The 276,845-nt window shown below is 40.0% G+C and overlaps 7 protein-coding genes across 15 annotated transcripts; 6 read left to right on the top strand and 1 right to left on the bottom strand.

Annotated features, from left to right (window-relative positions):
- Positions 1-14,959: 14,959 nt before the first annotated feature.
- LOC127452898 (tripartite motif-containing protein 46-like) lies at positions 14,960-29,401 on the bottom strand. Of its 3 annotated transcripts, none has more exons than XM_051718760.1 (13): positions 29,175-29,401; positions 29,014-29,081; positions 26,673-26,928; positions 24,871-25,021; positions 23,428-23,626; positions 22,974-23,120; positions 22,604-22,699; positions 21,928-22,181; positions 21,620-21,741; positions 20,177-20,524; positions 19,204-19,433; positions 19,028-19,095; positions 14,960-17,537 (listed from the first exon to the last, which is right to left on the bottom strand). In XM_051718760.1, exons 2-13 carry the CDS (start codon positions 29,071-29,073, stop codon positions 17,147-17,149), a joined length of 2,322 nt encoding a protein of 773 aa, XP_051574720.1. In that variant the 5' UTR covers positions 29,074-29,081; positions 29,175-29,401; the 3' UTR covers positions 14,960-17,146. The 3 variants fall into 3 exon arrangements, with proteins under 3 accessions (XP_051574720.1, XP_051574719.1, XP_051574718.1); XM_051718759.1 differs by having other exon boundaries at positions 29,221-29,401; XM_051718758.1 differs by having other exon boundaries at positions 29,014-29,401.
- Positions 29,402-29,784: 383 nt separating this feature from the next.
- LOC127452915 (keratinocyte-associated protein 2-like) lies at positions 29,785-34,900 on the top strand. The gene is made up of 5 exons (XM_051718794.1): positions 29,785-29,920; positions 30,805-30,959; positions 31,108-31,171; positions 31,405-31,471; positions 33,984-34,900. Exons 1-5 carry the CDS (start codon positions 29,917-29,919, stop codon positions 34,099-34,101), a joined length of 408 nt encoding a protein of 135 aa, XP_051574754.1. The 5' UTR covers positions 29,785-29,916; the 3' UTR covers positions 34,102-34,900.
- Positions 34,901-38,742: 3,842 nt separating this feature from the next.
- Positions 38,743-40,304, top strand: LOC127452917 (protein S100-A1-like). Of its 2 annotated transcripts, none has more exons than XM_051718796.1 (3): positions 38,743-38,884; positions 39,474-39,623; positions 39,879-40,304. In XM_051718796.1, exons 2-3 carry the CDS (start codon positions 39,483-39,485, stop codon positions 40,056-40,058), a joined length of 321 nt encoding a protein of 106 aa, XP_051574756.1. In that variant the 5' UTR covers positions 38,743-38,884; positions 39,474-39,482; the 3' UTR covers positions 40,059-40,304. The 2 variants fall into 2 exon arrangements, with proteins under 2 accessions (XP_051574756.1, XP_051574757.1); XM_051718797.1 differs by having other exon boundaries at positions 38,751-38,884; positions 39,478-39,623.
- Positions 40,305-60,827: 20,523 nt separating this feature from the next.
- Positions 60,828-62,800, top strand: LOC127452919 (ictacalcin-like). The gene is made up of 3 exons (XM_051718799.1): positions 60,828-60,960; positions 62,033-62,175; positions 62,522-62,800. The coding sequence occupies exons 2-3, from the start codon at positions 62,038-62,040 to the stop codon at positions 62,663-62,665; spliced, it is 282 nt and encodes a 93-aa protein (XP_051574759.1). The 5' UTR covers positions 60,828-60,960; positions 62,033-62,037; the 3' UTR covers positions 62,666-62,800.
- Positions 62,801-75,257: 12,457 nt separating this feature from the next.
- On the top strand, positions 75,258-108,048 carry LOC127452901 (sorting nexin-27-like). 4 transcript variants are annotated; one of them, XM_051718770.1, is made up of 14 exons: positions 75,258-77,109; positions 90,866-91,097; positions 91,214-91,406; positions 91,540-91,604; positions 96,165-96,269; positions 96,517-96,595; positions 103,733-103,896; positions 103,979-104,068; positions 104,189-104,338; positions 104,521-104,649; positions 104,732-104,791; positions 104,869-104,917; positions 105,023-105,098; positions 105,211-108,048. In XM_051718770.1, exons 1-13 carry the CDS (start codon positions 76,784-76,786, stop codon positions 105,088-105,090), a joined length of 1,710 nt encoding a protein of 569 aa, XP_051574730.1. In that variant the 5' UTR covers positions 75,258-76,783; the 3' UTR covers positions 105,091-105,098; positions 105,211-108,048. The 4 variants fall into 4 exon arrangements, with proteins under 4 accessions (XP_051574730.1, XP_051574732.1, XP_051574731.1 ...); XM_051718772.1 differs by having other exon boundaries at positions 104,869-104,931; XM_051718771.1 differs by having other exon boundaries at positions 104,869-104,931; positions 105,023-108,048.
- Positions 108,049-108,623: 575 nt separating this feature from the next.
- Positions 108,624-137,939, top strand: LOC127452888 (double-stranded RNA-specific adenosine deaminase-like). Of its 2 annotated transcripts, none has more exons than XM_051718727.1 (15): positions 108,624-108,748; positions 112,266-114,404; positions 115,672-115,870; positions 117,343-117,491; positions 120,273-120,408; positions 121,611-121,849; positions 122,024-122,177; positions 130,257-130,428; positions 130,517-130,610; positions 131,295-131,414; positions 131,516-131,646; positions 134,989-135,171; positions 135,639-135,751; positions 135,992-136,119; positions 136,288-137,939. In XM_051718727.1, the coding sequence occupies exons 2-15, from the start codon at positions 112,393-112,395 to the stop codon at positions 136,625-136,627; spliced, it is 4,170 nt and encodes a 1,389-aa protein (XP_051574687.1). In that variant the 5' UTR covers positions 108,624-108,748; positions 112,266-112,392; the 3' UTR covers positions 136,628-137,939. The 2 variants fall into 2 exon arrangements, with proteins under 2 accessions (XP_051574687.1, XP_051574686.1); XM_051718726.1 differs by lacking the exon at positions 108,624-108,748 and adding an exon at positions 110,237-110,609.
- A 16,314-nt stretch (positions 137,940-154,253) lies between these two features.
- On the top strand, positions 154,254-270,284 carry LOC127453280 (small conductance calcium-activated potassium channel protein 3-like). Of its 2 annotated transcripts, none has more exons than XM_051719527.1 (10): positions 154,254-154,742; positions 155,428-156,492; positions 201,275-201,370; positions 228,859-229,155; positions 238,064-238,185; positions 247,702-247,843; positions 258,485-258,595; positions 263,092-263,219; positions 266,179-266,248; positions 268,942-270,284. In XM_051719527.1, exons 2-10 carry the CDS (start codon positions 155,473-155,475, stop codon positions 269,272-269,274), a joined length of 2,319 nt encoding a protein of 772 aa, XP_051575487.1. In that variant the 5' UTR covers positions 154,254-154,742; positions 155,428-155,472; the 3' UTR covers positions 269,275-270,284. The 2 variants fall into 2 exon arrangements, with proteins under 2 accessions (XP_051575487.1, XP_051575488.1); XM_051719528.1 differs by lacking the exon at positions 154,254-154,742 and adding an exon at positions 261,294-261,338 and having other exon boundaries at positions 156,348-156,492.
- The last annotated feature ends 6,561 nt before the right edge of the window (positions 270,285-276,845 follow it).

Raw genomic sequence — 276,845 nt, 5'->3', positions numbered from 1 at the left:
TTGCTGTTTCTCAGTGCTTATGTAGTCTTTACATGCTTTTCCTGCCTGCTGCTCAGAGAAAGACATGAAAGAGGAAAAGGATTGTCGGTGGTGAGTGTTTATCAGAAGAGTGTTTCTGAAAGAGAGAAAATGAGTTCCAAGCAATTGGCAAAACCAGTCAAAGTTTTGTAAGAGTGTTGACCATGGCAGTCTCACACCTGATTGTAAACTCTAAAATCTAAAATCATGATAAAATTATAATGATGATGTCTGGTGGCTCTACTTTTGAAACTGTGCATTTTAATGTCTATAGACTAGACCAGGCCTGGCTCCAGCTCTAAGATGTAAGGTGGGCCGTAGGACCCTAATAGGTGGGCTGAACAGTTGGAGGGGCGGGTGTAGGTGTAGTTCTCAAGGTGGTCCAAGTTCATGAGTGGGTGGGCCAGGCCTGGACTGGACCCATTCACTTTCATTTTAAGTGCCTGCACTGTATTTTAATTTGTTTAAATAAATGAGGGATGAGTCTAAGTAATCAGCATTATGCCACAGATGCTGCCAGTTGAGCTTAATTGGTATTTAACCTGGATCATTCCTTTAATAATCTTGTTGGTAATCGTTTATAATTGTGTCTTCAGCATATTTTTAAAATCATTATGAATTATACACTATATTGCCAAAAGTATTCACTCACCCATCCAAATAATTGAATTCAGGTGTTCCAATCACTTCCATGGCCACAGGTGTATAAAATGAAGCACCTAGGCATGCAGACTGCTTCTACAAACATTTGTGAAAGAATGGGCCGCTCTCAGGAGCTTAGTGAATTCCAGCGTAGTACTGTGATAGGATGCCACCTGTGCAACAAGTCCAGTCGTGAAATTTCCTCGCTACTAAATATTCCACAGTCAACTGTCAGTGGCATTATAACAAAGTAGAAGCGATTGGGAATGACAGCAACTCAGCCACGAAGTGGTAGACCACGTAAAATGACAGAGCGGGGTCAGCGGATGCTGAGGCGCATAGTGTGCAGAGGTCGCCAACTTTCTGCAGAGTCAATCGCTACAGGCCTCCAAAGTTCATGTGGCCTTCAGATTAGCTCAAGAACAGTGCGTAGAGAGCTTCATGGAATGGGTTTCCATGGCCGAGCAGCTGCATCCAAGCCACACATCACCAAGTGCAATGCAAAGCGTCGGATGCAGTGGTGTAAAGCATGCCGCCACTGGACTCTAGAGCAGTGGAGATGCGTTCTCTGGAGTGACGAATCACACTTCTCCATCTGGCAATCTGATGGACGAGTCTGGGTTTGGCGGTTGCCAGGAGAACGGTACTTGTCTGTCTGCATTGTGCCAACTGTGATGTTTGGTGGAGCGGGGATTATGGTGTGGGGTTGTTTTTCAGGAGCTGGGCTTGGCCCCTTAGTTCCAGTGAAAGGAACTCTGAATGCTTCAGCATACCAAGAGATTTTGGACAATTCCATGCTCCCAACTTTGTGGGAACAGTTTGGGGATGGCCCCTTCCTGTTCCAACATGACTGCGCACCAGTGCACAAAGCAAGGTCCATAAAGACATGGATGAGCGAGTTTGGTGTGGAAGAACTTGACTGGCCTGCACAGAGTCCTGACCTCAACCCGATAGAGCACCTTTGGGATGAATTAGAGCGAAGACTGCGAGCCAGGCCTTCTCGTCCAACATCAGTGTCTGACCTCACAAATGCGCTTCTGAAAGAATGGTCAAAAATTCCCATAAACACACTCCTAAACCTTGTGGAAAGCCTTCCTAGAAGAGTTGAAGCTGTTATAGCTGCAAAGGGTGGGCCGACGTCATATTAAACCCTATGGATTAAGAATGGGATGTCACTTAAATTCATATGCATCTAAAGGCAGATGAGCGAATACTTTTGGCAATATAGTGTATCTTTGATTCAAGCTTTAACCTTTCAGATTTCATGATGTATCATTAGTTTTTGCATCAAATTTTACTCCCCTTCTAACTTAGCTGATTACTTAAATATGACAGCAACTTTCAGTTAACTTTTAGCATGAGATTAAAGAATAATTAATTTCTTTGAGTCAAAATGGCATCCACATCATGGCAGAGACATCAAGCTAAAACAAAAGCAATTTGGTGTAATTACAACTTTGTAGACTAGCTTCACAAAAGACAGATAAATAAACAGAGACGGGGCTGGGTGGTATATAGAGAGTGATGGATGACCATGTGGAGACAGAGAGACTAGACAACACTAACAATCTAAACTCTCACTGCTTAAGATTATGTACGTGTGTACAGCAATGTGTGTGTATTACAGACATTCTGTGCAGTGTTTCTTCCTTTGCTGGGTAGTCTTGTGTGAAGGTGTCCGTGCAAATGTGTGTAAGTTATGAATCTCGTCTGATTGATCTCAGACACTTTCCTTGGTTCTCATTGCTAACAGCGCAGTAGCTGTAGTGTGGATGTGTGTGCATATGTGTGTGTATGTGTGTTTAATCAGTGCAACAATGGGTGTCCACTCAAAAACAGGATACCTCTGTTTCCTGTAGAAGAGACTGTCTCTGGGATACACACATAAACATACAAACACCACCTTATACAGCAGTCTATATTGCTACTCTCTTGCCATTTATACTCAACACACATATATTTTAATACATGCAGTATAATGCATGTATTATTTGTTTTTTTGTTGACACATTAAAGTACACCATAAATCCCGCCCATACATGTCTCTCTGATTCTTAAAGCTGCAAGATTCTTGAGAACTGGAACAAAACAAGCTACAAAAAAAGCTACTGGAAAAAATAAATAAACATTTATGTATCAAGGAATTATTTTGGATTAATCCATTAATCACGTTCAGAGGTATTTGAAAACGTTTTGGTGCAACCTCTTGCTTTTTCCATTATATCACAAATGTGTTTTTCCTTGCCTGTCACATGATAATTTTGTCAAATCTTGACGTCCATTGCATGTTCATGAGCACTATGAGAGAAGCTTGTTCACAGTGTCAAGCATGAATACCAAAACGAGCCTCTCTCATAGCATTCATGAATGTGCAACGGATGTTAAAATGTTAACTGAAAAATAACTTATTGTAAATTCCGGGTTGTTTCCCACTAAAACCTACCATAATGCCTTCAGAAAACTTGGAATATGATGCACGGACTTCTTTTTTTACACTTTTGGGCCCTTTTTTAAGCTTTAAAGTATGGCAATCAATTTAATGTTAATTCAGTGCAATTAATTATATAAAAATAGCACATTCAAAAGCATAAGTATTATTTATTTATGTATAGCCTATTATTATTTAAATTTATACAACAGTTAGTTCCTCATATCTGATTGGACGAGAAACGTTCCATGAGTACTGATGTCTCACACCATCAGCACTCGGACGCTACACTGTTTGCATCACTTCGCTTGTGTTTGTGGCAAAAAAAGAGCTAGAAGAGCTAGTGTCTTATAATTTTTTCCTGTGATATTAAAGATTTTAGCCAGCAGGTGTCAACAAAAGACAATTTTTATGTGTTATGATTCAGTAAAGTTTGATGTGCACTGAGTCAGCGCATGTCAGTCAGCGCAGTTTTTTTGTCATTGTCTCTCACTCCATGATCACTCGGATTACTACTACACTTCTGTACACCTGGGAACAGCTTCAGCATCACACATACTCAGGGCGCTTACCTGATACTGGAGCACAAATGCGTTTTTTGTTGTGTTCTAGTTTTTCCTCATTTTTTATTTACTTGTTCTTTGAACTGTTATATATAAATATGGCTGTGATTATCTGCCTGTAATGTTAATTTAAAAAATAAAAATGTGAAAAAGGTTTATCAGAGAAGACTCCTTTGTCATGTATGAAGAATCTTTTGTAAATTAATTCTGTAGAAAATTTTAATGCATGCATTCTCTGTTGTGATACATTACCAGTTGTATCAACCTGAACACTGACTGTGCCTCTAGCGGTATTTAGGGCGTCAAACTTCTCAACACCATAAACCTATAAGATCTGCTGTATAAACCAATAAAATCGGAAGTGGGCGGAGCGTTTGTCATCACGCCCCATTGTCCAGACTGCACTCTGGAGTACTTGGTTAGACCAGCTGTTAATAATTTTCCGCATTCGCAAGCAGTATTTTCACTCTCAAATGCGTGTAAAACGCTTGCACTGTAGAGCCCTGATTATTGTAAATTAAATTAAATTAAATTAAATTAAATAGTATTTGTCATTATTATTTTTACTAAAATACAAATATTTGACCGCACCCCACCAAGTCTATTTTTGACTTTTTATAGGGGGTCCCTTATGCTGGCCCCATCCCCCATTTTTCAGTAACTTTAAACCAGTGGTTCTCAACCAGGGGGTCGGGACCCACTAGGGGGCCTCAGCACACTTCCAGGGGGGCCTCAAGGTCTCTTAAAATTATTTAAAATGTATAATTTTTAAATGATTATTATAATTAAACTTACTGAAAATGATAAAAATGTAATAACTCCCTTCAACGGCAAGAATATACAGTTCTAGATATTTCTGGAATCACAAGTTTTAAGGAAATATCTTATAATAGATGCTATATCTTATAAATATCTAATAGCCTACATGGGGGGCCTTTGAATATTTTCTCTGACAATGCGGGGCCTTGGAGTCAAAAAGTTTGAGAATCACTGCTTTAAACTGTCATGAGTGCTGTTTGCTGAACTCTGAAAAACAGTACTGTGTGTGTTTGCTGCATCAGCATGCTTTCATGTGTGCGTGTGTGTGCATCGTCAGCTCATGTGTTTCAGCATCCAGCAAGTAAAACACACCTGTGAGAGCTCCAGCTGTTGTTTTGAAGAGACCAAACAAGGGAAGGGGAGACGGAGGAAGAGGAATGTGCTGCTCTCTCCATTTCTCTGTCAGTCCCTCTCTTCTCCTGTATCCCTTTTGTTCTGTCTAATCTCATCTCATTCAGGTCTGTTATTGTCTTACAGGCAATTATCTCTCTCCTTGTGCTTGTTTGCATTTGTCTGGTGTTGTCTTTATGCCAACACTGTAGATTATACTTCAGTTCACACAGACGCCAAAAACACCACAAGTTGTACTAACATGTCTTTAATAGATAGATTCTGTTCTCCAATTATAGAGAGAAAAGTAACAAACGTGAGACAAGACAACAGAATGCAGGCACAGACAGGCAACACCCCTCTGGCACCTGCTGACCTCTGTCACCGATTCTTGGGGGTTAAACCTTGCTAGTGAAACATGTGAGGTCAGAGGCCACAGACTATATAATTTGGCCTTGTTTTTATCCTATCCAACTGTCTTGCACACCAACCTTTCTCTCTCACTCTCTCTGTTTCATGTGCTGTTGCTTTAGGCAACTATTTTTGAGCTACAATATGCAGACTCAAGACATATAAGACACTATTTAAAGCTATTTTCTTTACTGTACCATTTGAGTACTCTGCTGCCTGACATTCCCTTGTTTATTTATGTTACATAGGCCAATATGGCAAAATGGTCGTCATGGGCTTATACTGACACCTAGCGGCGTAGATGCAGCATGATGCAACAGCAAAAGATTTCAGTCACAGATTTCATTGTAGAAAAACACTATTCGCTGTCAGCCGTAATTAATTTATTTTGCAAGCAAAAGTATCCAATAACGGGGCTGCTGGGATAAAGTGAGTAGTAATTGGAATGTCATGTGATTTTAACATGGCAGCCCTCATGAGGCTATCTGCATCATGTAAAATAAAACTGGTTTTATAAAGCTGCAGATATGGCTGGGGTCTTCATCTCATGTGAGTGGTCATGATTTTAGCAATATTAAATATGTAAAACTTTTTAGTGTGAGAGAAAAAAGGAAATTAAAAGATAGTTCATTCTCTGCCCTGCATGCCTTCATTGTTGTACAAAAGTGCAAATTGCACTGTAAGAAGTGTTAAACTGCAATTGTTACCTTAACAAGCTATTTCTGCATGATCTTACCCTCAAAATAAGTTTTGTTGGTGTAACCTAATGTATTCAAGTTGATTCAGTGATGTTAAGTCTTATTTTTTTATATTTTTACGTGAATAAAACCAATTAGTTGTGATGTTACCACATTTTTATGTAAACAATTTTTTCAGTGTCAGTTTTTGATCATCTCTATATGCTTGTCTTTTGCTCTTTTCGGTTTTGTGTGCAATTGGCCATGACATTATAAATCACACTTGTGTTTTTGACTGAATTTTATTTTTCCATTTTTAACAAGAATATTTAATCATTGTTTTTAATCAAGTTATTTCTTAAATAATCAAATTCTGTATATTTGAAAGTGATACGTCATGTTTAACAAAGATTACATGAGATTACATGGTGTGGTTTTTTGTGAGATCTTCCTATCTATACATGTACTTGCACTATGACCTCTTAACTGCTGAACTACTTGCAGTCAGATGGTTTATCTTTGCAGTGTGTGCATGTTTAAGGCCTCTTGATGATCCTAATGAAGTTCTCAATGAGTTTGGCACACTCTGCCATGTTGAGGTGTCTGTCATGATCGTCATCTACATCATTCATCCACTTCTCAACGTGCATTGGATTCAGGGTCTGCAGAGAAAAAGAGAAACTTTTAATGCTGTGTATGTACCCAGAGCTGACTCCCTTAAAGATCATGTAATTAATACTGTTTAAATCTTCTTTTGCTGATTTATTTAAAGGTGCAATCAGTATTTTGTATTTATTTATGTTGCACAGTGATACAGCTGGTTGATACAGCAGTTGTCCTGGACATACAGTATAGAATTATTTGGTTACTGATGCCATTGTTGAAATCTTCTATTTGCTGTCAACAATTAATAATCTAGTCAGTAAAGTGTCCAATAAATCATTCATCAACAGAGCCCAAATCAAAAATGATGACACATCAATAATATTAAACCTTACTGGTTCTTCCGCATCTCATTATCAAATGTCATGACTCACTCAACAACAAATGAAGTTTAATGTTATTGACACATCACCGTAAATTGAGGCTCTGTACAGGATCAATTATGTGGTTTTATCTGAGAGTGAATTACAACTTAAATTCAGTCTGTTCCTCATACACAGTGACTGTATGTCTCTTGAAGACTGCAGAAGACTACGGCAGCTGTATTAGAAACCTCATCGCATCTGTGGTAACTAGTTTTTTCTTCTTCTTCTTCTTGTTTTTTTTTATTTATTTTTTTTTACTAATTCCAGGGTAATATAATACAAAGTATAGTGTTATAAATTTACACTAAATAATAAAAAAAAATCAAATTATAAAAAAGTTTGCTTGATTTACACTGCCAATAAGGTGGAAACTCATCATCACAATCTGTGTAGTCCATTAACAGTCTCGACATTCTTTAAAATAACTCCTTTGATGTTCAGCAGAAGAAAGAACATCATATGGGTTTGGAGTGACATGAAGGTAATTACAGAAAACAGAATATTAATTTTTGAGTAAACTCTACATTAATGAGGAAAAAATAATTGAGGGCAGCTTTGATTATTTTGTCTCTTTTTTTTTTTCTTTTTAATTAAAAAAGGACTAATGTACATACCTGGATTTCCCTTCCAAACTCGATTAGTACCATGTCAAAGACCTTCGGCATGTCCAGAAGAAGGGTCCCACCCTGAGTGTAGTGTGTACAAATCGCATTTCCTATCGGGGGAGGTGTATTCACATTTTCTACCGGAGGAGGTGCATTCTCTATTCAACAAACAGAGTGCAAGAAAGAGTTTTAGATAGATCGAAAAAGGTGGGCAATGAGGTGGACAATCATGGCACACTCACCTTGAGAGTACACGGCAGAAACCAGCAAGCACATGCTCAACACTGCCACCAACTGGACAGATTGTGCCATTGTTGCAAGAACAAGACTGAGACTAGAGATGAAAGAGGCTGCAAAAGAGCACAGAGTGAAATAAGAAAGCTACAGTCTTATTATTAGAACTTATTTCATGTAGAGGAGACCAGGACTAGTTGTCACACTTTTCACTCCATTGTATTTTTCGCATGGTAGGTATATATATATATATATATATATATATATATATATATATATATATATATATATATATATATATATACACTGACAGCCAAAAGTTTGGAATAATGTACAGATTTTGCTCTTGTGGAAAGAAATTGGTACTTTTATTCACTAAAGTGGCTTTCAGCTGATCACAATGTATAGTCAGGACATTACTAGCATGAAAAATTACTATTACAATTTGAAAAAAAATGTCAGAACTTCTTAGACTGCTTCAAAGAGTTCTCATCAAAATATCCTCCACATGCAGCAATGACAGCTTTGCAGATCTTTGGCATTCTAGCTGTCAGTTTTTCCAGATACTCAGGTGACATTTCACCCCATGCTTCCTGTAGCACTTCCCATAGATGTGGCTGTCTTGTCGGGCACTTCTCACACACCTTACAGTCTAGCTGATCCCACAAAAGCTCAATGGGGTTAAGATCCATAACACTCTTTTCCAATTATCTGTTGTCCAATGTCTGTTTCTAACCTTTTCTTTTTGTATTTCTGTTTCAAAAGTGGCTTTTTCTTTGCAATTCTTCCCATAAGGCCTGCACCCCTGAGTCTTCTCTTTACTGTTGTACATGAAACTGGTGTTGAGCGGGTAGAATTCAATGAAGCTGTCAGCTGAGGACATGTGAGGCGTCTATTTCTCAAACTAGAGACTCTGATCTTATCCTCTTGTTTAGTTGTATCTGGGCCTTCCACATCTCTTTCTCTCCTTGTTAGAGCCAGTTGTCCTTTCTCTTTGAAGACTGTAGTGTACACCTTTGTATGAAATCTTCAGTTTTTTGACAATTTCAAGCATTGTATAGCCTTTATTCCTCAAAACAATGATTGACTGACGAGTTTCTAGAGAAAGCAGTTTCTTTTTTGCCATTTTTGACCTAATATTGACCTGAAGACATGCCAGTCTATTGCATACTGTGGCAACTCAAAAACAAACACAAAGACAATGTTAAGCTTCATTTGACTAACCAAATAGTTTTCAGCTGTGTTTGATATAATGGCAAGTGATTTTCTTGCACCAAATTAGCAATTTAGCATGATTATTCAAGGATAAAGTGTTGGAGTGATGGCTGCTGGAAATGGAGCCTGTCTAGATTTGATCAAAAATTACTTTTTTCAAATGGTGAAGGTGCTGCTTTTTACATCAGTAATGTCCTGACTATACTTTGTGATCAGTTGAATGCCACTTTGGTATATTAAAATTTCCTTCAGAAATAGCCAAATCTGTACATTATTCCAATATATATATATATATATGCACATATGTTTAAATTCTTGGCAAAAAAAATTAAAAAATAATCTATTGAACTGAACATTTCCACTGTTAATGACGTGAAAACAAACAGATACAGTTCATATTTTGACCACTATATGGGGTAAGTCACAGTGGAACCTGACATTAAACAGTCTTTTAAAGGCTTTTCTGTTAAATTTAAGCAGTTAAAACATTATGAAACTCAAAACAATTCATGAAACGAAAAATATTGTAATTAACTATTTATATACATTTACAACATTTACAACAGGTGAAAACTAGTGCTATATCAGAAGCAGAAATAACATTTTATTTTGGAGGACAAAAAATGATTAAAAAAATATTTCACTTTTAGAGGGTTTTGAATTAGGTGCTTAAAACCACTGCAAGAAAAAACAACAACAATCTTTAATTAAAAATTTTGACAAAACTTATAAGCTAAAAAAAAAACAACAACCTATTTTTAAGATTTAAACATTTCGATTTCACAACAAAATTTAATCAAATTAAATTGTGCAATGTTTAAATACAATTAATAAAAAGTAAAATATTACGTTTTTCTATTTTATTAAAGATTCAATTTGACGGATTTTTTTATAAAATTGAAATGCTTAACCTTTTTTTTAGTGAAAATTACCCTTGTGACAAATTCCCAGTGTGACAACTAACCCCAGTCTCCCTATATTCATATTAAGCCATATCCTGGAAAATGGCAGCTTTTAAATGAAGAATCAGATTATTGAAAGAGAAAAATTGTGCTGCACTAAGACAAATCTGTCTGGCAAACCCTGAAAGTTTAGAAAAGACAGATCTTTATTTCTGATAAGTTTGGTTTTCTGTGAAAGATAGCATAGCTCTGTGTCACAAACAAAAAAACTTCTTGTATTTTAAAGCTCAGAAGCACATTCCAGTTCTCTTTGTATCAACGTACAATACAATACAATGTTTAATACAATCATTTTGCAAAACCTGTTTGCGTGTTTGTTTGAATTCTTTAGTATTCACTTTGAACTGCATTGTTTTAGCTGTCCATCCGGTTCTGTGAGTTTTTGTCAATCTTTAAATGCAAACCACAGAGCTACTGTTTTTTTAATATACTTTATATATAAACACGCAAACACTGTATGTCACTACACATTTACTATTAATATATTGTGATTTTAACATTGCAAACAGATATAATGGAAATAGAATTGAAACATTTATTTATTAATAAAATTATGATATCACTACACTTGTCAGTTGATTAAAAAACAGGCAACACATGGAAATTTCACATATCAAAAAACTGTAATCAAATAAGCAATAACTTAAATTCAAAATCCAAAACAATGTTTACTTTACACTTACACATAGAGTATGTGAAAAAAAGGACAAAGTTTTACATTTAATGTTTTAAGAGATTAAAATGTATAGCTTGGTCATTTTTAAAAGATACCAGAAAAATAAGACCAGTGAAGAAAGAAAGCAAAGTCAGCCAGCAGTTTGTGTGGAGAAATGAAGGTGAAGTGCAGGTACCTCTTACCTGTGCGAGTTTAGAATGAAACAGTCAAACACAACTGCCCTCAATAAGCAGAAAAGAAAAGCAAGACATTCTGTCTTTTATGTATCACCACCTATTTTCTCATTTAATACAGAATGACGAACCAGAGTGGGAGGGACACTGAAAGGAAAAGAGAGGCAAGGAGTGTTTTTGCCAGTTGTTTGGTATATGCTTCCTTTTTCATCATGAACGTCATGGAACATTAAGAAAATAATGAAATTGCCTGTTTATTTCACATTTACTGTTGGTGTGTCCTTTTGCAAAGGCTCAAATATGTTTAAATGCTACATTTGTAAGTTCCTCAACATCAATAGTATAGGTCCAAATAGCAGACAACTTGTTGTCACACACACCCACACACACACAATTCATGTTGAACATATACCACAGAAATATATGAGTGTAAGGTGTATCAAAAACAGTAGTGCGTTAAAAATGGACATTCAAAGTCAGGTGTGTAACATCACTAGAGCAGGCACCTCTGGGGATCTCACAAAAGACTAACAAGCAGCTCAGTTCTTACACTTCATAACTTCACTTTAATCACTTGCTTTATTGTAAATGACATTCTTAAGTAAACACTTCACAGTGCACTCTCATATTTTCTGAGTGTCAAATTTGGCTGTAGTGTCCCTGTATCTCAGTTGGTATGGCATGGCACTAGCAATGCAAAGTTCACAGGTTCGGTTCCACTTATGCAAAATATATACATGTACATTTTCACATCATTATGTGTATGAGAGAAACAAAAGACTAATAAATATATTTCACAAGTTCACATGTCCATCTAATCCTTGGAAAAGGCCAGCAGATAAAAACAGGTAGCACCCAAAAAGTAGAAACATACCACATTGTCTTCACACTTCATTTGATTGTCTTGTGATCTTTTCAGTTTTATGTGCTATAAGTCATGACACGAATGATCACAATTATTGTGACAAATAATCAAATGTATTTGTTAAATTAATGCTTATTCAAGTCATCAAAGAATTTAACAAAGATTGCATGAAACACATTCAGATACTAATTAGAACTAATAATAAGATACTAATTAGATCATTAAAAACCTCTGAAAAATAATAATTTTAAGATATATTGTCAAGAGAGAAAGAGAGAGAAATTTGTCCCTATGTATTTCAATCATGATTATATTTTGCAATAACTATGACTTTGGTTAAGATGCCTGAGGAATGCGTCACACTCCCAAAGGTTAAGGTATCCATTATGATCCGATCTGTATGTTGAAACAACGCCTGCACCTGCTCAGTGTTTCCATTCTAGAAAGCAACAATTTAATGTTGTGCATGTATGTGCCTCTTTGTTCGTGATCTGATCTTGAATGAGTCATGAGAACAGACTGAATACTCACTTTGTTCAGAGATAATCAAAGCAGCCATTAAACATAGACTCAATATAGTGAATCGCGGTCCAAATCATGCCATTGTTGGAGCTGCCGTCTGAGCAACCCTGAGACTGAGATGTGAAGACACTGTAAAAATGAAAAGGAAATAAGAAATATTGACAAAAAAGAAGAGAAGGAAAAATGAGTGCAGGTGCTTCTTACCTGTATCAAGTCCGGAGAGAAACGGCCAAACATCTTTATTTATATGTAATAAAGATTATGTAAAAGTATTAAGATTGGGAAGGTCAGTAAAAGGGAACCAGAAAGGCAGGGTATCAGGGAATATTTTTCTTCAGTTTAATCAATCAATTAAGATCTGCACCACGTCTTGTAGTAAGATAAAATGTTCATCCAGATGGTGCATAACATAACATTGCATTGAGTTGTTATGTTCACACTGCCTCGACAATCACCAACAGGGTGAACACACTGATCCAAGAAAAATGCCATTGGAAGCCATTGTAAGTTAGTGTTTATTCATGTATTTATCATGTATTATTTCACTGACTGGGTACGGCAACAACTTGGCAGTGACCGTGTAACTCAGTCATGAGTTACTGAATGCTTGGGTTTTGGCCATGTTTGTGGCCAATAACAATTATATGTTCAAGACCGTTGATTTAGATCCTGAACAAGGAAACACCACAAGCTAAAACACTCCTTTATTCCCTTTTTTTCTGGTTCCCTTTTTAAGTCCGTCCCAATTTTCATACTTTTACATAATTTATAAAATATTGCATATAAATAAAGATGTTTAGCAATTTCTCTCAAGACTTGATAGATGTAGGAAGCACCTGCACTCATTCTTCTTTCTTGTCTTTTTCTCCACACAAACTGTGATCTCACATTCTCCCTGTCTTCACTGGTCCATTACAATCATTACTTCAGATTACCATTCATGTTTCTTACTGTTATTTCAGTGTATCAGCTCTCTCTTGTTAATATTTCATATTTCCTATTCTCTTTTACAGCGTCTCCACATCTCAGTCTCAGAGTTGCTCATTCGGCAGTTTTAAAGATCTCTGACAATGGCACGATTTGCACAGCGATTTGCCATATTGAGTCTGTGTTTGCTGGCTGCTGTGATTATCTCTGAACAAAGTGAGTGAACAAAGTAATTCAGTCTATTCTCATGACTCATTCAAGATCATTTTGACTGTTTTATGTAGATTTTAGTCCTGTGCCTTGGGATATATTCAAGTTTCCTCATTGTGCCATTTGTCTAAAACTCTCTCTCTCTCTCCTTTTTCTGCTCTTTGTGTCTAACAGGACTTCCAGAAGACATTCATTATAATCTGGATGAAGAGTCATGTTTAATGCATGCAGGATAGTTCCAGACTTCTAGATATGCCACAGACCTTTAACATGCTATTGGAAGAGTTTGGATGGGACAGACAGGTGTGTATGTTTTTCTGCTTCTTGTCAAAAAATAGTTAAGTAAATAGTTAAGTAACTCTATTATTTATAAGGGAATTAGTTGCACACAAAGAAGAAAAACCTCTCTTTCTCTCTCTTCCTTGGTAGAATGGGAACACAGTGCAGGTGACAGATTTGTTTCAGCGTACAGATCAGGATCATGACGGACACCTTAACTTGAGAGAGTGTGGCGTATATATCAGACACGTCCGCAAAGTCATTGGATGAAATAGACACACACACACACACACACACACACACACACACACACACACACACACACACATTGTGAATAACAACACCATTAAACTATCTAAAGTGGTTCAAATGGTTTAAATGGTCAGAATGAGAAGTACTTATTAATCAGGGGAAATAAGGCATTAAAGCATCTTGGCCAAAAATGTACAAATAATTTTCACATAACTGTGATTCTTGATTTCACAACCTATTGCACACAAAATGAACAGAACACAAGACATTCAAATGAAGTAATTTCAAAACAGCACAGACACTGTCATACCCAGGTTAGAGTGTCAAGCAGGTTTTAGAATAGTTTCTGGCCATGTTTTCTGCTATTTGTGTATCTATATACAGTATCTGGGTCTTTGCAAACTGGCAAAATCTTAAAAGGCACTCTAACATCACAAAGGAAATGAACCAGAGGTGGTTTCGCTTTATTTTCATGATATGGGGTGCCATTAGAGATAAAATTGTATGAGTACTTCCACCCTTAGCTTATCTTCATAATATTACGAAATAAATAAAATAATAAGATTGTGAAAGTCAGCGGTGGCCTAGGTAGATCAGCGAGTAAAGACGCTTACTACCACCCCTGGAGTCCCAAGTTCGAATCCAGGGTGTGCTGAGTGACTCCAGCCAGGTCTCCTAAGCAACCAAACTGGCCCGATTGCTAGGGAGGGTAGAGTCACATGGGGTAACCTCTTCCTGGTCGCAATAATGTATTGTTCTCGCTCTCCGTGGGGCGCATGGTGAGTTGTGCGTGGATGCCGCGGAGAATAGCGTGAAGCCTCCACATGTGCTATGTCTCAGCGGTAACGTGCTCAACAAGCCACGTGATAAGATGCACAGATTGACGGTCTCAGACGCGGAGGCAACTGAGATTCGTCCTCCGTCACCTGGATTGAGGCGAGTCACTATGCCACCACGAGGACTTAAGAGTACATTGGGAATTGGGCAAAAAGACAAAAAAGAAGAAAAAAAAGACTGTGAAAGTCAAAAAGGGAATCAGAAAGTCTTTTACTGGTTGTGCTTCCTTGTTCAGGAAAACAAAATCAATAATCATAAAAATAATACAAGTGAGAAATGTGTCTGCTTTATTTAACTTTTGCTGTTAGCGAGTACAAACATTTTGTCAATTTACAAACAGCCAAATATATAGTGCTAAATAATATCCTCAACATCAATATAAATTCACACAAGACATGAATCTGAAACAAAGGAATCAAATAACGGAAATCGTGGCCAAAACCAGAGCTTTCCGCAACTGGTCTTTATTGCAATAACAATATCACACACACACACACATAACATAACTTAAATTAATTACGTCCAGCATACCTTTAAAAAAATGTCCTTACACTGAGACACACGCACATGACTGAGTTACATGGTCATTAGCAGCATCCATTTCGAAAATTCAACTTTGCCTGCTAAATCATTGCCAAGCTGTTGCCATAAACGGTCTTTGAAACAAAACATGACTTTAACAGACCTGATTATGAAAAAAAGCATGATGTGTGTCAAAAACTGTAGTGTTTTGGAGATTGACATTCAAATGGGTGAGAGGGGTATGTAAGCAGGCACCTTTAGGGATCTCACACAAGCAAGACTAACCAGCAGCTCAGTTTCTTTCATTACACAGTCATAGTCGTTCTTTTATTGTACAATCTAATCACTTTCTGGATGCTTCATTCAGCACTGTTTTGACCTGAACAAACCAAACAGACAAGGTATCTATGCACAGGACATGGACTGACATCAACACATATGTCCAAAGGTTTCACATCTTGGTTTAGTCTCAAAGTAACACTCAATTCAAAGAAATTGGGATCTACTCAGAAACAGATGAAACTCTGATCAACAGGACAGTCGACCGCTGCAGTAAACATCTAGATGTCATCAAGCCTTCTCAAATGGAGATAATTTGCAAAGTGATCAAATTTCAAGGCATTCCTTTAAAAACCACATACATTGTTGATGAATGAAATCAAGGTCTGTTTACTCATTTTACTGCACCCATATTGGGTGGTTCACATGCTAACAATGATGGAAAACAAGTTTGTAAATATTGAGGAATCATTTGTTTTTAGGGCTGTGAATCGATTACATTTTTTAATCGAATTAACTGCATGGTATGCCGATTAATAAATCTAATTAAACGCAATCAATCGCATATATAAATATTGGCTGAGAAAGCCCCTCAAATAACAATAACTCAACATACATTATAATGATTAAATAATTATACAAAGTTATATTTAAATAATTATAAATAATGTATATTAAAAAATAAATTTCAGATAATTATAATGCAATAAATTATTGTGGCAGTCAAGTAAAGCATTAAAAATAATACAAAACAAAAAGTGTTTTTAGAAGGCAATATATTGTTTATTTCAATATTTTTTTCTCATAAGGTAATCATTGGCTTAAAGTTCACAGCAATCCATTTTGCAACTGAATTCTTCAATCTGTCTTAGATTTATTATAAGGGCTTTCTAAGACGCATCAATGTACACAGGCGTCAGACGGAGGCTTTTGGAGCATCTCACTTTGGATGTGTCGCATCATAAATGCAGCATTTTAAGATCGCTGTGTCAAGTAAAACGTAGTTTGAATCTTAGACAAACACATCTTGAGATCCCTGCATTCGGATTTGCACTCCATCAAGCTGTGTTTGAACGCAAGTATGAGTCCTCATCTTGTGCTGTCTGCTGTGGGTAAGTATGGTTTGTTCTATGTATAAGATGTGTGTTGCATACAGCTGGAGTTTCACTTACTTCCCCCTGGAGAAAACAGATGGTACTTCAAGCTTGAGTTGCTCCGATGGTAGGAATATTCCTTATTACAGTTCGGGGACATGATTAATTTTTTTTTAACATGTTTATTTATTATTTTTTATTTTAATTAATCTCACTGTATTAACACGTTAAATCGACAACCCAATTTGCTTTAATAAAAAACTTTGAAAATTAATTGTTTAAGACTAAACCTGAATCATCCTGCATCATGATTATAAAGTAAACCTGATTTACATTTTCACTGTTTTGTCTACTGTGAAAATAAAAACAAATGATTCCTCATTATTTAATACTGACCTACATGTTGTTAGCATCATAAATACAAAAGATATGTTTTCCTTTGATATTAAGTGAATCTTAATATAAAGTATCTATGCATCAGTAGCTATGAAATAAGCAGGTAAACAAACAACGTCAATAGAAAACGATAAAAGAACATTTGCTTAAAGGTGCTGATTAGACTGCTTTCATAGTTTGTTTCAGTGAGTGAGATCGGTGGGACGTGTTTGGATGGTCACTCTTCTCGGGGGATTTTGCTCTACAGTGCGATTGGCAATTAGCTCCTGCAGCTGCAGAGCCCCTCCGCCAATGAAACAGAAGGCTGGGCAAACGGGGGCGGAGCAATCAACAGTTCCCTCCCACAGCACTCTCAGAGAGTGTGCATCATAGAAAGTGAGCCGCCCCTTCTCAAAGTCCAGACACAGTCCGAGGCGAGGTGGCAGGGGAGCAGTGAGGGGGCCAGTAGAAGAGTTAGATGCCCCACACTTGGGCAGTAAGATCTTGCCCATGCCCATTGTGAGGAAACAGAATGGAGGAGGACAGTCCTGAGCATCCTCTGCTCCACTGTCATGACCACTGTCCGGATCATACCTACAGAGAGGAATAGTGGCAAAAGAAACAGAAACAGATTATACAATTCTTGCTTATGTGAATTGCACATAATATTGTGTCTATAAAGTCATCTTAAAGACCCTGTGAAATGACTTGAGAAGAAAATATCTTTGACATAGTTCCTGTAGAAATTGGAATTTTGGGTGGTACAGTACATACCTAAGGGTTCATCCCTTTTTTCAAATAACCAATAGACTTTAGTTGTGACCAGGGTCAGAAATTAAGGGGGGCTCGGGGCAAAAATGCCCCCCAAAAAATGCCCCTGAAATTCAAATCTGGGTGTAAATATTGTGCCTTTATGTAAAATTACTTTTCTGACACTGGTTACGACACAGACATGAACCAATGCTTTGTCGAATAGCATCCCAAAAAGCAAGGTGATGCTGATACAATGTTGATTTTTCAATGTTGTTGCAACAAATGTGATGTAGAAACAACATCAAATTCTAACACTGATTCAATTATGTTAACATTGTTTTTTTTTTTTTGTTTTTTTTTGTTAAATTAACAAAAGTGTTATACCTATAGAATCAACTTTAGATTCTAACATTAATTAACTAAAAAAAATAATTTTAGTTTTTATTTCAATGTTGTTTCAACATAAACTGAGGGTGCAAAAGTGATGCTGAACTAACATCATATTGTAACGTTAATTCAATGTTGACACATCAACATTGACTTAACATTGTTTCAATGCTTGTTTGCTTTCTGGGATACTTCCATACTTCTCTTATCATTTCTGAAGTATACATCATTAAAAGTAAGAATAGTAGGGGGGCCTGGGAAGCTCAGCAAGTAAAGACGCTGACTACCACCCCTGGAGTCACAAGTTCGAATCCAGTGCGTGCTGAGTGACTCCAGCCAGGTCTCCTAAGCAACCAAATTGGCCCGGTTACTAGGGTAGAGTCACATTGGGGTAACCTCCTCGTGGTCGCTATAATGTGGTTCTCACTCTCAGTGGGGCGTGTGGTGAGTTGTGCATGGATGCTGCGAAGAATAGTGTGAAGCCTCCACACACGTTATGACTCAACAAGCCACGTGATAAGATGCGTGGATTGACGGTCTCAGATGCGGAGGCAACTGAGAGTCACTACACCACCACAAGGACTTAGTGTACATTGGGATTTGGGCATTCCAAATTGGGGAGAAAAAAAAAAAGTAAGTATAGTATAGAACTTAGCGGTACTTGCTAGTCGGTTGCAGGTGGAATTAGTGGGAGGGATCATCTGATTGGACAAATATCAGTGTAGTGTAACCTGAGTCATCAGGTTTTGTTTTCCCAGAAGAGAAAGAGCATACATTTTAAAAGTGTGTACCCAACTATAGCAAATAATTGGGAAAAGTGTATTTTGCCAGCACATACATGGCTTCAACACTAATAGATAGGACTAGAAGTCACAAAACTCCTATTTTAATTTCATGGAGTCTTTAAGTTAACCAGCTCTTGAACGTTCACTATTCTTCCTCACCGTGGACTTGCCATGTCTTGCGGAAGATGGAACCATTCCTGCAGTTTTGCTTCTAAACCCACTCCTACCTACACAAATACAAAACACAACTCTGTCTGGAAATAAACCATTAACTATACTTTTACTATGTTTAATGTAAAATACAATACATAATGGCTAATCAGCTGCATGTTCACCTTGACCAGGTAGGATCCAGGCTCAACTGAGCATGCCCAGTAATGACGCCCCTGTGTGATGGAAACATCAGCCACAAGGAGGTCAGAGGTGAGGTGGCATGAGGTAAGGGCCCGATCAGCAGCCTGTAAAAGAGTCAGTCCAGGAACACTCCGGGCGTATGTCTGTCCTTTGCCCAGCGCCACCCGCTCAGCATGCAGGCCCCAGCGAGAATCCAGGCAGAATGACAACACTGAGATTGAGGAATGAGGGAAGACAGAAGTGGAGGAGAATAAGGGTGAACAAGGAAGGATGTTGAAGGGTTGGCAAGGCCAGGCCACAGGGAGGCAGAACACAAAATGAAAAGAGGTTGAGGGAATTAGATATAGGGAAAGACAACATATAATAAAGGAGGACGGATGGGGAGAGAGTTAGGGAATATGCATAGAAGAGAGTAAACGGAAATAAATGAGATGGGAAATTTGGAAGAAAGAGGAAAAACAAAGAGGACAGCAGGAACATTGTACATATTCCAGGATTCTAGGATTCAGAGGAGATCAAGCAGCTGATATATTCCAGTTAAATAGGAATACAAGTCATAGAAATCGCAGAAGGGGCAAAGAAAGGTGGAGAACGAGGAGGAACACAAGGAGAAATTGTTTAGAGAAAAGAACAAAAAAATGTTGTGAAACATGTGTCAAAGTGTTGTGGCTATGTACTGAGAAATATCCAAGTGATAAGAAACACATAACTGTATAAGACAAACATTCTGAGGATGGATGGATGGATAGATGGATGTAAGAATTAGACAATTAGAAGACATGAATTGCAAAAAGTAGAATGAGTGGATAGGGTGCAAACTGAAATTGAAACATTCTGAAACTTGAGGGGAATAAATGTTTGTATAAATCACATTTTGAGGCATTAACTTGAGTATGAGAACAAAAGACTTTGAATTTGTGTCTTTTTGCATGTTTGTGTGCAGATGTGTCTTACCTGGTGCAGGTGGTGTGTGTAGATATACCTCCTCACTGTACTCTCCAAAGCCTGCCTTATTACAGCCTCTAACTCTCAACACATACACACTGTCCATTTCTAGCTTGTCAATCACTGCACTTGTCCCGCCCACATCATCCAGACGCTGCCATGGACAGTGTGTGCCATTAGTTCCTGGGCCTCCTTCAGACCGGACTCTGCCCCATAATGCCCCAGATCCACCCACTTTTCTCTGATACTCTACTGAGTAGTGCCAGGCCGGTGCAGAGTCCTGTGGAAGGCGCCAGCACAAATAAAGCTGGTCATAGGCCAGTGTCTTTTGAGTGTCAATCACAGGAGCCAATGGGGCTGTAGAAAGAAAAGTGAGGGGCTGGGTTAGAACTGGATTCAGATAAAAAAAAATCTACCACGCCAGTAGACATTAGGAAGTTGTATAGTCTAACTTTAGTTATTTTAAGGTGTTCTAACAGCCATAATTGTTCATATTTGGCAATTTGTTTCAATAACATGAAATTCAATTGAAGTATTTAACATAAATGGATGATAAAATGCGTTTTTGCTTGTTAGCAAAAAAATATGCACTCATTAAGGTAAACCATTAACCTTTAAAGGGATAGTTCTCCCAAAAATTAAAATTCTCTCATCATTTACTTACCCTCATGCCATCCCAGATGTGTTTGATTTTCTTTCTTCTGCAGAACACAAATAAAGATTTTATAAAGAATATTTCTGCTCTGTTGGTCCACATAATGCAAGTGAATGGTGACCAGAACTTTGAAGGTCCAAAAGGCTGTATAAAAGCAATCCATAAGACTCCATTGGTTAAATCCATATCTTAAGAAGTGATATGATACAAGTGGTTGAGAAACGGATCAATATTTAAGTCCTTTTTTAAAATGTAAATCTACACTTTCACTTTCACTTCCACCTTCTGGTGTGGAAGTGACTTTCACTTTCACATTCAACCACCAACTGGTTGGGGCTGGTCAAAGGTGCAGATTGATAGTAAATAAGGACTTAAATAATTATTTGTTTCTCACCCACACCTATCATATTGCTTCAGAAGATATGGATTTAACCACTGGAGTCATATGGATTATTTTTATTCCTCCATTTTTGGATCTTCTGAGGTCTGGTCACCATTCACTTGAATCGCGAGGACCAACAGAGCTAAGATATTCTTCTAAAAGTCTTCATTTGTGTTCAGTAGAAGAAAGTCATACACATCTGGGATGGCATGAGGATGAGTAAACTATGAGAAAATTTTCATTTTTGGGGGAACTATCCTATTAATTAAAAAAAAAGTTAATATATGAAAATAGTTTAAATGCATCAGCATTTCATTTTTCAATTACCAGTATGCTATAATTGGTCTAGAGCAACAATCCAAGCTATTTATGAATAGTCCACATATGTTTTTGGAAATTAAGTTGTTATAAAAACCTTGTATAAAGTTCATGCTGCTAAAAGCTTTCAGCTCTCTGGAGGCGTCCAGCTGAAAGTGTCGGAACGAAGGATCAGCAGACAGAGAGAAATGCTGAATATGTTCTATTGCTTTCACCAGTCTGAGGGAAAGAAAGTAAAACACAAGTGATCATTTGTGTAACTTAATATTCCAGCATTTATTTTGTTTGACTAATCACAATTGGTTCTATGGAAACACACAATACACTATTGTGGTATTCTTACTTCAAAATTAAATAGACTTACGCACAATGGCAGCAGCACACACCGACAAAATGCACCCTAACCTGTTGTGTGTGACTCTGGCAGCCTGTACAAAGCAGGGTTGGTCAGTTTCTTTAAGCAGCTCCTGAGTGTATGTGATTAGCCCTGCATTTTCCATAAGACTCTGTTTTTCTGAGAGCTGAGCATTCAGAACCCCTGCCCGCTGTGCACGAGCCCCCTCCAGCGACATGGCCAATGCCCCCTGACGCTCTGCCAGCACCCCACGCAATTCACTCACACACTGATTCAACTGCTCCTTAGCCACTGCACTGTTCACCTGAAGAGAGAAATAAAGAAGAAAGATATTGAAGAAGACAAAATAGAAAAGGGGAAGGCAAGTGTTTTTATATAGCACATTTACTGTACTGTATATAGCTCAGTGGTAAATCAAAGTGATTTACATAGATATAGTAAAGAAAAAGAGAAATAAAGACATATACAAATCAAGTTTAAAATCATTTAATAACATGACAATGAATAAGAAAATAAAAAAACGAAAAAGAAATAAAAGTTTAATTTAAAATTGATAACATTAACTAAAAAGGAAATCATGAGTATAAATAAAATAACATAAGGGAGTAGCAAAAGGAAAGATATTCATCAAACAGAAGCATGTAGTGTAGTCGTTTGGGTCTTATACCCAGATGGACAAATGTTTTACAAACACTGACTGTAAAATTGAAAACCGATGCAGTCTACCTCAGTCTGAGCAATGCCACTCTCTACTTGGGTGATCTGTGCCTGTACAGCATCCTGATTGGCCAAAATGTAGTTCATCTCTTTGGTGATTTTCTCCTGTGAGTACACAACAATGAGAATGATAAGTTAAATTAAACATCGACAACATCATAGAGATTTTTTACATTGCCAAACCATCGAAAATAATTTTTTTCCACTTTTACCATGATCATTTAGAGCTGTGTGGTGCTAAACTAAAGATTATGCCACATAACAATTCTAAACTAAAAAGACTAAATGATGAGCTATGAACTATGATGCCAATGGTCTAAAAACTGGTGCTACTTAAGGATAAGAGATGAATGGTTTTGTAAAGATTTAGAGCAGATACCTTTAGAGTTTGGTAGGCCAATGCAATGGGCATGATCTTGTGGCCACTATGGGCACGGCGCAGCTTACAAAGTGGGCACAGCAGTTGCTGGCATGATCTACAGTAAAACTGCAACTTCTCATGCTCATGTTCCACACACACTAATACCTGTACATGTGTGTGAGAGAGAGGTAGAAAGAGAGATAAAGAAAGATAGAGAGCAGACGAATTTGGGTTAAGGGGAATTTTTGAAACTGTAATGGTTTATGAAAACCTTTCCTTTCATGCTGTGGAAATGGAAAATATTATTATATTAATTGCATGGTATTATTTCCTTTTCTCTAACATTTCAATAAGGCCTAAAATGTCTTCAGATTCTATCTTTCTGCATAATCAACCAATCCACAATTCTGGGCCAGACTACAATTGCTCATCAGTGGCTATCCGCTCCCAAAATGGACCCGTGTGCTTTTACCTTGGGTCTGAAGCTGTGTGTAGGGAGGATATGTTCATGTTGGGCTCGTGGTGTGCCCCAGGGGTGGTACAGTTTAAAGCACTCATTACAGAAGTTGGACCTGCAGTCAGCACAACCTTTGGTGGCCTCCAGTGCCTGAGGAGGCTTGCAGAACTGGCACATAACTGCCATGCTGCCAAGACTCACAGTCTGCCTGTACCTACATAAATAAAGAGAGAGATCTGTCATCATTCAAACTACATGACAGTTTGAGAAATGTATAACTCTGGTTATATCTATACTGTATGTGTTTGTTTACAGGGCCGGCACCTGAAGAGTTTTCTATCTTTGACTGCATTCGGGTCCTTGAATAACGTATAATGTACGAGGAAGGGCAGACGATTAACTTTTGGTGGCCTATGCAGAGGGAGCAGCGGCCCTGTCAGTGTGCGTGTGTGTGTGTGTGATGTATCCTCTTGTAGCTTTAGCTAAGTTATACAAAGACTGCATGAAACAAAAAACATCAGCACTTTGCATAGATTCAGCTCCACCACCCCCACCCTATCACAGCTTCTCTGTTTTCAAGCTTTATCTCATCTGCTCTTACTCTAATCAAGCTGTTAAATAAAATGAAAAAGAAAACTAAATGAAAACAGAAAAAAAAAACATAAGTGGAAAAACCGAAACTAAACTAAAATAGATTTTAATGACTGCAAAAAAATAAAATAAATGAAATAAATAAATAAATAAAAATAATAATAATATAAAACGTTTGAATACATTTTATTTAATATATATTTTTACATATACAGTATTTTTTTTTTAAATAAATTTAACTGTTAAATATATTTGGCAGACCTAAAATGCTACTATGAATGCTACAATAAAAGTAAATATACTGAAAAACTAAAACTAAACAAACTAGAAAACAATGAAAGAATAAAATAAAAAGATAAATATGAAAAATGAAACTAAATTGAAGAATTTGAAAACAAAATAGAATTTAAAACTAAATTAAAAAGTCTAACATTAAACTATACAACTAAAATAACCCTGCAGATTTCTGCTGAAAAGTCCTTAAGTAGTTTTTAATTTTTTTTACAGTCAGATTCACATGTGAACATTCTTATTAGAGTTTTGAATGGGAACTATGTGAGCTTTTTACTGGCAGGATGAAACAAAATATATGTCTTTCCAATTCTTTTCTCGACCTAGAAAGGTGATTTGATTGAATAACGTAGCTTGTGAGACTATTCAAAGAGCTATCAGTCCCTATAGCATTGTGCCTATGAATAGGTTCAGAACATTTAATCTGGTATTCGAAACCAGCAGAACAACATTTCTGTGTCTTGCAATACAATTACAGGGATCCAATTTCAATGTGGCTCTAAGAAAAAAGTTTAGCTCAGCAATTCTCTGTTGAAGTGTTTTCTGTGCGTTTCAGTGTGCAAGAGAGAGAGAGACCTCTCAACGATGCGCTCCAGTGTGAGGTTTCTGAGACAGTCTGCAAGCCCTCTCTCTCCCAGCTCCACATCCTTTCCGCAGGTGGGACAGGGGAACAGCATGATCACAGGAGGGGTGTCTTTACGTCTGCGTCCTGGATGTGTCCCACACACTGCACTCACATACACAGAGAGAGAGAGAGAGATACGATAGAGAGATAGAAAAAGCTCATTCCAGCACTAAAGCTTCTTTAAGCCCCCATAAATCTAAGCCAGGAAGAAGAAAGAAAAAGCTAATCAATGCAGAAAAAGTTCAGAGGAACTGTGTGTGCTGACACTTTCAGAATTAGCCCATCACAGCAGCTGCTACATTAAAAAAACACACGCACCTGCGAAATGCAGCACAGATGCAATACATCTGCTTCACTACAGTAACAGGCACTCTGACACAAACACAAATACACAACCATACATTTACATCTGCACAAAACTGAAACCATGCTACAGTCAATCATAGCCCAGCTGAAAAGACCAGCACTGCTTAGCCAAGAAAATGCAGATTCATCCAGCTACACTCAAAAAATATTTACTTTCACTTTTGTAAGGTTTACAGAATCCTCCCTTGTTCATATTACTACAAAAATGCATGTAACCAAGTGAACTTAATTTAACTGAGTTGTTTCAATGAAAAAAGTTTCTTGTGTTTCTTGGTAATTGTGTGTGGATGACATTGCTGTTTTTTTTTTTTGGTTTTGGTTTTTTGGTTAACTGGGCAGGGGATTTCATGTTCCCAGCATGCTGTGCAGGGGACTCCATAGGTAGAGTAAATGTTAAAATTAAGTGTTACTGTGGCAGGGAGGAGGGCGGGGCCGGGTTGTGATGCTGCACACAGCCCCTAATCAGGCTAATCAAGCCCTCGAGAGGGATAAAGGCGACCGGAGGTGGCAGTTCCGGAGAGAGAGAGAGTTACGGACAGCTGCCCGGCATGTGTTTGTGTTTGTCTTTTTGTTTAAGTTTATTATTAAATTATTATTTATATTGTCAAGCCGGGTCTCGCCTCCTCATTTCCCTTGTTACTTTGGGTGTTTTTGTGCAAGATGAAGATAAAGGGGGATACTTGTTATTGTTTAATGTTTTGTTATGTTGAGATTTAGAAGAATTTCTGTATGTTGGAGTTTTAGGGTGTTACAGTTATGGTGAAGAATGGAGCTTGAGCTTAGGATGAGAACAGGTATAGTACATGATTTATTGCTCTTTTCATTGAGCGGTTGCTGTGCTAACCAAAGCATAGTCACCAAACTGTACTCTGTAGTTCTTTACACCAGCATTTATTTAGCATGCTAACATTCACAGTCACTAGCTAGTATATAAAGAAAAAAAGAGAGATTTATTTGAGTTACTTTGACATGTCTAATTTTGTTGGGTTTACCCAATTCAGTTAGGTTCCCTCTAAACAAAGAAGTTAAGATGACATGGTACATTTAGGTTCATATAACTTATTTCAAACATGTGGAACCACTGTTGTGGACTGAATGAACTTCAGACAAAAACATATTTTTTTGAGTGTACATTATGCTGGTTCACCACCTACACCAGCACCAAACCAGCCTAAACCAACCTTGACCAGCATGGAAATTCATGCTGGTCTAAGCTGGTCTTTTCAGAAGCAAGCAGTGAGGCTATCATGTGACATCATGATGTTATCATTTGAAACCCCTCCAGTCTCTAAGATGAAGTCACTCTTGAATGATTATTGCAGTGATGACATTAGAGAATTATGTCATTATAGTGTAACTAACAGTCTGTACTAATAAACACACAAACCTGTTCTGATCACTCGGTCCAGGCGATCTGTTTTGGGCGGAGGTCTACGTGTCTGTCGGGGAGAGCGCATGTTGGGACTGGAGGTCGGAGTGTTGGGCTCTGGGGGGAGCTCAGGTTGAGGGTATCCCCTCTGAACCAAAACCTCTGCCGCACACAGCACGCACACACTGTGTAGACATGGCAACACTATCGGCTGCTTCACCATCTCCTCGCACACTGGGCAATGCAGCTCTCTCTCTATACTCTTCATATTTGACTATAAAAACACAGAGAGAGAGAGAGAGAGAGAGAGAGAGAGAGAGAGAGAGAGAGAGAGAGAGAGAGAGAGAGAGAGATAGCTCACATGGAAGGTCACACCAGGAGTTGTTTGGTTAAAAATACATGGTTAACGCAGTGTGTAGGCGGCAAAGATTTTTACCTATACATAATAGATTATATAGATATTTGCGCAATTAGACCATATTTATATTCCCTGCTGTGTTTCAGAGGTTAGAATGAGAATTAGAATATTAATAGTCCTGGTAAGAAAAACTATATTTTAGACTCAATATACAGCGGCTGATACACACCATGGATGGACACATGCAAGTTTACAACACAACAGTTAAAATAATGACTGCAATATAAATTATAGGAGTTTTTTGAAACACTGGGTTAGTTGTAACAGCACATGTTCCAGAAATCAGGGTCAGGCTAGATTCATGCTGTCACTAAAGCACATACCTACTGTGGTGCAAATGTCACATATGCATTTTTGACTAAGTATTTTGAGTAATACTGGTCTATATTACATTTAAATTAATGTATACATGAATTGTGCTATGGACTGAGTCAGCAGGAGTGAAAATGTATTTTAGGTTAGTCTGTATGAACGTGACACTTGTTTTTCATTATGTTTTAGAGGGTGAGAAAGTTTGCATAGTAGGAGAATGATCAGTCCCATGTATAAATGTCAGAAACACCAACCCAACACAGACAAACAGTTGTTGTTCTTCTGTGTTCAATATTTGAACCTTTCCTGTTCTTATTGCAAATTAACCTGCTTTGTAATCACAGATCTTAGTTACTAGTGCATTGAGGAATGTTTTCAAATGTCTTAGCCATCCTTGAACTTGGTCTATCCAAGAGGCGTGTGCATTGCAAAGCAAACATTTAACATGACAATATGTAAAAGAGCATCACTTCTCAAACACAACAAACAAGCTGGCTTCAGTTATAAAAAAAATAATAATTTACAGAAAACTGAAAAATCGTGTTGGTTTACATTCCATACTCTCTCTGAGAGTCAACTGTCAAGTGAGAAATTGTAACTACCCTACATCAGTCAGATAACAACCACATAATTCTACAGTAGTGGCTAAAGAATGATATATTTACACGATGGGCTATTCCATTTAACATATAAGTCCTAATGAAACTATAATCTTGATCATTTGATAAATGGGTCTACCCAGTACCTACAGCAATTATTTCTCCCACAATTGACAGCATATCAATATTATGCTGATATAAAGCCATTCAAGTAGTTAAAATATGTCTATCTGTCTTCTATTCCTGTCTTGTATGATGTAGTTTGTCCAGTGATTGCATGTTCCCCCCTCGCAGGCGTTTCCCACAGAGGCCCTCCTGCCTGACTCCTGCGCGCGGCCTCAGCGTTCTCGCATCCCGTATCTATGGCAACACGCATCCTGTCTCGCGACAGCAGCGCATAAAAAGGTCTTATTTTCCTTCCCTTAAATTCTAAAGCCCCTTTCATCTTTCCTTTAACTAGGTCTTTCGTGACGTTTAAACCAACGGTTGCTTTGCATCAGCATCGTCTGAGTAAATAATTTGCAACGTAGCCTAATGCGTCAAGCAAATCAAACACAATTTTTATCTTTGGCTAAATATTTCGCCAATATATTCGACAATGCACTCAATTACTGAGTCTAAACGCGATTTCAGTGATGTATTACAGAATTAAGAACTGATGTATATACATTACAAGAGGAAAAACAGCCATGGCCTAGACGAGCTTGAGCTTCAGAAGCTGGAAGCGGAGGGTTAGGAAAATGATCAAACAGACTCTCCATGCAGGTGTTATTCATACATTATCAAACAAATGATATGCTCTAAATAAATGGTTCGTTTGCAAACAACGGTTTGTTTATCTAGGTTGCACTATTTAAGCTTAAGCTTTAAGCTATTAGAGTTTGTGCTTGAATACGATTCTACATTTTCCAGAGACAGGAGACGAATTCGTGCGCAATAAACCACATTGTTAAATGAAAACCCGCAGGCAAATCACATGTAATGTGGAAATAAATGGCACTGATGATGATGATGATGCAAATATACTTACGCTTATGCGCACGAGAGTGTCCATAATGGATGTGAAGGTTTGCAACTCCGCATCTGCCATCGCTGGAACTGTGTCGGGTGTTAAATTAATGTTAAATGAAATACACGGTTATAATTCAGTCCCCATTTCTCTTTGTCTATGGTTTCTATAAAACAACTAACCGTTTATAAGATCTGGGCACCACGAATTCAAAAGTAAACGAGGTACCTGCAAGTGATATGGATAGTAAGGCAGCCCTTTACGTAGTACTGATGTTATGAGGATCTAGTATATTTGAGAGGTCCAATTTAACGCTATCCATGCTGATCCCGAGCTTTTTTCAACGGTGCTTGCTGTGGTCTATTCTAACGGATATTGAGCCATAGGCTACATGTAAGCGATGGATGTTGTTCTGAGGTGCTCAGGGAGAGAGCAGTAGAGAGCATGCGTAGACTATTGGATGCTGAGAGGACAGCCGTTCTAGGGTTCCAATAAAGGGTAACTATCAGTTTTCTACATCGTAACTGATACTATAGTCAACATAATAAAGGCTAATATAATATAATATAATATAATATAATATAATATAATATAATATAATATAATATAATATAATATAATATAATATAATATAATATAATATAATATAATATAATATAATGTATAAAAGGATGAGTCTGCACTGAAAGTATAGCTGACAAGTGTTGGATTCAAATCAGCATCTTGACCCCTTGCGCTTTTAAAATGCATAACAGGGGAATGTGCTGCACTCTCCTGTCCAACAGATGGAGCTCGAGTGTTTATTCACGGGGGGAGTTGGCACAGTTTTTACACTTTAGCTGAACGTCACCACTGTTCTGTTCTGGCTGGGACTGAACATAGAAGAGCGTGGGATCTGTTAATTTTATCTTACCGGTGTTGATTATGGGTGAGTTTTGCTTGTGCATTAAGCAGCCAGGATAAATTTCAAACGATGACATTTGTGCTGTTCTAACGTTTATTATGCAAGCATAATAAACAATGACAAAATAGTAGCACTTTTAGCGTGTTACAAGTTCTAGCACTATGCAAAATAGATACCTACTACAGGTAGTCAAATTAATTTTCGGGCGTACATCTATTGAAAGTTGAAATATTTAGATTTGTTTCGTCTCTTTGTGGTTAAAAAACAAAAAAAACAATCATTGTACAGTGTGAATAGCATTTAGCCCACAACTTAATGTGTTATTTAACGCTGTTCAGTATTTTATTTGAATTTTTACGCAGCAATCGCACAAAAAATCGAAAGAATAATAATAACAACCGCACATATGTTTTTTTTTTTTTTTTTTTTTTTTTTTGTAAGAGAAAGTGGAGGAAAATTATAGTTGCAGTGTTTGTTTCCAGACGGAACATATCGAAGCGCGTACACTGACGTGTCCCAGTTATTGGATATTTTCGTAATTCTCTCATGATAAAATTTCCTTTTTCGTTTATTGCTTAGTGTTTGCCATTGTCCTTGTAATTTAATACATTTGTAGTCTGTGAAATTGTAGATAAACATGTAATGTTACCCAATAAGAAGTATTCCATAATGAAACTTGTCCGTAGCGGAACCAATTGTAACACTATCTGTCAAGACGTAGAATAATCTGTCATAATTGTAAAAAACATATACATATGTTTTTCTTTCTTTTTTTATTTTTTTTATTTTTATTTGTATTTATTTTTTTGTTTCTTTTAAAAGCAAAAATCTTTGCTAACCTAGTGCTATGACACAGTTTTATCAATACCCCTCCTCCACCCTTTGTCTCTGTCTTTCTGTTCTTATAGCTGTGAACACAAGTACATCCTTGGTGTTGTCCAGTCTGCTGTCAGTGCTGGTGTTTGCAGGAATGCAGATGTTCAGTCGGCAGCTGGGCTCATCAGAGTGGTTGACCATCCTGGGGGGCTTCCTGGGCTCTGTGCTCTTCATTTGCTCTCTCACTGTATCCATCTGCTGCTTTCTCATGCGCACAGTCCCAAATTATCATCGTAATTTTTGACCACATTTGTTTAACATTATGTTTGTTTTGGTGTAGATGGTTTGTGTTTGTACATTTGCTTTAAGTTTTAGTTCTTAACCTGCAATTACAGGCTTTCAATAACCTGGAAAACCTCATCTTCGGCAAAGGCTTCCAAGCCAAAATCTTTCCAGAGAGTAAGTGTCACAGTATGCACACAGACTGTACAAATGACAGAAACCTTTTGTCATACTGCTATTGTTGTTTGTATATTCCTCATTTATAAGAAAGTATATAATCATGAGAGTTCAAGGTTTTAACAGTGGCCAGAGTTTAATAATGGACCAGTTCTGTACATTTTAATAGACAACTGAAATCAGATTTAAAATAATATTTAATTCGGCTGAAAAATATTTTCGCTCTCTCTTAGTTCTCTTGTGCCTGTGCCTCTCTCTGTTTGCCTCTGGTTTGGTGCATCGCGTGTGCGTGACGACATGGTGAGTATCAAAGAGAAAAGAATGAAAACATCATAACAGGAATATTCAGTTCTGTTCCTTCCCTGCTTTTACACTTCTGTTTTCAAATGATTCTGAAGACCTCGGGTGCTTTTCATTTCCGCATTATGCAAACTATAATATAGTATCCCAAAAACAGTAAATGGATTAGGGTGTCTGAAATCTTAGTATTAATAAAAGAGTAGGCAAGAAATGCCCAAATGGCCTACTATTTCTGGTGAGATTCTTAATTGATGATCCACTAGACACTGTAATATCTCAAAATGCCACTGGAGCTGCGAAGATGTCATATGCAAAATGCTAGAATAAAAAAAAAAAAACAGCGGAATAAACGTCATTTCAACTGTATGTGCTATATTTACCACAAAAGATGTTCCTTGTGATAAAATTGTCCTTTTTTAACAAAACCAGAGTAGGATTTTTGTTTTTTTTGCAGGGGGTTGTTACTACAACATAATTGTCTGGTAATGAGACAATGCCCACGTTCCTAGATGAAGTATGTCCGGAATGTATTCATACTTCTCACCTGCATACTAAAGAACATACTTTCCAGAAGCACGTTCTTCATCAAATGCAGTACATTCTATGACAGTATGCGATTTCAGACGGAGGACTTGTTTCCTTTCCTAGCTCCTCACTATTTGTATGTGAGGAAAGGAAGTGAGGACTGAGAAATCGAAGCAAGATGTATTCTTAAAATGGAATGTCTTTGCTCACTCAAGTGTCAATTCAGAGTGCCGTCTCGGCACAGCTGCATTACGTCAGAGCGCTTGCCGCCATGTTGTTGAAACTTGATTAATTTATATATTCATAATAAGTCCTAATAATTTAAGATGCACTTTTGAAGTATGTGACAATGATGATTGTGTTCGCAAAGGTGAAAACATGAAATAAAATGGTTGTGCCAGATTTAAATGAAAGGGCAGGAGTATTTATGCCTGCATCAGGTGCTTTGACAAAAAAAGACTTCCACATAGGATTCTCCTGTGATTCTTTCTCAAACCTCATTAGGAAGCTTCCTCTGTCTTTAGGCCACACCTCCTCCCTGTGAATTTTGAGAATTGATACAGCATTCACGATGGCAGACTTTGATCAGTTTTCGGATCACAGGCTCGAGGATGGAGGGCCGAGGAACAGAGGAAGCATCATGGAGTATCGAAAAGCACCCCTTGATTAGTAGGTTCAGGTGTGTTTGATTAGGATTGGAGCTAAAGGATGATGGCGCTCCAAAAACAGAATTGACCCTTCGCTAAGCCCCGCCTAAAAAGCACTTCTGACCAATCCTGTCTTAGCAACTGTTGCCCTGCCGCCATTACACTGACATGCGTTTGCTATTTTCCAATGACAGCCTATGGAAGTAATGTGTGTTTGAGTAGTTTTTTTTACTTTTTTACACCCAAATTTGGAATGCCCAATTCCCAGTACACTCTAAGTCCTCGTGGTGGCATAGTGGCTCGCCTCAATCTGGGTGGCGGAGGACGAATCTCAGTTGCCTCCGTGTCTGAGACCATCAGTCCACGCATCTTAGCACGTGGCTTTTTGAGCACGTTACCACGGAGACGTAGTGTGTGTGGAGGCTCACGCCATTCTCCGCAGCATCCATGCACATCTCACCACGCGCCCCACCGAGAGTGAGAACCACATTATAGCGACCACGAGGAGGTTAACCCAATGTGTCTCTACCCACCCTAGCAACCGGGCCAATTTGTTGCTTAGGAAGCCTGACTGGAGTCACTCAGCACACCCTGGATTCGAAGTTGCAACTCCAGGTGTTGTAGCCAGCGTCTTTACTTGCTGAGCTACCCAGGCCCCCCTGTGTTTTAGTAGTTTTAAGTGAGCAGGATTTTATCAAAATAATCAAAAAATATAAAACATGTTGTTGCCGGGTCATTTGTAATAGTAACACGAGTTACCCAGAGAGGATACATGCAGTGTTTTTCTTAAACTGTGTCAGCCCTCATTCCCAAATGAACATATAACATCTACAATCGCACCTACATTTGCTCCAAGGTAAATTAAAGCTGTTATTAGATGTGTAATCGCTATTAAATGAAGTTTATCTCTTTTCTAGTGATTGTAATAATCGTTTGCCTTGACTCTGATTCACAATCTCCACAGTTTTTAATCAAATTACTGTGTAATTTAACAATTTCTTTTACAAAAAACTTTAGATAAATATGTATTACAATGTCACACTTCATACCAGCCCACGTAAAAATATTATCCATTCCATTTATCAGAATATTTTGCCAAAAACCGCATCGTTCACGACAATCTCCCATTCATTCCTTTGGGTAGTTCTGCAGAGCTTGTCAGAGCGAGCAGCTGTAACCAAGGGGGGCAGAGCTTTGCGAAGGGTCAATTGAATAGCTCTGTAAAACAGGGATTTTGTACCTGTTTTTATTGCTACCTGTTTGGTAGATTCACCATCAAATTGGCCAAATATACCTTCTCTAACTGTTTAATTCTTATTTCTCTGTCCTCTCCTATATAGCCTGATCTTCTCTATCTTTGCACTGTACTACATCAACAAAGTGTCAGCAGCCCTGTACCAAGCAGCTCCCATTCAACCTCTTGCCAAACCCACAAGCAAGGGCAAAAGGAAATACTGAAGCACTTATGGCTTTCCGTTATAGTCTCCAAGTCACCCATTAAACCACCAGAAAGTTGTATGATCATGATACAATATCCAGTGTTTTTGCCAACAGTTTTTTTTTCATTCCATACACATTGTAAAGATAACTGAAAAATCTTTGGTCTTACGAGCAATATATGAGTGATTTATTTTGTTTCTGCTCATGAATTATTTTTGTTAAAGGGTTTGTTATTAAAATATGATAAAAGAAAATCTTGTCTGATTTCAGGCAATTGTTGCTGCTGCTGTTTCCTTTGCTAGCACTGTCAGATTTAGCTTATATTAGTTTATTGAAAAGGAAAGCAAACAGAAAGGGGGGGGGGGGGGGAGGGGTGTTATATTTAAATTTATCTGTAACACTGCCTAAGGGGTCACTACTTCCTAAGACTTCTGCAGCAGTCCTGGTACTGACCCTGCACATAACGTCAGTGTCTACTTTCAACTGTACTTAACCTACAGTAGTAGTCCTTAAAGTTTAAACAGCCGGATCAATTTAGCATAGAATTCTAAGTATGGGTCTTCACCACAGTAGTAGCTACTCACCCACATGTTTTAAATAGACAATTGCAATTAAAACCAGATAGTTGTTAAACTGCTGTGCTAAACTGGCTTTAGAAACACAAGCACTCCTCCATGAAAATTTTGGTTGAGCTGGACAAAACTCTAGGCAGTTCACCTTTACGATTTTTAGAGCAGTTAATTTGCACAAATGTACTACTTTCTTAAAAGGATCAATGCTGTAGTAGTGTTATTGGAATTAAAAACGTAATGTTTTATTGGTTGTGCCTCTTTTTAGAATTCATGAATGATAATAAATATATCGATTAACTTCTATAGTTAACCAAACTACTCATGCGGCAATTTAAGGAAATGTTGTGCTCTTGCTTGCAAGGAATGTTGTGAAAATAATGGCTGTGAAAATCTTCAGAGAGCTGAACAGAGCAGTACTGGCAAGGAATTCACTGTCATGGTCACCATGACAACACAGCCACACCCCGTCAAAACACCATGTACCATCCACCCATGGCTGTTTTCTCGCTTCCTCCTTCCCTTCCTTTTTTTCCTTCATGTCCTACTGATAAAGATTCCATTTCATTTTCAAAGTGATGCAATGTATAACGAAAAACAATTTTAAACTAATTTGATTTGTTAGGTCTGTGGTGCAACAAATGCAGGAATCCAGGCTGAACATACTGCCACACAGTAATGCTGTTACTAAACGGCTATAGCTAGATTTGCAATGCTTCAGCCTTTTATCACACAGTAAATGGTTAAAGGCACCTTCTAAACAAGACAACTGGGCAGATTAAAAGAGGCTTAAAGTCAGCCAAAAACAGCAGCCTTTTTCCTTAGAAATAATGGAGTGATAATTATCATCTTCTGTAATGTGTCCAGACTACACCATAATGAAGTGACAGACATGTTGTGTTGTTAGACAAGAAGCAATGTGAAAGCTATGAGTCATTTAGTTAGGAAATGGTGGAAAGGAATGAAACTTGTTGAATGAGAGATGTTACTCTCTGTAAAACCTTCTCTGAACATTTATTTAACATAGAACTAAACTGACTGTAAAAGCATAACATTAGAGTTATTAATGATATATAACACATGAACAAAATACATAACTCTTTTTATTTAATTCCACTGTGGTGAAAACTATTGAATGCAGAAGTGATGGAAAAAGTAGGGGAAATTTGGTAACATTTTACAGCTATGTGCCCTTTGTTTAAGGGTTCAGTAATGACTATTAAATAATTTACAAACACATTATAAATCATTAATTTACGCTTATAGCAGCATGCATTAAAAGGGTGACTTTCATGCAATACCTGCCTAAAAGTGAGCCATTATACCTCACATGTTATAAATGCTTAATAACTTATTCAACATTAGTAACCTATGAAAATTTTGTAAACTGGACAGATGTGAACAATTTATTGAGGAGTTGATAACATTAGAAACCTGTGTATAAAATTTCAGTATGGTTTAATGGCAGCCGCGGGCCGTGCATTTAAAGTCTAGGCCATTAAGAAAACACTGTTTCACAATGAATAAGACACCCTATGCTTTTGGGCATCATACATTATGTCTCAGCTAACTAATAATACCAATTGACATTTTAAAAACACGTCCACGCATGGAAGCCAGCACTTGAAACGACACTTAATGCTCAAGCAAGCCTAATTTTAACTGCAGCATTAACGTCTCCTGAACAGACATTAAAAAATCAAGAAGGTCTATAATACCTGGAAAAATCGATCTAATAGTATTTGTGATTTACAGTTGCAATCGAAATTATTCTCATTAGCTTAGCAGGGGTTTGACTCTCATTAGAGATGTCTCCTAGCAACCCAACTGATAAACAATGCTGCAGCACTAGCATTTGTGCTTCAGGTGTACGATTATCAAAAGAGATTATAATGTTTTATACACCTGTTTCTGCAGGCGTTTGTTAAACAAGCTTTAATATCATGTAATGTGGAAACGAACTCATTTATCGATATTACTTAATAAAGTGAATGTATATCTCCCTTAGTGTCGACATGTTTGTGTGACATCATGCACCTGCATCTCGGCGAAATCGGAGTTGAGAATTTCTGCACGAGCCTACAAGTTGTAATTCTGACTTAAAGATGCATTCCATTCCACTTTTCCTAGTATGATGTTGTAAAATCAGACTCTCCGAGTTGAATGGAACGAAGCACTACTTTTCAAAACTTGATCCGACACTGAATTCTCAAGCAGCCTAATTTACACTTAGAAAACTCCTGATGTTGCTATAACAATGCAAAAAGCACTTAACAATTTACTTGAAGTTAAAATCAGTCCTCCTTTCCTGTTTAATAAATTAAGCAATCACACGGTCATTCAGAAGATCTTAGGTTTTCAAATCCATAAGGATCTCTTTCTCAATGGCGATACCAGAAGTGATGACAGCCGACTCATCAGCAAGATCTTGCGCTCTTCGATTTCAAATTACGTCACTTAAAGCGTGATTGCGTCACTCAAGGCCAGCTAGAAGGTCTCGACCGGGACATATCCTAAATATCATACCCACCAAGAACAAATAAATCAATCTGATTGGCTGATGAATCTGACAATCTCACTTTAGTTACTCATTCATTTGCACAGTTGAGGGATTCTGTGGAAATTCTGAAGGCCTGAGGGGGTGGAGCTCAGACTCACATGCTGCTTCGGGCATGCGATTTGTGAAACAGTTGTCACACTTTGCTTGTAAGAATCAAGGAATAAATTCTGACTGGACAAACTTTTCATTTTTCTCTATTTGTTTGTAGATTAATTAAGAGTGGAAAGCGATTAAAAATACATAGGCAAAAAGGTGATTGAGAATGAAAGGATGAAAAATATGTTTTTATTTGGCATGTTAGGCCAGCAGAGAAGGCTTTGCTAAAATGTTACATAAATCATAAAGTAGGGCATTTTTAATCAAAATAAGTATGAAAAGTGTATCGATTAAGCATTTATAACATGTAAGTTAGAATGCTCACTATTTGGCAAGTATTAGATGAAAGTATATGTATAGGTTATCTGCATATAAATGATTTATAATGCATTTGATATTACCTAGTTTTGAATAATCCCCTTCATAAACCCTTTTTCGGTGAATTTAAAGGAACAGTTCACACTAAAATGAAAATTCTCTCATTTACTCACCCTTATGCAATCTCAGATGTGTATGACATTCTTTCATCTGCTGAACTCAGAGGAAGATTTTTATTTTTTTATTTTTTTTTTTTTTACAAGAAATTCACAGCTATCCATACAATGCAAGTGAATTAGTGCCAAAATTCAGAAGCTCCACAAATCACATAAATCAGCATAGAAGTAATCCAGGGGTTAAATCAATGTCTACAGAAGCGATATGATAGGCTATGTGTGGGTGAGAAACAGATTGATATTTAAATACTTTTTTTTTTTTTTTTAGTATAAATTCTCCTCCATGCTCAATTAATCTGCACTTTAACTTTCACTTTCATACTCTTCTTCTCGTGTTTTTGGTGATTTACCTTCTTCATAGTGATTCACATTCTCCCTACTGGGCAAGGAGAAGAATTTCTAGCAAAAAAGACTTAAATATTGATATGTTTCTCTCCCAAACCTATCATATCACTTTTGAAGAAAGGGATTAAAACACTAGAGCTGTATGGATTACTTTTATGATGCCTTTATGTGCTTTTTGTAGCGTCAACATTTTGGCATCCATTCACTTGCATTGTATGGACCAACAGAGCTGAAAAGTTCTTCTAAAAATCTTCGTTTGTGTTCAGCAGATGAAAGAAAGTCATACACATCTTAGACGGTATGAGGGTGAGTAAATGATGAGAGAATTTTCATTTTGGGGTGAACTACCCCTTTAACAAAAGGACATTTCGTGTAAAGTGTTAAACATTAAGCATTACATTGGTTTGTGGTCCTATGTAAAGAGTCCGTGTCATTTTAAAGCTCTTGTTTGTTTAGAGTGTTGTTTTCTCATTGCAACGTCCCTTAAGACACACTTTTGTATTCATTTACATTGATTTACTCACATTGCTTCACATCTGGACGGCAAATCCCAGTCATTGTTATCTGTAAAGTTAGCCCTAAACAGTTAACATTACTCATTGCCTAACCACAGACTCGTCCGTGCTCACACTCAGTTCATTCGGGCGGAGCCCCGCTATAAATTCCTGCCTTGCTTGCAGACCATCTCGTGCGCAGGACATTCTTTCTTCTTCAGGTGACGCTCTGCCTTTATCACGGTAAGTGCACCTAATTACACAAACTTTTCATTCTCAAAAACGTGTCATCAACTTTCTTTCACTTAAAGTTATTGTCTGCGACCACTATTTAAAACTCATTACGTTCTGTACTGTGAGGAATCGACTTGTTTAGAAGCCAGACCTAACAATGAAATATGAAAATATTTGTAAAATGACGATTAGGCATGTAACTTATGTGTAACGGCAAGGATGCGTCAACTTTACTTATATAATTTAATCAAGGGCTGGTCATTTCTCAAAGGTTTATCAGAAGTAGAAACAAATGGACATAAAGCACTTTAAACCGCTGTATTGGAACCATTTGTAATACATGGTATCTCCATGTACTGTGCTTAAAATAAATGCTGTACTTTTTGTCTGCATTTACTGGACTTGAAGGATGTGCATTACTCACTCTTTGGCTTGTTCCCAATTGGAAAAATCCACTTCTCTTTCCAAATCTGATGGAGATTGGAGGAGAACAATGGACTGTTTGCCAAATATTCACAGTTTTATTAACAATATTTTAGTGCATGAGGTAATGGGATGAGGCACTCACAAAATAAAACTAACATGCTATTCTCTGTAGACAGTCACAATGCCGTCTGATCTGGAGAGTGCAATGGAGACACTGATCATGGTGTTTCACCGTTATGCGGGTAAAGAGGGTAACAATGCAACCCTGAGCCGCAAAGAGCTCAAACAGCTGATGGAGATGGAGCTGTCTAGCTTTCTTAAGGTACTACTACATTTCTACACACCTCCACATGACAAAAAAATCCTTTCCTCCCTCAGTCCTACCCCATATCTTCCATTCACATGGCATTCCTTCTCTTCTCACCGCTGCTGTATTAACTTTGTCAAGAAAATTTTCCACACTTTACTGTTTTCCACCATCTGTGTAGTTTTTCTTTAGCCTCTCATGAAAACCTGCTTCCATTAGTCTTTTCCTATTTAACAGAAAAAGATCTGTATCCCTCTTCTCTCACTATAGTCTCAGAAGGACCCTGCGGCAGTAGACAAGATTATGAAGGATCTGGATACTAATGGTGATGGAGAGGTGAATTTTGAGGAGTTTGTGTCTCTTGTGGTGGGCTTGTCCATTGCCTGTGAGCAGATCTACCAGAAGCAGAAGCAGAAGCAGAAGCAGACAGCGGGTCAAAAAAAGCCATGAACGAAAAACATGAGGAGAAATAGGAATGTCAGTTGGAAGTCATTACTGCGAATGTGCAAAGTTACAGTGTATTTGTGTTGCCAAGGAGTATTTTTTGACAGATAAATGTAGATAAAAGAGCATTTTGTTAAATGATGATCACATTTATTGTAAGACTCGTAAGAATTTACATAAAAGATATCATCCCTAGTCATGTAAGTCTCACCATGAAAATAAAAACTCAATAAATGTATTTCTTTGCCTCAATGGTGTCTGTTCAGGGGCTGTTATATAGACACTTCCTTGGATTCTAGAGTTAGAATGTGTATGTAATGTGCCCCTGTGCCCATGCAGGATTTCAGCCAGCTCTGCACGAATGTTTTTTTTTTTTTCAAGCAATGTCACAAGTGTCCTCTGAAAAACTTTCCTTGAGACAGACTTTATCAAATGGGAATGAAAAATGTCCTCTGTAAGTCAAGATGCATTAATCACATTTGCCAGGAATGGAATACACATATTTTGTTTTCAATACAAAACATCTATGCACTTTATTTGTCATGGAATTGAAGATGAATTCTGTGCTCAATCATTAAACACCATTCTCAGTCCTTGTCCTTGTGTGATGCACAACAATTCATGGGTTAAATGCAGTGACATCTAGTGTCCGGTGTTTGATCATTTTGAATTATATTAATTTAGACTCCACTGTATGCATATTACTTGTTTTTGGAGTATTATTGGGCATCTCTAAATACTCTCACCTTCACTCTCCAAGGCTATTTATCTGATGGGTGTTTAACAGTGAATCTTAAAAAAATAAATAAAAAGAAAAAAAGATTATTTAAAATATAACCTTTAACCCAAATACTTGTGTGTGGTTTGACAAATTCATCAGTTCTGTTGTCTGACTTGATGGCTTGTGACTTGGCATCTTCTCTTGATGTAATTGAGTTCTGATATAAATCAGAAGATGAATCTTAAAATATGAGGCCTGATTTCACAATAACACCTGCTTGATTCACCCAGATTAGATGTAATGTTTAATATAACATTGATGGTGACAGGATGACAGCCATAAGTCGTCAAGTCATTTTTATTTGTATAGCGCCTCTCACAACACACATCATTTCAAAGAAGCTTTACAGAGGATCATGCATTAACAAAAAATGAAACTGTAATATCTATAATGTCTTAGAGTCATTATTGTGTAGTTTGATAAAATACGATTGTGAACTGTGTTTAAAAATAACTAATTAAATAATAATTGTATTTTTAACCCCAGTGAGCAAGCTGAAGGCGACTGTGGCAAGGAACACAAAACTCCATAAGATGTTGATTAATGGAGAAAAATAACCTTGGGAGAAACCAGACTCACTGTGGGGGCCAGTTCCCCTCTGGCTAACAGCATGAATATAATGCCAATATTACTTATGTATAGTGCAAGTCATGGTTTAAAACTATTAAACTAAGTAAGTGTTAAGGGTCAGTGTTTAAACAAAGATTTTGTATGAACTGTAAGATTAATGACTAATGTCTTTGAAGTCCATCCTGGATTAACTGCAGAAGTTCACATAGATGCAGTTGTCCTTGTTAGTTGGCTGATGAAGGGTTTTGTTGGCAAATAATTGATAGTCTATGTATTCCATTTCAAGAATGTAGTCCATCATTAGACCGAGGTGATGTAGGCAGAGATCAGTTAGGTGCATCGCAGTTCATTTCGGTGAGGTCTATCTTAAGTCCAAGGTTCAGGCAAGGGCATATGAAGTATCCCATGTCTTATGGTTGGAGTTGGCATCAGTTCATCCTCTGAAGTCCATTGTAATAGACTGAAGTGATGTTTGGCTGGCACCGGCTGCTATTAGTCATCATCACTCAGCGACACGTAGCAGTGGAGTCCAACACGAAGCAGGAATGGAGCTGGATCCAGCCGGATCTGGTGACCTCAGGATAGGAATCCCGAGGTTGAGACAGGGAAACAAATAGAATAATATTAGCATAGATGCCATTCAATTGTTATAGATCACGATCAATGTTTCTGGTTTCTGGTTCCGGCAGACCTAACGAAAGCAGCCTAATTGTGATTTGAAGGATAAATTAGGTGTTGCCTGGCTAAATAGATGAGTCTTTAGTCTAGACTTAAACTGAGTGAGTGTGTCTGCATCCCGAACAGTGTTAGGGAGACTATTCCATAGTTTAGGAGCCAAATATGAAAAGGATCTACCTCCTTTTGTGGATTTTGATATTCTAGGAATTATTAACATGCCAGAATTTTGCGATTGTAATGAACGCAATGGAGCTAGACCATTCAAAGCTTTGTATGTAGTTAACAGAATTTAAAAATGAATACGAAATTTAACAGGTAGCCAGTGTAACGATGATAAAATGGGGCTAATATGATCATATTTCTTGGTTCTAGTCAGCAATCTGGCAGCTGCATTTTGAACCAATTGAAGTTTATTTATTGAACTTGCAGGACTTCCTCCCAGTAATGCATTACAGTAATCTAGTCTTGAGGTCATGAACGCATTTTTTAGTTTTTCGGCATCAGCAACAGAGAGCATGTGTCATAATTTAGCAATGTTTCTTAGGTGGAAGAATGCTGTTCTACAAACATTGGTAATTTGATTTTCAAAGAACAGATTGGTACGAAATATAACACCTAAGTTCTTCGCTGTTGAAGACGATGTAACAGTACATTCATCGAGAGTCAAATTATATTTTAGCGGCTTGTTTTTAGAGGTTTTTGGTCCAATAATTAGTACCTCTGTTTTGTCGGAATTGAGTAGAAGGAAATTTCTGGCCATCCAATCATTTATTTCATTGATACACTCTGCTAATTTGGAGAATTGTGAAATCTCATCAGGTTTTGAAGAAATATAAAGTTGGGTATCGTCGGCATAACAGTGGAAACTTATTCCACGATTTCTGATAATATCTCCCAGGGGAAGCATATACAAGGAGAAAAGCAGAGGCCCTAAAACTGATCCCTGTGGCACTCCATACTTTACTTTTGTTTGGTTTGACAATTCCTCATTTACATAGATAAAGTGGTAGCGGTCTACTAAATAGGACCTAAACCATGCTAATGCAACTCCACAAATGCCAACATAATTCTCTAGCCTATTCAAGAGAATGTCGTGATCTATCGTGTCAAATGCAGCACTAAGATCTAAAAGCTCTAGAAGTGAAATGCAGCCGCGATCAGATGATAAGAGCAAGTTATTTGTCACTCTGATAAGTACAGTTTCTGTACTGTGATGTGGCCTAAATCCTGACTGAAATTGTTCATATATACTATTTCTCTGTAGAAATTAACATAGCATCCTTGTATTTTTACCAAAAAGGGGTTTATAGAATAATAAACATTCAGTGGTCATGACAACATCAACACACCAAAGAGAATTTAGCTGATCACAGGAATGTACACCTCTAAGAACAATTATGGGTTCAGTACAAGTTAAGCTCAGTTGACAGCATTTGTGGCATAATGTTGATTCCCACAAAAATAATTTTGAAATCCTTCCTTTAAAAAAAAAAAAAAAGAAAGAAAGAAAGAAGCAAAAATCAATGTGAGGCACTTACAATGGAGGGGCACATTTTTTTAAGCTTTTAAAGACAGAATTGTGAAGCTTATAATTTTATAAAAGCACTTACATTAATTCTTCTGTTAAAACTTGTATTGTGTATTATTTGAGCTGTTAAATTGTTTAAATCATTGTTTACCAGGATTACAGGGTTTACATTGTTACATCGTCATGGCAACAAAGTTGTAAAATTGGATATAACTTTTCACAGAAATGCTTAGTAAGCTGTTTTTTTTTACAATAAAATCATGTTAGCACACATATTGTTACATCTTGTGGCTATACTTTTGAAACAGTGAGTATTTTAATGTTTATGGATTGGCCCAATTCACTTCTACAGTCAGTGCCTCACTGAAACCCAGATTTTTGCTTTTTAAAGAAAAGGTGTGCTGTTTCAACATTATGAAATAGTGTTCATAATGCATGCAGTTACATTCAGATTAATAGTAAGTGTTCCTTGAGACTGTCATTACTGTGGGAAATGTGAAGTATTATAGTTTACTGTATGTGTTCTTCCCATGTTCTTCTCTTTGAATATATACATGGTTCAGGTCTGGGATCAGGGTAATTTGGTGCAGGTAATTGTAAATACACAAATTAATTAATTTGACTGTATAAAATTAGGATCTGGAGAACTCTGTGATTCCATGTAACACACTGATGCTAAGATTTTTAAATATCCGGACCCTCTCCCTCTCCCTCTCTCAGGAACCACTGAGGATAAGTGGGCGTGTCTGAAATCTGTGGAAACAGTCAAGTTGCCCAGCAACCATAAATTACTCTTGGGTGTGTTAGCCACATGAGGTCATCTGAGCAAGTACTGCTCCATAAAGCACATGATTTGTCTGGTGATATTTCACTTTATTTTGAACACAATAGCTCTGATCTTCAGTATGTACCTCATAAGTTATATTGTATACAATATATAAATCTATGTCTGTATATATACAAAAAATGTAACATGCAAACAAACTGGATTTTGCAGGAATTGCAACATGAAGGTTTTTTTCATTGTATAAGTGAATAAGGAGAGTTACAGTTCGTGTATGATGCCTGTATCATTATAATTCAGAAAGATGATCACTAGATGTCAGCAATATTCCACACACAGCATGACAACATAAACTCAGTCTCTTTCTGTCTCTTTAACAAAGACAAAACCCTACAATCATTCTCCTACACTAGCTCCACAGATGAGATCAAAGACATCTTTAGATTCAATTCAAACCACTTTTTTTTAGCTGAATGCCTCATAGCTTTTGCTCTTCACTTAGTAAAATGCACAATTTGTTCAGCATAGAACTGCTGTTTACAACTTTAGAAGTTTCTTTCTGTGATGAATTCTTTTAAAGACTGACTTCTCAAAATAGACACCACATTTGTTGAGGATTTCTTTATTAGTTTTGATAGTAAAAGAATAGTTTGCCTCAAAATGAATATTCTGTCACCATTTATTCACCCTCTCGTAGTTCCAAATGTGCATGACTAGCCATTTTCACACATATAGCCTTTTCCAGAAAATGTACTGGATTTTTCAGGTTAGAGGTCGTGTGTGAACACAACCTTTTAGAAAATACTAGTAAATTTTGCTCTGGCAATTTCCCTTAAAGAGAAGTTGTATCATAAATTTCAATATTGGTCGTATGTGTTAACAGCACATGTGGTACATTTAACAGGAAAGGCAACCTAATAATTTTCCTGTAATTTACCTGGTTGCATGTTTGAAAGGGGCTTTCTTGTGAACTTGTGGTGACTGAGATTGTCATTCTACATAACATCTCATTTTGGGTTCCATGGAAGAAACAAAATCATATGGGTTTGTAACAACATGAGGGTAAGTAAGGGATGGCAGAATTTTCATTTTGGGATGAACTATCCCTTTAAAATGCCATTTGTGAAGTAAGAAATGGTGTGAAAAAGATGAAAATAGATTATATTCTCGGTGCTGTAGACACAATTATATTAGAGAGGCAGTGGGTCTCTTGATAAAAGCATTGCTTAAATGTGAAAAATTGCTCTTTCAATTCTTGGGCACCAAATAGGATGTCTAAGATTGTTTTTACTGCATAGGTGTAAGGGTAAGAAATGGCGGGTCGTGATATATCATGACAGGAGCTTGATTTGTTTCTAACACACACTGCCTCTGTATTGGTGTGGTGTATCAATGTCTTCACACTTGGATGAATACAATTTTTAAACTAAACATATGATTTTTAATAATAATTTTATAATCATAATTGCGAAGAGCATGATCTCTCAAAGCAGATGGGGCTGTGGCTCCCATAATCGTTTTTTTTTTTTGTGTGTGTCTGTGTGTGTGGGTGTGTTTGTGTGTGCATTACGGTCAAAAACAAAAGTCAATGTACGTTATGCTTGTCAAACAATGTAAACGAACCAGAAATGAACAAAAAGAAAAGTTAAATGGTATACACTTAATAGTACACACCCTATTTTGCAAATGTACCATTGTCTAATGGTCTGTCACTGATGTTCGAGACATGGACAAATGGGGTTTACTAACAGTCAGAGTTTACTTTGGTACTTTTTAACTACCTGGTTACTAACCTGGTTACGTTAGGTAAAGACTTATTATTCTTTGATCATTATTGAATAAAATAAAGGAACATGATATGTGGTAAGATAAGAATGTAGTAAGGATGTTATGAGAAGAAGGGTGACAGTGTGTGAATGAATAGACAGATTAAATGAATTAGAAAGGGTGTGGTCTCTTTATCGAGCTGTTTACTGTTTCATAATGAAAAACTAATACTGTGGCCTCAAAAAGTATTTGCACACTAATGTCAAGTGGTCACCTGCAATTGTTACCTTAAGGAGCTATTTCTACCTGATCTAACCCTTAAAATTAGATTTAGTTGGTGTAAGCTAATCTATTCAGGTTGATTCCAGTGATACTAAATAAGTATTTTGACTTAACTACAACCAGTAAGTTTAGATTTTACCACATGAAGCATATGTTTTGGTTAACATTTTTTCAGTGTACAACAACATATCAAAGCAAGTAGTATGGCATTTGCAGTATTTTAAAGAAATATAGCAAAAGTACACTTTACAAGCAAAACATTTCACAAAAAAAAGTTTGTTAGGTTTCAATAAACTGGTCTCTGTTTACTCCAAAAGAAATGCTTCACTTGAAGTGTGTGATACATGAAAGAATCATCACTTTGATGGAAAACATTGCAAATAACCATAAAATAATTTAGCCGTGTAAGCTCATAGCCACACAATGGGTCCTTCATCTTCTTAGATTAATTTTAAACACATAAAGTGTTTAACAAACCTGTATTCACATGGAAAAAAACATAGAAATATGGCGGTCAGGGTAGGCAACACCCAGAAATGAAAATAAAATGAAAGAGAATGAGAGAGACAGAGATGTGATTCAGATTCTCAGTCTGGCTTGTATATCTAAAATTTGAATATAAATTTAACACAATATGTTACTTAAGAAGAATATATAACTATATAGAGTGCAAGTCTTGTTAAGACTGGTATGGGTGTGCTGTGGATCCTTCATTGCTCAAGGATGAACCATTTCTTCTGTGTATGACTGAGTGTGCGTGCTGTGAGGAGAATATAATCTGTGAGGCAGATTATTTTACTCCACTATAATCTCTGCTCAAACTCTTTGGGAACACATCAACTCTGAGGTAAGTGAAAGAAAGGGAAAGTGAGAAAGGTGGATCAAAAGACTTGCAGAAGACAGGAAATACATTGTAAAGAGAGAGAGAGAGAGAGAGAGAGAGAGAGAGAGAGAGAGAGAGAGAGAGAGTGTGCAGGGATAGGATTTTTTTCTCCATTTATTTAGGAGATTAAGAATTTAGAGTTTGAATTATTATGTTGGTTTGACAACAAACCATAATATCCTACTGTATAGCAACCAAGCTAAACACCCTAGCTTTGGCCAGCCTAGCAATTCCTTGCAACAAGACAGGACAATCTAGTAATAGAAACCAGCCAGAAGACCACAGCAATGACCTAGCAACCACTTAGTAATGCACTGTTTGCCTCTCTGAGCTTCGACTGTAATATTTAAAGTGCCACAGAGCAACAGTGTATTCACTTTTCAGGGAACTCTACTGTAATTGTCTCTGTACATTAAACTAAAATAGAAAGATTCATATCAAATTACAAATGACACATATCACCTTTAACTTGTGGACTTCGGCCTGAAGCCCTGCTGCAGGTGACCTACTTGCTCCATGCAAACATGTATGCAAAATTTTTTCACTAGTTCTCTGCCATGCCTCTTTTTTTAGAATGCTGTAATCATATGTGAATGTGCAGTAACCATCATGTGGCCCATTTTGACTACTCATGTCAGCTATGAAAGTGTATATGCAGCCTTATTGGATACCATATGGATGTCTCAGAGGTCAAAGTCTGCAGGATTAGAGTGTTTTGAACGATTTTCTCCTCATCATGAACAGTACTTTCACGTCGGCAATGCTGGTTTTTCCTCATTAATGTGAAAATGACAAATAATAGAAATTAAATATTACATGTTCTGAGTAGTGTCAACCTTTCTACATTATGTGGCTATGATTATTTCTGGATTGAATTTTTAAATTCACAGTTTTTAAAGAGTGTTTTGTCTCCAAAAAACTCTAATATTATCACACTACTTTATCTCTGTGTGTAATTTAGAATGGGCAGATCTTTAGATCTATGACTTTTAGAAAATTAACTGTTATTGTTATACTTCCAGCCAAATTTTGCATTGTAAAAATCAATGACCGCTGAATGCACTTCGCAGAGGCAACCACTTCGTGTCGGGTGGTTCTTCGCCTCCACGTCATGCATTAAAATCATTTAATGCACACCTAGCCGTGGATTATCCCTTACTTGATATCTCTGATCTCCGACCATAGACCTTATTCACGCTAGCACCATCTTTGACTTTTAATAGGAATGACAACGAGGCTGTGAGGAATATACAGTACTAACAGTTTCTTCAATGGGTACTGCAGTTTAAAGTGTTTTTTGATCATTCCATGGACAAAACATTGATAAAATATCTGTCCAAGAACATTCAGCATACAAAGAACTCCAGACAACATGAGTTGTGGAAAATCAGATGTGATCTAGGGTCTTTAAACAGCTTTATATAATTTGTGCCATTGAAGAGATGGTAAGTCTATCCTTTACAGCCTCCTTTTCATTCCCATTAAAAATCAAAGATGGAGCTAGCATACATAAGGTCTATAAAGGCATTGCATTGCCAGATGCTCGGAAGATGACATGTAAGGAAACAAAACTTCAATGCTCCCATTAGCTTAACAGCTGTTCGACTGTCACCAGAGATGTTTCCTAGCAACTCAATTGATAAATAATGGTGCAATGCTAGCATTTGTGTTACAGGTGTAAGGTTATCAAAAGAGAGTATAATATACCTTGTATTATACACCTGTTTCTGTAGGCATTTGTTAAACAAGCTTTAATATCATTGTAATGTAGGAACTTTGACTAATTTATCGATTTTACTTAATAAAAGTGAATGTTTATCACTTACTTTGTATATCTCCCCTGGTGCTGACATGTTTGTGTGACATCACACACCTGCATCTCGGTGAAATTGAATGCTGCCTTCAAGTGCACCTAGGAAGCTTTTACCTCCGACCTGTTGGGCATTCGTTACTACAACATGTCATACATTCAAGTGGGAAACAAAATACAGAAGAAGCCAAACTTAATCAAATATACAATAACTGCAAAAGCCCTTTTTCTGTTGTACTGGTGAATAAACATAAGTGAATAAACCTGCATCACTTATAAATGACATATATGATTTATGAAAGCATGGTATATAACATACTATTAATTAATTTGCTTAAAACAAACCATGAAGGGTGAGTCACTGGTTGACTGTCATATATAACAAATTAATATTATTGAAATAAATTACAGAAGTTGAAATAGTTATGAAAAATCATTACTTTTCATCATCTTTAACGTCAACATGCCACTTCCAACATCCCAACTCATAAACACGTGTATCATCTAGAATTCCGAGTTTCCCACTCGTTAATACAACTAAGCGGTGTCATTCATGTGCTCGGAACTCATAATTACGATATTTCCGACTCCACTTGAAGGGCACGTGTTGAAACTTTCCTCATGAGTTTCCCAGTTGGAATTCCTACTTGAAGTGGCGTTCCATTGCACATTTCCTAGTAGGAAGCTGGAAAATCTAACTTTCCGAGTTGAATGGTACACAGCATAAGATAAGCTGAGGATGTGATGGTCGATTCAACTTGTTGCAAAAAAACATAGTAATTGCTGGCAACTGTTATTTAATTTCCATTCAAATATTAAGGTAGCTATGATACTTCACGCTAGTAATTGCAATGCATGTCAGCAGTGAGAAAATCAAAACTCGTCAGTAGCCATCTAGTGAGCTAATCTAACTATCATTAACGAGTTCACTAGCTATTGCTAGATCGCTAGCTAGCAAGTTAAAATGGAACCTCATTCAGATTTGCCTTCAGTTAACATGAAGGTATAAAAGAGCACTAGCAAGGGGAAAATAGTTCCCTATCTGTCACTCACTCGACGTTGGTGTCGATGTAGTGACACTAGGGGTCACTCTTGGGAGCCCGAGACATCTCTGGTCTTTGATAAAAGGCCAATGAAAATTGGCGAGTGGTATTTGCATGCCACTCCCCCGAACATACGGGTATAAAAGGAGCTGGTATGCAACCACTCATTCAGATTTTCTCTTCGGAGCCGAACGGTCATGCTCATTGAGCTGAATAGCACTGTTCATTCACCTCTGCTGGATCTGATGGCGCATTTCAGCAGCTTCTCCCTCCTCTGCACTGGTGCACTGCAGAGAACGCCCCAGGGTGCTTCGGCAGAAAAATTAGAGAGTATATTTTCTAAAAGAGCGTTTTTCCCCTCTAAAAGAGTATATTTCTCTAAAAGAGCGCACACACGGAACGTCTTTTTAAAGACGCGTCTTTCTAAAGATGCCTTTCCGTTCGTGTGTTATTCCTGGTTGCGGTCGTTTTCTCTCAACTTCGGATGGTCATGATCGCTGTCTTTCGTGTCTGGGCGTGACCCACACGGAGGCAGCGTTTATGAATGGTTCATGTCCTCACTGCGAGAACATGACCATGGCAACATTGCGGTCGCGGCTTGCTTTCGTAAGGAAGCAAGCCACCCCAGCGGCTCCCCGCCTTGGTCCTCCTACCTACGGGTTTGAGGTCAGCGCGGCTGGCGCTGGGGACGATTTGGGGACCTCAATGGGATCGCCTCCGCCGGGTATCCCCCCGCGGACCTCCCATTCCCCAGCACGCTCGTCTGCCCCAATCGGGCTTCCGGATGAGTTCGCCGGCTCGTCGCATGGCGAGTCTGGCTTCTTGTTCGAGGCCCGCGAAGATGATGAGCTCTCGAGCGCAGCATCGGAGAGCGGGCTTGTCCAGTCGGACGCAGAAGCCTCAGCTGGGCTTCCCCCTTAGGGGACGGTCGCCCAATTACAGGCTGATGCCGAAATGACGGACATGCTTTCCCGGGCGGCCGCGAGCGTCGGGCTAGAGTGGAACCCTCCGCTCTCCCCTGAACCCTCGCGGCTTGATGATTGGTTTCTGGGCTCGCGGCGCCGCTCAGACCAGCCGCGCCCCGCTCCAGTGCCATTCTTCCCGGAGGTGCATGAGGAGCTGACGAAGTCGTGGGAGGCACCTTTTACTGCCCGACCCCGACTCCGCAGTTCCCCCGCTCTCACTACCCTCGATGGCGGGGCGGCCAGGGGCTATACGGCGATTCCCCCGGTGGATAAGGCGCTCGCGGTGCACTTATGCCCGCAGAGCGCCGCCACCTGGCGTGGACGCCCTAAGCTCCCCTCCAAGCCCTGTAGGCTCACATCGTCCCTGACGGCCAAGGCCTACAGCGCTGCTGGACAAGCCGCCTCTGCCCTGCACGCCATGGCTCTCCTGCAGGTCCACCAAGCCAAGGCACTGAAAGAACTGCACGAGGGTAGGCCGACAAGACACGGTTCCTTGCTGCCCCCATTTCCCAGGCGGGCCTATTTGGCGACACCGTTGAGGACTTTGCCCAGCAGTTCTCGACGGTAAAGCAGCAGACGGAGGCAATCCGGCACATCCTGCCACGGCGCGGCTCGAGACCCCGCACCCCGTCTGCTCGTCGCCAAGGGTGTCCCCCTGCGGTGACTGCACCGGCTCCGCCGCAGCCCGCCCCTCCGGCCCGGCCCTGGCGTGGAGCCCACCGCAGGAAGTCGACGCCACCCGTCTCACAGCCGGCACTGAAGAACCCACGGAGGTCTTCGAAGTGCCCCTGAGACGGGTAACCCAGGGACGAGGGAACCCACTCACCTGGAGCTGGTAGAAAGACCACTCCATCCCCCGGTGGAGGGCCGGGTGGAAAATCTTTTGTTGCCTTTTTGTTTGATTTTGCCGCACGCCCAAGTGGCTGCGGTACCCAACAGTTCAACAAAAGAGCGGCTTCCTTCCTCTCTGGGTCACATACCTGGTGTGTACGGTCGTCACCACGACTACCGTCCACGGGCTTTGTCTTGCAGGATTGGCGCTCCAGCGGTGCCCTTCCCGCCCCTGAGCACCCAGCTGTGGCACAAATCCACCCCCGATGTGACAGCCTCCATGGGTCAGTTCGCCAGGCGCCCGCCCAGGTTCAGCGGTATTCACTTCACCTTCGTCAAGGGCGAAAACGCTGTTACCCTGCGCGCGGAAATCGCTACCCTCCTACGGAAGGGCGCGATAGAACCTGTCCCTCCAGCCGAGATGAAGAAAGGGTTTTACAGCCCCTACTTCATCGTACCAAAGAAAGGCGGTGGGTTGCGGCCAATCTTGGACCTGCGAGTACTGAACCGGGCTTTACACAGACGCCCGTTCAAGATGCTGACACAAAGACGCATTTTAGCGAGCGTCCGGCATCAAGATTGGTTCGCGGTGGTAGACCTGAAGGACGCGTACTTTCACGTCTCGATCCTTCCCCGACACAGACCCTTCCTGCGGTTCGCGTTCGAGGGTCGGGCGTATCAGTACAAAGTCCTCCCTTTCGGCCTGTCCCTGTCTCCTCGCATCTTTACGAAGATCGCAGAGGCTGCCCTTGCCCCGTTAAGGGAGGTGGGCATTCGCATTCTCAACTATCTCGACGACTGGCTAATCTTAGCTCACTCTCGAGACGTGTTATGCGCACACAGGGACCTGGTGCTCTCGCACCTCAGCCGACTAGGGCTTCGGGTCAACTGGAAAAAGAGCAAGCTCAGAGCATCTCTTTTCTCGGTTTAGAGTTGGACTCAGTCTCCCTGACGGTGCGCCTTACGAACGAGCGTGCCCAGTCGGCGCTGACCTGTTTGAAGGCGCTAGGGTTGATGCATATGAGGCTGCTTCAGCACTGGCTCCAGACTCGAGTCCCGAGACGGGCATGGCGCAACGGGACACACCACGTGGCCATTACGCCGGTCTGTCACCGTCTTTTCAGCCCTTGGACCGACCTCTCCTTTCTACGAGCAGGTGTTCATGACAGACACCTCCAAGATGGGCTGGGGCGCTGTCTGCAACGGGCACGCAGCCACCGGCCTCTGGACGGGTCCGCGGCTGCGTTGGCACATCAACTGCCTCGAGTTACTGGCAATTCTGCTCGCCCTGCGGAGGTTCCGGCCGTTGATCCAGGGCAAGCACATGCTAGTTCGGAACAGACAGCACGGCAGCGGTAGCATATGTCAACCGCCAAGGCGGTCTGCGCTCCCGCTGTATGTCACAACTCGCCCGCCGTCTCCTCCTCCGGAGTCAGCAGCACCTCAGGTCTACCCGCGGTGGTAGACACGATCACTCAGGCTAGAGCCCCCTCTACGAGGTGCCTTTATGCCTTGAAGTGGCGTCTGTTCGCTAAGTGGTGTTCTTCTCGACACGAAGACCCCCAGAGATGCGCAGTCGGATCAGTGCTTTCCTTCCTGCAGGAGAGGTTGGAAGGGAGGCTGTCCCCTTCCACCTTGAAGGTGTACGTTGCTGCCATAGCAGCACACCACGACGCAGTTGACAGTAAGTCCTTAGGGAAGCACGACCTGATCATCAGGTTCCTAAGAGGCGCTAGGAGGCTGAATCCCTCCAGACCGCCCCTTGTTCCCTCATGGGATCTCTCCGTAGTTCTTCAGGGCCTACAGAGAGCCCCCTTTGAGCCTTTGCAGTCAGTCGAGCTTAAGGCACTCTCCCTGAAGACTGCCCTCCTGACTGCGCTCACTTCCATCAAAAGGATAGGTGGCCTGCAAGTGTTCTCTGTCAGCGAAACGTGCCTGGAGTTCGGTCCGGGCTATTCTCAGGTGATCCTGAGACCCCGACCGGGCTATGTGCCCAAGGTTCCCACCACTCCTTTTAGGGACCAGGTGGTGAACCTGCAAGCGCTGCCCCAGGAGGAGGCAGACCCAGCCCTGGCGTTGCTGTGTCCGGTGCGCGCTTTGCGCATCTATTTGGATCGCACACAGAGCTTTAGACTCTCTGAGCAGCTCTTTGTCTGCTTTGGTGCACAGCGGAAAGGAAGCGCTGTCTCCAAGCAGAGGATCGCCCACTGGCTTGTTGATGCCATATCTATGGCATATCTCGCCCAAGACATGCCGCCCCCGGTAGGGCTACAAGCCCATTCTACCCGTGGTGTAGCGGCTTCTTGGGCCCTGGCCAGAGGTGCCTCTCTAACAGACATTTGTAGAGCAGCGGGCTGGGCAACACCCAACACCTTTGCAAGGTTCTACAACCTCCAGGTGGAACCGGTTTCATCCCAGGTAGTGGCACGCAACACAAGCGGATAAGCCCAGGATAGCCGGCCGGGTGTATCGCTTGCACATAGTGCCTTCCACCTCCTTTTGAGCTGAAGACGTGAGCTGTTAATTCCCAGTAGTGTTCACAAAAGTTGTTCCCTGGTTGACTTCCTCCGAGCCCTGTGGCAGTCGAGTTTTTGGAGCGACTCGCTGCCGGCCCAGTACACACGCTAACTAAGAGCCCGGTTCTGGGGTAGGTGCTCCGCATGTGGCGGTTCCCTGTAAGGCTAACCCCATGCGATCTATATCTTCCGCTAATTCGTTTCCCTGCTGACAAACTGCATCTTCCTTGGGTAGAGCCCCTCTGCCCCAGTCTCCATGTTGTAGTACCTCCTCCCCCATTGGGCAGGATCTACCTTGAAGGCTCTCCACATGGTTGGAAAGACCATGTGACGTATTTTTCCACTTAAATATCCCCCCCGTCTCTGGGGTGAGGTGGGGTCTCCACGGTGTCCTCCCCTTGGGAGGGACACCCCCCGACTAGACCTGGCGGCCCAGTCGGATAATCCCCCTTCTTTTTTTAGGGAGTGGAAAAAGAGAAGGGGAAAAGAGGCCACAACTGGGTTAAGCCCGTCTCTATCTTTGGGTAGTCGACTAGTCCCCAAAAAGGGCCGTTCAACACTCATAACTGTGTTGGGGGAGGTTACGTGTCGACCTGGTGTGCTGGCTATGAGGCACACAGCAAGTCTGCCCACCACACACCGCCAGTTCACGTAACACAGTTCAGCCTTGTGGCATTTTGTATAGGGACCCCTAGTGTCACTACATCGACACCAATGTCGAGTGAGTGACAGATAGGGAACGTCATGGTTACTGGTGTAACCTCCATTCCCTGATGGAGTGAACGAGAAGTTGGTCCCTCCTGCCACAACGCTGAACTACCCGCTGAAATGGCCGGACCTTATATTGGCTCCTCAGCGTAAAACCTGAATGAGTGGTTGCATACCAGCACCTTTTATACCCGTATGTTCAGGGGAGTGGCATGCAAATACCACTCGCCAATTTTCATTGACCTTTTATCAAAGACCAGAGGTGTCTCGGGCTCCCAAGAGTGACCCCTAGTGTCACTACATCGACACCAACGTCTCGTTCCCTCCATCAGGGAACGGAGGTTACACCAGTAACCATGACGTTTTAGCACTAGCACTGGACATTAGCACTAGCTAGTCAGTCTTGCTAATCCGTTGTTGGTGTTAGCAACTGCTTGTGTATTTATTAGTTAGCCAAGTTGGTAAAGCATCATGCTAGATAGCAAGAAAAGTACCCACTCTTTTACATGTGATTTATTTAATAGGGTTTGCCACAAGTAATAGCAGGCTGCAGTGTAACCGGGGCAGAAATAAGGGCTGCTATTTGGCATTTTGCACTACATAAGTTTATAATCATGTACCTGTTTATATATAATTGTCTTTAATTGATTGAAGTTAAAATGAAAACAAAAGTTTCTAAGCAATTGTAAACCAAAATGTTCTTTTTTATACTGCATTTATTTTGATACATTTGTTCCACACAGTATTTGGTATTTTATTTTGATACATTTAAATTGAGGTATTTTGTATTTTATTTTAAATACATTTTCATGTATTTGTGCCTATCACTGCTCCTGGTAAACTTTCTGCAGGTGTTTTACACAGCCTGCTTTATATATTGTGTATTGTTATTCCCAGAGTGCAGTCCCTGCCCTCTGCACCTGTGGGGAAGTCTACAGCTAATTCAAGTGTGAACACACCCTAATGTGCCTAAACACACACACAAAGCACACAGCTTCTCTATCAGACTTGTTTACACAGAATAGATGTCTATTGAAATTCTCTGTTAGCTGCACCACACATGCTGGAAAATATTTTACCCGATAAAGGTCAGACTTAAAACTGAGCAAGGGCATGATGTGAATAAAATTGCACCTAATTAACTCCACAATAGTGCAACATAACAGTTCAATTGTATTGCATTTAGATTTAAATGTATGTTCGTGGCAGATGTATGTGCAATGCATTTCCTGTGTTTGTGAGCATTTCTTCAGCAGATAGAAAAAGGTCAATAACTTAGACAAAACCACCATGCCCAATACGAACACAGAACCAATATTAGTGTACAGTAATTCTAGCTACAGTTTGATCCCCAAGGTGAATTGAATACAAAGTCAACAAAAAGTTGGAATGCAGCAATAATCAGACAATAATGAAAATCTTATGAAGAATATAAGAATATAAGAAAAGCTATTTCCAGTTACATGTTTAGACACACTGAATGACTGTAATTTAAGATTGATAAATTTTTATTTGTCATCATCTTAAACTGAATAGACTGGATAGTTAAGGAAAAGAACCATGAACAAAACCATCCAGCTTTTTTTGTTGGCTGCAGTTCTCTGACTGGTGAACTGTTCTTTTCTGAACCATGGGTAATAATGTACAGTAGTTGTTCACCAGGAATTCTGCTGTTAAACACGATTTTTTAACAATGAAGTTGAAATTATGCAGATTGATGGATTCAACAGAAGCAAATACCATCGATGAACAACCTGGGAGCTAATAGTATGTCTATCTTTATAGTTTTATATGTTATCACCGAAAAATATATAATAATTAGTAGGTATATATTAGTAAATTCCATGTGCTCCCTTTGTTTTAACCTGATATTAGCATGGTCTCATAGTGAAAATGTGGCTGGACTGGATATTATCAAAGTATCATAAAGTTAATCTGGATTTATGCTGCTAAAGATCATGTGTTGTGCATGCGCTCTGAGTGGGTTTAACAAATAAAAAATTAGCCCTGCATAATGTGATGTTATGTCCAATTCGTACTAAATCTAATCTTAATAAAAAATGAGTTTGACAACCCTGATTTATCCACCTGAACAAACAAACATATTAACCAAACCTATATTTACAGTAAAGTGACCAATACATCATACTCATGCATTGGATTCTTTCATAATGTGAGGATGTCAAAGGTGGGAAAGGACAGATGGATTTTTTTTTTCTTTTTTTTTTTTCTGTTTTACAGTAATGACTCTTACTAAACCACATTCAAATATGTGCCATGGTGACTCACCTGCTGTCAAGTCACCTGATTACCTGATGGAAATAATTTCCCTTCTGTACATATCAATAAATCAATCATCTCTGATATATGTATTTGCTTCTTTACCTCCCTGTCATTCTCCTCTCTTTCTTTTTTCTGCTATCTAGCATGATTGGGGTATAGAAAGAAAGAAAGAAAGAAAGAATGATGCATTTGTAATTTACTGTTTTTCTCCTCTTTCTCCAGGAAAGTGGACCAAAATTATTGACATTGCACTATTGATTTATTAAATAGAGTACTCTCTATAATAGCCACCTTCAACCGACTAGCAAAATCAAGTAAATCATGGTTCAAATCTAATACAACTTTATGGCTATGCCATTGTTTGTATTATTACAATTAGTGTTGAGATAAGTGTTGAGAGAAATATTTTTGCCTTATTATGGATAAGGACAAATTCACTGAATATCTAATTTTATCTTTGCAGAACCTAGAGAGTAAAGAGAGTGAAGAAAGGTGGATGGCTGAAGGAATTCCTTTGTAAAATGTGCCAGAGCGGAGAGGCTGGCAGAAGAAAATATATATACATTCTGTATATATATAATGTATATACAGTATATCTATCTATCTATCTATCTATATATATATATAGAGAGAGAGAGAGAGAGAGAGAGAGAGAGAGAGAGAAAGGTGTGAGAAAGGAAGATAGTGAGACAAAGAGAGGAAGGGACATGGGAAGGTGGAGGTTGGTGTGAAGATGTGTGCTTTTCTATTATGAAGTGAGGAAGAACAGCAGCGTTAAATTGGGGCGGAATGGTCCAGAATGATGTTCCGGTGTTGTGCCGAAATCTGACTCGCCGTCAGATTCTTACCCTCCTCTTTCTGATTGGTCCCTACCATAGTAGAGAGTCACTGGTCCCATTAGTCACATAAAGATACTAGGGAGTCAGAAATTGTCATGGTAAATTACATAAGCATTATGCTTCTGTTTAGTCTGGAGTAGGGTGGTGACTGGGGGTGGTGTTAGCAAAACACAGAGGGCCATTCCTACAGAAAACCTCAATCCATGCACACAGTAACAGAAATAGATGTTTATCTATTTATTTATCATACAGAAGACAGAGCACCTATTGTGCAGCTCTCCAGCCTAAAATAATGGGAAGAACTCAGATTCACTTAACACAGAGTTGTAAAGTTATGAGACTGGTTTCACTGATGGCCTTAAAATTTACACCAAGGACACACACACACACACACACACACACACACACAAGTATGCACAGCTTCTGCTGAGTGGTAGAGTCAAATTCTTTGCATAATAATTAAAATTGTTTAAAATCTGAGTTACTTAAACAGGCTGTTAGTACTGTGATCACAATGAAGGAAGTCCCTTTTTGTAGTATTGTTTGGCAGCAATTCAGATGCTATTCCCTTCATTCTCTTGCATGAATCATAGTTTAGATTTTCAATGGTGAGATTGACCAGCAATCAAGTCATGGTCTCTTCAGTTGGATCTCTAGAAAGGGCTCATTGAAGAGATTAATATCTTCACATAATGTTTAAATACTGTACGTTTTGACATGTTCCATTGTGCACAATGTATAGCAACTAGACATTGTAACTTCATTTCAATCTACGAATGCACGCTCATGATTATGAGAGAAGACAATCTCAGAATCTGTCTTCTGTTATGCTGTCAGCTTTTTTCTAATTTTGCCAAAAGATCTCACCCGTCATTGATGTGGCTTTCTGTATTTAACTTTAGGTACGGAAAGGGGAGGTATATTCATTTTGTTTAAGTGAAGTTAGTGTAAAAGTAAATGTATCTGGTTTTAAGGATGTTTATATACTTTAACTGGAAAACAAGACACATATTACTGCATAAAAAACTGCAGGACAATCATATCCTTACACAATTAAAGTATCATTTAGACTTTTGATTAGTGGGTGACTAATCAAGCATTTCTGCAAAGAAATCCCAAGCAACCAAATTCATTTTCACCATCGCTCTGTTGGCACTTTAGCCCTCCTGACACAACCAGTACTTCATCCATTTCCATCACATGTTCTCATGTGTTCTTATCTTTTCTGACTACTTTATGATTCACCATCCAAGTGTCCTTAAGTGCTAATGCCCCCCATACTATGATACACCAATAGTCTAAAGCAGATTTGAACCAATGTTCATGGTCAGTATGGCGCCAGGGAGGCCCCACTTATTGTTTTGGATGGTGACTCACAGGGAAACAGCCACAAGATTTAATCATGAGTTGTTGTTTGTCTTCTCATTGCTAGTGTATCACAGTTGCCATTGTGTGAGCACATAGGTATGTGTGTTTCTCTCCAAAGTGTAAAAAATTAAAAGCTCATTTAAGGGAAATAAACAGCATGCTACAAAGTGTAGAATGTGCATCGAAGTAAACTCATAAACACACACACACACTAAAATAAAAACAGTAAAAGACACTTACATGCACAAAGAACAACTGTTGCATTAAAAAAACTGAAATTCTACTGGAATAAGTCATCCTCACACTATTACATAATGACAGAGGTTAAATAAGTCCACCCATCTATTCTGCCCCGTTTTCCTTTCTCCCTCCCTAACGTCTCTCATTTCCAGCTCTGTCTTTAACTCTGTCACTGTTCCTGAAATACTGCTCTTTTTTTCATCTTTCAGTTGCATGTTGCTATTATTCTCCCCTGCCCTCTTCATTTCTTTGCTTTGTCATGTGGTGTCTCTCCCTTTTGCCCTTATTTTCTTTTCTTCTCCAAAATGTTTCTTCCTCTCCACTACTCTAAAGTGCGTCACTGAAATCAAAGAGTACAGTTAGTATACAACCAAACATCATCACCATGGGGACACAGTGGTTAAGCCACTGAAGCAGTTTTACAGACCAGCCAACAGAGTTGCAACCGACTTGTGTGCAAATGTAGGCCTAAACATTTTAACAACTGGAGTTCCAACATATTAGATAGGTACCCAGTCAACTACCAGTAACATCTTTTATAGTGTTAGATTATTTCAATGTGCCTTTAGCTTTGGTAGTTCCAATTTCACTAAAGTAATTGCAATTGTGGTTCACAGAAACACTCAAATTAAATCTGCCAATCAGGGGCAGGTATTGTCAATGAATTTGCCCAGTAGCCTAAGTCTATGTTTTTGGCATGTAACGACTGTGGTTTGGAACTGTTTTAACAAGCTTAGTTAGTGACTTCACAGAGATGCCAAGCCCACCTGCTTCTTTTTTGCAAACTCAATAATTGAGTAAACAAGAGTTTCTATGGTTTAAATGAATGTTTGTGAGAGAGAGAGAGAGAGAGAGAGAGAGAGAGAGAGAGAGAGAGATGTAAATGTGGGTGTTAAGGGGATGGTGGGAGGGGCTACATTACAGGGTGTGGCATTCTCTGCATAAAATACTCAGTCTGTCTCTTCGCCCTTACTCCCTCTATATCACTCTATTTCAATTCTTTGCTTGCTGTGAACTCCACACAAATACAAGGTGAGTAAATGCCAGGTGGTGTATTGCTACTAACAGATTTGTAATGAGTACCAGACTTCATATGAAAAGTAACAAGTGTTGCATGCAACTTTGATCAGGGTGAATTGTTTGAATGTCTGCTTTCTCAACTGTAGCTGATTTTACAGCTGCTGTATTTAAGTGTTTGGTGGGTTTAGAAGTTCATAAATGTATATCTTTCTTTCCTGATTTTGGTTTAGAGCTTGGTTCAGTTCATATTTCAATAGAGCCCTCAAGCCCCTCTCATCATGCATAAACAATTATTTCTGGTTAGTTTTTTTTTTTTTTTTTTTTTTTTGCTTTTCTTCCCAATTGCACATCTTTCTCATCCTTCTTGATTGGTAGATATACTGTACCTTTGAGATCAGGCTGTCTCATGTTTAGACAAATGCCACATTTTGTAGAGTTTTATTTGTCATCAGCTTAAACTGAATAGACTGGATAGTGAAGAGAGGTGACAGTTGGTGGTGGATTCATTTAATGGAAGAAATTATTGGACATTTTTAGTAATATGCTTAACGATCAGTGGTCGAGCAGTTTTCTGTCTTTTCCGTCTCTCTTCAAATCTTAATTAGAGGGTGTGCTCTGTGTGTTGGCCATAATCCACTTCTGCTTTAAATGGTCATTTTCTTTAGCCCTCCTTTTCTTACAACTCCCACTCTGTCTTTCACCTCCTCAGACAATTTCAGGCCCATCCCTTCTTCCCTCCTTCTTCTGTCCCTTTTGTTTGACTCCATGTGCACAGAGGGGTGTAACCAGTTCCATATTTGATCCTGTTGCTAGGCGTGACATTATATACTGTGTATGTGTTTGTACTTTTGCCATCTCCATGACCATCTCCTGTAATAATAATGAAGGATAAATGCATATTATATTCATATTAATTCAGATGTTGTGGTCACTTCTGCCCCCTCCCTTTTTTTTGGGTAAAGACAAAAACTAAAATTATTTATGACACATCTACTTTGTGTCACACTAATGGAGAGGAATATACACACTTCTTAACAACTCTCTCTCTCTCTCTCTCTCTCTTTCTCTCTCTCATTTTTGCTAGTCATAATGTCCAAAGTTCAGCAGGGCATGGTGTTGTTGATTGAGGCCTTTCATAAATACTCCGGGACAGAAGGAGACAAACATACCCTAACAAAAGGCGAGCTCAAAGGCTTGCTCAATGCAGAGTTAGGCGATTTCCTGGGGGTGAGTTGTTGAGTAACTCTACCATTCACTGATCAGCTAAAAAATGGTTTCTCTTTTCCTTATTGCTGGCCATATTAAATAAATTGTTATTTTAGTTTACGTTTTGAAAAATATAGTAGATACTTTTGAATTGTTATATAAAAGGATAACTACAGTCTATTTAAGGCATATTTTTCAAATTAATTGTACAGGTCTAGGGTGAAGTTTGTGAGCTAATAGTGATGTAAATTTGTGCCATTTAGCATAATGTGTAACAATACCTAAATCTAATAGCAGTTATATCACAATATCATCATGCTAACTTTTACATCTGATTAAAATTTTGTGTATGTTATGTTTGTTGCAGAAAACCAATGATAAGACAGCTCTCGACCAGATTTTTAAGGACCTGGATGCAAATGCTGATGGCACTGTGGACTTTCAGGAGTATGTCACCCTGGTTGCCTGCATCACTACGCTCTGCCACGAGTTTTTCACCAAGGGAAAATGAAGGATTCATTAATGGTTAACCTTATCTTTAGTTAAAAAAAGGTTTTGTTTGTAAAGAGATGGTATCTGAAAAAAAAAAAAAAAAGAATAAAATAAAATATTTTAATGTTTTGAATTAAACACTTTATTCTTTTGATATGTTGTGTGAGTGTTCTTGACTGTACGTGTTAGTTTGTGGGTGTTTCTGTGGTTGCGGTTTTAAGGGTTAAATACACAAACCTTTTGACTTGCTTGAGAGAAAAGTCATTCCTCTGGCCAAATTAGAAATGTATTTCCTGCTGTGGTGAGATTCACTTACCATCAATATTATCAACATAATACTCACATAATTACAATGACAGACACATAAATGCATACAGTGCTATATGGCATATGAAGGGGGGGGAGATTATTTTTGTTGTAGACATTACAATAAGAGTTGTTCACAGATCAATGCAGATTTAAAAATATATACAGTCTTTGTGTATCATTCTTGAAGCCCAGCCCATAGCCTCAGAACACTGACTACGGTGTGGTATGCTGCTGAGCGACAGTGCCAAGGAATGCTGAGGCCAAACTATTGTGTTCTTTCCCACTCTTCAACAGTCTTGGTGTAAATATGACCATAGGGATCTTTTCTTGAATTCCTTAAAGTAACAACATGAAAGCATTGTTTAGAACAATGCTGAAGTAATGGACATCTAAAATAAAAGATTATTAAGTGTGAGCATTTTTATTTTATTTATTTTTTTGGTATGGGTGTGCCCTTTCTCCTTAGTTTTTGTCTCCTGGCACTTCATTTTGACATGTTATGTTGTTTTTTTAACAGAACTGCAGTGCTCAATGACTCATGATTTTTGACCTGTCACTGTAGAAATTAAAATTTATTTAAATCAGTAATTATATGGTTGGATTTCATACAGTATGTCTAATTATATCTATAAATAATAATTGATTCTATTCTAAAATAAACCGATTCTATTCTGATCCCATTTAAATACACTCACTGACCACTTTATTAGGAACACCTGTGCACCTACTTATTCATGCGATTATTTAATCAGCCAATCGTGTGGCAGCGGTGTAATGCATAATGCATGTAATGCATACAAGTCAGCAGCTTCAGTAAATGTTCACATCAACCATCAGAATGTGGAAAAAATATGATCTGAGTGATTTCGACAGTGGCATGATTTTTGGTGCCAGACGGGCTGGTTTGAGTACTTCTGTAACTGCTGATCTCCTGGGGTTTTCATGCACAACAGTCTCTGAATTTACTCTGAATGGTGCTAAAAACAAAAAACATCCAGTGAGTGGCAGTTCTGCAGACGGAAACAACTTGTTGATTAGAGAGATCAATGGTGAATCGCCAGACTGGTTTGAGCTGACAGAAAGGCTACTCAGATAGCCACTCTGTACAATTGTAGTGAGCAGAACAGCATCTCAGAATGCACAACATGCAACCTTGATGGGCTACAAAAGCAGAAGAACATGTCAGGCACATTATTAGGACCATAATGTTCCTAATAAAGTGGCCGGTGAGTGTATAGTACTGTGCAAAATTCTTAGGCACATAAGATGTTTCACAAAAACATTTGTCTTAAGATGGTTATTTATATCTGCTACTTTAGTGTGTCAATAAGAAAAATACATTTTATACTCCCAAACATTCCTTTTGCAAATAGAATAGAATAGAACAGAATAGAAGAACAGGGAGCCCTGCAACAGATGGCATGGCCCTCACAGAGCCCCCCACTGAACATCGGATCAATCTGGGATTACACAAAGAAACAGAAGTAATTGAGACAGCCTAAATACAGTGCATCCGGAAAGTATTCACAGCGCTTCACTTTTTCCACATTTTGTTATGTTACAGCCTTATTCCAAAATGGATTCAATTCATTATTTTCCTCAAAATTCTACAAACAATACCCCATAATGACAACGTGAAAGAAGTTTGTTTGAAATCTTTGCAAATTTATTAAAAATAAAAAACAAAAAAAATCACATGAACATGAGTTCACAGCCTTTGCCATGACACTCAATATTGTGCATCCTGTTTCCACTGATCATCCTTGAGATGTTTCTACAACTTGATTAGAGTCCACCTGTGGTAAATTCAGTTGATTGGACATGATTTGGAAAGGCACACACCTGTCTATATAAGGTTCCACAGTTAACAGTGCATGTCAGAGCACAAACCAAGCCATGAAGTCCAAGGAATTGTCTGTAGACCTCCGAGACAGGATTGTATCGAGGTACAGAAAAATGTCTGCAGCATTGAAGGTCCCAATGAGCACAGTGGCCTCCATCATCCGTAAATGGAAGAAGTTTGGAACCACCAGGACTCTTCCTAGAGCTGGCCGCCTGGCCAAACTGAGTGATCGGGGGAAAAGGGCCTTGGTCAGGGAGGTGACCAAGAACCCGATGGTCACTCTGACAGAGCTCCAGCATTTCTCTGTGGAGAGAGGAGAACCTTCCAGAAGAACAACCATCTCTGCAGCACTCCACCAATCAGGCCTGTATGGTAGAGTGGTCAGACAGAAGCCAGTCCTCAGTAAAAGGCACATGACAGCCCACCTGGAGTTTGCCAAAAGGCACCTGAAGGACTCTCAGACCATGAGAAACAAAGATTGAACTCTTTGGCCTGAATGGCAAGCATCATGTCTGGAGGAAACCAGGCACCGCTCATCACCTGGCCAATACCATCCCTACAGTGAAGCATGGTGGTGGCAGCATCATGCTGTGGGAATGTTTTTCAGCGGCAGGAACTGGGAGACTAGTCAGGATCGAGGGAAAGATGAATGCAGCAACGTACAGAGACATCCTTGATGAAAACATGCTCCAGAGCACTCTGGATCTCAGACTGGGGCGACGGTTCATCTTCCAACAGGACACTGACCCTAAGCACACAGCCAAGATAACAAAGGAGTGGCTCCGGGACAACTCTGTGAATGTCCTTGAGTGGCCCAGCCAGAGCCCAGACTTGAACCCAATTGAACATCTCTGGAGAGATCTGAAAATGGCTGTGCACCGACGCTCCCCATCCAACCTGATGGAGCTTAGAGGTCCTGCAAAGAAGAATGGGAGAAACTGCCTAAAAATAGGTGTGCCAAGCTTGTAGCATCATACTCAAAAAGACTTGAGGCTGTAATTGGTGCCAAAGGTGCTTCAACAAAGTATTGAGCAAAGGCTGTGAATACGTGTGTGTGTGTGTGTGTGTGTGTGTGTGTGTGTGTGTGTGTGTGTGTGTTTTTTTTTTTTTATAAATTTGCAAAGATTTCAAAAACTTTTCATTATGGGGTATTGTTTGTAGAATTTTGAGGAAAATAATTAAATTAATCCATTTTGGAATAAGGCTGTAACATAACAATGTGGAAAAAGTGAAGCGCTGTGAATACTTTCCGGATGCACTGTAAATAAAAGAACTGTGGCGAATTCTCCAAGAAATTTGGAACATCCTATCTACCAACAACCAAGAAAAACTGTGTCCAGGTGTACCTAGGAGAATTGGTGCTGTTTTAAAGGCAAAGGTGGCCACGCCAAATATTGATTTAACTTGTTTATGTTTACTGGACTTTGAATGATGTTAATTGATAAATGAAAACTATTTGTCATTATTTTTAAGAAATCCTCACTTTTGCATAGTACTGTATATTTATATAAATCTGTAGTATATACACTACCGGTCAAAAGTTTTGAAACACTTGACTGAAATGTTTCTCATGATCTTAAAAGTCTTTTGATCTGAAGGCGTATGCTTAAATGTTTGAAACTGGTTTTGTAGACAAAAATATAATTGTGCCACCATATTAATTTATTTCATTATAAAACTAAAATATAATAAAAAAAAAAAAAAGTTTTTGAAATTGATGACTTGGACCAAATAATAAAGAAAAGCAGCCAATAAGTGCCCAACATAGATGGGAACTCCTTCTATACTGTTTAAAAAGCATCCCAGGGTGATACCTCAAGAAGTTGGTTGAGAAAATGTCAAGAGTACATGTCTAGAAATTCTAGGCAAAGGGTGACTACTTTGAAGATGCTAAAATATAACACAGTTTTGAATTATTTTGGATTTTGTTTAGTCACAACATAATTCCCATAGTTTCATTAATGTTATTCCATAGTTTTGATGACTCTACTATTATTCTTAAATGTGAAAAAAATTATAATAAAGAATAAGTGTTTCAAAACTTTTGACCAGTAGTGTATGTGTGTATATGTAGCGGAACACCAGACGCACCAGAGGACCAACCCCAAATAAGGACAAATACCAGTAGCGCCTTTTCTTGGGTGTTTACTGCAAGCATAAAATGGGACAGCTTTACAACAAATGTCTTTGTTCTTGTTTCACAATCTGTAAATACATCATTTAGTTAGTACATTGTCCCATCTTCTAATATGCAGGCAACTTACAATACTAAAGTCACAATTCAGTTTCAATTTCTTTACTTTAACCATATAGTCATGAACTACATTACCCAAAATGCACCGTGGATTACTGGCGCGCATTTCACTCTTTGAGCGATGAATTAACCACAAATTTTATCACAACGAAATGAAATAAAATTCAAATTAACATTAACAAGCCTCTTCATTCTTATGAAAATGAGCATAGGACATAAATTGATACGCCAGAAGTACCGTTCATAGAAATACCATCGCACGTTTAAAGCGATACAATTTATGTCAAGTGTTAAACATGTACAACCTTTAATTTTACACACAACCGGGTCAACAACAGTATTATCAAAGTATTTTGTTGTAATGATTTCATTGTAACTTCTATTTAATATACTCTAGGAACATGTTCGAATTTTCCATTAACAGAGACGCATACCTCTCTTCAGAATGTTTCACGCAGACTGAAGAACGCAGCACCAGGGGAATATACCATTGATCAAGGTGGGGGTATTCCACATCGGCAACACAAAAGAACATAAACATTTCTCTAAACAAATACATGCAGTACAAGGAAGTAGTGCGATATAATGTGTGATAAACACCGAGATTAAATGCTGTGTAAAACAGTCGCAATTTCCATTCTGCATAAGTTTTATATATACTCCTAACTCCTCCCCTATAATGAAATGATGGACCTTCCCTTAGTCTTCCTGCACCTGGCTAAGAATCAAAGTTTTTCTTAAACAAAGTGACAAAATAAAGTTTGATGAATTATAACACTTTTTACATCATTACATACATATATATATATATATATATATATACAGGGTTGGGAGGTTACTTTTGAACTGTATTCCACTACAGATTACATTCTGTGAAATGTAATTTGTAACTTATTCCGTTAGATTACTCAAGGTCAGTAACGTATTTTAAATACCTTGGATTACTTCTTCAGCACTGGTAGATTTTTTCACTTGTTTTCACTATAAAAACTCTGCCAGTACAGTAAGACAATATACACATGTTAAAAATACATTCTCTGAAAAACCTAAATATCTTATGCAGTGTTGTTTCTAAAACAAGATAAATCAAATTGATTTTTAGATATTTTTACAGGAAAACAATACAAAAATTATTATCAAGAATACGATTTTTCTCCTAATATCAAAGGTCTTACTAGAAAAAAGAAATTATGATTCACCGCAAATTTTCTTGATAAAACAATATAATCATGCCTGGTAACGTGCATGTAAAATGGCTAGAAATAGCATTTTAGCTTAGCGTAAAGCTGACAATTTACACAAACTTTATTTCTATTTCTTCTGCTCCAAACTTACTTCAAATTTACTTCTCTGTCTGCTCGTATGAATGTAACACATCATAAGAAAGTGTTTCACCGTTGTTCAAATGCACTTTGGATCGCATCATTTATATGTGTAAATGTTTTCCATCTGAAAGGACTAAATATTAAATGAAACAAATGACAATAAAATGTAAAGTAATCTCTTCAGTAATCAAAATACTTTTTGAATGTAACTGTATTCTAATTACCAATGATTTAAATTGAAACTGTAGTGGAATACAGTTACTTATATTTTGTATTTTAAATACATAATCCCGTTACATGTATTCCGTTACTCCCCAAAACTGTATATATACAGTTGAAGTCAGAAGTTTACATACACCTTAGCCAAATACATTTAAACTCAGTTTTTCACAATTCCTGACATTTAATCTTAGAAAACATTTCCTGTCTTCGGTCAGTTAGGATCACTACTTTATTTTAAGAATGTGAAACGTCACAATAAGAGTAGAGAGAATTATTTCTTTCATCACATTCCCAGTGGGTCAGAAGTTTACATACACTTTTTTAGTATTTGGTAGCATTGCCTTTAAATTGTTTAACTTGGGTCAAACATTTTGGGTAGCCTTCCACAAGCTTCTCACAATAAGTTGCTGGAATTTTGGCCCATTCCTCCAGACAGTACTGGTGTAACTGAGTCAGGTTTGTAGGCCTCCTTACTCGCACATGCTTTCTCAGTTCTGCCCACAAATTTTCTATCAGATTGAGGTCAGAGCTTTGTGGCCACTCTTATACCTTGACTTTGTTATCCTTAAGCCATTTTGCCACAACTTTGGAGGTATGCTTGGGGTCATTGTCCAATTGGAAGACCCATTTGTGACCGAGCTTTAACTTCCTGGCTGATGTCTTGAGATGTTGCTTCAATATATCCACATAATTTTCCTTCTTCATGAAGCCATCTATTTTGTGAAGTGCACCAGTCCCTCCTGCAGCAAAGCACCCCCACAACATGATGCTGCCACCCCCATGCTTCACGGTTGGGATGGTATTCTTCGGCATGCAAGTCTCACCCTGTTTCCTCCAAATATAACAATGGTCATTATGGCCAAACAGTTAAATTTTTGTTTCATAAGACCAGAGGACATTTCTCCAAAAAGTAAGATCTTTGTCCCCATGTGCACGTGCAAACTGTAGTCTGGCTTTTTTATGGTGGCTTCTTCCTGACTGAGCAGTCTTTCAGGTTGTGTCGATATAGGACTCGTTTTACTGTGAATATAGATACTTGTCTACCTGTTTCCTCCAGCATCTTCACAAGGTCCTTTGCTGTTGTTCTGGGATTGATTTGCACTTTTCACACCAAACTACGTTCATCTCTAAGAGATAGAATGCGTCTCCTTCCTGAGCGGTATGATGGCTGCGTGGTCCAGTGGTGTTTATACTTGCGTACTATTGTTTGTACAGATGAACGTGGTACCTTCAGGCGTTTGGAAATTGCTCCCAAGGATGAACCAGACTTGTGAAGGTCCACAATTTTTTTCCGAGGTCTTGGCTGATTTCTTTTGATTTTCCCATGATGTCAAGCAAAGAGGCACTGAGTTTGAAGGTAGGCCTTAAAATACATCCACAGGTACACCTCCAATTGACTCCAATTAGCCTATCAGAAACTAAATTATGCTTGACATAATTTTCTGGAATTTTCAAGCTGCTGAAAGCCACAGTTAACTTAGTGTATGTAAATTTCTGACCCACTGCAATTGTGATATAGTCAATTAAATGTGAAACAATCTGTATTAAAAAACATTGTTTTCATGACTTCAACCTGAAAACAGTATGTACAGTATGTAAACTTCTGACTTCAACTGTATATATATATATATATATGAAGACATAGATTTAACCACTAGAGTCTTATGGATTACTTTTATGCTGCCTTTAGGTGCTTTTTGTAGCTTCAAAGTTCTGGCCAGCATTCAATTGCATTTTTATGGACCTAGAGAGCTGAAATATTCTTCTAAAAATATTCATTAGTATTCTGCAAAAGATTTGTTTTCCATGGTCCTGGAATGGCATCAGTGTGAGTAAATGATGAGAGAATTTTCATTTTTGGGTAAAATATCCCTTTAAATAAAAATAACTAGACAATGAATATAGAAATGAAGTAATTATATATATATATATATATATATATATATATATATATATATATATATATATATATATATATATATACACACACACACACACATACATACATACACTGGTGGCCAATAATGTACAGATTTTGCTCTTATGGAAAGAAATTGGTACATTTATTCACCAAAGTGGCATTCAACTGATCACAAAGTATAGTCAGGACATAACTGATGTAAAAAAACAGCACCATAACTATTTGAAAAAAGTAATTTTTTATCAAATCTAGACAGGCCCCATTTCCAGCAGCCATCACTCCAACACCTTATCCTTGAGTAATCATGATAAATTGATAATTTGGTACTAGAAAATCACTCGCCATTATATCAAACACAGCTGAAAACTATTTGGTTCCTTAAATGAAGCTTAACGTCTTTGTGTTTGTTTTTGATTTGCCACACTATGCAATATACTGGCATGTCTTAAGGTCAATATTAGGTCAGAAATGGCTAAAAAGAAACAGCTTTCTCTAGAAACTTGTTTGTCAATAATTGTTCTGAGGAATGAAGGCTATACAATGCTTGAAATTGCCAAAATACTGAAGATTTCATACAAAGGTGTCCACTACAGTCTTCAAAGACAAAGGACAACTGGCTCTAACAAGGACAGAAAGAGGTGTGGAAGGCCCAGATAAAACTAAACAAGAGGATAAGTACATCAGAGTCACTAGTTTGAGAAATAGACGCCTCACATGACCTCAGCTGACAGCTTCATTGAAAACAGTAAAGAGAAGACTCAGGGATGCAGGCCTTATGGGAAGAATTGCAAAGAAAAAGCCAGTTTTGAAACAGAAAAACAAAAAGAAAAGTTTAGAGTGGGCAAAGAAACACAGACATTGGACAACAGATAATTGGAAAAGAGTGTTATGGATCTTAACCCCATTGAGCTTTTGTGGGATCAGCTAGACTGTAAGGTGCGTGAGAAGTGCCCGACAAGACAGCCACATCTATGGCAAGTGCTACAGGAAGCGTGGGGTGAAATGTCACCTGAGTATCTTAATGCCAAGGATCTGCAAAGCTGTCATTGCTGCACGTGGAGGATTTTTTGATGAGAACTCTCTGAAGTAGTTTAAGAAGTTCTGAATCATTTTTTTTATTGTTTTAGTAATTTTTCATGTTATTAATGTCCTGACTATACATTGTGATCCGCTGAATGCCACTTTTGTGAATAAAAGTACCAATTTCTTTCCATAAGAGCAAAATCTGTACATTATTCCAAACTTCTGGCCACCAGTGTATGTGTGTGTGTGTGTGTATGTATATATATATATATATATATATATATATATATATATATATATATATATATATATATATATATATATATATGCAAGTGTTACTGTCACTCTATCCTGCAGAGTTACACCGGATAGAGGATGGGCAAAGTGAACACTTTGATACATGTTGTTTTTTTATTTTCAATAATTATTTTTTATTAATTTTTTTGGGGAGGTTTTTTTTGTTTTTTATATATATTTCCTTCAGTTTAAAAAGCAAGATAAGAATCCCAAATTCAATGATCAGAAAAGTGGCAAGTAACATTAAAGCTATCTTTGATGGAGCGTATTTTCAAATAAATGTCTCCATCTTGTGGTGGCCCTGATAAGGGATTTTAAATAAAATTGGGACGTCCTCTGTATCTTTCTTGGAAACCAATCTTCATTATTGCCTAAACAGTCCATTAACTTCTGCTTTCAAAGATTAAATAAAAAAAATTTTGGTCTGGCTTTTAAGGAAGACCATTAAAATTGTACTTGCATGAAACTAAAGTATGTATGTTAAACCCTGTTTTAATTGTTTTGTATAGATTTAAGGAATTTTTATGACTCATTGATAACTTTGACCAAAGACATCTCTTCTGTAAGAAAAAGTAATTTAGTTTAATTTAATTTTGATATTGTACAGTTATAAACAGAAGAAAATTATGGATTTACTTTGCTTAAGCAAAAAATAAATAAATAAATAAATGTAAAATAATAATAATAATAATAATAATAATAATAAAATAGAGTTAAAAGTCATTTTTATGGAGAATTTGATTGTATTGTAATCTCCCCATAAATTACTTTTATATATTGTGTTGTATTTTGCAAAATAATAAAAAAGATGGTCTGGCTTCGTTACTTCCGCATTACATGTCCCATGGTGCACTGGTTTGTTGTTGTTGTTCTTCTTCTTCTTAGTCTTCGTCTTCGTCTTCTTCTTCTTCTTCTTCTTCTTCTTCTTCTTCTTCTTCTACCGTTTATTGGCGGTGGGCAAAACAATTTTGGTGAATTACCGCCACCAACTGGACTGGAGTATGGAGCATCAACGGATAGGTGTAAATAATTAAAAAAAAGAATAATAATAATAATTATTATTATTATTTTTATTATTATATTATATAAATATAATATAAATATATATAAATTACATTAAACCATGCACACCATTAAATTGTCTTGTCCAACCCAGTTGCTTTAAGATATTTTAAAACAGCAATGTATGCTTTTCCTTCTCCTCCAGAATCTTTAAGCAGGCTATGAAAACTAAATGTGGTGTCACCTATTTCCCTTAATCTTTTAATAAGCGCTACTCTTTTTGTCCCAAATTCACTACACTTTAACAGTACATGCTCAACTGTCTCTCCTTGACCACGGTGATAACACTGTCCCGTATCATGTTTTCCTATTATGTAAAGTGAGTGATTTAATCCAGAATTACTTATTCGAAGTCGAGTGATTATTGAATCTTCTTTCCTGTTATTATATTCCATATTCTCAATCCCAACTTGTTTCTGAATATTATACAAATGTCTGCCCTTAATTTATCTATTCCATGCTTCTTGTCATTTGTTATTAATGTATGCTTTAATTCTTCCTTTAATTTCAGCCTTGCTCAGTGATACTTGTTTACCTATTTCTGTGTGTTTTAGGGCCTGTTTTGCCAGTTTGTCAACAATTTTATAGCCCTCCATCCCACATGAGCTGGAACCCACAAAAATGATATTAATACCTGCATATTATGAATTGCAAGCATCTCATGGGTAATGTCCTGCCTTACTGAATTTTGTCCACTTGCAAGGCTTGTCAACACTGCAAAGGAGTCTATGCATATTACTACACATGAAGGCTGAGCATCTTCAACCCACTGAAGGGCTAATTGAATAGCAATTAATTAAGCTGAAAACACAGATACACTATATTGCCAAAAGTATTCGCTCATCTGCCTTTAGACGCATATGAACTTAAGTGACATCCCATTCTTAATCCATAGGGTTTAATATGACGTCGGCCCACCCTTTGCAGCTATAACAGCTTCAACTCTTCTGGGAAGGCTTTCCACAAGGTTTAGGAGTGTGTTTATGGGAATTTTTGACCATTCTTCCAGAAGCGCATTTGTGAGGTCAGACACTGATGTTGGACGAGAAGGCCTGGCTCGCAGTCTTCGCTCTAATTCATCCCAAAGGTGCTCTATCGGGTTGAGGTCAGGACTCTGTGCAGGCCAGTCAAGTTCTTCCACACCAAACTCGCTCATCCATGTCTTTATGGACCTTGCTTTGTGCACTGGTGCGCAGTCATGTTGGAACAGGAAGGGGCCATTCCCAAACTGTTCCCACAAAGTTGGGAGCATGGAATTGTCCAAAATCTCTTGGTATGCTGAAGCATTCAGATTTCCTTTCACTGGAACTAAGAGGCCAAGCCCAGCTCCTGAAAAACAACCCCACACCATAATCCCCCCTCCACCAAACTTCACAGTTGGCACAATGCAGTCAGACAAGTACCGTTCTCCTGGCAACCGCCAAACCCAGACTCGTCCATCAGATTGCCAGATGGAGAAGCGTGATTCGTCACTCCAGAGAACGCGTCTCCACTGCTCTAGAGTCCAGTGGCGGCATGCTTTACACCACTGCATCTGACGCTTTGCATTGCACTTGGTGATGTATGGCTTGGATGCAGCTGCTCGGCCATGGAAACCCATTCCATGAAGCTCTCTATGCACTGTTCTTGAGCTAATCTGAAGGCCACATGAACTTTGGAGGTCTGTAGCGATTGACTCTGCAGAAAGTTGGCTACCTCTGTGCACTATGCACCTCAGCATCCGCTGACCCCGCTCTGTCATTTTACGTGGCCTACCACTTCGTGGCTGAGTTGCTGTCATTCCCAATCGCTTCCACTTTGTTATAACACCACTGACAGTTGACTGTGGAATATTTAGTAGCGAGGAAATTTCACAACTGGACTTGTTGCACAGGTGGCATCCTATCACAGTACCACGCTGCAATTCATTGAGCTCCTGAGAGCGGCCCATTCTTTCACAAATGTTTGTAGAAGCAGTCTGCATGCCTAGGTGCTTCATTTTATACGCCTGTGGGCATGGAAGTGATTGGAACACCTAAATTCAATTATTTGGATGGGTGAGCGAATACTTTTGGCAATATAGTGTATATGATCAGTTGTTCTTTCCTTAATACTGCACTGAATTTTGGGAATATAAATAGCAGCAGCTGTGCGACCAGAAGAGGGATCTTTAGATCCATCAGTAAAAATATGCAGCATTGAAGCATATCGCTGATCTAGGTATTGTTGGACAATAAGCTCCTTAGGGACACATTTATTGTATTTGTTCTTAATTTTATTTTGCAGCTGAAGATCGATTATTGGCATAGGATATAGCCATGGTGGCACATTTGGTATTACCACAGAAGGGCTGACTACATACTCAATAATTCCCATTTTCTGAGCATCTCTTTTAGCAGACCATCCAAAACTTGTAATCTTTCCATTTCCATGATCCCAACATTCTTCCAACACCCTCTTAACTGGATGATTCTCATTATGTCCTTTTGAATCAATCCAATATGTCATTGACAGTTTATGCCTATGAAGATATAAAGGTACTTCCCCCATTTCCACCTGCAAGGCTGGAATTGGGGACAACTTAAAAGCATATTCTTAGGGCTTGGACCTGCACTGATTCTATCTTTTAATTATAGATGTTGATGCATAACCATAAATTATACTCCCATAGTCAACTGATGACCTGATTACTGCACAATATATTCTTTTTAATGATATTCTTCTAGCTCCCCATTCGACTCCTGCCAAACATCTTAATATATTTTTGCTTTTTATACACTTCTCTATCAGATTCTTAGCATAAATGTTAATCTAGATTCCAACCATATTCCCAGGTATTTTATTACTGGAACTTGTTCTAGTACCTGATTATATAATTTCAGTTTAACCTTTGGGGCAGTTTTCTTTTTTGTGAAGCTCATCACTTGAGTTTTAGTCACTGACAAGTGGAAACTCCACTTAGTAGCCCATTTCTCTACTTCAACCACTGCTGCTTGTATACTCCGTTCCACATAAGTTATATTACGTCCTCTTTTCCATATTGCCCCATCATCAGCATAGAGTGAACATCCAATGTCTACTTTAACATTATTAAAAACATCATTTATCATTATATTAAATAAAACTGGACTACAAACACTTCCCTGGGGAGTTCAATTATCTATTGTATAAACCTTGGAATATTGTGATCCTACCCTAACTTGTCCCATTCTTTCTAATAAAAAGTCCATAACCCAGTAAAACATTTTCCCTCAAATTCCCATAATTTTAATTTTGATTAATAATCCTTCTTTCCATAACATATCGTACGCTATTCTATGTCAAAGAACACACCTACCATCTCTTTATCAGCTTGTGCTTTTTTTAATGTCTGCTTCCAAACATAGGCTAACACAGCAACTACAGTACTGTGACCTGTCCAAAATCCACTCTGATTTTGTGTTAAGACCTTTCCGTATACAAGTAACCTGTATATAATAATTTTCTCCATGAGTTTACACAAATAAACAGTTAAAGCAACAGGTCTATAGTTATTTGGGTTAAATGGATCCTTTCCAGGGTTTCCAACAGGCACAATAATTCCATGCTTCAGAGGGAAGTTTACCTGAATTCCACACCTTATTAAACAAACTTAATATTTTACTCAATGAACTATCTGATAAATGTTGAATCATCGCATAACATATATCATCATTGTAAGGAGATGATTGTTTAACTGCTCCTGATTTGTTGTTATGTGACAGAAGTAACTTGCAAGGCACGCAACTGCAGCAGTCTCGTGATGGGGGCGGTTTGGCGTCAGTCTTTCCAGTCTGGAGTCTGACGCACTCCGCCAGCCAATAAGCTCATGTAGCACTTCAGCACCCGAGTCCGCTGTTGAAGCAGGATTTCTTCAAATAAAGATGGCAGATGTTGTCGAAGGAGATGGCACTCGCTCCGCTGCCCCTTCTATGCTTCACTCATCGGCTCGTAACGGCTCCGGTATGAGCTCGGGGACATGCGCCGGCGGGCACGTCGCCACCACGGTCACCTCCGGGCCTCGGCTGGTCCGCATCGTCAAGTCAGACTCGGGCTACGGCTTCAACGTCCGCGGGCAAGTGAGCGAAGGAGGGCAGTTGAGGAGCATTAACGGTGAACTTTACGCTCCGCTGCAGCACGTCAGCGCCGTGTTACCGGGCGGCGCGGCAGACCGAGCAGGAATCTCAAAGGGCGACCGTATTCTTGAAGTGTAAGTTTATATATATATATATATATATAAGATTAACTATAGACTTCATCATCAGAACGCGCGTGAGGTGCACGAGCCGCTGCCCGGAAGGCAGCCGTTTAACCGTTAGACAGCTGTCCACCATCGCCATCAACCTTTATTTGGCAGCAACGGGCTGAATTTGGTCTCAAACACTCAAGGCAAAATACGACTGTATATTTCAGGCGCTTGAGTGTTTCTGAAGCGACAAATGATGCTGTGATCCAGTGCAGCTGCTAACGTGGCTAATAAGTGGGTTGAGTAGCTGAAAGTTAGCCAGCCATGTCACTGCAGCACTAGGAATGATCTCATCAATGAAGAAATATACAGATTATTCTAAATTCATAACATATACATGGCATAAGGCTTTCCCAAATACATATTTGTCCAGAAATGCAGAAAGAACTTGGATACAGCTAATGTGAAGCTTTCATAAACTGAGCACATACCAGCTTGCCATCCAAACATCACCTAGTATCACAATCATTTCATCTCCTTCAATGATCTTCATTGTGAAGTTTTAGCAAAATAAGAAAATACCTCTGTTTATTGGCACCTGTCTTTTTAGGCTGATTTCAAGGGCACAGATTTGCAGACTGAATGGACTTTGCTTGTTTTCACAAATGCAGCCTGCAGTTTCAAGGCGGTTTTACACAGGACGCGCTTTCCCTATTCATTTTAAGGCTGCATTTCCACTGGCATGTAAGAAATCTGCTCAAAGCCGCTCACAATGAAAGGGAACAGCTTGCTCTGCTCCACTGTCAATCCCACAATCCACTTTGCAAGCATGGCGCTGGACTTCCATAGGAATGAATTAAAAACGCTCGCTCACCTTTGCTTAAAACGCACCAGTGGACACGTTTCCACTGGTGCGTTTTAAGCGAAGGTGAGCAAGCGTTTTTCTGTTCATTCCTATGGAAGTCCAGCACCACGCTCGCAAGGTGGCTTGTGGGATTGACAACGGTGCGAAGAAATCAGGGGGTCAGGAATTGGCTGGTTAGCAGGTCCCTGTTAGCACCTTCTGGTAGATGCTGAAACTACACCACCCGATGGCAAAAAGCATGTTTCTCCATAGACAGTCATTGAAAAGTAGCTGTGTTTTATGACGAAATAAAAACATTTCCAAGAACCATTTCAATTAAAATTATTTCATTACATTATAGCACATCGTCATCTGGTGACGGATTGTTTTTGAAGGGCTCTTAAAAGCGTGAAATTGATTTATATTTTTCCTTATCCATTCCCATTGACGAGTGATCAGTCACGTGACACCCAATCCCGGAACTGAGCAAAGATGGCAGCCTCCATTTCGCTAGCTCTCTGGGAACCCTGCGCTAGCTGAGCATAGTCATAGAGATGAATGGGGATGCTAACGGATAGCTCTCTCCAGGTATTTTATAGCTCTATGGGAGAAAGCGTTAAGGGCGTTGGAAAAAGTTCAAATTCCTCTGCTTTATGCAAATGAGGAATGAAAAATGCAAGGCGCCAGCCAATCACTGTGAGATGAAAGCAGTGTCGTCTGTCATGATAGCTTCAACTCCTGATGATAATGATAGACTTTCTGATGGATTGAGTGCTTATGGGTACGTTTACATGACAACGATGTACTAAAAACGGAAAAGTTTTTCCTTTGCGTTTTTGATAAGTTTCGCGCACAGATGACAACATTGTCAAAACGATCCCCATTCACACGGATCCGCGAAAACGACTAAAAGTGCTGTATTATGCATGCCAGGCCAGTAGTTGGCGATGTCACTTTAAAGAAACACTACTCGCCTGCTCACATAAGTATTCTTCCACAGAGCGGTGAATATAAACAATGAAGATGGCGAAAACATCGAGCAATTTTGTCTGGACAAAATCTTGAGCAGCACAAACACAGTCCTGTAGTCCGCTATTGTAGTTTTGAATGTCTCGCGCATTGTTTTGAAGTACTCGCACGCATGCCTGTAGACTGAACATGTAATACACGTGTGCATGCTGTCATAGTTTTCACAAATTCGTGTTTTTGTATGTTTACACGGAGACGATAATGGCATCGTTTTCAAAAACGTGCACTTTGAAACCCGTTTTCAAAAGTGTGCATTTTCAGGCCCCAAAACACAGTTGTTGTGTAAACGAACAGCCAAAACACATAAAAAGTTTTCCGTTTTTAGTTGAAAACGTTGATGTGTAAACGGCCCCTAAATCACACATTTTTGTTGACTTCAAATTAATATTGCACTCATTAATTGTGGCAAATCAATACAGTTTACATACTTTTGGCATGTGGAAATAAAGTTTGCATCTTTCTGTCTGTAATCGCACACATATATGATGATTATATTGACTGTGTACTGAAAACAGTTATTATTTTTACCGTGTATTAAAAGCATCACAGGTTAAGTTCGAAGCTGCATACTACCATACCACTCTTACTATTTTTGCCATAGATCGATATGGTAGAATCAATAAGAGTAGTATATATAGTATCATTGAGAAGACATCCGTAGACAATACAAACTTGCAGTACCACGCACCAAAGTGGGAGCGTTGTAGCGTTGCGAGCGACAGTGAGTGGATTTCTTCCGCGTCAGTGGACACGTACCGTCAATGAGAGAGAGGTGGCAGGTGGCAAAACTGAGGCGGCAATCGAAGCGGCAGTTGGAAATTGCTCCCAAGCATGAACCAAACTTGTGGAGGTCCACAATTTTTTTTCTGAGGTCTTGGCTGATTTCTTTTGATTTTCCCATGATGTCAAGCAAAGAGGCACTGAGTTTGAAGGTAGGCCTTAAAATACATCCACAGGTACACCTCCAAATGACTCCAATTAGCCAGTTAGCCTATCAGAAACTAATCGCCTAAAGGCTTGACATAATTTTCTGGAATTTTCCAAGCTGCTTAAAGCCACAGTTAACTTCATGTATGTAAACATCTGACCCACTAGAATTGTGATATAGTCAATTAAAAGTGAAACAATCTGTCTGTAAACAATTGTTGGAAAAATTACTCGTGTCATGCATAAAGTAGATGTCCTAAACGACTTGCCAAAACTATAGTTTGCTAATATGAAATCTGTGGAGTGGTTAAAAAGTACATGTAAACTTCTGACTTCAACTGTATATAATGTTTCTTTGAGCTTTTATATAAATAGGAAAACAGCCTCATGGAAAGCTGTGAGTGGATGAATCGGTGTACCAGGTGAAAATAGACTACAGAAACATGTATAGCTTGTGTCTGGAAAATAGACGACCGTACAATGTACACAAATGGGCTATGGACCGTATACTTTAATTTTCTCTTCTGCAACAGGTGTCTGAAACATCAACTTTAGATAAACAAAGAATACAATTGCCCAAGCGGGTTATTGGCAGTGTTTTGTGGATTTTTAATGTTCATTTGTAGCCCTCCCATTTTAATTATTGATGTGATGTTATCTATACTATACCAATTTGTCAATAAAAATATGAAGTAACATGCAGTCTGTTTCTTTAGTCATTAAAAAAATGCGGAACTCATCAAATGTGGAGACAGCTGGCAAGATGCCATCAATATTTACAATTACATTGTTTATCATTGATATTATAATTTTACATTAATATAAAAATAGCTTATTACAATATTTATAGTTATAAAAAATTTTATGAAAAAAACAAGTGCCATTTTAAGTGCAATACTAAAACTAATGAAAACAAACAATATTTACAGTAATCGCCTCATAGATGCCTTAACTGAGCTGAAGCAGTGGGTGGCATATTGCACTTTCACTGGCGCATTTTGCACGCTTCTCGTGTGAATGCAAAACACCTGTACAAACGAGAAGCGGCAAGATCGCAAGCAAAGCCTGCCGCCTACCGCGTCCTGTGCAAAACCACCCCAGCCTCCCTGATCTTAACGCCAAAACATCAATTCACACACAGTGTCTCTGTCTGTCACATGCATTGGTGTATGTCCCTGTGTGAATGGCCGCTTCATTTCCACCAGATAAAGGAGGTTTGTGTTTGGACACGTGTGTCTTCATTGCAGATTCAGGTCACATACAGCACCGTGAACAGAAGAGCTCTCTCATTCCTTCTCATCTTGCTGTAGCTGACTGTGCACTGCTCTGTGCAATACAGGGTCAAAATCTAAATAAATCGCAATGGACATTTGTGCAAACAGTATTCTATTTTCAAACACTGCCTCAATGTTTGGCACATCCAACTTATAACCATGGTGATCTCAAATATTTGCAGCAAGATTATATAACCATTGACTTGTGTCTGAATTGCATTTGCAGTATGTCTGTTGGAGGGGAATGTTTGCGTTACATGCAATCCCTCTTGTAAATTTTTTGGGATATCTTACTTGTTTACATTATTGTGTCTCGGATAAGCACTGGTACTGTTCCAGTTGCATGTTAATATTCACAGGGCACCTCCGTTGATGCTGGTGTAAGTTGCCATGGTGACGAATGGTTTCGTGGTGTTGATTGAGACAGGGCTTAGCATCAGCAGCAGTCACTGTAAACTCAGGACAGAGGGGAAGACAGTGTACAGACTTCTGTCTTAAACAGTCCTCCAAACCTGTCTGTGTTGTAGATGTATTGTTGGTGGTGGCGCCTTTCTTATACCATACCTAAATGCTTCCATGTGCAAAGTTTTGCAAAGCATATTTAAACAACCCACAGAATCTCTCTCTAAAGAAGACATGCACACACTCTCCCCTAAAGGGATAGTTAACCCAAAAATTCATTTACTCACCCTCATGTTGTTCCAAACCTGTATGACTTTCTTTGCATGGGAAAAGAGATGCAATGAAAGTGAATGGTGTCTAAGGCCAACAATTTGCCTAACATCTCCATTTGTTCCATGGAAGAAAGAAAGGCATACGGGTTTGGAATGACATGAAGGTGAGTAAATAATGATTGTATATACATTTCTTAAAGTCCAGTATCCCTTTAAGCAGGTTCTCTTCAGTGCCCTTACATCAGCACTAACGTACCACGCCAGATTTTCTTCCTCTTTTTCAGCATAACCATAAAAACATTAAGAAGTGCACCCCAAATGGCTCAGTGAGCTTGTTTACATATACACCAGAAAGCCGTTTAATGCGAGAGAGCTGCTTAAGGCTGGGAAGCGGCATTCTAGTTTACATGCACTGTGTTTGCGGCCATCTCTTTACGTACGTGGAGGACTCCAAACAAGATGTGCATGTAGCATACTAGCTGGGTTTCCATCCAACTATTTTTATGCACATTTTTAAATTGCACATGAAGAAATCCTAAATGGAAACGCTTGATATGCAAATAAACTTTCTAAATTCGTAGAATTTAATGCGCTAAGAGGAGGCGGATTTTCTAGAGTTTCGCATTAGTTAAAATGCACATTAAATTGATGGAAACAGTTTATTCGCTAAACGATGATGTGTTTTGACCATCCGTGCATGTGTTATGAGCATGCGATAGCATGATGTGACTGGCCCAACAAAAGGTCCGACCTTGGCACACAATTCTCTGAACAATGCCCTTGTCATTCGGAAGTATTTAATCCACAGCTGGTTGGTAAAGTGGGTCCTCACAATCCGCCAGAACAGTTTTGAGAGTGGGTGCTCCCAGGTATGCGGAGACTGGCGGCGTGTGGGCATCGCAGCCATTTAAGCCCCATTATATCAGATATTACACTTATTTTGCGGTGTCTGTGGATGCATTTAATAAAACGAGGTACATTTACTCTCCCCAAAGCAAGGAGGTCATTCAGGTGCTCTATCATGACAAGGTGAGCTCCCTCAAGTTAATGCGCATGACGTAGTGGATGGAAACTCACAACGATTCGTATTTTTAGAAATTCACTTAAAATATTTAGATGGAAACCCAGCTACTGTTTAAATATAATTTAAATTAAAACCTCTTAAAACATTCTTAGTTCAGTGTTTTTAGCACATTTAGGGTGTGTTTAGTATGAATTTGCAAATTGTTTAATTACTGTTAATGAATTACTGTTAGTAATAACTTAGAAGATATAGAACACGTATACATACAGTATTTGAATTCATTAAAACATCACTTTGTGGATCGTGGGATATTTTGGACCTTTGGACATATATATATTTTTTTTTTTATTTTTTTTTTATTTGAAATTAAATAAAAGCATGCTGCATAGTCTACCATTTCTGTGGTGCTTGTGAGATGTCAGCTGAATCTACATTCCCGGCGATCACTGACGTAATTGTAGGTTAGGATGGAAAAAAGGAGACCAGCAGATCAAAAGAGCTTGTTGTCGTGTTGTACTTTGACACACTATCAGGTGTATGCAGAAAACATAATGTTCATTTGTAGAGAAATGCTCTAACACTGATTGAGCCCTGTTTGTCTTCATCTGTGGTTCTTCTTCTCTGACAAGTCATGACATGCAGCACGCGAACGCCCTCTAGCGACAGATGACAGTATAGACAGCCTTATCAAAGTCAGCAGGCATTATTACGGAAGGCATTTGTCCTGAAATTAATTAATTGGTGATTGATAAGCTTAATCAATCAAATTATTAATGACGATTAATCGGTTATCAATTAATCATTAACATTCTTACACTTATAATTCTCCAGTATTCCCCCAGTGTACTTGAGCACATATACGTGAACATGAGGGATAGTCGATATTTAAAATTGGTGTGTATAAATGGGTATAGTTTGTGTATGTAATTTTATCCTCTGTACTCCCAGAAATGGTGAATTTTTGTTATTGGGCTCCATCCTATGACGTTAGTTAGTTCCATGCACGCACAGGTTCATAAACATGTAAGAATGCCACTAAAGCGTTTGTTTACATGTCCACACAAGACACGTTCTCCAGGAGAAACCTGGGTGTGTTACACCGCTTTCTCTTAATCCATTAAACAGAGTAAGGAAAACATCTCGGTTACTGTCATAACCTCCATTCCCTGATGGAGGGAACGAGATGTTGTGTCGATGTATTGACACTAGGGGTCGATCTTGAGAGCCCGAGACACCTTCAGATCTTTGAGAAAAGGCCAATGAGAATTGGCGAGTAGAATTTGCATGCCAATCCCCCGACATACGGTTATAAAAGGGAGGCTGGAATGCGGATTCATTCAGGTTTTTGTACTGAGGAGCCGTGACAAGGTCCCGGCCATTACAGTGGTGTAGTTCTTGCCTGTGACAAGAGGGACACAACGTCTCGTTCCCTTCATCAGGGAATGGAGGTTACGACAGTAACCGAGATGTTCCCTTTCTGTCACTCACTCGACGTTGTGTCGATGTAGTGACACTGGGGTCCCTATACAAAACGCCACAATGGCTGAACTGTGTTACGTGAACTGCCGATGCAGGTGTAGGCAAGCTACTGTGAGCGTAGGAACAGATGCACTCAGACTCGGGGGGGAAAAGACCCCACGGAGGCCACACCCTACCCTGAAGGGGAGGGTAAAAAAGTGGCAAATACGTCATATGGGCCTAAGGCCGCACATGGAAGAGGCGCGGTGGTAGGTCCTGCCCTTCGTAGGGGAGGAGCTCTACAAACGCAGCGACCGGGGCAGAGAGGGTTCTGCCAAGGGAGACGCAGGTCTACCGAAAAAGGGAGACTGTTCCGCGGAAGATACATCACAGGAGGTTACTGGGGTATCCGAGACCTGTGGAGCACTCACCCCAGTACAGGGCACGTTAGCACACATACTGGGTCCGACTACGAATTCCTCTGCTGAATTCGTGAGCCAGAGGGCTAGGAGGAAGGACATCCAGGGTTCACAGGTCGTGAACACGCATGGGAGAGAAGAGCGCACGGCTTCACCTCGTGGAGGGGAAAGGCGCTATACACAAGCGGTACACCCGGCCAGCTGCCCCGAGTAACAAAACTTACCTGTTCGTACCTGAAAGAACACGGGACGAAACCGGCTCAAACCGGAGATTGTAAAATCTCGCTAAGGTATGGGGTGTTGCCCAGTCCGCTGCTCTACAGATGTCTGCTAGAGAGGTGCCATTGGCCAGTGCCCACGAGGATGCCCCACTCCTTGTGGAGTGTGCTCGAACCTGCAAGGGGGAGGGCACGGACTGGGTCTGGTAGGCCAAAGCGATGGCGTCCACGATCCAGTGGGCAAGCCTCTGATTGAAGACAGCGTTCCCTTTCCGCTGTCAAGCTCTGCATGTGATCCAAGTAGATGTGCAAAGCACGCACCGGACACAGCAACGATAAGGTGTGGTCTGCCTCCTCTGGGGGCAGCGCTTGCAGGCTCACCACCTGATCCCTAAAGGGGGTCATGGGAACCTTGGGCACATAGCCCGGTCGGGGTCTCAGGATCACGTGAGAGTCTTCCGGACTGAACTCTAGACACTCTTCGCTGACAGAGAACGCTTGCATGTCTCCGACCCTCTTGATGGAAGTGAGCGCGGTCAGGAGGGCGGTCTTCAATGAGACGGCCTTTAAATCGACTGACTCTAGGGGCACGAACGGGGCTCTCCGTAGGCCTAAAAGGACCACGGAAAGGTCCCATGAGGGAAAGAGGCGCTACCTAGGTTCAACCTCCTGGCGCCTCTCAGGAACCTGATGATCAGGTCGTGCTTACCGAGAGACTTGCCTTCAGCAGCGTCGTGGTGTGCTGCTATAGCAGCTACATAGACCTTGAGAGTGGAGGGGGACAGCCACCCGTCCAACTTCTCTTGCAGGAAGGAAAGCACTGACCTGACTGTGCACCTCTGGGAAGAACACCACTTAGCGAAGATATGCCACTTCAGGGAATACAGCTGCCTTGTAGAACGAGCTCTGGCCTGAGTGATCGTGTTAACCACTGTGGGCGGTAGACCAGTTAGGTCTTCCGCGTCCCATCCAGGGACCAGACATGGAGATTCCAGTGGTTTGGGCATGGGTGCCAGAGGGTGCCCCGTCCCTGAGAAAGAAGGTCCTTCCTCAGGGGAATTTGCCAGGGAGGTGCTGTCGCGAGGGGCGTGAGGTCCAAGAGCTAAGTCTGGGTGGGCCAGTACAGAGCCACAAGAATGACCTGCTCCTCGTCCTCCCTGACCTTGCACAGGACCTATGCAAGTAGCCTCACTGGGGGGAATGGGTGTTTGCGCAGCCCCCGGGGCCAGCTGTGTGCCAGTTCGTCTGTACCGAGGGGAGCTCCCGTCAGGGCATACCAGAGCGGGCAGTGGGAGGATTCCCGGGAGGCGAATAGGTCTACCTGTGCCTTGCCGAATCGACTCCAAATCAGCTGGACCACCTGGGGGTGGAGTCTCCACTCTCCCCTGAGTGTCACCTGCCATGACAGAGCATCTGCTGTGGCATTAAGGTTGCCAGGGATATGAGTGGCCTGCAGCGACCTGAGTCGCCGCTGACTCTAGAGGAGGAGGTGACGGGCGAGTTGTGACATGCGACGAGAGCGTAAACCGCCTTGGCAGTTTATATAAGCCACTGTTGTCGTGTTGTCCATCCAGACCAACACGTGCTTGCCCTGGATCAACGGCAATAGCCTCCGCAGGGCGAGCTGTACTTCCAGCAACTCGAGGCATTTGATGTGCCAACACAGGCGAGGTCCTTTCCAGGAGCCAGCGGCTGCGTGCCCATTGCACACAGTGCCCCAGCCTGTCTTGGAGGCGTCCGTCATAACCACAACACGCCTCGAAACTTGCTGTATGGGGACTCCGGCCCGCAGGAACGCAAGGTCTGTCCAAGGGCTGAAAAGGCGGCAGGCGGGCTTGAGAGCCACACGATGTGTGCCGCGGCGCCATGCGTACCTCGGGACTCGGGTCTGGAGCCAGTGATGTAGCGGTCTCATAAGCATCAACCCGAGTGCCGTGACCGCTGCTGAGGATGCCATATGCGCCAGGAGCCTCTGAAAGTACTTCAGTGGGACCGACATTTCCCGCCTGGATAAGTACAGGCAGTTCAGCACCGACTGTGCGTGCTCGCATGTGAGGCGTGCTATCATTAACACCGAGTCTAACTCCATGCTGAGAAAAGAGATGCTCTGAACCGGGGAGAGCTTGCTCTTTTCCCAGTTGACCCGAAGCCCTAAACGATTGAGGTGCATGAGCACCAGGTTCCTGTGTGCACAGTAACTCTCGAGAGTGCACTATAATCAGCCAGTCGTCAAGGTAATTGAGTATGCGAATGCCCACTTCCCTTAACGGGGAAAGGGCTGTCTCTACAACCTTCGTGAAGACGCGAGGAGACAGGGACAAGCCGAAGGGGAGGACCTTGTACTGATATGCCCGATCGTTGAACGCAAACTGTATGAAGGGTCTGTGCCGAGGTAAAATCGAGACGTGAAAGTACGCGTCATTCAGGTCTACTGCCGCAAACCAATCTTGATGCCGGATGCATGTCAAAATGTGCTTTTGCGTCAGCATCTTGAATGGGAGTCTGTGCAAGGCCCGGTTCAGAACTCGCAGGTCCAAGATTGGCCGCAACCCACCGCCCTTCTTGGGAACGATGAAGTAAGGGCTGTAAAACCTCTGTCTCACCTCAGCTGGAGGGACAGGCTCTATCACGCCCTTCTGTAGGAGGACTGTGATCTCCGCCCGCAGGACGGCGGCACTCTCGTCCTTCACTGACGTGAAGAGAATGCCGCGGAACCGGGGCGGGCGCCTGGTGAATTGAATCGCATAGCCGAGTCTGATGGTTCTGGCCAGCCAGTGCGACGGGTTGGAAAGTGATAGCCCTCTCCTGTGGGGGGGCTTTACGCCGGGGCTAAGGGCTGGGCTCGGGCTGGGGCAGAGCCGGTTGAGTTTGTGTCGCCACAGGGGGACGCCCTCTTGAGCAACATTGGGGCAAGATGTGCTGAATGGCCTCCATCTGTTGCTTCACCGCCGAGAACTGCAGGGCGAAGTCCTCGACGGTGTCGCCGAAGAGGCCGACCTGGAACATGGGCACATTAAGGAACCACACCTTGTCCGCGTCCCTCATCTCGACCAGGTTCAGCCACAGGTGGTGCTCCTGGACCACAAGCGTGGACATCGTCTGCCCGAGTGCCCGCACTGTGACCTTAGTCGCACAGAGGGCGAGATCGTTCACCGAGCACAGCTCTTGTTGCACACCGGGATCAGAACTACCCTCGTGTAGCTCTTTCAAAGCCTTGGCCTGATGGACCTGTAAGAATGCCATGGCGTGCAGGGTGGAGGCGGCCTGACCGGCAGCACTGTAGGCTTTAGTCGCCAGAGACGACGTCATCCTACAGGCTCGGGAAGGGAGTGCCGGGCGACTCCGCCAGGTGGTGGCGCTCAGCAGGCACAGGTGTGCCGCGATCGCCTTATCCACCTGGGGTATCGCGGCATAACCCTCAGCCGCCCCATCGTCGAGGGTAGTGAGAGCGGATGAACTGAAGGATCGGGATCGGGCAGCAAAAGGTGCCCTCCACGATCATGTCAGCTCCTCTTGCACTTCTGGGAAGAAGGAGACTGGAGGGGGGCGTGGCCTCGAGTGGTGCGCCAAACCCAGAAACCAGTCGTCAAGCCGCGAGTGCTCAGGGGCGGGTGGAGGGTTCAACTCACGGCGGCCCAGGCAAGAATGGTGGTCAGCTCCGCGTCGGTTTCAGACTGGGCTGCCACACCCGAAGGCGGCAGCCCGGTCGATTCCTTGGCGTCCGACATCACCATGCAGTGATCAACATCTCATCTGGCTCATGAGCTCCGAAAGAGACATTAGGCTGGCACTGAGGCAAGCTGCCTGTCTCATCCCAGAACTGGACGGGCACAAACGAGTGTACCGTGGAGTGGGCGGTCCATGGGTGTTTACCCGGCGGAACCATACCCATTGAAGCCCCCGAATCGCCTTCAGTGTTAACCAGGGCGGCCTCGTACCCATAGGTAGAAGGACCAGCACGGGGGACAGCTGAAGTGGCTTTCCCTCGAAAGAAGGAAAGCCGCGACTGCAACGTTGCCATGGTCATGTTCTCGCGGTGAGAACATGAACCATCCACGAACGCTTCCTCAATGTGATTTTGGCTCAGGCACGTGAGGCAATGATTGTGACCGTCAGAGGCAGAGAGGTACCGACCGCATCCAGGAACTGCACAGAGACGGAAGGGCATCTTTAAAAAGACGTGTCTTTAAAAAGATGTTCAACATCACTGTGCCTGCTCTAATAGAGGAAATAAACTCTTTTAAAGCGCTGTCGAAGCGCCCAGGGGTGTAGTCTGCAGTGGAGTGCAGAGTGGAGAGAAAGCCGCTGGAATGCGCTGTATATCCAGCAGCACACGCTTCTGAAGAGGTGAATGGATCAGTAGTAGTATTCAGCTCGCTCAAATACAACTGCTTGGCTCCGAAGAAAAAATCTGAATGAATCCACATTCCAGCGTCCCTTTTATACCCGTATGTCGGGGGGAGTGGCATGCAAATTCTACTCGCCAAGTCTCATTGGCCTTTTCTCAAAGATCTGAAGGTGTCTCGGGCTCTCAAGATCGACCCCTAGTGTCACTACATCGACACAATATCGAGTGAGTGACAGAAGGGGAACTGCGTCCTTGTTTACATGACGTGTCGGAATGTAGCTTACTGCAATAAGCTACATTTGAAAAAAAAAAGTTTTCTTGAGTGCATGTAAACTTGGTCAGTCTTTCTTAATTCCTCTCTGCTCCTAGCTTGTGTGTTACAATGTTATAAATGTGTCAATGTACTCTAGAATGCATTGTAAAGTGTATGGAGTGTAATATGCACACGACTGGAGGACCTAGTTTCCAGAACGTGAAAGTACATCTGGACCAGGGCTGTTCGGAAACAGGTCACGTTGCTCGCTTGTATTGGAGTGTCAAAAAAGAGAGACTGTATGACGACACACTGTAGATTAGAGCCATGGTTGGTTCTATGGGCAATTTCATTTTTGCTAACTATGATTCAGTGGCATAACATGTGCCACTCTGCCATATGTAGTAAATGAGGAAGAGCTGGAGCATTCAGTTGATTCAGCTTTTCTTTGAGGGGTGCTGTTGTGCATTTGTGTATGCACTTGTGAATTGGATTGGCTAACTGAGAGTGTCTCTGAGTGTCTCTATGAGAAAGAGACAGGAAAGAGGGGGAGACTATGTCAATATACTGCTGTTTGCTGTTGAGTAATTCTTAAGTATTTTGTTCCAATTATCTTGCTGCCTTGTGTGTATTTGCTGGAACCTCTTCAGCTCTGCTTTGGAACACCGATTTATTCGGATACACCAGGGTTCTGTTTTCTGCCCAGAATGATCTCAGTCTGAATGCGGTCGCACACCTGGTGTGAAACATCAGGTGAAGCATAGAGTAAATCATCTTTGTCCTTTTGATAATGATTTGGGTCAAATTTATTGGATGTGAGTTGCGCTCCATGGCATGGCAGAAATTTGAGCAGCCTCCGGAGTCGTAGCTGGGCACTGATGACAGGCGGTGAGTGGTGGTGTGCGTACCTCATTGAAAACAGTTGTTTCGAATTTTATAATTCACTGTATATTACAGTCAGAATGGAACTTTTCCGTTTGTCTTGTTCTGCGTCAACCACTTGTACAAAGATTTTGATGTCATATTGAGGTTATCAGGGCAAAAGATGTGGGACTTTGAGTAAGACTCTTTGTTGAAATAAAACCTGACCTTTAGAGTAGCTCCAGGAACTCCAACTATGCAGTAGCTTAGAATTAGTACATATATCTGATCTGAACTTAACCCTCTAAAAGTTCCTGAAAACATAAGATTTATAGTAATATGCATTTGATGTCACATTGGATTGAGGTATCAGCTGTGAATGTAAGTATAATTCTGTAACTAGATACTTAAATAGCTCTGTCTTTTTGCCTTTTCTTCATTTTATCTGCAGGAATGGGGTGAATGTAGAAGGGGCCACTCATAAACAGGTGGTAGATCTCATCCGAGCAGGCGAAAAAGAGCTGGTCTTGGCTGTCCTGTCGGTGCCTCAGACAGAGACGGACAGCCTTGATCCTGGGGACGATGGCTCATGCCAATCCTGCTATGACTACAGCGACAAGCAGGCCGTGCCCATCTCTATGCCCACCTACAAACATGTGGAGCAGAACGGGGAGAAGTTTGTAGTGAGTATTTCACCTATTGTGGCTACTTACACCCCAGTTTTGTCATATATTTCCCCCCAGATTCTAAAGCAAAATCTAGACAATTGTTTAAAAAGGATTTTATCTTGTGTGTTCAGGTCTACAATGTATACATGGCAGGCAGGCAATTGTGCTCTAAGCGCTATCGGGAGTTTGCCATCTTGCATCAGAATCTGAAGAGGGAATTTGCAAACTTTTCATTTCCCAAGCTGCCGGGGAAATGGCCTTTCTCCCTATCTGAACAACAGCTAGACGCTCGCAGACGAGGGCTTGAGGAATACTTAGAAAAAGGTAAGAGGAGAAGACGACACAGGATGGAACATAAGATTAAAATCTAGAAACTAGCTATTAGCAGGTTTTTCCAACATTCTGATCTCTCTCTCTCTCTCTCTCTCTATTTGTTTCTCTTCTTTTATCTCACCAGTATGTTCTGTTCGTGTAATTGGGGAGAGCGACATCATGCAGGAGTTTTTGTCAGAGTCAGATGAGGTAAAGCTCTTAACATTGTGTGAATGTACTGTATATGTTTAACAGGGTTCCCACAGTCATGGAAAACCTGGAAAAATCACAGGATTTAAAAATGTATCTATAAGTCATGGAAATCTCTGTAGTAAATGTATTTATACAAATACATTTCCCAAGTTTTCCCCTTTCTAAATATTTTGGTCTGAATCCAAATGATTTCAAAATATGTATGTAATAATCACCAGTGACTGGAGAGGTCATGGAAATGTCATGGCCATTGGTTAAAAAAGGGTGGGATCCATTGTTTAATCTAAATGAAGAGCATACATCACATGTAAAAGACCATTCTGACAGGTAAACATTGGCCTTCCTACTGAGGACTGTCCAAAAGTTGCCCATAGGATTACCATAGGGTGTTTTTTGAATACATCATGCTTTTCATGAATGATTGAAGCAGAGGTGGGAAGTATCAGCGTACTGTAGGCAATGCCAATGCCTGGACATGCAGGATTTTTTCCTCTGGGGCAGAAAGGCATGGCTTGAGGCTGAGATGGTCATTAGCGTCTTAGAAATGGTAAAATGTGTCCTATCCCGTCCATGCATTTCTCTGTTTCATGCCTCGGTCATCATACCGCTATTGAGAATTTTGCAGTGAAGACTAGGAGACTTGTTGCATATAATCAGGAACATTAGTCTGCAACAGAGTGTCCCATTTCACATTATAGCTATATATAGCTGAGGGAGTCAAATATTATAGTGCCAGTGGTGCCACCCATTGGCATTCAGGCCCACCCAGTCATTGTCTTATGCCCTTTTTCCACCAAAAGCCAAAAGCTTGCTGGCATCGAACCACGAACCACTAACGTCAGAGGCTGTTGGGCTGGATAATGTCAGCATCAAGGCTTTCAAAACAACAGCAGCTCAAAAAACAAAACTAGATCGCTCTCATTATAACAAAGCAATTTACACACCTGATCACGATCAGACACGTGTTCAATTGACTGGCATCCAGTATGGTGCAGCGGCTCAAACCACTTTATTTTCACAGTCTAATATATTTGTAACAAATTTCAAATATGTGAAATTGATTGCTAGGAAATGTATTAATTAGGCTATAGGTATTAAATAACTTCTAACTTTTTCATTAAAACCAGACCGAGTTGACATAAAATGCTGAAATAAATAACTTTGGATGCTAAAATGCAATCGAAACTCCTGAAACTCTAAACTCCATCCACTTTATAAAAAAAATAACCGTCAGGCACAGGAACAGTTTTTTCCCTCAGGCTATCCATCTCATGAACAGTAACTATGTGCAATACACAGTTTAGTCTTCCTTATATTTATCCAACACATCCAACCTCTTCTGCCATTTCATTCCTCTGAGAAAAAAAACAAAAAAACATTTGCAATGTACATAACAGATAACAGATTTGTATTAGATTGCACTACGTATGTGTATGTGTGTATGTGTGTATGTATGTATGTATGTATGTATGTATGTATGTATGTATGTATGTGTGTGTCTGTGTGTGTATGTACGTATGTGTATAACTATTTTTTATTTTTTATTATTGTCTATGTCTTGCTGCTGTTTTTGTATTGTTTTTGAATTGTTGTACACTGGAAGCTCCTGTCACCAAGACAAATTCCTTGTATGTGTAAGCATACTTGGCAATAAAACTGATTCTGATATGATGACAGTACCCAATTTCCATCATTTTTATCTGTCGATTTTATCTGTCTAAAGACGTGACGGCAGTGTGGGCTAAAAATGTCCCATTCTGTTGTTAAAATGTCTATTCTGTTTTTAAATTTTCAAAAATCTCCAGGGTAAATCCCCCAAATCTCTATATAAGTAAGGGATAATGTACAATCAGCTGGTTGTTATCGCAAAATAAATCTTGACAGGGTGATCAGGACACCGACGCGAAGCAAAGGCTACTAACCAAATGAATAAATATATGGACATAAAGTATTGATTGCATTGAAATTATGTAATTCTGTGATAAGAAAGAAATCGCTGAACAGCAGAAATCCACCTCCGGTTTGCTTCAGAGTTCTGTTGATGATTATTTTGTAATTAATGAATGTCTGACTGCTCATTGTGTATCTTATTACAAGACGACTTGCCAAATAAATAACTAAATGCACATGAAACATTGATTTGAGTTGAAATTATTTTATTAACTTACTTCTAGAGAACACAGAGTGATCCGAGAAGCAGGAAAGATGGCTCGCAAATGAGCAGTCTGATATGTGGATGTGCAGTTGTTACAGAGAAATATCAGACCACTAGATGCCGCCATTGACCAATCAGAATTGAGTATTCCAGAAAGCTGTGTAATTGTATTAAATATCTGTTCCCAGGCCTCCTAACATTCTGTATGCTATGCATGTAAAATAAAATGAATGTACTGTAGGGCCTACTCAAACACAGATGTTGTTGATTGATCTTTATATATTCTTAAAATAGAAAACCTTTAGTTTTTAACTTTAGCTAAATCTCCTATATATGCCCTTGGCTGGAAACACTTAGCCAAACATTAAAAACTTAAAGTAAAATTAAATAAAAAATGTTTTTTTACAGATCTCATGCAATTGATATTTTCTCTTGGCCCACCCAAAAGTTTCTGCCTATGCTACTGCTTCGGGGGACACATCCACCTGCAGAGCCATATGTCACAGCAGTTTCTGGACTGTAGCATTAGACAGCAGTCTCAGGATGGAGGCTCAAGGCTAAAGTATACTTTGGCTCTGCGAATTTCTTCATTAGCACAGTCTGCGCAGACTGTCAGCGTGCTGCCAAATTTTTGTTGCCTTGCGAACCTGTACACGTGTGCGCATCATCTGCACATGCAGTGTTTGTGTTAGAGGACTAAAGAGTATCACGAAACAATGATAGTGTGCTTGTGTAAAACGCATTTCTGTCTTTTTGACTTGTTCCACTCCTATTTGGGATTTTCTTAGGCTAGTAGTACACAAGAAAGGAATGAAGACATGAATACCATGATATGGCTGATATGATTCTTTAGGTGACCCTTTAATTTTGTATATTTACATTTTCAGCCTATAAAAAATAACACAATAAATTGTAAATGAATAACACAATGAATGAGGATTTATATATTTTATTAAGTGTGATAATCATAATAACAATAATTAGCAGTTTTCCAAATCACTTCTACGACCCTGATTCCGAAAAAGTTGGGACAGAATGGAAAATACTAATAAAAACAAAAATAAGTGATTGGTAAATTCACCCTGTGCTATATTGAAAGCACTACAACAACACATTATTACCTTGTTTTACCTTGTTTTGTTTTTTAAAATATACACTTATTGCAAATCAGATTATTGCAACATGCTTCAAAAAAGTTGGGACAGTCGAGTCTTTACCACTATGAAAATGTAAACTAAGCAGTTAGCAAGTAAACACTTATCCAAACAGGTACTCTAGCAGCCAAAGGTTTGGAATAATGTACAGATTTTGCTCTTATGGAAAGAAATTGGTACTTTTATTCACAAAAGTGGCATTCAGCAGATCACAATGTATAGTCAGGACATTAATAACGTGAAAAATTACTGATACAATTTGGAAAAAAAAATGATTCAGAACTTCTTAAACTACTTCAAAGAGTTCTCATCAAAAACTCCTCCACGTGCAGCTTTGCAGATCCTTGGCATTCTAGCTGTCAGTTTGTCCAGATACTCAGGTGACATTTCACCCCACACTTCCTGTAGCACTTGCCATAGATGTGGCTGTCTTGTCGGGCACTTCTCATGCACCTTATAGTCTAGCTGATCCCACGAAAGCTCAATGGGGTTAAGATCCATAACACTCTTTTCCAATTATCTGTTGTCCAATGTCTGTGTTTCTTTACCCACTCTAACATTTTCTTTTTGTTTTTCTGTTTCAGAAGTGGCTTTTTCTTTGCAATTCTTCCCATAAGGCCTGCACCCCTGAGTCTTCTCTTTACTGTTGTACATGAAACTGGTGTTCTGATGAGTTTCTTTAGAAAGCTGTTTCTTTTTTGCCATTTTTGACAATATTGACCTTAAGACATGCTGTATTGAATACTGTAGCAACTCAAAAACAAACACAATGTTAAGTTTCATTTAACGAATCAAATAGCTTTCAGCTGTGTTTGATATAATGGCAAGTGATTTTCTGTTATCAAATTAGTAATTTAGCATGATTACTCAAGGATAAGGTGTTCGAGTGATGGCTGCTGGAAATGGAGACTGTCTAGATTTAATCAAAAATGACTTTTTTCAAATAGTGATGGTGCTATTTTTTACATCAGTAATGTCCTGACTATACTTTGTGATCAGTTGAATGCCACTTTGGTGAATTAAATTACCAATTTCCTTACGAAACAGCAAAATCTGTACATTATTCCAAACTTTTGGCTGCCATGTTGCTCTTTTTGTACTCATTTGCAGGTTTTATTGCTAGGTTGTGATTGCAGAGTTTGTACCTTGTGAAAGTGCTTCTCATGCAAAGAGTGGAGAAGCAGCCTGCAGCAACACTGTTCTGTATATCTGGACAAGATTTTTAGGTCTCTCTCTCATTTCTTCTAGAACTATAATGGTGTTTCTGATGTGGAACTGAGGATAGCCATGCCAGACAAAACTACAGTTACGGTCTGGGTGCGGAAGAATTGCACAACAGACCAGGTCTACCAGGTAATGAATTTAACATGCAACACTTTGTATCAAGTGCATCAACACCCTTTGCACTGTGCTTCAACAGATAAGCATGGCAGACTGCTGAGGTTCTCCATTATCAAAGCTTATAATTGTATTTACAGTTAGGACAGGGCTTTTGCATTTCAGATGAACTATTGCACTTTCTACTTGCATAATACACTCTAAGGATCAAATTCTGTATTGAACAAGTTTTAATAAGCAAATCTCTCTCTCTTTCTCACAGGCTGTAGTAACAAAGATTGGGATGGACATTATTACTGCTAGTTATTTTGCTCTATTTGAAGTCATTAACCACTCCTTTGGTAAGAATTTCTCATTTAGAGTTACTGTGGTATGACAGTGTTTTTATGTATGCGGCAAGTAGTAACTAGTGGTGTAACAGTTTAAACTTATCATGGTTCTATTGTCACATTTTTGGTTTTACTTAGCAAATACTTCGATTTGAGGGCACTACCAATAACTAACATGTATTGAAACATGGGCAGTAAATATTTTTCTGGCTAAACAATAAGAATAATCAGTTGTTCAGATTTTGACTTGCTCTGCCAAGATTTTAAATGCCACACCACAAATGTTTTTATTTTTATTTTTAGCAATGTATTTTATATGTAAAACAATTTGTCCCATATATTGGTGTCCCACACCCATACAGCTGAGAAAGTTTCAGTATTTGTTTGCATTTGAGTCATATTCAAATACAATTGTCAGTGTTAAAAATTACAGATTAGAATGTCAACAAATCAAGAGAAATGTACCTGAAACAACTTTAACTTTTGCGTAAGACAATTGGTTGTACATTGCATGGGCGCTACACTTGACAGAAGAGGGGGAAAGATCTTCCTTGAAATATAAACGCATCTTTTCATGATATGGCCAGGGGCAGCCCTAGCATTTTAGGGACAATAAGCAAAGATACACCTAACCAAACACACCCAACATCATTAATTAAGCAAGCTTAAACTGTGCAAATAACAAGTCAATTTATTCAAAAGTATAAAGCTAAAAAATGCTAAACTATTAACTGTAGATTATTAGCACAGATATAACTGCTTCAGAAGTACAAAAATGAAAGAATATTATTTTTTAAACCAACCAAACACACTAATCATATGCACATATTATTAAATACAGTATCTTTAATACAATTCTGTGTAATTCTGTGTGACTGTGTAATTGAATAAGAATTAAGCTATTTACACTTGTAAATAGTGGCACATGCTAATTGCACCCTGGTGTAAATTGTGACAGATACGATTTGCAGAGCAGTGAATCCTAAAACAGAATATAATATAACAACATAATCAGTGTTTGTAGGATAAGTATTGTGACAGAATTTAAATGCATCACTGGCAACGGGACGAAACTCACCCCATTTGTTGCGCAATGGTATCTTGTCACTGCAAGGACAGTGCGCACATCATGACCCTCACTCTCCGCTGGCCTGTGAGATGCCGAGCCTCTGAAGGAAGGTGCCACCCATGCATCCCGGACCAGAAAAGGTTTGTCTGGCTGACTGCCCCCTTCCGACCTAAACCAAACCTTTCTCTGCACTGCTCAAACTTCAGTGAGCCCCACGATCACCCCGCAAACAAATTATGTTCAGTTATATCACACCCCTCCTTGACATATGTTTTACACCTTGTGTGTTAATTTTTATTTAAAATAAATGGCTCTCCAACAGCCTATAGCCACTGTCTGTCTTCGCTTTCATGGGATGAATATAGGGAGAAGAGTGAAATTGGCAAAATCTGTTTGCCTGCACTGAAAGCCAGCTGCTATACTAATGTTGCTACAACAGTTCTTAGACATACAAGTGTCAAATGTACATATTATGTCTCTATTACTTTTCTTTAACAATAATATAAAATATTAGACATCCGTCTATTGGCATGCATATAGCCTGCTATTTAGGCTTGGTGTACATAATTATTCGGCTATACTGAACCTGTGGTCGTGGGGCCCTATGCAGCCGCTTATGGGGCTTACTTATCACGTAAGGCCGGACACTGGATATGACATTACATTGCATTGCATATGTCAGTGCTTGTTCTGGAAGAGAGAGACTCCGCAAAATGATGGTGAGGAAAACTGTGGCACTTTTAATACAAAAGTACAGTACAGTACAGCACAGGTTTAGTCAAAACACTTAACTTGAATACTGCTTAATGTATTACATAAAAAACTAAGTAGAATGAAAAATGCTCATTCATAAAACTTTGTTTTTATAGCAAAATATACTGTTTATTAAAAGTAAAGATTGAGAGAAATTTGGTTCTCCCTGGCACCTCTGTCCTGTATTTGGCTGGTAGAAAGTTGGCAATCCTACGTGCATCATGTATTAACCCGGCGTAATTGTCGTCCGTTATTCAAATATTTGATTGTACGTTGTTTCATGTATACTTGGATAGACAAATGAAGATTGTAAGTTGATTGCACAAAAAAACACTGTAGCTTCAGCCAGATAGTAGCTACTGTAGATTACATTACCATGGTGACACGTTTAAATCAACAGTGTTCAATACAATGTTCAAAGTTTTCAAGGGATGAAAACACGTGTGCAAGATCAACGAGTGTAAGATGTATTGACAATGCAGCACTGGCACGAGAACGCAAGTGACAGTTCCGTCAACTGGCCCAAAACTCTCTCACAGCGGCACACTTCCAGATAAAAAATATAGTTAAAAAGCCTTTATTGTCAATGGCTATAACAATAACAGTTAAAAACTGGGGGGGAAAAAAGGGCTGCAAACCTATGCATATCAGCAAAAATGCCTTCTTCAGGGTGCAGCCTACAACACTAAAAATGACTTAAGACTCTCACTTCATTATTGTTAAATTGGGTACACCTGCTCAGAAGAAATCACTAACACACCTAATTTAGTGTCAGAAATCCACTAGGTGGAGTATATGTAGGTACTTATATCATAGTAAATGATGTCACAATAAAGAGAGAGAAAAAAATATATAAAATAAATTATAACCACAATAGGAAAAATACATCAACTATTTAAAGAAAAGGACTGAAGTCAATTTCTTAATTTAAACCCAAAAAAATCCATTGCCTTCATCTGATATATAAAATGTTTCTTTTTGGATTATTATTTCCTCATTCAAGAGCACCTTCATTTATTTTTTTGAAGAACTTCGAACCATACCAGATTTTGTTTTTTGAATCTCTCACAGTGGCCTTTGGGCCATTGTTTGTGTTGAGTCCTGTTTTTTAATTTTTTCTTTTAATTTTTTTTTTTTCTGGGAACTGTTTCACCCCAAGTACAAACTATGTTGTGTTGATTGTTTTGTCATTTTTGACTGTTATGTCTGTGTTTTTTACTTTATTAATCATATGTGTATATGGCACATCCCATATACACTTACCAGAGGTTATCAAAAACTCAGATCTCCCTCAACATATACACAATGCATTCACAGAGTCCTTCACTCTCTCCTCTGTGTCTGTAATGGGGTTTAGGAACTCGCAGCTGTTGATTTTTACAAGCCTCTTTGTTTGCTAATCTTCTTATCCAGTCACTTAATGAAGGCTAAGTGTGCATGGCCTGTATGTGTTTGCCTCTACTTGCGTGTGTGTGTGTGGGGGGCTGTAATTAATACTAAAATATCTTCAAAGGCCCATCCAAGTTTTTATGGTTTTGTTTGATGTGTCTTACAAAACTGTTATAGTTCCTAGCTGTTAGTATGTAACAGAGTATGTGAGTGGAGCAGCAACAATTTTCCCTCCATGCTCAAAGCATTCTATAATCACTCCGCTCCAGCTCCTCTCTGGGTTGTCCAATTCCTGCTCCCCTGATAAGAGAAACCCTGCTCTGTGTTCACTCCATGGCAAACTTTGTGCCTAACTACAGCTCCAGTGTAAAGTTATTTCAGTATTTTAATTATCACAAACCTTCTGTGCAGAAGATGACAAATAAATACTGAATACTTGGAGAAGAGCTTCAATGTGCTTTTATTTAAAACTAACATTATTCCAGGGCCTGGGTAGCTCAGCAAGTAAAGACGCTGACTGCCACACCTGGAGTCGCAAGTTCGAATCCAGAGCGTGCTGAGTGACTCCAGTCAGGCTTCCTAAGCAACCAATTGGCCCATTTGCTAGGGTGGGTAGAGTCACGTTGGGTTAACCTCCTCGTGGTCGCTATAATGTGGTTCTCGCTCTCGGTGGGTGTGTGGTGAGTTGTGCGTGGATGCTGCGGAGAATAGCGTGAGCCTCCACACGCACTAGGTCTCCGCGGTAACGCGCTCAACAAGCCACGTGATAAGATGCGTGGACTGACGGTCTCGGACGCGGAGGCAACTGAGATTTGAGTCACTACGCCACCACGAGGACTTAAGAGCGCATTGTGAATTGGGCATTCCAACTTGGGGAGAAAAAAAAAAAAGAAACTAACATTATTCCAAGTCTGTATTAAATATTTATAGTAACTTACTTTTGAAACATGTTGGCAACATTCTCTGTATTTAATAAATTAAATAAATTACCAAATAAATAAAATAAAATACACACAAACACACATATATATATATATATATATATATATATTATATTTTTTTTCTATTATTTAATTGATAAAATAACCCCACCCTTTATTCTGTGGGGGGAAAAAGGTTGGTTGAATTACATTATCAGAATGTTCTACACATTTTATCAAGGCTAGATAAGACTATCAAAACTACAGGTGCATCTCAATAAATTAGAATGTCGTGGAAAAGTTCATTTATTTCAGTAATTCAACTCAAATTGTGAAACTCGTGTATTAAATAAATTCAATGCACACAGACTGAAGTAGTTTAAGTCTTTGGTTCTTTTAATTGTGATGATTTTGGCTCACATTTAACAAAAACCCACCAATTCACTATCTCAAAAAATTAGAATACATCATAAGACCAATAAAAAAAAACATTTTTAGTGAATTGTTGGCCTTCTGGAAAGTATGTTCATTTACTGTATATGTACTCAATACTTGGTAGGGGCTCCTTTTGCTTTAATTACTGCCTCAATTCGGCGTGGCATGGAGGTGATCAGTTTGTGGCACTGCTGAGGTGGTATGGAAGCCCAGGTTTCTTTGACAGTGGCCTTCAGCTCATCTGCATTTTTTGGTCTCTTGTTTCTCATTTTCCTCTTGACAATACCCCATAGATTCTCTATGGGGTTCAGGTCTGGTGAGTTTGCTGGCCAGTCAAGCACACCAACACCATGGTCATTTAACCAACTTTTGGTGCTTTTGGCAGTGTGGGCAGGTGCCAAATCCTGCTGGAAAATGAAATCAGCATCTTTAAAAAGCTGGTCAGCAGAAGGAAGCATGAAGTGCTCCAAAATTTCTTGGTAAACGGGTGCAGTGACTTTGGTTTTCAAAAAACACAATGGACCAACACCAGCAGATGACATTGCACCCCAAATCATCACAGACTGTGGAAACTTAACACTGGACTTCAAGCAACTTGGGCTATGAGCTTCTCCACCTTTCCTCCAGACTCTAGGACCTTGGTTTCCAAATGAAATACAAAACTTGCTCTCATCTGAAAAGAGGACTTTGGACCACTGGGCAACAGTCCAGTTTTTCTTCTCCTTAGCCCAGGTAAGACGCTTCTGACGTTGTCTGTGGTTCAGGAGTGGCTTAACAAGAGGAATACGACAACTGTAGCCAAATTCCTTGACCTGTCTGTGTGTGGTGGCTTTTGATGCCTTGCCCCCAGCCTCAGTCCAGTCCAAATTCTTGAATCGATTTTGCTTGACAATCCTCATAAGGCTGCGGTTCTCTCGGTTGGTTGTTTGTCTTTTTCTTCCACACTTTTTCCTTCCACTCAACTTTCTGTTAACATGCTTGGATACAGCACTCTGTGAACAGCCAGCTTCTTTGGCAATGAATGTTTGTGGCTTACCCTCCTTGTGAAGGGTGTCAGTGATTGTCTTCTGGACAACTGTCAGATCAGCAGTCTTCCCCATGATTGTGGAGCCTAGTGAACCAAACTGAGAGACCATTTTGAAGGCTCAGGAAACCTTTGCAGGTGTTTTGAGTTGATTAGCTGATTGGCATGTCACCATATTCTAATTTTTTGAGATAGTGAATTGGTGGGTTTTTGTTAAATGTGAGCCAAAATCATCACAATTAAAAGAACCAAAGACTTAAACTACTTCAGTCTGTGTGCATTGAATTTATTTAATACACGAGTTTCACAATTTGAGTTGAATTACTGAAATAAATGAACATTTCCACGACATTCTAATTTATTGAGATGCACCTGTATATGTTCAATGCTGAGTTTACTTTTATAAATACTATCTTTTGAATCTTTTAAATATTTTAAATCTACCTTTCTCTACTTCCGCTCATGCTTGCTGAGCTTCTTCATCTGCTAATGCAAGTTGCATAAATTAAGGCACTAAAATTAATTTTAGATGGCAGTCCATCAAACTTCACAATACTAGCAAATTGTTCAAATAAGTTCAGTTGGTGTTTTAGATTGTTAAAAGATAAATTCTATTTATTGCGTGCCATAATACGGTTGAGATGGCGATGCATTAGATTAGAATGATATGAGTATTCAAAATATTTAATAGGAAAGAGAGAGATATGTATTACTGACCTTAAGATTTTCTTTCCACATGAGAATGGAATACTTTATCGTGTTTTCTGAACACATGCTTTCCACAACAAACCTTTGGTCGTGGCAGTCACCTCCCCACTAGTGTTTTTTCTTTGCCGTCACTCATTTTCAATATACTTTTTTTTTTTTTTTTTTTTAATCACATTCTTTCTATAATAACAGAAATTCCATCTTTCTTTCATGCCAATAGTTTTATAGTTTTAATATTTAACACTGCTTAACACATGATGAATTCTTGCTGCATCATGGGCTGTTAACATGTGTGGTGCTCATGATGGAGCGCTCTTGGAGTGAAAGAGCAATGATGCTCCGACTTTTAAAAAACCCGCTCCTTGCTGTGCTTCCACTCCGCTCACATACTCTGGTATTTAGGGGATTTTGAGGAAAGTCTCAGGTGTTTAAGTATTGTATTTAATGCATGATTTTGAAAGCTGAATATGTTTGACCAGTATGTTTGAACTCAAGCATGCTAGTAGCAGAGTCCTGTGATCAGATCAGTGCTCAGTGTATACTGAGATGAATGCTGGAAAAACTTGTTATTTGCTTTTGTAACAAAATAACGCACAGCCTTTTACCTCAGCAATAAAAAAGGAACATTTTTAAAAATGTTTAAGCCTATTTCTTTTGCTATTATTTGCATTTAGCATTGTTTTGCACTACTATCTGCGACCCTATCAGAACATACAGAACATACCCAATTTGTGCTTTCTATTTTGGACTCTATATTCACCAGTTTCTGTTTTCATATTCATCTTTTACACTTTTTCTCTGTCACTGTCTTTCCCTGCTTATACCTGTATATCTCTCACTCTCTCTTTCAGCACGCAAGCTGGCCCCTAATGAGTTCCCTCATAAGCTGTATGTGCAGAACTACACATCTGCCATCCCAGGCACCTGCCTCACACTCCGCAAATGGCTCTTCACTACAGAGGAAGAGATTCTGCTCAACGACAACAAGCTGGCTATCAACTATTGCTTCCATCAGGTCTGCGCTCGTACATGTGTGTGTGAAAGAGTGTTTATTTTACTCCGTATTAGTGCTTGATGTCTTCTGTCTTCTTTCTCAGGCTCTAAATGATGTGAAAAAGGGATTCATCAAAGTGGGGGAGAAATCCTACCAGCTCCAAAAGCTTACTGAACAGCGGAAAATGACCATGGTTAGTCTCAAAACAGTGCAGATTCAAGATCCCCAAATGAACAATACCAATCTTGAAAAGTGATTGACTGTTAAGAAAATCCTAATGAAGCAATTTTCCCTGTCCCTTTTCCCTCTGTAGTATTTAAGTATTCTGAGGGCATGTGAGGGCTACAATGAGATCACTTTCCCTCACTGCTCCTGTGACTCGCGTAGGAAAGGTCACGTCGTCACTGCGATAAGCATCCACCACTTCAAACTCCATGCATGCACTGAGGATGGTACTCTAGAGGTGAATGTGTTTGCTTTTAAGGAGTGAAAAGTTATTTCTTGACTATTTATCTTACTTACTGAGAGCATGACTTGCTTGCTGTCATGGCTTCAATTGAAGATGTTGGTACCACTCCGTAATTTACTCATATAGATTAGAATTTAGAAAAACTGTATAGTGATGTGGCCTCTCTGTCGATAAAGAATCAGGTGATTGCGTTTGAATGGTCAGAAATGCAGAGATGGGACACGGATGAAGAGGGAATGGCTTTCTGTTTCGAGTATGCGCGAGGGGAGAAAAAGCCTCGCTGGGTCAAAATCTTTACTCCATACGTGAGTCCCATACACTTGCAGCTAAAAAGATCTTGCATCCTGCATTTGTCCTTGTGCGCTAAAAATGTCTTCTCTTTTCTAGTTCAACTACATGCATGAGTGCTTCGAGAGAGTCTTCTGTGAGCTCAAATGGAGAAAAGAGGTGAGCTACTTTAGTAAGTATTGAGTTAGTGTGTGTTCGCTCTATTGGTCTGTGTATTGATCTATGTATTTGTTCAGGTTGAAGAGGAGGCCACAGACAAGGACAATAAAAACTGCAGTAAAGATGGTATGTGCAGTAAGGTAAGGCTCTGCCTGCCTGCCTTTTTTTGCTTTGTAGATATTAATGTCACAGTCTAGAATGTGTGCCCTGAAATGCTTCTCTTTTGCACAGAATATCTTCCAACTGTTGAGACACAGAAGGGATGGAGGCACATGAACGAAGAGATCATCTCCTCTTGAGTCCTCAAGTACATGCATATGCATATACACAAACATTTATAGCTGCATACAGAGTATTTCAAATCAGTCACATACATCTTAATCTATGACACATTCTTAAGTACTCTTCTTCAATCCAAGGCTGACAAAAAAGAAGATATAAAGCAGGAAATTACACAACTACAGTACAGTGAAGGAAATAAGTACACTTTTAAAGACATTCACAATCACATAATTTCATTGGACTGGACTGATCTCGCTAATGCTCCTGGAGACAGGAATAGTGTGGTTGAATGACATATGCCATTCATACCTTCAGATGAACACATCCTGGTCGTTGACATGGCACCAGCATTGCAATTGGTCCAGGTGACTAATACACATTGTGTGGCTGGTCACAAGACAAGGTCTTCAGACTGGTTACTCTTTCAGATGCAAGTGTTTACAAACTTGAGTTCAAGAGACAGTGTTTCATGGGAATGTGGTTAAAACGAAGAGACAGGAGTGTGTTTATTTAAAAACATGGAAACCTCAGTGGTGGAACTAAGGCATGATACTGACATTAACACAAGCTCATACACCTGTGAGGGCAGAGATGCTCTCTCAGAATGTATCAATAAAAAAAATAAAAAATACAAAACAAAAAAAATGCAAAAATAATTACTACATTTTTCACCTGGACAATCAGAGTGAGAGAGGGAAAGAGAAAATTTGCTTTTTCAACCTATTTAAAAAGAGGGCAAGAGAGACAAATCAATACTTTCCATGGTTTTTCACACTAATTTGTCTGTTACCTCACTATTGCCACTATGTTGGTAGTAGGTTTGTAAAGATTGTCAGCACTATTGCTGAACTGAGGTTTTATTTTATTTTTTTGTTCTCTCATCTGTCTTTTATTCTCTAAAGCAGTATTTGATTGCATTAGCCATCGCCAGGCTCAATGGAATTTTTAGAACTGATTTGGGGGGCAAATATCTGTGGAATTCTGCAGTATGGGTTTAAATGTGGTGCAGTGTTCTTATTGGTAGCTAAAAGCATGATCAAAATAGCCTAAATATTTAATAAACGAAGATGCAAGGGGCAGGGAATAAGTTGAGCTTATGGGTCATTGTACGTTGAATAATGGGCTTTGGAATTCATCTGAGCTTTCTGCTGATTTATGCGGGTGTAGATTCCATATTGGCCTGGCCTTGCCCGCTAATGATCTGTGCCAGTGCTCTGTGTGGGTGCTTTCTCTGCACTTAAAGGGATAGTTCACCCAAAAATAAAAATTCTCTCATCATTTACTCACCCTAATGCCATCTCAGATGTGTATGACTTTCTTTCTTCTGCAGAACACAAATTATGATTTTTAGAAGAATATCTCAGCTCTGTAGGTCCATACAATGCAAGTGAATGGGTGCCAAACTTTTGACACTCCAAAAAGCACGAAGGCATAATAAAAGTAATCCATACGACTCCAGAGTTTTAATCCATATCTTCAAAAGTGATAGGAAAGGTGTGGGTGAGAAACGGATCAATATTTGAGTCTCTTTTTTTTTGTTGCTAGAAAATCTTCTCCCTGCCTAGTAGGAGGCGATATGCACGAAGAATATGAATCACCAAAAACACAAGAAGAAGAATGTGAAATTTCAAGTGGAGATTGACTGAGTATTGAGGAGAATTTATAGTAAAAAAAAGAAATTGATCTGTTTCACACCCACGCCTATAATATTGCTTCTGATGACATGGATTTAACCACTGGAGTCATATGGATTACTTTTATGCTGACTTATGTGATTTAAAAAATTTTGGCACCCATTCACTTGCATTGTATGGGCCTAAAGAGCTGAGAAATTCTTCTAAAAATCTTAATTTTGAGTCCAGCAGATGAAAGAAAGTCATACACATCTGGGATGGCATAAGAGTGAGTATGAGAGAAATTTCATTTTTGGGTGAACTATCCCTTTAAATTATTTGATTTGTTTTAACAGTGCTATGAATGTGAAGCACTGAATTGGAAAGCCAGATTAGTTATGTGCTAGTTATGTGTATGAGTGAATGTTGGACTGGTTGGTTTATGAGTTTTGGGCTGTCATGCCCTCATTGAGCAGTAGATGGCTCTGACCACACCTGATGTCATCTGCCTTTGATGTCATTTTAACTGTTTTACTTTTCCATTTTACTTATTGTAGCGCAGGCGCATACAAACCTGTCACTCCAGACCAGTCATGACATGTTTTGCACTTTTTAAATGACGTATGTGTGAGTCTGTGTCTGTGTGTTAAAGACTGACTGCATGCCATTTCTGTCCTGTACTGTCCCATGAACCTTCTGATGAATTTTCTGAGTGTCATCGCATTCATAGACAAACCGAGCGAGCAAGCGATGTGAATTGAATGACCTGAGGATTTGTGTTCTGTTGGACCCACAGCTGTCTCAGCTAACAGTTATATGCTGGTTATCATGGGATTTCACAGAATCTTGCAAAGCCTAGGCCTAAGCATATGATTCAAATCTCTCTTTGTTCTTGTTAAAAGGATGGCATGTCATAGACTTTTAGATAAGACTTTTGTCTATGTCTGTGTGTGTGTGTCTCTTCCCCTCTCTCATTCTTCAGATCTACACTTTCATTCTCTCTCTGTTCGTTTGCTCTGGTTGTGTTCTTTCTCTCTCTTTGACTGAAACTTTAATTTATTATACAAATATCTCCATGTACAGTATTTTCAGCTGTGTGAGTTTTTGGGTAATCTTTTCAAATAAGGCACAAAAAGAGCATTTACAAAGCAACTCCAAGGAGTAGTGTAAACTGAAATAAGCAATGTAGGGAGCATACTGCAAATAAAACAAAAAGCAAGACAAACAGTATACTAGGAGGTTTTGATCTAGAAATGTAAAGTTGACATGGACAAAACTTTGTGTACAAGCAAAATGTTTGGTAATGTTTGGTCATAACAGTATAATAAAATGTAACATATTCTTTTAAATAAATTGATTTATTGATTCAACTATTGTGTGTGTGTGTGTGACTTTTTGCTGGCTTCTCAGGAAGGTCCAGCCTGACAGAAGATACAGTTCATCCAAAGGATGTGGGCAAGAGGTGCCAACACAGAAATAATTGAACAGCCTTATAAATTGTGAAAGGGATTAGTAACAGTAGTATAGCTTTCTGTGGGTCAGTATGTCACTGACATTAACCCCAGTGATTTTATCAGGCACTTAACAATTAAAGAACAAGTGGGACCTGAAACACAAGATGAGTTGTGGCACTCCATTAGCAGCGTGAGCATCAGAGCTTCAATCCTGTTTAACAGGTTGTAGAATAGGTAATATCAGCTGGATCACTTTAGCAACAAAATATATTTTCAAGATCTCATCATTGACATTTACGTTAATTTGAATAGGGAATTGTAAAGTGAGATATTTACCTCTAAAATCAAAACAATATTAAGTCACGCATTACACTTATGTGGACGGAAGTCCCCTAGATAAGTAATATGGGGTTCTAATTCGATATGCCCAATCGTGCCTGCAGCACCGACCGTTGCAGTTGTTGCGAAGTCATACGTCATCAGCGAGCGTCAAAAATACCGTCGCAGCTACGCGCCACATTTCATTGTCATTCACCTGCGGTGTGTTTTCAATCAGCATGTGGCCTCTCTTTCGGATCATTGCGGAATTGTGCACATTGCCCGTTCATGTAAGTATAATTAACTCTCCGTAACGTATATTAGCTGTACTTTATCTACCTCATAATTGTGTTTCCGGCAACAACAAAAAACGAAACGGGATAATGGTGGAATGAGAGTGATGCTTCGGCACTGGAGAGATCCGCAGCCTCTCAGATCGCTGTTTAGCGTTTGCTGTCCTTTATTAAATACACGAAGCGTTCGTTGATACATTGTGATAACTTGAAGCCTGTTTGTTTCCAAGTTATAGGATACTGCATGCTTGCATTTGACCCGTTGGATTGAAAAGAGTAGTAAAGGAATTACGTCTTGACCTAGCTAGCATCGTATTCATCTTAAACCGATATCAGCCTCTAGTGTCCTTGCAATGTGAGCAAGTTTTGTATTTTTGTGTGCTTTTTCAACCAATAAAGTGTAGATGTATATTTGATTGAAACAATTAGTAAAGGATTTGCTTGTGTATCGTTTTTTCCCATTCATAATTCTCGTAGAAAGCTACAAGAAAGGGATTACTCTTTATCATCAGCATCGTGACATTGAAAAATACATTCATACAAATTTATATTTGGAAGATTAGATTGTTACGTGCGTCTGCTCTTTTTTACTTTTGTTTTCATATAGATAACATTTATAATAAAGATGTTTTTGTATATAATATAACAAATATATATATATATATATATATATATATATATATATGTTATAATATAATTACTAGTATGGCAATACACTTTTTGTTTTAGACGTACTATGCACCGGTACCATGCTTCGGCCACAGTACTTTTTGTATTGGGTCTGCTGAATTTTTCGCTTCTCTCTGTTGTTTAGTATTAAAGCACTGAGCTACAACAGTTGCAAGTTTGCGTGACTGTATATGGATAATCTAGGTTATGAAGCACCTCCGGGAGACATTCAGCATCTGTGTGCTCGACACAGAGTTGGCTTTGTTTTTTTCCGTGCATGGCCCATATCCTCTCGGACCTTCTCTTCTAGAGTGAAGACGACGGGGTAAACGCATCCCCGGACCCGTTTCCACTCTCACGGGCACTTCACAAGAAATTCGCCACAGGGTTCGGTTGTTAGGTTATAAACTGCAATGCAGTTTTATGTCGGTCACAGTACTGTAACCTCATGAATTATGCATCTTAAGGATCGCAGGTTGAGGTCGGCTTTCCGTCTGCTGAGAAGTGAAATCTGAAACGTAACCCATGGCTCAATGGAGTATCATAAAATGAGTAGTGCGCAGCACTATTTATATGTTGTGCCGTCAATTGATATGCGGTGAAATTAATACTAGGTTAAGATTTAAGAATTATTTAACATGTAAGTACAGTTTCACAATGTTTTTTTTACCCCCTTTTTTTTATTTACGTGTATTTCCAGGTACAGTTTACTCAATTATTACAGTATTGGTAATCAAGTATTTTAATACTTTTACTTTAATAAGGCTTGTGACTAATGGCGCCGCCTACTGTCGAGATCTTTTAGAAGAATGGAAAGCGAAACCTAACGTGGTCTGTGCTTAGTTTGCGTTATAGTTATCCTAAATTGCTACATTCCCGCCTTTAAGTTTTTTCTACTTTAATTTATAACGTTGTGTATATATCACTTTTCTAATTAAATAGTCTAGACAAGTCTGAGGATCATCCATCCCGTGCAGTGGAGTTTGTAGGCCTAAATAATGTAAAAAAGGATAACATCGTTGTGGTTTAGCTGATCTATTTTCAGTTCATTTTCTGCTTTAAAGCGTATCAAGTGTTTAGTTTAGCAGTCAAAGCACGAATCTGAACCTCAGACCTGGAGACATCGCGACGCTGATTCCGGTTATACAATGTCAGGCTCATCTGTCTTTTACCGTCAGTTGTTTTTGGGGTATGTTGTCTTTTGAATATGGTGTACATATCTTCACCTGGACAGATTTTTCCCATGTAAATTCTAAGTTTCCTCATTTGCAGAATCTATGTTGAAAGCGAATCATTGTACAGATATAAAGGCATTAAATACAAGATACATTTTCATATATATATATATATATATATAATCTTTATACCCTCAATGTTTTGGGGTGATGTGCTGAATTTGTTTTACATTATTACAGTTAAAAGATTCCCATCTGTCATTTTGTGAACCGTGGGCATTTTAAATCCTTTCAAAGGAAAAACTAAATAAATAAATACTGTAGTCTACTACTGCGATTAATTTAAATGGCTAAACTTCTTAGTCTTTTAACAGGAGGCCTTTTTCAACCTAAACAATTTCTTAGTTGTTTACATACAAAAAGTACTGAAGTGTCATGGGATTATTGTCATGTTTTTGTTTTTTATATGTACCATGGAAATACCATGGTATTGCTTGAAGAATAGTGTAACAGGGCTGTAAACACTATAGATCAAATATTTTGCTTAATGGTCGATTTATGATAAATTAAGGGAGAAATTTTGCAGGATGTTAGGGCACTTTCATTGTGTGGGGAAAAAAAAGATGCTCTGAAAGTCAGTGGTGTAATATATGGTGATACCATCACTATACTATAGTACTGCAGTCTGCTACAGAACTTTTCTAAGGGCTTAGCACTGGTGTTGTGAACTGAAAAGACGACACCAAACCCCCACTTGCCAAAAGGTGTTTGTTTTGTTTTTTAGTCTCCTATATGCACATGGAATACCTCCCCATTCACTTCAGTTTCGTTAGGGGGTGAGCTGTTATGTCTGCAGTGTAGTGTAAAGCTCTGTCAGGATCACAGTCAGTCTGCTGAATTGTTTCAGGTTCTGTAAACTATCGCTAATCGATGCTAGTATTTGACTGTGTTGTTCAGAATGTTGATTTTAGAAATAGTGCTTTATATTTCTTTTGGTACTCTGGAATTTAAAAAAGTGAAGTGGAAAAGAAAGTGGATAGAAATACAACAGGTTTTTTTTTCTTTTCTCTTTCACATTCTGCTTTTCGGTTATGCATCTGTTCTTATCTAATATGTGGTAACCTCACTGTTTCAGTGATTTATTGTTTCCTGAATGAAATGAAAAAAATGAATTTGTATCTTATTTTAAAACATGAGGGCACAGTGATTCACGCCAGACCTACACTAAACTGTGCAGCACAGCACCATGCATTATCAAACCTAGTGCTAGGTTCACAGTCATAAATGTTTTGTCTGAGTAAGTTATTTCCCAGTATTTTGAGACAAAAAATCGGCTTTACTATTCATTGTACTCATTGTGATCATAGCTATTGTGGTTGCTCACAACGGGAGAGAATGTCCTTGAAAATGCCTTCTTACCTCTGAAACCCATAGCCACTTTCCCTTGCCATAAAGAACAGAAAATTACTTGATAAGCCAGAAATAAATTGGTTGTCACAATAAGCATTAATAATTAATCTGAGCCTTTTACTAAGTTCTCAAATTACAGTCTGCTGTGTTGCCAAGAAATGTGCAGACAGGTGTGTGCGCATGCGCGCGCCAGATACCTTTTGTCCCCTTTGCACTACCTTTCATGGACTCTTATGATGTTCTCTCTCTCTCTTTTGCAGAATCAGTGTACAGACTAAGCCTTTTACCATCTTTGTGAAATTACTTTCACCAGGTATCTGAGTCTCATTCTAACAAGGGCACACAAGTGCACAACCTTGCAGCTTTCTTGCCCCCTACCCCTGCGCTATGAGCAGAGGTAGAGGAGGGTCTAACAAAGATTACCAGAGATTCTCCCTCCCACACCACCAGGGTGAACCTCGGTTTCATTCCCCGTGCTATACAACCACCAGTCACCCAAGGGGCCCTCGTGTCCCAAGCCCCAGCTCTGTATCTGGCAGGTACCCTCATCCTTCCTTATATTCTTCTTACCCTGCTGCTCCTAGTGTGCCTCCACGCTGCCCTCTTTTTACCCCCACTTCCTCTGATCCACCCCTGTGGGCATCCACCCAGCACAGCACTGATCAGATCTCTGATTCAAACTGTGTGAGCTTCCAACAACACCAAGTGCAGTTCCTCAGGGGGGAGAGTGCACAGGCTCCGCAGTTCAAAGCACCCCAACAGCGAGGGTCACAAACCTCCAGCCGAGGGGAAGAGGGTGCCACTGGGCCTTTCCAGTACCAAGCAGGTTATTGCAACTTTGAAAGGAGAGAGGGCTATAGCCGAGACAGGGCTAACTGGCAAAGGGAACAGATCCTTGGATATACATCTGGACCTAAGAGAAGGTCAGGGTGGAATCACCCACACCAAAAGGGACAGAATTATCAGAATCTAAACGCAAAGCAATACTGGAAGGCAGATGATGTGTCAGGTCTGTCCTCAGGCCTCCGTAGTCTGCGTTTATATGACCGGGTAACAAGGGTAGAGAAATCTGACAACCTGTTGACCTGCAGTAACTTTGCCAGCAAGGTTTCTAGTTCATCTGGCGCGGTCAGTGACTCTCTGTATTTGACCTCTGAGATCCAGAACCAGGTCCTCTCTTGTTTGACGTCACTCGGGCCAGACGAGACCCTTCAGGCCAAGGTCTTGGCCAGAAAACTCCATCTGCCCAAGAAGTTTGTTAATAGGGCCTTGTATACCCTCTCAAAATCAAACCAAGCAGTCAAACAAAGTGAGACTCCTCCTCTGTGGAGACTCCGCAAGGAAGAGAACGGTGAGCCCATCAGAGGGAGAGACAGAACACTGTGTTCAAAGGACGCTGAGAAATCCAAAAACCAGGAGACTAGAGCAGATCGCAGCAGTGCTCACTCAGAAGCACAGACCCATTTTGAAGCTGTCAGTGATACCAGTGACGAATCGCAGTACTCTGAAGGTGACGATACATTGTTTTCTGACCTGGATCAACAGACACTTTTACCTGCAGCACTGTCAGTAAGCTTGTCAACAATGGCAGATCCTAAAGAAAGCAAAGAGCAGATCCTACAGTACCTCTATGAATCGGGCACAGCCAGTGCGCTTGTGATCGCCAAGAACATCGGCCTGCGGAGTGCCAAGCACATAAATCCTACACTCTATGCCATGGAGAAACAGGGTGAAGTAAGACGTAACACAGACGTTACACCACCTACCTGGGAGCTTAGTGCACACCGCCAAGATAAGATGGACCGCCAACGGAAAGCTGCTGCGTCCACAAAACAGGATGTGAACTGTGCTCCAATGTTACACTCACCAGTTGAAGGGATTGCAAATGTTGCTGCTGTTAAGTTACAAGCGGCTGGTGGAGATGTAGGGTTTTCAAGTGGTGCCAGCGAGTTTGCAGCTGCAGAGCCAATGGACAGAGGTGACAGTCTATTGAGCATGTTGGCTGAGGACAAGGACAAAATTTTTGGGAACACAACGCATGACATGCCTGGCCTTGAGCTGATCTCCAGCAACCCCAGTGACTTGTCCTCCTCCACCTTCACCTCCTACCCTCTCCATGAGTTTTCTTACTATCAGGATGTGGCTAGTAATGGAGGAGAACGCTCACAGTGGGCGTCTGATGATATTCCAGAGTTCCTCAACACAATCAGGTCAGAAGTTGCTGTATCATTGGCTGCTCCCCCTCCTCCAACCCAAAGCCTGGAGTCAAGCAAATTACAAAAGCTAAAAGAGGCCCGCTCAAAGAACCCAGTCAGTGGGCTGATGGAGTTTGCTCAGCACCTTGGAAGCACTTGTGAATTCCTACTGCTTGACCAGTCTGGACCATCGCATGACCCCAGGTAAATTAGTGAGAGAAAGTTTTTGTTTTTTGGATGGATGTGGGTGTTTGTCTGAGTCTATATTAGGGATGTGCAAAATAACAATTTCAAAATTTACTAGTCGGTAGGTTATGTCGATGGTAATCGACTAGTCGGTCAATAAATCCCTGTATAATAAGGGTGGAGTTTCCACAAGACACCAATCAGACGCATTTCTTAAGGCTGTAGACGCTAAGCACATCACCTCAATATGAAAACAGATAGGCTATTCAAAAAATAAATAAGCTTAATAACCTTAACATTTGTGTGCACAAAACTGTCAAAGTCATCAAAACAGAGACTTACGAATTATGTATGAAACAACGGGAACATTGCTCAGAGCCAAAAAGTCAGATAGTAAAATATAGTTGTGGTGCTTTGTTTGCTCTAGCTGTGTTTTTCACCCTTAAATGCATGTTTTGCCAACACCTTTTGTTGTTCGTGTCTTCATTACCTAATGAGTAAAATTCATAAATTTGAATATAAATGAAGTAAAAACAATAGTACTAATAATAACAGCCAAAATGCTCAAAACAGCATGTGGGTAACATTATGCATAGCTGTGTATGAATTTATTTTTCCTTCTGAACACAAATGAAGATTTCAGCTCTGTAGGTCTTCACAGTGCAAGAGAATGCCTACCAAATGTTTAGGTGTGGATGAGAAACAGATCAGTATTTAAGTCCTTTTTTTTTTTAAGTATAAATTTGCACTTTCACGCTCTTTTGTTTTTGGCAATTTGCATTCTTTGTGCATATCGCCACCTACTGGGCAGAGAGGAGAATTTATAGTTAAAAAAACACTTAAATATTGATCTGTATCTCACCCACACCTATTATGGCTTCTGAAGGTATAGATTGGAGACTTATGGATTACTTTTATGCTGCCTTTGTGCATTTTGAAGCTTCAACATGTTTTGCATTGTATGGACCTACTGAGCTGAAATATTCTTCTGAAAGTCTTTGTGTTCTGCAGAATAAAGAAATTCATACACATCTGGGATGGCATGAGGGTGAGTAACTAATGAGAGAATTTACATTTTTTGGCAAACTACCCCTTTAAGTATTCGTCATGCATCCTAGCAGGCAGGAGCCAATCCAAAGTTTTTGAAACTTTTAAAAAAGTGATGTTTTTTAGCCAGTGAATGTTTGTGGACTGGGGCAGCATGAAAAAAAGCAGTAACACAGTAACATCTTATTTAATATATTTTAGTGGATGCGTATCCTGATATTTTGATGTTCATCTTCAGGTTTCGGATGCAAGTCATGTTAGACGGTCGCAGGTTTCCACCGGTTGAGGCATCAAACAAAAAAGTGGCCAAAAAAGATGCTGCAGCCATTACTCTGAAGATTCTTTCCAGGGAGATGGGGGGAACAGATGGAGAAGAAGAGGAAGACCAATGCATTGAGGGAGCTGAATCAACTATTGACTTGGCAGATGATACCCTTGTGAGTTTATCTTTATCTTGGTGCTAACAACACCGATGTCATGAGTTTGATACCCAGAGAATTTATTTACTGAAAAATTGTTGAGCTTGAATGTTATCAACATTTAGTTAATTAAAAAATGTAGTTGTCGAATAGATATTTGATCTCATTTAACGTAACATGAGATCACATTAAACTCCATTGATGGCGCGCGAGAGGAGCACTTCAGCTTGCGCCTGATTGAGGAGAGGAAGAAGACACAGTTCACTGTCCAGATGCACTCCAAACTTTCCAAACAGCTTAATGATGTAGATTGTAAAGTATGAGGAAATTATACAAAATTACAAAATAAGAAAAATACAGAAGCACTCTCATTGTGAAATAAAGCGGAACCGGAGCTGCCGTCTCCCTCTTGCGCGCTTGCTGCAGCTAGATCCTTATGTGATAGCGGGATGTAGTGAATCATAACACATACGTATGTGTTGCTGTGTGTATCTTATCATGAAGAAAATCAGCGATACACAGCTCTTTTAAGAAGAGAGAATTTTTTTTTTTTTTTGTGAGTTAAAGATGGATCGAAATCAAGTGAACAAAAAGGTGAGAGAGGGTAGTCTTCACCCATTATACACTGCAACAAAATAGGTTTTTGATTTGTTGTTTTGGCTTGTTTTCCAATATAAATATCTAAAACTCCTTTAAAAAACAACATACATTTACTTTAGGAGCTATATTGCAGAACAATTTTTTTTTTTTTTTTTTTTTTTTATCAGGGAATGTTAAATATAACGTTAAATATTTTAAAATATCTACAAATACTTAAAACAAGATAGATTTACCTAAGAAGCAACATATAAGATATTTAGACTTGCTTTCAGAGAATAGATCTTGAATAGAAGTATATTTTGACTCTACTGCACTCGCAGAAGTATAATCAAGTGAAAAAATACACTTATATACAAAACACACTTATGTTCAAGAAATAGTCTCTGCCTAAATATCTTATATGTTGCTTCTCAAGCAAATGTATCTTGTTTTAAGGATTTTTAGACTATTTTAAATGGAAAACAAGTCAAAACACTTTGTGATTTGATCGCAGTGAATTTACTGAGTTAAACTTAATAAAAAAAAATTTCCTTTAATTCAGTGAATGTCATTTAGAGGTATTTTTAAAAGATGACTTTGTCCTCTATCGTTAGTATGTTTAATACAACCTTTTAAGTCAAGGCACAAGCTGAATAGTCGGTTAAGAGCTAATGATTAATCGTTGCAATAATCGCCCAAATAGTCGAATAATCGTTCTAATAATTGTTAGATTAGTCAATTATCAAAATAATTGTTAGTTGCAGCCCTACTCTGTACTCAGCTTTGAATAAAAGCATCTGCCAAGTGCGTAATTGTAAATGTGAGTCAAAGTAAGTGGCTTGGTGCTGAGAGGTGCATAATCACCCTTACAAATCTTTTTAATGTTCTGTTGTTGTTGTCTCATTTCTAAGGGGGGTACAGATACTCTGCCCCAAGCTCTGTCCAGGTCTCTACCTGGAGGAAAGAACCCTGTATCTGTCCTGATGGAGCACAGCCAGCGAAGTGGGCACCCCATCCAGTTTATCAACACAGGACAGGAAGGGCCCCCCCATGATCCACGGTAAAATGCATCCCATTAGTTAAGTGCTTTAGGTTACGTCCCTTTAATCCTGCTACTCAAATTCATATGCTCTTTGTCCTGAAATCTCTGTTTTCTAGGCTCTTTTTTTCCCCAAGCTGTCCTCACATTCTCCACACACTTGCCCAGCACACTCACACTCTCCACGCATCTTCCGTACTCTCTCCTTTCTCTTACCTCTCACTGTCCTCACCCCCTTTTTGACATAATTTCCCATCTCCCCCAGTTGATGTTACTGAGCTCATTTTTTTGTTGTCATATAAGTAGCGTTGTTTTTGTCTCTTCCTGTCTCTCTCTAACTCTCTCACTCTGTCCTTTATTCCTTTGCCCTTAAAATGTGACTGCTGGCTATGAATCCCTGTGCCTGTTTAGTCTAATCCTGGTCCAAAATATTATTTCTGTGTCTCTTTCTTGCCTTTTTTTTCCCCCCGGCTCATCTTCCTTTTATCTTGCGCTGTTTTTGCATATTGTGTTTGCTCTGAAAGTATTAAAGGAGGTAGGAAGCTATGTTCCATTTGCATTGAAGCAGCCCTCTACATTGCGAGTAAATTTCACACTATTCGACCAAAAAAATGTCTGTTATTAGCCACTGGCATGTAAATGTTAACATTTCACTCGCCAGTGATAGAGTTGTGTAGTGTCGAAGCACAGAGGCCCTTTTGCTGAATAAAAAGCAGTTGATAAAGCAGCTGGATTCAGTCTCGTCTTTCCCTGCATGCTGTCTCACGAGCGCGCAGGTAAAAGCACTTGTGTCTCATTCAGTTGAACTCCGAGCATCTCAGGGAACCGCACCGCGGACATCACGTGCAGCTCTCTTGAGAGAGTGTGAAGATGAACCACTTCTCAAGCGCTCTGTTGTGCACACTGTCTACAGAGGCTTGCGCCAAACTCCCGTGAAAATATAAACAAGGTATAAACTTATTAATTTTGTGAACGCAGAGCGCTCCAGTTTCACTTAACGGTCATGTAATGGCAAATGTCCATGGTCATTGAGCTTCAGTTTCACTGATCAGTCTCTGTGCTGTGATCTATTGCATAATATAACAAAAAATAATAATTTTATAAAAATATATAATGTGATATGAGTTCAAAAAACATTGTAAATGTAAAATTGACCAAAACTAAAGTTGACCAAAAAGAGACATATTTTAATTATTTAGAAATATTTTGATATTTAAAACATTATTTTTCATGTCATTAATACGTTTTTAAAGCCTTAAAAGGAAATCACATATCCCTATTTTATTATTTGATTTTATTTTTTTTTGTTTCAAGTTAAATGTGTAAAAATGACTTCTTAAGGTGTATGAAGCACACATGCAGAAAAAAGCACACCTTAAGAAATTAGTGATGGGTCTTTCATGAACGATTCGTTCATGTACGAAAACCACATAGGCGCTGTACAGGAAATAGAAATGATTAGTTCACCTCTCGAGTCTTCTGGTCCGAGTCATTCGTTCATTTGTCATATACGCTATGCACATACGGCTGTCACGTGACAAAACGAACGACTCCGACAAGAAGATTCAGTCCAGAGGTGAGCTAATCATTTGTTTCTCATAATTTGTACTTGGCTGCATTATCAATTTTTCCTTATTGGGACTATAATCAAAGTTTGCATAAGTAGACGTGTTGGGTGGATTTGGCTTTTGAAAATGTAACATTTTAATTTAATTCTGCTCAAATGAACGAAATGAACTAAATTACTTGAAAAAAGATTCGTTAATTTTGCTGAACGAGACTCAAAGATTCAAGTCAGTAAAATGATCCGATCTTCCCATCACTATAAGAAATATGACAATTAATCGTGAAAGCCCTAAAGGAACAATTAATGGTCATAATCACAATTATTTGTTTGACAATTATTCGTCAGCCAAATTTCATAATCGTGACAGCCCTACCAGTGGTTAAATCCATATCTTGTGATGTAATTGGTGTGGGTGAGAAACAGATAAATGTATGTCCTTTTTTACTGTAAATTTTCACGTTCACTTCCAGATTCTGGTGTAGAAGTGATTTTCACTTTCACATTCAGCCACCTGCAGGTTGGGGCTGGTCAACGGTGGAGATTTATAGTAAAAAAAAAAAAGAAAAAAAGGGACTTCGAGCTGAAGTATGTCATTTCTGCGACACTAGCGCCACAGAATGGTATTACAAAAATAAACAATGATTTCAGAATATCATTCCAAATATGACCCTTGTCTTCTATTGTTCGAACCGTCAGATAGTCCCACCCCCAACTCATGCCATTGATTGAGTAATGTTGTTGGAGTGTGTCTAAGCCGGTCACTCAGAGCTGAGATAGTCTTCTAAAAATCTATATTTGTGTTCTGCAAAAGAAAGAAAGTCATACACATCTGGGATGGCATGAGGTAAAGTAAATGATGAGAGAATTTTCATTTTTGGGTAAACTATCCCTTCAATCTTGGATTTGGTTTAAGAAAGCCTCAAGCATACATATATAGTTCTCATGTGCCGGTGGAGTAAATTTGGCCTTAAGTGCAAGAATGACTCTGGTCTTTAAGAAAACTTTCTGGTCTTGATTAAAATGTGGCACTTGTTGCCAAATTAGCATGACCAGAGAATAAAATAAATTCTGTTGGATTAGAAATTCATGAAAATAGTCAAGTTGAGAAGGAAAACCGTATCATTCAGTGCCACTTTATCAGCTGAAAAAATATGAACAGGATTTTATGATTTGTCATTCTCATTCATTTTCCCCACCTTCTTTCCCTTTTTTATTGTCTTCACTTCCTGTGTCAGGTTTATATTCCATGTAATGGTTGGGGAGCGGATCTTCCCAGAAGCCTCCGCACCCAGTAAGAAAGCAGCAAGGCAGCTTGCGGCGGAAGAGGCTGTGAAGGAACTAATGGGAGATGGGCAACTGCATCTTAACAAGGTAAAGAAGAGAGGGAAAGAGACTGCATTCTTTGTAGACTAAGAGGGTTGGAAGAACTGTGTGACAAGGGAAAAATGTAATAAAAAGAGAGAGAGAAAACAGTTCAATAGCTCCAATAGAGAATTTTGCACACAAGTAGATATTATTGATAGGAGGTTGTGGCAAGGAGGAGGGCGGGGCCGTGCCGTGATGACCCACACCCGGCCCCTAATCAGGCTAATCAAGCCTTCGGGAGAGAGAGAGCTTCAGGCGGCTGCCCTGTGTCCTTTTGTTTAATTAAATATTACTTTGATGCTTCGTCCGGTTCTTGCTTCCTCCTTTCCCTTTTAACCCTGTTACATTGGTGCTGAAGCCCGGATCCTCGCCACTTCCATCCACCCCAAAGGAGCAGCCGCGGCCATCAGCCGGGGGATGGAGGAACCCGGCCGCCTGAAAGCGGAGGAATGACCGGAAACCGGGTGGGGAGGAGGTGCTCCTTACCGACCGCCTGCAGCGGTTGGGCCCCCAATGTAACGGGTAAAAGGGAAAGGAGGCGGCAAGAACCGGACAAAGCATCAAAGTAATGTTTAATTACACAAAAACACACAAATATAAACACATACAGGGCAGCTGCCTGTAGCTCTCTCCCGTCCCTCTCGTCGGCTTGATTAGCCTGATTAGGGGCAGGGTGTGTGTCATCACGGCCCCGCCCTCCTCCTTGCCATAGAGGTATATTATATATTATATTGATACATTTGTTTGCGCTCAGGTGAAGTTACACTGTGTAAAGTTGGTAATTGTGGTTCCTTAATTAAAGAGCGAGTTCATCCAAAAACTTAAATTGCCAAAACTTACCGTCATGTTGTTCCTAACTAGAATGTCTTTACGTTCTTCGTGAAACAGTAATGGAGATGTTTAGCAGACTAACAACATCAGTCAACATTCACTTTCATTGTATTGGAAAGAGCAGCATCATTCTTCAAAAATAAATTCTCATGTGTTCTGCGTCACATGGTTTGGAACAACATGAGGCAAGTAAAGGATGATTTTCATTTTTGGGAGAACTATCCCTTCAAACTATCATTGAATATAAAACTTACATGTTTACTTCAATACAGACACATTCACATCCTCTTAATTTTCTGTCCTCGCTGCTTCACCCTCCCATATTAACACTTTCATCTGTATGTGCTGGTCTTTTGAATGCAATCTTTCGCTTCCAGACTCCAGGTAATTTCAGCCCGCTGGGTGAAAGCGAGTCGCAGCCAGCGATGCCTGCATGTCCCTCTCTACCCCCCCTGACGGCAGAAGAGCTCCAGGCGGCACATGAAGCTGGTGTGGGTGATCTCATCAACCACCTGAACAACAATGCTGTGTCCGGCCTGCTAGAGTACGCCCGTGCCCGCGGTTTCGCTGCTGAGATCCGCATGGTGGGCCAGTCTGGACCCCCACACGAGCCCAGGTACACACACACAAACACTCTGATTTACCCACTCACACTCTCACTTGGTCACATTTTAGTGCTTTATCCTTATTACAGAAGCAACAGGATTCTCATCTCAGTATGCCTGAATCCCCACTGCTCTGCCACACAATAAAAAATAACAAATGTCTCACAATTTTATCTCTCTCTCAGGTTTACATACCAGGCAAAACTGGGAGGCCGGTGGTTTCCTGCAGTGTGTGCTAGTAACAAGAAGCAGGGCAAGCAGGAGGCAGCAGATGCCGCTCTACGAGTGCTTATAGGAGAGGCTGAAAAAGCAGCACGTACTGGAGAGGTCACACCAGAGGTATTAAAAACACAAACACAGATGCACATCAAGGTTATAACAAAAATGATCACAAAGATCAAAACAAGCAATAAAGTATTTTTAACTAAAAGTACACGTTTGCAGGAAATGGCCCAGTGTGATTATTAAACCGCAAAAGAATTTGATTTAAAGTCTGCATGCGCTGCACACCTTAGAATGAAAGCGGTGGCACTCTGCTATCTACTTTTATATTCTATTAATATATATTTATATAAATAATATTTGTTTACATTAATAATAATCTATCATTGTTATTATAATTAAGCAATACCAAAAGCAAGATGGCAAACAACAGCACGCTGTGATTCAGCTGTAGCAGACTTGTGCTAGATAGATAATACAGATTTTTTTCCAATGATTTCATTCGTACTATCAAGCTCAGTTGTGGAGCAGTTTATTTGACTAAAAATAACTCCAATATTTTGTTGGAAATTATGATTTCATTTATTAAAGTTTTATAAATTAATTTGAATAGACATCGTTTTGATTATATAAATTTAAAACATAAGTCATGGAATCCAGAAAAATGTAAACAGAAAACAGAATTTGGGACAAAAATAAAACTTATTTCATAGGTCCCTAGCTAAAACTATAAATGTGCACTCTAACCTGGACAAAAACTAAATAGTGACAGAAAATGACATTTCGTATTTTCAGATAATGTAAATGATCTGATTTAAAAAATCTCTCAAGCCTGATTTCTAACTATCAGTGTCGTTAAATTGACATATATAAAACAACCAACCACAGTACACTTGCATATGTGACTTAGGTAGTTTTAGAGCTAGTATTTCAAAATCAAATCAATCAAATCCCTTTATTGTCACTCAACCATATACACAAGTGCAACAGTGGGTGAAAGTCTTGGGTGCAGTTCCAAGCAACATAGCAGTATGACAATTACAATAAACATCTGATTTACACATAACAGTTTACACATCTTGTTACACAACACAATATACTTCTGATAATATACAATATACAGTATACACAAAATAAGAAGACTGTATACAAAAAAAATCCACAGCTGTCGGTTGATAGTCTTTGCAGAACTGCTTTAGTTCAGCCACATTGGAGGGTTTCTCGAGCATGAACTGCCCGTTTAAGGTCCTGCCACAGCATCTCAGTCAGGTTCAAGTCAGGACTTTGACTAGGCCACACCAAAACTTTAAATTTGCTTCTTTTGAGCCATTCAGTGGTGGAATTACTCCTATGCTTTGGATTATTGTCTTGCTGCATAATCCAGTTGCGCTTAAGCTTCAACTCACGGACTGATGACTGGACGTTCTTCTTTAGGATTTTCTGTTGGACGGCAGAATTCATGTTTCCTTCAATTATTGCAAGTCAAGTCATATTTGTATAGCGCTTTTCACAGCAGGCATTGTTTCAAAGCAGCTGTACATGAAATTATGCTATAACAGAAAATGAATGAATATAATGCCAATATTAGTTATTCGTTTAGAACTATTAGTGGTTAAAATGAGTACACAGTGTTGTGGGTCAGTGATTAAACAAAATTATTTTATATGAACTTTAAGTTTTAGTGTTGAAATCAGCCCGAATTAACACGTAGATGCATTGTCCTTAGATTTTGGCCGATGAAGGCTTTTGTTTGTGGTTAATTCATTTTCTATGTAGTTTAAGAGAGTGTTGTCCCTCCTTTGACCAAGTTGATATAGGTATCATTTAGTGAGGAGCATTGCAGTCTGGCTGGAAGCTTATTGCAGGTAATTTTGGTGAACTTCAGACAGTGGTTCATGAAGAATCCCATGTTTTTGAGTTTGCATCAGTTCATCCACTGTGAAGTCCGTCTTAGTAGACTGTCGCCCTGTGCCCGGTTAAGGCATAAAGCACCTTAAGTGAAATGTTCCCTTAAGTTCGCCCTAAAGTTTCCCTTAAATTTAATGGTGCTGCAGAAAACATCCCTCAAGTTTTACTTAAGAGTCTTTATAGGTAAAACGTCATAATCCCCTACAATTTCCCTTAAAAAAATGTTTACTTGAGTATTCCCTTGTGTTGCATAAAGCCCCTTAACTGCCATTTTCCTTAGTAAACCTTAAGTGTAGTAAAACTTCACCTTAAGTGTTGGCTAAGAGTCACAAGGTTTCTAAAAAAGGAGAAATGGAGTTTATAGAGTACAGCATATCAATACAAATTTTTCATGGTAGGGAGAGCTCTTTAGACCATCTTAGCAATAATAAACAAGTGCAGGATTACTATGGGGAATCATGATGAAAGGCAATCTAATATCACATCTAACACCTCAAATTCACCTCACTACTCACCATCAAAGGTGTCTTCCTGAAGTGAATACTCAACGGCCATAAAAGCAGAATCCTCCATTAATTGCACCATAGAGTTGTGCTCAAAAGTTTGCATACCCTGGCAGAAATTGTGAAATTTTGGCATTGATTTTGAAAATATGACTGATCATGCAAAAAAAAAAAACTGTCTTTTATTTAAGGATAGTGATCGTATGAAGCCATTTATTATCACATAGTTGTTTGGCTCCTTTTTAAATCATAATGATAACAGAAATCACCCAAATGGCCCTGATCAAAAGTTTACATACCCTTGAATGTTTGGCCTTGTTACAGACACACAAGGTGACACACAGGTTTAAATGGCAGTTAAAGGTTAATTTCCCACACCTGTGGCTTTTTAAATTGCAATTAGTGTCTGTGTATATATAGTCAATGAGTTTGTTAACTCTCACGTGGATGTACTGAGCAGGCTATATACTGAGCCACACCGAGAGATACACCAGGGTATAATAAACACTTGTAAAAGAATATGCATATGAGTTCACAGCTATAAATTGAGCACAACTGTATGATAAACTCAAGATGATTTTTAATTCACACAGGAAAAAAAATTGTACACAAAATAAAGTGTTTAAATCTATTACTTTTTAGGATTGTACCAACAAATGAGAAACAAATGCAAATCTGCCCATGTTACCTCCAGAAAATTGTTTATGCAGTAATCGCAAACGACTGTAATTGGTGCATCCAGAACAGCGATGAGAAATGTAACAGGTGCCATGTGACAATGCCATTTATGCACTAATTCAGAAGAGGTCAGACAATCATTTACACATCAATAATGATACTGAGAAACTTTAGTTACTAAAATGAAAATTAAAAACAGTAAAAAGTTAAAGTATTATTTTGCTTAAAATTGCTCATGTGCATTATAGATCAGTGGTAGGGACATGACGAACGTGTCCATGGTAACAGTATAATTTTATTACGGTAAAACATGTCTCAATGTAGTAAAACCCTTAACAGTTATCTTTACCTAAGAGAAGTGTCTAAGGGATTATATGCAACGCCCTCAAGTCATTCCCTTAGTTAAGGGGAAATAACGCCTTAAGTGTTACACTTAAGGGAAAAACTTAACTTGGCCCTGAAGCAGCAAAGCATCCACACACCATCACACTACCACCACCATGCTTGACCCTAGGTATGATGTTCTTTTTGTGGAATTCTGTGTTTGATTTACACCAGATGTAATGGGACCCATCTTCCAAATAGTTCCATTTTCAACTCCGTCCACAGAACATTCTCCCAAAAGCTTTGAGGATCATCAAGGTGTGCTTTGGCAAAATTCAGACGAGCCTTAATGTTCTTCTGGGTTAGCAGTGGTTTTTGCCTCACCACACTTCCATGTAAGGCATTTTTGCCCAGTGTCTTTCTGAAAGTGGTATCATGAACAGTGACCTGTATTGATGTGAGAGAGGGCTGCAGTTCCTTGGATGTTGTCCTTGGCTTTTTTTGTGACTTCCTGGATGAGTCGTCGTTGTGCTCTTGGAGGAATTTTGGAAGGTTGGCCACTTCTGGGAAGGTTCACTACTGTGCCAAGTGTTCTTCATTTGGAGATAATGGCTCTCACTGTGGTTCTTTGGAGTCCCAGAGCCTTTAAAATAGTTTTGTAACCCTTCCCAGACTGATGTATTTCAATCACTTTTTTCCTCATAAATTTCTGGAATTTCTTTCGACCTTGGCATAGTGTGCGCTACTGGGTGAGACCTTTTAGCCAACTTCATGCTGCTGAAAAAGTTCTATTTAGGTGCTGATTTGATTGAACAGTGCTGGCTGTAATCAGGCCTGGGTGTGTCTAGTCCAGCTGAACCCCATTATGAATGCAGATTCATAGATTTGGGGATTTAGTAACTAAGGGGCCAAATAGTTTTTCACACAGGCTCAGTTGTTATTGGATAACTTACCAACTCTGTTCATTGAGCTGGCTGATAATTGATCCAGGTAGTGTCCAGTGCTGTTACATTCTGTTTTTCTCATACGAAACAGAAAACAGATACGTTGCGCATAAACAACGAGAGTTGGCAAACGTCTCCAGTAACACATGTAACCTCGGTTCCCTGAGATGAAGGGAACGAGACATTGCGGTGAAACGATTTGGGGAATTCCTTCTCCGACCTAGTTGAAGCCCTTGTATCATAATGCCAATCTTATGATTGGCAATGGTGTTTGAGCCCTGCCCTTTTAGGCATGCATTTGCCCTATATAAGTGGGCAATCAATTACCATTTCTTTATAATTGTCTGACTGAAGGACAAGAATGCATCGTACCTCGAAACTCTGAAGTTGTAGTGCAGCCAAGTTTCCCAATGTCTCGTTCCCTTCATCTCAGGGAACCAAGGTTACATGTGTAACCGGAGACGTTCCCTGTCGATTCAGGTCACTCGACATTGCGGTGAAACGCTTTGGGGAACGGAGTCCCATCACGCCGCACTACATGATGTCATACACCGAGAGATACACCAGGGTATAAACACTTGTAAAAGAATATGCATATGAGGTCACAGGCCTGCCAGGTGGTGACTTATTACAATCATATTTCAAGTGTAACACCACATGGTGGCAACCAGACAGGAACAAAAATTTTAATTTTACTCAAACATATATAAATAGTAAATCCAGAGAAACTGATCATTTTGCAGTGGTCTTTTTTTATCCTCCTCCTTCTCCCAGAGCTGTATATGTCATGTCATATACACACAGTATACATAGTATCGATTCATTATACCCCCTGAGGTATAAACACCTTAAAAAGAATAGGAAGTCACAGGCCTGCAGGATGGTGACTTATGAAAGACATATCTTCTAGTGTATGAATTAATGAATAACCCACATGGTGAAAACCAGATGGAAGTTAATCTCAGCCTGGGAATCTATATGAACTGTATAAATACACAATCTAAATGTAACCCCATCACAACCAAAGGTACAGAAAGGAAATGTATTCCTTATTGGAAGTGCTTTTGACTTCTAAAGGGGAGTAATTTCAACAACAGCCTATATACAGGTGGCTGTACCATAATATACATATATCTGGTAGCCTGCCCGTAACAAAAGGGCCTCGTGTTGGAACAAGCGCTCTAGACAGAGAGGATTTTGGAAGAGATGGACGCCACGTAGTGTTTGGGACGACCAACCTGCTGCAAAGCATATGTCCTGCAAAGACACACCATTTGTCCATGCCCATGAAGAGGCCATGCCTCTAGTTGAATAGGGCATCTCACGCCCTGTGATTCATAAACGAGGGCACTTGCATCAACAATCAAGTGAGAGACCCTTTGCTTTGAGACGGACATTCCTTTTGTGGTTCACGCTCAAACACCATTGCCAATCATAAGATCGCCGTTATGATACAAGGGCTTCAACTAGGTCAGGGTTCCTCAATTAGTTTTCACCAAGGGCAAAATTCTGTCAACAAGGGTCATGGCCTTCGATGTAATGACACATTTTTTGTGCTGCTGCTATTATTATTATTATTTATTATTATTATTATTATTATTTCTACTACTATTGTTTTATTATTAAGAGAAATATTATTATTTTTTATTCTTTTTCTCAGTATTATTAGCCTGTTTTATTCATTCAAACAATTATGAACATTTTGTTTGTATGCAGATACACAAAACTACACAACTTTGCCTGATAGAAGGAAAAAAACTTTAATGAACAATCTGGATCTCCATGTGAGTCAGCTGTTCCTGCTCATCTCCAAATGGGCTCTACTCCCTGCATTTTACTAATTGCAGATTCAATTATTAGACCTATTACCATTAATATTGTTATTGTTTTTAAGGATAATATAACAAAGTATTGCAGTCATTTCAATAAAGAAAAGACTGTGAGCCTATGCTTTCTTAAAAATGATTTTTAATATTAGGCTATGCATCATATTGTTTTCTGTACAATGTTATTCTTAATGTGCACTGTTCCATGTGTATTTGAATCACATTACCATGTGTTATATTATCCAGGCAGTAATCCAGACAAAGTAGTTGGCTTCGGGAGTCAGTTTGGAATATACTTGTAGCAAATTACATGTACAAATATAAATAGGACGTATATTTATACAACAGCGCTCTTTGCTCATGTCACTCGCATAAAAACACAGATTATGTACTCGGAATGCATCAATGCCATGGAAAGAACATAATGAAACATTTATGCCAAATTAGGTAATTGAATGCTTTAACAGCATTCATTATATTAATATCTAACAACTGAAGGTGCAGGCATGATGAGACTGGCATAAATGTTTGTAGAACAGCAAGAGCACCGCCTACTGTACAGGGGTGAAAGTGTTTCATTTTTATTTTTACGCACTCTGTGTATAGACTTTTCATCGGAAGTTTGTCTCATATAATCGTCACGGATTTGGTGTGAACAGGTCTTTAGCGTGGGCCAAACATTTGTTTGTAGGCCGCCTATTGAGGAACCCTGAACTAGGTGGTCGTAGAAGGAATTCCCCAAAGCATTTCACCGCAATGTTGAGTGAACTGAATCGATAGGAAACTCTGTAGTCACGACGGTGTGACCTCTTAAAAAAAAAAAACTGAATTCTCACCGGTGGGAATAATGATTGCAAGATGCTACCATTTAGTCGCAGTCTGGAGCCCTATATTTCTACTACCTTTGACAAAGAAGTGATCAGAGTAAAAGACTTTCCGCTAGAAGAGGTATCATGTCTGGTCTTCTGCTTCTCTATTGTGTATGCACTCGTGAACTGATTCATGAATGCATATAGGGGAAAACCTGTATATTGGGCAATCACAGTGTTAAAATATTGGTATCAACCTTAAATTTCCCAATCTGATCTCTAACAGTGAATTACCCTGCATTTACTGAACCAAACAAAAACAATGACCAGTGATCACCGGGTGTGGCGATTCAACGTGTAAACATCGCTGTATATTTTTTTTAAGATGGACGTTTATTTTGCCATTCTCATGCCAGCCACATCCGTACACATTTCCGTCACATTAAATTATGATACTTATCTCCCTTTATAAGCTCTAAATTTGCTTCTCATGTGGGACACAGATGTGTGCGGGGTGATTGAAGCCTGAAGTTGCGCTCTGCTCTATACGTGTCATGTCAAACTGCTAGATAGCCCCTATATAATATATCTGCCCTGCACTAGCATCAATTACAAGACTTTTCACATCTAAACATCAACACCCTTTCTAGCATTTATCGCTGTAAACATAACAGAATTTTTCAATACAACTGTGGAAGTTGTAGCCCAGAAAAACACTGATAGCACATACTCTCCTGTCATGGGTATTTTGCATTGAAAGGCTTGCTTGACTGTTGTAGAGATGACAAATTGTCACTGTATTGTTTCCTTTATTCCACAAGGCAAAGAGCTGCCATGGAACGATTGATGATCACTTGTGCGTGCGTGCATGTGTGCGCGCGTGCGTGTGTGTCTCTTTATTCTTTATATTTTTTTGTCAGTATATATATATTTTTTTTTTTTTTTGACAACCGAAGTACCTTATTTTGTTGTTGATGTCCCAATGTGGATACTGGATTTGCACTTTTCAGAGAACCCACTGTTCACTATGTAAAGCACTGAGTATAGTGTCAGAAAAGCGCCGTACAAGTTAATTTATTCATTTAAGTGTTCTGTGCAGGAATCTAGATCTAGATCATTTGTTTATATTCCAGCTGCTAGTCTCAAGTACATTGCATGATCAAATCCAGAATAGAGACATACACATGATTTGTTTATGTTCCAGCTGCCAGTTTCAGGCAGTACACTGCATGATCAGATTGCCATGCTGAGCCATCAGCGCTTTAATGCACTCACAGCACGCATCCAGCACAGCCTTCTGGGCAGAAAGATTCTCGCCACCATTGTGATGAGGAAAGGATCGGACAGTCTTGGGACAGTTGTCAGCCTTGGGACAGGTACATACTCTTGCACACAGAGACATTCAGCATGGTGTGTGCACTTTAATTAGAGATGTGTGTAATTGTTATTGCTTTACGCCTGTAGGAAACCGCTGTGTTAAAGGAGAGGAGCTGAGTCTTCGAGGGGACACCGTTAATGATTGCCATGCAGAAATCATCTCCAGAAGAGGCTTAATCCGGTATCATCTTACAGCAGATTTTTCTCCCTGGCTCAGATTGCATTTCATAATTAATTTTTCCTCTCATTTTTAGCACTCTTACTGTCTTGTTCTTCAAGACAGAGGAGTCTTGTTTCACTGCAACTCATTAATATATTGACTTTATACTCTGTAGCTGTTACTGCGAGACTAGTACAGAATGTATGCATTTTTCTCTGCTTTTCTCAATGTTTCAATGCACTTAACAGGCATGAAAATAATGGTACATGTTGACAGCAGCAGTAAAGTGTAAGAAATTAGTTATTAAAGAGAATTAAACAAAGTAATAAAAATAAGTATATACAGGGTTCCCACGGTTATGGAATACCTGAAAATATTAGGGAATTTAATAATGTAATTTTCTGGCCATGGAAATGAAAAATCTGAAAAGAGAAAAAAATTATAAAACTTATAGAATCAAAGTAGTCTTCCTCCAGAAAGCGGAATGGATTCAAATCTTTCCTTTGTACACTAAAGTATAATTGATTAAATCTATTAATTCCAAGGGTTGGTACTTGACATACGAGTGGAAATGCCCCTCAGCAGTCTTTATAAAATGATTTGTAATCACAAACAACTGGAAAAGTCATGGAATTTCATTTGTCAAAAGGTGTGGGAACCCTACAAATATGAACAAGATGTTTCTGGTATATCTGTATGGCTTAGGTTTTTGTACGGTGAGCTTATAAAGCACTGGGAAAGCCCTAGTGATGAGACTATTTTTGAAGTGGCAGAAGATGGCAAGCTCAAAATCAAATCTGACATCACCTTTCATCTCTACATTAGGTGAGATGCATACTCTCTCTCTCTTGCTCACTCAACTTTTTGAACAGCTGTTTATCAACAACCATTAACACTGCTTTCAAATGCCCTTTTTTCTCTTGCAGCACTGCTCCATGTGGCGATGGTGCTCTCTTTGATAAGTCATGCAGCGAGACCACTGAGGTGAAAAGTTCTGGACACATGCCTCTCTTTGAGAATGTAAAACAGGGCAAACTCAGAACCAAAGTGGAGAATGGTGAGACTAAAAATGCTTTGTATATGCATGGTGTCTTACATACTGAGGTCTGTGCCGTTAGTGTCAAAATTACAGTTTTAAATACGTTTTCCGAACATTCCCCCATCTGCCTTTGATCAGCTAAACAGGTTGCCACGCCATACACTCACTATTGGTTGTTTATGCTTTTTTGGGGAATGAAACTACGAACGTCTTACAGTTTCTCTGCTTATTGAACAAGGATATGTATTTTAACATCGAGAAATGACTAACTTTGCCTTTACATGACGGAATGAGAGGAGAATCGCTTTAAGACATAAATAACAGTTAAAATGCTCCCAGGCCTTTTGAATGAGATCTTTCACTTTGGGTGGTAAGTGTAGCCAATTTAAGCTAAAAGCAAATATTGACCGCCATCAGAAAAAATGGAGGGTTTGACATTATCGCCTGTTTTGGATAACCCCAAAAAACAAATTATACAAGTGAAATGTCAGATGAAAACTGGAAGGAAAGAAAACGCTGGCACATGCTGTCATGGTTTGTATTTGAAATCCCTGATCTTAAATGGCCAACTACACTCATGCTGTGGTGTAATCACCAAACAACCACAGGTACGCTAACTCTAATGCGCTGCCTGTTGGAATAAATAACACATACACAGCAGTGTTCATCAGAGCCATCTGGTTACAGTTATCTCACCCCAGTGTTTCTCTATATCCACCTAAAGGTGTTTGATGACTTGTATGACAAAAGGACAGAAACTCCTTGCCATGTGGGCCGATGATTTTTTTTTTGTGGGTTGAACATAAATTGGCTCTTGATGTCAACTTGTTCTATGGTAGCTGCTGTGCTGACCTCAACCCTGCTGACAAGGAAGCAAAAAAAATCAGGCACATGAAAAATTGAGCACACATTTTTCTGACACTCCAGTGTTCCTCAGATTCCTAGAGCTGACAGCTGTACTAGACAGCGTTTCATCCGTGTCAGGTACAGTGGAGAGGAACTGCAGTGATTATTGATCTGCCCATGAGTTTCTCTTTATAACTCATTGCTGATGTTATGATGCCATTGCTGCTATCCAGAAATAATATATTTTAATAGATAATAGATCACTAATAGATCAATACTTGATCACCAGCCAGAGGCCATCAGCAAAGAGTTTGATCACTGGGTGAAAAGATGAGCAGAGTGTGTGTTTAATAAGAGTTCCCACAATCATTGAAAACCTAGAAATATTAGGGAATTTTAAAATGTTTTTTCCAAGTCTTGAAAAGTAATTGAGAGTTTTATAATATATATATATATATATATATATATATATATATACACACACACACGCTACTCAGATGCACTGGTAGATGTTTAAACCTGCTGGGCATTATTGCCTGCCGCACCTCCAGTGGTGCCTTCAGTTGTCCAGCTACAGAGTCATCAGCCAGGGGCCACCAATCACAGATGCTTCGCCCCATGAATCCCAGAACATCTCCTGGTGGTGGGGCTGCAGTCAGGGACGTCTCCCTGCTGCCCCCCGCAGCTTTCGTTCCTGCTTTCCCACCAAGATATTCCTCCTTTCTCAATAAGACATAATATACAACCAGTGTTCATTGCCTTTAAATTGTTTAACTTGGGTCAAACATATTTGTTAGCCATCCACAAGCTTCACACAATAAGTGGCCCCTTCCTCCTGACACAACTGGTGTAACTGAGTCAGGTTTGTAGGCCTCCTTGCTCACACACACTTTTTCAGTTCTGCCCAAAAATGTTCTATCGGATTGAGGTCAGGGCTTTGTGATGGCCACTCCAGTATCTTGACTTTGTTGTCCTTAAGCCATTTTTCCACAACTTTGTAGGTATGCTTGGGGTCATTGTCCATTTGGAAGACCCATTTGCAACCAAGCTTTAACTTCCTGGCTGATATCTTGAGAAGTTGCTTCAATATATCCACATAATTTTCCTTCCTAATGATGCCATCTATTTTGTGAAGTACACCAGTCCCTCCTGCAGCAAAGCACCCCCCGCCCCCCACAACATGATGCTGCCAACCCCCATGCTTCACGGTTGGGATGGTATTCTTCGGCTTGCAAGTCTCACCCTTTTTTCTCCAAACATAACAATGGTCATTATGGCCAAACAGTTACATTGTTGTTTCATAAGACCAGAGGACATTTCTCCAAAAAGTAAGATCTTTGTCCCTATGTGCACTTGCAAACTGTAGTCTGGCTTTTTTTATGGTGATTTTGGAGCAGTGGCTGAGCAGCCTTTCGGGTTATGATAATATAGGACTCATTTTGCTATGGATATAGATAGGTGTTTCCTCCAGCATCTTCACAAGGTCCTATGCTGTTGTTCTGGGATTGATTTGCACTTTTTGCACCAAACTACGTTCATCTCTAGGAGACAGAATGCATCTCCTTCCTGAGTGGTATGATGGCTGCATGGTACCGTGATGTTTATACTTGCGTACTATTGTTTGTACAGATGTATGTGGTACCTTAAGGCGTTTTGAAATTTCTCACCTGGATGAACCAGACTTGTGGAGGTCCACAATTTTTTTTCTGAGGTCTTGGCTGATTTCTTTTGATTTTCCCATGATGTCAAGCAAAGAGGCACTGAGTTTGAAGGTAGGTCTTAAAATACATCCACAGGTATACCTCCAATTCAGCACACCTCCTATCAGAAGCCAATTGTCTAAAGGCTTGACATCATTTTCTGGAATTTTCCAAGCTGCTTAAAGGCACAGATAACAATGTAAGCTTCTGACCCACTGGAATTGTGACTAGTCATTTAAAAGTGAAACAGTCTGTCTAAACAACTGTTGGTAATGTTACTTGTCATGCACAAAGTAGATGACCTAAACGACTTGCCAAAACTATAGTTTGCTAATATTAAATTTGTGGAGTGGTTATGTAAACATTTGACTTCAACTGTAACTGTATGTATATATATATATATATGTATATATATCATTATCCAGTGATTTGTAAATGAGTGTAAAAGTCATGGAAGTTAATTGGTCAAAGTGTGGGAACCGTGGTTGATGTACAGTATATTGAAGATTGAAAATGCACACGCATCAATAGTGTTTAAATATTTTCCTGTTACTAAAGGCTGTGTTACCTGAAATAGCATTTATAATATACATAATGGTTACTTGGTACACTGAGTTCTTACAGGCAGATATTTGGAGACTTTATTCAGAATATATTAATATCCATAAAATTGCTATTTCTCTTGTTTACCTCTCTTTTCCTTAGGTCCCCTACTGTATGTCCTGTTTTCACATCTTAAATGTTCTCACCTTTTATTCACTTGAAGACTTCCCATTGTTTCCTTGTTCGTTCTCATCGATGTTTCCTCTCTCAGGTGAGGGTACCATCCCAGTGGAGTCCAGTGCGATTGTGCCCACCTGGGATGGCATTCAGCATGGTGAGCGCCTGAGGACCATGAGCTGCAGCGACAAGATCCTGCGCTGGAATGTCCTCGGCCTGCAGGGGGCGCTGCTTTCCCACTTTATCCACCCTGTTTACCTGAGCTCCATCACACTTGGTAATACACTCCCACAATGCTATGGAGTAATGATGTCAAGGGTTTAAAGGAAATCTGCAGTTTATATTACATTTAGTATTCAGTCTAGGCATTACACAGAAAATGCTCAAGGACTGTTTAGTGCAGTATTTCTCAGTGGAAGGGTTGTGACCCAAAAATGTATTGGGTCACAGACAGCAGGGAAAATAACAGTACAAAATCCAAATAATAATATACAACTAATCAAACAACCGTGCATAGTTAGAATAGCAAAATAAATAGCCTTATCAAATACAAATTAAATGTTATACGCCAAGCAATTTTGGTACAGTGTTGTTGCCACTTGATGTCCATTGTAAAATATGGGTCCTAAAGCAAAACCATTTGAGAACCATTATTTTAGTGCACTGATTTAATGAGTAGTCAATAATTACTTCATTGTAAGTTAAAGCTTAATTTATGGTGAATGTCTTGCTGTGTCTGTTCAGGGTACCTCTACAGCCATGGTCACCTGACTCGAGCGGTATGCTGCCGATTGGCTAGAGATGGGGATGAGTTCAAAAGGAGTCTACCAGCAAACTTTACTCTCAACCACCCTGAGGTACACTCACACAACATACACATGCAAACCAGATATATGCTAGAAAGTGTTCCTGTTAGAGTATGGCACTAACAACACCAAGATTGTGGATTCAGGTCCAATGGAAAACATGTACTGATATAATACTTTTCTTCTGTAAGTCGCTTTTTAAAAAAATAAATAAAAAAAGTCAGAAAACTGTACAAATGTATAAAAGATTTTGTAAAAGACTTTTTTTTCCCCCTATATTGTTTTCTGCAGGTGGGCAGGGTAAGTGTGTACGACTCAACACGCCACACAGGTAAGACTAAAGAGTCTAGCGTTAACTGGAGTCAACCAGACCAGCTCAGTGTGGAGGTACTGGATGGTACCACGGGCAAAGTGGACAGGTGAGAAACAGGGGCCTATACTTTTAACCAGCCAACAGCAAGACACTTATTCCAAATGTGGTTCTGTTTGGTTTAAAGATAAATAAGGAAATCCAGTGTATCTCGCTAATTTAATAGACCTTGTCACCTGCTTTATATTTTGACACCTGTTTTCTCTTTTCATGCCAGTCACAAGATGGAGGTATCGCGGGTCTCCAAGTCCAATCTGTTCCGTCTCTTCCACGACTTGTGCCAGCGTGCAGGCCGAGCCGATCTGCTGGCTTTGCCATCCTACGCCCACGCTAAGATGGCTGCCACTTCATTCCAGGATGCCAAGAGGCTGTTCTTCCTGGCGCTAAACCAGCATGGATATGGCGCCTGGATTGGGAAGCCCTTAGAAGAAAAAAGTTTTGATGGAGAGGCCAGAGGCATGGATAGCGGGCATGCATGGGCTCCAGGCATTTGGGCGAAGCAAGGCAGTGCTGTTGACCCTAATAGTTGCTCTAGCTCAAACAACAATTTACACTAAGGGCTAACAGTGGGAGATAGGGAAGGTGGGTGGGGGGATTGGATGAGTGGAGTGAAAGAGTGGCCAGTAGCAAGAGAGAAGGAAACTGATTTGTGTGAAGAGTTGCTCTAGGAGTAGGAGGTGGTTTGTCGCATAGAGAGGGGAAGAACAGGGTAAGCCCTGTGGGTTTGGGATTTGAACCATATCATGACAAAGCAGAAAATGGTGCTGCTATGGCAACAGAACCACAAACCTAAGGCAAATTAAGACATGAGGCACGAGAAAATACAGTTCTAACATCCTAAAACTATATTAATTTTAGAATGCTATAACTATGGGACTTTATTGCATGTGGGTTTCCCTCTCTCTGTGTAATTGTTACCATTGCGACCATCAGAATACTGTATCTCCTTACTGCAGTGGCCACATAATGATAGTGATAATTCCCTCTTTTTTCACTTTGTCTCTCCTTGGTCCCTTTGAGAGTCATTCAATACATTTAGGTAAAGCATTTCTCGGTCAATAAACAGGTTTTCAGAGATGGCTTTGATCAAGTCAAGTTTACTGATGTTTATCTCATTTAGAATTCCTGAAATCAGTAAATGTTGGTTGCAATGGATCATTTGTGACTTATGGAGTTTTAAGTTCATTATGATGGACCAGTTTTGATTTTATCCACTTTTAATTTCATATAGATTACCCGTGTGCTCTTAATTCTGTGTGGGATTAAACTGTTTCAGTGTCTATATAGGATCAAATCATTTTCTTTTTGCAAAACTCTCTCACAGTATGTGAAGTTCCGCACACCCAAACTTGACTGCTTGAAATATATACATAATGTACATACAGATACATATGCATACAAATGTATATATAAGGTCTGTTGTATGAGTTTATATATATGTGTGTGTGTTTATGTATTTGTATATATTTTATGTATATATTTTGTAATGATTCGGAACTTTGAAATCCATATTTTCTATCTTAATTTTTAGGATGTCTTTTTATACGATAAGTGTGTTCTGTTTTAACTCGTTTATGTGCTTTGTAATAAAATAGAGAGCTCCTGGTAGAAAGTGCATGCAGCCGCACAGTCTACATTGTGCTACCAGTTTCTGTAGTCATGAATCACAAACCAATCATATGCACATTTGTGTGTGCGCGCTTGAGTGTTTGTGCATCTTTGTGGATCAGAATTATTTTTTGAAATATTTCTTTGTCCCCTATTTTTCCTCCCTATTATAAACTAGAAGAATCTGCTATGCTTATGTTTCATGTGTTTGGACACTGTTAATTGATGCACTGCTTCAAGATTAAAGCAATACTAACATTATTTCCTGAAATGTGTTTTTATGCCTCAGACATTTTAGTTTAAGCCATTAAAGTCTACTGAAAAACATGAACATTCAATGCTTTTGAAACAAATTCTGTTCATGTAGAAGGTAAATAGAAGTATTTTCATTCAATGTTCTATTATTAGCGACCTTTCAGCAAAGATGTAACGGATAAACAATTATGAAATTGACACTTTAATGCACAGAAATTGGCGAAAACATAAAAGGTGTTGTACTTAAAAAATCTTTACAGCATGTGACAAACACCCAGCACTTAAAGGGAAAATGCCCTTGTCCTAAAAACAGTTTTAACGTTTCGGTTAAATCTGCCTTCAATGCCTTAATGTGATATGGGTATATGATACTACAGTTTTAGTTGGGAAGATAGAATGGCCAAACATTGGTATTATTTAAGACTGAACTAGGTGCTTGAAACAACTGCTAGAGAATACAAGCATTTGTGCAATTAGACTTTGACTCAAAACATTTAAAGTGTTTCTGATATACAGCCCTTATGACAACTTTCCCGTGTGACGCCTATTCCCGGCCTCCCTTGTTTTTTAAGTAAGTAGTTAAGTAGTAATACCGCTGGATGGCGGCCTTTCCCTGTATTGCGTCCTTCACAAGTGCATCATACAACCCGTGGTGGAGATTGCAGCAGAACATTAGTGTGAAATTATTCATTTTCATCTCACTAATTTCACTGGCAAGTCTGCTGCTTCGGTCTAAGTGCGTTTTTTAGGTTGGGTAATGAGTAAATTTCCACCTGCAGAAGTGAACGTTATTGGGGGTTTTATACTCTATAAAAAGCATTTGGAGTCTTGTTATTAACTTGCGCTGGAAACGAAGATTGACAGTTGTCACGGTTTTTTTTTAACTCAAGTGTTGCATAGCTGCATCTGAATTCGTGTAAATTCCCAGGAGATCAGCAGTTACAGAAATACTCCAACCAGCCCATCTGGCACCAGCAATCCACCGTCATGCCACGGTCAGAATCACTGAGATCACATTTTTTCCCCATTCTGATGGTTTATGTGAGCATTAACTGAAGCTCCTGACCCGTATGTGCATGATTTTATGCACTGCATTGCTGCCACAAGATTGGCTGATTAGATAATCACATGGGTGATTGTTGATGCCAGATGGGCTGGTTGGAGTATTTCTGTAACTGCTGATCTCCTGGGATTTTCACGCACAACAGTCTCTAGAATTTACTCCGAATTGTGCCAAAACCAAAAAACATCCAGTGAGCGGCAGTTCTGTGGACGGAAACGGCTTGTAGATGAGAGAGGTCAATAGAGAATGGCCAGACTGGTTTGAAGTGACAAAGTCTACAGTAACTCAGATAGCCGCTCTGTATAATTGTGGTGAGAAGAATATCATCTCAGAATGCTATTCTGAGATAAGAGTTGGCACTGTTTTGGTGGCACGAAGAGGACCTACACAATATTAGGCAGGTGGTTTTAATGTTGTGGCTGATCGGTGTATATATATTGTGGCAGGGTAAGCAAGAGACAGACACAGTGGGTGTGGCTTCAAGACTTGGAGAGTAAAAATGTCCAAAAGGGGTAATAAAGTGTCCAAGGGGAAATAGTGTTCATAATAAAGGGGGAATCTGGCTTCCTCGTAGTGAACAGGGCTCCGTGTTCATAGGGAAGCATGGGCTGGGCCAGTCGGCCGCTCAAGCTCCCATCCAAAGTCCACGGTGCGTGGGGCGGCGGCGTCACTGGTGGCCTGTCAACGTGAGCAGTTCACCCCCGGCGACTCACTACAACGTCCGGGGGTTCGAAGAACGGGTTCGGCGGCGCGTCCACTCATCCGATCCCTCCCAGCTCTGGTCCTGTGCGTGCGAGGATCCCAGTGTGTGCACATGGAGATTTGAAGCCGTCTCCCTGAGAAGATGTGCGCACTGCGTTTTAAAGACAGCGGTGATGAAGCATTATCCCCATCAGATGTGCTTCATTCACCGCTGACCAAACGAGTCTTATTAATTATGCACCTCTTCTCGCTCTCCCGCCCAACTCCCATCGTGAGCCTGGCTGAAGGGCGGCCCTACGAGGCGGGGTGACATGACGAGCCAGATGGGCGGATCATTCCGCCACTAATACACACAATACTGTGCAATAGTCTTAGGCACATAAGGTTTCACAGAAGTATTTGTCTTAAGATGGTTATTTATATCTGCTACTTTAGTGTGTCAATAGGAAATATACATTTTATACTCCCAAACATTCCTTTTGCAAATAGAATAGAATAGAAGAACAGGGAGCCCTGCAACAGATGGCATGGCCCTTACAGAGCTCCCCACTGAACATCAGGTCAGTATGGGATTACACGAAGAGACAGAAGTAATTGAGACAGCCTAAATAAATAAAAGAACTGTGGCGAATTCTCCAAGAAGCTTGGAGCATCCTATCTGCCAACAACCAAGAAAAACTGTATCCAGGTGCAAGTAGGAGAATTAGTGCTGTTTTGAAGTCAATGGTGTTCACACCAAATATTGATTTAGCTCCTTTTCTGTTTACTTGACTTTGAATGACATTAATTGATTAATGGAAACTATTTATGTCATTATTTTTTTTTTTAAGAAATCCTCACTTTGAAAGTTTTTCACAAGTGCCTAAAACATTTGCACAGTACTGTATATTATACTTCAACAATATTATTTTAGATTAAAATATAACATAATATACCTGGCTATTATTACTATTATCATAATGATAATTTTGCAACATTCAAACTGAGGCTAAAGAGTAGACAAGCACAAGAGAAACTTCTGAGGTTGTACTGAATTATGACATATAACCATTCACCTGTAGGCTTTATTCCCAATGTTGTTGCATCCTGAGATGGTCTGAGATCATATGCAGCATTCTCATAGATGACACTATTCTTGCAAATTGTTCCCAGACAAAATAGTGACAACTCATCATATGCACGTTCCACGAGACACACTCGAGCTGCGCATGTGAATGACGAAGCACCAATAAACCTCTGAACACATGGCGAATCAGACATGCACAGCAACGGCTTTCCTTTTGTCTGTTCTACAAAATATAATCAAGTGTGCTTCTTTAAACCCGCATCTTTGTGTCAAACGGCATTTATTGTTATTTGTCACTCTGAGACGTTTTACAGGTCACCCGCCACAGTGGTGGGTAGATGAGCAAAATTGCCCTCCACTGCACATGAAACACCCTCATTTGGCAGGTGGCTGGTGCTAATTTCAAACCCTGGATATAGTAGGTTTTCATCCGGGTATTTCTCACCTAGTGTTTTTAAATTCTGAGGATTTGAACATGCTACTTATTTGACATACTGACTGAGTTTGGATTGGCATATGCTACCATACAGTCTATGGCAGAAATAGTAAGAGTAGTAAGGTAGTATGCTATTTTGAAATTTGCCACTGCTTTCGGCATACTTCATAATAGGGAAGTAGGCATAATTGGATATGGGGCATGTCTACACATCGAGTGTTGCGTTTGATGTGTCGACGGTGTGACAGCCTCAAGCCAAGTCATTATCTAACTCTGCTTCTGTGTGAAGTATTTCGACAGATATGTCAAAGTGCACAGTGTGTATATAAAATATTAGTCTGGTCCATAGTCTGGTCCATAGGCCGTGTAAATGAGCCAATCGATGCCTCCAGATAAGAATGAATGAGGGAATTGCAAAGACCCCGGGAGACAGCAAGAGAGGGAAACACCAAAATGAAGCTTACAGGTGGTGGTTAATGAGAATGCCAAGTAAAGGCCACTAAACGCCGGTATTTATATGAGTGTTGCTCCCAGTGCTTGTGACATCCCAGTGATGAGTCGCAACAGCTGACACTGTTTTGAGCCCTGAAACAGAACATTTAAGCCTGCTCACGCATTGCTCTTCCATGAAAAGCATACACATTCTCAGCAGCTGACTCAGTAAAATCAAAGTTGTTCTGCAGGACTGCCTGGGAGAGAATGACAAATGCACTAATGTGATGTGAAATGTGTGTCTCTGAGAGAGTGTGAGTGCATGTGTGTTGGAGAGATCAACCTCAGAGGGCTTTCCCTTCTAACTTCCACCTACACACCAACTGTCACAGCACAAGTGTTATTACTGTATTTACAATTCTGTGCATATCTGTGACTTACATAATGAGGTTAGAAAGTGCTGCAATTAAAAGTGCATGCCAAATCTTTGTTGTTTCTTTCATAAAACAACCACATTTGAAATGAGAAAACCTTTTGTCAGGCTCAGGAGGAACTTTGTCTTAAAGGACACCCTTGTTGTTTTTTACAGAAGCAATATCGAAAGATTTGATACTGTTAATATGCATCATAGGGGACAAAACAGGATTGTGACATCAGTAGAATAAAGCAGGGAGGCGAGATTGACAGCGAGAGAAAGAGAGTTTCCAATGAGGAAAGAAAGAAGTAGAATTAGAGAGAATATGTGGATTAATGAAGATATTTTATCCATATAAGCATAGTTCAGAATGAAGGAAAAGGCACATTTTAAAAAAGACAACAGTTAATGAAAGTTGAAAGGAAAAATAGAGTAGCGGCACAAGGGGAGTGCTGAAATGGAGAGAGCAGGGAATAAAAAAGGTGAGTGTAAGGTGAGAGTCGAGGGAAAGGATGATGGACTGCTATATGAGCAGTAATCTGTTTATAGCAGGCTAACCCTGACCCCATCACCTTTAGTTTGGGGATTTTATCCAGGGGGTGGTATATGTGTAATGAGAAAGTGTTAAAGGAATAAATGTCCTAACATGCCAAGTACAGCAGTGACCAGCAGTGTTTGAATTTTGTCAGAGGTCTTGGCGGAGCCCCTCTTTTTTCTTTAACCCACGTGATTAGTGAGTGGTTAATTACAAATTGTAATAGTAATTATTCACGTTATTAATGTCCTGACTATACATTGTTATCAGATGAATGCCACTTTGGTGAATAAAATACCAATTCCTTTCCATAAGAGCAAAATCTGTACATTATTCCAAACTTTTGGCCGCCAGTGTATATATATATATATATATATATATATAGTAAATAAAAAAATAAAAAAAGATGTACAACAGAGCTTTACAGTATTAATGAAAACAATCTGGAATTTCCAATTTCCAATGCACTCTAAGTCCTTGTGGTGGCATAGTGACTTGCCTCAATCCAGATGGCAGAAGACCATCAATCTGCACATCTTATCCCATGGCTTGTTGAGTGTGTTACTGCAGAGACATAGCACGTGTGGAGGCTTCATGCTATTCTCCGTGGCATCTACGCATAACTCACCATGCACCCCACAGAGAGCAAGAACCACATTATAGCAACCATGAGGAGCTTACCCTATGTGACTCTACCCTCCCTAGCACCGGGCCAATTTGGTTGCTTAGGAGACCAGGCTGGAGTCACTCAGCATGCCCTGGATTCGAACTCACAACTCCAGGGGTGGTAGTCAGCATCTTTACTTGGTGAGCTACCCAGGCCCCTACTGTGCAGGTAGGTAATATTAATATATACATATTATTTACTTTTAATATTTGTAGTATTTTAAAGATTCAAATATTGCAAAATAATTGCAAAATGTAGCAAAATTAGCTGCAAAAAATAAAGGGCATCTTGTGGAGCACTTCTGTTAATATAAGACTGAGCACAAGCTGGTACTGAATAAATTATTTAATCAATTACAATAATAACAATTGTGCATGTGCACAATTTTATTTTTACTCTGTGCTTATGCATTGTGGGATTTAAATGTATCCAAGTGGCTCGAGTGTTTTGACTACATTCACCAAAATTAGTTCAGCTCCATTTAATGATTCAGTGACCATTTCCATTGATGCCAGAAGGTGGCGACAAATGAGTGTCTCATGTGAAATTAGTCACTGAAACAACGATCAAAAGAAAATGTTAATCTTTAACATTTTTATGTGTACAGACCTATAAAGAGACTTTAGTAGAGGTTTTAAGTAGTGGTCAACCGGTATGGGTTTTTAAATGGCCGATGCCGATATCCAGAGAGCAGGGTGATAGGCCGATACAATGCCGATATATCACACAATTTAATATAGTAAATAAGAAACATAAAATTGCTACTATATATATATATATATATATATATATATATATATATATATATATATATATATATATATATATATATATATCACTTTTTTCTCAATTTCACACAAAACTAAAAAATAGTATTTTATTTTAAATGATAGATAGCATTTTCTTCAGATTTCTGTTTAGTCATAAACTTTTAGTAATTTATTTGCACATGAAGAAATTGTTAATATATTAGGAAGAAGGAAATAACAGTACACACAGTAGTCCAGCAACCTTGGATGGCATGTCCACATTAGCAGTCGCATTTACTCAAAAAATACTTAATCTAACCAGTTGTACATACAGTGCATAGTGAATAAGACATTTACTTATAGCACACGTGAAGCGCTTTTACTTTGGGCTGCATCCGAAAACGTAAGCAGCTGACTTGCTCTCTTGCTGCCTAATCAGTTAATGGCTTAACTGACAGCTGTTTTGAATGAATGAAACTCTTAAGGAAACTGGTCCAGAGAGTCACGTGACGCCATGCGAGGTTCGGATATGTGAACGGTGAGCTCTTCGCATTTTGCTAGTTTTAACACTATTAATGTCATAAACCAGTGAGATTCTATACACTCTGTTCCATAACTGTTCTAGGAGGACAATATGTCAAAGAATTCAAAATCCTTGGGTTCTGGAGACATTAAAAGACACTTACATGCTCAAGCTGACACCCCTGACCAGGCCCCGAGAAATGAGGGAAATTCGGCAAGAAATGTTGAACATGTCGACAATGCTGATGATGGTCGTTGCTGACTTGGAGGATCTTGTTGTAATATGCCGATTGATCACTGCCATGTAGACGAAATTCACTGAGGTGATTACAAGAGTGGGGGATGTTGAGAAACGGATCGATTATCTGGAGTCATCGGAGAGAGAATTATCTACTAATCCACTAGTGACCAATTTCTGAGAACATCCGATAAAGATCTTGTGTTACGCGAGGCAAGGAGTAAAGGAAGGCTTTCTTGGAAGAACCACAGCATTTTCTTGTTCCCAGACTTTGCGAATTCGACAAGAGAGAAAAGTAATTGATTCAAGGAATGCAAGAAACTCTTACGTCAACGGAAGGTCACTTTTGCACTGATGTTCCCGACCAAATTGAGAATAGATTTTAAGGATGGCCGTAAAACATTCACATGTCCCCAGCAAGCGATGTCCTTCATAAAGTCAATGAAGTGAGTAAGTTATTTTGTGGTACTCACGTTGCAGCCGAGTGGACCGACTTACTGAACATCCACTTGACTGTCCGAGGAAACTGAGCGCCTTTTCTGTTTCCTTTTGTGCTGGTTCCGCCTAGCGGCTGGAGTTTGTTTTGTGGAGTAACACTCCTTTGGGACAGTTTTGTGGATGATCTGCACGTTCTTTGTGCTTATGCCTCCTATTGGCTAGAGTTTGTTTTGTGGAGTATTTCTTGCAAGTCATTAGCTTGATTAGGTAATTTGTTGCACTCATGTAGCAGCCAAATAGGCCGGCTCACTGAACATTAATTTGACTGTCCAAGGAAACTGAGCACCTTTTTTAAAGTTTTTTTTTTGTGCTGGTTCCGTCTAGTGGCTGGGAACACACCTTCGGGACAGTTATGTGGATGAATCTACACGTTCTTTGTGTTTATTTTGTCTATTGGTTGGAGTTTGTTTTATAGATTATATTCTGTTGTATAATTCTGTCTCATGAACTTTTTATAGAAACACCGGACTTGGGCAATCCGACAGCAAAGTTGTCACGGGGTCTCTCGTAGGCATACATGGACTGTTTTAGTTCAGAGGGATGGATGCCAGTTGGCGCTGTCATGCGCAGGGTTAATGCACACATTTTTCTTTTTTCTGTTTGTTTGGTTCGGGGGAAGTTTGGTGTTTGATTGTTGCACTAATGTTGGAATGTGGTCTTTATAATTTTGTTTTTGACACACAATCAATTTTTTCTAATATGTCAAAATGTCAACTGTTAATATGACTGAATTGTCTCTCTCCACATGGAATGTGAATGGGTTGGGGCACCCCATAAAAAGAAGGAAGGTTATTTCTCTTCTTAAAGGAATAGTTCACCCAAAAATTAAAATTTGCTGATAATTTACTCACCCTCAGGTCATCCAAGATGAAAGAGTTTCTTTCTTCATCAAAACAGAATTTAAGACTTTTAGGATTTAATTTCAGGCCCCCTCCTCTAAACAATGCAAGTGAATGTACTCCATTTTTTGACTACAAATGTTCGCTTCTGTACATCTCTGTGATATGCACTCATGAGAGGGATGACGTAAGCTCGTTGGTACGGTCATGCGTCACTTGGAGGAGGAGTCAGGAAGCGCATTGTTTTTTTTTTATTATTATTTGGAAATTCTTTTTTATTTTATATTGTTTTGAAATTGTTTTGGACTGTTTTGGTTTGTGAACGGCACTTGGTCTGTGCTCTGTGCAAGTTTCTCTTGTAATTGAGAATTAATAAAAATTGTTAATCTGAAAATTAGCTTTACACAGATCTAGTAATCTGCTTAAATTGACAAAAACAATGATCAAACTATTACCTCACAAACATAATGTAAAAAGCATAACATAATGAAGACTCATGTGCTGACAGAAACTCCACTTACAACGTCTGCTTAAAAGAAGGATTGCCCCTATTTTTTCTGCAGTGCATTTACGGTAATGCTACCAATCAAGAACAATATGCTGATAAATAACTCTCATTTGTGTGTTCCTCATCTCTAGATTATTAATTTAGATCAACATTAATGCAGATAAAAAAACATGGATAAATGAGCATTGTTGAAAGCAACTTTACTGAAATGAATGGAGCCGCACTGATTAGACTGAACGGCCTGTTATGTAAGGGTTGTTTTCGGCTCATGAAACTCACCTGTGATTGGCTGGATGGTCGCTCAATCAGCCTAAAGTAATAAAACACAAAGAATACTGTATACAAATCCACCATTTGGACTCTGTATGGGTTTAGATTGGAAAAGTGCGGGGAACAAAAATCACCTTTTTAAAGAGTGTGGGGGACGTGTCCCCCCACGTCCCTCGTGGCTGCTACGCCCAAAAGAGGACAGATTGAGTGAATGGCTAAGGGAGGAAAAGATTATGGGCTATGACTCAATCAACAACCTGACATGACTCTCGATCTGATGGAGTGACACTAGAGAAGAGCAGATGATTTTAAAACACTGCATGTGTTTGCATGTCTAGTGAGTCATAAGGGTCAGCAAGTTTACCAACACCTCCCACTGAATTCGAGAAGAGTGCGTTTAAACGGGTGGACAGGTGATGCATGGCTGAAGTGTAGTATTTTACAGAGTTTACATTTGCAGTAAATAAGGTGGGTTTGTTTTCTTATTGCGGCCCACTGAGTGATGCTGGATGGCTATTGATTAGCATTGATGTGTGCCGTAATTTTATGGCATGTTGGATGCGTGGACGTGGCATCCCCTTCGCACACTCATGAATCAAATGTGCTGGGCCTACACATCTATTAAAGAGAAGTGCTAATGAAAAAAAATGAGATCAAGGCTAGGTGGACGACTGCTCCTCCCATGTTGATGTGGACTGTATGGCATGCAGAGAAAATGGTTTCATCCAACAGGGAAAAAAGAGAAGACAACTGTCTGTATACTCTGGTGTTGGCATGGTAACCACTCTGCCTGTGCTCATTCTGTTGTTTGGTCATATTGTACCTATTTATCAGGCAAAGTGTTTTCCACCATTTATCATTCTCTTGCTGAATTTCTCACTCTCTCCTACTTACACAGCTTGGAGGTGTCCTTTAGGAATGATGCTGACCTTTTATCTTCACAAAAGGAGCAAAAGCCTTAGTTTGGCGTCACTATCTTCCCATCTCTGTGTTCCCAGTGTCCATAACCTTCACTGCCAGAGAAAGTGAATGCGGCATAGCACAATTCTCCTTTTCTGGTGATTTTCTGTGGTTTACTCTGTTTCTATTTGTAACGTTGTGTGTCCTCTGAACAGTCCTGTCTGTCTCCCTCTCTTGTTTTCACTTGTTGTCTTCCCATGCACACTCCTCGGTTCTCCAGTTATAACAGGACAGCTGTGCCTCATTGTGCCACTGTCCTCGCACAGTCACCTCTGCCCTTTCCAGTGGGGTGAGTGGCGAGGCTGTTGGCTTTCTGTTGCTCTGAGCTTTAACTCTCCTTAATCACTCTTTCCCTTTCAAATTATGTCTTTTTGTGTTATTTTTTCATTTAATCCATTGTTCCCCCTTAAAAATCTTTGATCTTCCCACTTTCATTCAGTGCCATTGTTTTAATACCATTCAGATTGGCCACTGGGGAAATAAGCTTGTGCTATGTCCCTAGATTGTGATACTGCATATGTGCCTGGGCACACACACATTGGAAGTGTGACCCCTCATCATCACTATGACTACCGTGCTGGATGATGACTGTGCTTGATGCCGGTGATGTCACCAGGGTAACATATGGCTTGTGCAATATTCCCTAAATCCGGGTAAATCATCGCCAGGTGACATGAATATTTAATTTATTCATAGCTGTCAAATAAAATAATCTTTGTCCACCCTGATGGAGCGTCATCCTGCTACAGCCGGTTCTCAAGCGCGAAATGTTGGATTTAACATGGTAATTACCAGAGCCAGAACTTAATGACATGATGGAAAGCACACTGTTGCCATGAGATAGCAAAGAGATGAGCCACTTTCACCTGGAAACCCTTTTAAGCCATCTCATTTCCCTTTATTCCTATGTATTTTTTTTATTTTATTTTTTTATCTAGCCTACTCAATGCAGTGCATTAGCAAGGGTCAGCAACCTGTGCATTCTTCTTCTGCTGGATAGGTGGCTGTAGCTCACTTTTCTTCTGTACTCATCATAAAAAGCGGATGTCAACATTGGTGATGTGCTCACTTTAAGTTTCCGGCAAGGATATCTGAAGCAGAGCAAACTTTTCAGCTTTAAGATTGCCTTTTAGACTGTTATGGTCAGCCGTGTGGGTTCCGGTGACAGGTGTTGATTCTGGAAACAAAGGAGTAGTTAGGTTAACTTTTGAGGGAATTAGAGGCTGTGCCCTTTGCCACCTGTTGCTGGGCCTTTGACTTGTTCCGGCTGATGCGTGTTTATGCATCTCTGCTGATAAGATATTGACAAGGTATGTCATGAACTGAAGCAACAATGCAGACCACAGGTCAGCTTAGGGGCTGAGTTTCATCTTTCCTTGACTGTTGCAGTGGGTCTCTCAGTATTTTTCAGTATCTCATGCAGGAGTGCTGTGTTTTTTTAGACGTCATGTCCAGTTAAAAAGAACGTCAACTTTTAAAAAACGTGTCTCGAGCAACATGATCACACATGAGTTACGGTACCCTAGGATCAGTCACATTATGCTGAATCAACAACAAGCAGGGTTGGGGAGTAATGGAATACATGTAACGGGATTATGTATTTAAAATACAAAATATAAGTAACTGTATTCCACTACAGTTACAATTTAAATCATTGGTAATTAGAATACAGTTACATTCAAAACGTATTTTGATTACTGAAGAGATTACTTTACATTTTATTGTCATTTGTTTCATTTAATATTTAGTCCTTTCAGATGGAAAACATTTACACATATAAATGATGTGATCCAAAGTGCATTTGAACAGCGGTGAAACACTTTCTTATGATGTGTTACATTCATACGAGCAGACAGAGAAGTAAATTTGAAGTAAGTTTGGAGCAGAAGAAATAGAAATAAAGTTTGTGTAAATTGTCAGCTTTACGCTAAGCTAAAATGCTATTTCTTGCCATTTTACATGCACATGTTACCAGACACGATCATATTTTTTATCAAGAAAATTCACGTTAGATCATAATTTCTTTTTTCTAGTAAGACCTTTGATATTAGGGCAAAAATCATACTCTTGATAATAATTTTTGTATTGTTTTCCTGTAAAAATATCTAAAAATCCTTAAAAAAAAAAGATCAGTTTGATTTATCTTGTTTTAGAAACAACACTGCATAAGATATTTAGGTTTCTCAGAGAATGTATTTTTAACATTTGTGTTTTGCTTACAAGTTTTTATAGTCAAAACAAGTGAAAAAATCTACCAGTGCTGAAGAAGTAATCAAAAGTATTTAGAATACGTTACTGACCTTGAGTAATGTAACAGAATACGTTACAAATTACATTTTACAGCATGTATTCTGTAATCTGTAGTGAAATACATTTCAAAAGTAACCCTCCCAACCCTGACATTATTGCTTTGGCTCCAGCAGCATGATAGACCTGGGTTCTGTTTCTGTGTTGAGACCAGGAAGTTATTGTACGTAATCAGTGACAAGCGCAATTTGGATGTTACTCCACTGATGGATAGGTTTAGGATTGGTTTGGGGATACAGTTTACAAAATATGCATTCCTCTTAACTTTATTACAGCCTGTACAGCTGAAAACAACTCGCTTTTGGAACCCCTCTGTGGACGTTTCATCTGGGAAACTGAGCTCACATGTGCCCATATGCCCAACAACACCGCATCGCTGTGTCTAGTTTTTTTTTTTTTTTTTAATGCAAGAATGTGTTAGGTCTGAATGAAGTGCTTAAAATCAAGTGTTCATATGAGTGTGTGCTAAAATTCACCATAGTTAATTCTTAGATTATATATTGATTTTACAGCAGTAACAGTGTATGACTTGGTGTAGCTAAGTCTTTCGGTTATAATGGTAAATGTATAAAGTAAGTAACTGTTATTAATATCGTATAAATTGTATTAGGCATATATGATTTATAGAATCAGAATTGTTATTATTATAAGTTATGTTCTAATTGTTTAATATTTTATAATAGTTGCTGTTAGGTTTTATTGAAAAATCTTTATGCTACACTGTTAGACCTTACAGTGGTTTTTCTATAGTAACATACTTGCAACACTGCTGCCAGCTAGTTACTGTAAAAAGCTGATAACAGTAAGCTATTGCAATTGTTGTGTACAGTAATTTACTGACTACTGTAATTAGTAGCTGAGGTATATTACTGTAAAATATAAATTGTAGAGTAAATAACTGTAAATATTGCATAATTATTATTTCTTTATTTTTTATTATTATTATATACAATTTATCATTAATAGTAAAGAAAACATATTAGTTTGTTTTATTATTATTTTTGTATTATTGGAGCATGACAAGAATAGGGGAACTGTATCATGACATACAGTAATTCTATGTAGTAAAACATTAAAGGGATAGTCTGCACAAAATGAATTTACTCATCCTCATGCCATCCCTCATGTTTATGACTTTCTTTCTTCTGCAGAACACAAATATTTTTGGAACAATATCTCAGCTCTGGAGGTCAAAACAATGCAAGTGAATGATGACTAGAAGTTTGAATCTCCAAAATGCACATAAAGGAAGCAGAAAAGTAATCCAGACAACTCCAGGGATTTAATCCATGTCTTCAGAACTGATATGATAGGTGTGGGTGAGAAACAGTTCAATATTTAAGTCATTTTTTTTCCATAAATTTCCACCTTTGACCAGCCCAAACTAGTAGGTGACGATATGCACGAAGAATGCAATCGCCAAATGCTCCGAGATCAAATGGAGTATTTATTTATAAATACCGGGATTTATAAATGAAAATAATAATAATAATAATAATAATAATAATAATTAATAATTAAGAATAATGTGGAAGTGAAAGTGGAGATTTATAGTAAAACTGACTTAAATATTGAACTGTTTCTCACAAGGGTGAGTAAATGATGAGAGATTTTGGGTGAACTATCCCTTTAAGTAAAATACTTATACAACTAATACAGCAATTAAAAAGGTAACAAGGATAAAAATGTATACAGATTGAAGGAGAAGTCATTGTCAGTCAGAGCAGGGCCACAAGGATCAAGAGAACACTGAAAGAAAATAATATATGATCAGTGTAATGGTAAATTCATGAAGTCATCACATCCAATACTTCCCAAAATCTCCTTTAACTTCGTGGCCGTTTACACAAGACGACGAGTTCTTGTGCCCAAAACAGAAAGATGGAGCGCAACGCAACAGTGAATGTGTGGGTCTCAAACGTTGAACCGCTTTCAACTGATGCACCGTCTTAAAAACGCAACACTCACGACGCGAGAGAAAAAAACAGATAGACGTGACGCAACGAATAAAGACATACCAACACCTAAAAATAACGCAGATGGAAGGCAAGAACACGTCCTCTGACCCATAGACGAAGTAAACTTGATAATTTCAATAACATTCGAGTTTTTCTTTCTCTATAAATATTTTTCTTGAATAACCGTCTAATTACTGCTTGTACTTAATTGTATATTTTCCACTCGAATTCAGTGGGACTCTGATCAAATGCAGCTTTCCCTCAGACAGCGTTGCGGGGTGTCAGGGGTTGAGGGGCGTTGCTAGGGTTGGAAAAGATAAGGGGGTTAGCCCCCTGAGAACAAGCCCTTAAAGTCCTGATATCTCTCCGTCTTGTCTGTTTCTTTCATTTTGTTGTATGTCTAGTTGATCTCTCTCCATCTCTTTGTGTTTGTGTGTCTACTGGTCACACCAGTATTTTTCTTCTCTGTCTCTCTTATTTTTTAGGTGGAAGAATCAGCGTGTGTCTCCTTGATTTGAGTATAGCAAATCTGTCGATTACTCTTCCAGGTTAAATTGTGTTAACAGATTTATTGTCAATTGATAAGACGGGAAGGTTGTGAAGTCCTTCCTGACCCATGGTTCGCCTCAACCATGTGTGCAGGCCTCTCAGGGCACTAAATTATCGTTCACATGTGCAGCTGCTGACAGGCAGTGTTAGTGCAACCTGGAAAAGTTTTTTGAGAGAGGGAAACATAGCCTATATATATATATATATATATATATATATATATATATATATATATATATATATATATATATATATATATATACACACACAACAGTAATACAACAGTAGTAATCAGTACTGTATATCTATATTCCAAACAACGACCCACCAGGAAGGTCAGACTATATTCTGGCTAACAGAAATGTTAAAAAGGTTTTTTTTCTCACCTCAACTTCCATATTCTACTCTATTTCCTGGTGCTTTACAAACAAGCACAGCCATCCAAGTTCGTTAAAATTGGCGAAATGTTCTTGTATCCACCTGGGTCACCGCTTCTTCCATGGTTTTGACAAACTTGTCTCTCAGATTTTTCTATACCTTTCCATTTTTCCATATCTTTCCCCACCGTGGCTGCAATTTCTTTCCAGGAATTCTGTGCCATCTGGCTGTCTCTATGGCCTCTATGGCAGTATGTACAAACATACCTGTTTGGCCAGAATCACCTCAAAGTCATTCATTTTCAGATGCGGAGTCATGCACACAGTTACAAAAAAATGGCATGTGCACCGGCACGCGAAATAAGGTCTAGCGCACTCAGTGCGCGCAACCGCCCACTCGCGCTATTGCGGACGCGTCGAGTATAAACCAGGCTTTAGGTAAGTGGTAAACGTAATCTACCAAAGCCTGCTTTTCATCACGGACAGATGGACTGCTAGTACGGGCGAAGAAAATAAAAATAAATAAAACCTATTGTATTTGTGAAGTGAAACGTGTTTGAATCTTCAAAAAGATCAGGGGCTTTTGACAATACATTGGGGGCTTAAGCCCCCGAAGACCCCCCCTTGCAACGCCACTGGTTGTACCTGAGGTAAAGTTTGTTTCCCACTGTCGGGGGTGGAGGGAGGCAGAGAGAGAGAGGCAAAGCCAAGAAGATTACAATTATCGTAACAAATATACAGTTTTATCTTATTACCAATACCAAATGTTAGAATTTCTAATATAATTGAGGCAAGTTTCATCGTTTAACTTACCTGCAGTACTTCTACAGTAATTTGCTGTATTTAGTTACAGTTTGTTACTGTATTAATTTGATAAAAAGTAATTTATTGCTATTAATGAGTGAAGTCACCAAAATGACCCATGATGCAGTGCATATTACAGTTAAATACTGTATTATTATATTATAATAATCTACTGGTCATTTTACAGTTATTTACCCTATAAACTACAGTAAGGGTTAACAGTGTAGGGAAGAAGGAAGAAGAGCGGAGGGGGCAGGTAGTTTTACTAATTACATTTTCTCTTTCGTTTTTTCATAGCCTATTTCTTGGTTTTGTGATGTGTGTCCAATGAGAGGAGCAAAGAGGAGGGACCGGGGCGGAGAGACAGAGCAAAAAGAGAAGTTGAGAGGGAGAGAAAGAGAGAGAATGAGAGACGTGCTGTCAGAGTAAGATCTGGAGGATATGCATACATTTCTAGACATAATATCTGGACACTGTTAATTTTCACCTGTACTCATATCCAGGTGCCTAATTTAAATCGTTTTCGTTCAAAGGGGGCCAATAATGGCTTTCGAAATTATAAAAGCACCGAGTGGATTTATTCCCTAAAATATTAAACAGCGGAGAAAATCTGAATTTCTTTCCGAAATCTCTTTCCCGCTTTTATTTAGACAACTGTTCACTCGTTAAACGCAATAGTCGCTTTCGTCCGTTGGGGTCTTATATTTATTTCGAAAATAACGTGTTGCAGACAGAAAGAGGGATCCGTTGACTTCTGTTAACCTTCAATCTGGAATCACAGGCTGTCTGCAACGAAGCGAATAAGAAATGATGGCATGATTGTGACAACATGAAAAAGAAAAAGTGTCGAGGAATATTTTTCCACCGCTTTTGAAATCACCATATGAACGTGGAGAAGGACTGACAGAAGAGAGGTAAGTGACAGAGAGTAAGAGGAGTCTGGAAAGATAAGAGGTTGTAGGGAAATAAATAAAAATATAATTGAGTGACTATTAAATTATTCTGAATGCACTATTATAAAATGGGTGCCCTCAGTTCTTTTCATGCACATTTGAATGAAATAGAAATTTGACACATTTGAATCAATAAAATGCCTACAACAGTACAGTGCATTGATGGTAATATGTTGAGTCTTGCATTTGTCACAGGTCAGTCCAGAGGCCATGATTTGACCATTGCATAAGTTTTTCAGTAATAAAGAGGCTCCTGGTTGCATTTGTGTGACAGATATTGCTGGAAGGAGAGAGATGAGAGGAGGGAAGTCAGAGACAAAAGGTGATTGAGCTAGAGAGAGAGATAGTGTATGTGTGTGTTTAGAGACAAAAGTAGACTGTGGATGGGTTCAGAGGTACATCAGTTTTCCTCCTTTTCACTTACAATGACCTTTCCTGTAAACTTTAACTCTCAAGCATAAATCCGTGTCACCCAGCTCTTTCATTTTATTCCCCAATTATTAAAAAGGGAGTCCCCATCCTACATCCAGTCTCCTCTAGCATCTGCAAAATGTATTCAGTTATAAATAAAACCATCCTTCTGTCTCTCTCTGTTCCTTTCTCATTTGCTTCTCTCTGTCCGTCTCTCCCTCTAACTTAACTCCAGAGTTGAGGAGCAGAGCACAAACAAACCTGCTGGAGCCTGGTTGCCATGGATCCCCCTCCCTCTCTGAGTCTGGCCCTTCTCAGTGCGAGCGAAGATGAAGAGCAGCGTCTGCCCCTCCCTCTTAGTGGTATCTCACATGCCTCCCTTGCTGGCAACTACCCTGGAACCAACCACTCTAATCACACAGGAGGCAACAGCAGCCTGGAGCGTCTCAATGGCACTCCTTCACCCACTACGCCCAACCTTCCCCCAGCATCGCTGCCCAAGTTACCCATGTCCACAACTCCCCAGCTGTCCATGCCAATCCCCAATGCGCTCCACCCCACCAGCACGCCACTGTCCTCCTGCCTCGGTAGCCAACACAGCCTGAGCGGAGAGGCCTCGCCCGTCTACAATGCACTGTTCTACTCCTCTCATTCACCTTCCACAGAGAGAGAACGAGAACGGGAGAGAGGATGTAAGCACAGGCAGGCCAGTCCCCTGGTACACAGGAGGGACAGTAACCCCTTTACAGAGATCGCCATGAGCTCGTGCAAATACAGTGGTGGAGTGATGAAGCCACTCAGCCGCCTCAGCGCCTCCCGCAGGAACCTCATTGAGTCTGACAGCAGCAGCGACACCAAAGAGGGTGGGCAGAGTGCAGGCCAGAGTGCCGCACCCTCCTCTCAGCATAGCCAATCACAATCCCAGAACCCGCCAGAGATCGTTATATCCTCTAAAGAGGATCCGCCTTACATACACGCTTATGAACTTGATGCATCTGCCAATCAAATGTCCATCTACCACCAGAACCACGCCCTCTCTGAGAGTAGGGGCATGTTGGGGATAGGTGGCATCACAGGGGGTGGGACTAATAGAAGGAGGGGCGGTGCTGTGGGAGGGGTGGGGAGGACTGCTTCCAAAGCTCCTAAACATAAGAATCAGAACATCGGCTACAAACTAGGCCACAGGAGGGCGCTGTTTGAAAAGAGGAAGAGACTTAGTGACTATGCGCTCATATTCGGCATGTTTGGCATTGTTGTCATGGTGATTGAGACCGAGCTGTCCTGGGGTGTCTACAATAAGGTGAGACGTTTACTGGACTTTGTGTTCTAGGGACTTGAATGTCTTTATTAGATCAATAGAGCGCAACAGTGTCGCCCACTTTTTCAGCTGTCTTGGTTCTGGAAGTATTTTTCACATTCATTTTTTCCATAGGGTTTTCATAAAAGAGTTCTAGGACAGCAGCCAGCTCAGAAATGAATCAGAACATTACAAACTTTGATTTGAGGCAAAAAAAAAAAAAAAAAAAAAAATTTTAAATGTGAAAATCGGAAGAAAAAAGACAAAGGTACAAGTAGTTAACGTCTGTCAACCACAATACCATGAAGCACTGCGAATTACATAATCAAATAAAAAAAATGATGGCAACATATAAAACTATTTATTTAAAGTAGTTTAGTAAAAGTGTAGAATCAAAATATTTAAATTCTATTGCAAAATATTCAGACATATGCAAATATATAGTTTGAGAGTGTAGGGAGATCTACTCGATTGCATCATTTACAGTGCGTCATTGGAGTGGGCGGTCGCTGCTGAGCTGTTTTTGTGCAATTTGTTAGCTGTGTTAAAATAAAGCAGACTGATAGCTTCAGCAGAAGCATATACCTGTTAAATTGATTAACAGCCTCAGTGCTCACAATAGGTCTGTCTTTAACTGTTTTTAAGTTATTGTAAAAACACTTTTATACTGTACACAATGTATGGAAGTCTGTAATATAAAGTAACGATTTTCGATCATGTTTATAAACCAAAAGTAAATTAAAAAAAATCTTGGACACTTAAAGGGATATTTTTCACAAAAATGAAAATTCTGTCATCCATTACTTATCTTCATGTCATTCCAAAGTTATTTGACTTTCAATGAGATGTTAGACTGAATGTAAGCCTCTGTCACTATTTACTTTCATTGCATATTTTTCCATACATTGAAAGTGAATGATGACTGAGGTTGTCATTCTGCGCTCTTTTGTGTTTCACAGAAGGAAAGTCATACAGGTTTGGAACAACATGAAGGTGAGTAACTGTTGACTCAGTTTTCATTTTTCGCCTGAACTATCCCTATGAAAACAGAGACCCTTTAAACTAGAATATTTGTGATCATTTTAAAGAAGTTTATACATTTTTAAAAAATCTATTTCAGTCGTAACTTCTCTGAGCATCTAAAGATCTTGTAATTGGCATCACAGGAACCCATTGCAGGAAGTTGTGTTATTTGGGTAATGCCAGACCATATTGTGTTACATAAGCAAAGCCAGTAAAAGTGCTTTGAAAATCAACTCTCAAAACAAACAAAGTCCATGGATAAGTGCTATGGAATTTGTCACCTTTTATTTGCAACAGAAGACAGTAATGATGCATGTGTGTCTGTGCGTGAGCATGCATGTTTTAAGTAGTTTCTGTCTATCTTAGTAGACATACACATGTGCAGTAGGCATTCAAGGTTAGTATTCTGCTGCTGTCAATAGCACCACAGCTTGTGAAGAGATGTACTGACAGGACATATCAGATGTCTGTAGGACAGCTGACCAGGAGATCTTAATACATAAATGCATGCATAAAAGAGAAAAGAAAGAGAGATTTTGTTAGATGTGGGTAGAGATCAGTAATTGTTGTGTGAATAGGACATCTCTGGATGTGGTAAAGTTCACTTACCTGGAACAGTAGTCCCACAACTAAAGGACTTATAACTTTTTGTGCAGAAGAATAAATGCAAGTGCTTTAACAAAAATATGAGCTCACATATTTGTTTTTAAAACCTCTAGAATTGCCCCATAGATTTCCATTGTTTGTTCTTTACAATAAGTGTGGTAAACACTTCAAAATGATCTGTTGTAATTGACAGCATGGCACCAATTCTGACAAAAGATCTTAAAGCTCACAAAAAGGAAAATTCTGTCACCAGTTACTCACTCCCATATTGTTCTTAACCAATATGACCTTCTTTCTTTCGTGGAAAACATGATGTTAGGCAGAATATTAGCCTCAGTCATCATTCACCTTTATTGCATCTCTTTTCCATTTACAATTATAGTGAACGGTGACTGAATACATTTCGTCATCAGCAGTTGCCCAGATTTTCTCAACCCGCGGAAGGGGTCATTGTCTGTGCGCATCATCGAGACGTGCGCCAACCATTGACTCTAATAAAAGAGTATCAAAAATCAGTTGTAGTGGGCATAGGTCAGGACAGGAAAACTAAGTATTCCTGGGCCTTGTGGCTAACATTTACCTAACATTCCCTATAGTGTTTCACAAAAAAAAATAAAAAAAAATAAAAATGGGTTTTGATTGGAACAACATGAGAGTAAGTCAGGGCTGGACAGGGACTAAAAATTGGTCCTGGAAAAAAACAACCCATCTAGCCCACGAGTCCCCCTTGACCGTTTCGCCGGGCAGAAATGGGGGTGGGGGATTAACCCCTTGATCGACCGGCCCACTGAGAATAGGGCTACCAATGGCCAGTCCATCCATGGGGTGAGTAAATGATTAGATAAATTTTTTTGAATTTTTTTTTTTGGGGGGTCCTCGTGGTGGCATAGTGACTCGGGTGGCGGAGGATGAATCTCAGTTGCCCCCACGTCTGAGACCGTCAATCCGCACATCTTATCACGTGGCTTGTTGAGCGCATTACCGCAGAGACCTAGCGCGTGTGGAGGCTTCACGCTATTCTCCGCGGCATCTATGCACAACTCACCAAGCGCCCCACCGAGAGCGAGAACCACATTATAGCGACCACGAGGAGGTTAACCCAACGTGACTCTACCCACCCTAGCAACCGGGCCAATTGGTTGCTTAGGAAGCCTGACTGGAGTTACTCAGTACACCCTGGATTTGAACTTGCGACTCCATGTGTGGTAGTCAGTGCTTTTTTCTTGCTGAGCTACCCAGGCCCCTTCAACCCGTAACATTGATTTAATTTTGAAAAGTTGTGTAGTTTAAATAGCATCATGTGAGTGTTTTAATTTTTAATTTTCCTAAAAGCATTGATTTATACATGTTAGGTTAATCTAAAATTATTTATTTACGACAAACTTGAGTTTTTCTCTGCGTAAGGTTCAAACTCATGATCTTCAGAAGGGGAGGTGAGAACACGCAACCCCACAGCATGCTCTTGAGCCAAAAATCAAGTGTTGCTTGATGTATCTTGCACTCCAGCCTACATACTGAACTTCAACTAGTGAAATTTTTTATAATGCCAAAATCAGTGTGTGTAGAAGTTCAGTAAATGACTGATTCCTGTGCTATTACTTTAAAAGTTGCTGGAGGATTGAATGTAGGCTAACTGGCACAGCATGTCAAGGTGAAATATTTTCCAGCCTAATAGCTGCAGCCACAGATTGAAGATGCTCTGAATGTGTGTGTGTGTGTGAGTGATAAAGCAACAGAGTTGAGCTCATTGTCAACAAAGTTTGGTGTCAGTTGCATCATTTTTGTTAGGCAGTGACTTGGTGACATAATGCCTAATGTGTGAATGTGTGTCTCTGTGAGCAAGTGGGTTTGTGTTAGCATTATGAGATGTTTTCTTATATCTGGCATCTGTCTCAGCATGTATTCTGGAAAGCACTTTGTGCATATGCTCGTTGCCATTGTTCTACAGGTGATTATGATATAGCAGACATATAGTAATCTTGTTCTGTGTCAGTGTCTCTTATTCGCTACTTTACTCTCTCTTAGCTGTCTGTCTTCTCTTTCTGTCCCCCCTTCTTTTCCTCTTATGCTTTATATCTCTTTTCTCTCTGTCTCACCCACTCATTTTTCTCTTCCTTTTACACTCTCATACTTTTTTCCCCTCTTATTTCTCTTCATCGCTCACTCTCTGAATATTCTCTGATGATTATTCTTGGTCTGGATCTCTTTCTTCCTCATACTCTATCCTTAGCGCGCTCTCTCTTATTTTCTCTTTCTCTTTCTCTTTCTCTCTCTCTCTCTCTCTCTCTCTCTCTCTCAATTCAATTCAAATTAGCTTTATTGGAATGATCTTATACAATGTACAATGTTGCCAAAACATTGAGTAATAAACATATTACAAACATGAATTTTATTTTATATACAATAAATAAATAATAATGAGAATAATATAAAATACAAACAAATGACAAAGTAAAATTCAGAGAGCAATGAGAAAGGGAAGAAAAAAGGAAATTAAAACAGTATCAATAGAGCTCTAATAAGATGAGGGGTCAGCCTCTTTCCCTTATATGATAACAGGTGAACACATACTGTGCTGCCAGCTGAATACATTACTTTCTGTCCCATAAGATATGAGAGTTTGTCTAAATCAATAATTATGTCCTGGAATTCAGGTAGAATATGAGCTATTTGTGTAAAGTAAGTGTTTCTAATTGTCTCATATTTACTGCAGTAAGTGAGGAAGTGCAGCTCATCCTCCATGGCTCCTTCAGTGCAGTGTGAACACAGTCTGTCTTCTCTAGGCCTCCAGCTCTGCCTGTGTCAGCCCATCTCTATGGACAGACTGTGCTCACTCAGACGATACTTTGACAGTATCTTTCTTTATTGATAGTCTTTAATATTGAGCAAATATGGTGCCAATTTATAATCAGTCTTGATTCTGTGGAAGCAGCTTAATTTATGTACTTTTGTGTCTTTGTGCTGCCAATCATGAATATATTCTTCCTGGGTTGTTCTTTCTTTCTGTTTCAGTTTTGCCAGTCTGAACTGGATGGATGAATTTAGTTGATATTTTTCCACTATATAGTGCAGAGGGTCACTCTCTGTGTGTCCTGCTCTGTGTGCCTGAAGGCACAGTGTTTGTAGTTATCTGGAGGTGTGTCTGACAAATTAAACCAGAACTTGGCTGCTCTCTTCTGGATTTCAGTGAGGAGAGGGAACCGGCCCAGTTCTGCACTACAACCCAGATCTGGAGCATTTCTGTGAATTCCCAGGATGTTTTTGCAGAATTCGAGGTTGAAAACTCCAACAGGGCTTTTATCCCAGGATTCATAATTTAATTTATATTTGGGGCCCCAGATTTCACAGCCATGAATTTAAATAATGATTTTCTTATACTTTAATATATTCTACGGGCTTTGTCAGTCAGATCTTTTAATGGCAAATCCAACTGTCATGAAGCAGAAATTGTAAGACCCAAATAATTATAGCAGTCAGCATGATGAAGGATTGTTTCCCCATTTGTACAAATATATTTATTGTTCATAATGCAATTTTTTTTCTTCTGAAAAATCATGACTTTGGATTTTTTATTTTTTTTATTTATCTCCATGTTTATTGGTAAGGCCCAATCACTGCTATATTCTTCTAAAATCGAAAGGCTTTCATGTAGTCCCTCTTCATTAGGTGACAGCAGCAGGAGGTCGTCAGCATATTTGATTTCTCTGCCATCTAAGATCAGTCCAGGGTAGGGGCCTGGGTAGCTTAGCAGGTAAAGACACCTTGCAAGTTCGAATCCAGGGCGTGCTGAGTAACTCCAGTCAGGCTTCCTAAGCAACCAATTGGCCCAGTTGCTAGGGTGGGTAGAGTCATGTTGGTTTAACCTCCTCGTGGTCACTATAATGTGGTTCTCGCTCTCGGTTGGGCACATGGTGAGTTGTGCATGGATGCTGCGGAGTATAATGTGAAGCCTCCACACATGCTAGGCCTCCGCAGTAATGTGCTCAACAAGCCACGTGATAAAATGCGTGGATTGATGGTCTCAGACGTGGAGGCAACTGAGATTTGTCCTCCGCCACCCAGATTGAAGCAAGTCACTACGCCACCACAAGGACCTAGAGCGCATTGGGAATTAGGCATGCCAAATTGGGGAGAAAAAAAAAAGATAAGTCCAGGGCAAGGTGACTTTTGAAGAGTTGTGGCCTATTCATTTATATAAATATTAAATAGAGTTGGGCTAAGGCTGCAGCCTTGACGAACTCCCTTGGTCTGATTGAAATAATTGGTTCTTTTGTCATTAATCTTAACACAGCATTTATTGTCTTTGTACATGTATTTTATGATATCATATGTCTTTCCTCCTATTCCACTCTGGATGAGTTTAAGGAAGAGTCCGTTATGCCAAACAGAATCGAAGGCCTTTTTAAAGTCAATGAAGCAGCCAAATATTTTGCCTTGTTTTGTTTGTTGAATATATTTCTGTATAAGTGAGTGGAGTGTGTATATACAGTTGTGCTCAAAAGTTTGCATACCCTTGCAGAAATTGTGACATTTTGGCATTGATTTTGAAAATATCAAAGAGGAAAATATCAAAGTTCTTTTCAGCTCCCCATGGCTCAGTATCTAGCCTGCTCAGTGCATCCACGTGAGAGCTAACAAACTCATTGACTATTTATACACAGACACTAATTGCAATTTAAAAAGCCACAGGTGTGGGAAATTAACCTTTAATTGACATTTAAACCTGTGTGTGTCACCTTGTGTGTCTGTAACAAAGCCAAACATTCAAAGGTATGTAAACTTTTGATCAGGGCCATTTGGGTGATTTCTGTTACCATTATGATTTAAAAAGGAGCCAGACAACTATGTGATAATAAATGGCTTCATATGATCACTATCCTAAATAAAAGACAGTTTTTTTGCATGATCAGTCATATTTTCAAAATCAATGCCAAAATGTCACAATTTCTGCCAGGGTATGCAAACTTCTGAGCACTACTGTAAGATTAGTTGTTCTCTGTTTGGGCATGAATCCAATTTGACATTTATTTAGTGTATTGTGTTCTTGAATGAAATTCACTAATCTGTTATTTATAATGCAACAGAATAGTTTCCCAAGGTTGTTGCTTACTGTAATGCCCCTGAAGTTATAGAGTTTTGGGTTACAGATGGGAATGAAATGGACTTTTTTGGATTTATCTAAATTGTTCCAAAAATCCCATAAGGAATTTTTATTGACAGCCTCCTCAATCTTGTTGAGCTTTGCTGTCATATTTTCAGCTCTTTTCATTCTTAGTAGTGACTTGTACATTTTAAGGGTTTGATGATATGTGGTTTGTGTGTGCTGGTTTGCAGGGTCTCTTTGTTTTTTCATTTGATAATGATCATAATTCCTTTCTTGAAGTTTGACAATCTTTGTCAAACCAAACGGCTTTAACAATTTCTTTTTTACTTCTGTAAATTTTTATTTTCCTCAGAGCTTTGCTGGCCACTGTAGAATTTTTTTTAGTTAACTGTTCTGTTGCCAAATTGATACTTTTCTTGTCTAGTCCAAATTTGGTGTAGAAAAATTTGTCATTTTATGAACATGAATGCTGTGGACCATAGCTTCATACTGTGCAGAACTGTCATTTTTCCATATAAATTTGTTAGGGAGGGAAGACAGTTTAATTTTCTGATCAGAAGATGGCAGATTTGTTGACTTGTTTAGACTAATGACTATGTGACTCTGATCTGAGAAAGGAAGTTGTGGCTTCACCATGAAGTAGTTGATCTTATTGTGGTCTATATCTGTTATAGCGTAGTCCACTGTGCTGCTGCCTCGAGGTGAGCAGTAAGTAAATCGACCCAGAGAGTCTCCCCTTGTCCTGCCATTAACTATATATAAACCCAGGCTTTTGCAGAGCTGCAGGACGTGATTTCATAGCTCTGACATGCTTTAGTAAAGATTTGATTCTGCTGTATACTGTATGTGTACTTCTAATATATACAGTATATCAGCTGAACTAATGTAGTCTGGTTCCTTTCCAGTCCTTGCATTCAGATCCCCCATTAACAGTACAAAGCCTAGAGACTGAAACTGAATGATCTCTGACTGTAGTGTAGGTAAGGTGTCCTCATTATAATAGAGGGACTTGTATAGGGGAAACACACTGCACATAGGTAAGTGTTTAAGTTTCATCCATTTATGTGTTTTCCCTTTTTTTACAGGCTGAATGTAGTGGTAAAGATGCTCTTTAATTCAAACTATAATTCCTCCTGAATCTCTTCCATTTTTAACATGAGCGTTTTTGATTGAAATTATAAATAACTCTCTGTAGTTTGAAGGAGTATAGGTTTGAGACTCTAAACGACTCCATGTCTCAAGTAATATAATTATATCCAAACTATATACAATATTTAAAAATGTTGTAGCATGTTATTTTAAAGGAAGACATTGAGAAATTTTCTATATACCAGAAAGAATAATATATGATTTTGCGACCCAATATTATTTTGAAATATAGTGAATCAATTAAAATGCAATACAAAATAATAATAATAATAATAATAATAATAATAATAATAAAGGAATAAAGAATTTGCTTGACTAAACTCACATTGTAGGTAATTAAGCTAATAGATTGTCACATATAATTTTCAGCATGTTTTTTATCTGGCTGAGGTCACTGGTGTCTGAACTACTTCTACCAGCCACAACAGTGGCGTAGCTGTCTGACTGTCTGCTGGGATGCTGTGTGACCCTCTCCTCGCTGATGTGACGTGTTCTCTGGGAGCTCCTCAGAGCCACTTCCTTGATGGATTTTGCAAATAGTCTCATGCCGTCTCGATGAATGTGCAGGCGGTCATATAGATGTTCATGGGTAATGTGCTGATGGTTTGCAATGTGCACATTTGACATTGGTGCCCAAACACTAGCTATCTCTATATTAACTGCATTAATGATTTTATGTGGGATGTCTCTGCGAGGGAGAAGGGTAGAGGTGATGACCTTAGCACTGGGCTAGATCCTGGAAGCTGTTTTTACCATGTCAGTCAGAGATTTAGTGACATCCACCCTTTTGGTGTTGAGGTCGTTTGTCCCAGAGTGCAGTATGACGTGAGAGGGCGCGCCCAATACACCCTCTCTCAGCAGCTTCAGAGTGGATCCGGTGGTGGAACACCAGAATTTCCTTGCGTGGCTTGGCAAGACAGGGCGTGGAGCATAGGATCAGGGCAACATCTGTGGAAGGTGGAGCCATGAGAGACTCGAGGGGCGGAGCCTTGAGAGACTTGAGGGGCGGAGCCAGGGAACTTGGTACCCGGAGAGTAGCCGACAACTCGAAGGGCCAGGTTGGAGCCGGAGGCAGGGAGGACCAAGGTAGCACTGGAGGCTCGGAGGAGCAAGGTGGAGCTGGAGGATCGAAAGACTGAGGTGGAGCCGGTGGGACTGAAGACCAAGGTGGAGCCGTAGGGATGGAGGTCCCCGGTGGAGCTGAAGGATCGGAGAGATGAGGTGTAGCCAGAGGATCGGAGAGCCAAGGCGGAGCCAGGTGACGACAAACCAAGGAGGAGCTGGAGGGACGAGGGATCCCGGTAAAGCCGACAGGCTGAAGGACCGCAGTGAAGCCGAGGGAACGTAGAGCCGAGGTGATGTTGAGGGATCGACAGGCCAAGTCAGAGTCCAGGGCTCGGAGGGTCTAGGCATGGTCGGAGGGTCGAAAGTTCCCCTTGCCTGATCAGGAGAACTAAGGGTGGGCACAAGGGCGGGAACCAATTCCAGCTCAAATAGCCCAATGAAAGATGGCTCTGGGACGAACGAGGCCTGCAACGCTGGTTCGTTGGCCAGAGATGAGCCTGAGACCTTGCATGGAGCAGACTGAAGCTTGGCTGTGACGTGGCATGGAGCAGACTCAGGTGTGGTTGTGACATGGCATGGAGCAGGCTCAGGCATGGCTGTGACATGGCATGGAGCAGGCTCAGGCGTGGCTGTGACATGGCATGGAGCAGGCTCAGGCGTGGCTGTGACATGGCATGGAGCAGGCTGAGGTGTTGCTGTGACATGGCATGGAGCAGGCTGAGGCATTGCTGTGACATGGCATGGGGCAGACTCAGGATCCGGGGCAAAAGATGGCGCTAGCTCAGTGACCATGACGAGGAACTCTGGCTTGGCGGCCATGACGTGGAACTCTGGCTCAGCGGCCATGATGTGGAACTCTGGCTCGGCATCCACCTCCCCCACAGTGAACGTAGAACCAATAATATGCAGAGCAAGGTCGATATACTGAGCCAGGCTGTGGGTACCCTGACCGCCTGGCATCAGAGAAGAGATGGGCTCATTCAGTCCAAATCAGAAACAGTCCTTGAGGGCCACCTCATTAAAATCCACCCTGCAGGCCAGAGCGCAGAATTCCTCCACATAATCCTCCAGGGACGACTCCCCTGGCGTAGACGGAGATGCTGAACTGCTGGGTTCATCTTGTGTCAGTCAGGTATTATGTAACGATGGCTGGCAGTAATAATGACAGACAGACGAAGAAGATGATGATGTGTGATGAACACATGAAAGTGCATTTTTATTCCAAAACGTGAAATCCAAAATCCCTAACTACAAACGTGAACAAAAAACATGAACTTGACTTTAACTTGACTTGACATAAACTTGAATTGACTTGACATAAACTTGACTTGACTTGACACAATACCTGACAATGGACAATGGCAAACATGAGGCTTAAATACATGGACAAGGGTAACAAGACAAACAAGTTAACCACTGAAAAGACAGAACTGATAACAGTTCTGAGTGGTGGTGGTGTAGTGGACTAAAGCACTGAACTGGTAAGCAGAAAGTTGTTGGTTCGATCCCCACAGCCACCACCATTGTGTCCTTGAGCAAGGCACTTAACTCCAGGTTGTCCCTGTAATAAGGGCACTGTAAGTCGCTTTGGAGAAAAGCGTCTGCCAAATGCATAAATGTAAATAACAAGATAACTAGACAACACACCAATGAAAACAAGACACATGAACATGGAGGGAAACATGAAATCACATGATCAGGGGACCACATGACATGAAACAGGAACTAGATTTTCAAAATAAAAGACATGAAAAACATGAACCAACAGAATAAACATGACAAAAACACAGTTTCACAATGAATAAGACACCCTATGCCTTTGGGCATCATACAATATGCCGCAGCTAACTAGTAATACCAATTGACATTTTAAAAACACGTCCACGCACGAAAGCCAGAACTTGAAACAACACTTAATGCTCAAGCAAGCTAATTTTAACTGCAGCATGACTGTTTTGTGAAATGAACGTCTCCCGAACAGACATTCAAAAATCATTATTTTTCATATGAATCTACCAAGGAGGTCTATAATACCTGGAAAAATCTGTCTAATAATATTTGCGATTAAATGTTGCTTGTAATAAATTTTGTTTCTTCAGAGTACACGGTTATGCTGCATTCCTTTCAAGTTGGATGTGGGATATTCCTACTTGATATCTCCGACCAGAAATGCATCCCATTCCCCGATATTCGGAACTGCAACGCTCCCGTTAGCTTGGCAGGGGTTTGACTCTCATTAGAGATGTCTCCTAGCAACCCAACTGATAAACAATGCTGCAGCGCTAGCATTTGTGCTTCAGGTGTACGATTATCAAAAGAGATTATAATGTTTTATACACCTGTTTCTGCAGGCATTTGTTAAACAAGCTTTAATATCATGTAATGTGGAAACTACCTCATTTATAGATATTACTTAATAAAGTGAATGATTATCACTTACTCTGTATATCTCCCTGAGTGTCAACATGTTTGTGTGACATCATTCACCTGCATCTCGGCGAAATCAGAGTTGAGAATTTCTGCACAAGCCTACAAGTTGTAATTCTGACTTCAAGGTGAATTCCATTGCACTTTTCCTAGTAGGAAGTTGAGTTGAATGGAACACAGCATTACTTTTCAAAACCTGATCCGACACTGAATGCTCAAGCAGCCTAATTTACACTTTGAAAACTCCTGATGTTGCTATAACAATGCAAAAAGCACTTAACAATTTACTTGAAGTGAAAATCAGCCCTCCTTTCCTGTTTAATTAAGCAATCACACAGTCATGCAGAACATCTCATGTTTTAAAAAATCCATAAGGATTTCTTTCTCAGTGGTGATGAGGCAGTGATGACAGCCGACTCCTCAGCAAGATCTCGCGCTTTTTGCTTTCAAATTACGTACATCACTTAAAGCGTGATTGCGTCACTCAAGGCCAGCTAGAAGGCCTCGACCGGGACATATCCTAAAGATCACACCCACCAAGAACAAATAAATCAATCTGATTGGCTGATGAATCTGACAGTCTGACTTTAGTTGCTCATTCATTTGCTCAGTTGAGGGATTCTGAAGAAATTCTGAAGGCCTGAGGGGTTGGAGCTCAGACTCACGCTCTGCTTCCGGCATGAGATTTGTGAAACAGTTGTCACACTTTGTTTGTAAGCATCAAGGAATAAATTCTGACTGGATAAACTTTTTGTTTTTCTCTATTTGTTTGTAGATTAATTAAGAGTGGAAAGCGATTAAAAATGCATAGGCAAAAAGGTGATTGAGAATGAAAGGATGAAAAATATTTATTTATTTGGCATGTTAGGCCAGCAGTGAAGGCTTTACTGGCCCTGAGAAATCGCCACTGGGTGGAGGTGCTGTGAGTTTGTGTGCTGACACAGTGCTGATGTTGTGCTGTGTTTGTGAAGTTTGCAGTGTTCTTGTGTAGCTGGTTTCTCATCTCCCCCAGCTGTCTCTTTAGCTCCTTTCTGTGCTGGTCTCTTCTCAACACCTCCTCTTTCACACTCCTCAACTCCTGCCGCAGTTCTTGGTTGGTCTCCTCCAGCTGTATGACAGCAGAGCAGAGCTGCTGAAGTAGTTGCATACTGGGGTGGCTGGCCTGGCTTTGGAGTTGGCAGAGGCTGCTGGTAGTTTCCTCTTTAAACAGGAAGTAATCCTGCTCCTGCTCAGCGATGCTGTCTCTCAGGGTCTTAATCTTGGGAGAGACAGGATTGTCAGTGTGTTTCATGTTAGAGGCATGCTCGAGCAGGGGCCGGTGCTGGTGGATGATGTAGCACTGGGCACACTTCCTGCACTACTCTTCAGCTGAGGATCTGACTTTAGCTTCTGAACCTCCATCTTAAACATGTCTGAAATTCTTCTGAAATTCATTAAGGCTGGACTCTGGCCCCTGGACCATGACTGTACCATTGTGATAAAGGTTCACAGTCAGCTTTGTCTCTTTTTCGCCTTCCATATTGAGTTGTCTGCCTTTGCCGATGCCCCCTTTTCTGCTACAGGTCATGGCAGAGCAGAGGGTGGTGTGCCAGGCTGATGGGTTTTCAGGTTACAGGTTACAGCGGACTCTATTGTCTTCTGCTCTACTGTGGTCAGAGAGAAGCACCTCTGGGTTCTCTCTTAAGACCATCTCTTTTGTCATCTTCTTTTCTTTACTAGATTTAACTTCTGCTGGATAAAATATCTCCAGCTCCTCATCATTTTTGAAAAATGCTTCAGTATTAGGTTTTCCCGTGATGTCAACAACAGTTTTAACTGCCATTGAATCTTAGCTTAGCTAGCAGTTAGCTTGATGTGTTGGTTATATTTGATATTTTTAGGATGGTCTTAGACTTTTTAGAGGTCTTACCTTAATAATCGTATGCCTCTAGTGTTCTTAATGTAGTATCCAATTATTTAAACAATGTTTGAGTCATAAAAACATATAATCTCTCGCAAAAAATTGATGTTATATCAGGAGCTCATCTCTGTTGCTGCCAGTTGCCAACGGAACTCTCTCTCTCTGTTATTATAGTGGGCGGTGAACGAGGGAGTGTTATTGGAGAGGGGGAGAAAAGCGAGTGAGTGTTAGAAGAGATGAAATGAAAGGCTGTAATAAAATCTCTTTATTTGAGATGGAAAACGGGTGAGTGAGTCAAGTTTGCACACGAATAATGTCCATGCTGATTGTATACCATTATGGCCATTACAAAACAGCACAATAGAAGCCTGTTAGTGCAGCATCGCCCCTCAGAGCAATTAAAGGTCTTTTCTCTTGGTGCATTACTGCTCAGGGTCCAGAGATTTAGGAGATACTGATTCTCTTCTGGATTCTCCACTTAATCAAAACGATTAATCGATAATCGATTAATCATTTTTAAAGGAATAGTTCACCCAAAAATGAAAATTTGATGAGAATTTACTCACCCTCAGGCCATCCAAGATGTATCGGAGTTTCTTTCTTCATCAAAACAGAATTTAAGACTTTTAGGATTTCATTTCAGGCCTCCTCTTCTAAACAATGCAAATGAATGTACTCCAATTTTTGACGGTCCAAAATGCATATTTAGGGTGCATCAAAATTGTCCACACGACTCCAGTCTACAAATAAAGTTCTTCTGAATGTAAACGATTGATTATTTTGAGAAACAAAACAATACTTATATACTTTTAACTACAAATGTTTGCTTCCGTACATCTCTGTGACGTGCGCTCATGAGATGGATGACGTAAGCTTGTTGGTAAGGTCACACATCACGCGGAGGAGGAGGCAGTAAGCGCATCATTGTTTACAAGAGAAACTTGCACAGAGCACAGACCAAGCACCATTCACAAACCAAAACAATTTAAAAACAATATAAAATAAAATAAAAAATAATTTCCAAATAATAATAATAAAAAAAAAACAATGTAAACAATGACGCACTTCCTGACTCCTCCACGTGACGCGTGCCAGCAGACTTTGATAAGGCTGTCTATCCACCTTATTTTGCAACGTGGAAGTAAACAGCGGCTGCATTTCCAGCGAATGTGAGAAAGTTCCGCTGGCATTGACCGCAGTGTAAATAACTAGAAGGTTATAATACCAGAGTTAATGATATGGGCTTATAAACTATCACACAACCACAGGATGTACAGCAGAATTATGTGCCAATATCGGATAATTTTCTTACATCAGCATTTATAGTAAAAGAGTAAGTAAATAATTAACTTGTTGCTGTGTGTTGTTGTATTGAAGAGATGGTAATAAAATCTGTTTCTTACCGACATTGTGACGATGCAGTCTTTCTTGTCTCCATGTAAACCTCTGTTCATACAGTTGAAGTCAGAAGTATACATACACTTAGGTTGAAGTCATTACAACTAAGTTTTTTAAACACTCCACAGATTTAATATTAGCAAACTATAGTTTTGGCAAGTCGTTTAGGACATCTACTTTGTGCATAACACAAGTAATTTTTCCAGCAATTGTTTAAAGACAGATTGTTTCACTTTTAATTGACTGTATCACAATTCCAGTGGGTCAGAAGTTTATATACACTAAGTTAACTGTGCCTTTAAGCAGCTTGGAAAATTCCAGAAATGATGTCAAGCCTTTAGGCAATTAGCCAATTAACTTCTGGTAGGATGTGTACTGAATTGGAGGTGTACCTGTGGATGTATTTTAAGGCCTACCTTCAAACTCAGTGCCTCTTTGTTTGATATCATGGGAAAATCAAAAGAAATCAGCCAAGACCTCAGAAAAAAATGTCCATCCTTAGGAGCAATTTCCAAATGCCTGAAAGTACCACATTTATCTGTACAAACATTAGTACGCAATTATAAACACCATGGGACCACGCAGTCATCATACCGCTCAGGAAGGAGATGCATTCTGTTTCCTAGAGATTAACGTAGTTTGGTACGAAAAGTGCAAATCAATCCCGGAACAACAGCAAAGGAACTTGTGAAGATGTTGGAGGAAACAGGTAGACAAGTATCTATATCCACAGTAAAATAAGTCCTATATCGACATAACCTGAAAGGATGCTCAGCAAGGAAGAAGCCACTGCTCCAAAAACTGCCATAAAAAGCCAGACTACAGTTTGCAAGTGCAAATGAGGACAGAGATCTTACTTTTTGGAGAAATGTCCTCTGGTATTATGAAACAACAATGTAACTGTTTGGCCATAATGACCATCGTTATGTTTGGAGAAAAAAGGGTGAGACTTGCAAGCCGAAGAATACCATCCCAACCGTGAAGCAGGGGGGTTGGCAGCATCATGTTGTGGGGGGGGGGGGGGTGTTTTGCTGCAGGAGGGACTGGTGTACTTCACAAAATAGATGGCATCATTAGGAAGGAAAATTATGTGGATATATTGAAGCAACTTCTCAGGACATCAGCCAGGAAGTTAAAACTTGGTCACAAATGGGTCTTCCAAATGGACAATGACCCCAAGCATACCTCCAAAGTTGTGGCAAAATGGCTAAAGGTCAACAAAGTCAAAGTATTGGAGTGGCCATCACAAAGCCCTGACCTCAATCTGATAGAACATTTGTGGGCAGAACTGAAAAAGCGTGTGTGAGCAAGTTACACCAGTACTGTCTGGAGGAATGGGCCAAAATTCCAGCAACTTATTGTCAGAAGCTTGTGGAAGGCTACCAAATACATTTGACCCAAGTGAAACAATTTAAAGGCAATGCTACCAAATACTAACAACATGTATGTAAACTTCTGACCCACTGGGAATGTGATGAAAGAAATAAAAGCTGAAATAATTAATTCTCTCTACTATTATTCTAACATTTCACATTCTTAAAATAAAGTAGTGATCCTAACTGACCTAAGAAAGGTAATGTTTTCTACGATTAAATGTCAGGACTTGTGAAAAACTGAGTTTAAATGTATTTGGCTTAGGGCTGCCCCCGACTAAAGATTGTCCTAGTCAACTAGTAGGCATTAATTTAAGCCATTTATGATATTAATTTAATTACTTCAATAGATATATTTTGGGGGGCATCAGAAAATGGTTTGAGATCCAGGGCTGAGAAAGCATGTTATAAGTAACATTGCTAACACTGTTCTACATTACAGAGAAATACTAAACCATAATAATGAGCCTTTAAAATATCAATTTTACAAGCGTACGCACAAAGCGAGCCGCAGTCACACCGGCAAAAGCGGTAATGATTCTGAATGTGTCAGAAAAACCAGCAAGGAGACTGTCTGAACATTTTGTTAATTTATAGAGAGAAATGCACATTAGGGTTGTGCCAACAGACTCGAGTGATCGCCAATAGCTGATGCCTTTGAAGATGTCAAGATGATATGCTAGGGAGGGTAGAGTCACATGGGGTAACCTCCTTGTGGTCACAGCAATGTGGTTTGCTCTCGGTGGGGCACGTGGTGAGTTGTGCGTGGATGCCATGGAGAATAGCGTGAAGCCTCCACACGTGCTAAGTCTCCATGGTAACGCGCTCAACAAGCCATGTGATAAGATGCACGGATTGACGGTCTCAGATGCAGAGGCAACTGAGATTCATCCTCTGCCACCCGGATTGAGGCAAGTCACTACGCCACCACGAGGACTTAGAGCGCATTGGGAATTGGGGAGAAAAAGGGGAGAAAAAATATATATATTTCTATTCTGGTGTCACCATTGCCCTCTGCTAGGCTGATTTTTTGTCCCACTCTATCCCTGATGGATAAGTTTACTCTTTAACAAACAGTGCTTTTTAAGTTTATAAGGAAATAACTATTCAGGCTTTGTTCAAAGTTTTGTGAGAGAATAGAATCGTTTAGTACAGTAAAACAAACCAAATCCTTATAGCCTTTATCATTACTGTTTCTTAAAAAATAACATTTTAATAAAATACAGGAAATGTAGTTATTTATCCGATTACTCAATTAATCGAAAAACTTATCAAAAGATTAATCGATTATCAAAATAAATGTTAGGCGCAGCCCTATTTTGCACATCATCATCAAGCTGCTACTGATGGCTTCACTGCACTGCTTGAGCTGTGTGTGCCTGACAGCTGCTTTTGAAAGGATGAAACCAGCAGGAAACTCTCAATGAGGCTTCTTTATGTTAAAAATTGTTTCCTAACCCATCTTTTCTTTGGAGATGTCAGCCGTGTGTGTGTGTGTGTGTGTGTTCTTCAAGCAAACAAGCAGAAGAGTGCTATCTATGTTTAGACATTTGAAGTCGAAGATGTAAGTGTGCTATCCTGCGGACAAAATAACCAGCCTAAAATGCTGGATTGCTGGTATTAACTGGCTTAAGCCGGTCTAGCTGGTCTCCCAGCCTGTCTAAGCTGGTGTTAAGCTGGTCCAGCTGTTTTCCTAGGATGTAAGCTGGTGTTTAGCCTGTCACCCAGTAGATCTTCAGGCCTGACATGCTGAAAAATGAAAAATCCCTCTTAAACCACCAAAACAGGCCAGCCTACCAAGCTTGACCAGACTGAAAGACTAGCTTACTTTAGACTGGTTTAAGCTGATTTTCTCAGCAGGGTGGGCTGTATTGAATATGTATACATATACATTTTGTACATGACTTTTGCATTCTGTTAAATGAAGTGGATGCGTGTAGGTGTTTGTGAGTGAGTGAGTGAGTGAGTGTGTGTGTGTGTGTGTGTGTGTGTGTGCCTTACAGGCTCAGCTGCTGTTTTTCAGGAGATCTCTGGTTCATTCACACTCAGTACACATCCTTCCTTCTTAAAATAGACAGGTAAAAGAAACACGAGAGAGAGAGAGAGAGAGAGAGATAAGACGGAGTACAGGGTGAAATAGGAGCCATTGTGTGTAACTAGCATTTGTGTTACTTTGTTTTTGTGTTTGTTTAAATATTTGCTCTCTCATGCTGTCTGTTTGTTTGGCATCTGAACATTACCTGAACTATAAGATATTTAAGAAATATCACATAGGCAAGAGTGCTGTTGAACTGAATGTCATGAATATGTTCTGTTGCACGTACTGCTACTTAGTACAATAGCAAGATTGCGAGTGTGAAATTGCTTTTACATAACAGGTCTATAAACAAGAAGTTAATATCGAGTAACTTACATTTTAGACACAATATGGGCAGTTTTTATTTTTTTTGCTCCCCTAATGAAAATAATTCCAAACAAAGTGAAAGCAGGATCATCCGTTGCGTGTCGTAGAGCAGCAAACAAACTGACAGCCTGTCTAGAATGCTGCAAACACAGATAAGCAGAGTAATGCTGTTATTTATCGTTGTATATTGAATCCCAAAAGACTTCAGTTGAATGCAAACCCAGAATATGTATTTATTTAAATATGTTATATATTTGTATATGTTATATAATGTATATATATCAATTTCTGCTAAGGGACAGAGACAGTAGGCCCACAGTCTCAGCTTTCTGTTCTTGGCTGACAGAAGTGCAACCCAACGTAGTCTTCTGCTTTAGCCCATCCGCCTCAAGGTTCGACGTGTTGTGCATTCTGAGATGCTATTCTGCTCACTACAATTATACAGAGAGGTTATCTGAGTTACCGTAGTCTTTTTGTCAGCTCGAACTAGCCTGCCCATTTTCCATTGACCTCTCTCATCAACAAGTTGTTTCCATTCGCAGAACTGCTGCTCACAGGATGTTTTTTTTTTTTCCATACAATTCTCTATACACTCGTGAGACTGTTGTTGTGAAAATTCCAGGAGATCAGCAGTTACAGAAATACTCAAATCAGCCCATCTGGCACCAACATGCCACGGTCCAAATCACTGAGATCAAATTTTTCCCCCATTCTGATGGTTGATGTGAACATTAACTGAAGCTCCTGACCCGTATCTGCATGATTTTATGCACGGCACTGCTGCCACACGTTTGGCTGATTAGATAATCACACGGATGATTGTTGGTGCCAGACTGGCTGGTTTTAGTATTTCTGTAACTGCTGATCTCCTGGGATTTTCATGCACAACAGTCTCTAGTATTTACTCCGAAAACAAAAACAAAAAACATCCAGTGAGCAGCAGTTCTGCGGATGAAAATGCCTTGTTGATGAGAGGTTTACAGAGAATGGCCAGACTGGTTCGAATTGACAAAGTCTACGCTAACTCAAATAACTGCTCTGTACAATTGTGGTGAGAAGAATTACATCTCAGAATGCTATCCTGAGATGTGGGTTGGTGCTGTTTTGGTGACCTACACAATATTAGGCAATTGGTTTTAATGTTGTAGTTGATCGGTGTATATATATATATATATACACTGGTGGCCAAAAGTTTGGAATAATGTACAGATGTTGCTATTTCGGAAGGAAATTGGTACTATAATTCACCAAAGTGGCATTCAGCTGATCACAAAGTATGGTCAGGATATTACTGATGTAAAAAACAGCACCATAACTACTTGAAAAAAGTAATTTTTGATAAACTCTGGACAGGCCCCATTTTCTGCAGCCATCACTCCCAACACCTTATCCTTGAGTAATCAAGCAAAATTGCTCATTTGGTACTAGAAAATCACTTGCCATTATATCAAACACAGTTGAAAGCTATTTGGTTTGTTAAATTAAGTTTAAAGGTGCAATATGTAACAATTTTCATGTAATTTTCAACTTTTTTTGGCCAATGTGTGAACGGCTTAAAAAATGAGCCCTTCCCGGACTTCCTAGGTTGCCTATTAAAGCCTGTAGACTGATTTCCATGCGAAGGGAGCGGGTCGCTTTTGCCAGGAAGTTTATGCACGCTCCCGAGAGCCTTGCCTCAGTGCTTCTCTTCCGCTATTCAACAGCGTCCACAAACTGCAACACTAGGTAACGTTATCTTAGAGATGGAATCCAGCAAACGTCCGGCTCCCAGCACAACACCGACACCTACACAAACTCAGAGTAAGCCAAAAAAAAAAAAAAAAACATTTAACTACTGAATCCCATCTGGCTAAGCGGGAACATGATCATGGTCGAGCGAAAACTAGAGTGAACATTGGCAGGGCATTTGATTCCTGGAGGGACCTTTGTTCGGTTTTGGGGATCAATACCGACCCTGAATTGACGTTCTTCTTATTGGACAGGTAAGCATACATAACTGCAAAGCATGTGAAATATAGTGCCATAAGGATTGATCTGTGTAATTTTAGCTAAACTACAATAACACATGAAATGAATGCTAGACAATGTTCAAGATAATGCAAAATGACACATTCATTAGTGTAACATAACTTGGTTATACAGAAAATATATACATTCTATTATTATAAAACAATAGCACATCGATATATCAAAATGACAGTTGTGATGGAATCACATCAATACTGAATTGTGTAAACATATTTATAATGTACAGTCTATTTTACAAACAGCTACTGTCATTATCCACCAAATTTAGTTAACAGCTATTGATAAAGCTGGCTAGCTATCTAACACCGGTATAGGCTATCATATAAATGCAGTCAATGTATCATGCAAAGAAAAGTGATTACTTCAAACTACAGTCTCGCATAGCCAGACCTGTATCCACACTTTGTTTTAGCCCTGTTCCAGCACTGGAGAGTCAAATATAATATGCAGTCTCAAAGTTTGTAGTAAAACAATCATAACTGTGTAATTTTAATAATGCTACCTCATCTGTCAGCATGATGCCGGTGAATCACGTTGTCTCTTTGTACATTACGTCATTGTTTTGGTTGATGCTCGCATCCATATGGAGTGTGTGCATAAGCACGAGCAACAGGCAGCTGGCTTCGGTTCACTTAATGGCCACAGGTGTCATTAATAACAAGGGTTTCTGAATCTTACATACTGCACCTTTAACATTGTCTTTGTGTTTGTTTTTGATTTGCCACAGTATGCAATAGACTGGCATGTCTTCTAAGGTCAATATTAGGTCAAAAATGGCAAAAAAGAAACTGTTTTCTCTAGAAACTCATCAGTCAATCATTGTTTTGAGGAATGAAAGCTATACAGAAATTGCCAAAAAACTGGGGGGCCTGGGTAGCTCAGTGGTAAAAGACACTGGCTACCACCCCTGGCATTCACTAGTTCGCTAGTTCGAATCCAAGGGCGTGTTGAGTGACTCCAGCCAGGTCTCCTAAGCAACCAACTAGGCCCAGTTGCTAGGGAGGGTAGAGTCACATGGGTTAACCTCCTCGTGGTCACTATAATGTGGTTCGTTCTCGGTGGGGCGTGTGGTGAGTTGAGTGTGGATGCCGTGGTGGATGGCATGAAGCCTCCACATGCGCTATGTCTCCGTGGCAATGCGCTCAACAAACTATGTAATAAGATGCACGAGTTGACAGTCTCAGACGTGGAGGCAACTGAGATTTGTCCTCTGCCACCCGGATCACTCCGCCAGGCGAATCACTTCACGACCAGGACTTAAAAAGCACATTTGCCAAAAAAAAAACAAATTTGCCAAAAAACTGAAGATATCATACAAAGGTGTACACTACAGTCTTCAAAGACAAAGGACAACTGGCTCTAACAAGAACAGAAAGAGATGTGGAAGGCCAGATGTACAACTGAACAAGAGGATAAGTACATCAGAGTCTTTAGTTTGAGAAATAAATGCCCCACATGACCTCAGCTGACAGCTTCATTGAAGTACATTACTCGCACTGTTATGGATTGGTTTTAACGGCGTACCTGAACAGATCCGATGCTGCAAGCACATCTGCGTAATGACACTACCAGGAGTGCCAACACAAATATCTCGTATCCTGGAGAACAAATGTATGGCCACTCTTTGTGATTAATTTAATCATGGTAGACATCCGTTTATTTATTAAAGTTGCTTTTCCACACCATTCAAAATAATAGATGAACAATATAAAAATAAATACTCAATACTAGGAGAAAAGCTTCAGTGTGCTTTTTGGAACCCTAACATATAGCCCAGTTCTATAAAATTATTGTTTAGCTTACTTTTGAAAAAATGCCATCAAAATTCCCTGTATTAAATTAAATAAATTACCAAACGAAAAAATAATATTGTTAGGCCTAGGCTATATAATTAACTTTTCTTTACACAAACTTAAATTAGCCTTACCCTGTTCTGTAGACGAACAATTTGGCTGAATGACATTCTCAGAATGTTCTAAACTTTTTTCAAGACTATCAGAACTATTTGTTCAATGCTGAGTTCACTTTCAGAAAACTAGCTGTTGAACATTTTAAAACTTTTAAATATTTTAAATCTAATCCTCTTTACCTCGGATCGCATTTGCTGAGTTCTTCAGTAAATGTAATTTGCATTTTGATGCTAAAATTAATTTTAGATGACAATCAAGTTCAGTTGGTCATTAAAAGTTGCTGGACAAATATACGGGACATAATGCAGTTGTGATGGCAATGCTTTAGATTAGATGATTGTTCAAAATTGCCTATTGAATATCTGGAATGTGTCATATATGTAAACCCTGATATTGCACCGCATACATTTTTCTTTAATAGCTGTGCACACAGCATATACACATCAATAGATGATCCTTATACTAAGACCGAAAGTTTCCCCCACTACTTGGTGCAGGTTGCCAGCTTGAACAAGGCCATGACGATTCGCCTTTGGGTCGGAACCAGTGGCAACCTGCGATAGGCGCAACATCAGGACCAATATTACAGTCCTATCAGAAGGGCAACTGTTCCCTTTTGATTGCAATTCCTCCTCTTCTGATTGCATTTATTTGTGAAATTAAAATGACAGTAAGCTGTCTAATTTCAATGAATTGTCTCAATACTCTCTCCATTTGACCAAAACTTCAGTTGAAAAAAATTAGAGACTGGGAGGCGAAAGGTACACAATTAACGATATACACACACATTTCTGTATGGAAACGGCTTAAGGGCAGATTTCTTTTGCGATAAACCAAAACTTATGCGACAAAGTCTTTTTTTAAGCATGACGTCATCATGCACACCATTTTTGTCGATAAAAGGCCATTTGAATGGAAACAGGCAGAAGACGGCAAATTTCTCACAGCATTTTCACTTTATCGATAACAAAACTTTTTCAAAAAAAAGTGTGAAAAGTGGATGGAAACTAGGTTACAGTCACAGCTTCTCCGGGGACCGTCTTGACTCAGACTAGTTTAGTAGATGCAAAGAAGCGTGCAGATGCCTCCATTGTTTAACCTGTTGCCTGTGTGCAAGATCATGGGTTGCTGTGAGAGGCTTTGTGTGTGAGTGTGTGTCAGGTTTTGCCTACATTTTGGGGATTAAATGCCCTCACAAGGATAGTTTTTCCTATTGAGACAGAAAGTTTGGATGGGACATATCGCTTTTCCTTTTATTTACATCACAACTTTGAACTCTGATTTGCCTAGTACTGAGTTGCAGGTGGTAGGAGTATGGACATTCTCATTCGAGAGCATTTAATTGGACCACAATCTCTGTAGCGTGAATCATTAAAGGAATAGTTCACCCAAAAATGAAAATTTTTTGATAATTTACTCCAAGTTGTATCTGAGTTTCTTTCTTCATCAAAACAGAATTTAAGATTTTTAGGATTTCATTTCAGGCCTCCTCCTTTAAACAATGCAAGTGAATGTACTCCATTTTTCTTGATGGTCCAAAATGCATATTTAGGATGCATCAAAATAATCCACATGACTCCAGTCGACAAGTAAAGTTTTCTGAACCCAAACGATTGATTATTTTTAGAAACAAAACAATATTTTTAACTACAAATGTTCACTTCCGTACATCTCTGTGACACGCGCTCATGAGAGGGATGATGTAAGCTCGTTGGTAAGGTCATACGTGGAGGAGGAGGCAGGAAGCTCATCATTTTTTACAAAAGTTTCATTGTCTTTGCTGTAGATTTGTATTTGTATAAGTGTATTGTTCAAAATGCCTCACTAATTGTTTCTAACAGTGGGATTGCTATGGTCCAATTGTGGCAGCACATGCTCTCTGCATCTGTTGACATTGGTTGGCATTTACTACATGTGCACCACCATGTCTCCATAGATCTCTGCCTCCCCGAGACTTGTGATTGCGCCGCTGCTGCGGCCTCCTCCATCTCCCTCAGTTCCTCATTGGTGTATCCGGGCTCAAATAGGTAGGGTTGGGTGAAAAACTCCATCTCCTCTTCTCTTCTAAAATCAAAATCCTCCGACATCGTGTTTGAAATTGTTTTGGACTGTTTTGGTTTGTGAACGGCGCTTGGTCTGTGGTCTGTGCAAGTTTCTCTTGTAAACAATGATGCGCTTCCTGCCTCCTCCTCCATGTGACGCGTGACCAAACCAACGAGCTTACATCATCCCTCTCATGAGCGCACGTCACAGAGATGTACGGAAGCAAACATTTGTAGTTAAAAAGTATATAAGTATTGATTTGATTACAAATTTTGGCATCTTGGCAAATCTGAGAATTTATTTTTTTGACATTGTGCTCTCTTGAGGAGGGACATGTGAGATTACTTCGAACTTTTTCTAAGGACAAACATTTTAGAAGCAGAATTCCATTTGCTTTCTGTTTAATCTCATTGCTGTCTAGGAGAAACAATTGCGATATTAAAGAGATCCCATATGTGATGATTCTTTCCTATGGGTTAGCTCACTAACTAGGCTATTTAATCAAACCACAAAACAAAAATGCAGCAAAAACACACACCTCCAAAAGCAATGGTTACAAAAACACTAATATATCACACTTTATGAAAAACACGCACACACACACACACAGAAAAAAGCCCAATTCCACAAGGACTGGCACACACACACACTTGATTACACACTGACAAACACCATTACACCCCCGAAAACCCAATTACACACTCTGAGGCTGAGGAGAAAAAAATGGAAACGCACACAACCGCACTTCTACACAGAAACACACACACAAGCAGCACCAGCACATACATTAAGCTTAGCACTAACGGTCATTTGAGGGTCCTTTTAATTCAGTGCACTATTGCCCTGGTGCTTTCCCCCTTCATTGACCCTCCCTCAGGCTGTCCATCTCCTTCTCCTCCTCTCTCTCTCTTTCTGTATGTACTGATGATTATTACTCTTGCGGGAATGCTGAAAAGAGTGTTAGTGTGGCAGAAGTGGGATTAGGATTTCACAGCCCACTGGATTACCCATCATAATGTATGTGTACCTTAAAAATGACTCACACAAACGTGCACATATTATCATTAGCACATTATCATCCCCTGAACCTACACCTACCCCTAAACCTAACCCTCTCAGAAACCATTTTGCAATTTTAGATTTTATTCAAGACATTATTTAGTATGTTTATTAATGACTCCATGAAATCAAAATTAAAGTTTTGTGGCTTTAAACCATTATGTGTTAGCTTTGAGGTCAAGGATATGCAAGAGTACTCCTAAAAGTTGACAAAATTCACTATCTGCTTATATACGTATTTGAAATGTGATCTTTCTGTTCCATGAAACCAGACCAAAGAATATTAAAGGAATAGTTCACCCAAAAATGAAATTTTGTTGATAATTTACAGTTTCTTTCTTCATCAAAACAGAATTTAAGAGTTTTAGGATTTCATTCCAGGCCTCCTTTAAACAATGCAAGTGAATGTACTAAATTTTTTTGACGGTCCAAAATGCATATTTAGGGTGCATCAAAATAATCCACATGACTCCAGTCGACAAATAAAGTTCTTCTGAGCCCAAACGATTGATTATTTTTAGAAACAATTTCAGTATGAACTCAAATATTTATCTTCAAATTCTTCCAAGATCAAATTATCAGGGCTATGCTATACACAAGGTTGGGGAGTAACAGAATACATGCAACGGGATTACGTATTTAAAATACAAAATATAAGTAACTGTATTCCACTACAGTTACAATTTAAATCATTGGTAATTAGAATACAGTTACATTCAAAAAGTATTTTGATTACTGAAGAGATTACTTTGCATTTTATTGTCATTTATTTCATTTAATATTTAGTACTTTCAGATGGAAAACATTTACACATATAAATGATGTGATCCAAAGTGCATTTGAACAGCGGTGAAACACTTTCTTATGATGTGTTACATTCTTACGAGCAGACAGAGAAGTAAGTTTGGAGTAAGTTTGGAGCACAAGAAATAGAAATAAACCTAAGCTAAAATGCTTTTTCTAACCATTTTACATGCACGTTACCAGACACGATCATATTTTTTTATCAAGAAAATTCACGTTGTATCATAATTTATTTTGAAATTATGATACAAATTGAATAAAAACCTTTGATATTAGGGGAAAAATCGTATTCTTGATAATAATTTTTGTATTGTTTTCCTGTAAAAATATCAAAAAATCAATTTGATTGATCTTGTTTTAGAAACAACACTGCATAAGATATTTAGGTGTTTCAGAGAATTTATTTTTAACATGTGTATTTTGTCTTACTGTACTGACAGAGTTTTTATAGTCAAAACAAAAATCTACCAGTGCTGAAGAAGTAATCCAAAGTATTTAGAATATGATACTGACCTTGAGTAATCTAATGGAATATGTTACAAATTACATTTTATAGTTTGTATTCTGTAATCTGTAGTAGAATATATTTCAGAAGTAACCCTCCCAACCCTGGCTATACATACACATTTTACAGCTCTCTATTCTTACAGTGTGTCAACAATTGTTTGATTTGTTTCAAGTTTTGCAACTTGGTCTCATAGGATCATGTTACTATAAGGATTGCTCCGATACCAAAATTTTGGCTTCGGTACGATACCAGCCCTGGTACCTCGTTATCGATATTAACTCAATACTTAGGCAACAAATAAAAAAAGCCTCAGATTTTTGATGAAATTACACAGAAATGTATTGACAAAAAGAACTGCATAACGTCTTATAGATAAAAATTATGCCTCTTCTGTTTTAATCTTTCTGGATTCCATGCTAAATGTTATGATCAAATTGTGTTTAATCAAATACATAATGTACAGATTTGATCAAATGAAAATATAATAATTTATAAATAATTATTTTTGGTAAAAAACAAAAAAGATGTACAACAGAGCTTTACAGTATTAATGAAAACAATCTAATTACCTGAGGCTGCAATAGCTGAATCACAGTATGCTGATATTCAGTACTGGTATTCAGCTTTTGTGATATTGCTTACAGATAATAATACTACTAATAAAAACATTTAGTATTATATTATTGTTATTATGAGTATTATTGCTACAACTTTGAATATTACACTTTAATACAGTAGTAATGTTTTTCATAATGTCTTCAATTTCATGTATCCAGTTAAATAAAGCTCTCATTTCAGCAGGACTTTTATTTTGAAAGACCTTCCTGTTTTTGAAGTGTTCATTATATCAAACTTCCCGTGACTCGCGAGCTGAAATCTCTGGTGAAAAAGGTCATTTGAGAGTTCACAGCCGTTTATAAACTAAACACTGCTCTGCAGCTCTGCTGATGGATACTATTGGACACACTGCATGAAAATCAAGCAGTAGTAGTGTGTTGTGTGTGTGTGTGTGAAGGAGATGACAGAGCAGAGCGGAGCCTCTCATTCATTCTGTGGTGCGCAGTGCATGTGACTGTGTGTTATTTAATTAAATGACATCCTTCTGTTGTTTAATGATCACACTTGGCCATATCAAGAATTTTTTTTATTATTATTTTCAAATAGTCTTAGATTTCATCTCAAAACTCTTATATTACATTACATTTTTACTACTTTAATACATTAATATGGTACCGAAATTAACAACAAGACGATATCGTACCGTTTTACGTTTTTTGGTATTGTGATATTTCGTTAGTACCTGTATACCATGCAACCCTAGTTACTATACATACATTTTTGCTAAATAATTTTTATGTTGCTTGTTGTTATGTGCACCCCCCCGCCCCAACAACATTGTGCACGGAAGAGACACTCGCGCAACCGCAGCTACATATGTTACAAAAAATGTCTGTGATTAGCCAAATGTTTTTAGCTTTCACTCACCAGTGTTTGAGTGGTGTAGTGGTGAAGAAGTTCAGCACCGAGATCTTTTCACTGCGTGCTGAGAGTAAAAGTTTTGACTCTTTCTGTGTGATGTGAGTCCAAAGACTAGATCCAAGCAAACCATTTGTTTTTTAATAATATCTCATTTAAATTCCTTTCTGTTCTCTACAGTTAGTTATTTATCAAAAACAACAAAAGAAACATTTCATTCTAATCACACATACCATGAAAGCTGTAAAGAAGCCATTCGACCAAACACTACTGTTTTGCCACAAGTCCCTGCCACAGGTCCTAAAGAGACAGTACCATTTTAGCACTTGTTCTACATGTCTGTAAATACTTGAAAATAGTACAAATTAGGCATGTAAACAACAAACATGTAATGATATACTGTATATATGCAATACAATATATGCAATTTCAATACATCATATTTATTGATAAAATACATGGACTGTTATTTATTAAAAAAAAAAAAGCTAAAAAAGCTTGACATTATAACTGAAATATACCCAAATTAATTTAAATTAAAAGCTAAATCTAATCATGATATCGTTATATATATCGAATCGTGACATGAATCACAATGCGTATCGTTTTGTGAGGTGGCTGGCGATACCCAGCACTACAAAAGACTGGGGCACGAGTCCTGAAGATCACGTCAGTCGATGCAATGCAGGGGTTGCTTCAGCGATTGCATTTTTGATGTCGCATTTGCTTTTTCAGATACTATCGGTTAAGTTTAGGTTTAAGATTTAGGGTAGGGAGGTAGGTTTTATTGATTTAAAACTCGATTGAGCATTAACTTTAAAAACCTGTTTGGAAGAACATTTAACTCACTTTTGGGTCATTCTTCATTTGCGGTGGAAAATGGTGTCCCTCTCCAATTTGCAACAGTAGAAATCAACTTTAAATACCAATAAATCGTAAAGTGTTTGCACATTTGTATTCTGTAGCGTGAAAGCAGTTTGTGCATTGTTAAAAGTTACATTTGTTTCTTAATATACATATTTTATTGAGTTTGAGAGATATCATGTGTACCAAAATCTGCATGTCCCCCTTGTACCTCAAAGAGGTATCCTGGGATGTAATTGCACCAATTAAACATTTTTAACACAAATAAAGTGGTTACATTATGAAAATAGATTTAATTTAACACATACTGTATATATTAATTATATTGTTAAAAAAAATAGATTTTTTTTAGATATTTAAAATAGATATTTTAAGAAAAAGTTGTGTCCTTCAACTTAATGTCTGTGTTGTTACAACAATGGAAATGGGCCCTTTTTTGTAATTAACATTTTTCATTGATTCCTACAAAACATATATACAAGAGCAAAACATATATATATATATATATATATATATATATATATATATACACATGTGGAATCAACATTTAAACCCCACAACCACCCCTTTTCCTAGTCTTCTAAAAGACCCTTCTTTAAAGGCTGCTAACCTCCCCATTTCCGAGCACCACTCCTGAAATGTGGGTGCTCCAGCCGACCTCCAACCTCTTAAAAGAATCTGTCTGGTGATCATGACGCTAGTTAGGACCCAACTCTTTAGGTGTCTATTCTCGCCCAAAATACAGAATCTGAGTGCCCAATACATCACAAAAAATATCTGAACCTTCAACCAAAACTCCTGGATCTTAACACATACCCAAAAGACATGAGTTATGCAGGTGGGTGTGTCTTTAAGACCAAGCCTATACAATCTAGAGGGGGTCCAATAAAATCGATGTAAAGTCTTGAATTGCATAAGGCGCACCCTTGCATCTCTAGATGCAGATCTGATGTTTTTTAGAATCCTAGCCCACTCTCCCTCCACCGATACCAAGTTTAAATCTTTCTCCAATAATCTCTTGAGAGAAGTTGAAGCTCCGTCCCCCAGACTCTGAATTAGCAGGGAGTAATACACAGATGCCTCATGACCTTTTCCAAAAGCAGTAATCACCACTCCCAGAGTATCTGCCGCTTTAGGTACAGAGCAGGTGGCGTAGCTGTAAATATCTAAAGAACTGAGATCTGAGAATCCCAAAATGTTGAACCAGATTTTCAAAGGATCTCAACACTCAACACACTTAATACACTCGGTGACTCATATAGGTCACCGAGTGTATTAACCTCCCTCACAATCCACTCTTTCCAGCAGAAAGAGGACTTATTAATACATAATTTGGGGTTAAGCCATAAGCTCAAGGCAACATTTAAATAAATGTCAGAATTAAAAACTCTGGACACTTTTGTCCATACCGAGTGTAAATGCGAGATAACAGGGTAATTTAAATTCTCCGGTTAGTTTGATAGAAAGGCTTTGCAATGGTGAAATAGGGGCAAGAACTTCCTTTTCAATACAAAACCAGGGAAGGGCACTCTCAGGTGGAAGCGACCAGTGAGCCAAATGTCTGAGACCGAATGCATAATAATAAAACAAAATTTTTTTTTTTATTCAAAAGGCCTAGCCCACCTTTATCAATCGGCCTATGCAGTTTACTGAAATGTAATCTGGGACGTTTCCCATTCCAAATGAAGGACTTCACTATGCTATCAAATTGTTTGAAATAAGAGAGGGGGATATTTATAGGGAGTGACTGTAGCAGGTAGTGGAATTTTGGAATACAATTAATTTTAATAGCATTAACCTTCCCAATCATCGATAAATGTAATGAAGTCCACCAGCCCACATCATTCTAAAAAATTTTATTAAAGGGAACAAAATTAACTAAACCACACAAATTTGCTGGGAATAAAATACCCAAATACTTAATGCCCTGTTTGGCCACTAGAAGATGCCTGGCAGAAAAGCCGTTATCGGGCAATATGCTGTCAGTGCCAAAGTTTCGGATTTAGACCAATTAACTCTGTATCCTGAGAAATTAGAAAAGGAATTAATAATTCTGTGGAGGCAGGGCATAGATCTAGAAGGGTCAGAGACGAATAATAAAATATAATCTGCGTAAAGCAGAAGTTTATGCGCCACACCTCCCACCATCAACCCTGGAAAATCCTCCTCCTTTCTTATTGCGGCTGCTAATGGTTCCAGGGCAAGACAGAACAATAATGGGGAAAGAGGGCAACCCTGCCGGGTGCCCCTATCCAGAGTAAAATAATCTGAAATTAATCCATTTGTTTGTACCGCCGCTACCAGGTGTCTATAAAGTAACTTAATCCATCCAATAAAAGTATTCCCGAACCCGTAAATGTCCAAAATCTTAAAAAGATAATCTCATTCTATCATATCAAATGCCTTTTTGGCATCAAGTGAGATGGCTGCAACCGGAGTCTGATCATTCGTCACTGCCCACATGACATTGATAAAATGCCTAATGTTATCAGAAGAGCTGCGGCTCTGAATAACCCCACCTGATCTGTATGTATAAGAGATGTCATAACTTTACTTAATTGGTTAGCCAGAATTATTTGACAATATTTTTACGTCTAGCTGGATCAGGGAAATTTGATGGTAACTCTTACACTCACTTGGATTTTTGTTCTTTTTAAAAAGCAGACTGATCCGTGCTTGTGTCATGGTTAGCGGAAGCTTTCCATTCTTTAATGATTCCGTATAAACTTCTAACAAAAGTGGAGCCAGTTCTTTAGCATAAGATCTAAAAAATTCAGCAGCAAAACCATCTGGCCCCGGAGACTTGCCTGTAGGCAAGGCCTTAATTACCTCGCCAAGCTCCTCCAAGTTTATCTCAGAATAAATAAATCTTTTTTGCTCAGTTGTCAGCTTAGGGAGTTCTCATGGTTCCACAAACTTTCTAACATCTTCATTGGTAGACGAAGATGTGTAACTATAAAGATCTAGATAGAATTCTTTAAAAGCATTATTAATATCAATGGCTGAGGTAAATATTTCACCACTAGCAGATTTCACTGAGGGAATAGTAGAAAAAGACTCTCTGCTTTATATATCTAACCAAAAGCTTCCCTGCTTTGTCCCCCGACTCAAAGTATGACTGTCTTGCTCTGAATAGCCAAAACTCCACCTTCTGTGACAAAATAGTATTATATCTGTATTTCAATCAGGTCAATTCTCTGAGGCCATCAGACGACATTCTGTGCTTCAGCTCTGCCTCGGCACTTTTAATATTCCCTTCCAAATCCACGAGTTCCCTGTCTGTCACTCACTCGAAGTTGTGTCGATGTAGTGACACTAGGGGTTCGGTCTAGAGAGCCCCAATCACCTTTGCTTTATTCAGAAAAGGCCAATGAAAATTGGTGAGTGGAATTTGCATGCCACTCTCCACCCCAGATATACGGGTATAAAAGGAGATGGCGTGCACCACTCATTCAGACTTGTTCTTTGGAACCGAGTGCATGTGTGTGTTCGTCCCGTCACCTTGATATCAGTGCTGGATTTTACGGTGCATATCGGCGGTCACCCTCGCACGGTCGAGTGTTGTGCTTCCCCTGGGCGCTTCGGTGGCTGAGTCCTCAGGTATAAAAAAAGAGTATATTTAAAAGAGTATATTTTCTTTAAAAAAGCTCGCACAAATGATTGGGGTCTTTTTAAAGATGCCCTTTCGCCTTTGTGCTATTGGGTGTGGCTGTTATCTCTCCCCACCGGATGGTCACAAAATCTGTGTCGAGTGCTTGGGTCGCCAGCACGCCGAGGCAGCTTTTGTGGATGGGTCATGTTTTCATTGTGAGAACTTTCCCATGAGAACGTTGCGGTTGTGGCTCTCTTTCTTCTCTGTGAAGCAGAGAGCCACCGCGGCTGCTTCCCGACCCGGTCCATCCTACGCTGAAACTCAGGCGGCTGGGTCAGCGAGCGCCGTGGGCGATTTGGATGTGGATATGGGAGCTTCTCCACCGGCTCAGTTCCCACGGACCTCCCATCCCCCAGCACGCTAGATTGTAGATTGTGTCAAAAATAAAATTATAAAAGACCACATTCCAACATTAGTGCAACAGTCAAACCCCGAACTTCCCCCCGAAACAAACAAACAGAATAATACGTGTGCATTAACCCTACACATGACAGCGCCAACCGAAGTTCATCCCTCTAAACTCAAACAGTGCATGTACGCCTACGAGAGTCCCCGTGACAACTTTGCTGTCAGATTGCTCAAGTCTGGTGCTTCTGTATACATTTTGTGAGACAGAATTACATAACAGAAGAAAATCCATAATACAAACTCCAGCCAATAGGCAGAACAAACACAAAGAACGTGTAGATTCCTTCGCATAACTGTCCAGAAGGTGCGATCCTTCACAAAACAAACTCCAGCCTGTAGCGGAACCAGCAAAAAAAAAAAAAAAAAAAGCTTTTCAGTTTCCTTGGACAGTCAAACGAATGTTCAGTGAGCCGGCTGTTCTTGAGAGAAGTAGATGATCTAATCCTTCCAATGTCCTGCAAAGAATACTCCACAAAACAAACTCCAGCCAATAGGAGGCATAAACACAAAGAATGTGCAGATTTACCCACACACTGTCCCGAAGGAGTGCCACTCCACAAAACAAACTCTAGCCGCTAGGCGGAACAAGCACAAAAAGAAACAAAAAGGCGCCCAGTTTCTTCAGACAGTCAAGTGTATGTTCAGTGAGTCAGGTCCACTAGGCAGCAACATGAAAAATCACCAAATGGCGTACTCACCCCATTGTCTCTATGAAGGACAATGCTTGCTGTGGGCATGTAAATATTTTGCAGCCATCCTTAGTATCTATTCTCAATTTGGCTGGAAACATCAGTGCAAATGCGACCTTCCATTGATGTAAGAGTTTCTTGCATTCCTTAAATCGATCACGTTTGTCTTTTGTTGAATTTGCAAAGTCTGGGAACAAGAAAATTTTGTGGTTCTTTCAAGAAAGCCTTTCTTTACTCCTCACGTAACACGAGATCTTTATCGGATGATCTCAGAAATTTGGCCAGAATTGATCGGGGCCTGTCTCCCTCAGCGGATCTCCGAGCCGGGACTCTGTGGGCTCGCTCGATTTCCAGATTATGTCCTGTTATGTCGAGCAAACTCAGAAAGAGCTTGTCTAGGAATTTTACCATATCTCGGCCTTCCTCATGCTCAGGAATTCCAACAATTCTGACATTGTTTCGCCAATTACGATTCTCAAGGTCTTCCAACTTTTCCCAAACGCGTTCCAAATCTACTTTGGTCGCTAGCGGATTAGCAGCTTATTCCATCTCTGATGACTCCAGATAATTGATCCGTTTCTCGACGTCCCCGATTCTTGTAACCAACTCAGAGAATTTCGTCTCCATCGCAATGATCGATCGACGTATTACAGCAAGATCCTCCAAGTCTGCCACGACCTACTGTTACAGACATGCTCAACAGTTGACGTTGAATTTCTCCCACCGCAATATCCAAACTGAATCCCTGGTCTGCGGCCCTGTCTGGGGTATCAGCTTGAGCATGTAAGTGTCTTTTAATGTCTCCAGAGCCCAAGGATTTTGAATTCTTTGACATGATGACTTCATAGAACTGTTATGTAGCAGGGTGTATCGAATCTCACTGGTTTAAGATACAAAAAGAATTAAAAACTATCAAAGTGTGCAGCGCTCGCCATTCACACGTCCGACTCCCTGCATGGCGCCACGCGACTCCCCCGGAAATGGGCCCTTTAAGAAAAGAGGGAATTCTATTTGGACTACTTCCTTTGTGTAAATGTCACTATAGGTGATGGTTGATCTGAGGTGTGCATGGTGAGTTCATTGTTTCTTATTAAATTTCATATATTTTACAGAATTTCTGAAAATGTCATGTACCACACTATATCAGAGTCTGTGGTGATACAGTCATAACTTGCAGATTTAATGGATTTAAATATCGATTTTGATAAACATAATCTCATTAATATATCCAAAATGTCCCCTGACCTTGAAACTACCATGAAGCCTCCATTTTAGAAAAGTCCAGATTTGTGCAAATACCACAAACTCTATAGTATCTCCACAGGCAATAAACCGACAGAAACCTGGGCATAATGTTAGTTGTCTGTGGTGTTACATGAAATTGTAACATATTTTTCCTTCAGAGCCAATTAATCTTACTGTATTATTTGACGTTTTCAAATCTTAGTGATTTTTACCTTCAAGAACAAACACTATAAAGTTACTACAGTTTATTTGTCATATCTTTTTTTCCCATTTGTGTCAAAATAAATAGAGATTACAATTCTCCCTTGATAAAAAATGTGGTCTAAGCTGAAAAATGTCACATAAAAAAAAAAACTGAAATTGTAATAAAATAATTACATTGAATTCTTAAAGTTATTGATTTTTCTGAATAAATCCAACTCGATTTTTGCCAAGGGTGTCACACTTAACAAGATTTTTTTGCTGCAGAGATCTCACTCTTCAGTTGGAGGTATGACGCACTTGCCAATTAAGAAGAGGGGTGACAAACATACCGACTTACCCCAACTCTCTGTCTCTGATTCCATCACGTGGAGCTCACAACAGGATTACAGCGCGAGCATAAACAATTGTAAAAGAGTGATTTAGGATGCGATTCATGGAGTAAATTTACCGTGTGAAAGTGTGATTGTGTATTTATCCTCTCGAGGCTTGCCGTAGAATGCTTATGTCCATATGCAGCTCTCAGTGAGTAAAGACATCAAGCTCAAATAAAACTGATTGTTGTGGCTTCCTTTTTTTTATTTCATTAATCATTTTAGTGTAGGAGAAAAGCGAAGAAAAAATGTTCTTGTGTAGTGTCAGGGTTGTATGTGTTTTTGTTCCATGCCATGTTAGTTCCTGTTTCCTTGTCATGTGATCTTGTCATGTGTTTCCCATGTTCTTGTGTCTTGCCCTCAGTGGTTCATTGTTTCATTAGGTTGTTAGCAGTCTTGTTATCTTGTTTAGAGTTCTAAATGTTCATTTGTTTTCATTGTCATGTGTGCTCCCTTGTCCAGGTATTTAACCCTCATGTTTGCCATTGTCCATGGTCAAGTCAAGGTTTTGTTTCACGTTTGAAAGCACTGTAAATAAACTGCACTTAGATCATCGCACATCATCGTCTCGTCGTCTGTCTGTTGCCAGCATCGTTACAGTCAGCAAGAGCAACTCATTGGACACTAAGCATAGAATTCATAGAACACAAGAGCATGCCCTGGTGACAGGATGATTTTTTTCTCTCTTGCTGGATTAACTCAACAGGGAGTCCCAACGGTCAAGGGATTAAGGAGAAACATCTGAGACATAGCTGATATTTAAAAAGAAACAAAACTGAGAACATTAAGTATTCTAAGCTGTGAGAGTGCAACCAACGAGCAATGAAATTTTCCTCTGGAAAAGGTGACATAGAACAATTTACCATATTACCAGCTGTACTTTAGTGTGTTTATGTCTCTAGGGGTGATGTTGATGTATATGTTGTGCTGTGTATGTGTTATATAGGAGAGACTGTGGTATTTGTGTTTATGTTCCTTATGGAGTGAGTGCAGGTCTCGAGGTGAATGATAAAGTGTTATGTGTATGATTGGTTTGGCCAGAAGGTTCAGATCATTAGACTGCTTGACACAAAGCTCTCTGAAAGAAGAGTCACTCACACACAAGGCACCGCACATACAGCGACAATCATAATCTACAGATCTGTCTTTGTCTTAGATATCAAAGTGCTCCTGAAGGATTTTTGTGTGTTTTCTTTGGGCTTTAACTCCCCCTGGTAGATAAAGGGCTCATTAACCCAAAACTGAAAATTCTGTCATAGTTCACCCTCATGTTGTTCAAACCCGTATGACATTGCTTCTTCAATGGAAAACAAAAGGAGATGTTAGGTGGAATAAATGGTGACTGAGACTTATTCTGCATTCCAGATGAAGTAGAAGGTGGGAATATCCAAGCTGAAATTTCCCACTTCCAACCATAGTGCGTTCCAGTCAATCAGACATCATGACCACATGAACACAAGCCAAATGCAAAGCCTTCCAGATGCTAGCTATCTGGCTCCATAGTAGCTATTTCACAAGCAAAATAGGTGAAAACAAAAGCATTGACTGATACACAAACAATTCTTATTAACATCCTCTTATATTTATTGTATATTGCATGTTCATATATTCCGTGCAGGGAAAATACTTTTGTTTTTATGTTTCACCAAACAGAGCTCCAGTTTCTGCTTGGTGGTCACCGCCATCTTGGAAATGATGTCAAATGGAGTTACTTGCTGAAGTCAGAGTAGATTGATCAACCCTGACTTCACTTGTCAGATCTCCTACTTTAGGTGGCATTCCAGTCATTATTTTCAAGTAGGAGGTGGGAAAATTCAGAATTCCGAGTTGTCTGGAATGCACTGTTAAATTCTATCCAACATCTCAAGTCATACAGATTTTTTTGTAACAACATGAGGCTTTTACATGAACATATGATGACAGAATTTTGTGTGTCAAGATCTGAAACATGTAGCACTTTCAGCTTGGTATGTGTGTTTGTATGTGTTTTATGTGGCTTGTTATTGAGTGTTTTTTTTTTTTTTCATTAATATGTGAGTCACTGCACCCAACATCAGCGGCAAATGAAGAAATTGAAACAAGAGGAAGTAATTACATTAGAATCACAGATGACTGTGTATTTATGGTGGTACATTCAACTGTGAATGTGTGTGTGTGTGTGCGAGTGTTTGAATTTCTTTGTGCTGCTGTGTGACAGACAGAAGGGTTGAAGATGACTGTGTATTCAGACATCACAGCAGATCTGCTAGGTTTTTATGAAAGCACCAGGGAGAAGTAAAGAAAAGATGATGAATAGATTTGTTCATAGAAATGATAAGGAAAAAGGTCAGGAGGAGAATTTTTGTGTGTAAGTGTGAGAGAATGCTGATGGAGTTAATGGACCTCTGAAAGCCTATTAGCTCTACATGGTGTCCATCATTTGAAGATCAATAATTGCTAATCTACACATGAATCTGTTCGTCATACTCACTGTTCATGCATACGTATATAATGTGTGTTCTGACAATCATGTCTCAGTAATAGAGGACTCACTTAGAAAGATGGTAACACATCAAGAAAAAAAACTCAATCAAGCAAAGAGAGAGGAAGAGCGAGAGAGTGGGGTGAGAGGTGGGGGAAAGTGAGAAAAGAGTGGGATTGAAATTCTGACCTTTGTGTTGTGCATTGAATTCAATGAACAAACATCCCCAACAAAAAGCTCAAAACTTTGTGTGATGTCTTACATGACACTGAATGTATTCATTCAAAGGCACACAGACAAATTTGGCTCAAACATTTTAATTATAAATTGGCTGATTCAAATTGTGAGCTTCATGATGTTATTTATCCAAGTTCCTGGTTGGATCTGTTTTTGGTCCCGGAACAACATTCCTATCAAATCATCATTCTGTGGATCTAATCCGAACCATAACCAGTGTCTGAAATCAGAGTGAAAAGATACATGTATTAGAATGTTGTTTAAATTCTATTTTGATTTACTCACCCTCATGTTGTTCCAAACCAGAATGATGTTAAATCATAGCAGAATGTCTGAGCTGTTCTCTTCCATATAATGAAAGTTGATGGGGACACCAGGCTGTCAGAAATGTCAAAGCACCATAAAAGCATCATGAAATAGTCTATATTACTTGTGCACTATATTCCAAGTCTTCTAAAGCCATATGAGAGCTTTTAGTGAGGAATAGTATGAAATTTAAATCACTATTCACTGAAAACCTTGATTGACAGCCATTGTCACCAGCAGCTTGAACATTCAGCTTAAATGACTTATTTTTATGGAAGAAAGTCATAAGGGTTTGAAAAGACATGAGAGTGAGTAAATAATTACAGAATTCTTTCTTTGGGTGAACTATTCTTTTCAGTTCATAACCCCAGCCCAAAGCCTAACCTTAACCCTGATTGAACCCTAAAATCAGATTGGTTGATATGAATATTGTTCCAGGACCAACAACAATGTTAATCTTGGAACACATCCTAATTAGGTAAATCACACTAAGGAAATAGGGCCAATCAATCTTTCAATCTGTAAGATTATTTTGAAAGAATGACAGGAACGGAAATATACTGTAACAGTTGTAGTATTGATAAACTGTAAGCCTCCATTGGTATGGTATATATCTGCTCCAGTTAGGAGCACTTTAATATATGTATGTGTCGTGGGTGTCAGTGTGAGACTGAGCGACTTCTTGAGGAGTCCCAGACACCAGTGTCTGTCTGTGTAGAAAAATGGTTCCAGTATGGAGCTTTAAATTAGACTCACAGGTGGTCAGTCCAATAATGTGTGCAGTTCAGCTGGACAGCACTGAGGCTCAGGCAGGAAACCGTTTAGATCTTTGGCTTTTTATTCAAGGGAGAGTTTATGCACAATGCAAGGTGTGTGTAATTAATCTGAACCTGTGCTAATGTGTGCAGCGTACAGTAGTGTACAGTATGTGTCAAGGTGAGATCAATGCAATCACACACCGACTGAGTGAGAGTGTTTCTGTTCCTGTTGCTGACAGCACGCTGCACGAGTGTTTGTAGCCTGCTAGCCTGCTTAGCTTTACTTATTCTCATAGTTCGTTGTTTTATCCTTTGTCATTTTACTGTGTGTTTCCGGTTTTTCCACTTTTCTACTGTTTCATCTGTGTGTATTTTACCTGTTGCTGCTGGCGCCTAGCTTGAGTCTGTGTTTGTAGCCTGCTAGCTTTTCATCATCGCTTATCTATCTGTTTTCAGCTTTTAATCCTTAACATCTGCCATTTTTCAGCACGCATCGGGTTTTCCCCTGCATTATTCTCTTATCGCGATTCAACTGCGTGCATTTTCCACATGCATCCGCTTTATATTTTTATCGCGATTAAACTGCGTGCATTTTACAGCACGCACCCGTTTGTCTCCTCTGTGTTACACAGATTATTGCATCGATCACAAAGCGCTGCTTATCGAGAACAACCATAACAACAAACAATTGTGTGAGGGATTCACATCGATCTCAAACCCTCACTGCTCAGCAACAACAAACAACAACAATCAATTGCGGTAAGTCATGGCATCTGCTCATGTTATTTCTTCCTGCATTGCATGTCACATGTTTACAATAGCTTCTTCCGTCAACAGTGGGGATTCACGTGTGATAAATGTAAGGAATTAGTCAGGACGAGAGAAGGTTAATGAGTTAGAGACATGCATCCAAATGCTAGTGGAGGTCAGTGAGAAAGAGAAGCCGGTAGATACTGTTTTGGATGTGGACAGTGCAGAGAGCAACACACACACTTTGGTTCCGGCTGTAGAGCCCCTCAGCAGGGTGTTTGGGTGACATCTCGGCAGCATACTCGCTCAGCAAAGCGACACCACTCTCCCGTTCCTGTTAGGGTTTCCAATTGATTCTCCCCACTCAGTGATGCACCCACTGAGAATCATGTTGAAAGAGCCCTTGTTTTTGGTGATTCTATTGTAAAGAACGTGGAAATAGAGACTACAGCCACTATTGTTAAATGCATTTCAGGTACCAGAGCATCCGACATCAGATAAAATGTACAAGTGCTGGCTAATGCTAAATGTAGATTTTCTAAAATTGTTATTCATGTCGGCACTAATGATGTCCGGCTTCGCCAGTCGGAAATCACTAGAGATAATGTTAAAGAGGTGTGTGAATTTGCAAAAATGATGTCAGACACTGTAATATGCTCTGGCCTCCTCCCTGCTCATTGTGGTGACAAGGTTTATAGTAGATTAGTGTCACTGAATGGCTGGAAGTCTGAGTGGTGTCTGGAGAATAGAATAGGATTTATAGACAATTGGAAGAGTTTTTTGGGGTAGACCTGAAAGAGAGATGGACTCCATCCCTCCAGGGAAGGTGCTGGTCTCCTCTCTAGTAATTTGGCTCATAGTCTTAATAATGATAGTATTTCACTAACTGAGGCCCAGGTCAGGAAGCAGACAAACTGGTTAATCCAAACATCTGCTAGCTGCCTTGAGACATCACACAGGTCACATAAACTACAACACATAGAGACTGTATCACCTAGATATCACACAGAGACTGTGTCTGTTCCCCGAACTACCAAACACAAAACTCTCACTAAATCATTTAGAAAAAATGTGATTAAGGTCAAACTTGAACAAAGCAAAAAAATTAAAGATAAACATCATATGAATGTAGGGCTACTAAACATTACATCTCTTTCTACCAAAGCACTAACTGTAAATGAAATTATTACAGATCATAGTTTGGATGTGCTCTGTTTGACTGAAACCTGGCTTAAACCGGATGAATATATTAGTTTAAATGAATCTACTCCCCTAGGTTATTGTTATAAACATGAGCCCCCTCTGAAGGGTCGAGGAGGAGGTGTTGCTACAATTTACAGTGAATTTTTTGGTGTTACTCAGAGGACAGGATATAAATTTAAGTCTTTTGATCTAATAATGCTTAATGTGACACCGTCAGATATAAATAAAAAAAACTCCCGGGCCTTCACGTGATGCGTGACCTTACCAATGAGTTTGCGTCATCCCTCTCATGAGCGCAGGTCACAGAGATGTAGGAAGCGAACATTTGTAGTTAAAAAGTATACAAGTATTGATTTGTTTCTCAAAATAATCAATCGTTTGCGTTCAGAAGAACTTTATTTGTCAACTGGAGTCATGTGGATTATTTTAATGCACCCTAAATATGCATTTTGGACCGTCAAAAAATGGAGGACATTCACTTGCATTGTTTAGAGGAGGCGGCCTGAAATGAAATCCTAAAAGTCTTTAAATTCTGTTTTGATGAAGAAACTCTGATACATCTTTGATGGCCTGAGGGTGAGTAAATTATCAGCAAATTTTCATTTTTGAGTGAACTATTCCTTTAAGAAGTCACAAATTGATCCTGGAGAACTGGCTAATTATAGACCAATTTCAAATCTCCTGTTTATGTTGAAAATACTAGAAAAGGTAGTATCCTTCCAAATATGTTCATTTCTACAGAGAAATGGTATATATGAACAATTTCAGTCAGGATTTAGGCCTCATCGCAGTACAAAGACTGCACTTATCAGAGTTACAAATGACTTGCTCTTATCATCTGATCGCGGCTGCATTTCACTTCTTCTAGTGCTTTTAGATCTTAGTGCTGCATTCGACACGATGGATCACGACATTCTCTTGAATAGGCTAGAGAATTATGTTGCCATTTTTGGAGTTGCATTAGCATGGTTTAGGTCCTATTTAGTAGACCACTACCACTTTGTCTATGTAAATGAGGAATTGTCAAACCAAACAAAAGTAAAGTATGGAGTGCCACAGGGATCAGTTTTAGGGCCTCTGCTTTTCTCCTTGTATATGCTTCCCCTGGGAGATATTATCAGGAATCATGGAATAAGTTTCCACTGTTATGCTGATGATACCCAACTTTATATTTCTTCAAAACCTGAAGAGATTTCACAACTCTCCAAATTAGCAGAGTGTATCAATTAAATAAAAGACTGGATGGCCAGAAATTTCCTTCTACTCAATTCCAACAAAACAGAGGTACTAATTATTGGACCAAAAACCTCTAAAAACAAGCCGCTAAAATATAATTTGACTCTCTATGAATGTACTGTTACATCATCTTCAACAGCAAAGAACTTAGGTGTTATATTTGATACCAATCTGTTCTTTGACAATCAAATTATCAATGTTTGTAGAACAGCATTCTTCCACCTAAGAAACATTGCTAAATTACGATACATGCTCGCTGTTGCTGATACCGAAAAAGGAATTCATGTGTTCATGACCTCAAGACTAGATTATTGTAATGCATTACTGGGAGGATGTCCAGCAAGATCAATAAATAAACTTAAATTGGTTCAAAATGCAGCAGCCAGAGTACTTACTAGAACCAAGAAATATGATCATATTAGCCCCATTTTATCGTCGTTACATTGGCTACCTGTTAAATTTAGTATTAATTTAAAAATTCTGTTAACTACGTACAAAGTTTTGAATGGTTTAGCTCCACAGTACTAAAGTGACCTTCTGACACGCTATATTCCATCATATTTATTACGATCACAAAATTCTGGTTTACTAATAATTCCAAGAATATCAAAATCCACAAAAGGAGGTAGATCCTTTTCATATTGGCTCCTAAACTATAATAGTCTCCCTAACACTGTTCGGGATGCAGACACACTCACTCAGTTTAAGTTTAGACTAAAGACTCGTCTATTTAGCCAGGCATACACCTAATTCATCCTTCAACTCACAATTAGGCTGCTTTAGTTAGGTCTGCTGGAACCAGAAACATTGATCATGATCCATAACTCTGCAATAAATTGAATGGCATCTATGCTAATATTATTCTATTTGTTTCCCTGTCTCAACCTCGGGACTCCTATCCTGAGGTCACCAGAACTGGCTGGATCCAGCTCCATTCCTGCTTCGTGTTGGACTCCACTGCTATCTGTCACGGAGTGATGATAACTAATAGCAGCCGGTGCCAACCAAACATCACTTCAGTCTATTATGATGGACTTCAGAGGATGAACTGATGCCAACTCCAACCATAAGACATGGGATACTTCATATGCCATTGCCTGAACCTCGGACTTAGGATAGACCTCACCGAAATTACCGGCCAGGTTGAACCGCGATGCACCTAACTGATCTCTTCCTACATCACCTCGGTCTAATGATGGACTACACTCTTATAATGGAATACATAGACTATCAATTAATTGCCAACAAAACCCTTCATCAGCCAACTAACAAGGACAATTGCATCTATGTGAACTTCTGCAGTTAATCCAGGATGGACTTCAAAGACATTAGTCATTAATCTTACAGTTCATACAAAATCTTTGTATAAACACTGACCTTTAACACTTACATTGTTTAATAATTTTAAACCATGACTTGCACTATACATAAGTAACATTGGCATTATATTCATGATGTTAGCCAGAGGGGAAATGGACCCCACAGTGAGCCTGGTTTTTCCCAATGTTATTTTTCTCCATTAATCAACATCTTATGGAGTTTTGTGTTCCTTGCCATAGTCGCCTTCCGCTTGCTCACTGGGGATATAAATACAATTATTATTTAATTACTTATTTTTAAACACAATTCACAATAGTATTTTATCAAACTACACAATGATGACTCTAAGACTTTACAGATATTACAGTCTCATTTTCTGTTAATGCATGATCTTCTGTAAAGCTGCTATGAAACTATGTGTGTTGTGAAAGGCGCTATACAAATAAAAATGACTTGACACACACACATATTTATGGAGCCATTATTGCATGTCATCATAGATTATAAAAGGCACTAAAAATGTCTGACAGACTATATGGCGCAGACACACTTGCTGTGATTGCGCTGTTCATTTTTAATTAAACTTTCTTTAGGATTTTTTTTCACAGGGTTAGCACCCAGAGTGATTATTTATGTGTGAAATAGTAATGGTATAAAAGTGATGTGTATGAATTCATGATGTGTAATAATGATGTAAAATGTAGTTTCAAAATCATGTATAATGTTGAGCTGACTTTGTGTGTGTCTTTGTGTGTGCGTGTCTATATGTGTGTGATGCTAATGTCATTTGTATGTGTTTTACAGAGCTCCATGTATTCTCTGGCATTGAAGTGTCTTATCAGCCTTTCCACCATCATCCTTCTTGGATTAATCATTGCTTACCATGCTCGAGAGGTGCAGGTAAACACACACAAACACACACACATACACACACAAGAAAAAGAAATGGTCTGCAGTGTTTCCCACTGGATTTTTGAGACTGTGGTGGGTGGACCTCAGACCCTCTAGGGGGGTCCGGGGAAATGCTCTCCTGTAAGAAAATTGTGAACATTTTAAAGTTAAATGCATCAGTCTGGTGCGCTTTGAGAGCAAAATTGAGAGGCTAAATCTATGAACAACTTTGTACTCTTGTAAACAATTTTGTGCTCTAGTAGTAATTTAATCATAAACACAATGGTTTTATAGATATGAATGGTGATGACACAGCGAAAAAAGTCACACCCACAAAGCATAAATGAGTTTAACGCAGTTCACAAATGGTCAAAACACAAAATCAACTAGAGCATACATTTAAGCCAGAGCTCAACATTACATTACATTGTCCTCCGAACAAGTAAATTGGTCATTCACTTGTCCGAGTAAAAAAGTTACTTGTCTGGATTGAAAAAAGGACATTTAAGTTACATGCTCAAGTAACATGTCAAAGTTTATGTCTAAAATTATGACCGATGCCCAACCTAATAGTGTACCTATGCAATCAACTCAACAGAAATGTAAACTGCACTGGGTAGGGGAGGAGGCTTGTCATATGATAATTATTTTATGTTTTGTATGGTAGTCAAATAAAGAAAAGCCTCCATTGCCTCTTAACAGCAGAGATGCTCACACTTCTATGAAATGAGTTCTACAGTAGTCATTAGTGAAATTTGACGATTCTCAATACCAGCTTTAATACCACAAGAAATAATAACACTAACTAATTTGTTATGGAAGAATGGTTTCAAGTTCTTTAGTAATTATTCAAGACTAGTAAACAGTCAGTAATAAAATAACAATAAAAAACAGCAATGAGTAGAATAAATGAAAAATAATAGAACAAAAAAATACAAATTAAGTTTTTTTTTTTTTTTTTTTTTTTTTTTTACAGCTTTAAAAGTTTTTAACAGCAGTAGGCTATCAAGTATTCAAATAAACATTCAGAATGAAATGAAACATAAAACTACTACTGGTCTTCACTGTATGATTAAAATACATTAATACTTTTTAAAGCTACTAAATTTGCCCAGTCAAGAGCAGTGAGTGTTTTCTTGTTATGGTTGTTTGATTATTATAATGACACACAAGACAGCAGCAGGTCTATTAGCTTACATTTATACTTACAAGTCAGACATTTTAATACAAATCCGCTTTTTTTTAATCCGCTGTTTATGTCCATGTGTTTGCATGAATACCTCACCAAGACTGGCATTTTGGCGGAATTTTGAAATGTATTTGACCGTTCAGGTGCACATTAGCGCAAGCATTTTCGGAAAACGCGCATGTTCAGCACACAAACATACGCTGCCTGTCAATCAAACAGGGTGCAGCTGTTACTAAATCACAGAGAATTATTAAATTACATGCTCTTGATTACTTTCAACAGCAGAAGAAGAATATGAACTTTCTAATAAGTGACAGGCCTAGGCTATCACAAATATAGCTGGTTATTTTTTGTTTTGACGTTTTAATCAGTCTGCTTGTCCCATCGGGCAAGTGAAAGATAATTTTATTTGCCCCTTCAAAAATTCACTTGCCCTGGACAAGCGAACAAGCATTAATGTCGAGCCCTGTGAGCCATCAATGAAATGAAGCAAAAGTGGTTACCTGTGTTGAACTTGCTCCTCAGATGCTGAAAATAGTTACGTTGTCAGAGCCACTGGTCATAATGTTAACGTTAGATAATTGGTTCCAGTGTGTGCGTGCGTGTGTGTGTGTGTGTGTGTGTGTGTGTGTGTGTGTGTGTGAGAGAGCATGCGCACCTACAGCACATGTTTTCAGTTCATTATGAAACTGTGGCAAGACAAATTAGACTGTGGTGGGCCACCACATTCTAGGTAGTTAATGGGGAACACTGGGTCTGACCATATTTGTGTATTGTTAACTTACCAAACCTAACAAAAAAGTATCTAAGTACCCTGGAATTGCTTTGTTTTTTTTGACAAATACCACGGTAGTATCATGGTATTCTTTGAAGTACCTTGGAGTACCATGTAATTACCATGGTACATGAATATTGTTATCATTCAGTACAATGGCATATACTATAAATATATTTTTGGCTACTTTCACACCGCAGCAGAATTTGACCCAAATTAGATTTTCTACTTAAATCTGATTGATTTTTTTTGCAAGGTTCTTCACATGACATTTTAAATGTAGCCCATATCAGGTACTAGTCTGCATAACCGATGCTGCTAAACTGACCCCCATGCATACAGCACTCTCAGAGTACGCGTATAACAAACCACGGCATGTTCATCATTATAATATGAATAACAAATTAAACTGCATTAAAAATTTAATTAGGGGCACTTAATTATATAGCTAATAATATTTCAGCAAGTGATGGAGAAAGACCGTCTTGATGGATAAAGTATTTTTAAATAAAGTAAATTTGCCTTTGTATGGTCCAATTTAATTATCATCGAAGCTCAAGGGTGTAATATTACTTAAAGGCATAGTTCAGCCAAAAATGAAAATTATCTTATCATTTATTCACTCTCATGTCATCCCAGATGTGTATGACTTTCTTTCTTCAGAAGAACACAAATTAAGATTTTTAGAAGAATATCTCAGCTCTGTTGGTCCTATCTTGCTTTCAAAATTTCTCTGTTTTTGATGTTTTTAGCATGATGTTTACTTTACCCCCCTTTCCCTATAAGTGTGGCATAATGAACAGATGAGCAGTGTTGTTTTAGGCCGTGCCCTCAGCAAGAGCATGTGCTCATTAGCATTATGCTAATAGGGGGTTAGCGCTGTAAAGTCACTCACATCTGCTCTGTATCGCTTAGTGTGTCAGAGAACCACAAACACACTCTCTCTCAAACACTCAAACACATAAGACTATACTTACAATCTTCAGACTCCTTTGAAACTCCCCGCCTTTCTCTCTCATGTGCAAATTTTTTTTGGTACATTTAACAGATATTTTTGGGGCTGTTTGTGTCTGTCCTAACCAGGCGAGATGCAGTTAAGCGAGAAGTCATAAAAGCAATTTCTTCCATTTAATCTTAAGTATGGAATTTGATTTCATTTTGATCAAAATCTCCCTCCTCATAACTGTTCAACATGATTACAATGGAAATCGACAATTGCCTGAAATTAACCCCCTACAGCTGAATAACTAACCACCCCACCCCAAACCCATTAGACAGTTTTACATCAATTAAAATGTGTTCACCTTTCTCTGTGGCACTAATGATAGCAAGACATGGGTTCTGGTCCCACGGAATTTGCATTTTTGCTCTTATTTTTACTCCACTGATGGTTAGGTTTATGGTTGGGATCTGGGTTTGGGAGTAGGGTTAATAAAATATGCATTCTCATTGACCGTATTACATCATTTACAACTAAAAATACAACTCGCTTTTGGCGCCATCCACCATCAATTTTAGTTCAACATTTTGACCTTTAGTGTGGACAGAGAAATTGCTTGTCACTGGAGACTTGCCACATGGTATCTAGTCAAGACACAGTATAAGAGTCGTTTTGTGAGGGTTTGTCAGTTACTTAAAAAAGGGGCATGTGTCTTTTATCAGTGAATAGCTACATGAAAAATCCACTGCATCTTCAACAGAAGTCTAATCACACACACAGTACTAATGGTATTTTTCTTTTTTATCCCCATCTCCTCACTGAAACCATTTTGCATTTTGAGATTTCATTTTTAGTACATTTAATTAAGCCTTTAAGCTGTGGTTCCCGCATTGCAGGAGATTTCAGGTTATACTATCCTTGTGGTGACATTTGATACCCATAATGTAGGTAAAATAGGACCCACAAACACGTGACTTCCATACTCTAAACACAGATAGAAAGTTAAAGAGGCAGCAAGAAAGAAAGTAAATGATATGAAATTAAATGGTGAACATTAATGTCCCTCAAATTAAATAATGTAATAAAGATGGAGTTAACTTAACTCGCTCACTGTAAATTGACCCTGTATAATTCCTTAATACACATTCTTGGTTACATGTTTTTGTGAACAATTCATCAGTTCACACTATTCCCAAAAAAAAATAAACAAAAAATTATTTGTAATCCTTCATCAAATTGGAATAACTTTCACCGTCTTTGAAGCGTCTTCACTTTTCGGCTGACGATACCAACTACGTTACCTATTTCTACCTCTCCCTTCCTCCCACATGTCTCCATTCCAGTATGTAGCGCTACTTTCCATGATCCAATCAATTCTTGATGGATAAACTCAAGTCCCGCTTAGTTTACAAATTTTTTTATTGAATATTGTTTCACTCAAAAGTACATTATGGAAGTCAAATGGGTTGCAGACATTTCATCATGTTGACTTTAAGCCTACAATTTAGCCCTCGTATGAACTGTGGAACTAGCACATGTGTGGTGTGTGTTCCATTTAACAGTGAAATCAGTTCACACATTTATGTAACAGAGTATTACAAGCTCACACATGCAAACAGTCATACATATTTGGGATGGCATGAGGGTGAGTAAATTATGAGAGAATTTTCAATTTGGGGTGGACTATCCCTTTAAGCCTCTTCCTCTCTTTCTTTCTCCTTCTCTCTCTGCTCAACTCATTTCATTGTGTGCTTTCTCTCACACTGTGTTATTTTTTACACCCATTCCCTACGCTCTGCCTGCATCACCCTCTGGCTTTCTGCTCTTTATATCTGTCTGTCTCTATTTTGCCCTTAGATGTTATGTTGCTGCCCTCTCTCTCTCTCTCTTTCTTTTTCTTTCTTTCTTTCTCATGTTAGATTTTTACCTTCATTCAACCTTCCCGTGCTCCCTCTGTGAGTCTGTGAATTGTTTGACTGCTTCAGGCACTTTTAAGCTGCCGTTGATACACACACACTCACACACACACACACACACACACACACACCTATATTATAGCCCTCGCACTAGTTTTGTTCCAACTTTTTTAGACAATATGTGTTTAGAAGTGAGTGTTACAGTATGTTTATGTTTGTTGTAATGAGTGTTTTCCATTCATTTAGCTGGATTGAGAAGATTCTTATGTACAGTTAGGCCTGTGTGCATGTTTCACTTGTGATGAGACTCCCTTCCTATGTGTCAGACTCCAACAGCTCTTTCCTAGACCGAGACTGTGAGTGTGTGTGTGTTTGTTTCCCGTGTGTGTTTGTGTGTGTTCAACGTGGTTTAAAGGAGATAAAAATATGCGGTGGGTTGGTGTTGATTAGGCATCTTTTGAGTATCACTTTAAAATCAGAGAGAGAGAGAGAGAGAGAGAGAGAGAGAATAAATAGAGTAGAATTAGTATTCCCTTGTCCCTCTTTAGCCATTTATTCCCAAATCAGTATTACAAAGCTACCAATCTAAAACTGTATACAAATGACAAAATCTGACTCCTTAAAGGTGCAATATGTAACAATTTTCATGTAATATTTGCCTTTTTTTTTGCCAATGTGTGAACGGCTTGTAACGCAACTTCAAAAATGAGCCCTTCCCGGACTTCCTAGGTTGCCTATTAAAGCCTGTAGACTGATTTTCATGCGAAGGGAGCGGGTCGCTTTTGCCAGGAAAATCCAAAGGATGTGACGTTTATGCGCGCTCCCGAGAGCCTTGCCTCAGACAGTAATCGCTTCTCTTCCACTATTCAACAGTGACAACAAACTGCAACACTAGGTAATGTTATCTTAGAGATGGAATCCAGCAAACGTCCAGCTCCCAGCACAACACTGACTCCTACACAAACTCCAAGTAAGCCAAAAAAAAAAACATTTATCTACTGAATCCAGTCTGGTTAAGCGGGAACGTGATCGTGGTCAAGCGAAAACTAGAGTAAACATCGGCAGGGCATTTGATTCCTGGAGGAACCTTTGTTCGGTTTTGGGGATCAAAACTGACCCTTAATTGACATTCTTCTTATTGGACAGATAAGCTTACATAACTTCAAAGCATGTGAAATATAGTGCCATAAGGATTGATCTGTGTAATTTTAGCTAACTTGATCTTGCCTGCTAACGCTGACGAATTGCAAGCTACCTTGCTTTGTAACTTTCAAATAATTTCAACGATCTTCTCTTTATACTAAAAGTCATACACATGACACATACATAAACAATGTTAATCTGTAATTATTCAGCAAGGTAAACTACAATAACACCTGAAATGAATGCTAGACAATTTTCAAGATAATGCAAAAAGACGCATTCATTAGTGTAACGTAACTTGGTTATACAGAAAATATATACATTCTATTATTATAAAACAATAGCGCATCGATATTCCATATCAGATGGAATCACATCAATACTGAATTGTCAACATATAATGTACAGTTTATTTTATAAACAGCTACTGTCATCATCCACCAAATTTAGCTAACAGCTATTGATAAAGCTGGCTAGCTAACTAATGCCAACATAGGCTATCGTATAAATGCAGTCAATGTATCATGCAAAGAAAAATTATTACCTACAGTCTCGCATAGCCAGACCTATATCCACACTTTGTTTTAGCCCTGTTCCAGCACTGGAGAGTCAAATATAATATATAGTCTCAAAGTTTGTAGTAAAACAATCATAACTGTGTAATTTTAATGATTTTACCTCATCTGTCAGCATGATGCCGGTGAATCACATTCAGCCTATTTGTATGTTACGTAATTGTTTTGGTCGATGCTCGCGTCCCTATGGAGTGTGTGCACGAGCGCGAGCACGAGCAACAGGTAGCTGGCTGCAGTTCACTTAATGGCCACAGGTGTCATTAATAACAAGGGTTTCTGAATCTTACATACTGTCATGAATCCCGCCTCTGTAGTTCCTCCCGCTCGCCACCAGAGGGCTCCATCACCCGAGTATTGACTTTAACTCTCTGAACTCCATTATCCCCATACCTGGCACTGATTACCTGCTCACCTGTTTCTCATTAATCAGCTATTTAAGACTCACTCTCACTCCCTGTCAGGGCAAAGTCTTGTTTTGCCCTGGCTGACATTTCTGAGCATTCTCTGAGTTTGTTACATTACCCGTGTATGATCCTGGACTGTTTACCCTGTTTTGACCCGTTGCTGTTTGCCTACTTTTGCTGCCTTGTTTACCTGGATATAACCTGTGATTGTCTGCTGCCTGCCCTGACCTCTTGCCTGTTTATTAACTACCTCTCTGGACTACCTTGGATGTTACTGTTGCTGGTGATTGACCCCTGCCTGTCTGTATTATTACATTAACTGGTATTAAAACTGCACATGGATCTCGACTCCGCTGACTCATCATTACACACACTGCACCTTTAAAGGTGCTTTTTTCTCATTAAAAAAGTTTTACTCCTAAAAAAATGAATTGTGATTTTGAAATATATGTATAAAATCATGATCACTCACATGAGATTAAAACTACAGTCATATCAGTAACTTTATAAAAGCTGTTTTAATCTACATGGAGAGGGTTTCCTCATATGGGCTGCCATGTTAGGATCACATGACCAGCCAAAAACTACTTGCTTAATCTCAGTAACCACCCTGTTTTTATGCGTACACTCATGGATTAAAGTAATCATGACTGACAGTGAATAGTGTATTTCAACAATGGCATCTGAAACTGAAAAATATTGATTTTGAATGGCGCTACATCCAGGCCCCTAGGTGTCAGTGTAAGTCCAAACAACATACAAACGATTCCTGAGAGTGCACCTATAAGGGCACCGTGAATTGTTTTGTTTTATTTTGTGGCTTTTTGTACATGTCTATTAGCTTCGAAGCCATCTAATTCTGGTAAACTCCTAAAAGCTGACAAAAGTAACTTTCAGCAGATTTACACATTTAAATTTACTATATCTTCTGGGAAAACAGACCAAAAATGTTGATGACTCATGTTGCACTACACTGATTTTTTTTGTCCAATCAAATGTTCTCTAGGATGAGAATGTCAGTAACAAATCATAGTTCATGGCTGTGATGTAACTAAAGCCTATTGGCTATTTTAAAAAAGGAAAAGGCTCTTCGAAATATCCCACCCAAACTTCCTGTTGCCAGAGGAAATGCTTTAACAAAGGACAGAGAACTGCCTTTGTCAAGCCATTTCATTGGCTCTTTAATTCCTGTAAAATACACAGACTTGAGTGAATCTATCAATGGATCAATTTTATTTGTATTTGCAATTCAGCAAAATTCAACTTCACTGAAGAGCAGTAAAGTCTCTGCATGTTTACAATTACTGTGCATTTAATAGTTTGCCAGTATGGTTGAAAGGCCGTCTAAGGTATTGTTTGAACTCAAGTGTATGTGTTAATGTGAGAGTGCATTAATTACCCAGAGTGAACAGGCCCTTTATCCTTGGCTAAAGTTTGTGTACTGCTTGGCCCTTGGAAGAGCCATATTAAAAATGATTCATAGCTGTGCTGCTTTTGCTAAGACCCATTAAAAAAAATTGGTGAATCACCAGCATTACTTGAAGCCAATTTAATAATTATCTTTAGTTCAAGGTTGGATTGATTCTGGAAATGTTTTGCTTGAGTGGTTTTTGTGATGAGCTTTAAGCTGTTTGGTCCCTAGAGACTTAACATGCAGTACAGCTGAGTTCATGTATTAGGTTCCTGACACAACAAAATAATAAATTATTGTATTCATGAGGAATTTTGCAGGTAGTTAATAAATAAAATTTTGTGTGCCTAAATGTATCATGGGGGCGTGGTTGTGCGTCCGTCGAGGGAGAGAGAGAGCGGAAAGGGTGCATACTCCTGAGCCAAATTATGACTAACACCTGACTCTAATTGTAGTGAGATTGGGGAGAGCGGCATAAAAGGACGATGCCAGTGCCAGATCGAGAGAGAGAGCCAGAGATCTAGAGTCCCGCTTAGTTGGTGTGTTAATGTGAAGCTAAAGAGTTAATGTAAAGCTAATGAGATACTGTGAAGCTATAAGCTCAGAAAGTTGACAATTAAAAAGTCTTACCTGAGACCGAAGAAACCCGGTTCCCTGTGTCCTCCTCTCCCTGTGTGAAGCTTTGTTACACCATAGTTTCCACCAAATTTTGCAAATATGGTGTTTTGGTAGTTGACATGACATGTCAAGCAGTTACAGAAATGCCCTGCAGAGTGACATGCTATTGTTAATCTAAAACAATTTTTACATTATTTTATAATTATCATGCATGGAGTTTTTATGATCTCATATTAATTGAGAGACTATATGGAATATTTACACCTTTAAAAATTAATTTGTCACTATCTAGGTGAACTGCAAAAGCTAAAAGGGGATTAAAAAAATAATACACATTCTCTTTTACATTAAGAAGTGTATTATTAGCATAACTATTTGAGTGAAAAGTTGAATCAGACAATTTACATGGATAGCATAATGTCAGAATTTTTTAGGATGCCCACCTTTTTTAATGCACTTGAGCTGGCATGAAGTCCACGTTTGTGCAAAACCTGAAGTTCCCTATCTGTCACTCACTCGACGTTGTGTCGATGTAGTGACACTAGGGGTCGCCCTTGGGAGCCCCAAACACCTCTGATCATTGAGAAAAGGCCAATGGAAATTGGCGAGTGGATTTTGCATGCGACTCCCCCGGGCATACAGGTATAAAAGGAGCTGGCTCGCAACCACTCATTCAAATTTTTTCTTCGGAGCCAAGCGGTTGTGTTTCAGCGAGCTGAATTTCTCTGCCAGTCCATTCACCTCTGCCTGCTGTTGGATTTATGGCGCATTACAGCGGTTTCTCCCCCTCGTGCACCGATTGAGTGCAGAGAACGCCCCTGGGCGCTTCGACAGCCTAAAAGAGTATATTTTCTCTAAAAGAGTGGCATTGACAGAGAGCATCTTTTTAAAGATGACTTTCCGTCTGTGTATATTTCCTGGTTGCGGTCGTTACCTCCCCGCCTCTGAGGGTCATGATCACTGCCTCGCGTGTCTGGGCTCAGACACGCTGAGACAGTGCTCATGGATGGCTCATACTCTCACTGTGAGAGCATGACCATGGCAACGTTGCGGTCGCGGCTTTCCTTCTTAAAGGGAAAAGCCACTCCAGCCACTCCCAGCCCTGGTCCTTCAACCTACGAGTATGAGGCCACATCAGTTAGCGCTGGGGGCGATATGGGGACCCCAATGGGAGCCGTTCCACCTGGTAACCTCCCACGGACCTCCCATTCCCCAGTACGCTTGTTTGCCCTGGTTGAGTTCTGGGATGAGATCAGCAGCTCACCTCAGGGCGAGTTCGCGGTCTCATTCGGGGCTCGTGAAGAGGATGAGCTCTCGATCGCAGCATCGGAGAGCGGGCTGGTCCAGTCTGACATTGAGGACTCGGCTGGGCCCCCACCTTCGGGTGCAGTCGCCCAGTTTGAGGCCAACGCGTAGTTGGCGGCCATGCTTGCCCGGGCGGCTGTGAGCGTCAGGCTGGAGTGGGACCCTCCACCCTGCCCTGAACCCCGCCCTGGTCCCATTCTTCCCGGAGGTGCATGAGGAGCTCACGAAATCGTGGCAGGCATCTTTCACTGCCCGAACCCGATCTCTGAGCTCCTCCGCTCTCACTACCCTCAATGGTGGGGCTGCTGGGGGGTACTCAGTGATTCCCCAACTGGGCAAGTCGGTTGTGGTGCACCAGTGCCTGCAACACGCCGCCACCTGGTGGAACCGACCGAGACTCCCGTCCAGGGCCTGTAAGTTCACGTCGTCACTGGCGACTAAGGCTTGCAGTGCTGCTGGACAGGCCGCCTCTGCTCTGCACACCATGGCTCTCCTGCAGGTGCACCAAGACAAGGCGCTGAGAGAACTGCACGAGGGTAGTTCTGACCCGGGACTGATGCAGGAGCTGCACTCGAACACCTTGGTGGTCCAGGAGTGCCACCTATGGCTCAACTTGGTCGAGATGAGGGAGGCTGACAAGGTACGGTTCCTTGACGCCCCCATCTCCCAGGTTGGCCAATTCGGTGACACCGTCGAGGACTTTGGCCAGCAGTTCTCACCAGTTAAGAAGCAGACAGAGGCCATCGAACACATCCTGCCCTGGCGTGGATCAAGATCCCACAACTCGTCTGCTCGTCACCAGGGGCGTCCCCCTGCAGCAATGACACCGGCTCTGCCACAGCCCCGGCCCTGGCATAGAGCCCCCCGCAGGATGTAGATGCCCCCGTCTCACGGCCTGCCACCAAGAACCCTAGGAAGGCTTCTAAGTGCCCCTGAGATGGGCGACCCAGGGACATGGAGACCCGCTAGAGGCCTGGAGGTGGTGAACAGACCACTCCATCCCCGGAGGGCTGGGAGAAGAATCTTTTGTTGCCTTTCGCCGCATGCCCGAGGGGCTGCAGTACCTACATTTTCAAAAAAAGAGCAGTTTCCTCATTCCCTGGGTCACACACCTGGTGTTTACAGCCATGGCTATCACGATCGCCGGGCCCCCCGCCCCTGCGCACCCAGCTGCGGCACTCACACACCCACGCCCAGGCAGTTGTGACGGATCATGGTTCCCCTCCTCCCCCGTTGCTGACCGGTCCTATGGTGGGTACCCGGAGTGAGGTAAGTGCTTTGATGTCTCCAGACTCAGCAGAGCCACGAGCTTGGGATCCGAGCCCCCTCAACATGGCGCCTCCTGCTCCGCCCTGCCACGAGGCCCCACCCGCAGGTATGTCAGATGCGATTGTCCCCTTGGGTCCCTCGCCCAGAGGTTGGAGGCGTGGCTAGCACTCTCCAACCCATCGCGATGGCTGGCCAGGACCATCCAACTCGGCTTTGTGATTCAGTTCGCCAGGCGCCCGCCCGGGTTCAGCGGCGTCCATTTCGCCTCATTGAAGGGCGAGAATGCTGCTGCCCTGCGTGCAGAGATCACGACCCTTCTGTGGAAAGATGCGATAGAGCCTGTCCCTCCAGCCGAGATGAAGAAAGGTTTCTACAGCCTCTACTTCATTGTACCAAAGAAAGGCGGTGGGTTGCGGCCAATCTTGGAACTGCAAGTACTGAAACAGGCCTTGCACAGACTCCCGTTCAAGATGCTGATGCAGGAACGCATTTTGGTGAGCGTCCGGCATCAAGATTGGTTCGCGGTGGTAGACCTGAAGGACACGTATTTCCACGTCTCCGTTTTGCCTCGGCACAGGCCCTTTCTGCGGTTCGCCTTCGAGGGCCGGGCAAACCAGCACAAGGTCCTCCCCTTCGGTCTGTCCCTGTCGCCTGGCGTCTTCACAGAAGTCGCAGAGGCAGCCCTTGCCCCGTTAAGGGAAGTGGGCATCCGTATCCTCAATTATCTCGACAACTGGCTGATTCTAGCTCACTCTTGAGACATGTTGTGTGGTCCAGGGACCTGGTGCTCAGGCACCTCAGCCAGTTGGGTCTTCAGGTCAATTGGGAAAAGAGCAAGCTCTCCCCAGTTCAGAGCATCTCTTTTCTCGGGATGAGTTAGACTCAGTCTCTATGATGTCGCGCCTCACGAGCGAGCGCACGCAGTCGGTGCTGAACTTCCTGAAGTCGTTCAGGCAGAGAACGGCGGTCCCACTGAAGCAATTTCAAAGGCTCCTGGGGCATATGGCGTCCTCGGCGGTGGTTCGGCGGGGTTGATGCATATGAGACCCCTCCAGCACTGACTTAAGACTTGAGTCCCGAGATGGGCATGGTGCCACGGCACACATCGCGTGGTCATCATGCCGATCTGCCACCACTTGCTCAGCCCTTGGATGGACCTTGCAGGGGTCCCCTTAGTGCAAGTACGACAGACGTTTCAGAGCGTGGCTGGGGTGCCGTGTGCAATGGGCACGCAGCCGTGGGCTCCTGGACAGGGCTGCGACTGCATTGGCATATCAACTGCCTCGAGTTGCTGCCGGTATTGCTCGCCTTGCGTAGGCTTTGGCCATTGATCCAGGGCAAGCACGTGTTGATCCGTGCCACAACACTGAACTACCCGCTGAAATAGCCGGGACCCTGTCTCGGCTCCTCAGCACAAAACCTGAATGAGTGGTTGCGAGCCAGCTCCTTTTATACCTGTATGTCTGGGGGAGTGGCATGCAAATTCCACTCGCCAATTCCCATTGGCCTTTTTCAAAGATCAGAGGTGTTTGGGGCTCCCAAGGGCGACCCCTAGTGTCACTACATCGACACAACGTCTCGTTCCCTCCATCAGGGAATGGAGGTTATGAAAGTAACCAAGATGTTCCAATGAGCGTCTTGTGTGCTTCGATGAAAGCAAGGATATTTGATTTTTTGCACAGTTAACATGCTCAAAATTCCAAGTTTGCATATTTGATTAGTGACCTGGAAATAGAATCTTATAGATTTTAAGTCATAATATTTATTTGTTTTCAAATTTTCAAAATTCTAAAATGTTCTGTTTATTTCTATCAGAAAGACTCGGAACAGCATAGCATAATGGGAATGACAATTTATTAATGAACAATAAAATAATAAAGTAAAGTCTGGCATAAGCCCCTGTCTGACGGTCCAGTGAAAAGATTACAATGCTATGAGGAAAAGAGGGAGGGGAGCATCGTTTATGATGGGGGTTGGGGGAGCATTGTTTGTGCAATACCTTTGAAAAGGATAGCAATGCCATGAGGAAAAAGGGAGGGGAGCATCGGTTGTGATGTTTGATGCATTAGAGCCCTGACTTGGGTGAGCATTTGGTTGTGCAATACCCTTGACAAGAGTAACCACACTTATGATATATATGAGCCCTGAATTTGGCGAACATTTGGTTGTGCAATACCCTTGAAAAGAGTAACCAATGTTTATGACACATGAAAGGGAGGGGGACATTGGTTGTGCAATACCCTTGAAAAGAGTAACCAATGCTATATTTAAGCCCTGAGTTGGGCGAGCATTTGATTGTGCAATATCCTTGAAAGGATAACCAAATCTTATGATACATGAAGGGATGGAGGGCATTGGTTGTGCAATACCCTTGAAAAGAGTAACCAATGCTTGTAATGCTTTTCGTATCTGCTTTGCAAGAAACGCTAATCCGGCACGGTTCTAACCAAGAGTGAACAAATCTTGCTTACATGCTGCTAAATGTAAGCTGCCCTGACCGCAAATATATTTACAGTGAAAGGAGCGGAGAGCAAAATGCATTGGTAACTTCAAAATAATAATGCGTTTTGGCAAACATAGTTGTAGAAATAACATCGAAAGCATTATGAGGAAGCTTATGTCTTTCCAGCAGATATGGAAAATTAACTGTAGCAGAACTGAAATAATGAGCTTTTGAAATTTGAACACTGAAAAAACTAATCCGGCACAGGTTTATCCAATGAGTAAACAAAACCTTACTTACTTGCTACTAAATGTAACTCCCCCTACCACGAGCACATTAAAAGTGAACAGAGCAAAGACTGAAATGCACTGATACTTAAAATACAATTTTATGTAGTTAGACTAACATAGTTGTTAAACTCAGTAATGAGTTTTGAAATTTGTAACATTGATAAAGCCCCAATCTTTAGAAAGTCCCCATTGATTGAAACATGGTCTGAACAGTGATAAAAGAATAAATCAGAATCAGAATCAGCTTTATTGCCAAGTATGCTTACACATACAAGGAATTTGTCTTGGTGACAGGAGCTTCCAGTGTACAACAATACAAAAACAATACAAAAACAGCAGCAAGACATAGATGATAATAAAAAATTATTATACACATACGTACAGACACACACATACATACATACATACATACACACATACACATACGTAGTGCAAATCTAATACAAATCTGTTATGTACAGTGCCAAATACAAATCTGTTATGTACAGTGCAAATGTTTTTTTTTTCAGAGGAATGAAATGGCAGAAGAGGTTGGATGTGTTGGATAAATATAAAAAAGACTAAACTGTGTATTGCACATAGTTATTGCTCAATGGGGCAATATAACTGTTCATGAGATGGATAGCCTGAGGGAAAAAACTGTTCCTGTGCCTGATGGTTCTGGTGCTCAGAGCTCTGAAGCATCGGCCAGAAGGCAACAGTTCAAAAAGGTAGTTGGTTGGGTGAATGGGGTCCAGAGTGATTTTTCCAGCCTTTGTCCTCAATCTGGAAGTGTATAGTTCTTGAAGGGGGGTCAGGGGGCAACCAATAATCCTCTCAGCAGTCCGAATTGTCCTTTGTAGTCTTCTGATGTCTGATTTCATAGCTGAACCAAACCAGACGGTTATTGAAGTGCAGAGGACAGACTCAATGATCGCTGAGTAGAACTGTATCAGCAGCGCCTGTGGCAGGTTGAACTTCCTCAGCTGGAGAAGGAAGTACAACCTCTGCTGGGCCTTTTTCACAATGGAGTCAATGTGTGTCTCCCACTTCAGATCCTGTGAGATGGTAGTGCCCAGGAAACTGAATGACTCCACTGCTGCCACAGTGCTGTTTAGAATGGTGTGGGGGGTCAGTGTTGGGTTGTTCCTCCTAAAGTCCACAATGATCTCCACCGTTTTGAGCGTGTTCAGCTCAAGGTTGTTTTGACTGCACCAGACAGCCAGCTGTTCAACCTCCCTTCTGTATGCAGACTCATCATCATCTCGGATGAGGCTGATGACAGTGGTGTCATCTGCAAACTTCAGGAGCTTGACAGAGGGGTCCTTGGTGATGCAGTCATTGGTGTAAAGGGAGAAGAGTAGTGGGGAGAGCACACATTCCTGGTGGGCAACAGTGCTGATTGTACAGGTGCTGGAAGTGAATTTCCCCTGTCTCACAAGCTGCTGCCTGTCTGTCAGAAAGCTGGTAATCCACTGACAGACAGACGTGGGACCAGAGAGTTGGTGTAATTTATTCTGGAGTATAGCTGTGATGATGATGTTGAAAGCCAAACTGAAGTCCCTGGTCTGTTCAGATGTTGCAGGATATGATGCAATCCCATGTTGACTGCATCATCCACAAACCTGTTTGCTCGATAAGCAAATTAAAGGGGATCTAGAAAGTGTCCAGTGATGTTCTTCAGGTGGGCCAACACCAGTCTCTCAAATTATTTCATGACCACAGACATCAGGGCGACAGGTCTGTAGTCATTAAGTCCTTTGATTTTTGGTTTCTTTGGGACAGGAATAATGATTGAGTGTTTGAAGCAGCATGGGACTTCACACTGCTCCAGTGATCTATTGAAGATCTGTGTGAAGATGGGTGCCAGCTGGTTAGCACAGGGTCGAAGACACGCTGGTGAGACGCCATCTGGGCCTGAAGCCTTCCTCGTCTTTTGTTTCCGAAAGACGCGGCTCACATCATCTTCACAGATCTTAAGTGCAGGTTGAGTAGCAGGAGGGGGGAGGAGGGGGGTTGCAGGAGGTGTTGGTGTTTGTGTGAAGTGAAGGTCAGAGTGGGTGTGGGGTGTGAGATTGGGCCTTTCAAACCTGCAGTAGAACACATTCAGGTCATCAGCCAGTTGTTGGTCCACCACAGGGTTGGGGGTAGGAGTCTTGTAATTTGTGATTTGTTTCATGCCACTCCACACTGATGCAGGGTCATTAGCTGAAAACTTGTTTTTCAGCTTCTCAGAGTATCTTCTTTTAGCCACACTGATTTCCTTGTTCAGTGTGTTCCTGGCCTGATTGTACAAGACTTTATCCCCACCTCTGTAAGCATCCTCTTTGGCCTGACGAAGCTGCCTGAGCTCTGCTGTAAACCACGGTTTGTCGTTGTTGAACTTTAAATAAGTCCTAGTAGGAATGCACATATCCTCACAGAAACTGATATATGATGTAACAGTATCTGTGAGCTCGTTCAGGTCTGTGGCTGCAGCCTCAAAAACACTCCAATCCGTGCAATCAAAGCAGGCTTGTAGTTCCCGCTCTGCTTCATTGGTCCATCTCTTTATAGTCCTTACTACTGGCTTGGTTGATTTTAATTTCTGCCTGTAGGTTGGAAGAAGATGAACCAGACAGTGATCAGAGAGTCCCAAAGCTGCTCTAGGGACAGAGCGATATGCATCCTTTATTGTTGTGTAACAATGATCCAGTATGTTCCTGTCTCTGGTGGGGCATGTAATGTGCTGTTTGTATTTGGGCAGTTCACGTGTGAGATTTGCTTTGTTAAAATCCCCAAGAATAATAATAACTGAGTCCGGGTGTTGTTGTTCTGTGTCTGTGACTTGATCAGCCAGCTGTTGCAGCGCTGTGTTCACACACGCATTTGGCGCGATATACATACTCACCAGAATAAATGAGGAAAACTCCCGTGGTGAGTAGAATGGCTTACAGTTAATAAAGGGCGCTTCCAAATTAGGACAGCACATCCTCTTTAATGTTGTTACATCTGTACACCAACTTTCATTGATGTAAATTCATGTTCCACCAAACTCTCGTTTTCCCCGTTAACTCCGCGATACAATCCGCTCTGAACAGCTGAAAGCCCGGCAGATGTAACGCACTGTTCGGAATGGTTTCACTCAGCCAGGTTTCTGTGAAGCACAAGGCAGCAGAGTTTGAGAAGTCCTTGTTTGTACGGGTGAGGAGATGTAGTTCGTCCATTTTGTTAGGAAGAGAGCGGAGATTTGCTAGATGAATGCTCGGCAGCGCTGTTCGAAATCTGCGCCGACAGAGCGTGACCAGTGCGCCTGCTCGTCTCCCTCACCTGCATCTCCTAGCATGTTTAAACAACACAGCTGTGCCTCCGACTAAAATGTCCAGGAAAAATATTACTAAACACAGGACAAACAAACAAAAACAACAAAAGAACCGAAGAGCTACACATCGAGGCAGCCATACACGGTGCCATCTTGATGATTTACGGAGAGCCATATAATACAAATTCCTGCACTGTAATGATGCCTGAATGTGTAATAAAACATAAACATGACTGTGGAATAGGAATCACACCCCTGTTTGACTTGATCATATAAGGCAGTAAAATGCATTGCGCTTGTAACAAAATGAGCTGTTGAAAAACGGAAATGTAATGAGCAGAGCCTGCCGCTAGGTGTCAGAGGCGCCCAACAAGAAGTGGTGCTTCCTTGTTTGGAGAATGCAGAAGTAGACATCTGAAGTAAGAAACACTTTGTGATTTATGTGCGATAGGCAGTCTTGCCAGATTGATTGGGCTACTTTCAATAGATTTGTGTTGGGGGGGAAATATGCTTGGGTGTGTGGTCAAAATTTGGGCTACTTTGGAATGATTTTGGTGGGTTTTTAAAATGATCAAAGTAAGAATTTCCATTGCCCATGCAACTAAAATAAAGAAAATGTCTCCACATACAATCATTCAATCAAATAGCCAGAACACTGATTGACAGAAAATGTGTTTAATCCTGTTCAGAGGAGCTACAAGTTTCCACACCCACCAGTAAGTTCTGAATGTGAGCGATCTGCAGGTGTTGCTCGTTGATTTTTTGTGATAGAAATAAAGCAGTCTTAACAATAACAAAACAGTAAACGTAAGAGAAAACGACCCTGAAAAATGGGTAAATGGAAAGGTTTTTGGAAACTTTATCTTTGCGTCGCTTAATTTTGTTGTCAAGGTTGTAAAGGCAATGCTGTAGTATTATGGTTAATGTACATTTCATTTTCATATACACTATTTGGGCATTTTTGTTTTATGCATTCAGGCGGGTTTTGAGCAATCATTGCGTTGGAAAATGTCAAATGAATCAGGCAACAGTTACGATAGGAGTGACCAACAAAATATGGCATCATCTTAACTGAATGGATTAAGACCTGTACAATAAGTACTGTGCATCATGACATGCATAAATAACAGATCTTAATTCCCTGATAGGGGTACACTTGGGCATGCAACATGGTGAATGAATCAGCATTGTGAACCTTAAACGCAGTTACCCGCCATGGTGTGGCCGTCAAGCTGTGAAACGCGTGATTGCCTACAATGAACTATGAGAACGGAATGCTCTATTGGAGTGAAATTTTGCCACTTGAATGTGATATTGATGCAGACGAGGGTTGTGATGAACAGGCAACATGGATAGCAGAAAGCCGAAGACCCTTAAACCATCCTCTAAATGCAAATTGATGATTATGAACTTAGCGTATTTCTGATGGGGATCAGTTGCTGCCTTGATGCGATGCTTTTGATGGACTTGGCGAGGAGCAAGCTCCTTCCGGCACCGGGTCGTGCATTCTGGTTGCAGTAGGTGCAGTGGCTCGACTAAGGGAGGTCTCCTACGTGATTGAGATCTGGATGAAGATTAGGATTTGCTGATCGTTTATGACCTGTAGGTTTGATGCGGGGAAGAAAGTTGAGATGGAGCGGTGGCATCATCGGGGAGGGAAGGCGTGCTTCCCAAGATGTTATGTGAGCTGGTTCACCTGTGGCCTGGAGAGACTGAGATTGATGGAGATGCCTGCTAAACATTTCTGTTGTCATTCCAAGATGGCAGCGATCCCACTGAGACTCCGGAAATTGCAGACTCGCACTGCGGCGAGGAGCTGCTGATCCTGGATGTAAGGTAAGGAGCAGTGACTAAATCCATATTAGCTTGTCGGGGAGCGAAGCTGACTCGATGTTGGACATAGTAAGTTCTAGAAAAAATTGCCACATTGGCACCTGAAGGCAGCAGAGTGGTTGGCTGCTGGCAGACCTTTAAAGTGAGAGGTGAACAGTTATTAAAGGAAATTATGAATGAAACGATGACGTGTACCGCACAAGTCTCCCTGACAGAACTACCGCTTACGCTTCCATTTCCATGTTTAAATTACATTTTGAATTCCAGATTTTCAATGTGGACTTTTGAACACCACTGTAGATATAAATTTTTACATAAAATCCTGATGTTGAAACAAACTAACAAAAAAAAGTTCAGATCCATGATATTTGTCTACTACCCACTTCTGAATTCACTTTTTTTTTTATAGGGAGCAGCAGTAAGTTGGGTTGAGTGTTGAATTAAAATAATTGATTTGCAAAAAGTGTGTACATATGGAGAATGCTAATGTCAAGGAGATCACCACTGGGTTCTGGAGGAGGAATGAGGTGTCAGCAGCAGTCCTGTACTTAGAGCTGAAAGGTTTCTATATGGCTAACCACACTGTACAGCTCCCCTGTTCTGTCATAGAGAAGGAAATGTGCAGGTAATGCTTTTAACTGTGGTAAACTCTCAAGCAGAGTATGGCCGGTACTGACAAAGGAATGTCGGGGAAACATTTCCGGAACATTGCAAAAGTACAGTCACAGCACATCTTGTCGCTTAGTTTCATTGTGAGAGTTGTAGCTTATCAGAAACTAATGGGATTTCCTGCTGTTTTTGCTACTGGCTGGCTACTCACATGGGAGTTTATATGTGTGCATGTGAGAGAGAGCCACAGTGTGTATATATACAGTATATATAGATATATATTTCATTTAGAGGATATTCCAAACAGATCTCACACTCATGTTTTTTTTTTTTTTTAAAGAGACTGCAGGCAGATTTCTCTGCCTGTTTAGCTGTATATTCAGTATACGCCTATACATATATGATATATACACCTGCGTGTGTCTGTATCAGTGTGTATATCTCGGAATGTGGAGAGAGCACATGGTATTCTGATTTTGAGTAATCTGAGTTGATGAGTTGATTGAAGTTGCTTGCTGTTCTCTTGATTTTCCTAGGCTGACTTTAGTCCTTGTGGGGAAGTGTGGTAGCCTGAATTAGTATGTATGTAAACTTTGTGCGTGTTATGTGTGTGACTTACAATTCCATTATCATTACAAAGGTGTTCATCTCTGACAGGGCAAAACAACAAAACAGTATTGTTTTTCTGTCTTTTATCTTCGTCACTCTGTTCTTACCTCTCTCTTTTTTCAACCCTCAGTCTGTTTTTACACTTAACTCTAACTCACTCTCTCCTGAACTGTCCCCCTTTTTCACCTATCCATTAATCTTTCTCTTTCTCTCCCTTCATTATTACATCTATTCTTCTACCCATACTTCCTTTTTTTCCCCCTAATTTTTCCTAATTGGTTCTGGCCCTCATTTGTTGGGAGATTCTGGGTTTTTCTCTCTGTCTCTGATGGGCTGAGGGAGGCAGCTCGCTCCAGTCACTCATGTTCACAGATTACCTTCACTAATGGAATTTAATTATTCAGCATATCCTGGTGGCGATTTGGCCCGAAAAAGAATGACAGAATCTGGGATGGAGAGGTAGTAGATAGATGAATTAGGGGTAACATATGGAGGAGGGAAGCGAGATAATGACAGAGGAATATTAAGGAATTTGTTTCATCTTTGTCTTCAGAATATTTTGATGGATCATTCACACGATTACTCTAATAAAAGTACATCTTGCACAGATGAGCCAGTTTTTGGCAGATACATAAAGACTATTGAGTTTTATAAAATAGTATAAAATATGGAAGTACTAATAAGTCGTGAAAGACCAATATATCATCCAGGCTGATGGACTGACCAGTATTTCATGGAAGTGGGAGGGGGTCAAGCCCAACAATTCACTCACTTACACAACACACTCATGATAAAGATGACTGAAAGTCAACATGCATGGAGACAAAACAAAAGAGTTTTGGGGCACTTTGTTATATATCAGTCATGGGACAAAAGTGTAAACTTGTGAAGAGTGAAGACGATAGAACAGTTTGCAAATCAAAGACTTGGATATTTTGTTCAAACCTTTGAGAATAAAATGAGAACAGCACTCATTTATTGGCACCAAAACAAGGGTCTGCTTTAAGACTAAACATAAATTCAAAGATATTTAGTCTTACAAGGAATGTTTTGGGTTTAATACAAGTTAAACTGTACTGACAGCACTGTGTGACAGATCTCTTGCTACTTTCTTTGAAGGAGGATGCGGGAGCCGGGTAAACAATCCACGTAAGCTTTTTATTGCACACACTCTTTAGTTTGCTTTTCAGCAACACACACACAAGACTCTGCTGTGTGCATCTCTCTCTCTCTCCTCCGGCAGTCTGGACTGCCCTCTTAAGTCCCAAACATACTCTACGCAAGTACGTGAACGCAGACGCACCTTGCTATGCAAGCTCGATTTCACGTGTTGTTGCATTGTGAAATGTGTCAGCGCTCAATTCATAACCCAATGCAACTATGCACTGCATTCTTAGCATTGCCGCAAGGGGCGCTAGAGCGAAGTTTCTAGCAATTTGAGTTGAATCTTTTTGAAAAATATATGACTTTGTGTCCCCAGTCCCTTCAAACTAACTTGTCTTTTCTCCTTGTCTCTCCCCACTCCTCAACTATCGACACATCTTCCATATCCGGGCTGCATCCGAAAATGTAGGCAGCTGACTTGCCGCCTAAACAGTTAATGGCTTAACTGACTGCTGTTTTGAATGAATGTAACTCAAGGAAACTGGCTTTTGAACAGTTTGAAAAGCACCTTATTTTCATCCTGCCTGCGTATACAGCCTCCGAAGGCAGCATTTTCCTAGTTTTGGATGCAACACCGGTTTCATGGTCATGCCTAAAAAAATCTATTGCCCCCTTGTGGTCTGAGATTTGTAACCACCAGAGCAATGCAAGAGCGCATGTAATGTATGTACAACAGGACCATGCATTGGCCAAGTACTCACATCTGCGTTTGCGTACTTGCTTGAAGTATGTTTCGGTTTTTATGCCTCTCCAGCTCCCACTGTAACACAGAACAGCTGTTAGAGATAATTTCCCACAGGTGTCAGTTCTTACCATTCTTCCTCTCCTAGCCTCGCTCTCCACAGATGTCTCTCAGCCACAGCCACATCACCACATACCCCCATAGCCTGACTCAGGCTGGGGAGCCATCCAACCTGTCACTTACTCTCCCCATTTCTAGAGAGGAAATCCACCACAGCCATCTGCACCCCCAACCTGTGGACCACCTCAAACTTAAAGGGCTGGAGAACCAGATACCAATGGGTAATCCGCGTGTGGGCATCCTTCATGCAATGGAGCCTCTGGAGCGGGGCGTGGTCCGAACAGAGGGTGAAAGCACGCCCCAACAGATAGTACCGGAGGATGAGGACCGCCCACTTGATGGCCAGACACTCCTTTTCTATCATGCTGTACAGCACGGGGCGCTTCTCCCCCTCCACCATCTGGGACAGTACCACTCCCAACCCCCTCTCCAATGCGTCCGTCTGTGAGATAAAAGGGAGAGCGAAGTTAGAAGAGTGCAATAATGGCCCGCCGCAACTTTCACCTGCGTGAATGCCTGCTGACACGGCTCCGTCCACTGGACCAGATCTGGGGCCCCCTTTTTAGTGAGATCAGTCAGCGGGCTGGTGGCGGTCAAATAATTAGGCACAAACCTGAGATAATAGCCAGCCAGCCCCAGGAACTGTCTCACCTCCTTTTAGGTCTTAGGTCATCTGCCCGTGACCCAAGTGGAAGCCCAGGTACCGTAATTCCACCCGCCCAATTGCACACTTCTTTGGATTTGCTGTGAGTTCCGCACATCTCAAAGACCTCAGGACAGCCCTCAGGTGCTGCAGGTGCCGCTGCCAATCATTACTGTAAATAATGATGTTGTCCAGATAGGCAGTGGCGTAAGCAGCATGTGGTCTTAAGATTCTGTCCATGAGCCGCTGAAACGTAGTTGGGGCAGGTGGAAAATGCCGTCTTTTCACGGGACATAGAAGTTAAGGGGATCTGCCTATGTCCCTTCGTTAAATCCATTGTCGAATAAAAGCGAGCCGCACCTAACCGACCAAACTGTTCATCAATCTGAGGAACTGGGTACGTATCAAATTTAGACACCGCATTGACTTTTCTATAATCCACACAGAACCGGACTGAGCCATCACTCTTCAGAACCAGCACCACCGGACTGGCCCAGTCACTATGGGATTCTTCTATTACCCCCAAATCTACCATGGCCTTTAATTCTTCCCAAACCACTTCTTTTTTATGCTCAGGTAACTGGAAGGGACGACTACGTACCACTACCCCTGGGGGTATTTAGAGCTCGATATGGGGATCAATACAAGGACTTTATCTCTCAGACATCGCTCGGCTACGGCCACATCACCGCACATTGATTGTGTAATGTTGATTACCACAGGAAATAATTTTGACTTGTCACTCTTTTAAAAAAAATATAAAATAAATCACATGCAGTAAGGCACATATGATGAAAGTAAATGGGTCAAATACACAAAACATTAAATACACACTTTTTCAAAAGTATAGCAACAATACTGTTGCTCACAAACCTTGTCTGTGTAAAGTTATCCTGTATTTAAACTTTGTTGTCATGATGACATAATGTCGGTAAACCATGTAGGCCTATATCCTGGTAACTTTCGCATGGTGTAAAGGATACCAAAAAGACAGTTGACATGACTTTGTGTTTTCATTTTCCTCATTGTCTTCATTTTTTGAACAAGCCATCGTGTTATCCTGTCCACGATCAGATATGCGATGGAATATGTGCACTTTTTCAGTAACTATGTTTACATGCACTAATTTACATCAATCTGAATAAATTCTATCCGATTGCAGATTCTGTCACATCCGTGAGTGGTTTTGAATTCTTGGCTGTAATGCGATATCATGCATAAAGAAGAGGTCACACAAGACTTTGAGCATGCAAATTTTTTTCCGGACAATGCAACGGACCAGGATTTCATGTCATGTGGGAGAGAAAAATAACAAATAATATTTATATAATTTAAAAAATATATTGTCAACTAACTTTCCTGCAACTACAAAACCTGCAGCTTTGAGGATATTTAGGCCTATTCTTTGAATTGAGCCAAGAGATCAGCGTGACGTTTCGATCTTCTATTGGTCACACGTCCTCTCATCATACTGATTCGCAGGTCAGAGTTTACCAAACCTGAACTTCCAATACGCAGGGTAGGACAAAACGAGGTTGCCTTTTCAGTCTCCCACATTCAGATGCGTTTGAAGGGAGCACGAAGTGTAGTGAAACCGCCCTTAAGGCAGCGTACTAACTGGATAGAATCGTTCCTTCTCATGAATAATATAGAGAAACACTCAGAAATTAGAGACATAGACACATGCTCTCTAACCACTCATCTCTCAGACTTTACGCATATACCTCATATTTTGTGATGTTGCTTCAACTCTCGATTTTAAACCAAAAAAATGAAATGGTAAAAAAATACGACCATGTTTCCCTTAGTATTAAACATAATGAGTGCCACGTGTACATAATTTTTAGCGTTTCAATGTGTTTTGGGCTTTCATGACCCTTAATAAAGAATTTAAATACTAAACATTTTCTGTTTTTAAATAATTTTAAGTGAATATTAAGTAAATATTGTGTGAAATAAGTTCCTCCTTGTGTCAGTTCCAAAATTTAACCTTAGCCTTGTCAACAAAATAAACATATTGATACATTTTTAAAATGCAGTCTAATAATAATAATTTTCTGTTTTCAAATGTTTGTAAGTGAATTTTGAGTAAATATTGTGTGACTTAAGTGTTAATTTAATTTCAGCAAGCTTCATTTCACAACATTAAATTGGATTATTTACAATATATCAACATTATATCGGGCACTCTTTACTGTAATCTTGGTATCACATCTTGGTATCAGCTGACCTCTACTGACATAACCCATATAAGTCACCCACCCATCCATCCATACAAGTCCCTCACAGATTCACATGCACTCGCATACACACACACACACATTCTCTTTCACTCTTCTTCTACCCACCCACACCCACGTATTTTTTACATTCATTCCCTCTCTCAGCCTGTTTCCCTCCCTTCCACCTCTTTTCTATCTTGCTTCCCTCTCACTTTCACTTGCTCTCTATTTTTTGTGTACATACACAAACACACAGTCATTCTCTCGCTCTCTCACCAGGGGACTCTAATTAAGCTCAGCTGGTCTTTGATGTTGTCGCCTAGGCAACAGTCTCCATGACGAGGCTTGCTTTTCCAGAAAAAAAGCATGCACATTTTACTGCCATATGACATGCACCATGCCCTTCACACACCGAGTCAGACATGCATGCATAGAACAACATTTTAAAAGGCAGTGTAGCTTACATGATCAGTGCATTCACTGAAGTGTAGCAATTAGAAAAGCCAAGCAATTTCATCAGATACTAGAAAGACCTGTTACGCTGTGCACAAACGCAGCCTCTGCAATATATCTTCAAGAAAATATATGGCTTCATTCATGAGTCCTCAGGATTCCTGGATAATAATTTCCAGATCTCCTGTGGGTATGTGTGTGGGTGTCTCAGTGGGAAAAACCCTGCTTGCCTTCTGCTTATCAATTAAACAAACCTTGCCAATCTAACACTTACAATTAACATTAAACACATCTAACACTGCCAACAGCACAATTAGCTTCCCGTTCCGTCGTTAGTCTCTGCTGATATACTGCCTGACATGAAGTTGCAGTGGGAGAGAGAAACAGAGAGATAGTCATGTAACTGTCACGGCACATTATGCCAGCGGAATTCTGTTTGCTTATTGCTCTATCTGTTTGGCTTTCCTGGCAGAATAAAATGACTATGAGTGTGTTCTCATTGTCGTGCTCATCAGTCTGTTTCCCTCTCATTCTGCATCCAGTGCTGCCTCTCAGAACACATTTTACTCATTCCACCAGGAGGAGAGCAGCTCTATTTATTAGTTGTTATAATAAGATAATCTGAATTATTAATTTGTAATTGATGTCTTTGATTAGATGTATGATGAATGCTTAGTCTTGAGGAGTGCTTGTGCAACCTGTTATCTTTCATCTTTCAATGTCCTAAATATGATTGGCGCGATGTGACATGTTTCCAGTGACAAGCAATTTGTCTGTCCACACTTAAAAAAACAAAAGAAACTGTGCGACGCAACACAAAGATATTTGATGTTTATAGACCCCATCAGATAATTATAGTTTTGAAGCTATTAGTCCATGTGTTTTTGTTTTGAGGTCTTCTTTGAGGCATATATGATACCAGAAATATTGATGAATTATTTTGCACTACACAGACTTTTGTCCAATCAAAAGCTTTCTAGAATGAGAATGTCCCAAATCATTGTACATGGCTGTGACATGCCCAATGTTTATTGGCTATTTAAAACAAAACAGATGAGACCTTGATTATGTCCCACCCAAATTTTCTATTTTTTAACAGGAAATACGTCATCATCAGACAGAAAATTGCACTTATCAGGCTATTTCCTGGAGTCTTGAACATACAGCTACAGTATTAGGAGTGTGATTTTGGTGTAATGAGATTTCACTTTGAATGGAGGGTGGGGGGTTTGGGGGTTGGTTGTGACAAGAACTTTTTTTTTTTCATTTACATGGAAGAGATAGCTTTTATTGCTTGCCACTTTATCGTCGTGGTTAGCATCCGGTTAGGAAACTTTGATAGGTTTAAAGAGCAGTTAATAAATCTGCTTCCTTGGCTGTGATTTGTTTCCATTTTTCCTTTGCGTCATGTCAGTGTTGCAGCTAGTGACAGCTGTGTTCCCTTGAGCACTTCTTTTTAATGACTGAATGCAAATTTCATATCCATTATGTTAAGTGTTGAATCTTGCGAGTTATGTCCTATAAAGGTCTGAATTGAAGCTTTGCCATGGAACTCCATTTAATTTGCACTGTTTAACATTTGCATTCTGACTTGTCCCCTTCAGCTCTTCGTCATTGACAATGGTGCAGACGACTGGAGGATTGCAATGACCATGGAGCGAGTGCTGCTTATCACTCTGGAGCTGATCGTCTCGGCGGTTCACCCAGTGCCAGGGGACTTCAAGTTCATGTGGCGGGCACGGCTGGCCTTCTCCTATGCTCCCTCACAGGCGGAGGCAGATCTGGACATGGTGCTGTCTGTGCCCATGTTCCTAAGACTCTACCTCATCGCCCGAGTCATGCTGCTACACAGCAAGCTCTTCACTGACGCCTCCTCTCGCAGCATAGGGGCACTCAACAAGGTCAGAGGTCAAGTCAAGGGTAATTAGGGGGTCAAAGGTGAGGGTTTAGGGCAGAAGTCACTAATTAGAAGACTGCGATCCAAGATTGGTTCCACCTAGAAGCATTTATCATTGATAAATAAGAAATAATCAAAAATATAGCATATTTTTCCAAACTGAGAAACTGAACACTAAAGCAGCATATAAAAAAGGTGTGCTTCACACTTCATTAATGTACAGTAGGAATCAAAAAGGAGCAAACAATAAATGAGTGAAATGCATGCAAAGGCAGAATGCAGTAACAGCACATTTATTTATTTTTTTCAAAATTGAATTATGACCGAATTCATATCTCTTAGACTCTGATCTGTCATTTGACAGGCAGGTTTGGCTTAACAATGCTCAGATTCAGAGAAAACAGAGTGAGTGTTGTTGTAGTTACTGTGTTTTGGCTTTGTACAATTGCTAACACTCACGTGAAAGGATACACTAGTTATGGTAATCTAATGCATGTGTAATTTTCCTTTTATAAATGACTACAAATAGTTTTGAATTTAATTGAATAATAATTGGAGATTACTATGGCCTTAGAGGGACATAATAATCAATATAATTTATTATTTTTTTATTTTATGGTATTATATTAGGCAGATGCTATTTGCACTAAGTAAATAGCAACCAAAATTATCTTCTTTGCACTAAGTGCAAATAGTGTTAGATGCTATTTTCACACCTAATTAAATACTAACATACAGTATAGGGGCATCATTGCAGCATGATTATTGTGTTTATTTAGAGTCCCACAGACAGCCTACACTAAATAACCCTTACCTCTAAACCTAACCTTAACCTTCCCCTACGAAAATTATCCATGGTTTTGCTACAGTAACCATAGTCTTACCATAGTATTTTGTAGTAAAATCATAGTAACCACAAAATTAAACATAGTTACTATATTAACACCATATTACTGTAGTAACACTATGGTTAACTGCATTAAAACTATGGCTTATACCAAAAAATATGGTTACTACATTATCAATATAGTAAAACCATGGTTAATTTACCTGGATCAAACCTTTCTCTCAACTCTCCGATATTCACAGTGACCAAATCACTGCAAGGAAATCAACCTTTATATTAATTTGTATTTATTGTTATAAGTAGTATTAGAGGAAATATTAAGAGTGGAGACAGGAAACAGAGTGGGAAAAACTGGGGCAAAAGGGGGAATCGAACCCGGGTCGTCCGTACCAGTAAAACACATCCACAATGTCTTAACACACCACACCATTGAAGCAACACTTGGGGTGCAGTTTATCTTTAATTTCACTGTTTCCACCAGACTGTTTGAGTGCAAATAGCCACACAGTGTGGCAGGTGCTATTTACACCTAGTGCAAATAATCACTGCGATTGTATCATTTTTAAGGTATTATAGCTCCCTACTTGAAAATTTGCAAAGAATTTTCCTAAAATGCACATTGTATTTTAAAAAATAAAAAATAAAAATATGTAACCTTGTAGCCAAACAATATTTTGACTACTGAAACAGTGTAAACGTTATTTTGGGACCTTTGAGTGATCGACTTTTGCTGGGAATGGCATTTATAAACTGCACCTCTTGGAAATTTAATTGAATACCATTGATTGTGCTTTACCTTACTCTCTTGTTTCCTGTCTTCACCTGATTTTTCTAGAAATGCCTTCTCTTCCAGACCTCATCAACTTGCCAGCTTTCCTTTTCCATCTGGCCTCAGTGGTCACTTGTGCTCTCACATTCAATAAGCACATCCTCTCATGAGAATATCCTTTTGTCTCCTCCCAATTCTGACTGCATGCCTGGACTGACAGGACCAGGATCTGTTCACCTGAGAAAGGCATCATATAGTGTTGCTGAGGGCAGTAAAGTTCAGTTTTATGAGGCCAATCATGAGTGACAGAGACCTGAGGTTTTCTGTACTGGAAGAAGTATTTTGTGTTTGTTTTCAGTCTCTTGAGAAAAATGAACCTGTCAGCTTTGCTGATGGTTTAAAGATTTTAAATCCGTGACATAGCTTCAGTGCAAGGTCAAAAGCGTTCTGTAGTCTAATTGTTTTAGCATTGTTAGGATGCAGTATCACAGCTTGGTGTCATTTGATGTGACTAATGAATTTTCTGCTGTAATGGATTTTATGATTGAGGACTGTGTGTTTTTTAAGCAGGTTTATCTCTGCTTGACTTTAGATGGGTGATTGATGTTTCTGAATATTGTGTATCTCTTTTCAGCTTTGTCCTTAAGAAAAGCTGAAGAATGACTGCAGTGGCTGTCAAGTGTTTGATACATTGAAGTTTGAGTTTTGTCCTTCCATGCCATTGAAATGACCTGAAACAACAAAAAGGAGTGCACATGTACTTTAATTTGAATGGCTGATTGGAGAGGGTAATCACTTTGTCCTTTAAAAGAAGCTCTTGATTCAAAGAGATGTAAATGCAAATTCTCTTTCCTCTCATGTGCTGTTTTTCCATTAATGATCATGTGGTCAGTCTTAGTTCAGAGATCTCTGCCTCCTGGGGTCTGAAATGAACACTCATCAAGCGACTGGCTTTGGCAAGTAAATAGATTGGCTTTGGCAAGTTACTCACCAGTTGTTGTTAATTTTGTAAGGACATGCAACATAGTACATGGTTTAAAGGAATATTCTTATGTGGAACACAAAGTGCCATTGTGAATGAGCTTCTTTTATGCACTCATGAATGTGCAACAGACTTCAAGATATTCACTGAAAAATTATTTAAATAGACCTTATTCACAGTACTGCCATCTTTGATTTTTAACGGGAATGAAAATGAGGCTGTGAGGGATAGACTTACCATCTCTTCAGTGGCACATGTAGTATAAAGCTGTATAACACTCCTAGATCCCATCTGATTTGCCACAACTCATGTTGTCTGGAGTTGTTTGTCTACTGAACGTTCTTGGAAAGATTTTTTTTTTTCAGTGTTTTGTCCACGGGAATGAAACAAAAACACTTTTAATTACAGTACAGCCCTTGAAGAGACTGTATGTCTATCCCTCACAGCCTCGTTGTCATTACCATCAAAAAAGAAAGATGGCGCTGCTGTGAATAAGAGCTATTTGGTTATCACCAAAACCTATCGTATGTCTTCAGAAGACTTGGAATGAGATGCTTTTGGGTCCATTTTAAGCCATAATGCTTTTTTTTCTTACATGCATTAGGCACAGCACTCTGCTCTATGATCGCACACTATGATCATGTGCTAAGTCTTATCCAATTTTACATAAAAACACTAAATGTAAGTGCAATTTTCGTGCCTGGGCAACGCGCAACTCGGCAATGGTAGGAGTGTTTGCACTCTCTGTGGCCAAATGTGCGCACACTGTGGGTGTTTTTGCTAAAACGTATGGGAGGTCCACATAAATAAAGTGGCACAAAGCCTAATTTGCCATTTTTGTAGGAAGTAAGTCATTGCGCTTAAAACATTTAAGAACCAAGTATGTTCTTAGAGCAAAGTCTAAACTCAGTCCACCAGCAGGTGCTATCAAAGTGCAAATCTCTGTAAAAGTGAAAACTAGCCGTGGTGTTTGTGTCAGTAGATCAATATGAGTAAATATACTTACATTCTCTATACAAGCACCACCTTTTTCATGTCATAGATGTATAACTGACATTGAAGAAGGATGTAATTACTATGTTTCTGATTTCAGTGGGAGAGTTTTTCCATTGTCTAATATGCAGTATATGGGTGCTTTCACACTTGGTTCGATTGCTTGGACCAAGTTCATTTCCTCCCCCTCCCCCTGCCCTTGCTGGTCTCTGTTCACATCATATTATTTGGGTCCCAACCGCAGTCCGATTTAATCATCAACGTGAGTACAAGCGGCAGCTGTTTACCACTGTTACTTGGTAACAACTCAAGAAGACTTAATCTTCGCTGTGTTAATAAAGTATTTATATCTTTGAATTTACCACCAAAATGTTACATACATGAACAGAACGACACTTGTGTTTGTCTGCCAAGGATGCATTGAATGTGCAATGATGTGACTAATATTAGTGTTTGTCTGCCGCAAGCCAGCGGATGCATTGCAAGAGATGTGAAGAATGTGAGCTACTCTCTCTGAAGGGGATTTATTTGGACACAAGCAGGTACGAGAAATGCATTATACCATAATAATTGCGACCTGAAACCTGCAAAGACGTAAATTTTACGCCATCAATATCGGTTCACTTCAGCGATTTGGTACAGTTGCGATCATATCAGCAGTGAACCGTTCAGTCGGACTTGGGTGCAGCGTTTACATTATCCAAACGAACAGACCTTTGACATCATTCGAACCCGGGTGTGCACCAAAAGTGCTAGTGTGAAAGCACCCTATGTCTATGCTTTGTGTTTGATCGGTCGCTGTTCATTTTCAGTGGTGCTGAAATGCTGCATCTTGATTATTTACTGCATCTTTACACTCTCCTTCCATTATGTTTGCTTAACTGCAGTTGCAGTGAGCTTTTTAATCTTTATTTTAAACACCATAGTAACAACAGAAAGCCACATGATGACTGAGGTGGTTTACACACTGGGCACATTTGCTGCGGTCTAAATCTGAGTGTGATTGTTCCAGGTGCCCCCCGCAGTGTTGATCTGGTTTCAGACTCGCATATGATTCTGTCGAACCCCGGTACTTTTCCGTCATCAATTTGCATCATCACAAATGTTCACATGATGGATAAGACAACGCAGTTGCTATTTTTGTGTGTTTTTTGTTAATTTGGTGTCATTATGCACACCAGAGTGAACGAAACCTGCACCTCTGTGCATCGTATGCACAACTAACTTATGCACGTATATAAAAGGCACCTCGCCTTTTCTATGTCCCATAACATTCCCCTGTCATTCATGGTGGATGTGTGTTTGTTTTTGTTCTGATGATGTCATCATGCTTAAATCTTCAAAACCGCAGCAATGACTGAAACACATGTACAGACAGTGCACAGTAGCAATCACACAAACACAAAACACCATCAGAGTAACACATGTGACACTAAAATAATGCAATAAACATGAACTAAACTACATAAAATATAACATAGAACACCCTAATGTATACATAACTGATATGAAAAATAAAAATAAACAACTATTTCCATAAAATATAATGAAATGTGATGGGTCACGCAGAGACTTCTGGGAATGACCGATTATTGTTCCCTGTCTGTCACTCACTCAACATTGTGTCGACATTAGGGGTTTGATCTTGAGAGCCCAATCACCTTTGCTTAAAATAGAACTGGCCAATGAGAATTGGTGAGTGGAATTTGCATGCCACTCTCCGCCCCGGACATACGGGTATAAAAGGAGATGGCGTGCACCACTCATTCAGATTTTTTCTTCAGATCCGAATGCATGCTTGTGTTCGTCCTCTCACCTTTCGCTTATGCTGCTGGATTTTACGGTGCATATCAGCGGTCACCCTCACACGATCGAGTGTTGTGCTTCCCCTGGGCACTTCGGCGGCTGAGTCTACGGGTGCTAAAAGAGTATATTCAAAAGAGTATATTTCCTTCTAAAAGAGCTCGCACAAACGCTTGGCATCTTTTTAAATATGTCCTTCCACGTTTGCGCTACTGGATGTGGCCATTATCTCTCCCCTCCGGACAGCCATGAAATCTGGGGTGCCAGCACGTCGAGGCAGCTTTCATGGAAGGGTTATGTTCTCATTGCGAGAACATGCACATGAGAACGTTGCGGTCGCAGCTCACTTCCTTCTTCATGAAGCAAGGAGCCACCGCAGCTGCTCCCCGACCTGGTCCTTCCTGGGCTGATGCACAGCCGGCCAGGTCGGCAAGCCCCCGTGGACTTCCCATCCCCCAGCATGCTCGTTCTACCCGAAAGAGCTGTCGAGTGTTGCAGGCGGCCTACCTCAGGGCGGGTTTAATGTGTCGTTCGCGGCTCGCGACGAGGATGAGCTTTTGCGGAACCCTCCACCCTGCCCTGAGTGTTCGCGGCTGGATGATTGGTTTCTGGGCTTGGAGCGCGACCCACGGCCGCACCCCGCCCCGGTGCCTTTCTTCCCGGAAGTGCACAAGGAGCTAACGAAGTCGTGGAAGGCACATTTTTCTGCCCATACACGCTTTGCGGGCTCGTCCACTCTGACTACCCTTGACGGCGGAGCGGCTAAGGGATATGTCGAGCTTCCCCAGGAGAGCGCACCGTAGTGGTGCATTTATGCCCGCAGGGCGCAGCCACCTGGTGTGACCGACCAAGGCTCCCTTCCAAGGCCTGTAAGTTCTCTTCCTCTTTAATGACAAAGGCTTACAAGGCCGCGGGTCAGGCCACTTCCGCCCTGCTCGCCATGGCCATCCTGCAGGTCCACCAGGCCAAGGCGCTGAAAGATCTGCACGAGGGTAGGACCGACCCGGGGCTGATGCAGGAACTGTGTACTGCGACTGACCTCGCCTTAAGTGCAACGAAGGTCACGACGCGTGCCCTGGGCCGGATGATGTCCACTCTTGTGGTCCAAGAGCGGCACCTGTGGCTCAACCTTGCGGAGATGCGTGACACCGAGAAAGCTTTCTCAATGTGCCCATCTCCCAAGGGGGGCTTTTTGGTGACTCCGTCGAGGATTTTGCCCATCAGTTCTCGACGGTGAGGAAGCTGACTGAGGTGACTAAGCACATCCTGCCGCGGCACGATTCGGCCACCTTCAGGCCTCCGAAGTCCCACAGTCCATCTGCTTCTCATCAGAGTTGTTCCCTTGCAGTGCCAGCCCCAGCTCCTGTACCATCGGAGCCCCGTACGCTGGCCTCAAAGAAAGAGATCCTCCCGCGGGAAGTCGGCTCCACCTGCCCATCAGCTGGCCCCCAAGAACCCCAGATGGGCTTCGAGGCGGTCCTGATATGGGCAGCCCAGGGATGAGGCAACTACTTCTGACCGGTCTGGCCCGGGAGATCTCTCCAGCCCCACCATCGCCCTTGGGCCAGCGCGTGGCGAGTATTCCATCGCCGAGTGCCCTCTGGGCCTCGGCACCCACATGGTCAATAAAAGAGCAGTTTCCTCATTCCCTGGGCCAACGCACTCGTGACGGCCATGCACTGGAAGTCTTTCCGATCAATCAGGCGAACGCGAGTACCTCCCGTTCCCTCGTTCTCCGTCGAGAGACAGCCGGCGAACAGGTAAGTGTGCTGGTCTCTGGGGTCGCCCGCCCACCCCAGTCATCGGCCACCGTTGCAGGCTTGCGGAGGAGCACGTCCCCCTGGGCTGTCTTCCAGGTGGGGTGCCTACTCTGCCTTGCCGCAAACCACCCTGCCCAGGCACGGTAAGTCCAGTCGTCCCCTTGGTGCCGCTGTCACGGAAGCTGGTGGACTGGTTAGCGCTCTCCAGCCCCGTGGCTCATCAGAACGATTCGCATCGCGATCCAGTTCGCCAGACGCCAGCCCAGGTTCAGTGGCATCCTCTCCACTATGGTGCGGAGCGAGGGTGCCTCCATCCGAGCAATAGAGCCCGTTCCCATAGCCGAGTTGCGCAAGGGCTTTTACAGCCCTTATTTTATCATGCCCAGAAGAGGGGGAGGGTCGCACCCAATCTTGTATCTACGTGCTTTGAACAAAGCCTTACACAGGCTTCCGTTCAGGATGTTAATGCAGAAGTGCATCCTGGCATCAGCACGACATCAGGATTGGTTTGTGGCCATCGACCTGAAGGGTGGTGCTAACTTCCATCAAGAGGGTGGGGGACCTTTTCTATTTTAAGCAAAGGTGATTGGGGCTCTCAAGATCGAACCCCTAGTGTCACTACATCGACACAACGTCTCGTTCCCTCCATCAGGGAACAGAGGTTACATCAGTAACCAAGACATTTTTCACTGTGATTTTAACAGTGGTTTACTGTAAATGTACATGTATTCTTTTGTTAAACATAACATAAATTTTTTACCGTTAATTATATGGTAAAATCATACTTTTTACATCTAAAAACATATATATATATATACAATATTTTACTGTAAAATTACATGTCTTGTCAATTAAATGTTTACTGTATATGTTAAGGTTACTACCTGTTAATCAATTTAAGTTTTTTTATAGTAGCATTTTTATGTTCTTTTCCTGTTAAATTCATGGATATGAATTGACTTAGCCCATGCTGTCACAAAAATACCAAACCTCTGTGGCCGTGCCCACTGAATTGGCGCATTTGCTGTATCACAATGCTTCAGATGTAGTGATCTTACAACTAAAATAGGGCCCTAAAAATGAGTCCCTATCAATTGCCATTGTCTTGCCATATAAGACGGACAGATACAGTACATTCATTAAAACATCTCCTTTTGTGTTCTGCATAAGAAAGACAGTCATACAGGTTTGGAGTGACATGCGGGAGAGTACATAAAAAAAATATATTTTTGGGTGAACTATTACTTTAAGTTTGACTGTAAAGTCGATCATCTTACGTTCACTGAGATATAATTAAATATTATTGCAACTTGCATGTATTCAAATAACTCTGACCTCAAAATTTCAGAATTTTATTAAGGAAGCCTAAAGTTTATCCCTTTAGAACTCCATGTGGTGACACATATGTGGAATATTCCTCATTAAACCACCAAAAGAATTACACGCAGAACGAAATCACATTAGAATATATATTTATATATATTTATGTGTTATTTTTAGAATAATTCAAAATACAGTTTAATGGCCGGTAAGGAATAATTATGGCTGGTACATAAGTCACTCGCCTGGCTGGCCATCCCTCTTGAGAGCTGGTCTTTATGCAACTTTCCAGTAAAGAACACCAGTCAGTAATAGTAATGATGACTGTGATAAACAATATTGTTTTTAGTGCTGTGACAATAAAAGTATTGTGATAATGGAAAGCTATCCACTTGGATTAATGGAACAGATGACTGGCTGTTGTCTTTATCTCTTCAGGTGCACTTTAACACACGGTTTGTGATGAAGACTCTGATGACCATCTGCCCGGGCACAGTGCTGCTGGTTTTCAGTATCTCCCTGTGGATCATCGCTGCCTGGACCGTAAGAGTGTGTGAGAGGTGAGAGAGAGACAGAGAGAGAGAAAATGCACAAATAAATCATTGTGGTATTCTGTCTAGACGCTGTCAAGTGTCTTATGCTTAATGAGGACTCACCTGAATCCCAAATAAGTGCCACTGTCTGGATGATAACACACCAGTTGAGGTGTGCAAACACTCTCTTTGCTATTCTGTGGGGAGGAGAGGAGATTTAGGACAGAAATAGAAAGAGAGAGAGAGAGAAAGGAAAAGGACTGCTTGTTTTTCTTCACTTTCATTCACACCCTTGTCTCCAGGAGACCTGTCTGTCTTAACGGCATTCCTCCCTTTACAGACACACCTCAGGCAGCAATCACGACTTGCATCAACAGATTTCCCATGTTTCATCTTAAAAGGTTCACAGGATAAAATAGGCCCTCGAGCCAGTGAGTGGGTGCTTCTGACTCTACCAGGCGTGTTGTCATGGTTACAAACTCTGAATGTGTGCTTGGGTGTGTGTGTGTGGGGGGGGTGTTGTTTAAAATATTGAGGGTTCCCCCAGTTGGGGAGTTGAGTTTTGATGGTGGTTGTGATAGAAGCAGGCTTCAGCGACACAACGTGAGTGACAGTTTGTGCATTTCCAGTGCCTCATCCGATCAGGGCAGCGCCTTTTTGAGATGAGCCTGCAGGGATCTGCTCTATTTTTATGCACTGCACTCAAAGTCATCATGTTAAAGGCCCTTTCCAGAGGAGGAGTCTCCCTACAGGCTGTGCGCTGCTCTTACACAGTCCAGCACATACACAATGGGGTTTAGACCCCCTTTACTTAAAATCAGAAATGTACAATCCCTAACTTAAAACAGAAACCAAATGCCCCGTGTGTATTTGTGGGTTGTATTGTGTGCTTTCAGTGCAGTTTCTCAATTTCGGTACATGCACACATGGCTAAATAATACAAAGAATAATTAATCAATTGATGATGAGCTGTTTATATTTGTACTCAGCATCAAAATAATGTTTTATTGGAATGTTTAATTGAAAATGAATCACCTTTTATTTTAATGAAACAAGCCTTCGCCCAATTGTCCATAATTCTAGACACTACTGTAAAAACACATTTTGTAAACAAGCATTTCAGAGTGTCAGTTGCTATGTTTCCATCCAAGTTGCAAATATAATTTATGTGAAAAACCATAATAATGCAAAAACAATGTGCAGATAAAGGCACGTTTCCATCCCATGTGTTTAAAAACAATGGTCGCAAAAATATTTTCACTTAGAAAACTCCTGATGTTGCTATAACAATGCAAAAAGCACTTACCAATTAGCTTGAAGTGAAAATCAGTCCTCCTTTCCTGTTTAATTAATCAATCGCACAATCGTGCAGAACGTCTCAGGTTTTTAAATCCATAAGGATCCCTTTCTCAGTGGTGATAGTGGCAGTGATGACAGCCAACTCATCAGCAAGATTTCGCACTCTTCGCTTTCAAATTATGTACATCGCTTAAAGCGTGACTGCGTCATTCAAGGCTAGCTAGAAGGCCTTGACTGGGACATATCCTTAAGACCACACCCACCCAGAACAAAAAAATCAATCTGATTGGCTGATGAATCTGGCAATCTGACTTTAGATGCCTATTCACTGCAGTTTTGAGGGATTCTGTGGAAATTCTGAAGGCCTGACGGGGTGGAGCTCAGACTCACGCACTGCTTCGGCTAAGGAGCATGGCTTCCGGCATGCAATTTGTGAAACAGTTGTTACACTTTGCTTGTAAGCATCGAGGAATAATTTCTGATTCTATAAACTTTTTGTTTTTTGCTATTTGTTTGTAGATGAATTAGGAGTGGAAAGCGATTGAAAATACATAGGCAAAAAAGTCAATGAGAATGAAAGGATGAAAAAATATTTATTAGGCATGTTACATCAGCGAGAAGGCTTTTCTGGCCCTAAGCAGTCGCCACTGAGCAATCTAATTTCATTTTTCATTTTGGCACATACTTTGCAGACACTTTGGGAAAATGAAATCGTAAATAAGGTTTAATTGAATTTTTTAGCATTGTATTTTATTTATTTAAAATTGGCAGAAAATGAGCTCCATGCTTTATAAGCGTTAACAATGTGCGGTGCACACATCACTGTGCTTCAGAGATAGGATAGCGTGGAACTGTTGAGCGAGTCATCTTCACTGGATATTGCAGCGCACAGCATAAAACTGATGCTATCCATTTGAATTCTACAGAGAATATTATACTTTAAAGCACTATGGAGGAAGTCAAACCTCTCAAATGGCTAGACAGCCTCAACATTATTATAAATAAGCCTTCTGATGAGGAAGGGTAGACAACAATGTGCCATGCATCAACATCAATTACAAGGCTTTTAAAACTACACATCACAATTACTAAAATGTATCATGTTTTTAACTGTAGTTACAGTAACTGATATTATAACAGAAATGTTATAGTTTCATATGAAAACTATTAAGGGCAAACTATTATACTTTGTGAAATTTGTAGTCAAATGTGTTTAACTGTGTTTTCACAGTGTAGACTATTAGCTTTCCGATAACAAATACTAATTTGTTTTTTAGAATGACTAGCTGACCTACAGTAACCATGGTAATGAGGATGGCCTTATTAAATGCCACTGTTAAACCATGGAAGAACTACTGTATGGTAAACTTTGACCAGGGCAAGTACAATGGAAGAAGAGATTTAAAGTCTGGACCTCCATGAATTCTACAACATGGCAACAAGCAGTGTTGATCCACCAGTCTCAATGTATCATCCACACCCACAATCACATTAGTTCTATCCAGGAGAGCATGCAGGGTACATTCGCCTGAAATCTCTGCAGAGCTATGTTTCCACCTGAAGCCTGCGGTCTGCAAATGAGCGGCGCCTTTTCATACCAACACAAAGAGGCACCAAATCACTTTCCCTGAATTTCGGCTTCACTGTACCTCAATGGTGGAATGACCTTCCCAACTCCATCTGTGAAGTAGACTCCCTCTCTGCCTTCAAAAAGTGGCTAAAGACACATCTTTTCCATGAGCACTTGACCGTACGCTCATAATAATAATAATAATAATAATAAATAAAAACATATTATACTTGTTACACTCTAATCTATATCTTGAATAGTATTTTTCTGATGCAATTGAAACTTTGTAATGCAGCAATTTTCACACTACTGTCTCCTTAAGATGAATCACTTATGCTGTATTCTTCCTCTTTTTGTAAGTCGCTTTGGATAAAAGCATCTGCCAAATGAATAAATGTAAATGTATCTCACTGTTGCCATTGTAAAGGTATCTTGTTTACTGTATTCACACAGCTTGTTATTATTTGACTTAAAGGTGCAGTATGTAAGATTCAGAAACCCTTGTTATTATTGACACTTGTGGCCATTAAGTGAACTGCAGCCAGCTACCTGTTGCTCGTGCTCATGCACACACTCCATAGGGACGTGAGCATCGACCAAAACAATGATGTAACGTACAAAGAGACAACGTGATTCACCGGCATCATGCTGACAGATGAGGTAGCATTATTAAAATTACACAGTTATGATTGTTTTACTACAAACTTTGAGACTGTATATTATATTTGACTCTCCAGTGCTGGAACAGGGCTAAAACAAAGTGTGGATACAGGTCTGGCTATGCGAGACTGTAGTTTGAAGTAATCACTTTTCTTTGCATGATACATTGACTGCATTTATACGATAGCCTATGTCGGCATTAGCTAGCTAGCCAGCTTTATCAATAGCTGTTAGCTAAATTTGGTGGATAATGACAGTAGCTGTTTATAAAATAGACTGTACATTATAAATATGTTGACACAATTCAGTATTGATGTGATTCCATCACAACTGTCATTTTGATATATCGATGTGCTATTGTTTTATAATAATAGAATGTATATATTTTCTGTATAACCAAGTTATGTTACACTAATGAATGGATCTTTGTGCATTATCTTGAACATTGACTAGCATTCATTTCATGTGTTATTGTAGTTTAGCTAAAATCACACAGATCAATCCTTATGGCACTATATTTCACATGCTTTGCAGTTATGTATGCTTACCTGTCCTATAAGAAGAATGCCAATTCAGGGTCGGTTTTGATCCCCAAAACCGAACGAAGGTCCCTCCAGGAATCAAATGCCCTGCTGATGTTCACTCTAGTTTTCGCTCGACCACGATCACGTTCCCGCTTAGCCAGATGGGATTCAGTAGATACATTTTTTTTTTTTTTTTGGCTTACTCTGAGTTTGTGTAGGAGTCGGTGTTGTGCTGGGAGCCGGACGTTTGCTGGATTCCATCTCTAAGATAACATTACCTAGTATTGCAGTTTGTTGATGCTGTTGAATAGCAGAAGAGAAGCACTGAGGCAAGGCTCTCGGGAGCGCGCATAAACGTCACATCCTTTGGATTTTCCCGGCAAAAGCGACCTGCCCCTTCACATGAAAATCAGTCTACAGGCTTTAATAGGCAACCTAGGAAGTCCGGCAAGGGCTCTTTTTTTAAGGTGCGTTACAAGCCGTTCACACACTGGTGAATATTACATGAAAATTGTTACATATTGCACCTTTAATAAAAAAAAAAAGAAAAAAAAAAGGTAAGGTCTTAAATATCCCATGATCTACAACGTTAAGTTTTAATGAACTTAATTCTGTATCTTCTATAAAAGTTATCATTAACAGTAATACATTAACAGTTAATTAAACAATCACAAATGTATTCAAAACATAGCCTGAACGTATTAAAAAAAACTAAACTGAAAGTATATATTAAGAGGAAAATATCAATACTCGCATTTAAGTGTATTAATTTAAATTATATTTAAACACTAGGCTACATGCACATACTTCGGTGGCTGTTTTATGTTTTCATGTTTCCTTCTACAGTAAGGAATTTTTCTCTGATGTATTGTTAACATTTTCAAGTTTGCAATATAACGGTTGGTCAGTCAAAAATCAAGGGTATACTTTGTATAAATAAAACTTTAAAAAAATATGTCTTGAATTGTTTTTGTTTCAAGCTGTACACCACTTACATTTTATTATTGTTAATGTTCAAGGGGTCATGACATGAGGAATAACATATTCTTTTATCCTTTCCTTGATCATTGTACTATAAAAACATACTGTAAGTTTTAGAACTCAAAACTTCCTCCTCACTGCAAAAAGAGCATTTGTTGAAACCAAACTGCCAAAACGACTAGTTTTCTACTTCCTCCACATTGTGATGTCACACTGTGGTAGACATTTACATCCTCCACAACAACACATCAATGCCTTATCACTTCCGTAGCCCCGCCTAGTAGCGGTGAGCAGTTAGATGGCAGGTCAGTCAAGAGCCAATCATAACACTGGGCATTTACTGTCAAGTCTTAAAGGAGAAGCAGCACCAAAACTGACCGTTTCTGAAAGAGGGTCAGAATGAGGGTGGAAAATGATCATGTTTTACAAATATATCAAGGCAAGTCAAATTTATTTGTATAGTGCTTTTCACAACAGCTGTTGTTTCAAAGCAGCTGTACATAAAATTATGCTGTAACAGAAGATGTATGAATATAATGCCAATATTAGTTATTCATGTTTAGAACTAGTAGTGGTTAAAATGAGTAAACTAAATAAGCGTTGTGGGTCAGTGATTAAACAGAATGATTTTATATGAACTATAAGTTTTAGTGTTAAAGTCCTTGAAGTCATCCCGAATTAACTGATGAAATACACATAAATGCATTGCCCGTTGATTTTGACCTATGAAGGCTTTTTTGTGGTTAATTAATTTTCTGTGTAGTTTAAGAGAGTGTTGTCCCTCCTTTGACCAAGTTCATATAGGTATCAGTCACTGAGGAGCAGTCTGGCCAAATAATTATGGCAGGTACGTTTGGTGAACTCCATCCTGAGCCCATGCTTCAGACAGTGGCTCATGAAGCATCCCATGTCTTTGAGTTTGCATAAATTCATCCTCTGTGAAGTCTTAGTAGACTGAAGTTAAGAAATAATCCTGAGGTTTAGACAGGGAAAAAAATAGAATAAAATTTGCATAGATGCCATTCAATTTAAAGCAGGGTTAAAGAATAAGAGAAGTGTTTTCGGTTCTGGCAGACATAACTAAAGCAGCATAGCTATGAATTGAGGGATAAATTAGGTCTATGCCTGGCTGAATAGATAAGTCTTTAGTCTAGACTTAAACTGAGTGAGTGTGTCTGAGTTCCAAACACTGCTAAGAAGACTATTCCATAGTTTAGGAGCCAAATATGAAAATTATCTCCCTCCTTTTGTGGATTTTGATATTCTTGGTTTTGTTAACAGGCTGGAGTTTTGCGATCGTAATGAGCATGATGGATTATAGCATGACAGAAGATCACTTAAGTACTTTGGAGCTAGACAATTCAAAGATTTGTAAGTAATTAACAGAATTTTACAATTAATACGAAATTTAAATGGTATAACAATATAACCAATATAACGCCAGTAAAATGGGGCTGATATGATCGTATTTCTTGGTTCTAGTTAGCACTCTCGCTGTTGCATTTTGAACAAAATGAAGTTTATTTATTAAACCTGCAGGACATCCACCTAGTAATGCATTAAAATAATCTAGTCTTGAGGTCATGAATGCGTGAATTAGTTTTTCGGCATCAGAAACAGACAGCATGTGTCGTAACTTGGCAATATTTCTGAGGTGGAATAATGCGGTTCTACAAATATTGGAAATTTGTTTTTCAAAGGTTAGATTTCTATCAAATATAACACCTAAATGTTTTGCTGTAGAAGTTGACTTTAATTTGTACATCCATCAAGAGTCAGATTATATTTTAGCGTCTTATTTTTTTAGGTTTTTGTTCCAATAATTAGTACTTCTGTTTTATCGGAATTGAGTAGAAGGAAATTTCTATCCATCCACTCTTTGATATCATTTATACACTTTGTTAATTTGGAAAATAGTGAAACTCCATCGGGTTTTGAAGAAATATAAAGTTGTTTATCATTGGCCTAAGAGTGAAAATGTATTCCATGGTTCCTGATAATGTCTCTCATATATAGGGAGAAAAGAAGAGGCCCTAAAACTGATCCCTGTGGCACTCCATACTTAAAATTAATTTGATATGACAATTCCTCATTTACACAGACCAAGCTAATGCCTGTCCACAAATGCCAACATAATTCTCAAGCCTATCCAAGAGAATGTTATAATCTATGGTGTCGAAGGCAGCACTAAGATCAAAAAGCACTAGAAGAGAAATGCAGCCGTGATCAGATTATAAGAGCAAGTCATTTGTAACTCTGATAAGTGCAATCTCTGTACTATGATGGGGCCTAAATCCTGACTGAAATTCTTTATATATACCATTTCCCTGTAAAAAAATAAACATAATTGGGAGGACACTAAATTTTCTAGTATTTTCAACATAAATGTGAGATTTGAAATCAGTTTACAATTAGCCAGTTCTCCTGGATCAAGTTGTGGTTTTTTGATAAGCGGTTTGATAACTGCCAGTTTAAAGTTTCTTGGGACGTGCCCTAAGGATAATGAGTAAATAATATTTAGAAGAGGTTCTGAGATTACAGGAAACACCTCTTTTAGGAGTTAATCAATAGTGGGTCTAACATACATGTTGTTGATTTTGATGTTTTGATTATTTTTGATTGCTCTTCCTGACCTATAACAGCGAAGGACTGAAGTTGCTCTTAGGGAATAATTGTAGTCTTCTGGGGTGCTGTGGCAGACAAATGCGTAATTTCTGATGATTTCGATTTTATCAGTAAAGAAATTCATTAAGTCATTATTACTATGCTGCAATGGAATATCTGGTTCAATAGAAGTTTTATTCCTAACCAATTTAGCCACAGTACTGAATAAACACCTAGGATTGTTGTAGTTATTTTCGAGTTTGCTCAAATATGCAGACCTGGCAGTTTTTGGAGCCTGTCTGTAGTTAGACACACTATCCTTCCATGCACCGCGAAATACCTCTTATTTTGTATTCTTCCACTTATGTTCCATTTTCCAAGCTACTCTCTTGAGAGCATGAGTGTGATCATTGCACCATGGTACAGGATTTATCTCTTTAACTTTCTTTAATCGAAGGGGGGCAACACTATCTAGAGTGCTAGAGAAGACTGTATCCATATTTTCTGTGTCATCATCAAGTTCTTCTGAACTTTTTGGTGTAATGAGTTTGAGTCTGGAAGATTATTATTGAAGCTATCTTTATTAGTTGAAAGAATAGTTCTACCTAAATAATAATGTTACGTAGATTGAGTTAACTTTGCTAAGTGCAGCATACAAGAGACGAGGTAATGATCTGAGATATCATCGCTCTGCGGCAGAATTTCTATATTATAAACATCAATTCCATATGACAAATTAGATCTAGCGTAGGATTTTGGCGATGGGTTGGACCCGTCACATTTTGTGTTGGACCTGTCACATGATTTTTTGTGCAAAAAACTTTAGTAATATTATTAGTGAACCTCAAGAAACATATAGAAAATAATGCCTATGCAGGTGGAGTTTCGCTTACTGCTCCCTGCTAAAAACAGGTGGTTCAAGCTTCAATTGCTTTGGTCATAGGAATATTCCTTATTATGTTCCGGAGACATGATTAATTACGTAAATGTTTTTACACAGTATTTTTATATAATTAATCACACAGAATTAATGCCTTAAATCGACTGCCCTAAAAAAATTGTCAGGTAACTTAAAAATTTGCTTCATGTGGCAACATCTAAATTCACTGGTTTCCTTGAAGTAAAAAAACAAAAAAACAAAAAACAAGTTATTAAATCTGAATAAATCAACCTGACAAATTATGTTGCACCTACGAAAGTCATTTTTATGGTTTAGATCAAGTAGAAGTAGATATTTTGGAAATAGTCACCAATTTTTAGTGTATGACCAATATACTGATGTGAAGAACATAATATGTTCAATGTATAATGTAACATTAAGAACTTTTCAATCTCCAAAGTACCAAATAGCCAACTCAAGAACCCTATGCAGTTAAAAATGTTAAATCTAACATACAGAAAAGACTGTTATAAACGATAAATGAAAACCAAATTAGAACCTTATTTTTAAGTTGCTTGAAAAGCCTGGTATGATTTTGAAGGCAAGATGTTTGGTTTTGTAGAATTTTCAAAAAGAAGGTAAAGATTAAGGATGCGAGGAACTTAGGAAAAAAATCTATTTGATGTGAAAACTTTAATATGATAAATAATCTTGCATCTTTCACATCCTGTTATTGATTTTTAGCCAGCACTTGTTCAAAGTTGGAACTATAGGTCTCTACAAAACAATAATGGGAGTTTCCCAATCTGTGGCCTTTTTCAAACCAAGATGGGCGTTTCTGAAATATCCAATGAAAGTAGAGAATATCAATGTAGTAGGCAAATCGAGAAAAACGCCCATCCTGGTTTGAAAAGGCCCACTGATTGGAAAACACCCATTTTTGTTCTACAGAGACACAAATCTCCAAAGTTGCCTTCTAAAACTCTCAGCAAATCTATTAAGTTTTTCTCTCTGCTCTCTCTCAGGTACCATGATGCTCAGGATGTGACCAGTAATTTTTTGGGTGCCATGTGGTTAATCTCCATCACCTTCCTCTCTATTGGATATGGAGACATGGTGCCTCACACCTACTGTGGCAAGGGAGTGTGTCTGCTCACAGGGATTATGGTACACACACACACACACACACACACACACACACACACACACACACATACACACACACACACATGCAGTTTCACAGCCATGGTGGCAAGGGACAGTCTAAAGATATGTTTTTTATTGTTATCTCATTCCAAGAAACCCAAACATACACACACTTCTACCAACCATGTCTGTTATTAAACACCATGACACTAGAACACACAATCATCCGATGTTTTTTGATGAATCCTCCTGTGTATTCTGGAATGGCACATTTGTTCTGCTTTAAAGCTGTTTCGGGCTTCCGTTGTTCTGCCTGATTTCCTGATGATGGAGTTAGCTTAATGTAAGCCCCAGGTATTTCTTTGCATAATTTCTTTCAGCAAGCCTTTATGTCCCTGTGCCTGAGGAAAGCTTGACAGGTGGTGGAGACAAATTGTTAGATTGTGTGTTGTTTATTTTAGTATTGAGTTTGCAGATGGTAAATATCTGTTAGGAGAGATCGCCTTATCTCGCTTTTCTTTTCCTCTCTCTGTTGTTGTGTTTATTGGAGTGTTCGTTCTGCCTGTTCACATATTGTTAGCTTCTGTGCTTCTTCTGTGCCCCTAAATATCCACATGCAGATATATCACACAGATATTTTCAAACAGGAAAGCTTGGTGTGAGAATTAATGTGACTGTTCTTTTTCTGTTTATTTGTGTTATAATTTGCTTTCTCTTGTTTCTGAGATCTGTCTCTCTTCATCTCTCTCTCATTTGCACACACACACACACACAAACACACATAGATATAACTTATTTATGAATTTTATTATTGATTTCCCAAAATGAGGTGTCCCCGAATGTCCCCAGAGGGAGGTTTTGTCCGATTAGCTCACTTCTGGAGACAAATTTGTCCCCAAACTACTGCTAAGTATGCACACACCCACACGCAAACATTATACTAGACAGCAGGTAACAGTGATATATACTCACAATCTTAATTGTTTGAAAGGGCAGCTAATTTTTCAAACTGTTTGTGTTCCCTCTGTTTTTGAATGTGAGCTGCTGAAGAGATGAAAGGCTGCAGAGTAATAAGAGAGGGTGAACAGCAAAAAGAGAGAGAGAGAGACTGAGTGTTGGATGTGATTTCTTTTACTGTTGAGAGTAATTGTAATGACTTTCTATAGGTGGAATTATGTGACTTCTTGCTATGACAACGTGGAAGTCCAACTCTATTAGAATGCACTACTGTCCTAAGGGTACAGGAGTGTTTGGGCAGGACTTTAGTTTGCTACAGTCGCTTGGTTCTACTAGAGGATTTGAGGGTCTATGGAACACCTGTCTGCAAATCTAAGTGTGGAATGGAGAATATTATAGGAGAGACCAGGGCTAGTTGTCACACATTTAACTCCAGTGAATATTTCTCAGGGTACTTTATTTTTGAAAGTCATTTGTGATGACATGTCCTAATAGCCCCAAAATATATTGTCAGACTTATATGGCATAAGTTGTCACAGAAGAAGCTAGAACCTGTAATTAAACAGTCTATTCTAGGGTTTTCATCAAAATTTAAACGCTAAAACAATTATGAAACAGAAAAATTCAGAAAACAGAAAAATGTATAAGCTAACATACAGTAATATCAAATCATTGTTTTGCCCAACAAATATTGTAGTTTTTAAACAGTATAAATGTATTACATCTAAAAATAAAAAAAAATAAAATAAAAAATAAAAAAGTGATAACTTGACCCAATAAAAATGTGGAAAAAAGTGATCCCCTGTCCTGACAACGCAGCTGATTATATAGATGAATGTATGCTAGTGTATTTTTATTGTGTGCACTTGTTTACAGTTATATCTTATGATGACATATATTATTATAATACTGGAATTTTAGTTTGGAAGACTATTCTAATTTTAGAGGATTTTAAATAGGGCTGTCAATTGATTAAAAATTGTTCATCAAATTAATTGATTAAAAATATTCCCATATATCAGTATTTACTGAGAAAGGCCCCCAAATAAATGTTATGGGTCTGTTCCAAAACTTGGTGAGCTGCCTCGCTGTCTCCTGCCTACATAGACAGCTGTCTTATATGGCAGCATCCTAACTGAAATGATGACAAGAGACCAATTTGGGACACTCTACATAAGCGGCAACTCCAGGCGTTATTCAAATAGCGCTCCTCATGCGCAGCACATGGGAGACTCGACTCGCAACTGATTTCAATACAGGTGACGTGAGAAGAGCGACGCCATCCTCTAATGAATTAAAATATGTCACTTTGATATTTTAATGAGTTGTAAGACAAGAGTAAGAATTTAAATTGTGGTCACCGTAGCTGAGATGCATAGTGTTTGGAAGAGCTACAAGTAAGACGTAGCTTACTTGAGTCTGTTGTTTGTTCAATTGAATTGATAGATGGTGTGCTGCTTGACACGGGGCAGCATAATAAATAAACAAAGAAAATAACTTAGCTGTTTGAAATAATGTATAGGTCCTAAAATATTACAATTAAAATATATTATATCATTCACATATGTTGTGGCAGCAGACAAGTAAAGCATTTATGCTGCATTCTATTAAACTCAAAGTCATTTTCCAACTTCCTATTAGGAGCGTTGCAGATTTGTTTCCTTATACGTCATCTTCCGAGCATCTGGCAATGGAATGCCTTCATCGTCAGAGATTGGAGATATCAAGTAGGAAAATCCCACATCCAAGTTGAATGGAAGCAGCATAAAACAATACAAAATTTGTTTAAGTCTACATATTGTTTGTTTTATTTCCATATCTTTGAACATAACCATTATTATTAGCCTACTTCCATCTGCACTGTTGGTCTATGTACTCATGCATCTGACGGACACTTTTAGAGCTTTTTTAGTTTTCAGCATAGTCATAAATGCTCTTTTTTTTATAGGCTGTGTCAAGTTAAATATAGTTTGAAAGTGTGAAAAACTTACCTCGAGAACTTTGCATTCTGTTGCACTCCGAAGTTTCATATGGGTCAGGGACATGATTAATTGATAATTTTTTTTAATGTTATGTTAGATTTTTAACGTTATGTTTCATATAATCGCACTAAATTAACATGTTAAATGGACAGCCCTATTTTTATACTCAGATTGTAACTTTTTAAACTGGCTTGAAACCTAGAGAAAACACACATTTGTGTAATTGGACTAAGTTGTGACAACTTCCTTTTGTGACAGCTAACCCCGGTCTGCCCTATATTGTTATGGTCTCTTAATGAACTCTAACCTCACTTGCTCTAATACACAAAACAAACACAAACTAAATGGACTGTGACAGTTAGACAGTTGACAATTGCTCTAAAACAATACTGAATATTTTGGTCTAAGGGCAAGTATTTTTTCTTTCTTATGACATTAATAACAGTCATATCTGGGAAGAAGCAATATGTAAACTGCAACAGAGGACTGATGATAAATGTATCATTCTAACATTTTTGTCAGTTTAACAGATTAACAATGGCCTCCATGTTTATGTGTTTTTATGTTTTATCTGGGAATACGTTTAGACAAGTACACACACACATACTAATTTTTGTCTGTGTCCTGGAGGGGTTTTCCATGGATGGTCATCATGTTTTATTAAGTGGTGAATATTGGCAACAGAAGTGCTCTTTGAAAAAGGGCTTTTTTTGATGTTGTATTTTCATGTAGTCAGAGAAGTGGCTTTAGAGTATTTTTGGTTTGCAAGTTGTGCTTCTATGCCCTACAAGTGGGTTTAAAAACATTCCATTAGTGCTACAAACACAGACACACTCTATACACACACCCCCACATACAAGGGAAAGCACACACATTTTCATTAGTCACTTTTTTGTTGTTGGATTTTTTCCCCTTTTTCTCCCAATTTGGAATGCCCAAATCCCAATGTGCTTTTAAGTCCTCGTGGTCATGTAATGATTCACCTCAATCCGGGTGGTGGAGGACGAATCTCAGTTACCTCCGCATCTGAGACCGTCAACCCGCACATCACGTGGCTTGTTGAGCACGTTGCCACGGAGACATAGCGCGTGTGGAGGCTTCACACCATCCACCGCGGCATCCACAGTCAACTCACCACACGCGCCCCACCGAGAACAAACCACATTATAGCGACCACGAGGAAGTTACCCCATGTGACTCTACCCTCCCTAGCAACCGGGCCAATTTGGTTGCTTAGGAGACCTGGCTGGAGTCACACAGCACACCCTTGGATTCGAATTCGCGAACTCCAGAGGTGGTAGCCAGCGTCTTTTACCACTGAGCTACCCAGGCCCCCAGACAAAGAGCTGCTCGGAGCTTCTAAGGCACTGCGTGCGATCCAAATAGATGCATAAAGCTCGCACCGGACACAGCAACGCCAAGGCTGGGTCTGCCTCCTCCTGGGGCAGCACTTGCAGGTTCACCACCTGATCCCTAAAAGGGGTCGTGGGAACCTTGGGCATATAGCCCGGTCGGGGTCTCAGGATCACGTGAGAGTAACCCGGACGAACTCGAGGCATGATTCGCTGACAGAGAACACCTGCAGGTCCCCTACCCTTTTGATGGAAGTGAGCGCAGTCAGGAGGGCAGTCTTCAAAGAGAGTGCCTTAAGCTCAGCTGACTCCAAGGGTTCAAAGGGAGCTCCCTGTAGACCCCAAAGGACTACAGAGAGGTCCCACGAGGGGATGAGGCACGGTCTGGAGGGATTCAACCTCCTAGCGCCTCTCAGGAACCTGATGATCAAGTCGTGCTTCCCCAAGTACTTACCATCTACTGCATCATGATGAGCCGAAATAGCGGCTACATACACCTTCAAGGTGGAGGGGGACAGCCGCCCCTCCAGCCTCTCCTGCAGGAAGGAAAGCACCGATCTGACTGCGCATCTCTGGGGGTCTTTGTGTCAGGAAGAACACCACTTAGCGAACAGACGCCACTTCAAGGCGTACAGGCATCTCATAGAGGGAGCCCTAGCCTGAGTGATCGTGTCTACCACCGCGGGTGGTTGGCCACTTAGGTCTTCTGCATCCTGTCCAGGGGCCAGACGTGGAGATTCCAGAGGTCTGGTCATGGGTGCCAGATGGTGCCCCGTCCCTGAGAAAGAAGGTCCTTCCTCAGGGGAATTCGTCGGGGGGGGGGCTGTCACGAGGAGCGTAAGATCCGAGAACCACGTCTGGGTGGGCCAGTAGGTTGCTACTAGGACGACCTGCTCCTTGTCCTCCCTGACCAAGTAGGCTCACTGGGGGAAACACATATTTGCATAGTCCAGGGGCCAGCTGTGTGCCAGCGCATCTATACCGAGGGATGCCTCGGTCAGGGCGTACCAAAGTGGGCAGTGGGAGGATTCCCAGGAAGCAAACAGGTCTACCTGTGCTCGACCGAATCGACTCCAAATCAGCTGGACCACCTGAGGGTGGAGTCTCCACTCTCCCCTGAGGGTAACCTGATGTGACAGCGCGTCCGCTGCGGTGTTGAGGTTGCCCGGGATGTGAGTGGCTCGTAGCGACTTGAGGCGCTGCTGACTCCAGAGGAGGAGACGGCGGGTGAGTTGTGACATGCATGGGAGCGTAGACCGCCTTGATGGTTGATATACGCTACCGTTGCTGTGTTGTCCGTCCGGACCAACACGTGCTTGCCCTGGATCAACGGCCGAAACCTCCACAGGGCGAGCAGTGCTGCCAACAACTCTAGGCAGTTGATGTGCCAACGCAGCCACGGGCCAGTCCAGGAGCTGGCGGCTGTGTGCCCATTGCATATGGCACCCCAGCTTGTCTTGGAGGCGTCTGTTGTAACCACGATGTGCCTGGAGACCTGATCTAGGGGAACCCCTGCCCATAGAAATGCAAAGTCGGTCCAAGTTCTGAAGAGGCGGCGACAGATCGGCGTGATGGTCACGCGATGTGTCCCATGGCGCCATGCCCATCTCGGGACTCAAGTCTGAAGCCAGTGTGGAAGCGATCTCATATGCATGAACCCGAGCAGTGTGGCTGCCGCTGAGGATGCCATATGCCCCAGGAGCCTCTGAAAAATTTCAGTGGAACCGCTGTCCTCTGTCTGAACGCCTTCAAACAGTTCAGCACCGACTGCATGCTCTCTTTCGTGAGGCGCGCTGTCATCGAGACTGAGTCCAACTCCAAACCGAGAAAAGAGATGCTCTGAACCGGGGAGAGTTTGCTCTTTTCCCAGTTGACCCGAAGCCCCAGTCGGCTGAGGTGCCAGAGCACGAGGTCCCTGTGTGCACACAGCAACTCTCGAGAGTGAGCTAGGATTAGCCAGTCATCGAGATAGTTGAGGATGCGGATGCCCACTTCTCTTAGTGGGGCAAGGGCTGCCTCTGCGACCTTCGTGAAGACGCGAGGGGACAAGGACAGGCTGAAGGGGAGGACCTTGTACTCGTACGCCTGGCCTTCAAAGGCAAACCACAGGAAGCGTCTGTGTTGAGGTAAGACCAAGACTTGGCAGTACGCATCCTTCAGGTCTACTGCAGCGAACCAATCTTGATGCCGGATGCTCGTTAGAGTGCGTTTTTGCGTCAGCATCTTGGACGAGAGTCTGTGCAAAGCCCGGTTCAGTACTCGCAGGTCCAGGATTAGTCACAACCCACCACCTTCGGTATGATGAAGTAAGGGCTGTAGAACCCTTTCTTCATCTCGGCTGGAGGGACAGTCTCTATCGTGCCCTTGCGCAGAAGGGTAGCGATCTCCGCACGCAAGGTAGCAGCGTTCTCGCCCTTCACCGAGGTGAAGCGGACGCCGCTGAACCTGGGCGGGCGCCTGGCAAACTGAATCGCGTAGCCGTGTCAGACGGTCCGGGTCAGCCATCGCAACAGGTTGGAAAGCGTGAGCCATGCGCCCAAACTCCGGGCGAGGGGGACCAAGGGAATAATCACGTCGGACGTACCGGCGGGCGGGGCCGAACTCGAAGTGCCACGTCGAGAGGACTCGAGCCCCGTGGCCGTGCTGAATCCAGGAACATCAAAGCACTTACCTGGCTCCTGCCACCCACCATAAGATTGGCCGAGGAGGGGGGAGGAGGAATCTCGTCCCCGTAGTCCACTGGAACCAATCCCGTGTGGGCGTGTTTGTGCCACAGCTGGGCGCACAGGGGCGGGGGGTCTGCCGCTGGAGCGCCATATCTGCCAAAATGGGACGGTGGACGGTGGTCATGACGACGGCTGTGCGCACCGGATATGTGACCCAGGAGACGAGGGAACCATTCTTTTTATCAGGCTTTTGGGTGCCGCAGCCTCCTGGGCATGCGGCGACAAAAGATTCTCCTCCCGGCGCTCCACCGGAGGATGGAGTGGTCTGTCGACCAGCCCCAGAGAAGTGGGTCTCCTCGCCCCTGGGTTGCCCGTCTCGGGGGCGCTTCAAAGCCTTCCTCGGGTTCTTAGCGGCCAGCCGTGAGACGGGTGGGTCTGCTCCTGCGGAGGGCTCCACACCGGTGCCGGGCCAGGGGGGCGGTGTTGTTGCTGCAGGAGGACGCCCTTGGCGACGAGCAGACAGGGTGTGGGGTCTTAAGCCGTGCCGGGGCAGGATATGTTGTAAGGCCTCCGTCTGCTTCATCACCGCCGAGAACTGCTGGACAAAGTCCTCGATGGCGTTGCCAAACAGGCCAACCTGGGAAATGGGGGCGTCAAGGATCCGTGCCTTGTCCGCCTCTCCCATCTCGACCAAGTTGAGCCAAAGGTGGAACTCCAGGGTGGACATTGCCTGCCCGAGAGACCGCGCTATGACCTTCATCGCCCGGAGAGTGAGGTCGGTCGCCGAGCGCAGTTCCTGCATCAATCCCGGGTCAGAACTACCCTCGTGCAGTTCTTTTAGTGCCTTGGCTTGGTGTAATTGCAGGAGAGCCATGGCGTGCAGGGCGGAGGCGGCTTGTCCTGCGGCACCGCAGGCTACAGTCGTCAGGGATGACGTAAACCTACAGGCCCTGGACGGGAGCTTCGGGTGCCCGCGCCAGGTGGTGGCGCTCTGCGGACACAAGTGCACCGCGAGCGCCTTATCCACCTGGGGGATCACCAAATACCCCCTGGCCGCTCCACCATCGAGGGTAGTAAGAGCAGGGGAACTGAAAGACCGCCCCTAACTTCGCCCCTAGAGTTCAGGATCTTTTGGCGCTGAGACAGCACCGTGTGTGGCTAGACAGTCCCACATGAGAGTGGAAGTCTCTGTAGCAATTTTCTTTTTTTTTACTTTCTTCCGTGGTACACGAGTTAAAAAACTATAAGTCATGTGCTGTGTCCGAAACTGCTCACTTGTTCACTCATTCACTATTTCCTATATAGTCTGTGAGTGCACTATATCAGGCAAGGAGTGAACGAAATAAGTGAGGGAATTCGGACATTGACGTATAAACAGCGTCGGAGAAAATGGGAGAGTGCGCTGGAGATGATGCAGAACCCTAACCCTAACTTCGTCACATACTGTTTATACTTTTATCTTACATGTAGGTTAATAATAATGTAATAACAATAATAATACTTGTTATTCTTATAAAATGGTATATATACAATGAATCATCGTTCTGTTTGTCATGTTTAATTTATATTTTCAAAATGATTAAAATAATCATACTGCAAAAAAACTGCCAACAAGAATAAAAACATTTGAACTAGCTTATAATATTGTATTTATTTATTTATTTAATGTATTCTGACACTTGAATAACAACATCCATTGATTATTAGGTGATTACGTACATGTGATAACCAAATATTTGAATAAATTCAACTGTGATCAGTCGTCTGAGTTAACAATAATATCACCTCAGTGAATTAGTGAAGAAAGAAATAACTTGTTATTTTTGATCAATTTGTGATATGCCAAAAAGTAAAACACTACTACCAGCATGAAATAAAAACATTGCATGACTGAATGAAGCTGTAAACTGGCGTATCTCATATTCTCTCTCCCTGCACATCAGTCCTCCCCACACTGGATTATGCAAGATGTACATCGGATGTACACTCGAAATCAGAGTGCATTGTGGTAAGAATAAGAACAAATTTAGGGAAAGAGATGTAGGGAATAAATTTTTGGACACCACTATAAAATGACCGACACCCAAAATAGTGCACTATGTAGTGGATAGGGGCAATTTCGAACACAGTTATGGTTAGGTTTAAGTTTGGGGTTTGGTTTAGTAGTTAAACTCTGGAAAAATTGTAAGAACACTAGTTCAAAAACCTGATGATTTTCTTTCTTCCATGGTACACAACAATGATTTTCCTGTTAATATCATGGTTAGGTTTTAGGTTTAGGTAAGGGGTTAGACTTTATGGTTAGGTTTAGGTTTGTGTTAGGGGTTAAACTTAGGAAAAATCATAATAAAAAATGTTGTTGGTTTCGTTTATTTTTTATCTGTGGGAGTAAAAGTTACAAAATGTTGTCTTTGGATTTCGCCATCTCATCTCATACTATTATTACGACATAAGGTTGATATTACTGTGTGCACCTTTAAATAATATACAGTATGAATATTTCTTTTGCATAATGTTAATGAGGATAAAAAATTTTTGCATTATGGTAATGACAGTTGGAGTGTGTTTTAAGTGTCATGAATATCACAGCAAAAAATCTTAATGGTCTTTAAAATAGGCTTCATTTTCTTTAATGCAAATGTAGTTTTTTTTTTTTTCTCTCTCTCTCTCTTTTTTGCCAAGCTTTCTGAGATTCACAATATGTGTGCACAGTTTGTAAATCTCTTTTAAGGGTACTTTCACACTAGCATTTTTGGTGTGCACCCGAGTTCGAATTACGTCAAAGTTCGGTTCGTTTGTTTGGTGTGAATGCTGTTTTTCAAACTTGGGTACGCACCCATGAACTGCACCCGAGACTGCTTGAAAAGGTGGTCTGGGGTATGGTTCGTGTGAACTCCAGTGCAGTCCGCTGCTAATATGAACACAATTGTACCAAATTGTGGAAGTGAACCGCTACTGATGATGTATAATCATCAACGTATAATAATAAGGCTCTCAATCGCAATTATTATGGTTTAATGAATTTCTCATACCTGCTTGTGTCCAAATAAATCCCCTTCAGAAAGCAGCTCACATTCTTCACATCTCTTGTAATGCATCCGTGGGCTCACGGCAGAAAAACGCTAATATTATTCACATCATTGCAAATTCAAAGCATCTGTGGCAGACAAACACAATTGTCATTTTGTGCATGTAAGGTTTTAGTGGTAAATCCAAAGAGATGAATACTTTAATAACATAGAGAATGTGATGTCTTCTTGAGTTGTTGCCTAGTTACAGTGGTAAACAACAACCGACGTAATCATCACCGCTGTTTGGACCCAATAAATATGATGTGAACAGAGACCAGCGTTGGCAGGGGGAGGGGGGAGGAAACAAACTCTGGTTCGGTCCAAGCAATCGAACCAAGTGTGAAAGCACCCTAATTTTCAAAACTCTCCCCACTCCCCACCCATCCTTTGTTTCTCTCTCTCTCTATCTGTTTTGTCTCTTTCTCTCTATTTGATGAGCACTCTCTCACCTGGAAATTAACTGCAGTTAATGTTTGCCTGGCCCATCTGTACATCTTCCTTGTTTATTATGAATATGTAAACCATGTTGCTCCATTTGACCCCTACAAATGATAAAAGTATGTAGTGTATTATTGGTTCTGTCTGTTCTTTCATCTTGACCTCCTCTCTTCTACTCTTCATCTGTCTCCCACAGGGCGCAGGATGCACTGCATTGGTTGTTGCCGTGGTAGCCAGGAAGCTTGAGCTGACAAAGGCGGAGAAGCATGTGCACAACTTTATGATGGACACACAGCTCACCAAACGGGTAAATACACAAACACACGCACATAGCATTCACTAAATGAATTCATAAGCACAGCCTTATATTCATAGAGCATGAACTTAAAAAAAGCTGTATTTGTGCAACAGACGTTTTTCTATCCCTTGGACCATTTCAATTTTTTATGTGGTTGAAAGACTCAGAAATAGCTCTCCATATCAAATATGTAGGCAACATCATGGCTGACATCACTGACTAGGGGGGTGGTGATCAATAATTGCAAAACAGATTAAAAAAATCACTTTACTGTAGCTGTGGAGTGCTTCTTCAGATGAGTACTTATTGTAAATGCCTTCCTCAAGTGAGAGGAAGAGAGATGGTTCGAAAGAGGATGGAAAACGAGCCTGTTTTTTTTTTTTAAAGTTTATTACCTTACACTCACTCAATTGCTTCAGCTTAACAGGCTGTCAGATGAAGAGAGAAAGGGAGATCGATAAATGCTGTAGCATCTAGGTGGCTATCCTCTTCATGCAAGTTTGCCACTTCTATGTTTACAAACCTCTTCCAAAAGAGAAAAAAATCACTTGCAACTTTGACCTCACAAACCTGTTGCCTTGGAGACACAGTGGCAAAAGGTTTACTTTAACTGGATGACAGACTTAAGGGTGTTTTCCTCACCTCTTCCCATTATGATTAACTAACAAAACAGTTCAGATGTACAGGCTTCTCAGGCCAGTTAACTAAAGGTTATCAGTACCTCAATGTGGATCCTGTACAACTCGTAATCATGAACAATCCTTAAAGGTGAAGTGTATAATTTCTGTACCTCTAGCAGCACCAAACAAAATTGCAAAAATAATGATTGATTTCAAACAGGGTTCCTGAACACTCCCCCATCTGTCAACAGTCCCACCCCAAACAAACACCATTGGTTGAGCAGATGTTACTGTGTTAGGCTGGTTGGGATGCTCAAATAAACCACTGAGCCTATTTTTACTTGTACGGGGGAAAATAAATACAAATTTCAACTGCTAATATGTGCTTTTTGGTACTATTTTTACAAGTAGTTTGAGTGATACATTTCAAAACTCCAGCTGAGTGTGAACTCCGAACTGATCACACTTGTAACAGCCAGTCTTTCATCCAAGAATGAATATGCATTCATTAGGGTTGTACATTTTTCCTTTCATACAACTACTGCTGAAAAACGTATTCTGTGTTTGTTGTGTAATTTAAATATTGATTTAGTCACTCAAACACAACATAATTATCTTCTTTCAATGTAGTCATTTTAACTACCAATTAATTCAAAAGTACATAATGCAAGATACGTTTAAAATCACCCTCATAGCTGTTGAATGAAAAATGTTACAATACTGTTATATATAGGAACCAGTCTTGGTTGCCATGTGAATATACTGTAACAAGAAGTCATTATGTTTGGTTATTTACTGTACTTTACAAACACATATATTAATCAAACCATTTAGGTGTTGATAAAAAGTTATTCTGATTTTGTGTATTGGACTTAGTCAATTGAAAATATGCATTTAAGATGCATTTAAGCTGCATTTGTGATAATCTGTTGAAAAGTACTAAGATGTTTGAAAATATAGCAATTAGCTACATGTAAATAGAGTACCAAACCGATTAACTAAAATGGAGACACTGTACACAATAATTTGATCTTTTATTTTTCATGTAATGGGAAAGATCTTCAAATAAATTCTGTGCGGGTATATCTGAAATGTCACTTTGCACAATGATTTTTCCTGATCTGAACACAACATACAGTATGTTGGAATTTGATTTCTGTGTGAATTATAAGTCATTGCACATAGAAAATGGAGCATTTCGAAAATGCTCTCAATTACCGTATACTTTGTAAAATGATGATGTCAGTAATCTGAAATTTGCGTGCTGAGTGACTCCAGCCAGGTCTCCTAAGCAACCAAATTGGCCCGGTAACTAGAGAGGGTAGAGTCTCATGGGGTAACCTCCTCGTGGTCGCGATTAGGGGTTCTCGCTCTCAATGGGGCGCGTCGTGGATTGCGGAGAGTAGCATGAGCCTCCCGTGCTGTGAGTCTCCGCGGTGTCATGCATGAAGAGCCACGTGATAAGATGTGCGGATTGACTGTCTCAGAAGTGGAGGCAACTGAGACTTGTCCTCCACCACCCGAATTGAGGTGAGTAACTGCGCCACCACGAGGACCTACTAAGTAGTGGGAATTGGGCATTCCAAATTGTGAGAAAAGGGGATAAAAAATAAATAAAAAAAAAGTAATCTGAAATTTGAGTTTTCAAACAAAATCAGATTAGTGCTGATGGGGCCATAGTCTGGTTTGAATTGCATTTGTAATTGCATTAGCAGTGTTTATAATTACCTAGATTAGATTTATACAAATTTATAATTCTGCTTGAATGTCTGTTGGAAACAGGGGCGGACTGGGAAGAGAAATCGGCCCTGGATTTGAAATAAAAACCAGCCAAAAAGTTGTTAAGCTGGGGGATGGGGTTGTAGTTGCTCAAAACTTGTTGAGCGGGTGGTGTTCAGCCCCGTTTCGCGGCTGGCCCACCGGGAAATGTCCTGGTTCTCCCTATGGCCAGTCCGCCCCTGGTTGGAAAGATGGAGTGGCAGAATTCAGAAAACGCAACTTATAGCTGTGTAGATTGGTATGAACACCCCACCATCATAAGAAAAAATTGTAACTGGTGACAGCCTCCTCCTTCTCTCATTCTCTAGCTTGCCCTGTCTCTGGCTCTTCTCATAAATGAAACCTGTATTGAGGTTGGTGCACAGCTCCTACTCTTGTATTATTAAATACTCTGACCACTGTTAATTAATCAGAGCTAAATCCAGAAATGGTGTTTAAAAAAAAAAAAAAGCCTAGTGCTTTACAACTTATTAAAAATGGGAAGGCTCTGTCCTCCCTCCATTGCCCACCGAGGATGTAATTGTTCTTTCCCTCATGAAGCGGCGTCCCTTTGAAGGCCTCATTCATTTTTCTTCAACAGATTTTCTTTTTAATTTTTTACTCTTTTGGTGCCATATCTGAGATTTGCAGAGCGTTTGTGGCTGCAAGACCACAGGAACATTCTATGGATAATGAAGTCTAGAAAGGAAAGAGTCTGGAGTTAAAGGGATAGTTCACCCAAAAATGAAAATTCTGTCACCATTTACTCACCCATATACTGTATATGACTGGAACACAAACGAAGTTAGGCAGAATGACAGTCTCAGACGCCATTCACGTTCATTGTATGGCAAAACATTACAATGAATGTGAGTGGTAACTGAGGCCAACATAACTCCTTATAACTCCTTTTGTGTTCAATGGAAGAAAGTTGAAAGTTGAGTTTGAAACAAAATGAGGGTGAGAAAGTTATGGCATATGTTAGATTTTTGTGTAAGCTATCCCTTTAAATGCACTAATATTTGACTTAAACCAAAATACATATAGTGCCTAATACAAGATTTACTTGGTAACACTTTACAATAAGGTTCCATTTAACATTAACATTAGTTAAAGCATTAGGTATGTTGAACTAAAAAGTAACAATATATTTATCACAGCATTTATTAATCTTTGTTAATGTTAGTTAATAATAATAAAAAAAAGTGTTCATTATTAGTTCATGTTGGTATATAGTGCATTAACTAATGTAAAAAATGGGGTTGTATATGTTGAAATTAACATTAACTAAGATCAGAGAGTATATAGCAGAGACGGGCCACTTCTATTAAAATGAATGGGAAAAATTGGAACGCCCAACCAAGGAGCTCTTAGCGCCCAATGGTCATCGGATGTGGAAAGGAAGTTCCGCCTTACAGTTGAAAGAGCCAGTCACCTTTTAGATACAGATAACGCCTGTCAGTCAACTCGAGAACGCACATGCACTTCAGCTATACACACCGGAAAATTGTGTAACAATAACAAGTTATGATTCCAGTATTATCACATTTTATTGCTGATTTGAAATTTGTTCTTTGATTGTAATCTTGACCAACCATTTTTGAGATTTCGGTCTTGCCCCATTCAAGTAGGTAGGAGCTGTACAGTCTTGAAATAGCCTCCCGAGGGCATTCCAAAGATGGTCGACTGTGGACTGACTTGCTAGAAAGACTGTGCTAAGATTAATAAATGCTGTAAAAGTATTGTTCATTGTTAGTTCATTTTAACTAATGTTGTTAACTAATGTTAACAAATGGAACCTTATTGTAAAGTTTTACTTTACTGCTTTAGTCCTTCACAAAACTTGAAGGACAGTAGCTGTAGACATTACCAACTCTTATTGGGCACCACTGGTCTGGGGCCAGAATTGTGAATAGACCGGATGACAGAATTATGGGCTAGAAAATCTATTGTCAGATCGTTCTGGAATATCTCCCAAGGGAAGCATTAATTTGGCAAAGTTTGAGATTGGTGTCTGCAAGTGAGTGAGTGTGCATATTGGCAAAGCAGAGGTTATTCTGTGATTACTCTCTCCTGAGGTGGTTTTTCTGTTGCTAAAATTGTTTTTATGGTGACATGTCCCCTCAGATAAAGAATGCAGCGGCGAATGTTCTACGGGAGACTTGGCTGATATACAAGCACACCAAACTGATGAAGAAGATTGACCACTCCCGTGTACGCAAGCATCAGAGGAAGTTCCTCCAAGCCATTCACCAGTGAGAAAAATGACCTCACACATAGACACAGAGCTTTACACAACAAATTCACCCAAACCTAGGACATAGCAACCATTACAACTGGGGTGGACCAGAGCCATTGTCTCTGAAGGGGACATGACCCCACTTTTAGTTCACCCCTACCACCCACTTATTGGTCAAAGATCATTATATTTTCAGAGCTTTGTTTTGCTTGGCCACAGCGCAAATAATTTTTTTTAGCAGCCTGTGTAAAACAGAACTTTAAGACCAAACTGAAGCGTCTGCCAACCAGTTAATTAGCAGTCGATTAAATAAAATTAATCCTAATATGGCTCCTAATTTTGTTTTGACTACTGAGTGAATGTTCATCTAATTAATATTTATTATTATGAGCCAAGCTGATAAGTTTTATAATGTGTCTCCCAACTTTTTACATAGTTTCTACACCCTTGCAAAACCTACTTTATATTCTCACTTTGAATTACACTCACATACTTATGAACAACGAAAGCTATTTATTTGCCAGCGTTGATTTATAGATGGCTCTCTACAATGTCTCCAGGTATTTTTGCATTTGCCTGCTAAGTGTGCTTTAGTGTTGACTTTTTGAACTAAAACCACACAAAAGATTTTAAGCGCTTCACATTTTGACTGAGTGGCCAGTTGTGTGCCGAGTGTGATTGTAACAGTTTCTACACCTGACCTAACTGCACAAAGGCATGGTACTTGAGAGAAAAACATGAGAATTCCATACACAAACAGCAACTTCCTCTGCTAACTCTTGCCTGTACATATATGCTAATCAATCTAGTCTGCCAATTTTTTCATAAGTGTGAGAGATGGGTTTAACTTTTTTGCTTTTGTATTTGGTAGATCTAGTGTCTTATTAAGCTTTTTTAAAAAGCTTTTTATACAGAAGCCTTTTTAAAGAATTTATTCACATTTATAGCTTAAACCACATGAATTTCCATGCTGGTTCAGACTGGTTTATGTGGGTTAGTGCTGGTTTGGTGCTGGTCTAACACAGTGTTCCTATCCCTGTTCATGTCCCCAGATAGTACACATTTTGGATGTCTCCTTTATCTGACACACCCAATTCAGGTCAGGCCCTGCATTCCAAATGGCATAAATTGGCTTCTGAAGGACACTTAGAAGGGAGAACAATCACGGCCACCATGCTGTGCAGTAGGATCATTCCAAACCAAAGTGCTCAAAAATAGCTGCTTTGAAGAGCTCTTCGAAATGAACTTCTCCCAAGCGGACTGGAATTGGACCATCCATCTTTAATCTGCACATGGTTTACAAGTAAATCGTAAATTAAACCAGTTGCACATTCAAACATATTCTGGTTCTGTAAACTAAAACCTGTTACAACCCTTAATGTCTGTGGTTTATTAAAAACCTTTAATTATTGTTATTATGTATAACTGTATTTTTTTTAATTTTTTGTTCGAAATTATTGCTTGTTTTATTATATAGTTAGTTCATTTAATCTGTTATTAAATTAAAAAGTGAAATTTTTTTATTTGATAATTGAACATACTACATTTGTTAACTGGTTAAAATGTTCTATTCATTAAAAAATACAAATAAGTATAACAGTTTTAAAGCATTTATTTTGTTTTGCATTATAAATGTAGTTAATGGTGATGCAAAATCATGTACAGTATACACCTTATTCACAGCATCTTTGTGTGAATTAACGTGAATGAAAACGAGGCTGTGAGACATAGACTTACCATCTCTTCAATGGCACACATGGTATAAAGCTGTAAAAAGCTCCTAGATCCCATCTGATTTTCCACATCTCATATTGTCTGGAGTTGTTTGTCTACTGAATGTTCTTGGAAAGATATTTGTTCAATGTTTTGTCCATGGAACAATCCAAAAACACTGCAGTACAGCCCGTTGAAGAGACAGTAAGTCTATCCCTCACAGCCTCGTTGCCATTCCCGTTAAAAATCAAAGATGGCACAGCTGTGAATAAGGTCTATAAAGGTTTCTGAATTAGGTACAAGGAGCCCAGTGCAAATGATGTTTATTAGCATCTTACAACAGTAACAGCAGCTCCTTTGGCCTGGAAAGGTGATGTTGAAGTGCGATCCACAGGACTGTTATTTTTAAGCCCAACTGTATACTCTTCAACACTCCGAAGCTCTCACTGTGGAGGGTAAAGCCTTTGTCATTGAAAGGATGAGCCATTCAGTATGGAACCCACCCATAGAGTCTCTACTAATTAAATGATGAGTTGAATAAGGTGGGTTTGAAAAGGGTGATATCCAAAATATGTACTGTATGGGTGTCTAGATGGTGGACCAGCAAAACCATTCTTTTTATCTGTAAAAAGTGCTGGTCAACCATCTTTCTGGTGAAACTGGTTCACAAAGTCTTGCTGGTGACCAGAAATTGATCCCATTGACAACAACCTCAGAAATGACCAACATTGCACAACCATGGCCTTCATTCCCTGCTTGGGATCTTTCACTTGGCCAGGCTCTGGCTGCTGTATCAGCTTCTTCCTGAGTTAAAGACTGTTAGCTGGCTGGGGTCAAGATGTTAATGCTATTCTATGTCCCTGTGTGGGTAGCTTCCACACTCAGACTCGTCAATCTAAGAACTCTAATCCTCCTGTCACTGTTTTGTTTTGGAACTGGCCACCAATTTGAAGGGCTCCTTTCATACTGAAGCCTTTCTGTTAAAGACTGCAGGAGAAATAAGAGAAATCTAGTGCTTTTAGGATTTATGCTGTAATTGTGTATTCATCTCAGAGGATGGAAATTCATTTCAACAACAAATTAAGAAAACATGCAGATTAAGTTAATTAGTCGGTTGTCGAGTTTACAATTGAGGGCCGTCATTGCTTGTGAGATTAGAAGATCTAATGGGCTTTGTGTTGCATTAATGTGTGTGTGTGTGTGTGTGTGTGTGTGTGTGTGTGTGTGTGTGTGTGTGTGTGAATGCTTCCATGTTTTTGCAGATTGCGAAGTGTTAAAATGGAGCAGAGAAAACTCAGTGATCAAGCCAATACTTTGGTGGACTTATCAAAGGTAAGACTACTCTGAACATCAGACATGACATGCTTCCACTCTCACACACATATAAACACAAATCACAGACATGGTCACATATCAGAGCCCACACATATGCATGTTACATCTGTTAGGAAACAGTAGAAACCCACACACACACTTTCAATGTCATTGTGTTCCCTTTCCTACAATATTAACGTGCCCACATGCACATTTTATAATGCCCAAGGCTGCAAGTGCATACACGACAACACATAATACCTGGTGACACACACATACTTTTGCTTTCCCAAATATATCTCAGCATTCAACTGTTTCCATGCTGACCCATTTTTTTCTGTGGCTATGTGTCTCCTAGCAACCTGAACAAGTGTTAAAGCTGGGATGACAGTGGGAGCGAAGAGACAGGGAGAGGGTGAGAGTGAGAGGGTGGGAGGGGAGAGAGACAGGAAGCTAAAGAATGACAGAAAATTGTGTGCAATTCAAGATATTTTTCATGATGAGTGTGTGTTTGTGCATTTTTACTTGAATCTGAGTCTTGTTAAATGAGTGTGTTTATTTCTTCTATGTATGCATTCATGCATTCATATGATTTTGTGAAAGAGAGCGAGTTGTCGTGTATTCCTGGAATGTGAACCGTTTTCTCTTTAGATATTTAGAGGGTGTAGTACAGTGTATGTTTCATGTGTCAGGCCCTTTGTTATTTTTTGGTAAGATTTATTATGTGCTTAGTGTTAGAACTCAATTGGATTGATTAAGGTACATTTAATCTAATTTTCTCTCTGCCCATTTCTAAGCTTTTTCTTTTTCAACTGTAAATATTCTATCCATTTATTTATTCCTTAAAGGAATATTCCAGGTTCAATGCAAGTTAAGCTTAATCAACATCATTTGTAGCATAATGCTGATTAACACAAATTTTCAACTTGTCTCCCCTTTTCTTAAAAAAAAAAAAAAAAAAAAAAAAAAAAAAAAAGGAAAATTTGGGTTACAGTGAGGCATTTACTATGATAGTGAACAGCCAATCCATAAACGTTAAAATACTCAAAAGTATAAGCATAAGTTTCAAAAGTATAGCCACAAGACTCAAACAATATTCATGATAACATGATTTTAATGTGATAAAATCGCTTAATAACCTTTTCTGTGTAAAGTTATATCCAATTTTATAACTTCATTGCCATGGCGACCTAACGGCATAAACCCAAAAACGACTATAAAAATGACAATATAAATAACTTTACAGCTCAGATAATACACAAGTTTTAACAGAAGTATTAATGTAAGTGCTTTCATAAAATTATAAGCTTCACTTTCTGCCTTTAAACCCTCCAGAAATTGGCCACATTCACTTCCATTGTAAGTGCCTCACTGTAACATCGATTTTTCCTTTTTTTAAAGAAAAGGAGGGTCAAGGTGATTTATTTATTTATTTATTTTGTAGTAATCAATGTTATGCCACAAATTCTGACGATTGAGCTTAACTATTGAACCCGGAATATTCCTTTAACTTCAAATTCTCTGTTGTTCTTTCCCTTATCTTCCATGTCTAGTTTCTGTTAACTATTAACATCTTTTACTTGCCCTCCTTACTCAGAGGAAAATTGTATTGCTCAGAGGCTGCCCTTTCCAAGCTCACAAGTCTTATTGGAGATCTCAGTTGTTTAAGTATCAACTTTGTCTCAGATGTTTCTCTTAAAATGTATTTGAAGAAATAATACGAGACAATTGTTGACATGCACTGTAAAAAATTAATAGATACTCAAGACACCATTTCAATTCTCTGACAAGCATACTCGTAGTTCCTGCAAGCACTCTGAAGAACTCTAAGGACTGTCAGCAGTTCCTTCAGTAACCCTGTCATAAGCGAAAAGCTTTGAGGCATTTTAAATTTATCTTGAAGTTGCTTGAGGACATAAATAATATATTTGAGACTTCTTTAAAGGAGGATTCCTCTGGTGTTGCATGTGATGAACCCCAAATGGTGCCTTGAGCATTATTTCATCTTTATAGTGTAGAGTAAGAGGATAAAGCAATAGAATTAATGTGAATAGCTCGGATAATTTGATCTTGGAAGAATTTGATGAGAAATGTTTGAGTTCATATTGATATATCTGACTTTGGTATCTTTGAAAATCGGAACACAGTTAGTACCATTGTTGAGATCTCTTTGGAATCTGTAAGGACTGTCAGCGGTTCCTCCAGTAAACACAATCTAAAGGAAAGGCTTTCAGACACTTAAAATGTATATTGAAGTTTCTTGAGTACACAATAAGATATCTGAGGCACCCTGAAAAGGATTCCTAGAGGTTCTCCAGAAGGTTCTGAGGAACCCCAAATGGTGCCTCGATGATCTTTTTGATTTTAGAGTGAGAGGAGAGACATGCGATTACTAGGGACATTTACTCAGGAGAAACATCTGACTTAAGAAGACTAAGTCTCCATTTCATCTCCATTTAATCTCGTTGCTGTCTAGGAGAAAAGTGAGATATTAAAAAGATCTCATTAGTGACTTTTTTTTTGTATGGGTGTGAACTGGTCCATTCGTTACTTTTTTCTCTATCTTCTGATCTTTCACACTATTTGTACTCTCTCTGTTATTCTTGGTATCATCCCTGACTCTGTTCCTCCGTCTGTCCTATATCTCCCCCTTTGCTTTCCCTTCACCACAGTGGTTTATTCTAACCACACTCTCCTGTCTCTCTACGCAGATGCAGAGTGTCATGTATGAATTGATGTCCGAACTGAATGACCGCAGTGAGGATCTTGAGAGGCAGATGTTAGGTCTGGAGCAGCGGGTGGAGCAGTTGACAGCCGGGTTTAACACTCTGCCTGCTCACCTGTCTGCCACACTCACTGCCCAGCACACTGCACTGGTTCAACTGCTGTGTGAGCGTGATGCCAAGATCCTGAGCCCCACTGTGCCCTCTGTGCTTTTACCCACCGCTGCCAGCCTGCCTCTAGCCAACCCCCCCTCCGGCTCCATCACCACCCCCTGCCAGCCCACCGAGGACAGCCCCAACACCAGCACCTCCAGCTGCTGAGAGCGCTGGTGTTGGCAGGGCCTCTGGGGTGGAGAGATGGACGAATAGTCAAAATAACGCATACACATACAATGCACTGTAACTACAAGTATTACACAGCTTAACGCCACAGAATATATCATGGTGGACGAGAGGCTAACATTTGCACAAAAAACCCTATGACAAAACTGCCATATTTCATGTAGTCCACAAGAAGGACATACCTTACTATTAACATGAATGAATACATTTCAGAAGACACTGACACATACACTTACAGGTTAACATGCATGCACACTCACTCACACACTTTCTCTAATCTTGTTTTTGCTACCAAAGTGCTCTGTCTACAGTTTACTGAAATTGACTATATGGTGTAAGTTGCAAACGAGGGACTATGGTGGGCGGTATCTATTTATACAGATATAAATAGATACTCGAGAATGTTATGATGGGAAAATCATCATAGAAATCTGGACAGCACTTTTTTACAGTCTGCAAAAGACTAACAGCCATTTGAGCAAAGCATTATTACATGAAGCAACGCTGAAGCCAGTCGATACATTATAAAATCACCCCATCAAGGTGGAACAGCTGCTCACACTGAAATAACTGTAGAATGAGTGATTATAGTCATTTTCTGAGTGGAATTGCTTCTATTACAATGGTGTGTTGGAATAAGAGACTATTTTACTTCTGACCCCATTTCAATGGAGACCATTTTGATAACTGACTAATATGATACCATGTGGCTGGTATACTGAATTACATCCACTCAGAATATTGTACAGAATGTTATTACAGCTTTGTATCACTCAGTTTTTTACCATTAATAATTACTAACGCAGTTATAGCTCATATTTAATATAAGTATACAATAGCACTCTTCTCATTCGTCATGAAAATTATGATTGCTGTATAAATAACGATTTAATATTAATTATAGATAAGGGAGGAGCTGTTTGAGGTTGAAATTATTTTGTAATTTTATTTTACCAGAGAGAATTAATAAAGTATATATATATACATGACTGTGTCTATGTGTGAGTATCATTGCAACTGACAAGACCAAGCGAGTGCATAAAACGGACAAATTTGAAGTGTGGAAGCAAGGCTGTCCACACGTCCTCATGCTGCTATTAGTGCTGTTATAAAGGGTGCATTACTCTTCTTCTTTTTATTGCCTTACAAATACGTGATGTGGTAGGGGACGTTCGCACCTAACGCGTCCTTGTCCCGTGTTTTTAACTTTTTATCTTTACACGGCGCCTAAAATACGCGGTGCAACAGTCAGAGACGTCCGTCTAGCGTATGTTTACATAAGTAAAAGAAAAGCAGCCAGACGGACGCAAAAACGAGTTGATGATGTGAACAGCCCCTCATAGTTACCAACTGTTATGCTCTGTAATAACAGAACCAGATACTGCTGATGTTAATCAAACGTTAGGGTAACCATATTCTGGTTTTCCAAAAAGAGGACACCTTTTTTGTTTTTCCGGACCGGGTGGGGTGTCGAATAATAGTGTTCAAAATAGTGTTCAAAACTGTTACTATGAATGCAAACTTTAATACAGTAAAAAAGACACTCTATTAGCATAACATAAATATATATAAATAAATAAAAATTTCCAACATTCTTTTGAATGTCCATGTACTAAAATAAAATATTTGATGCCATGAGTGTACCTTCATTTACTATTACTATTATATTGAATGGCCATGGAAAATGAAGCAATGTGATAACAATTTTACCTGGTCGCAAAAAGTAGTCTGTTAATTTACCTGATGAACTTTCACCTTTTGCTGACCCTTTATGCTTCGAAGGGCTAATTAGCAACTGACACATAAGTGCCAGCTTTACATGTCATACATTCTGCTTCCCACGGATCTCGACCTGGACGAAAGCATGGGAATTTTCTGTGCAAATCTTCTGTAAATTTGCACTTTCGTTTGGGCATTGTTTCCACTCTGCTGTCATTTGCTGCTACTGCAAAGCAACTGTTTGATGCCGAACACAACAGCGCTTCGCGCGTTCGCGGAGAGATTGACAGGCAGGAATTTGGCCAATAGTTGCTGCAAACCTCTTATAATCTACCAATTGGTGTGCGAGAAGGCGGGACTTACAAAGAGGGGTTAAAGCAATGCAAATATGCGCGCGCACACAATGAAGTATTAGACCAGATGCACATCATAATGCAACTAAAGCCGAATCCCATACATTTTCGCAAATTTAGGATCCCGGCCGGACGCTTTATTAAGGTCCGAAAAAGAGGATATGTCCGGGAAAAAGAGAACGTACGGTCACCTTATCAAACGTAGGCTACATTGTTTCAAAAAGTGGCAGGCGTTACGATCTGGTGCTGTTTACCAGCGCCTGGCAAAACCCACATTTTGGTTTAAAAATTAGTCTTAACGAGTCTCTGGTTTCTCTGTGCTTCGTTATAAGTTCTCAAAATAATTATATTATATTGTAGAGCTGTAACTTCGACATGCCGTTGAAAGACAGAGTAGTTTGGTGGGTTTTGTTAATGAGCTCATTGATTACTCAGTCAGTCGACTAGACTTAATGTTCCCAAGCTGCTGTTACCTCTCAGCACTCATGTGCCTGTGAACATCAACTGACAGCACAGAGAGGATCCTACAAATGGTGAGTGACCGGGGCGTTGGGGCATGCTCAGCCCAACATGCCATTCAGTCTCATTACGTGCTGGCATGCCTGAAAGGTTTTTTTTATTCAATATCTCTGATCTCTGCCTTTGCTTAGTTACAAAATTAAAGGATGAAACCATCTGGTATCTATAGAGAACCTATAGGCTAATATTAGGTTATATTAGCATATGACTATTCAGTAATTCTGCATAACTTCATTAGTTATGCCATGCAAATTAAACAAAATATGCATTTTCTGAAATACATATACTGTATACAAGCCCAAAGCAGCAAAAGATTAATGATAACATTGGTAAAAGTTGTGATATTGTTGATATGACAATGACCATTTGAAAATAGTAAGAGAAAGGGAAAGAAAGAGATTGATTTAGAGTGCCCAATAATGGCTCACTGTCCATTAATAAATTGAAAAATAAAGCCTGACGATGATAATTCAGTATGCAAATTACATTGAGAAGATATTACGTGTAAGCATGAAGTGGCATTTAGGTGTATTGCACCTGTTTAATGCTGCTCAGAGGTGGCATAAATGCATTTATACAGCAATTACATAAGCAATGTTATGAGATTAATGCTTTATATATAATTATGAATGTAATGAAATGTGAAATTATACTTTTAAATATGAAACTAAAAATTATTAAATATATGCTTTATCATGACAACAACAACATTTAATTTACATAGAACCAAAGCAGCATCAGAACTGCCTTTGATACTAGGGGCTGTGGTGGATCAGAGCAGGCATGATTTAATCTGGTTTTTATGCGTCATTGCCTTTTTATACAGAAATTTGGGCAGGCACACGCCTGACAGGGACAGGGGCAATCCTCTCTCTGCAGTCAGTCCTCCAGCTCTGCTGCCCCTCTCCTCCTGTAGTCAGCAGAGTTTGGTGTCAGCTCTGTCCTCCCCCCTGCATGTCTCTATCCATAGTTTGGTCCAGGCACAAGACCCATGCATGCTGATACAACACTGTAAACCTTAGAAATTAACCTTAAAACAACTGAAAAAAATGACAATTTAAGTTTTAACAGAAGAATAAATGTAAGCACTTTCATAAAATTATAAGCTTCACATTCCTACTTATAAACCCTCCAAAAATTGGTGCCATTCTCTTCCATTGTAAGTTCCTCAATGTAACCTCAATTTTTGCCTTTATTTTTAAGAAAAGAAAGGACCAGTCGATTCTGGATATCAGTCACTTTTCTGTAAAGTACATGTAAAGAAAATGTTCACCTGCACATGAAAATTCTGACATCATTAACTGACCCTCATGTTGTTCCAAACCCGTTTGACATTCCTACCTCAGTAAAACACAGTAGGAGAGATGTTAGGCAGAATGATAGCATCTTTTTCCCATGAAAGTGAATAGAGACTGAAGACCCATGCATACTTCCTACATAAATTAAGAATGATTGTGACAAAGGGTATGACATGATTTTGAACAAAATCTGTCCAAAAAAAGGTGTTTTTAAGTTCATTTCGGTAGTTCATAACAGTTTGCTAGGGCAAACTTTCGGGATATCGTCTTACGACTGCTAAAAACCTTACTGCCATGATCCACGCTATCAGTAGGTGTGACCTGGAGCTCCACCTACTTTGAGGCTGACAGCTAATTCCCATTCAGTCAACATGAACACACCAGCTTCTGCGTGCTTAGTAGCGAACTGGTGCAAATTAACCAACATTTGTACAATCGTTAGCGTAAAGACATTTTCAGAGAACATGTCATGTGATTTTTTTGTTTTGTTTTTGTTTGTTTGTTTAATTAATCTACAAAAGGAATCAAATCTACTCAAATACTCTTAAGTGCCCATTCACTCATATGCCATCTGCAGCCGAAAGCCTTTTACACATCTGCCCAAAGTAAGATATACTCATCACTCTTTTGTCTGTACTCTGCCAATTAAAACTCTTTTATACACATAAAATAGTATCAGTGTCATCATAAATTACAATAACACAGTGTAATCGATGCATATTATGGCAGCATATAGCGTGTTAGCGCATTAGCATCATGAATTCAGAATGTAACCAAAACAAATAACACATTCTCTACTGCATACAGGCTATATTACTTTAAATCTTCATCGAGTAGTTAAAACAGCTTCTTTAACTGATCTTGTGTGAATTCTACTCATAGAATTAGGCATGAAGGCATTGATAACACATTTTAATGTCATATTAGTTTAAGTTTTACATGTAGTCTTTCTTAAGCGGCCTCATATTTAAACGTACCTCTAAACGCCCCCCTCAGCGTTGTGGTAGGTGTCTTGCTGTTCGCAAATAGTATGTTGTTGCTCAGCTGTTTTGAACTTCTTTTTACCTCTAAACAAAGAACTAAGAAGAACTTCACCGTAAGTGTGCTTGGGCCTTGAGGGTAACATTTTGCCTAACATCTCCTTTTGTGTTCCACAGAAGAAAGAAAGTCATATGGATATGGAATAACTTGAGGGTGAGTAAACTGTAGCAATATATGGATAAAGATCCAATAATATGCTTACTTGGTTTTGATAATGTCAGAGGAACATATGAAAAGAATAAGAGGTTAATTTCAAAATTACTATAATTTTTTTGCCAGGAGATTCCAAACTTAAAGACTGTAAAGTCAATCTCAGCAGAACATGTGGGGGAAAAGTGTGACTTCACCCATTCCCGTTTTAGTGACAGGACACCTTTTGTGCTGCGATGTCATCACTGATCGGATTGAAAGAATTCAGACTGTCACAACCACTAGACAGCTTTATACTGATGACTCACCCCTGCTATTATCAGTCCAGGTGTTTGACACTGAAGTTAAATTTCGATGCGTCACTTTACTGTAAGTATGGTACGTAAATTTATTTTAAATGCCTTTATTCGAAAAGGTTAAGACTGTGGTCTGTTCTTGGCCTGATCCTCAGGAAATACCTTCAGCTGTCTGGTGGGCTTAAAGTTTAATTGGTGGCTGGCAAAGGAGTCTGATACAATACAGGCAGTGGAGGTGAACAAGAGGTTTTGAAGTGAAAAGAGAAAAATAGGGGAAGAAACATGAAAAAAGATAGAAATACACTGCATAGCCAAAAGTATTGTATGTAGACACCTGAACACCACACCCATATGAGCTTGTTGAACATTAAGTTTCAAAGCTGTTGGCATTGATAGGGAGTTGGTTCACCCTAACAGCTTCCACTCTTCTGGGAAGGCTTTCCACCAGATGTTGGAACATGGCAGTTGGGATTTGGTCTCATTTAGACACAAGAGCATCAGTGAGATCAGGCACTGATGTTGGGTGGTGGTGTCTGGCTTGGAGTCTGCATTACAATTCATCCCAAAAGTTTTCATTGCGGTTCAGATCTGGGCTTTGTGCAGGCCAGTCAAGACACAAAGATTACAAAGGATGTCATGTTTTTTCTTCTTTTTTTTTTTTTTTTTGAAAAAAATAATTCTACACAAACCCTGACATAAGAACAGACCTTAAAAATGGATCTAGCAGCTTTGTTCATTCAGTTGAGCTGGGCGGATTTACCCATTAGGGAATACTCCCTTCGCTTCTGTGCCATTGCGTGTCTCACAAGTTTTGAGGACTCCCGTTTCAAGTCAATATACCAGATTGGATTAACATATCACAGGGAATTGCAAAAGATGGGAGACTACACATGGAGAGAATAAGTGAGGTTAACCCTAGAATCTTTAGCATCAGAGGCTCCTCCACTCCCTGCTCTGATCCCGGATCCAATGGTCTCAGAGATCCCTTTGACGGAGACCACTCTCTTCCAAGCTCCGGTGGTTCCAGAGACCCCCTCAATGGAGGCCCCTGCTCCTAGCTCCGGTGGGTCCAGAGCCTCCCTCAGCATAGGCTCCTCTGCTCCTCGATGGAGGCCTTTCTGCTTCCTGTCTTCTGTGGCTCTACCTCCGAGCCCTCCATAGCTCCGCCTTTAGAGTCTCCTGTGGCTCCTTCTCCTAAAACTCCTGCAGCAGCTCAACCTGCTCAGTCTCCTGACAATGCTGTGGCTCCCTCCGCTCCTCCTCCTGAGACTCAATTCCTTGAACCTACTGCAGCTGCGCCTGCTCCTTCTCCAGCGGCTCCACCTGCTCCTTCTCTTGAGACTCCTGCTGCATCTCCACCCGCTCCGCCTCCAGCAGCTCTGCCCGCTCCTCCTGTGGCTTCACCACCTCCAGCTCCTCCTCCTGCGACTCCATTCCCTGAGACTCTTGTGGCTCCATCTCCTGAGCCATCTGTGGCTCTGCATCCTGTGGCTCCACCTCCTGCGGCTCTGCCCACTTCTCCTCCTGAGGCTCTGTCCATTCCACCTCCTGAGATTCCTGTGGCTCCGCCCGCTCCTCCTCATGAGCCTCTTGTGAATCTGCCTCCTGTGGCTCTGCCCGCTCTGCCTCCTGTGGCTCCACCTTCTGTGGCTCCACCTCCTGCGGCTCCACCCGCTTCTCCTCCTGAAACCCCTACGGTTCCGTCCGTCCACCTCCTGAGATTCCTGCGGCTCTGTCTGCTCCGCATCCTGCGTCTCCGTCTGCTCCATCCCCTGAACCTCCTGCGGCTTTTCCTTTTGAGCCGCATGCTACTCTGCCCCCTGTGGCTCTGCCTCCTGAGACTCCCATCCCTTAGCCTCCTGCGGCTCCGCCACCCTTGACAATATGGTCTCCTGACCCTCTGCCAGTTCCATCCTGGTCTCCTGATCCTCCGCCAGTTCCGCCAGTTCCGTCCTAGTCTCCTGATCCTCAGGCAGCACCCTCCAGGCCCTGGTGACTCAGAAACAGAGGAGAAAAGCTCCTATCTCTATTCGGCCTGTTGCAGACTGCCTGGAGGCAGAGGAGTCCACGGCTGATGGTCTGGAAGCGGCCAAGCCCGCTGTCGATCCGCTGCCATCCAGTCAAGTCTTCTGGGTGTTCGCCAGTGCTTGCGGCCACGGAGGCCGTTCCCCAGT

This window comes from Myxocyprinus asiaticus, chromosome 15, assembly GCF_019703515.2.
Source record: "Myxocyprinus asiaticus isolate MX2 ecotype Aquarium Trade chromosome 15, UBuf_Myxa_2, whole genome shotgun sequence".
Taxonomy (NCBI): domain Eukaryota; kingdom Metazoa; phylum Chordata; class Actinopteri; order Cypriniformes; family Catostomidae; genus Myxocyprinus; species Myxocyprinus asiaticus.
The sequence above is the reverse complement of the archived record's forward strand: the minus strand, read 5'-3'. Positions and strand labels throughout refer to the sequence as shown.

Coding starts and splice junctions, on each gene's coding strand:
- LOC127453280 (XM_051719527.1), top strand. CDS start 155,473: ATGGATCCCCCTCCCTCTCTGAGTCTGGCCCTTCTCAGTGCGAGCGAA. Junction 247,844..258,484: donor GTCTGCTCACAGGGATTATG/GTACACACACAC, acceptor TGTCTCCCACAG/GGCGCAGGATGCACTGCATT. Junction 266,249..268,941: donor CTTTGGTGGACTTATCAAAG/GTAAGACTACTC, acceptor CTCTCTACGCAG/ATGCAGAGTGTCATGTATGA.
- LOC127452915 (XM_051718794.1), top strand. Junction 30,960..31,107: donor TCTTCATTTGCTCTCTCACT/GTATCCATCTGC, acceptor CTGCAATTACAG/GCTTTCAATAACCTGGAAAA. Junction 31,472..33,983: donor CGCGTGTGCGTGACGACATG/GTGAGTATCAAA, acceptor TCTCCTATATAG/CCTGATCTTCTCTATCTTTG.
- LOC127452888 (XM_051718727.1), top strand. CDS start 112,393: ATGAGCAGAGGTAGAGGAGGGTCTAACAAAGATTACCAGAGATTCTCC. Junction 122,178..130,256: donor CTGGAGAGGTCACACCAGAG/GTATTAAAAACA, acceptor TTTATGTTCCAG/CTGCCAGTTTCAGGCAGTAC. Junction 130,429..130,516: donor AGTTGTCAGCCTTGGGACAG/GTACATACTCTT, acceptor TTACGCCTGTAG/GAAACCGCTGTGTTAAAGGA.
- LOC127452917 (XM_051718796.1), top strand. CDS start 39,483: ATGCCGTCTGATCTGGAGAGTGCAATGGAGACACTGATCATGGTGTTT. Junction 39,624..39,878: donor AGCTGTCTAGCTTTCTTAAG/GTACTACTACAT, acceptor CTCTCACTATAG/TCTCAGAAGGACCCTGCGGC.
- LOC127452901 (XM_051718770.1), top strand. CDS start 76,784: ATGGCAGATGTTGTCGAAGGAGATGGCACTCGCTCCGCTGCCCCTTCT. Junction 91,605..96,164: donor TTTTGTCAGAGTCAGATGAG/GTAAAGCTCTTA, acceptor CATTTCTTCTAG/AACTATAATGGTGTTTCTGA. Junction 104,792..104,868: donor AGCTCAAATGGAGAAAAGAG/GTGAGCTACTTT, acceptor GTATTTGTTCAG/GTTGAAGAGGAGGCCACAGA.
- LOC127452898 (XM_051718758.1), bottom strand. CDS start 29,073: ATGGCAGATGCGGAGTTGCAAACCTTCACATCCATTATGGACACTCTC. Junction 21,742..21,927: donor GCCAGAGTCACACACAACAG/GTTAGGGTGCAT, acceptor TCTTTCCCTCAG/ACTGGTGAAAGCAATAGAAC. Junction 20,525..21,619: donor CAGCATGAACTTTATACAAG/GTTTTTATAACA, acceptor TTCTTTCTACAG/CCCCATTGGCTCCTGTGATT.
- LOC127452919 (XM_051718799.1), top strand. CDS start 62,038: ATGTCCAAAGTTCAGCAGGGCATGGTGTTGTTGATTGAGGCCTTTCAT. Junction 62,176..62,521: donor AGTTAGGCGATTTCCTGGGG/GTGAGTTGTTGA, acceptor TGTTTGTTGCAG/AAAACCAATGATAAGACAGC.